This window comes from Anser brachyrhynchus (genome assembly GCF_964034855.1).
Source record: "Anser brachyrhynchus genome assembly, chromosome: 2".
Lineage (NCBI taxonomy): Eukaryota > Metazoa > Chordata > Aves > Anseriformes > Anatidae > Anser > Anser brachyrhynchus.
Genome location: NC_137695.1, coordinates 142,581,713 through 142,865,877, shown reverse-complemented (window position 1 = coordinate 142,865,877; position 284,165 = coordinate 142,581,713). Strand labels below are relative to the sequence as shown.

Genomic DNA, 284,165 nt, shown 5'->3' with positions numbered 1-284,165 from the left:
AATCTGTCTGTAGGGCAGCATGTTTTATTCATGGATACAATGGTTTCTGTTTCTACCCTTAAAAAAAAAAAAAAAGGTAAGCCAGAGTGGAAACAAGGGCTGATTATCATATCTGCCATGACAAAATGGTGGTGAGAGCCTGTCAGCAATAGCTAATCCATTCTCACTTCAGCAGAATCAGAAGTAAAATCCATGCCATGCCATGAGATAGGCATGTTCTCACTCTGAGAGAAATTATAATTTTCTGTCTGTTTCAGAACACACTGGAAAGGTGTCCTATGCTCAGATGAGAAAATCAAAATAGAGAAAGCTGGTATAACTTACTTAAACTCAAAAGTGGAATGAAGGACACATCTCTTATTCATGCACAAACTACCTAATTGTCCAATTTGAAGGTCCTTTTCCCTGTTTCTAACCGTATCACTGTAAAGGCTGTTCAGTATTGAGCCATGTTTGTCTTATGTGCTGCTCGATGCCAGGTCCTGCTGTGATTAGGGAAGGTTTGTGGGGTGTAAAATGTCAGTGTTAATTTTTCTAGATGTTTCAGCTCTTATCCTCCCTTGACTTCTTTGAAGCTTAGTGGCAACATACATCTTGTTATTCATCATTCAACGCCTTATTTTCCTAACAATGTGTACCAGGCTGTTTGGGCAACCTTTATGAGTTTCCATGCCACCGGTTAGCTGCTGCTTTACCAGTCCAACCAATCGCTGTCACACTTGAAGCTGGTGTTTAGAAAAGTACTGTCCATACCTGAAGGATGGGGAGTGCTGGAGGAGGTACAGTGACCACCACCATTGCAGTCAAAGCAGCTGTAACGCACAACAGTATTTGCAGCAGCCTCCTCAGCTGCGTGTTTATCCTACCAGGCTGCAGAGCCATGAACACACCAGCCATATGAAACAGCTCAATGGGAAATCATAGGAAATTCATTAGAGGGCCAGGAATGCCTTGACTACGTACTTCACTACAAAGAGCTGAGTTAGATACTTGCCAGTCCTCTGAGTGCTAATCTTCTGATTGCTTCGTCCAGTTCTTCAGCGTGGGGCTTCTTTTGGGGGACAGAAGCAAAGCGTTGAAGATCAATACTAGAACATGGGTACTGCAATGGCAGAGCTTTGGCACTTACACATGTGGATCTCCGAACCTGCCCAGTTAGGTGGTCTGGGCGGTTCTGTGCAAATCCTTTCAGCAGTGCAACTTCAGCTGCATCCCTAGCAGCCCTGCAGTCTCAGTTTCTGCCTTCTTTGATTTTGGTGAAAAAATGTTCGGAAATTTTCTCATGGACTGATAATGAAAACAAAGCTAAGGAGGATTCTGTCTTTCCTGGGGTGTCGCTAGCTTTGATTTGGGTTAGAAACGTTCATGGATGATTTGCACAACATTTTTCCCACTACCCTAACATCTCCCCTGCTTTGCCACATCCCTGGCAGTATGGCTGCCAAATGAGAGAAATAACAGTTTAAAAGCACAAGCCAGGCAGAAAATGCCTCATAATAATCTAAACTGTGATTCTAATTACCATGACATTGTTACACACTGGAGCTGTTACATAAGATTTAAAAAGGAATATACAATACATCATTACAATCTGCATGAGTGAGTGTTAATGGACTGCAGCTTCAGAAAAAAATATAATCAAAACAAGGCTGTGATTTTGCCTGCAAGTCATATGAGTCGTTTTATGGAAACTGTTCACATTAAAAGTCAGCAGTAGTAGTATTCATTTCACTTGACTTTATATACATACAGATGTCTATATACAAGCTATTTATCTCAGGGTCCATTTGTAGGTAGTAGAGCAAATTTTCGGGGTGCCTCTCAACCTAAAGTAGGTGTCCAAGGCCTAATCTAAATCACAGCCTAAAAGCAACCCTTTTTTTCCATTAAGTATAAGGGGAATCAAGAGGATTAGCTCAGATGCAAATGTCTTCACTCTGAATGCTTATGTTTAGTTACATGGATTCTCCCTAGAAGAATATTGAGATTCTTGGAATATTGGATCTGAGGAATATTGGATTCTCCCTAGAGGAATAACTGAGCCTTGCTACAGCCACTGAAAATGAGAAAGAGAAAACAATGCTTTTAGCATCTCTCTCACACAGGAGCAAGTCATTAAATTTCCCAAACAAAGTTCCTGCGAGTCATCTCCCTTCTCCCTCTCCCTTCCCCTTGGTGATGTTCAGGAAGTGCCAATGTTCTTTCACTGCAGTTAAGAGGTGACATTTGCAAGTTTTTGTACATCTACTAATTGGTTGGTAAAGGCAATAATCGTAGAGTCAGAGAATGGTTTGGGTTGGAAGGGACCTTAAAGACCACCCAGTTCCAACCCCCCTGCCATAGGCAGGGGCACCTCCCACCACATCAGGTTGCCCAAAGCCCCATCCAGCCTGGTCTTGAACACTTCCAGGGATGGGGCATCCACAGCTGCTCTGGGCAAAATAATATAATAAATTCCCTTTTTTCAAGTAGATATATTGCAGTCACCAGACTTGCAAAAGACTTTTTGAAGGAAGTTCTTCACGGGTGTAAAGTGCCACCATGTTCTGCCAGCCAGGAACCTGTGAAACATGTATGTTCCTAACTAGATGATCAGCTTGAAAGAGAGCAATGGAGTCCTGGCTAGACATAACAGATTTAAAACACAACCATGTTCCACATACTGGAAAATTGGTACCACTAAGACATATCACCAAGTTAAAATTGGTAAATATAATTAAGTGTGGTAAAAGACTGGGCAGACTGTAGAGTCTGTCACTGAAGGGCATTAAGAACAGACCATTAGGGGATGGATTTCATGTTTGTATGATTTCCTATATTTTTGGTATGAAAAGGAAAAAACTTACCATCTGATATGACTAGAGTTGCTTTGCCTTCCAATGTTCACCTCTTAATCACCTTTCATGGATATCTGTGAGCATGATAAAACCATAAAATGCAAACTATAGCTTTGTAATGTTGAAGATACTATATAAGAGGGAAGAAAGAGAAATATATGCACTTAATTAAAAGAAAAACAAAAAGCAAACACAGTTAATGGACTATTTTTAATTTGCACTGAAAGCACCCGGGGTTTTACGGGGTTAAGTTGCCTGCTGATCAACATGAATATGCCACTGCTGCTGCAGATGGACAGAGGGTGAGCACTGGTGGTCATTCCGTGGGAGCTGAACAATCTCAGCAACTGTGAGGCCAAGGCCGTCCTCTCTTCTTTCACTCAAGTTCACTGGAAAAAGGATGGGAAGGGAAAGAAAGCAAAGGGGAAAAACAGTACTTCCAGGGGGGACAAACTCATGCTATACTTAAGATTAGGCTACAAGGCTTACGGGAGATCACAGAATCACAGAATCACAGAATCGTCTAGGTTGGAAGAGACCTCCAAGATCACCCAGTCCAACCTCTGACCTAACACTAACAAGTCCTCCACTAAATCATATCACTAAGCTCAACATCTAAATGTCTCTTAAAGACCTCCAGGGATGGTGACTCAACCACTTCCCTGTGCAGCCATTTCAATGCCTAACAACCCTTTCAGTAAAGAAGTTCTTCCTAATATCCAACTGAAACATCCCCTGGCACAACTTGAGCCCATTCCCCCTCGTCCTGTCACCAGGCACGTGGGAGAATAGACCAACCCCTACCTCGCTACAGCCTCCTTTAAGGTACCTATAGAGTGCGATAACGTCGCCCCTGAGCCTCCCCTTCTCCAGGCTGAACAATCCCAGCTCCCTCAGCTGCTCCTCGTAAGACTTGTTCTCCAGACCCCTCACCAGCTTCATTGCCCTCCTCTGGACTCGCTCGACCACCTCGATGTCCTTCTCATAGCGAGGGGCCCAAAACACAGTACTTGAGGTGCGGACTCACCAGAGCTGAGTACAGGGGGACAATCACTTCCCTAGACCTGCTGGCCACACTGCTTCTTATACAAGCCAGGATGCTGTTGGCCTTCTTGGCCACCTGAGCACACTGCTGGCTCATATTCAGCCGGCTATCAACCAGTATTCCCAGGTCCTTCTCTGCCAGGCAGCTTTCCAACCACTCATGTCCCAGCCTGTAGCGCTGCTTGGGGTTGTTGCGCCCCAGGTACAGGACCCGGCACTTGGCCTTGTTGAACTTCATACAGTTGACCTCAGCCCATCGGTCCAGCCTATCCAGATCCTCCTGCAGAGCCTTCCTTCCCTCGAACAGATCGACACACGCACCTAACGTGGTGTCATCTGCAAACTTACTGAGGGTGCACTCAATCCCCTCATCCAGATCATCGATAAAGATATTAAAGAGGACTGGCCCCAGTACTGAGCCCTGGGGGACTCCACTAGTGACCGGCCTCCAACTGGATTTGACTCCATTCACCACAACTCTTTGGGCCCGGCCATCCAGCCAGTTTTTAACCCAACGAAGTGTATGCCGGTCCAAGCCACGAGCAGCCAGTTTCTTGAGGAGAATGTTCTGGGAAATGGTATCAAAAGCCTTACTGAAGTCAAGGTAGACCACGTCCACAGCCTTTCCCTCATCCACTAAGTGCGTCACTTTGTCATAGAAGGAGATCAGGTTCGTCAAGCAGGACCTGCCTTTCATAAACCCATGCTGACTGGGCCTGATCGCCTGCTTGCCCTGCAAGTGCCGCGTGATGACCCTCAAGATAATCTGCTCCATGAGCTTCCTTGGCACTGAGGTCAAACTAACAGGCCTATAGTTCCCCGGGTCTACCCTCCGGCCCTTCTTGTAGTTGGGAGTCACGTTTGCTAGCCGCCAGTTGACTTGGACCTCCCCTGATAGCCAGGACTGCCGATAAATAATGGAAAGTGGCTTGGCCAGCTCCTCCGCCAGTTCTCTCAGTACCCTCGGGTGGATCCCATCCGGCCCCATCGACTTGCGTACATCCAAGTGCTGTAGCAGGTCGCCAACCATTTCCTCGTGGATAGCGAGGGCCACATCCTGCTCCCCATCCCCTTCCACCAGCTCAGGGTACCGGGTATCCAGAGAACAACTGGTCTTGCTGCTAAAGACTGAGGCAAAGAAGGCATTAAGCACCTCAGCCTTTTCCTCATCTTTTGTAACTAAGTTTCCCCCTGCATCCAGTAAAGGATGGAGATTCTCCTTAGTCCTCCTTTTTGCGCTGATGTATTTGTAAAAACATTTTTTGTTATCTTTAACAGCAGTAGCCAGATTGAGCTCCAGATGAGCTTTGGCCTTTCTAATTTTGTCCCTGCACAGCCTCGCAACATCCTTATAGTCCTCCTGAGTGGCCCGCCCTCTTCTCCAAAGATTATAAACCCTCTTTTTTCTCCTAAGCTTGAGCCACAACTCTCTGTTCAGCCAGGCCGGTCTTCTTCTGCGCTGGCTCGTCTTTGGGCATGTGGGGACAGACCGCTCCTGAGCCATTAAGATTTCCTTCTTGAAGAGTGCCCAGCCTTCCTGGACTCCTCTGCCCTTCAGAACCTCCTCCCAAGGGACTCTGCCAACCAGTGTCCTGAACAGCTCAAAGTCAGCCCTCCGGAAGCCCAATACAGTGGTTTTACTGGTCCCCTTCCTGACTTCTCCAAGAATAGAGAACTGAACCATTTCGTGGTCACTCTGCCCAAGACAGCTCTCGACCACCACATCTCCCACCAGTCCGTCACTGTTTGTGAACAGAAGGTCTGGCGGGGCACCTCCCCTGGTAGGCTCTCTAACCAGCTGCATCAGGAAGCTATCTTCCACACTCTCCAGAAACCTCCTAGACTGCTTTTCTCTGGGCTGTGTTGTGCTTCCAGAATATGTCTGGGAAGTTGAAGTCCCCCACGAGAACAAGCGCTGATGATTTCTCAGCTTCTGCCAGCTGCCTGTAGAACTCCTCATCTGTCTCCTCATCCTGGTTCGGCGGTCTATAACAGACCCCCACCAGGATGCTTGCCTTGTTGGCCTTCCTGCTGATCCTAACCCATAGGGACTCAACCTTATCATTCCCAGCCTCAAGTTCCACAACATCAAAACACTCTCTAATATAGAGAGCCACACCACCACCCCTTCTGTGCTGCCTGTCCCTTCTGAAGAGCCTATAGCCAGACATTGCAGCACTCCAGTCATGAGAGTGGTCCCACCACGTTTCTGTGACGGCAATCAAGTCATAGCCTGCCTGCTGCACAATGGCTTCCAGCTCCTCTTGTTTGTTACCCATGCTGCGTGCATTAGTGTAGATGCACTTCAGTCGGGCCATTGCCTTCTCCCCCGGCCTTACCGTTGTTCCCCCTGGCACAGCTTCATCAAGCCTTATTTCAGCTCCGTTCCCCTTCTTACCTAGTTTAAAGCCCTCTCACTGAGCCCTGCCAGCTCCTGGGCTAGGATCCGTTTTCCCCTTAGAGATAGGGACCCATCTGCGGTCACCAGGCCGGGTGCCGAGTAAAGCACCCCATGGTCAAAAAAAACAAAATTTCTGTGTTGGCACCAGCCTCTGAGCCACGTGTTAATCAGGTGGGCTTTCCGTGTCCTCTCTGTACCCCTCCCTACTACTGTAGGGATAGATGAAAACACCACCTGTACTCCCGCTCCATCCACTAACCGTCCCAGTCCCCTGAAGTCCCGTTTGATAGCCTTCAGGCTTCTCTCTTCAATATCATCACTGCCAGCCTGGACTATCAAAAGAGGATAGTAGTCAGAGGGGCGAACCAGGTTGGGAAGCTTTCTGGCAACCTGGTTCGCCTGTCTGACTACTATCCTCTTTTGATAGGCCTGCCTACATCCAGTCCTGTTGTCTCATCTCTGAGAATGCAGCAGGCCTACAGCTGTGCTGGGGCAACTGTTTGCTGCTTCTCATCCAGTTACTATAGTCAGGTGAAAACTAACCTAACAAGAGCTTTAAAAAAGGAGCATCATTTGGTCCGGCTTGGGACCAGGGATCTGGTCTCTCTGTTATGTCAAACATATTGAAGAAGTAATGCACTGTGGACAAGGATAGGAAAAAATGGCTAAGGATTTCCTTAACTGTGGAATGATGAATCCCTTCTGTTGTGGAACTGCAGCCTGATGGTGTGACCATTCTTCTCTTGAACTTTAATTTTATACACACTTCAGTTTTGGAATTATTCTGTGTTTCAGTTGTGCTGAGTCTCATTTGCACATTATTTTAGCATTTAAAAGAAAACACTTGTTTGCTTTTGGCACAGCTGACTGTGGGCTTGTTTAACTTTCTTTATCACATGTATTTGCCAGTTTAATAAAATTCCGTGTTTGTTGAACTATTTATTGCTATAAATGCAATTGCAATGAAACAGAAAGCCTCAAGACATTACTGAAATATTACAAACCACCAAGCAATATGTAGAAGCCTCAGAAATCAAGTTTCATGATCTCAAAATTGCAGGCAGAAAACTCCAATTAAGTCAATACTTAATTCAGCAGCAAAATCAGTGTTTTATATACTTTGAGACTTAGAACTTACCAGGGATAACATCTGCCCTGTGGATCAACATCTTCTTCAGTGCAGTATTGCAATGGTAGGAGCACTTTCAGTCTGCAGAATAGCACTGAAGTTAGCAGGTGACTTCTTGAAAGGGTAACTATGTGTGGCATGAACGTGAACACATACATTGAATGCCATATGGGCTAGATTTATTTGGCATATAGATGCAGAGGAGAAAAAAGTGTGTGTGTTACATTTCACGTAATAAAACAGGTGTTGTTGCTTTTTGTAAAACACTTTTTGTCCTTCGTATGCATTTCTGTGAAGGCAGAAAAAGTAAGCAGAAAAAAAAAAAAAAAGTAAAGAATTTCAATAACAAAGGTGCTATAAAAATGCTATTGACCATAAAGTGATCCTGAAAAATTTGTAATCATTATACACTAAAGTTCCAGTGTGGCTTTCCTAATTTCCCTAGTCTATTGAAATAGGACCTGCATTGCTCTGGGGAGTCCTTTCCAGATTTTCAGATCAGCTAATGAGTTCATCAGTATCCAGGTATTATTCAAAAAAGAAAAAAAAAAAGCCTCCAGTTTCCCATATGTTGCCAAAGGTAACGCAGGTCATCATCATATGTATAGTGTTTGTAATATTGGCATCCAAATGACTCTGGAGACCATGCCTTCTTGCCTCCAGCCTTCTCAGTAAATAATCCACCACCATTCTGCAACCATTACTGGCTGTAATGCTGTGCAGTGGGTGGATGCACTTTGTGTGTATTTGGCTTCTTAAGTCCTGGCAGGAAAAAAACAGATGGAATGCCTCAAAATAACAGGAGGCACCTGCACACTAATGCAAATGTTGTTAGTGGGAGAGAATAAAGATCACAGCTTGTCCAAGGGTCTGTGTGTCTTATCTCCTCTAAATACACATGTTGTTTATCTTGCCAATGCCTTCCAGGCTGGTGCTCATAAGCTTGCTCTGTGGTCCTCAGGGCTCTTAAAGAAACTGTTATGTTCTCTTGTTCACTGGTTGCTTCAATGAAAGGTCAAGCATCAAGTATTGTGAAGACTGAGGGGAAATCTCATCAATGCATATAAATGTCTGAGGGGAGGGTGTCAAAAGAATGGAACCAAGCTATTTTCGTCTGTGCCCAGTGACAGGATAAGAGGCAATGGGCACAAACTGAAGCACAGGAGGTTCCAACTCAATATGAGGGGGCACTTCTTTACTGTGAGGGTCACAGAGCACTGGGACAGGTTTTCCAGAGAGGTTGTGGAGTCTCCTTCTCTGGAGATATTCAAATACCTGGATGCCATCCTGCACATCCTGCATGTGCTCTAGGTGATCCTGCTTGGCAGGGGGGTTGGACTAGATGATCTTCAGAGGTCCCTTCCAACCTCAGCCATTCTGTGATTCTGTGATTCTGTGATATATAACCACAGTGCAGACTCTAAGCCCCCTTCTCTGCAAGCCAGATCTCAGGATTTATTTCTCAAAGCTTAACAACTTCTAAAACAGCATCACAAACTCGTACTACTACGAACATTGTGAAAATGTTTTTTCCAAGAAGAGACACTAGTCGTGAGTGCCTTCGCGTCATTATCTTGTGCTGTCACAGGCCATGAGGTTCATGTGGTTTGATACTAGAGTAATGGGTAGACTTTGTATGTTGACTGTGGAATAGGAGATCGCCTGGGGCAACATATTTCCCAAATCTCTCACTTTTTCTCACTGTGCTCTAGATCTTTGGCCTTGAACATCTTAGAAAATTCCCCAGAGTTGTTCAGCTTCTCTCTGACCATCTGCCTGCCTCACAAACATTTGGTCCACATTCTGAGATTTTCTTCGGATGGATCTGTGGTTGTTTGCTTCATACCACATGACTAGTTTGTTTTTTTTCTTTGATTTACAGCACTTCTGTGAATATTTTCTTTAAGATGATACAGTCATTTTACATATATTTTAGCAGGAAATTCACTATGACATTTAACCCAAAGTGAAGAATGAATTGTAGACTTTTTCTGGTCCCATGAGGATCCTTTTGCCTGCTGACCTACTCTTCCCAGGCTTGAAACTGACACCATATTTACCTTTCTGGTCTACCCTTCTGTTCTCTACTGTTGCACATCTATTACTTTTTAACAAGGGCTCCCCTGTGAGGCAGACCTGCCTTTTCTTAGTATGTGTCTTAAGTGCTGGTTTTTTTTTTTTTTTAATATTCTCCCAGTTTTTGATTATCATCCTGTCTTTTGTTCTTTCTGATGTTCTCCTAAATATTGTCACCATTTCCTATCTCCACTGTATTTATTCTCTTTTTGTTGAGCCAGGATCTCCAGATCTCCTTTCTATTCTTTATTATTATTATTATTATTATTATTATTATTATTATTATTATTATTTTCCTCCTTTCCATTCTCCCATGAGGCAAATATATTAATAATTCTCTTTTTCTTCTGTGTTGTCCCTCTGGCTATACTGTTTTACTGTTCCCATCCAGGTATCAGTTTTTCCGGTCTTCTCATCAATATGTACCTAAGAGTCTTGTTTTTCCTCTCCTCTTTTCCACTACATCCCTCTCTATACTTCATGGTGGAGTCCAGACACATTTCTGGATATTCTCTTCCCTGAGGTCAATCAGATGGTCCAATATAGCACAGGGTCCTGTTGAATGCTCAAGGTTAACATTCAACTCACAACTGCTGTGTGCAAATATTTTCATTATCTCTGACATTTTTCAGATCTCCTTTACTTCTTTAGCAGCTGTTGTCTTTTCTTCCCTGTCTTACTTTTCCCAGGAAAACAACAATAACGCTACCAACAGCAGAATCCTTCAAACCTTTCCCTCTCTCCATCTCCCAAATCCTTTCCCCTCTCCATCCTGTTTATAAGCAAAAGGATGGAGAGCAACTTTTTGTCCAATCAGATAATGACAGAACAAGGAGGAATGGCTTTAAACTAAGAGAGGAGAGATTTAGATTAGAGGTTAGGAGGAAGTTCTTGACTCAGAGGGTGGTGAGGCACTGGCACAGGTTGCCCAGAGGAGCTGTGGATGCCCCATCCCTGGAGGTGCTCAAGGCCAGGTTGGATGGGCCCTGAGCAACCTGGCCTAGTGGGTGGCATCCCTGCCTATGGCAAGGGGGTTGAAACTAGATGATCTTTAAGGTCCCCTCCAACCTGAGCCATTCTATTATTCTATGAAAATCACTAACAGTGATAATCATACCATTGAGGATGGAAATGTACAACTGAGAATGTTCTGCCTCTTCCACAGTGAGGCCCTGTCATTACAACAAAAGGGACTTCTATCTATCAAGTGTCCAACAGAGAGTTTCTCTGCATTGATCCTGAGGGCAGCTGACGAGTTACCGATGGAGAAGATTGTATGTGCTTAGCCTCTGCACTGCTTACCTGGTGTGCACAGCCAGAAGCCAGGGGGTACCTGCCCTGTTTTATCCATCTCCCTAGGCTGTAAGTAGCCCTGACTTTATAACAGCCTGACTGCAAATAATAACAAATTGTTTGAGGTGCTGATATAATGCGCTGTAGTATATACTTCTTTGCAAGCTACTGTACTAATACTTTTTTCATTTTCCATTTAGGGACTGATAAGCATGAGGAAGTATTTCCTACATTCCCTAACAAGATGCTTCTTATTCTGAAATACATCTGCAAGTGCTTCTTGGGCCCTCTGTCACATCTTGCTAGCTTCCTGATAAAGGCCACTAGCACAAAATTCAAGTGAATATTGTGCCACTACAAAACCGTATAGACTTACAACCAATTTTCTTGGAAATTTAAGGGCATAATCTCTAACTAGGTATTTTCACACGCCTTCTATTTTTTTTTAGTGCCCTAACTGATAAACGACTTTGTTACATTAATACCATTGGGAAAAGATCAAGCAAATACACAATCAAAACAAAGTTCCCTGAGTTTTAATGAGATTGTGCTATAAATATAAAATTAAAAATTATTTTTTTCTTTAAGTCCAGTGATGAATTCTATTGTCTTTTTTTTTTTTTAATTAAATAGTTTCTCTTTTATTTTTATTACTCATTTGCTGTTCCATGGAACTGCAAGTTTTGCAAAAGGCAACAGTGAATATAAAAATGCATGATATGTCCTTGGAGGTGGATAAATAGAACTCTGCTGTAGGATCTGTAAAAATTAACATGTTTGAAGGACACAAATATGAATTGCATATGGTCATTTTTTAAATTTCTGCTTCACTCATCTCCAGGTCTTAAAATCTCCAGATGATTGTCAGTGGCTGTGCAACCAGACTTAGCAGGGAACCCAAACACTTCTATAACCACATAAAATAATCAACTGCCTTTTTTTCTAACTACGACTTTTCTCAAAGGACCAAAGTGTAAGGGAAGTTTTAATCTCAAGCTGCACACCAGACCTGCCTCAGACACAGCTTTGACGTCAACAGCCTTCCTTGCAACACAACTGCTTGTCTTCCAGCTCCTGAAAGTAAGCTGCAGATGGAAACTTTGACCAGAGAGGAACACAGCGTATTTGCTGAAATTGCTTATTGTGGAAACCCAAGGAAACTGTGCACATGTCTTTAGCCTAGTTCCACAGGCAAGAGGAAAAAAAATAAAAATTGAATATATATATTTTAACAGTCCCTCTCAACCATAAGAAGCTATACTCTCTTGCCATTTATACTCCTGACGTCTTCTGAAGAACTGGCATCATAAAGACAGAAATAAGAGCTAATGGCCATATCACCCCTAACTATAATAACAAACTTCAGGATGTCGTGAGAGAAAAATCTCTGAGATGCTTTCACAATGGAGTTGCCTCCAGTGAATGAATCATGGGGCCTGCACTCAAACCCAGATGCCAAGAGTGTGAGAGCTTTCTGGCTGAAGACCCTTTGTAGTGAGAATTAAGAGGGTTATTAAAACTTCATGTACTTCTGTGGTGGTACAAAAAAACCTCGTGCTTGTGGTCAGTGCTATTCAGACAGCCATATTCTGTACCCGGAAATTCTTGGAAGAAGAAGTGCATGTACGCTGCGTGAGATCTCAGGGGCTGTGCTCTGATGTGGAGCTCCCCAAATAAGCATATACAAGTACATTTGTGGGTGCAGGACCATCTTGGGTACTGAAAAAAACTGTCATTGAATGGTCTGCATCTCTACTGTTAAACTTTCTTATCCTCCAAAACATGATTGCCACATCTGAATTACCAAGGTCTCTGGCCTGTGCCTCTTCCTGAGTTGCACCCAGGAACTACTTGGAAGATTGCTAGCTGGCCTTGCACAAAGTCGTCCCAGGGATAAGTATGGCAATTTAAAAGTAGAGCCCATTGCCTTCCTGCTCTTGGGACCACTGTGTGCACTTACTGATTTGCTAACTCAGATGTAGCTATTGGATACTGCTTAGAAGCATGAATGGGGCCCCCAGCACAAGTAAATTGAGAGAAATCGCTGAGACCGCAGGAGCGGTGATCAGTTATATTGGTTATTGGTTTTTAGATGATAATATGGATCATCTCTGTATCATTTAAAATGTTTATTATTATTATTATTTTGGAGTTTTCATAAGTTTTAATAATTTTAGTGCCTGCACAAGCCCAGTATAAATATAAGGGAATTTTTTTCACTTTCAGTGAATAGAGTTTTGCTCTGTGACAATACTACATATTATTTCCAGAGTATGTTCATATTCAATGGGTAGAAAAGAAGAAAAACAAGGCCTTCAATGTATGGGGGAATTAATTGACTATGCTTGTACTCTCAGTTCTCCTAGAAGCATCAAGGAGAGCTTTGATTGCAAAAGACAAGCAGAATCTGGACCAGTACATGTGTAAAAAATTATTTAGTCATCAGCACTTTGCTTTGCAAATAGATGGCTGCTAAAAATAATAGTTGTTACTGTCTTCCCTCAATTGCACAGTAGTTCTACAATGAGTACCAGAGATACATTAGTACAGCAATCGAAAGTTTCAACCACAACATTCTTCTCAAAGGTATCACTGGTAAAAACCCCAGGGTCATTAAGTGAAAAAGAACAAGAACTTATTCCACTACATGAACCACAAAGTATTTCTGTAATAAAAATGTGCAAAAGTTGTCAAAAAAGTAGCTACTGTGAACCTCACCATACATAAAGTGTTGTAACTGGATCACTTCTCTGCTGAGTGGTTCAGGCTGTTGCTTTAAAGATATTTTACCTCTGAAAATCAGAATGAAAGAAAAAGTTTCTACTGATGAATGGAATTCATCGTTAGCTTCAGTATCATCTTTCATTTTACTCAGTGTAGTATTTATTTTGGTTTATATTTACTGACAGATTAGGTAAAATATTTTGCAACCTAATGACAAACAAGTAAGTTTGATCTCATGAAACAGTTGATATTCACTGGTGTACGAAGGAGATCCACAAATAATGTTTGGGATTTGTTTTGTCCAGAATTTACAATACTTGATCTACTCTTAACAAAGTGAATTTCTATTTCTATAAACTACAGGAATTTGTAATATACTGCAATATAATTTTTCCAGTAAATCAGAAGAAAGACAATATGTCTCTAATTAATACTGCCCTAAGTGTTAGGATTGTCATCTGGAGCTGTAGGGTGTGCTCTTTTTACCTCTCAGACATTTATATTCCACATTTTTTCTTACAAAAACATGGTATATAACAGCACAAACAGTTTCTTAAGTCATCCTATGGGACACGTTTTCTTCTGATGTGATCCTCACGCGTCAAAAACAGTTCACGCACTAAATAATACTGGAATGGTATATTTAGGCACTTGCAAAGAGCTTACATCAAGTGGACAACTTTTAGATAGAATGTGTTTTACCATATCACTATTTCCTGATAGTAAGCAAGAAAATTAATGTTTTTATAACTTTTTGACAAAGATGAAGGAATCCCTAAAGACCATAGCTTAGGCTGCTGGAGGTGGCGTAAGAACTGTTTGTAACTCTTGGTTTGTAATGTCTGTGGATTTACTGCTTTTATTTTTACATACAGTTCATGATATGAACTTCAAGCAAATGTAACTGAAACTTAACAGTTTGTAATAAACATTTAATAATCTAGGTCATAGAAGTATGCATTTATATTCCACTAATGTCTTTTTACTCTTCTCATTTTCCATCTTTATTCAATAACGTGAATGGCTTTTGTTTCTGTAGGAGAAGATCTGCCACAATCCTTTCTTGAACCAAAACACCAGTGATGTCTCATGGATGCCAAGAGAAGTTGTTTCTGTATTTCTGTAGTAATTCTAGACCTTAGGACTTGTGCTGTACTTAAATCTGAACGTTACTTTAATTTTACATTCTTCTCTTCAGACTATCAAAACTTCTTGGTCTTTTGCCTTCCTGTGCTGAGATATCACCTTTGAGTTTTCCGAAGGTATAAAAATTGTGCTGACGTAATTTTAAACAGAGAAAAAGAGCTCTTTTGTCCTTTTATGAAGTTCTAACTTAACATAACCATAGCTATGAGAAGACTTGGCTGAAGTTTGAAAACTGAGATGCCACTGCTAAATTGACTAGACAGCTGCAATGGCTTCATCTGACTGAAAAATCACTTCTGAAAATATTCACTGGACATCTGTCAAGAAGCACCTCCTCACTCATAATCTCACATAAGAAATAGGAAGGGCATATATTATTTATCTGCTGAGTTTGATAAAGCTGAAACTGAAAAAGCAATTGTATAAAGAAGACTGCAAATGCCCCATCGCAGTGCCCAAAACTGTTCCCTTATCCTAAGGGAGAGGGTGGAAAATCCTACAGGAGCTAAATGCAGTTAGTCTGACGCTGGAGCACACAGGGAGCATTTTGAGGGGTGGGTCCATGTAGGCAAGCCGCAGTGGGGTGACAACATCACCTTAGCCTCCTCCTCCTGCATGTGCATTCCAGGAGAACAATGTGCTCAGAACAAAGGCGAACCAAAACCTATGACAAAATCGACACTGCAGGGGGAGTGTGTGGCGACGGGGGTAATGCCTTTTTTTTTCAGTTTCAGTTGTTACACACACACAATGTACTTTTGCAATATTTAACTTTTAGGGAATAGGTTTACTCAATATTTTTCCATTTTGTGACACTTCTGTGTGATAGAAGTTTTGCTTTCTTTTTGCATTTATTCTACAGGCCACTAATTCACTACAGAAATTAAGTATTGCAAATACTCTGTGCATTTAGGAGTTCTCATTTCCAAAATTAACTACTCAGTGATGCAACCAGTAAGTCGCAGTCCCAGAAACCACTGCCACAGGTACAATCTAACCAGATGTCTTTGCCCTAAGCTTTAAATTCTTAGGCTTGAAAATCTTGACTAACTGTACCAATCTGTTGTATAATGATAGGGTTTGTAAAAACACATGGCCCATGAAAAGCTAAGGTTGCACTCACATTTTATTTTCACTGGGAATTGTTATGAATTTGTGACTGCACTATACGTGATGTGCGTGTGCTTGGCTGAACACCACAAGCTATTGAAGGAAAAGAGGCAAGCTGTAGCCAGTGACAGCTTTCACAATCTTCTAGCAGTAGGCAAAGCTCATTTGTGGGAAAACCTTGAAGGTTTTCCTCCATGCCTCCACAGCTGCTGTTCTGAAGGAAATGAGTGCATCTTGTGGGTACTATGAATTATAAAGATAAACTTGGACAACCACAAAAAAGCATTAAAAATTAAATGCAGCCTGACTCCTGTTCCATTTTCCCTTCAGAGGTGCACAGCTGACTGTCTGTGTTGGTGTTACCTAACCACAAGCAGCCTTCTCATCTTCTGCGAGCTGTGTTTCTGTCCAACGATAGTGACGACCCAACCACTCAGTCTAAAGATGTCAGGGGAGGAGAAAAACCAGACTGCTACAAGTGACACAGCGAATACTCCTTTCCTGTTACAAATTCCACATTAAACCTAAGTAATTACTTGGCTGCAGTGATACTTAGTCTACAGGACAATACGTTTACAGACATTTAGGAACAGCAGTTTACAATAATGCTTGCATATGGGTTTGATATCTCGTGTTGTTAAAACAAATCAGCAAGTCTAGACTGCAATTTGCTGAAGCAATTTATGGTTATTTCATGCCTTATTTTCTCTAAGCAGAGGTGAATACATTTGACTGTCCTAAGAGGAAGGATGGTAGTGCACATTCTTTTCATTTTAACTGGACGGCTGATCTGAAACAGAAGCATTAATGTGCTCATTTTCATATCACAGAAAAGCTGCCCTAGACTATTAGTGCTTTATTCCACTACGATGCTCGAATATTTTGCCAACTGCTGCTTAATCATGAAAGAAAGCAATGCAAGGTGGTCAAAGCAGCTGCAGCCATTTCTTTGCAAATGAATAAATTGGGAATGTCAATACAGTAAGTCAGTAGCAGAGCAGGGGGAAAGGACCCACCTGGGAACCCTCAGCTGCTGTACGATGTTACTGAAATCACTGGAGCTTAGTTAGCAGTTAGCAGGAGCTGAGGATTCTTCTTGGCTCTTCACTTGCAGGCTCCTGCTTAATAGCAAGGTAAAACAAATGCTTTAGTATTTAGGGGAATGTTGCTTTTCAACAGACTTGCCGTTGCTTTCCTTCTAGGTGAACATTGGCAGGTAATTGTGTCACCCTATTTTCCTATCAGTCCCGCACGGCAGCAAAACAGCAGAAGATACCGTGCTAAGTCTGCTTAGACATGATCGCATTTCTGAAGAATGTAACAAGATATACAGCTAAACAAAGTAAGAACGGACTCTACAAAGCTAAGAAATACTTTCCCAGTGAGAGTTTGGTTTCCTTGTGCTGTGCCGGGAAAATGCCCCCCAGGCCCCACGGCTGGTGCCCAGCATACCAGTGCTGAGCCCCTGCACGAGTGAAACCACTGCAGAGCACAGCCCCAGGGCAGTACACCTTCACAGAGACTTGTCCTGCTTTGAAGCTGCCTGTCCTCCGCAGAGCCGCTTTGAATATGGTGGGCTATAGCTTCAGGGTACTCTGCAGTGAAGGAGTACACTTGGCACTGTCAGAACAGAAACTGGATTTATACAAACTAGTCACTAGCAGTCTACTAATCAGAAGAAAGTTCAGGCTGTGTCATTTTAATAAAGTTAAAAAAACACAACACAGCAACTCGGCCAACAGAGACCTTTACGTTTGCATGGACAGCAGCGCTTTCCAAAGCTAATCAGTTATTATAATGAAGATCCTCATGGATTTCATGGAGCCCTGTATTCTTCCACTTTCCTTTTTTCTTTATTTTTTTATTTCTTATGGAGATATATATGAATTGCATCCTCAGTAACACCCTAGTGTCTAGATCAAGGTTTTTTTTTTTTTTTTTTTTTATGTACTTTGATTGTCATACTACTGACAGAAAGACTTTGGAAAACCAAATGCATTTGTTTTTCCTAGCAGTGGTCAGATTTTGAATTTACAAGGAAGTGCGTCGTTTTATTAAGAAGGTAAAAAGGACATCACCCTTTATTGGTACAAAGTAGTGTAACTCCACTAATTGTAATAGCGTGCTGCAATACTTTGTTTTCTTTGAAAGTTGAGATCTTTACGGAAGACACAACTATATATGCATTGCATATTGACCCTAATACCCAAGCTCATAGGTGTCCTTCTTACCTTTACCACTGGCCCTCATTTTTATACTTCAGACAAGCACCAATTTGTAACAAAACATGAAGAAGACGTTACAGAGCACTATGTGAGGATCTTACAGCACTGTGCAAGGTGTAACTAATTGAGCCTTTGAGCCTCCCAGGGCTGAGGAGAAAGGAGCTGGGCTGAACTTCAGCTCCAAATAGACTGCAGTTTGTAACAAGCCACCTCATTTCAAATTATTGCTCTTCTGATATTATTACACTTCTGGCTGTGTTTGGTTTTACTTACTTTGCACTGCACATATGGACTGCAGTTTTTTCTGTAACTTAATCCTAAAAACATCAGTTCTAAGAAGGGATCCTCCCTCGTGTAAAGAGAGATGTGTGTATTTATCAAGAATCAGACTTGAGCTTCTATAGACTGGAACTTGGAATTATCTAAACAGGTCAAAAAATCCTGTCTGATGATCTAAGAAGGCTGTAGAAAGACAGGCATGAAGCTGTGTGATTGTATTGGGGTGATCTATGAGCAATAGCTGAGTACCTGTCCCTAATTGCTCTGAGAGATGTGCCAGGTTATTAAACCAACAATCATAAGTGAAAAATGTCCTCAGGCTCACACTGGTGTTTGTAGAAAGCCTCTGTCCGTGTACGATGTTTCTGAAATTTCGACGCAACATTCCAGGATGTGTGTCACGGCCTCTTCTGAGAAGAGTGAAGTCACTTGGCCTTTGGCCTTGTGACTTCCAGCACACCCCAGGAAAGGCGTATCTCATCAGCAGCCACAGCCTGTGTAACTTCGTCGCCTGTAATTACCGCTCCGGCTGTGCCAGGCTGAATTAACCCTTATGTAGTGCACGTGCTGCTGTGCTCCCTGGGTTGCCTGTGCTTGGAAGATGTTTAAAAAGGCTGACTGCAATACCTTCATCTGTTACCATACATGATCCCAGCATGAGTGAATCGAGTCTGTCCACTTCCACAGAATATGATTTATTCTTTTACTTTTCAACATTCTTCATATAACACAAAGATTTTAAATGGAGTAGAAACCAACAAAAAATCCAGAAATATGAAGCCCCAGCAGTCAAATCAGGCACAATCCTCTCATGCTTCTTTTCTCCTGTGACTTCTGTGAACGGTTTGCTCCTGAGCGCTGGATGACACTGGAATGTGACCGTGACACCACAACCACTGATGGTGTCACGTTCCTCTCACAGACAGGGTCGCTCTGGGCTTAGCAGGGAGACGCATGTAACCCTTTTGTCCCTGTGCTAGGTGGGGAGGTAGAATGATTTGTTTGGTGCCATCAACCTAGTGTCCTCCATGCGAGCAGTCATGATTGCCTGTACACGACACTCACCGTATCTGGTAAGACGCATTGTATTAAAACAAATGCTTCTAACTAGACTCTTGCCTCCTAGCATTCTGTTAAAGTGTTAAGTGTTTTAAGATAAATAAATGAGATTTATTTATATGCTCAGGCAAATAATCTACTTGGTGTTTTTTCCAGACTTCTAAACAACATTTCTGACAGCATCTTTCATGATCTCGAGTACAAATGTTGTTCCACACCACCTACCAGCAAGACAAGGAGAAAAGATTCAGGTGTCATCCTTTGTCTTCTTCCCTGCCAGTTCACACAGATCAGACAGAATTTCTTTTCTAAGCGTTAGAGTAACTAGCTAGTGCAAAATCAGATCTACCGATTAATGAAATGTCCCCATGGAACACAGGGCTTCTCTTATTCCACTTTGGCTAATTAGTGTACAAAATTAATTTTCTCCTGATTATCATCAACATGAAAACATGATAGGCCTGTCCTTTTTATCAGAGTCCTTACCTTTCATCTGGAAATTCAGACACTGTTCCAGATGAAATTAAATTTCACTAATGACAGGTAATGAGTGTCAGAAAAACAGCATATAACGTACCACATACAATATATGCAGTAATCAATCAAGCCTAAGGCATTATGGCAACCGAACTATGTATCACTGTTTAAAGCATATGTAAAATTTTTCTCAGGGGGAAAAAAAAAAGAAAAATGAAAGAATTGCAAATTTTTCACAGTAGGCCTAGCTGAGAAAACAATTCATTACAGAAGGTGTTTTAAAACACTTTTCTCAGTGTATGCTCATTTCATCTGTTGCTATTGCTCATTCTTGTCCTGAATTTTTGGGAATTAAGGGGTTTTCTGGCCCATGGCTTGAAATGGTCCTCCTCCTGTTCTCAGAAACCCTCTCAGAAGTCTGTCAGCTGCAGCACAGCTATCTTAGGCATTTGTCTTCTTAAGATATTTTTTTCAAAGTAAATACAACCAACAATCATAAAATGACAGCCTCCGCTTGCAACTATAACAGAACAGAGTTATATATTGAATACTGGAACAAAACATTTGATGGGAAAGGACCACACCATCCAGGGCAATGTAGCTACACTGGTTTGTATTGGGCCATAAACTAGCTACCCAATCCAAAAATCATATTAAAGAATGTTGGAAACTATTCTGAATGTGTTACTGCTTCCTTCAGGAGAAACGAATATCTAGCAGAAAGCTGGAACTCAGCAGACAAGACATCTTGCATACTTCTTTATGAATATGCTTTTTTAGCTTCTTTTAGACTTGTCTTGAATTCCATGGTAAGGATGTGCTTGGTTCCTCTGTTGAGAATAGCATTGTCCTTGCTCCCAAGAGTTTCACTGGGAAACCATCACTCAAAACCTCTGCTCACCATGGCCACAGTGAACAGCTCAGAACCAGGAGCAGCTTTTGTACCTTTGGTTTGGGGCCTGGCTCTCCATACAGTGAAGAACTCACTTAGACAGCTTTGACAAATCTCAGTTCCTGGCCTCAATCTCTGCCTCCCAGAACACTTAGCCAAACAAAAGTACATTAAAAGTACTTTAAAATGGCATTGCATAGAATCACACAAAATTTACGTTGTGTAGTGTGCACATGGTGAGAGTCAACAGGGGTAAGTGAAGAGGTGTGACATAGGCTGTGCCATGTCTTACAGGCTTTGTAGATAAAAAAGTATAAGCTCTGGCATGTGAAGGGGAAGAGATTTTTGTCTATTGCTTTCTGTTGTGAAACAAGATGCTCCTTGAATTCACTGGCGGGACGTTTAAGCCTGACCGGACTAAGTGAGCCACTGGGCTTCTTGGAGGGAGCACCATTTTTCTAGTACTCCCCAAAGTAACTTTGATCTGAAGGAGCATGGACCAGTTGACTGGCTTCTGCTTGCCTCTGAAAGAACAATGATCAGGGGAAGGACAACAGACTGAGAGCACATTACCCACAGCATGTAAGAAACATGAAACAGGAGACTAATACCAAAGAGAGCCATACGAGAGGCTGCTCTTCAGAAGACAGCAGCACGATCACTATCAGACTTTTGGTTCACGTTTCCACAACCTGAGCCTACCAAACAATTTTCAATGTACATAATGCAGGATTTGCAGGACATTTGGCAAGACATCCCAGGTCCCATCTGTATAGATAGAACATAAGTGCAGTTCTTTAACATAAACTTTTGCTGCTAAGTAAGATTGGCTCATCAGCTCTGTTTTGGTCAAGGTAGTCCATACACAGATTGACTGAAGATATATTCTGCCCCTAAGGAGCTATGCTGAGGAATAACACTATAACATAGCAAACACACCTCAAAGGATCTCCTTAAGTCTTCTTCTGAACCTGACCTTCTACACCTGACTTGGTTTTTTGCTTCCACTTCTGCTGGGAGGCTGTTCTGGAACTCCACACCTTGGATGGTAAATGTCTTCCTCCAGATGTATAACAAACAAGCCAGGCTACCTCAATATGGCCATTTTGACAAATGTGGTAAGTTTCTGGGAAAGCAGAAAGAAGCTCATTTTAGTAGATGACTGAAGAAATAATTCTACCCTGGATGCAATTTCTGCAACGGGAATTGAAAGCATAAACATAATCTGATACTGGAACCGAGAGGAAAGGAATATATAACAAAGCCAAAATTATGAAGAAAGAAGAGAAAGACATTTGTGGGGGAGGATAGTACCAGAGCTAAGTACTTCAGCTGAGATGGTAAATGGAAAAGTGTCAATGAAGATGCCTGTGATCTGGTTTACTCTTCCACAAATCCATCAGATATTCCTGTAACATTGTGTGCCATTATCCCTTTAATTTGATGTTGCCACTTTTATGTCATGTGAAATATCTTTTGAATGCCAGGGCAACTGAGATTCTGGCACACACCACTGACAGCTGTTTTGAAACTAAGAATATGATGCATGCCACATCTGGTGGTGTTGGTGTACAGACGGTGGAAAAGTACAGCTTCTTGTTTGGGATGGCTGGGAAGGATTTTCAGTATCTAAGTCGCTGTAACAGACTTAGCCCCCCTCCTAAGACTATATAATGACCTACCCATAGAGATAGCCTTGGAAAATCAGAGCCAAAAATTGATATGAGTATCTCTGACAAGCTAGTTCACTGTTTGTAACCAGGAAAAATGACACAGCACATGAAAGAAGAGGGAAGTTTAAAATGTATAAATGAGTTAAATGAGTGAATCAATAAATGATCTAAAAATATTTTTCGTTAATTTTCATGACACAGATGTGACTGTGTCAAGCCAGGCATCATGTGTACTTAAGCCTAATAAAGTCTAATACCAATGACTCAATGGCAGAAATGGCAGCTGGTCCCCTGGAAGCTACAATGAGTAATCAAGGAATTGCTGGTTTGGGGCTGACACTGAAGAAAGTGTACAGTAATAGAGTGAAACCATAAATATTGTGCTTTAGAGAATTTGTAGTCTAACAGCCAGGTGAGCAGTGTTACCTCTCCTAGCTCCAGATGCGAGCATTTTTCACAACTGATTTTTGAGTGTGTATGTCCGTAAATGATCTGGGTGTCTGTACTGATTCACTATCCCCCTAGTCCTGTTTTTCCAAGAGAAAAGTTATCAGTAGGGAGAAAGAACTAGGAACAGGAGGGAGTCTGTGAAAGGATATATTTCTTTTTTTTTTTTTTTTTTAATAGAGACAGAGGTGTCAGACTGCGGTGTATGAGTGGTGGACATAGTAGAGGTAATCTTGGTTGCCGAACAGATTCAGGACAGTTATTCAAATCTGAGCACATCATTACAGGTGGGTGCTCAGCACTTGGAAGGTAGGGCCCTCAGTACATGAGTCTGAGTTGCTTGACAGATCATGAGGTCACCTATTTAACCAGACACAAATCTTCCTTTCAAATTAAGGTTAAATGGCAGATTTTTCTCAAGCTTTTTAATCAACTTGACTTAATTTTGATACTCACAGGACCATGACAGCAACAGAGAGAGGAGAATATACTTCAGATGAGAACTAAGGATCTCCACAGTTTCTCTGGGCAGCCTGTGCCAGTGCTCAATTACCTGCAGAACAAAGAAGAGCTTCCTGATGCTCAGAGAGAGTCTTCTGTGTTTCAGTTTGTGACCATTGCCTCTTGTCCTGGCACTAGGCACCATTGACAAGAGCCCAGCTCCATCTTCTAATTAAAACTAAACAGGACTGGAATGGTCATTCTCTGGCACTGTTGTTTGTATACAGGAAGATAAGTAACAGCAAGTAAAAATGAATAGTGTCACATACAAAGAAACCCTTAAATGTTTTTGAAAAATTTACTTTGAGTCTCTAAGACACTAAAGCCTCTGATGCAGATGGCTTCCACCAGTGGGGCCCTCAAGGACTCCTGGAAGTGCATACATGCAACCAAACATAACAGACAGCTTAGTTCAGGAAAAAAAAAAAAAAAAAAGGCTTTTTCTTTACAATCTTCCCTTCATCATTTAAATTTTCATATAATTTAGATAAATTTATGCAATGAACTGCTAAGATGTATGAAAAACATAGCTGTAAAGAAATTATTAAAAACAAACAAACAAAAAACATTGAAAGAGTCCATTGATGGTGAATACTTTAGGACAAAAGATTCACTTACTTTCCTTTGGAGATTCAGAAGGTTCATCTGTACATCCATGATGAATAAGCAATGGTTTTTAAAACTTATGATTGCCACAAATGAGTGTGTATATTTACGAGTGCATAATGTATAAACAATTAAAAATGTAAACAGTGACATTTTAAATGTCAAAGAGCTTATAATTCAGGCTTTCATTATATTATTATATCATGCTGAAGCTAACCGTTTTCAATTACTCCCTGAATAATATGAAATAATGATTTAGTGTTCAGAATAAAAAATTGAAATATCGAAATTCAACCACAGAGGTTCTGGAAACCATCTAACATCTGGGTGCTGAGTAAATTTCAGACCACCCAACCATCACTTGGTCATTGGTTCTTCAAGTAAAACCTCACTAGCTTCTAGACGTCTGAAGCACTACTTTGTCTTTGTATTCTGGATGGGAGAAAACAGAAAAATAATATTTCATAGAGGTAAAATTGTAATTTTGAACTTTCTGTGATATTTGTGATAAGATGCCATGAAAACACAGGGCTCTAATAATAAACCATATCTAAATTATGATAAACAAGGTTTCTCTACTTAAAACATGCAGTGAGTGAAGCTGACTAAGCAGCTTTGAAATTTTCTCAATTTTCTTTTCCTACCAGCAGCTTTCACTTAATGTAGAATCACTCTGTGGCTGATACTCAAATCCTTTAAATATGTAATTTTAAAATACATAAAACTAAACTCAAGTGCTTTAATATGGATTGATTAGACTCAGTGTCAAAATTCAATTAAAACCATCTGATGGTGGAGCTTGCCTGGGGAAAGTGACTACATTAACAGCAACACTAGTATTTTGTTTCAGATGGAGAAAGTCTTTCTGTTGAAGCTACACGTTTTTCTGTCCTGGAATGATTTGGATGGAATTTTAGCCAGAAAATATGAACACTTACATTTCATACTTCTGCATGTTTTAGGGCCTTCAACAAAGAGTTGTAGTGCTGTCAGGCTGTCTTAGGCTCCACTAAACTTTTTGAAACACAATGAGAGTGGAAGTTTATTTTGATGACTACCTTACTCTTAGTTGGCTGATTTTGGCAAAGATTCCTGAATTTCCATGAAACAATGCCAGTGGCATCAAATGAAAATAGAGCCTTGAAACTGGAAGTGGACAAGTATGATTCCATGCTTGAACTGGAATCTGATCAGGTGCAGCTACAGAATAAAGCACTCAGTAGTAATCAACATTTTGAGCACAAGGGTTAAGACAAGTCTGGATTTTCTGTACTAACCATTACTGCAGCATCTAAGTGCATCTCAAGTAGGTCCCCAGTTGGCTTTATCAAATCATAGAATTGTTTAGTTTGCAAAAGACCTTCAAGATCATCAAGTCCAATCATTGAGCACCAATGCTCTGATCTATATTCCAGAAGCCTCACTACTCCGGGCACCTACGCACGGGTGTTGGAGAGGAGCAGTGCTTCTCCATGCCTTGCCTGATCCTCTGCTGCAAAAGGGAGTTGTGGAACTGGGCAGAGGTTGGGAATGCTCTATCCAGCCCCAAACGATGCTTTTAAGTGAGGTCAAGCTGCTGTTAAGTGGCACAACACAGTCCTGAAGAGGGATTAGTGTGGACATGAGTGATCTTCAGCTCCCGCTGATCACACACTTGCTTCAGAGATGCATCCAAGATTAACAGCTGGCGTTCGGCTCACTGGAAGCACCATGTGTCATCTAGAAGGATGAAAACACATGTAGAGCCTTAGAAAGAAATAAAGAAAATGCCAATAACCAAACCAGTGACCTTCCCAGCCAGTTCTGTCACCTCCTTATGTATTTTAAAACACCCAGGATATATATTTTTTTTCAGGATGAACATTCTGGATTGATAGAAACCTGAAATATTTGGAAAGTACTACTCTCAGGAGTAAGTGTTGCAGGAGGAAGGTCTACAGTTCCAATATGCTTGAACACCACAGTATGTAGCAGAATATGACCAGCTTTATTTTTAAATATACAAGTGTATGAAGAGAATTTCTATTCTGCTCTTAAATAAAGCAAAATCAACTATATTTTTATATGGCACTTCTTTATAAAGAATTACTGAGTTCCTAAAAATTGAAAATTCTTGTAACTATAAGGATGTACTGGATGTGTGAATTAAGAGCTTTTGATGGGACAGGACACAAAATCATTAATAAGGGATCATCATTATCCCAGAAGAAATATCTCAATAGGTCGAGATTAAAAAAAAAATACTAGCCAACCCTCTTACCTTCCACTCCCCTTTTTTAATACACATTTCATCTTAATTAAGTAGGGCTGAATCTGAGATTGATATTATTACAATTTTAGCAATTCTCAAGTCATCCGTAAAGTCTGTTATGAATTTGAGATCCGACTTTACAATGACATACAGAAATTAAACAAAAACTTATCTTAAAAATCAGAAGAAAAAATCATTTGGGAAACATGTACCATTCAGCTCCCATTTCAGAACAGTATAAGCAATGTCCATGAGTCCTCTAACTGAATATTTAACTTGTTTTTACTTAACTTATTCTGTAGTATCACAAAATGTGCCATAGAATCTTTGGCTTTGATTTTGCAAAGGCATCTGCCTGAGTAGATCCTTATGGAGTCCCCTTCCTGAATGAGAGCTTAGTTATTGTAAATCTATCCCAGTCATCCCTAAAGAGAAATTGGACTTTTCCACTGTCTGCACTCAAACCTCAGCACCTCCATATGTAGCACGCATCGCAGTCTTCACTTTAAAACAGCTGTCAAGAATGTGTGCCAGACTTTCAACTGTCATGCCATACAGACAGGATCCCACACAACATACAAATGACAAAGTACAGTTAAATAATAGTACATGATATGAGAAGAAAAATGCAATAGATTTATAAAATGGTAGTGGTCATGCTCACTGACTTTACAAAATTCAGAATTTCTCTGTTGGAGTGAGTTTAATACCAGACAGATCTAAATATCATGATTCTAAGATGTAGAAACATTTGTTGAGAGAAGAATAACTCTACATGATGTACTTCAAGAAAGGTGTCCCAGAATTGCTCTGGACTGTTAAATTGTCTAAAATACCCATTCTATTTGATCTATTTACAGTGTGTAAAGCTCTTCTGTTCAGAAGCGATGAGGCACAGCATATAACTCGCAGCTTTCACATTGCGGTGTAAAAAAACACCTCTGAAACTGTCTCTCTATATAATTTGGAATGATTTCACCAATTACCAACACTCTTCCTAAATATAAGTAGAATTTTAGTTAGTAGCATATTTGATGAGGCAGATTAAGCTGACAACTTTCATTAATCAGACGTTGTAAAAATCTTCCAAACCAAAAGGTTTGTCTTAAGAAACTAGACACCGATGTTGGCAGGTTCCAAGATACTTTTTCAACTTTATACAACAGTACATCTGTGCCATTATAAATGACTCAGAAAGTAATATACTGAAATATATACTGATGGCCTGACACTGAAAAACGCCAAAAAATAAGGAAAATTTAGATGGTCCCAACCAAGTGGTTTTATTTGTATGTGTGCCAGATGCTGTAACACCAGAAGCAAACAGTTTGAAATGAAACTCAGATAAATACTAGGAATCACATTTTTCATTGGATTTTCAAATAAACATCATCAAAAAAGGCAATTCAAGAAATATATTGTGAAAATTATTTAATTAAAAATCTATATGACAAAGTGTTTCATTTTGTGTAATAGCATTGTATTTTATTAGTTATATAGTATCAAATAAATTGAGGAAGAGCCCTCTCAGAGGACTCTCTAGACATTGCTTTTATATAAGATCAAGTCAGGCCAGATGATCTAATAGTCCCTCGTGACAATAACATTTATAAATCTATGAAAAAGTTTAATAAAACCTAAGACCAAAGACGAGCTTGTATTGCTAAGTCCTTTGAGCTTTTGCTTTTTTATTTTTTTTCCTTTTGTGTTTATCTCAAAGCAATACAGCTTTTTATTTCAGATTTTTTAATATATTTAAGCACATTGGTTGTTCACTTTCCTGTAGTTATTCTTGAATTTGGTAACCCACTAGTCACAATTTCTATGTTTTTGTCTAAATATTTAAGCTTCTTATTCATTATTTGCAAATTTAAATAGAATGTTTAAAACAAAGTATTGGATCCCACAAATCCATCAAAATCAGTTTTTAAATTAATACTGTAAATTTTTTTTCCTACGTCCTCATTGGACAATTTGCAATTTATTTTAAAATCTTGTTCCTTGTTCTTATATGAGAATCCCAGTCAGACATAACTATTCATTGCTACAGTGCAGGTTACCTCTAAGGTTACCTACCAAGTCACTTCTAAGTAACGATGTAATTTGATTATTACAGCATTTTAGGTATGTCCTACTAACCAATAAGTGTAAATGTAGGGAAAACAGCTCATCTTTTCATTTGTTCCCTGTTCATATAGCCTGTCCTTTTATTCCTACCAAATGGCACTCATCTATAGTTGTTCAGGGTGAGAACTTCCCATGTGCTAAATAACTATTTTTTACTACTTTTTGCGAGTGTCACTCGAGAAATATTGCACCATGTCAATTTTTCTTCAACATCAATCATGCTGTTCAAAGAATTCTGAACTTGTTTTCCTATAGGAGAACTTTTTTATTGTAGGCCATCCAAAACTAACACTGAATTACACAGAATGGTTGAGATTTGTAGGGACCTCTGGAGGCCAGCTGGTCCAACCCCCGACTTAAGCAGGGCCACCCCATAAAGCAGAATGCAGGATGGGTTATGGGCTTTTTTCTGGTTTTGAAAAATTGTAATGATTATGCAAATCTATTTTTAAAATGATTTTTTTCATTTTTATAATTAATTCAGAAAATATGATAATAAAAAAACAGATAATACCAATGAATATTATTTTAAGAATGTACATAATGAGATAGACTGAACTAGTTCTCATCTGATTTGTATGCACGTAACAGCAACAGGAAGCACTCAAAAACCCCTGTACTTACTTGATATTTTGCATACCAGTTTCACAGACCCATGGAATTATGTCTGAGCTGCCAAACATAGGTTGCTCAGCCAGCCTGAGCGCTCTCAGTCTGTCACCAGCTTACCTGCTGCTGCTATTCTAATACCCACACCCTTGCTATACACTTGTACTTCGTGAAGAATCACAGTCGCTGCAGCATACCCCTTTTCAGGGTGCAAGCCACAGTTAAAATACACCTGGAAAAGACTGTAGCATACAATGCACCCTAATATTCACCTGAGTTTCCGCCTGTGCTGATGATTTCCATGAGGTATTGGAATCACTAACTTTTTATGGGTATCCGTATCTCAACTGACAGCATCCACTGTAGCCTGACACTATCCCAATTGGTTTCCAACAGAATTCATGCCAGTGGGCACAGTCTGGATCTGATTTGGAGGATGGAGATGGAAATAGGGATTGTTAAAAACACTCCATTATCATATGGTCTGGTAGTTGGCTACAGTGCTGTTCTACAAACATGATTTGGTACAGATGTTTCATTTAAACTCTAGGTTTATAAAGGTACACATTTTTTTGGTTTACTCTGATTATAACCACAGTCTACTCCTCCCCAGTAATCAACTGCTAGAATTTGTCAAATGTTGTCATTTAATATGTGGGTCACTTCCAGTGCCGTGTTTGTTGCATGGAACGCTCCACTTCCATAGAAACAGATGTTTTAACTTAGCAGCAAAAAGAGCTAAACAAGTGCATGTGAAGGCACAGTGCAAATAATGTGTTTCATTTCTGTTATTTATAGCTGTCCACAGCTATCATAATTTTTTTATTTGAAAATTATTAAATCAATTACAAGAAGTTTATTTGCAGACACTGCCAAGAATGATGCATGCTAGGCAACTGCTTCTGGGGAAAAGTGTCTTCTTCTTGGCCACTTGCACTGACTCTCAGAGTATATGCAGAAAAAATTACCCTTTTTAGATCTCCCAATCCTTCTTGCAGATATGCCAGGTGGCAAGGGCAGTGGAGCTAGTCCTTAATTCCCCAGCATATTTGAATAGGCGAAGGCCAGCTGAAATGATTAGAAAGAAGATGTTAGTGAGAGTGCTCTGGCTGGGAGAATGGTTTTGTTCTTTCTTTTAGTTTGGTTTGACTGACTAGTAATAGTCTTACTTACAATGCAAGCAGGAAATAGGATTTTTTTATTTTTATTTTTATTTTTTTTTGAACAGAGAACTATTTACATACACCACAATGAAGTGACAAATTAGCCATCTGTGAAATTCTTTGCTTGTTTAAATCCTACCTGGCAAAATTTTGGTTACTGAAGAAGCCACTGTCTTTTATAACAAAAGTGGTGTTTGAAAATGAGCCATACTACAGACTTATCAAAGCACACAGACAGAATCATTTTCAACAGTTCTGTAACGATGCACACACATGGGCTGACCACGGAAAGACCTTGTGGAACCAAGTTAAGGGCTGATAGCTGAAGCTGCCTAACATCTTTTTCCAAACAAATCTCAGAATTTCTACTCTTAACTGTGGGCAAGGCTGAAAGCACAGCCCAGGCTATTCCAAAAGTTCAGCGTGTTCCCCTTCACAGCCCACCCAAACACCCCGGACATGTACTCCACCCACCTACACTGGGCTTTCTGTGCAGAAGACAGAGCCAGGCCAGATGAGAGAAATATCTGTATTTGGAAAGCCTCTGCAAATGTGGGACACAAAAGCAGTAAACAAATCAAATGGGATGCCAGACCAAATGTGTTTCACATTTGTGAAAATAAAGTTCAGTCAGGAAGAAAGGTTTATGTGTCTTCTCCTCATATAATCCTTCCCAAGGTACTTTCCTTCAATCCCCCCAATATTAAACCCAGCACAGACAGCAGCAGTATCTGTGAAATGAGCATGAACACACAGCATCACCAAATTTGTTGCAAAGCCACCACCGACTCCATGCAGCTTGGCACCGAACGGAGCTGGGAAGGATGAGCAGGTGTTTCCTTCTCTGGTTTTCCTCCACGCCCTGCTCTGAGCAGCATCAGCAGACCCCGCCGGTCTGCCGTGAGGGCAACACATGTGTGAACATGGTGGGGACAAAGGTTCATGCCTCACCTGCCACTTGCAGTAGCCCCGAGCTCAGCAGCCAGGCTGGCAACTTCTTCCCACAGAGCTCTCGCATCTCTCCCCATGCCTATGAATTCCTGCATCGGAAAATCTCCTCGTCGTTCCCCTAGCTGTGACGAGGAGCTAGGGAAGCCTGCCTCTGTTTGTGTTAGTGCCTGAAAGCTTCTTCAAAGGTCTTTTTGAGGAACTTGTGGAGATATGGGAAACATCAGAGCTCTTCTGAACAGATCACACAGCATCAGAGAGCTCCATGGTTTGGCATCCTGCAGCTGCACTAAAACAATTCGAAGCAAGGTGCGACTGAAAGAGCATCCAGGCAGTATGGTGTAGAACTCCTGCAACATTAAATTCAGGTTAAAAATTAAATATAAAAAGCAGAAATTACTGAAAATTTTGTCCAAGTTTTCTACTAATTCATTTTTCTATGAAAATCTTGATGTAACAAAAAAACCACCTGGGGCTATCCATTAAAGATATACCATCACACATCTGTAATGAAAGATGAGAATTTTGAAAGCTGGGAAATCTGGAAAGCTCTTACAGCTCTCTCCAATGTGTTTAAATTGAATATTTAATGTCCCTACAGTGAGCACAGTCCCACTGAACTATGCAATAAATAAAATTAATTTTAGTTGATATTTTAAAAGCTTATTTATTACTCAAATATAAGTCAGGATCTATACAAAGATGCCTTGAACTAATGTATTGCATATTAAGGCATATGGGCATATTATTTATTCAATAAACTCAGTCCTTTCACTGACTGTGAGTTTTCTACAAAGTGCTATACATCTGTTTTGAACTCATTTTTGTCATAAGATTAAAAAGTCAATTTATGGTACAATTTATGTGAATGAGACTATTCATTTATTAATTTAAGTTTTGAATTTAATTGTTCACCTGAGTCAACTATCATTATTTTTAGTCTTTGCTGAATGGACTTAACCTCTATAGAGTGGGCAGAAGGGCCTTGTTAATTTACTGGGACTTTCATTCATTTAGAGAAGTGTGGGTAAAGAAGGTATGTGTATTATACTAGCACTGGATAACAAGATTAAAGGAATACTATTAGATTACATATTTTTCTTGCTTTCTTAACTAAAAAAATCATTATTTGCCTATATATATGGTCATATGTATATATATTTAATGTGCGCTCTCTTCCTGACCAAATGAACCAGAGAAACACATTGCAATAAAACCCAACTGATTTAGTAGAACTCAAAATCCCGAATCCTTTTTATGCATCAGATATGCACAGCTTTTCCTGTGCACTGTAGTCACATACATCTTTCTTCTCTCGATATGGTTACTTGCCTTAGAGCCAAAATATGGAACAGATATTTGAGGACCCAGCTATCAATGAGAAAAAAAAGTCTTACTCTGCAACATTAGGTGTGGCTTTTCCTTGTTTTTCCTTCTGTTATACCTATTTTCTATTACCTAGCTAACTAATCCTCAGAACAAACCTAAAAAGTAAGCAGAAAGTCATAACAAACTTCCACATTGCTTTCTGTACCTGTCAGAGCCATGGGTCTTCTACCAAGCATTTACACATTCTTCAACTCCTTTATTCTGACTTTGCAAAAGTAATGGGAGAAAGTTTTCTGCCTCAGAAATCCTGCCCTTTTTAGGGATTTGCGTGCTGAATATTCAGTCTGAGTTCAGTGGAGCCTCTTGCCATGTCTCCTTCTCCATGGGATCCCTTTCACACCTCAGAAGTCCCTGACCAGGCCTTCCAAGTGGAAGGCCCACAAGGCCCACAAGCCACCTTTGCTCACATTTTATCATTTTAACTACATTTATGTCTTTGTTCCTTGATGCGTACATATGCCTCTCTGTTCCCTCAGCACAACCCTCTTCACACACCTCCTCTCCTCCCACTTTCAGCATGCGCTTGCGCATAACATGTGGATGAGGAAACTCATCTCCTCTGGTGAGGACCAGAGTGGGTCCCTAGGACAGAAGGCAGCCAACCATGCACAGGAAGTGTCACCAGCAAGATGTCCCAGGCAAAAACCCAACTGCTGCAGTCTTTGACCCACGACTGACATTACTGTGCCTCTTACGCAGCACTGCGTCCAAAGCATCACGCTAGAAGTGCTGACAGAAATGTTCAGAACTGAAGTGCATGAATCAGATGGATTCCTTCCATTACTTTATTTAACATGTGTTCATTAAACTGCAGAATTCAACACTCCAGGCAACTCTATCGTTCCCTTCTAGTGCTCTTCACATAAAAATGTGTGTGTGGAGGAGATGGCCCTGGGCGCCATGCTCTGGGTGTCCCTGCTGGAGCAGGGCTTGGACCAGATGGCATCCAGGGTCCCTGCCAGGCTCAGCCATTCTGTGACACTGTGAAGTCACATATAGCCCTTGGAAACATTCATCTACATTTACTGGGAGAATGCTACAATCAGTGGATAGATATGTTTCTATACCACAAACTGAATTTTGTTAAAATCAATAGAAGATAAAAAAAAAAAAAAGCAACAACCAACCAACCAACCAACCAAAAAAGCCAAACTAACTAAAACAAACGAACAAACGCAACAACAAAAGCAACAAAAGAACACACAAAATGATGCAGGACAATGAAAAGTAAAGGCAGATGAAGTCCTGAATGAAAATTCTTCCAGAAATATGTTCTGGGAAAACACGTTCACTCTAGTGCTGTGTGCTGAATGCTGTAAGCCCAACATATGCCAGCCCCCAGGCACAATTCTAATAAAACCCAAACCCTCGTTGGATCTGCAGGACTGTCTAATTCAGTAGTATTGCAGTTGCTTTGATTGGAAGACCCATCAGTTATTTCACAAGAGGTAGAGATAAATTAACAATTTCTAAACTACATAAAAAGACTGAGGAAAAAGGGAATTTCAGAAATAAGTTCATCTATTAAAACTCTCATGGAACTAACTGTTGTGTTGTTGAAATGAGCATATCTGTAAAAAATTCAATTGGACAAAAAATCCACAAAAGCAGTATTGCAAACCCAATTGCTTTCATTCTAGAAAGCTGTCATCTAGAGGGTTCCAATGTAGTATTTTATGACGTTATATTTGGTATTTCATTTTACATTATTTTATTATGCCTTGTTAATAGTAAAAGAGTTCCTTTGCACCTTCAGAATCCTTTAAGATGTCATCATTAAGCCCATGTATAACTTTCATTGAAACATCTTTTCCTTCTTTCCTAAGCTAAAACTCCTTGTGTTTGTATGACAATGAAACAACTGGTCACTAGAAATTTGCATAATGTATATATACATATATATAAGTATACGTATTTGTATAATGTATAATGCACTAGTATGTGCATAATACAAACTACCATTACTATACAAAAAAAAAAGTAATATAATGAAAAAATATTTTAAAACTTTACAACTTTACATTAAATTTTAAAATTCTTTAAATAAACTTCTAATCAGAATAAAACTTAAAGGAAATAAAAAAAATAAATAAAATTGAAGAAAATATCTTTTTTTTTTTTTTTTTTTAATACTGCACACTCTTGTGTTTCTCTGTTTCCTGAAAGATAGAGAAACATGGATAATTTTTATTATATTTCTTCTGGGTAACCTGATACCTGTTTGGGGTACAATGAGAAACTCCAAATTCCACCAGGATGCCAAAATGCTGGTTTCCACTGTTGTAAAAATAAAGCTCTAACTTCTATTCTATGGATCTTTGGTTTTCACCCCCCTGAGGAACTGTGGCCTCAGTGCAGGATCACTCATCTCCATTTCTAATTTTACAGAGGTGCAATGAAACATTGATTTTTTTATTTTTTTTTTTCTTAAGCTAGCATTCAGGTTTTAATCTTCTTCTCATTTTCATTTCACTGGTAGCAGAGAAACATGTTATCCTTTTAAAGGAGTGCCTTAATGCTCCTCTCATCCTTCTTTTCTTATGTAGCCACTTCTGAATACATCTGTCATTTTTTAATCTCCTGCACAGTCTTTCCAGTACAGCATGACCCAAGAGATGTCATGTTCTCGTGGTTGGACCACACGGCTGTGGTCCACAAAGCACTTCCAAATGCTTTTGAACAAAAGCAAACTTGTAAGACATGAACTGCAATCGGTCTGAATTTATCTGGGGTTACGTGGGCAGTATTTTAGATGGCATTCTAAACTCCATTTTACAGACAACTCACACAATTGTAGTGAATATGTGCTTCTTGCAGGCACTGTTCAAGATTTCCCACTGTATTCAGCCATATTACCCATGCAAGGTGCATTGTCACAGTTTCCCAGCAACAAAACCAAAATATCAGTTCAGCTGCTGCTGTCTTTCTGATATCTACCACCTCCTCGATGATAAATCACATGTTGCTCCGGCTGCGGTCAGGAAGGGCTAGGTTGTCCAGCAGACATCCAGCATCTGTTCCGTGGTCAGTCCCAGACCGCAAAAATCAAGCAAAAAGCAAATCCTTCTCGTACTGGGAGGTAAAGCTGAAACAAAGCCACATCCGGGAATGCAAATGTCTTCCCACCTTGTTTCATTTCCAATGTGCTTGTATCAATGAACTTCGTTTTTCTTCTTTGAAATCAATTCCCTGAACACACAGCTCCTATCCCATGGATCTTCTCCTATATGCTGTACTTTCCCTCCTGAGAAAAGAATTTATCTCTATCAGATGCTTTCATATTCTCTGAGCCTCCTTTGCAACTGTTCTCATGTGGTCTCTGACATTACCCAGCAAGCATTTTCTTCACAAGAAGTATGCTATCTCCGGTGTGATACATCCAAATATTCTCTGGAATTAAATAACAGAAATGACTGACCTGTGAACTTGATAGCACTGAGTTTTGGAGACTGTATTTTCTGGCTGTCTGTTCATACCATGATTCAATTTTAATTAAAATATTGCACCGTTCTCAGACTCTTTTCTTCCCCTTGGGTAATAATTTACTTAGCAATAATGCCAGTTGAAAGTAAATTTCCAGAAATTTCCAACATTTGATATCAAAAAGAGTAATTTCAATGAAGATAAATGGTTTACTATTTTATCAACATATCATCCCATGTTGATAAATACAGGATTAAATAAAAATGGATGAAAACTGAAAAGATGTGAAGTGCTCAGGGATGCAATATGCTTCATGAATCATTGTACTGAAACAAAGCTAAAAGGAACCCAATAGGATTCTTCTAAGCTTAATAAGCTTTAGATTAGATCAAATTAGGTATGAGTCAGAAGTTCTTCATGCTCACTGAAAAGCTGAATTCTACTCTCCTTTTTCCCAGGATGAAAAACAATGGAATTGATTTATCTTTGCAGACTCATAGGATGTCTACTGGAATTGAGTCTTCTGAGTGTGAGGAGACAGTAGGTCTGCAAGACAACAGGACTGTAGCGCACCTTACAACAATGCAGGTAAAAGGGACTGCTAAAAAGCTTTTCTCCAGTGATGGAAACAGAAATACTTGCTACAAACTCATTTTGTTCATTATTGAAACAATGCCAGTCATCTTTTTTTATCTTTGAATAATTAAAAGATGAACCAAAATGTTACAGTTTGTTCCCACAGTTATAATGTTTTCTAAACCTGAAATTTGCCTGGACAGGCATACTGATTTCATGATTTTTCTTTATTCCTGTGCAACAATAAATTTTGCATGTTGGTTTGGAATAACTGGAATTATTTCACTGTGCAGCTGCAGAGAAAGGCAACTTTTCAAGAAGTTGGTTCAAACCTCTTGTTTTTATTTTTACCTGGCTTGGGGGAGGCAGTCTGTTGGCTGTTGGCCCCTGCTCCTATGCCTTGTTTGTGCTTGCGTTGGTATTTTGTGGCACACAGAGCCCTGTTACATTCCTTGGCAGCTTTGGACCTCCTTTTGAGAACTCAGCTGGGGAAAGTCATCTTTCCTGTCAGCAGGGCACTGCCTGCTGTGCGTTGCATTTAATGGCCCTTTATAAAATGCAGTAGCTGTCTCAAGAGTTTGGAAGAGAAATATGAGGATTTAGTTTAACAAAGTAATTTGATTACTTAGAAGTCAATCTCTTGCTAGCATTTTCTAACTGCAGCAAGATTTCCTAGCAAATTTTACAGAACCACTACTTAATCTTTAAGCTTGTGCTTAAGCACTTTGTTAAATTAAGACTTCAGCAGAGGAAGACTGTATCTGTGGGCTCTTCATTAGAACAATGGTATGAAATGTCTCAAACTGTGTTTGCAGCCCCTTCCATCTTTTATACTGCTCCCTAAATCAGAATGATCATCTGCAGAAAAACCATGGAAATTTCTCATGCTGGCAACTGCTTCCAAGCCATATTTTTCTTGAACAATACTCTAAAGTTGTATATTACGATTACAGTTAAGTTTATATGTTTCAGGCCATAAGGACTCTAAATGTTGCCATTGTGTTTAACATGCTAATTCTGGAATGCTTTTAATCTCTAGTTTGGTTATTGCAAGTGTGTTTCCTGGAGATTTTGATTTTGCTTCTTACATATTGTAATCTTGTAATCCGTGCTTTTTTTTTTTTTTTTTTTTTTTCTTAAATTCTTGTATGTTTATTAGCTCTATCTCTTCTGTAAGATATCATTATTTTGGTGGGGAAGAGGGCTATTTTAAGAATGAGAGAATGAAGATAATTTAAAAGCACAATTTCCTTTCATCAGACTCATCTCTCTTTTGCTTCTCGTTCTGAATCAAAATTAACTCTTTCCTTTCACATTTTGGAATAAATGTTTGCAAGAAAATGTTTGGATTTTCCTTATGGGCATGCAGAGCCAGCCCAAGACCTGGAATTTAATGTTGTGTGTAGATTTGATGCAGAGATGGATAGATTTCACAAGAAGTAAATGGGAAAAGCAAACCTGATTACCTCTGTATTCATATGTACACCACTGTCTTGTCTCAGTTAAGTAGATGGAAGAACACATATTTAGATTAAGACACACAGTTCTGCAGTGGATAAAAATTTTGTAAAATGTGCCCACTGTGTAACAATTGCTTTGTCCATTTTTTCATTCATGCTAAAAAAACCCACACTTTTATAACACACTGATGATGGAAAGGCTGTATTCTCAATGAGAAATTGCATTTCTCAGTGAGACCTTGCATGCCAACAACATTTTTTTGCAGTCTAAGCATTAAATTTTAATTTCTCCTGAGAGTCAAAGGTTATCACATTCAGGCCCAGGCTCACAAGGTGCAATTCAGCAGTGCTTTCCTTGGTCTTGCCATGAAGAACGAGCTTTGCATGCAAAGACCGAGACACCAGAACATGCTGAACTACCACAGGCTTGCCATCAATGGAGAGCTGCTTGTAATACTGCTGCTGGAGAACTGATCATGTTCTTTTAAGCATGGTGCATAATTATCTTGTTTTCCATAAAATTATGAACTATTAAATCTGCGTGACATGTAGACGAGAGAAGTAAAGTTCAAAATCCCACTGTAATTTATGAACATGTGGTGAACAGATGTTACGTGAGATTTTTCTTCCCTTTACATTTAAAAATTTGGATTACATTTTCTCTCCTTTTCTCTCATGTTCAAACTCTGTACTTGATGCTTTATTAGATGTCTCAGCAGGATAAATGGATGATTAATAATTGTTGATGACAGAAATTTGGTTTCTATAAGCTGTGGAGTGAAAGATAAATATGATGGGAACAGTCTTACCTATGTATATATGTTTATGACAACTAAGCCTCTTTAAGACTGTCTATGTTAGGGTTACCCATGATTTATGGAGATGTCACCACCAACCCTAGACCTGGAAAACCTCTTGCAATTTCTCTTATTGTAATCATCACTTTTTCTCCAGATACCTGGCGGGGGGGGAGAAGTGGGGGGGAATCCAAGAGAGAAAGAGAGAAAGAGAGAAGGAGAGGGGGAGAGAGAGAGAGAGAGAGAGAGAAAGAAAGAAAGGAAGGAAGGAAGGAAGGAAGGAAGGAAGGAAGGAAGGAAGGAAGGAAGGAAGGAAGGAAGGAAGGAAGGAAGGAAGGAAGGAAGGAAGGAAGGAAGGAAGGAAGGAAGGAAGGAAGGAAGGAAGAAAAAAGGAAGGAAGGAAGGAAGGAAGGAAGGAAGGAAGGAAGGAAGGAAGGAAGGAAGGAAGGAAGGAAGGAAGGAAGGAAGGAAGGAAGGAAGGAAGGAAGGAAGGAAGGAAGGAAGGAAGGAAGGAAGGAAGGAAGGAAGGAAGGAAGGAAGGAAGGAAGGAAGAAAAAAGGAAGGAAGGAAGGAAGGAAGGAAGGAAGGAAGGAAGGAAGGAAGGAAGGAAGGAAGGAAGGAAGGAAGGAAGGAAGGAAGGAAGGAAGGAAGGAAGGAAGGAAGGAAGGAAGGAAGGAAGGAAGGAAGGAAGGAAGAAAAAAGGAAGGAAGGAAGGAAGGAAGGAAGGAAGGAAGGAAGGAAGGAAGGAAGGAAGGAAGGAAGGAAGGAAGGAAGGAAGGAAGGAAGGAAGGAAGGAAGGAAGGAAGGAAGGAAGGAAGGAAGGAAGGAAGGAAGGAAGGAAGGAAGGAAGGAAGGAAGGAAGGAAGGAAGGAAGAAAAAGGAAGGAAGGAAGGAAGGAAGGAGTTATTTTGGAAAAAAAATAGCACTAATAGAAAAGAAGAAAGATAACTAATAACTAATAGAAAAAAAGAAAGAAAGAAATAGTTAGCTTTTTCAGGGTCAGGAAACATTATATAAGCTCCTCAGCTTTTGATACTATTACAGTACAAACTTTCTTCATACATACACACTGTGTGCTGCCATCTCTCAATTAACCTGTGACAACAAATAGTCGAAACAAGACCATTGTTCAAGAGTGCTAGGATCCTGGCCTGAACTACCAGGTCACGGCAGGCTCTAGTCCTGAGTTCACTGTTATATTGTGAGGAAAATCAAGAACATCCCGAATTCCTCCTGAACAGAGGTGATCTGGATGGTGGAACACTATATACCAAGATAAGGTTTTCGTTCAAGACCATTTCTTTTCGAATGAGTAGTGGCTGGCCATAGCAAATTAAATCTAATTTCCAGTCATTTAAATTAAAGGAAAATATTTTAGTGGACTAGACACATAGATCGACAGTAATAAGTCAAAGTAGTTGACAAGCTAATACCTTTCCCTCATTTGGAAGCCTATCATATTTGAAATTACGAAATTATAACTTGCAGAAATACATCATTTTTTGTTTCTTCAGACATTTGTTGGTTAAACAGCAAAAAGAACAGCAGTTTTCATGGTGGTTCTTTCTAATTTCTTTATGTTTATCCTTTAACAGTGTAGGTCTCCTGAAAAATTAGAAAGATGTTGCCATTGTGATATTGATTTGTTTTTAATACTACTGATATGTGCAGAACCCTGACAAGAAATGGAACTTCTATGTGCAAGAAATTGTATCAGCCAGGAACAGAGATGGAGGAGAAGAATGTCTGAAACATAACCAAGGGAAGTCAGCTATAACAGTTGGAAAAAAGAAATGCATCTTACAAATATATAACTTTTCGTAACTATATCAGTACATCTTGTGTGCTAAACAAAATTATAGGCCATTTGCTTCTCATTATTTCATAATATAAAACTCCTTTTTGATATATAAGCAACTAATGAAAACACTTTTCTCACTCAAAACTTTTGTTCTGCAGAAAAAGACATTTTCTAGAAACTTTCATTTCTCCTGAAGTTCAATAGTTTAAAAACGACTTCAATTAATCACACTCTTACCATTACAGTGACATCTCCCTTTATACCTATATGAGAACAGAAACCCTCTGCTTTTCTGCATTTTTCTTCTCTTATCTCCATGAAATTTTCACCAGGTAAATTTGCATGTAAAGAGAGAAATACCCTTTCTGACACCAGGTAATGAATCTGGGAAATATGTTATCTGTTTGGGGATAATACGTTATGCATGTATGTACTACAGACATAAACAAAGGGTCACCTGCTTAAGAACCATAGTTGAACTATATTTTATAAAATATTATTCCTAATTAGTAATTATGCATATTGATGGAAACATCATCTAATTTATGCCTCAAGAGAGTACACAGACTGGTGTAGGGTATTAAAATAAGATCCAAAGCCCACTCTGTTTTCAAGGGAAATATCTATCATGCTAAGGTTTGGCCTTTCTACCTTTGCTTTGAGTTCCAAACTCACTTATACCTAAAACCCTAAAGCAAGACTGACTGAAACCAAGTTAATTTGAAAAGACAGGAAGGGTCTGTATGCTGCAAGAAGTTCAAATATTCTGCAGAGGCCTCCTCCTTCTGCAAGACTCCTCAGAAAAAAAATAGCAAATTTATTTGCTCCTATCTGCTGCTTTGATCTGAGATGCTGCCAATGCACTCATCATCAATAAGAATTGCTAAAATCAATGGAAGATTCCCATTAATTTCAATTGGCTCTGGAACAGCTTGTTTTAAACATTACTAAATTAGCTTTGATTCTGATCACAATTTAACTGTGGACAGAAGAGGTAGAAAAGACAGGGAATCTGTGCCAAATGTTCCTATCAACCTTCAGAATTGGTTTCATTATGAAACTCCATTCTATAATGATGGTGAAACAAAATGATAGCTCTTAATTGCTTTAGGAGACAGACATGTCTAAAGTATAGCTCTAATCATGAAATGGCTCCATGGTTGGTTGACAGGTGACATTTCAGGGATATTGAAAACTGTAGGTTCTCAGTAGAAACTGAGAAAAACTAGTAAGAAAACAGGATAAAGCCTTATTAATGTGATCTCACTTATTTCTAAAGCTCCAAAAAAGCCTCAGTTCCCACAGCTGTCATACCCAAACAGTGTGCAGTCCTTGTACTGCTCACATTGCAGCAGAAGATCCTGTCTTGTCCCTCCCCACCATCTGTGGCAGCTCCTCAGCCTCTGCTAACAGCAAATTCCTTCTCAGGCAAGAATGCGTGATAGTCACTGTCTTGATCTCAAGGGTGAACTAGGGTCTCCAGAGCTAAAAACACCGTTTCAGCTATGCAGCCAATTTTCTTCACCTCTGCCTGCAACAGAACATCTTTTGTCTCTACCTTGCCCTTCACACAGAAGACGAAATAACAGAAGGATTACACAAAGGTTTTAAAGCCTCCATTAGGAAAAAAAGAAGAAAGGAAAGGAAAGGAAAGGAAAGGAAAGGAAAGGAAAGGAAAGGAAAGGAAAGGAAAGGAAAGGAAAGGAAAGGAAAGGAAAGGAAAGGAAAGGAAAGGAAAGGAAAGGAAAGGAAAGGAAAGGAAAGGAAAGGAAAGGAAAGGAAAGGAAAGGAAAGGAAAGGAAAGGAAAGGAAAGGAAAGGAAAGGAAAGGAAAGGAAAGGAAAGGAAAGGAAAGGAAAGGAAAGGAAAGGAAAGGAAAGGAAAGGAAAGGAAAGGAAAGGAAAGGAAAGGAAAGGAAAGGAAAGGAAAGGAAAGGAAAGGAAAGGAAAGGAAAGGAAAGGAAAGGAAAGGAAAGGAAAGGAAAGGAAAGGAAAGGAAAGGAAAGGAAAGGAAAGGAAAGGAAGGAAAAGGAAAGGAAAGGAAAGGAAAGGAAAGGAAAGGAAAGGAAAGGAAAGGAAAGAAAAGAAAAGAAAAGAAAAGAAAAGAAAAGAAAAGAAAAGAAAAGAAAAGAAAAGAAAAGAAAAGAAAAGAAAAGAAAAGAAAAGAAAAGAAAAGAAAAAAAGAAAAGAAAAGAAAAAAGAAAATTGTTTATTTACATATGCATTTATTTATTTATTTTTATAGGTGAGAACGAATATGTTTTAATTCAGAGAATTTTCCCTCCAGGGCAAAGCATTCAATTAACAGTATGAGGCAGAATGTTCCTCTACATGTTTCCATACTGAAGGACTGGAGCACCCAGGTGGTCCTCCACTGGTTTCAAGCAGTTTGCTAGAGCACTCGCTTCTTGAGTTGAAAAGTCAGGGTGGGGTTGCAAACCTTGTGAGTTTCTCCAGCTTTCAAAAAAATGCTCAAATTTGCCCATTTACAGACATACAGAAGAGCCACATCATACTGTCCCAGAGCACTGAATGGACCTTTAATTATGTATTTAGTTATTTTAGGATTATCAGCAGTTTTCAAGCCATTGAAAAAGAAGACAGACAGGTATCTCGGTTTTTCTGTAGTTCCTAAATTTTCATGCCGCCCACAAGTCTATGATGTTGGACAATGGACATTCACGTTAACTCTAAGTTAGGGGGGTTGATGGCAATGAGTAAGTAGATTGGATAAGTTTCGAGTCTTACCAACTATGGTGGTCCCTGTGATGTTCTTGAAATCACTTACCACCTCTAAATTGCATTTAGTCCAGTCTATATGCCATAGCATAAGAAACAGGACAAGGATAGTTGGAGAAACATTCTGGAAGGACATCCCACCATGGGTGTCCAAGTTAAGCATGTAATGGACATTATATATGTACATAGGAATACATTTCTGCTGTTGCATACCTTCCTGTTGTAATGGCCATCTCCAAGAGTTCAATGATGTCAGTGCACATTTAGAACATAAAGAAAAGATCACACGCCAGAATTACAAATGTTGATAACTCACATAAAATCAAAACTAGTTTTCTTTCCTGGTCCTCTCTCTTAGCCATATCTGAGACAGTATACTTCTCTCCCAGATGGACTGAGACTATGGATAATGTAGATTTTTCCAGAGAGGCTGAAAGATAGAGACAATGACGATTAGCATAATACTATAATAGACATGAGTTTTTCTCTTTCACCCATTTTTTGATATTTAATAATGATAAAGACTACTGATTTTTCCAGATATGTCTGATCATCTCACGGTTCCCACCATCAACATATGAAAAATCATAGGAAGAAAAAATGTAAGAAAAGAGATGTTAGCAGCACTGTGGTTGTTCATAGTCCTTTTGGAAACCATTCTGCAGCACTGCTGCAGACAGATCTGTCCAGGTGCAGCATAATCCATGTCCTTATGTTCTAAGTCCTGGACTGAGATGTTCAGAAAGATCTGAAGTATCAAATTTAGGTACAAATCCCAGTCACAGCTTCTGTTTTAGGTCACCTCCAGAATCCTCATGTTACTAGCTAACCACATGGTGTAAAAAAAGGAAAGCATGTGTTTTATAACTGTTAAGAATAAACTGAGGATTTATTTTTATCTATCTAAGGATTCGTGTATAAATCTCAAACATTCTTTCTTTGTCTGTTACATGTCAAACTTGCTATCTTGTGCTAATGAGAAGGAAAAAGAGGACAAGCTTCCTCTTTTCCCCACTCTCCAGTTGATCTGAGCTTGGTACAAAAATGACGCTTTGAAAAGTCTAACTGGTTCCAGCTGGATCCTAGAGAGCCTATAAGGGACCTAGTTCCTCTTAGGCAGATTAGAGAAATGTAAATTCTTATGTCATGACAGTTGACAAGCACTCAAAGCCCCTACCATTGGGAGAAGTTGTGCAGGGCAATACAAAAAACATTAGAGGTAGTAAAGGAATGCTCTTAAGCAAAAATAATAACAAAAAAAAAAAACAAAACAATTTAAAAACACACACACACAAGAGACTATAATACCTAGGTATATACAAGAGTGGACTTCATCAGGGAAGTATAGAGAATCATATCCCATGAGTTATTGAAAACTGGACTCGGTAAAGTAATGCAAAATATATTGTATTGAACAATCTTTCATTAGGAGCAGGAAAGACACAGGGAACTATCAAGTCATTTTTCTTATTATCCATATCTTCCATTTATGCGAAAATAACCTTGCTTGCCAGACAGATCCTTGCTGCGGGACAGAAGAGCCTCACATTTATAACAACAGTACACAAAGAATGAGTCAATGGGGAGCCCTTTGCAAAATGCATCTTTGATAACACTTTGTGGGTTGAAACATGTTGCTTTCTATGTTATCCTTCATAAGCAAGTACAAATCCAAACTGTAGCTTTTAGTGTCAGGCATGTTGTACATAACTGGAACAGTTCTCTTGTAAATTTGTCAACATATTTAAACAAATGATCTAAGGCAGACCTACCACAATGAAAGACGAAAATGAAAAAATCAATATAATTCTGAATAAAACTGGTGCTCTTGCAATATACACCTACTGGGACTTAGTTTAAAAGGGTTTTTTAATATTTCTCTAATATTTCTTTCTTTCCCCGCTGCTGATGGCAGATATCATATGCTTGTGTTGATGACAAAAATGGCAAATATTTGTTTCTGTGGAATGTCTCATTTTAGCTGTATGCAAAGAACCGCCATATTGCAAAGCTGAACTGGAAGCCTTTCCCTGACATGAAAATATGGAAGAAATTTAATCATTTCCATAATTCCTTATTTGAGTTAAATAAATCCACTCAGATATGTAACCCCTAAAAAAACCTCAAAAAGCTGCAGATGCTATGAAGTTAAAGTTTGTGGTTCTCTTTATAGCAAATCTTATTAAATGTGAACTGATATGGTTTAAGCAAACATACAAGATACAAAATAGTACACTCTTTTAATTTAACTCTGATAACAGCTTCCAAAATATCATCTGTAAATATTTAAGCAGGAAGAAAAGGTACTCCTTTTTACAGGTTTATATACAGCATTTCATTAAAAAACAAAAACAGTGATCTAGTACATTCAATTACAATGTCATGCTGGCAATTGCTGCTCCATCCAATATTTTCTCATAATGTCTGTTATTTTCTCCAATTTTGTTATTGCTCTCAGTTTCTACTTTTATCAAAAACAGGCCTGAATAAGTTCATTTAATTTCTTTCTTCAGACCAAGAAAGAAAAGGTAGTATAATTTCCACTAAATCTTGGAATACACTTTCCTTTGTACTAGCAAGTATTTTCTTTTTCTAAAAATACAACATTTATCCATCGTCAAAGCCTGTTATAAAATAGAAACTGAACTGGCAACACTGAGTAAAACCACATATGCAAACCAATTCTTTTACATCTGCTTTTATTTTTTGGACTTCTTTAACCTTGCTCATATTTCAGCTCCATGTACCAAGTAAGCAAGAACTTTGCAAGGGATAAAACTATCAACCTGCAGGAAAAGGCAGAACTCATAAGGAAGGTCCCAAAGGTCCTGAGGGGTCAACACGGATGCTATGAGACTCTACCTGAGCATGCTAGCATGCAAGGCACTACTAGTGGGCACATACATGAAGCCACTGTGTGAAGGCAATTACAGAAAAATAATTACAAACTGATTACTTTCACTGTTGTTATTTCACTAGAACTGCTAACCTAGTAGCTAGTGTATTACTAATAAGTCACAGTACCACAGGCTTTTGACACTGCCTCCCATGACATCCCAATAGACAAGTTCAGGAAGTGTGGGCCGGATGAGTGGATGGTGAGGTGTATTGAGAACTGGCTGAACGGCAGAGCTCAGAAGGTTGCCATCAGTGGCACAGTCTAGTTGGAAGCCTGTAGCTAGTGCTGTCCCACAGGGGTCAATACTCGGTCCAGTATTGTTTAACTTAATCATCCGTGACTTGGATGAAGGGATATTGTGCAACCTCAGCAAGTTTGCTGATGATACAAGACTGGGGGGAGTGGTTTATACAGCAGAGAGCTGAGCTGACATTCAGAAGGATCACAACAGGATGGAGAGTTGGGCAGAAAGGAACTTCATGAAGTTCAGCAAAGACAAGTGCAGGGCCCTGCACCTGGGGAGGAATAACCCCTAGCACCAGTACAGGCTTATCACTTGCTGAAGAGCATTTCTGTGGAGAAGGACTTGGAAGTCCTGGTGGACAGCAGGTTAACCATGAGACAGCAATGCGCCCCTGTGGCCAAGAAGGCCAATGGTATCCTGGGGTGCATTAGGAACTGCATTGCCAGCAAGCCAAGGGAGGTGATCCTGCCCCTTTACCCAGACCTGATGAGATCTCACCTGGAGTGCTGTGTCCAGTTCTGGGCTCCCCAGTGCAGCAGAGACCTGGAGTGAGTCCATCAACAAATACGCCACAAATACGATTAGGGGACTGGAGCACCTCACACATAAGGAAAAGCTGAGGGAGCTAGGCCTGTTCAGCCTGGAAAAGAGAAGGCTCAAAGTGGACGTGATCAATGTGTGAAAGTTTCTGAAAAGAGAGTGTCAAAAAGGTTGAGCCAGACCCAGACTCAGTGGTGCCCAGCAACAGGATGAGAGGCAAAAGGCACAAGCTGAAACACATGAAGTTCTGCCTGAACATGAGGGAAAACTTCATTAGTGTGTGGGTGACGGAGCACTGGTATAGGTTGTCCAGAGAGGTTGTGGACTCTCCTTTCCTGGAGATAATTCTAAAGCCACCTGGACACAGTCCTAGGTGCTGTGCTCTAGGGGACCCTGCCTGAGCAGGGAGGAGGGACTAGATGATCTCCAGAGGTCTCTTTCAACCTCAAGCATTCTGTGATTCTGTGATACCTGGGAGAAGGTGAATTGAACCTGAATAGGTCTGAGTTTGTCATAAGCACAGCAGACTCATTACACCAGAACTGTCATTCTGATGTAGAAGAACTAAGGAGAAAAAACTGAATAGTTGAAAGTGCTGTCATAATTTTACAACAGGCTGCTGGCATTTACAAAATTCCATGTATTCAGATTCATTATTTTCACTATGAAGATCATCACTTAATGTTAATACAGAAGCTCTGTGTAGGATAAGACCCCTCTTCCAATAAGTAATTTGCAGATACAAAGACAAGTACAATCCTTGCCCTGAGGTGCTTAGAAATAATATCCTGCCTGTATAACTTGAAATAGAAAGGTGTTTATTTTTACTGCAGTAAGTGCTTAACAAGCAATAACTAAACCAAAACTATTATTTCAAAAGGATTTAGAATAATATTTTAATTATCTCAGTGTTTATAGAATTGAAAAAGCAGGAACTTTTAGCTACTAATAATGACAGTCTCACATACTTTAATTTTTTTGAAAAATCCGGAGACTGGTATAATGACTTGCACTTGTATAAAAAGAAAACAGTTGGGCAGAGAAGCTCTTCCATTACAGAGTTTGGCCTGGAGGACTATAAGCAAACTAACATTCTCTTCAGGGCAATTTACACCTATCAGCCTTCAGAAATTTGTACTGTTAAGGAATTTTGGGGAGTTTTACTGTGCCAAGTCAGAAAACACTGGAAGTTATTTACAAGACCAGTAAAAAAAATGGTTACCATATAAAAGAGTATGTAGTACTTTATTCAGGTTATGTAGGAATACAGAATATCAAAAGTAGCAAGGAAAAAAAGGGTATGTGGACCCAGGAAGTAAAATTGTTGTGGGTACTCACATGCTCTCTTTGGATAATTCTTACCACCATGAGTGCTGGGAAGCATCCAGCCTTCATCATCAGTCAGCTTAGTCTACATCTGACTCTTGAGAAATGATATCTTATCATCTGCTCACCTCGTTCATAGAGGTATCTGTGATACTCACATATATTCTACCTGGCAATGAGGACCTACTGATCCTTTGAATATTGTGTATAGTTCCAGTCTCAACAACCTAAAAAGGATGTATGAAGGTACTTGAATGCATCCAGAGGATGGCAACAAAGCAGGTAAAAGGACTGGAAGGCATGTCCTATAAGAAGAGGTTGCTGTGTGTCCCAGGAGCTGTCCCCAAGCTCTCCTTTTTCCTTGCTATGGTCCTCTGCCATTGTGAGTGGTATGGGAGTCCCATGTGCATGGGAACTGTTCCCTTACGGTCTTGTCAGCCTGGGCACATACAGGATCACCAACCCCATGGAGCAGCTCCAGCACAGACAGTATGAAAGAGCTAAAAGAAAAAGAGGAAAAATACACAGGAGAGTACAGAAAGGAGAGGAAATCCCAGCTTTAATATGCACCACATGTAAACACGGCTGAGCTACAGCCCTAGGGAGTCATAATTCTGAATGTCCTGACTTTTGTGTGTTTAAAATCTCAACTGTAGCATTACATTTTTTTTTCATTTAATTTAATTTATTTCTTCAGGGAAAAAGAAAGTATGTTTTACCATACAAAGAGACCACATGATGGACACTGAAATAAATATCATCCACACATTTATTTGCATGATTAAGACATCAGACAGTCAAGTAAATAGAATGGAGTGCACTTATTTGAATTGCCTCCAAGGTATTTTGGGGTGCACAGAGAAAACAGGGACAGCAAGCCACTGGCCTTATCTTTCTCATTGTTTAAAATAGAGTAACTCTCAAGTAACTCCACTGAAACAAATACAAAGTCATTCTAAGAACAAGTGATAGACATCTGAAATGCTCTCTGCTTTCCTCATCCTCACACTACACAAAAAGCTACTGATTTTAATTCTTTGTGATGTCCAAGTATGAATCTTGACAAAGTTCAGTGCCTTAGTGGTTAGCTAGACATCTAACACAAGATGGCATGGTGCCCACACATCCTTTCTCTATAAGGAGATAATGAAGCTAAATCAATTTCCAATGAGATAAAGAAACAAAGACTAGTGGTTCTTCTGTTGCCATGTTATTCTTTTCCTCAAAAGCACTGAGTATTGTATTGTACACTGTGGCTTCTACATCAACAGAAGACCAAGAGGACAGAATTGGTAGAGCAAAATACAGTGTGCAAGACCTGACATTGACAGTACGCACACTAAGGGTCCTGGTGCGTTTTTTTTTTTTTTTTTTTTTTTTTTAAGCAAAGACTTCTGGATGGATGAGCTCTACACTGGCCCCATGTACTAAATGCCCTACTTATGGCTAGCATGCATTAAGTGTGTTCTGGGAGTGTATTCTCCCATTTAGTTTCACGCAAAGGAATCTACTCCATATGCTCCAAGACTACCCTACAATGAAAAGCAGAGCAAAGTCAGGAGGGACAATTGGAAGTTTTCTTTCAAAAGTGCACTCCTAATTTGCATTACAATGTTAACATACGCATATGCTGTGAAGGAGCAGAAAAATTACTTAAGCTGATGAACTATGCCTTCTAATTTTTTCTCAAGGAAAAAGAATAAAACTTAGAAAAAGCACCTAATTGTCACTTCTTCTATGTGTGGACAGTTTAATGAACCTACAATTGGGAAAACTTCACAAAATGACTGTGTAGATGCTTCCAGGGAAGCACGTATGAATTCAGACATTAGTATAGTCCTCTGTGACTCAGACCCCAGTATGATGCTTAGTCAATAGCCCAGTGCTTCGAGTGATGACAGAAAACATTTTAGTATCCAGAAGGATCCAAATACCCAATGGATCTTATTTTCCATGATCTGAAACAACAGTTTCATTCAACAATGGTGAAAGAACTGAACTGATGTTTTTGTTTTGTTTTAATATATATATCAATATTGCAGGCAATTCTGTACAATACTACAAAATCACAAAAGGGGATGAAGTGTGAAAATGACCTAAAATGATGATCATAAGCAAAGAGATGTTAAAAAAAAAGAAAAAAAAAAGTTGTATCAAGCTAAGGAAAATGTTCTCTAACTTTCTTGTGCTGCCTTAAGCCATGTAGTATTTTCCTTATGGTTAGGATCATGATCGAGGCTATGAAAATAGCAAAGGCTGCAAGTTCCAGACCTGTTGAAATTTGGTGATTTATAGTCGAAGCACTAGCCACTCCAGAAACTGCCCCAGGAGCTAGGTATTCTGCTTTGTATCATGCAATACCACAGTATGACATCATATCTTCCAGTAGACAAAATACATCACATGGGGACCTGTCTATGCTATGTTTAGCTCCTCGATAAACTCCGAGGTAGTGGTAAACTGACAACCCGCACTGAATAAATGATAACTTATTCTCTACCTTTCATTTGGAAAAGATCAGTTATCTCCCTTCAAATCAAAACACAAGAGCACCTGTGTGGATAGTTCACTAGGAACTGTCCCAGAGGACAGCACGGGCTAGCCAGCACTCCTTGGGTCCTGCTTCATGTAGTCCTCCACCCCTATTCCAAATAACCCCCACACTGCTCTATATCACACCCCAGAGCCTGCAACCCATACGTAATATTCCCATAATGAAACAATCACTCTGCGGGACTGCAGTTCAACCTACACATTACACCTGATCACAAAAACACACAAAAAATAGCAACTTGAAGGGCTACCAGAGCACCATATGAGGCTCAGAAGAATCAAACACTATGGACATGACCAGTCTGTTTCAGGGTGCAGTAGCCCTGAAAAACTTCTGTATCAGACAGTCTATGGACTAGGCATTACTGTGTACAGTAGATACATCTAACAGCATATATGTACTAAGTGTATCTTAGTTTCTTTATAGGAAACCCCTGGTATTTAAGAAGTTATCAAAGGAGAGATAGAAGGACTAAGCCCCTTCTTGGATCTGTAATTTCAATGGAGGAAAGTGAAAATAAATTGTATGACTGCGTCACCAGGCACACCACTTTAAAGGAGACACCTCTGAGCCAACTCTGGAAGAGTTAGCACAGCTTCTCAAAGGCGCAATATCCGAATGTCCAATGGACGGCGTATGTCAACCCTTGAATTTGAGCTACACATTCAGCACAAACTTGCAAACCTTAGAAGAGCACAGTGTCTCAAGACACAGATTGAACATCAGGAGGGGATAACAGAGTGCAAACAGCTACTCCTTCCACCACGCCACTGCCCCCATAACCCTTATTGCATGTTTACCTGCACTGCCCATGCCAGCCAACATGGATAGCTGCAGACTTCATGTAGAGGGGAGCATCAGCCACAGGGTGATGTGCCAAGTTCTAGGAAGCTAAGCTTCAAGGCAGGGCAGTGAGTCTGGTGCCAGGTAGCTATATATTGTTTTCTCTGGCAGCAGAGTACCAGCCTGAAAGCCTGTGAATACAGGATTATGAATACCAGTTTCCTTTTGCAAGTTGGAAGCGCACATCAGTCAGGTTCATTGGCACCATTTGGGTGACTGTCAGATGTTTCAACTCCAACAGAACAAATGGTTTAATAAAGAGATTTGTTCAAATATTTATCTCTGTATTCCCACTGAGGACTAACTGAGATTAAAACCCATTATTATTAACAAAAATAAAAGCTTAATCCTGAAAAGAATGGGACTTTTGCCTGAGAAAAGACGGACTCCAAGCTACACTACCATGCACTTTTACAGATAAAACCAGCAGCTGCTGTGAAAACAAGAGCGCTCTTTGGCAAGAAATGAAATTAAACCATGTTAAAAATATTTAAAGCAATATAAATTGCAATAGTAGAAAACCTTAATTATCCTATCACATTACCATGAGGGATTTCATTAACTCCCTCCAAAACAAATCATTTCAGTTATCCAATAAAAAAATTTATGAGAATCTAAAATGAAAGTGAAGCAAAGTATAACTTCTGCAGATTTCTCATAACTAGTCACAGAATATGATCTGTTAGTTATCTCTGAACTGCAAGCTTACCATATAGGTTACTACCTCAAAAATGTCTGAAACTCAGCAGACATCTATTCCAGCACAGTATTAAAAACCCCTTTCCAGCTTCTTGCTGAAAAATCAAGAAACTCCATTGCCATGATGAAAAGCCAAGGGAGGGTCAAAAGCAAAGAGAAAATTACAGAATCACAGAATAGTTTGGGTTGGAAGTGACCTTAAAGATCACCTTGTTCCAACCCCCCTGCCATGGGCAGGGACACCTCCAAATAGATCAAGTTGCTCAAAGCCCCATCTAACCTGGTCTTGAATCCCTGCAGAGATGGGGCATCCGCAGCTTCTCTGGGCAACCTGCTCCAGTGCCTCACAACTCTTTGAGTAAAGAATTTCTTTCTAATGTCTAAACTTCTTTCTAATGTCTAAATCTTTTCTGCAAAAATTAAAACAAAACAAACAAAAAGAACACCAACCACCATTGTTGTTCACTCACTACAAAATTAAGGTTTGAGCTAGCCTGTACTTAAGTTTGTTTAACTTTACATTTGTGAACTTGCAGTCAGTTAAGCAGATTCCCCGTGGCAAGCTGCAACTGAACTCAGCAGGGGCACTGATTTAAGTCTCTCTCCTTTAGTATCAATTTTCATGAAATATGCAAGACCTTAATAGTTCTGAGACCTCTAATCCTCAGTCAAATTTAGTTAAAATTGACTACCAGGTTCAGAAATTACTATTGGACTGTTAGACAAGTGGATGGATGGATGGAGGAACAGAAGAGCAGTAGAATCAAATAATTTGTCTTTCTTTATAAAAACAGTTTAAAAGAAAATGGGCAGATAGAAAGTAGGCCATGAATCAGTGAAAGATCTTTCTGTTGTTCCTATTTGATTATCAAGAGTCTTCTGAAGAAAGTGGTGTTATCCCTTGAAACGTTTCAACCTTCACATCTGTGAATATATTATAATAAATTACCCTGCAGTCAAAGTATTCTTGTACTGAATAATTAAGCACTTTCAGTAGAATCAGTCAACTTTGTACAGAGGCAGTTCCTTGCCATCTTTCTCACATGACAGAGTGTATATAAATGCATATATAAAAAAGTCTTTAAAGGCATGAAATAATTTCCAAATGGAAATCTTCTTCATTAAGTGTTTTTAGGAGATGAAAAGAATGTCACTATCAGAATGGTAACCTGTAAGGCTTAAAAAAGAAAACTATATGTGTTAGACCTAAAATTTGTCCATGTTGCATTGTATATTAAGCAAAAATTTCAAAAAGCACAATGCAAATAACTGGTTTTACTTACCATTTGTATCTGAATGACTCATCCTTAAAGTCAACCTGTCTGTTTATATATCCTTTGTCAGTAATCATTCTGAAGAAAACAAAACAAAACAAAACAAAACAAAACAAAACAAAACCTTAACTATCTCCTCAGAGCACATATATAAAACACCTACAAAGCTTTATTTAAAAGAATGAATCATATCAATTAATAAAAATCTCTGCTTGTACAGCTACTAGCTGCCAATGTTCACTGTGTGTACATTAAAAAAAAAAAAAGGAAATATCTTTTGCTCAGTCTTATAAAGCAAGCTAATTTCGAAGTTCATAATAGTTTCTCCTCAGTAACTGTATCCTTAAATATCATCTTTGCAGAAATTCCTTGTGTAACACTTGGAGTTGTATTTCATTTCATCTCGCACACCTAACTACAGCAGTCTTCACTGCTCTGAACCCCACAGCATACACAGACATACAGCGATGAGATTTGGTCATGTAAATGGAACATGCATTATGGGGTCACTGGCTAGGAGATGGTGTTAAGATTCTGGAATCACGAAAGCTAAACATATGATCCTCTAGTTCATTGCAAAAGGACTCAAAAACATTCACTGGTATGTACAGTCACAGAGCCAAAACAATATGGGTTACATCAAACAAGCATTGCCTTAAAACAAAGAAAAAAAACCTCCTGAATGCCACATTCATGCATGAATTCTGATTTTCACTAAGTTCTATTTTTGTATTCAGCTTTTTATAAACAGCGAGGGCAAAGAAAGCAAGCAGGGAATAATACGGCACACAAAAGAAAGTCCCAGCTGATTGCCCACTGGCACTGGTAAGCAACAGAAAACAAGCACTTCTAGGAGAGTTTTAGATGGCTATACAGTGTTGTTGGATTTCTACATAATCACCTAAAGAGTAGCTACATATTTCTAGGGTATGTTTCTCAAGCTTTCCTTACAATAATGAAGTAGCTGAAAGCTCAAATTTGAGAGTCAAAACTTGCTCTTAAATTCTCATCTAGGTTAGCAAATAAAAAAATTATCTTTTGAAATGTGAACATCCAATCCATGTCCTACAGAAGTCAACAGGCACAACAACTATGATTCAACAGGCACAACACATTTTCAGCATCTTTAAAGCAATTTGGAAATTTTTTATTATAAGCCAAGTCTAGGCCCACAAGACAAAACTAATCCCACTCAAGTCTCCGGTAACCTCCTGCCTTCAAACCTTCCCATTGATTGCGACATGGTCGAGATTTTACCAGGAGATTTTAACGGAGGTTGCACAAGTTACTGGAGCCATGCTGTTACAGGCTGAGTCAGCTCTTGAATTCAAGTGTCCCTTGAATTCCAAAGATTGATGGAAAGCTGTGTGAAAACACAGGACTGGGACCATCACTGCCATGCCCAAGCAGCCGCGCTCCCCTGCACAGGCACTCCTCTCCCACGTCTGCTCAGCGGGCCGGGCGCCAGGGCCAGTGTGCTTTTGTACCGACTGCAAGTAATTTCCTTCTCTCCTGGCAGCACCTTGTAAGAGCCAGCAACTGATGAGTGGACGACAGAAGGAATCCTGCTCGTGAACTGTGCCAGACTTCTGACAACAGTGTTTAACTACCCATGCAAAGGAAAGAAAGAGTTTAGAGGACACAGAGTTAGTTGCTGTATATTGCAATGTATCTTCCAGCCCATGATGACTACAGGACCATCAATTCTTTTTTTTCTTTTTTTTTTTTTTTTTTTCCTTTCAGTGCAGCTGATGGAAATTCACCAAAGTTTCCAGTTTTGCTGTGTATGTTTGGCAAGCTGCTTTATGGAATTTGCAGCCTGAACATCCAGAGACCTTCTGGACATCTCACAGCACCACCACAGTTTTTTTTCTTTCCAAACACAGTCCTGCACAGATGCACTGACACCAGGAGCTTTCCCAATAAATAATCACAAACTGTAACCCAGAGCCACAGGGGACATGGGGATGATAGCAGAATAACTGAAAAAATTAATGATGCCTCTTTGGAACATACAATGTAAAATGAAATGTAGTTTAAAACAAAGGGGAAAACTAGCTAATTTTACTAGCAAAGCAAACCAAGAGCTGCTACTTCAGCCAGCTATCCTGCACATCTGTCATTTGTCTTTAGTTACTGAGTAATGGTTAAAATAATTTTTACCTCCATTCTCTGCACCTCAGTGAATTTTCAGTGAATTAAATCATTCAAGCTGTTTTTTGCAGGAGTTTTATCATTCTCTGTGATGACCAATTCTCTCTAAGTGCAAGCTACCAAGAACTACCTCCTTCAGTTTAAAGGCAATTGTTGTTTAGATCCAGAAAGATCTACAGGACTGGGGAGCAAAGGCAGCTGACCAGAGTCACTTGATTTCTTGTTCTTCAAAACCAATTATCAATGCTACAGTTAAAGTTGTTTTACCACAAGTACTTCTGGAATTAAACTCTTCTCTTTCTGGCTCCACGGTAACACCAGATGAAGTATGCCTAAAAATCTGTCACCTAAACTTTAGGTGTCAAACTCATGACATGCAGTGGCATGTTAAACTGGGCTTCAGAGCTGGACATGACTACTTAGGTTCTTGTTGACAGGCCTTGTTGGAATTCAGAAATGTGCTGCCCTTTTACTGCTAAAAACCGATATTGTAAACAGCTAAGGTGATTAGAGCACTTAAAATCCAAAACCAATGGAGAAGATGAAACCTGATCCAGGATTGCTCCCCCATATTTCCAAGTGTAAGTTGCATCTACGTTGTACTTTAAGCACGCAAGAGCTATTTTGGAGCATGTCCAGAGTTCAAAATCACATTCCCACAGTCACTGAGGAGAGTGCAGGTATTAACACTGCTTTTAAAAAGGTTGGCCTATGCTGGGATACACACTGCCCTGTAGATAAGAATTAAGCCACCTCTAAATACATGTGGCAAGCACAGACAGAGCTTCCAGAACTAGAGAGAAGCAGGACCTGCAGGATGCTTCTTTCTACTATTCCACTTTGGGCAGATTGTATAGATGCCTTCCCTAATCCCTGTGCTAACAGGCTGGTACTCCCTCGGGGATGAGATGTTCATCACCATGATGCTCATAAAATGCAGTATTTTACAGAGTGTTAAATCTGCTACATTATTTCTTAGCTTTGAAGGACTGAGTGAAATACCAGCAAGTGCTTCACAGACAAATATTTCTGCTTTTCTACAAAGAGAACTTTGGATTTCTAAATCAAGATTGGATTGTTTAAATAAATCTGCATTTGTTAAATGTACTAAACAGAAATGTTGTATACTTTCACTGGGAAAATGATATATAAGGAACTTTAAAGCAAATGCTGAGCAAATATAAAATAAATTCTTAACATTTTGTCAGTTGTACTTCTGGCATGACTGGAGTTGCTTAAGCATATATGCAGTTGAGAGAAAAATATAAAGTAAGAGAGAGTTAAAAAGTATTTCTTAGAGGAAAAAATGGTTGTGCTCTCTTCTCAACCTATGAGAAAAATTCCTTTATATAATTTGAAATACATCTGGACTTTTATGATTTTTTTAAATCTTAAATTTATACCCTGAAGTTAGCTTGGTTTGGAAAGGACCTTAAGGACCATCCAGTTCCAACCTCCTGCCATGGGCAGGGACACCTCCCACCAGACCAGGGTGCCTAAAGCCCCATCCAGCCTGGCCTTGAACACCTCCAGGGATGGGGCATCCACAGCTTCTCTGGGCAACCTGTACCAGTGCCTCACCACCCTCTGAGAGAAGAATTTCCTCCTTATATCTAATCTAAATCTACTTTCTTTTAGTTTAAAACCATTACCCCTCATCCTATCACACACCCTGATTTCCCTGTTTGCAACACTGCTATAAAGATCTGCAGAAATATAATGATTTTCCTTCTGTCAATGAAAATTTTCACACTTAATAAGCTCATGGATTTCTTTTAAATTCACATTAACTAGTCTTGTTCACATTTACTAGTAGTTCAGGGAGTAGCTCCATTAAAATAAATGAAAAAAGATAACATTTCAGCTATGACGATCCAGAGCCTGCAACTGTATCTCTTTTAATCTCAGTATAACTATCATAAAAAGGAAAATATACTGTGCTCTGAGCAGTGAAATCTGAAATATACATAAATTGAACTGCATTCCAAATTAATTTGAACTGTATATGACTAAAAACTGGAAAAGTGAGCTGAAGTGGCATGTATGCTTGTAAGGCAGCATGTTGAATCATCCCTTACCACCAAGCCTTCAGTTTCAGGAGTGGCCCAAGCATGCTTTTAATTACAATTTCTGTTAATTCAATATATGCTAATTCAATGAAATAGCTAGTAATATGCATGCAAATATGAAAATACCCTGTAAGACAGACTATTGTTGCTTTGAAGTCTTTGCAAACTGAGTTGTACTGTGAACTCTGGAGAGCTAGCATCTGCAAGACGTTCTGCTTTGGGCTATTTCATATGAGCTTCTGGTATCAAGATAAGCAGTCAGCAGTCATATTATTGGCTTTTCTACGAAAAACAGATAGTGCCTTTATTTATGTCAACATTGTTTAAATTACCTTGAACATTTTCATTAAAGGATATCATTAAACCTTGTACTTACATATATGTTTGAATGTTTTTAAAATCTACATACAATTATCCTTAGGCAGGGCCAAGCAATACATAGATGAAAAGAAATTTTAAATTCTGTAATGATAGCTAAAGCCAGTCAGTTTTCATTTGAGCTCAGAGCATACAGCTACTGAAGACATTTTCAGGATTTGTAGTAACAGCTGTGATTCCTACACGTATTTTGCCAATGGGAGGACAAGCATTTTCCTCCAAGTAACTAATTGTACCCCCAAGGGACTACGTTAGCAAGACACGCATCCTTTTGAGGGGGGAGAGGATGTCATTTCTGCTGCGATCTCGACCTGAGCCCAGAAGGGCAAGGCCCTCAGGGTTGTGATTTCAGACAGCGCTGCACACACCTTTCCCTTCACTCACATCATTTAGTCAACATCATTTTTAAAGCATGAGTATTATATCTTTACTTCTCACTGTGGGAAAAGAAATATGAGCAAGTTCATTTCTGCTTTTGTGTTTCTCAGTATTTCAGCAGTTCTTCAAGTCTGATACATAGAAAGGCCTTGTTAGAGATTGCATGCAGGCTGGTTGCCAAAAAGATCAAATAAGATTTTAAGCTTCATCAACCATATGGATGGGCCTTTTCTTTTTTAGAGGATGTATTTTTCCCTGATGATTTCCAGCATTTTAAAGTTCTACTATATTAAGTAAAATTTAAAATAATTTCAGATAAAATAAGGATGACTGACTCAGCACAGAAGTCCACAAAACTCACAGCAACTACCCAGAAGTGCTTTGATGTTAACTTTCTTTAACTTGTGTGATTATATTTTCAACTGCAGATACACTAAGGAACAATTTATTAAAAGAGTTTAAGGTTTGTTGCACACACTGCAATCAAACATCTCTTGTTACAGCTGCGTTTCTTTGTCTTCAAGTCTCATTGCTGAACCATAACACCAACCTCCTGACCCTCAACACATACATTTTTTGCAGTTGCATCTTCAGGTTCTCCCTATTTGCTTGTATTTGTTTCCTCCTAAATACATACCTGTAAATGTTGATCTACTTGATTTTCAGCTTGCTTTCCTGGCAGCCAAGTCTCTAATAAATAGGTTCAGGAGCTGTATTTGGTCCCTGGAACTCCTGTGGAAGGTTTTGTCTTCTGAGCTCTCTACCCTACTTTTAAGCTTGACTGAACCATCCTGCAGGTTGAATTGTTGCAGAGGGACTAACAGAGGTACCTGCAGCAGGACTGCAGAGCCTCACTTCCTCAGTGAACTAGGCTGAAAAACAACTCACACCTGACCTATGGGATAACTACACGTGAAGCAGTGGCTGTTAAATGCAAGAATAACCAACTATTCCTGGGCGTAGTTAAACTAAAGTTTTGCAGGATCACGCTCATGGGCAAATTGTTAATACTCCCTTTTGCCTACTATCTCACTACCTCCCAATTTCCACTGTTTCGAATCCTCTAAAACCACCAGGACCTAATGCAAAGGGTTCCACAAACGTACGTCACTTCAAAAGTCTGAGAAAGAATAACCTTACACATTTGAAAGTCCTCCTACAAGTGCTCCCAGTCCATATCTGAAGGAAGAACAGGATGGATAGAACAGGAAGTTTATCCTTTATGTAGCATGATGGAAATTTGTAAGTTAGAAATTTCTCCTAAAATAGGAAATTGCGTACTATAAATGTTCTAAATTTTATGTAGAAAAGTGGCAAATTAAAAAAAAAACAACACGTAATAATGCATTCCAAACAATAAGCACCCTTTATAAGAAAGCCCCTAGAGATAAAGATATATTGCTTAAATGTATGATGATATTCACCAAAATTAATAATTAATTCTTCAAATTGTGTGGTTTTATGAATGTAAAAATATATATATATATATTAAAAAAAAAAGAAAGGAAAGAAAATAGAGGGTACCAGGATACCAGTGCAACAGAATCTAGAAAATAATCTCCCAAAACCATTTAATGGAAGCAGCAGTTTCTTGGGAAAGCAATATTTGCTTATGCACCATGTAAGGAAGGAATGCACATAGTACCCACAAGTGTCTTCAAATAAATGTCAGGGAAATTACAGACCTGCCGTTTCTATTGTTTCACAGCAATTTCAGTACCCCATCCTCAGTGCTCTCATTAATGGTATCTTCAAAGGAGATATCAACTTCATTTCACAGAATCACAGAATTGTAGGTGTTGGAAGGGACCTCAAGAGATCATTGGGTCCAACCCCTGCCAAAGCAGGTTCCCTGGAGCAGGCTGCCCAGGTAGGCATCCAGACGGGCCTTGAATATCTCCAGAGAAGGAGACTCCACAGCCTCCCTGGGCAGCCTGTGCCAGTGCTCCGTCACCCTCGCCGTGAAGAAGTTCTTTCGCATGTTGGTGCGGAACTTCCTGTGACCCATTTTGTGGCCATTGCCCCTTGTCTTGTCCCCACAAGCCACTCAAAAGAGGTTGGCCAAATCCCTCTGTCTCCCACACTTAAGATGTTTGTAAACATTGATAAAATCCCCTCTCAGTCTTCTCAAGGCCGAACAGACCCAGGTCTCTCAGCCTTTCTTCATAGGGAAGATGCTCCAGGCCCCATATCATCTTTGTGGCCCTCCACTGGACTCTTTCCAGGAGATCCCTGTCTTTTTTTGTATCAGGGAGCCCAGAACTGGACACAGTACTCCAGGTGAGGCCTGACCAGGGCAGAGTAGAGGGGGAGGATCACCTCCCTTGACCTGCTGGCCACGCTCCTTTTAATGCACGCCAGGATCCCATTGACCCTCATGGCCACCAGGGCACACTGCTGGCTCATGGTCAACCTGTCGTCCACCAGGACCCCCAGGTCCTTCTCCTCAGAGCTCCTCTCCAGCAGGTCATCCCCCAGCCTGTACTGTTACATGCGGTTGTTCCTTCCCAGGTGCAGGACTCTACACTTGCTTTTGTTAAACCTCATTTGGTTTCTTCCTGTCCATTTCAATTCCTGAAATGTCTCCTTATGACTTCCAAGAAAGCTGGACATAGTTTTATATGAATTATATTCCTCTTGCAGACTGACTTGCATATTGTGCCCAAGTTAAATACCAAAACCCCCTAACAGATACAAAACTTCCTAGAACCTACTTCTTGCTCTGAGTTTGTTCCTGAAAAGAAATCCTGAGTAGAGGCAAGCAAATCTAATGAACTATTTTTTGGCAAATTTTGCCCCTTAGTTAAACAGTTATTTATTTATTTATTGAAGATAATAAAAGTACAACAAGTATGCTCAATGAAAGCTGAATCTTGGAAAAAGAGCTTCGAAGGTAGCTACTAAAAAGTCTACTACCGAAACACCACAAAACAAAACAAACAAAAAAAAAAGGAATCAAGTAGGAAAGAGCAAATATCACATTAATATCCACAGTTAACATGGATAGGTCAAAACAGTTGCTATAGCATAAAACCAATATCTGTTGATTTATTGCAGACTGCAAACTTTTCTTGGAGGACCAGAGGACAAAATTTTCATGGTGGTTATGTTGTAAGAGCAGCGTCAGCACAACGTAGGGTCCAGGAGCGCAGCCTTTCCTGACCAGCACAACGTGATGCAGCACATGCACGTCAGGAGCGGCCGTACATTTGCACGGCCTCCCCCATTCCGCCTACTGCTGCGTTTGGCAGCAAGACAAAACAGAGGGTGTTGGCAGAAGCAGAAAAGTTCAAGAGGAAACCACAACCTCTCTCACGAGCACAGACAGCAGCCCCAAGAAACAAGTGCATAGGCACAGGGCAGGCAGAGCAGTAAATACACAGTATATAGCACACATGCATCCTGCAGATGCAAACCTCCTCCCACACATGAATGTGGCTTACAAAAATCTTCCTAATGCTTCCGCCACTTGTTCTGTTTTGTTCAGGGAGCTTGTCTTTCTCTTAGCAAATAAACTTCAACCCAAAGCTCTAATTTCATGTGATCAAAGAAGTTTACTGTTAAGCGTAATACTTGAATCTGAGAAAAAACAAACCCACAACTTAGATTAATCACAAGAAAACTGAGCACAATTTGCCCTCTTTTTGTGCTTATGCATAAAAAGGCCTTTAACCTACACACAGCTATGACAGTTACATTTTATTTGAATTGTATGCCATTGGTTTTCAATTTAGATGTGATCATAGTATTTGAAATATGATGTAAGTATTATTGCTGCAGTCATGCTTTGCTTGCTCACCAAATTTCCTTAAAATGTGATGCATACACTGAAAAGACTTCCCCTCACCAGCCCTGGGGATATATGAAGTATCTCGGGAAAACATTGCCCCAAGCAATGGTTCTTTTCAATATCCATAAGCAGGAACATGTTCCAGAGTTTCCACTATCCCCTGGATTTGTTCCCAGAATAATTTCAGGAAATTTCTAGGCCTTTCTGAATAATTATCATTTCTAAAATATCCTGTGGAAATAGACTCCAGAAGCAGATAGATCACAAACAGCAGACCCCAGCAGGAAACAAATTGTTAGCAAAGTCAGCAATTAAACACACACTTGTACTTCCTTAGGACTTTTCTTTTTGTTAGAAGGTAAAGAGTTATTGGTGAAAAACTAACATCACTGATTTCGGTCTTCTGAATAGTCTCAGTTAATTCTCTTGCATCTAACTATATTTGTCTGATATCTTCATCCCGCTTACATTCATGACGTTTCCCAAGTGTATGCAAGTGATTCAATGGTCTGCCTTACTTGATCAAATAATTAACTAGTTTTCCTAACATCTTCTTGTTGATGCACAAACAGCAATATACTTCTTTAAAAAGTCTCCTGACCTTTTTTAAAGGAACAGCCATTAGAGATGTGATGAGTGAGTGGGCTATTCCAGAAACTAAGGTGGCAAAAGATAGAAGCCTGTTGAATGTCAATGCCTATTAATTCCAGTTCCCTTAGGAACTGTACCAGTTGTGTTTTGTTTGGCATTATAATTCACACCTATTTGTCTTTTGTACTTGGTTGGAGCTGAATACGGGAATATATTAAAAGAACAGTACCACTGCAACCAGATTTCCCAGATCCTGCCCTTTTGATCAGCTTTTCTTCTATCCCACATACAATATTTATCAAAACTTTTCGACACTGAAAAGGATGAAATACATTCACTTGGAAAGAGACTAGGGAAACTGTTTGATTTTTAATATTTCTAAAAGGGTGTAACACAAAGTGATTTGTAAAAGAACTTTATGTAAAAAAGTACTTTATTTACTGCATGGGACTTCTTCTGTAAGTACAATAATTTTATATTTACATCCGATATAACTATGGATCAAAATTTAAATGGAAACATTCACTTGAATATAACTGCACTTGCACACATTCTCCCCCATTAACATTTAAACTTTTATCTCCAAGTATGCTGAGACAAACCACTGATGTATGGCTAAACAACCTGGCAGTCAGAAGAAGCGGTATTTCAACAATTCTTCAACTTATTGCCGTCTCAGCACAAAAAAAAGCCCATACTCACTTTATGAAAAACACTACCAAGTCTCTAGGGTGTGATAAATAAATTGCCTTTAATGCAGCAGTTTAGGCTCATATTAAAAGCATGTGGAGATTAATTTCTGGTTTTGAAGGTAAAAGGAGTTAACTCTGTTAACACTTCAAGATAAATTTCTGATCCTGTTAAGAACTCCATAAAAAATTATCTTTTAGTGAAAACGTATTTATTGTGTTGTATAGTATTGTATTATATTGTATTGTATTGTATTTAGTGAAAATGTATTTATGCAACATTTCAGGTGTAAACAAGAAATTTCATTCATTATTTTATTCTAAACAAGTCCTTTTAATAAACCAATGTTACTTGCAAGACACGATCATCCAGTTCGATCTGATATGAGAAGGAGAAGAAGCATCAATAAATACATGCATTTTTTACTGTTTTATAAATGAATATTGAATAGAATACTGCCACCTTTTGGCTATGATCTGGACTTAAAAATATGACTTCTTTGTAAAACTTAAAAACATTTGACATAACGATTATTCTAAAGCATTCAATATGTCAATAGGCTAATGCTATGCTCATCATTAGCATATTGTTGATGTAAGCATGAAAAGTTTTATTCTAACTGCACAGTATTATCCTATTATTTCTCGATAATGAGCAAGCACTTTCACAAGAGCTTTTGTCTTTAACAGAAAAGAAGCAGGCATAGTTTTGACATCAAACTAATGGAATTACTACTTTAGAGTCATGGCAGTTCCTCAACTGCTTTGAGTAATATAACAATACCTCTGTGTAGCTAAGAACTTCATAAACACTTATTCATTGATTGATTCTCAGGAAATTCTTACTGGAGAATTCTTGAGTATAATATTAACATATAAGCACTTTAAAACACAGGTGAAAGGCACATTAAGTCTTTCAGCAACCTCCAAAAGAAAGGCTCTAAGGTCTCCTACCATGAACAAATGATGCAACTAGAAAAAGCAGTGCAGAAGAATACAGGGCCTGGGATTTAGGGTTAATCCCTAGCAAGCGTTCCAAGTCATTGCAGGAAGATTCTCCCAACTGTGAGCTAATCAGTTTTCAATTTAATTCATTTATTCTGAACAAATTAAAAAAGAGAATTTGATCCATCTTTTGGGAAGAGTTTCCTGATTAAAAAGTTTAAGAAAACAAGCACTCTCCTTTTTGTTTCAGTATTTGTTTTACTAATTGGGGTAACTGACTATAAAGCTATGTGGAAGAGCTATTGCCTAACTAAAGGCTATTTTAATTAAATCAAGCTCTGTAAGCCTACAACAAGCTTACTGTGAACTCAGCTACCTAACTCTCTGTTTATGCATTGCCAGAAAATAATAAAAAGTAACTTGATGAAAAATACAAAGAAAACCCTAAATTCCCCTAACCTACAAGAAGAAAGGGTCTTACACAACTCCTTGCAGAGTGCCAATGCTGTAACTAAGTGGAATATGCTTTTCAATAATAAGCATTTTCATATAATTATGCTTTAAAATACATGTTAAAAAGCAATAACTACAAATCCTTTTGCCACTGAAAAGGCAAAGTTTATATATCAGCCTTTTATCCTAGTATTCCAAATAGGTTATATAACTACAATATGGTTTAATAAAGTCTTTAAGTAGGGAGAACTTGCTAGACTGGAAACTTAATTTGCATCTACAAGTATAACCGTTTGAATTGCATGCTGAGAAGGACATTTTGGAATTGCAAGTCATCATTTGCATTTAGAGAAGGACGAAATAGCAGGATACACAATTCATACAATTTAACCACCAATACATTAGGTTCCCCTCTTAAACCACTCCCACTCAAAATATCTGCATTGAGTACTGGCCATTGACATAGGGAGTTCTTACAGAGGGACCATCCTAATTTTCAAAAACAATGCAGCCTCACTGTGCTGATTGTTTTCTGTATTTACACAGAAAATGATTTCATAATTAGGCAAATGTATAAACAATTTCAGTTTAGAAACTTTTTTCCATCTGCCCTATCCAAAACCTTGCTTTTTAAACCAAAATAATCTGAAAACAACAACTAGTAGTATTTTCAAGCTACTAATTTTAGAAACAACATTTTAAGCAGCTGACTTAACTTTGACAAATAGCCTTCACTAACCTTTACAAATTTCCCTCTAGGGTTAAAATGACAAATGACTCTCACAGTGGGACTTATTAAACTCCTAGAATATTGCTCCAACATGGCCCTTCAGGAAATACTATTTCAGATTATATCAGCACTTCCATTTTTCAGGGGCTAACAACTCAGCTTAGAAAAAAAATAAAAATAAATAATAATAATAAAAAAAAACCTTCCCCGTGGGCTGAAACATAATGTGTAACATCATGAATAAAGGTTGTTTCCACAACGTAAAACAAGATTTTCACAGTTTCATAAACATCCTGTGCCTGTATGTATATTGTGCTGCCTGTATTTCTCAAATGCAATATTGTAAAAGATTAACATAAGCAACCGAAATGTTTAAAGTATTTTGGGAGGTAAAAGGAAAATTGGACCTCTTATACTTCCCTAAACATCTTAAGGTGATCTAGCACAGCATGGGAAATGCTGTGCTGCTGCAGACAATAATATTATCAGTTAGGCTAATGCTCTGGTCCAAATCACGTATCTGTTTCCAATCCTCTAAAATCCACTGAAATCAATAGATTCGTTCCACCACCTTCAACAGGCTTTGCATCAAATTCCCAAAGATTATATCGTGCCACAGGAGGCTTTTCTACATTTCCACAAATTTAGATATAGAAGCCTTATTAGGACAGTGTAGAACTATTGCAAAGACATCACCTACCACTGACTGACATGCTAATACAAGTTGTGCAGATCAGTACTGTACTATGCATACAACAGTGAGAAAGGCAAGGCAACTCTCCCTTCTCCATCCTTTCTGAGGCTGCATTTAGAGCAGGGAGTCTGAGCAAGTTCGTACCAGTGGAGGCAATCACAGCCTCTTAGTCAGCAACTATTTTCCCTTTATTGTCCAAGGGGAGAGAAACCCGCAACCATGGGGTGAAGGGGATTAACCTGACAGGACTGCCCATACTGTTCCTCCTTCCACTGCTTGCTCCTACCCCAAAGCAGCCAACTGGGTCTTCATTTCTTACAGCATCTGCTAAAAAGACAGAGTAAATTGGTGGACTTGGAAGACGGTTGTTAACAGCAAGTATCTTGACCTCATATTTCTGTTAATAATAACAACAATTTTTCCTCACTGCAGGTTGTATCTTCACTTTTCTATCCACTTCTCTAATTTGTTATAAAATCCTTCAAAACGTTCTTAAAGCTAAATTCACTGAGAGTTCAAACTGCCCAGAACAACAGCGCAACTGTTTAACAGTGAGAACAGAACAGTTGGGAAATGTGAGAATACCTGGCTCCCCAAACACCTCAGCACAGAGCTGTAACTAATTTACAAAGGCTTTAAAAAAAGAAGTCTTCTGCTTGCTACTGCCTGCATCCCACACCCTTCAGGAGTATGAATGACCTCCTACCTACCTGTGCTCTGCTTCAAATGCTCTGAGTCCATCTGACGTTTGGGAAGCCGGCAGTCTCTCCACCTTTGCATCTTGCTGCCTTTTCAGCTGCATGTAGGCTGCTCTGCAAGCCCTGCTGTGTGCCTTGTGGTGCCAGCCTCCCAGAGAGCCAGACCCTGCCCGCATGCCTGGATTCCCTACCAAAGGAAGACGGCGCACTCAGTCCTTGTTCTGATACGGAAAAAGAGGTGAGGTGCACAGGGAGTGCAGTAGCATTTCAGCCAAGACCATTTTCTGTCCGTGAGGTACTTACTGTATTTTTTCTTCCTTACCTGTCTGTAATACTTCAACTCGTGTCATATTACGTGATTAGTTACAGGGACTGTTGTGTTTTCTTTCTCTGACCCATTTTTAGCCCTGTTTGGATCTGCTGTAGCCTTTCCCTTATTGCACCCCACTAAAATTGTCCTTAGCATCTGAGCTGCCTTTGCATAATTTATTATCTCCATATGATTTTCTAGTAATAGTCTTACACAACTTTATCTCATGTATCAATCATCCATCCTACATATTGTCCCACAATTATCACAATGAATGTAGGCTACTGCAGCTGTGGAAGAACAATGCCTTCAAAGACAGCTCTTGAACAAAAGAAAAGGAATGAACATCTTCACCACAACCCCCCGCCCCGTGAGAAACTTTGCCTTTCCACTGTCTTAGGCTCATTACCGACTGGAGGCCCCTACAACAATTAAGTACTGCTAGAAGAGACCAAACTGGGGTCAGATCTTTCCCTCTTTCCTTGTTTCTGCCACCAATCTATTGTGTTAGCTCTGAGTAAGTATTTATCATCCCCCTGCTTCAAATTTTCCTCCTCATCAACTGTGCCTACAATGCTATCCCTCCTGGAGAAGCTGATTTGAGATGAGTATGGGGAGAACTTTAAGGCTCGGCTGTTTTTGTCACAGTCAGCACAGTGACTCAGCCTGCTTCTCAGGGACAAAGCCCGAGAGCAGCCAGTTTCACTTTGCATTTTCTGGCATCTTTGATGCATTACCATTGTATACCAAAAAAAAAAAAAAAAGAAAAAAAAAAGTTTAACTGCTAGCAGGCAGCTGATAATTGGGTCTACACCTGTGTGGGGGTGAATGTCCAGAACTGAACTTCTGAACTCTTAGAAGACTGTTCCTTCTGAGCTGCTACCACTATGTCCTGGCTGTTCATTTCCATAAAACTGGACCTGCAGAGTTGCACCTACCAAATCCTCCAATTAATAAAGATGCAGAATGCTCTCTATTCGGAGGCTGATCACTCATTGTGTTTCTGCACACTGACTGCTTAGGTTGGGAAAACGAGAGGTTAGGCACCTCACAGCAGGGTTCCCCAAAAAGAAGATGGTTTTGGAAAGAAGAAAGGGGCCTGGAAAGGCGGTGGTGAAAACCTCAGCTGGAATAAAGATCCTGGAAGTGGGAGAAGACCCCAGGGATCAGGGGGTGATGTGTGGAAACAGCTGCCAGGGCGCTCAGGGACCTTGCCCTGTAACACCTAAGGCTGGTTACTGCCAGCAGCAGCCCAGCATGACCCAGCACCACTTCGTCCCCAGCGCTTCCAGGCCAGCAGTGACCTCCCTGCTGGGAAGGGAAGCCCAGACCTACTGACCGTAGCGCTGGGGAGGAGCCAGCGAGCGTGGGAGATCATCAAGGAGGATGAAAGCTTGACTCTCAGTTCTTGAATATATCCAGAAACCAGACCCCCTATGGGCTGTCGGCTACTCTGCCTCACCCATGTAAGTTACATGCTCACATCCATTTGCCTTTCTGAGCAAACGCCGCCTGTTCGGCACCAATGCACAAGGCCACGGATGTACAGACCAACCCGAACACAGCTCTCTGGTAGGATCCGCCGTGGTGACTGCAATCATGGATCGCTCTGCAGCTGTATCTCTGCTACCCCCACGGGCAGGTATAATAAAGGCACCCAAAGCTGAAGCGTCCTGCCTGCATTTATACAGCATGCTCACAGCAGGTCCCCAGCCTGCTCCCACAGCAAAGGCACCTAGCACAACCTGCCACCCCCTCCCGCACTACTCGCTCCTGAGAACCTCCTGCAAGCAGGCAGGGCAAGGTTTGCCTAAGTCCTGTCTCATAAGAGCACAAGGAAGGAGCACAAGTGTGGGACTAGCATCTGAGACACCCCATCCTCTAACTTACTGGGGCCAGCCTAAGCCCCAAATAACAAGGCAAGTTGACAGAGGGGTGGTTAACGACCAATCCTGGGAAATGACAGATTATTTCTTTAGAAAAGAGCAGGTAAATATGCAGCTGCCAGAAAACTACCTCTTGAAGGAGTGCCCCTGTTTTTAATGCCCCAAAACTCTTCCTAAAATGCCCCAAACCAATGTCCAGACCATCTGCTTACTGTAACATTTATGGTTTGGATAGAGGAACTTTCTCACCTTATCCACCACACCTGCCTTCTCCATCTGCCCAGCAGGTGGACACCACCCCAAGTCCCTGTTCTCCTTGAATTTTTTCTTGCTGCAAGAGAATGCTACCCCATCCTTCCCAGAGGCAACAGAGCAGGTTTTTTATGAAAAAAAAAAAAAAAAAAAAGGATGTGTGGAAGTGAGAAGTGGAAGAGTCACAGCTCCCTTCCATCCAGTACTGACCCTGCACTGCTCTTCTGATGTTGTTCCAAGTTTCTGACTGGGCCTACCATCACTGATTACAAAGCTATGGATTTTAAACCTAAAAAAGATGGAATATGTATCAAGCATTATACATATTTCCCCCCAAGCTTTCCCCTTAAACTCACAGGGCAGATTACTTGACCATTAATGTATTGCGGGATTGATCTGTCTACTTGTGCGCCAGTTAGCAGGACTTTTAAGGAGGTAGTGCAGTGTTCACATGGAGCTTCAGACATCTGGATCAGAGCTTACTGGGTCCTAGTGAACCTAGAGAGCAAGCAGGGCAAGTACAGCATTTAGATCTCGGTACCACTTCTGTTCAGAGATTTAAAAATCTTATATTTAGAAGTCAAAGGTAGGGTTGTGAGTGTTACTCAATTGCAGCCCTTATTGGAGCAATATGGCATCCACAATGCGCCACAATTACTGAAAGAAAGATGACCAGTTTTGTGAAAAATTTATTTAAATAATGCAGTAACTAAAAAACTGACGCAGTACTAAATAAAGCAGCAACAAAGCATTTACCCTATACTAAGATAAGAAAACAAAAATGAATTAATCACAAACTGGTAAACTTCTTCAGGGCTGCAAAGAGGTTTATATCCAACTCAGATATTTTTCAAGTAAGGTTAAAAAGATCCATACAGATTTCCATGTACCGACATTCTACTTTTTTATGATTTTTTTTTAACTCAATCTAAAACTGAGACAAAAGACAAGGGCAGAAAGAAGGTAAAATAAGAGCTGTTTTCTGTCCATCAGCATGAAGAGTTAGGCCTTCTTCCCATATATAAACTTATAAAAGAGTATTTACTACAAGTTTTTGTACAAGCATTATATTAGAACTTTTCCCATAATAATCTGTTATGCTTTCCCAAATACTTCCAGAAGAAAAAACATGTCACAAATAATTCCTTACTGGGAATTTTTTTCTCCCTATCCTCCCCCCCCCCCCAAAAAAAAAAAAAATCCTAATAAATTTAAAGTTACTTACACAATAGTCATTTATAATTTATATTTAATTATAACCTTAACTTACAATCTTACAATGCTGTTTTGAAAAATAACTTTAGAATATGCAGATTCTGAAAAAGCTCATTTGCTCCACTGATCCTGAGTAGAAGTATTCTTGAACTCAGGTTTTTCTCCAGATCTCTTGCCTGCTAACAACTTGGCATTGGAAAGCAAAGCTGGTTTCTTTCATGCTCATCCGTCATCACCAATAATAAAGATTTGAGATTGAATTATGCCCTTCTGCACTGATTCCAATACTCTGGGATAAAAAGCTTTACTTACAATTTCCTTTGCCTTGTTTTGTATATTTAAAGTATACTATGTCATACTTACAGACCCAAATTCATTAATTCCTAAGCAATCCAACTAAGCTCACTCAAGTCTTCTGTAAATCCCAGTTCTAGTTCTGCCTTCTAACAGGCCTTCCAAATCTCTCTTGAAAGCAGAGGATTGGACAAACCAGAAACACTGAAGATGAATTTATTATTTTCTTGTTAGCTTCACAAGCAAAATCAGAATTGTGGCAAAAGGGTGGAAAAGATAGGGACACCTTCGTGCAAATGGTTCTTCCCACCCTGCCATTCCTGTGACTTATTACATTCCCTGAACAAAGCAAAGCAACAGACTATGAAGAGGCTCAACGCTACAAGTCATACAAGTTTCCTTGCAATTATAATTCATCTGCCAGTGTATTATGATACATGGTGTATCCTTTAACAGGATGTCAGTCACTAGAGACATCTACATATATTAGAGATTCAACCCATAAGCCTTTTTTCCTGACAGGCATCCTATATTTGCAAGCATAGGAGAAAAAGAACATTTTTCCCTGCAAGTGGAATGTACATATAAATGTCCTCCTGCTTCCTCTGTTCTTCATTACCTTTGTGGAAGAAGAAAACCCAACAGAATAAGCATTCCATCTGCCTGTTTCAGAAAAACTCAAGTCCAGCTGAAACCCAGAGAGAGAATGTCGCAGAACTGACTGGCTTCTATTCAAATATTCACTTGATTCACATTATTAGGTGAATTTTGCAGCACAACAGAGTTCCGTAATTTATTTACTTATTTTTTTTTAATAAGAGAAATACTTCAAAAATATAGAAAACATTACTTGAAAGTTGTGGACAGAACCTAGCACCGCCCATTGGTAAAGCCAAATTAGGTGAGCGTTGCTGCCCTCAGCTTTTTAAGGCGGCCTCCCTACAAAGAGAAAAAAACCCTGCAGTACCAGTTCCACCAGTATGAATGCAGAGTAACTCCACTGAGTTAGTTATCATTCCTGTCTTGGTCCTGCATCTTCAGTCAGCTTCCTTACTAACATTCTTGCACCAGCAAAAGTGTATTGAATAACTACAAATTTTTCACACAGTATTCTATTTTGGTCTCTTGTGTTCCCTTAGTTGTTTTATTTCCAAATACTTTCAATGGCAAGTCAACGTATTTGTCTTCTGTTTCATGATGACTCCACAGAATTATGATACAGCTGTTCAGAAATAGTTGACAATAGAGAATTCTTATGTCACATTCTTGACTTTAGAAATATTTTCATTTTAACAAACATAAAATAAATAGTTATGGAGAACAGTTCAATAAACAAGTTAAATAAGATTTGAATAATATGCTCTATCCCTGCTGTCAAAAGATGTGCAAGAAGTTAATAGGTTCAATATCCTCTTGATAATAAAAGAGGAAAAATATTTTGCTATGATTACTTAATTCTAGCAATTCAAAGAATGTTGGATTTCACTGTTGTAGTAACGATAAGTTAAATGAGAACCAATTACAAAATTGGAATCTTTTAGACAAAAATTGCTCACTAAGATTTAAGGAATCAAAATAGACAGCCTGAACAAGATACACCCTGGTTAATTTTCTTAAGATATTCTTCTAGGTAATTCTAGCCAAATGGCTTTTATTTCATCACGAAAAACAGAGATTTTAAGCACACTGGTACATTAAGTATCTTAAGTACATTGAGATGAATTTCCGGAAGAGAAATGGTCCACTAGGTCAAAGCACTCTGACTTCAAGTCCGGTCTATGCCAAATACGAAAGCCTGCCTAGCTGTTACCATGCCTCACACTGTTCCTCAGTCAGGTGTTTGTACGAGAATTCAAAACAAATCCAAATTTCCAGATCTACAGTTAAAATTAGCTAAAACTGCTTTGCCATGAAAGTGTATTTTAGAATAATTTTCACCAAGGGGGATTTAGCTATTTCACTAGGTGATATGTCTTAAGAACTCAGACTTTTCTTAGAGCAATAGTCCTCACCACAGCGTGTTCCACTTTGTGGTTTTACAACAAACAGTTGTCCTGACAGCTCCTCCTGCACAGCATTGTCCCGTCTGCTGAAAGGCCCTCCTCAGCCTAATCTTTCCACTGCTTCACTCATGACTGTACTTATTTCTGGCAGACAGTCATCGATAAACTAGGTGCCAGTGCTGCACAGCGCCTTGAATGCAGAGGCTTCTGCATGGCTACAGGCCTTCCATCCGTACCTCCAGGGCCAGTTTTCCACAGGCAGCTCTGCAGCCTTTTTCATCAGCTGCCGTGCCAGTATTTTCCCGTAATTGTTCTAATGCTGTTGTTCGCTGTTATTCTTGTTACTGCTGCTACTGCAATGGCCTTTCCCTGAAAACCCAGATTCTGCTAGCTGGGCAGGTCCTCACAGCAGGAGACCACCACCAGTGTCACGACCCTTCCTATTACCCATCGTCCTAACCCCTGGCTGCCCTTTTTGGTTTGCGTTAGAGCGTAGGCCCGAACATCACTTAGCAACCTACGAGCCCACAGCACCTGCCCCAAAGCATGCTCCAACCATCACTTATCAGTTGCATAAGCAGGAACAACCAGCAGAGAGTTTGATCAGGTCCTAATGATCACCACATGAAAAATACTACAGGGGGACAGCTTTCACCACTAGCATTGGTGCATGTCATCAGTGATATCATCTAGATATCATTTAAAGGAAATGGTGTCTACAATTACTATGAAAAATATAGGCTTGTATTGTAGATAAAAAGCCATTTCCACAGCTGATGTTCTCGGAAGAGTGTTACTGTATGCAAAACTACCTATACCATAGATTTATATAAAAGTGTCAAAACAGGATCCTGTAAAGAATTGACTTCATTCATCCTGCATAAACACTCTTATCTTACAGGACACCTTCTACTATTGTAATCTTTGAGCTGCTCCAAAGACCGACCTCTGAAAACCAGCCTGTCATAACCTTAAATTGTGCTGCCTTTACATCTCTCCACCAAGACAGGGAGTATGCCACTAACAGTCTGAAGAATGGCTTCCTAAGTGTACCACCTCCTTATTTCTTATTTCTCAGTGACTTTTAAAACAAAACAAGCTGTAAAACTAGCCTGTAATACAACTATATTAACTCTCTGTTCCAACATAAACAGCAACTGTAGCTGTCACAGACATAATCTGTAGTTATATGATTCACTAAGCAAATGATTTATGCCTCTTCCCATAGGAGGGAAAGGTCTTGTATCCTTTTGACAAACCGTGGAGTCATGCTTTACGTGAAGAGATGAGACTTGACTCGCTTGAATGAGCTCAGCTGTGTCCTGATAAAAATCAGTGGAGTGTTCTCATGCAGCAACTTCTCCCATTTATTATGCACAATTTAGAAAAGTTAATTCATGCAGCTTGTTCACAAGTTCAGAATGAGACTGAGCTTTAAAGACGAATCCTATTAACACATTCTTGTTCAATCTTAACAGTTAGATCTCCTTGTCTTTGTTCAACCTCCAGATAGCAACACACAGACTCTTCCTGACAATACATGGAAAACATGACTGATATTTTAAAGGAAAAACAAAAATCAACTCTACAAAAGGCAAAGCTGTAACGTTTTGCACAGCTGAAATTAAATGTATTATTAATCTACCATAACTAAGAAATTAGTGACACATTTCCAGCCTTCAAACAAAAATATACATCTTCAAGATGTCACATTTCAGTTTGAGAAAGTCCTATTAGACTACTGTTAGACTATTAGACTACTATTAGACTTTGTATGCCGCTTACTGGTGGGTGATTCTTCCACCCAACCCCTTTTAAAATAAGAAAACTAAAAAAATGTGGATTAATGTCAGTCACCAACCAAAAGTAAAAAAAATGAAAGATCTGAAAATCAGATGATCTTCTCAAGTTGTCCATCTTGTTTTTCAAAGCCATCTTCCCATCCCTAAAAGCTGAATTGGGTACAACTCAGTAAAGTACTTTCCAGCATTAAAAACAATCTAGGAAGTCTGTCTTGTGAATGCTAAGAATTCTTTTTGAGGTAGTTTGGCTAACAAAAAATCTGTTCCACTATATAGGAAAGGCACTAGTGACACACTGAATACCAACATCTGTTCCAACGATGCCAATGAACATCATGGATTTTGGATCCCAAACATGCACTGTCCACCCCAACTTCCTAGTGGACTCTAGGAGAAGTACTTATGAGATCCATCCAGCATGACAAGATAGTGTTAGATGGACAATATCTTTCTAGCATTATGCCAAAACCTGATTCAGAAAAAAAAAAAATAAGTTTTTCTTTTAAAACACAATGCATAGACCTTTATAAACAAATTCAACATACAGCCCCTGCTCTGAATAAGATCACATCAATTCACAAAATTGAATGTTGGGGAGAAAAAAAAATAAATAAAAAAGAAAACAAACCATCAGAACTTACAATCCCTGCTTCATATGACAGCCACAAAGATACAGTTATGTGCCATACTTCAGATACCCTCTCCCCAATTTATTGGGTAATTTGAGTGCAGAACTCCAACAACCTGAATCTCCGGCCACTGGGAAATATGACCATATTTTTTTTTTTCAGTGACATTCCCTACAGAGATGCTTTATTCACTACATTTATTTCCTTCCTTTAACTGCATTTCTTCATTTTATTACTGTAAAAAGGAGAATTCACTATCATTGTACCTGATACTTCGATAAAGCCTACATTGTGGAAAACAAAGAGGAGCAACAAAACATGGGCTCTCCAGCTACGACATTTTAACAAATATGTTACAAATCCGCATGGATTTTTCTCAACATAAAAAGTTATGACAAGAGGCATGTCACACAATGCTTTTAGAGTAAGAGACAGTTCACAAGAAACTACACTTCAGAAGAAAATTCTTAATTTTTAAGTCCTATGAGGAGTGGCTGAGGGAACTGGGAGTGTTCAGTCTGGAGAAGAGAAGGCTCAGGGCAGACCTTATTGCTCTCTACGACTACTTGAAAAGAAGCTGCGGGGAGCTGGGGGTCAGCCTCTTCTCGCAGGTAGCTAGTGATAGGACTAGAGGGCATGGCCTCAAGTCGCACCAGGGGAGGTTCAGGTTGGACATGAGGAGACATTTCTGCTCAGAAAGAGCAGTCAGGCACTGGGACGGGTTGCCCAGGGAGGTGGTGGAGTCACCATCCCTGGGGGTGTTCAAGGTAAGGCTGGATGTGGTGCTTAGGGACATGGTTTAGTGGGTGATGTTGGTGGTATGGGGATGGTTGGACCAGATGATCTTGGAGGTCTCCTCCAAGCCATTACCCTACGGACACCCCACACCCATGACCCAAGAACCAACCCCCTCCGCGCATGCGCCCCTGCCACACCGGTCGGGCAATGCCGCGCATGCGCCGGCCGCGCGCAGGCGCTCCGCACGGTAAAAGCCGCGGCCCTTCCTTTTCCCCGCCTCCCGCGCCAAGATGGCGGAGTACGACCTGGCCACCCGCATCGCGCACTTCTTGGACCGGCACCTCGTCTTCCCGCTGCTCGAGTTCCTCTCCGTCAAGGAGGTGCGTGCCCGGCGGGGTGTGGGGGGGGGCCGGGCCCGGCACCGGGGGGCTGTCGGCGCCTTGCTCGGGCACGGGGCCGGCTCCCTGCGAGGGGGGGGCGCGGCGCCATGTGGGGAGCGGCGGGCAGGGGCCGCCCCGGGGGGAGGCGGGTGGAAGGGGGCAGGGGGATGCTCGGAGCTGCTCGGGGCTTCCTTGGCTTCGCCGTTTTGGGGAGGAGAGGACCCTCGCTGCCGCGGCTTTTCCTGTCGGCCCGGGGCTGTCACCCTTCGGGGGGGCGGTGTAAGGACGCAGCTGGCCTTCCGAGCCGCCCTTCTCGCTGGTTTTTTTCTGGTGTGTAGGGCAGGGGCAGGTCCTGTGTGCCGCAAATCCCCGTTGGTTGGTTATATTTATGTCAAACTAGGTCACTGGGGGAATCCCGGTGAGGTCAGAAGTGTTCGAGGCTCAGCTCTTGCCAACGAAAATTACCTAAGGTACTCAGCTGGTCTGTTCTAAAATTTAAAAACATGCCACGTTTCATGAACTTTAAATTTTGAAGTTGAAATTTTGTGTCAGAAACAAACCAGTGAAGTGTGTGTAGGTTGCAACAGCTTGACATAACAAGCTTTCATATCTACTGTGTGGATTTTGTTTGACGTCACTCATCTTGAGTGCATTAGTTGTATTTTGGCATTTGTAAACCAGCTCAAGGTAATTAAACAGTTACTTTTTTGCAGTGTGTTATCTTGAATAACGTAGTGTTCAGAGCTGAATTAAGCTTCTGCAGGTTTTATATATGAGAGACCTGCATGTGATGTGGTGAACTGTAATGCACCCTTCGTGCAAATGTATTTTTGAGGTGTGTGCTAGTTTACACCCCCACCTGCATCTTGATGATCTAGCAGCAGTTTCCAACTGAAGGCTAAATTATTAGGACCTTTAAGAAATAATTAAACAAGCTTAAAGATAGTGAACTAATTACAGAAGCTCAACTAAATTTACTTATTATGCTATAGACTTAATAATGTCTTAGATTAAGATGTGTTATGGTTACATGCTAAGTTTGATCTTGAATGTCTCTTCTGAGATCCAATTTAAAGTATTTGATGAGTCTGCATGGTTCAGGATGCTATTTTGTGGAAACTATTCTCTGAACTTCCCCTCTGTGTTGCATCTCTAAGTTCTGGGTTCAAAACTTTTTAAATCTTAGTCAAATTTCCTGTTTTATACCCCACCCCCTTTCACCAAGTGAATTGTTACTTACTTTGGCCTACTAAGTAACTAATTTACCTTCATTAGAAATAATCGCCTAAAAATGTTACTTGTCTTGTGACTATTCTTAAGTTCAAGTGTTCATGGATAGTAGGGAACTGGCATTATCTTGCTTGGACTAGAAATAGGAAGCCTGTATGGTAATCACACCGAGTGACAGAGCTGTGTGATGCATTGTAGAGGTGGGAGATCTGATGTTTAAAGCAACTTAATGGATGAAATTCATAAAACAAACTTTACCATAAAGTTAACTGTGTAATATTAATTGGAAACTATTCAGTGGTATTCAGAGAAATCTGTTGATAATTCCTGTTTCAGATATACAATGAAAAAGAACTGCTTCAAGGAAAGCTGGATCTCCTTAGTGATACCAACATGGTGGATTTTGCTATGGATGTGTACAAAAACCTTTATTCCGATGAAATTCCACATGGTAAGCTGCTCAGTTAAAACAAAGTTTTGAAACAAATTTTATGTATTTGTTTTGCAACCTGTCTGAAATAATAAATAGCAGGTAGTAATTTGCATATTGCCCTCAGACTACAAAACTGTTTAGTTTTGGTCTTACGGACAGGATGTGTGACACTGAAATGAGTACCCTAATCCTGGGACATTGGGGTTTGTTGGTCAGTCAGGAACCTCATCTTTGAATGTGGCACATTTCGGTGCTAATTTGGTTATTCCAAGCACTTCAGTGGTATAGCCTGAAAGTGGCACCTATTTTTCATCTGTCAAATTACATATTATTGCAAAATGCTTCAGGGTTAGTATAACTTTTTCTTTAAAGCATCCAGTATATTAAGGCTAGATCTCCCTTATAAGTAATTCCATTGATAAGTAGTTGATTTTCAGAACTTGAGGCAATAGTCATTTTTGGAAATATATGTTTTGCCTGCTTGTGTGAATGGATAAATTTCTGCTTCTTTAGAAGAAGAAACTCCAAATGAAATAATTGCTGATATATGAAAATCAGCATTGATCAATATTATTGATGAATATTGAACTTAGTCTCTTATTGTCTCTGTGATTTTGGAAGCTTTCTTGAAACTTTTCAACTTTTACTTTCCTGCATAACACCTGGGGAGGGGAGAAAAATAGGATATCTTCCCTTATATAACTTTTATCCTTTGTGGCTTTTTTCCTTTTGTCACTTCTTTATTTTGTGTTTGTGTTTTTTTCCTTCCTGACCTTAGTCTCTGAATATTTGCTTTCTCCCCATTTCCACATCTTACTGAATTTTATGGAATTAATCACCTTTTCCTGAACTGTAGAGGGACTACCATTTGCCTTGCCTGTGCAGCTTAGGAGAAAGATTCAGTGCTCTTGCTTAGTCAGGTGCAAGATCCAGCTGTTCTTCTGCCTCTGGGTCTTGCTCTTTGAACTGTACAGTTGCATTTAGCCCTTTTTGAATGCATAGAGCTGAGTTGTAGGTGTTGGATTCAACTTTTTGGACAAACTCTTTATATGCCAGCATTAGATACTGTTTACAGGTGCATATGCAATGATGCATGGGACTGATAATACCATTCAGGAGAACTAGAAGCTTTCACCTCCTCAGCTAAAAAACAGTTGTGTTGATAGCTTTACCTTTAAGTTACTTTTGGTGCTGTTGGTTACAAAAGTTAGTCTCAGGGCTGTAAAAATCTTAAAGGTCCATGTTTTTCTTTTTCTTTTCTTGCTCCAGACTTTCTAAACTACGGAAGGATATTACAATATCAATAGTAAATGCATAGTAAAATGTTAGCACAAGAAGTAGCAATCCTTGTTACACCTTCACAAAATAACTAGTCCAATGTTTTTAATCTGATTACAGCCAGTTATTTAAGCAGATTGCCAAACTGCATAAATTTAAAAACTCTCACTTGTGTGTAAGTTGAATGAACTTGGCCACTGGGGAAGCTCTGCCTTCATACAGTCCAGCAGCTCCCACCCTTCTAATATTTTGCTTTGTGTACTTCATAAACTATTCTTTAATTTTTAAGTTGTTATTTTGGCAGTGTGAAACTTTTTTTTAATACAATGACTTCATACTGTTTGATCTTTGGCTTTCATTTAACAGTATAACATTAAATTAACAGAAGTAGTACTTTCACCTGAGAGTTGTTCAGATTTCTTTTATGTCTTAACTTACTGTGAGATTTTTCTGGTACGTCACCTTCGTGAAGCAATACTACCAAAATGTAGGAACAGACAGGGTCTTTTTGCTTGCAAAATTGCAGGTTTCATTAAATTTTATACTAACTTTTTGTTAAGGCCTTACTGGTTTAAGTTGTCAAAGCTAAGTTCACTTAAACTATTATACTTAGTAAACTATTATATTTAGAAATGTCTGTGCACTATTCGTAGTTCCTTTTGCCTTGTCTTCTGTGATCATCTCACAATTCCATAGCCAGAAGATGTCATAGAAAAAAAAAAAAATAAATCCTGTACTCCTAATAACTTACCAATAGTTTCTTACATCTGTTTCCCCTTCTGTTATAACTTCAAGATTCATCTGAAGTTGGAGATAGTTGCTCCTTATTGGAGTACTTCCTGTCAGGCAAGTCGTTTGTAGATCTAGGTTGGGTCACTATTATGGTGTTTTCCCCTTTGGACCTCCTCTACCAACGAAATCACAAAACCAAGTCTAATGGGCTCACTGTAGTGTTGAATGCCCTGGTGTGTGGCCCTCTGTCATGTCTTCCTGGGTTCTGTGCTCTCCTGGTATTTGTTCTTGGGTTCTCTGATCCCATATTTTTTTGTTCATATTGCTAGTCTCAAGCTGCTGTTTTTTCTGTATTCTTAAAGCACAAGGGCTGCAATTTAAGTATTGATTTTTGTTGCACATGGTAGCACTGGGTAGAAAAGCTTGTAAGTCTGTAAAACCATTATCCTGAAGCTGTTCTGTTTCTTACCAATTTTTCATAAAACAAACATAAAAGGGTTAATATTCTGAATAAACATGAATAACATTTCAGATCGTAGTCTCACAGATTGAACTGCTTTGAAGTCGTCTTTGTGAATTTTCAGCTAAATATTCTAAAAGTGTGCTTTTAGAACCTGGTCAGTTAGAGGAAGATTAATCTGATTGGTGTAATAGCACTGTTTGCTTTTTCCAAGTTTGTTTTGGAATATATGAAGTTACTTAAAATTTTTCTTCCACAGTGGAAGCCTGGAGATACCTTGCCTAATACAGCCTTGGCTTGAGCTAGCTGCTCTTTAGATGGCTTGATGAGACATTAACTTAATAAAAAGCCTCTATTATTTGGTTCCTTTCCTCTTGTGTGGAAGTAATGAGTTGTTAGATACCCCTGTTTTTGTGACTTGACTTGAGAGGACAAGCTAGGTAGGGATTAGAAGAACGTGTTTACATGTGCTGTCAGCACCATGTAATTACAGCTTGCTTTCTGCAAAAAATTAAAGCATTACATGGATTTGCTTGTGTTTAGCTCTGCGTGAGAAGAGAACAACTGTTGTTGCACAGCTGAAACAACTTCAAGCTGAAACTGAACCTATTGTCAAGATGTTTGAGGATCCAGAGACTACGAGGCAAATGCAGTCCACTAGGTAATTTTTAACATAACTTTCTCAGGAAGGCTTGTTGGTACCTCTTATTAAGTGTTGATAATAGGAATGCTGTCTGTAGCAACTGCAAGAAAGGCATTTTATATTTCTAACCAGTATTTAAGTTGTGTGGACAGTTGATTACAATTGCTATACCCAATTTACTCTTTTTGGTGATTTTTACCTGTTGTACACAAGTATTTCTGTTCTTAATGCTCAGCTAAATCAACTGCAGACAAGTGACTCCTGTTATTCAGTACATTGTTTTTTGGGGACGGGAAATTGAAATAACTTGGATTCCTCTTTTGTAGATGTCTACCTTCTCTCCCTGTATCTTTCACAGAGGATTATTGAATGTTGTCTGTCATATTCTGGGAAGCCTGGTGGATAAACATCCTTTCAGCCTCATAGCAATTATTTCTTTCAGGCATATAATGTCCTTCCACCATCTGCTTCCCACCATGGACTGACCATGTTGTTGATGTGAGATAGTGCTAGTAATCATCTTTTTGCAGACGTGTCCAATTTTCGCTTGAATTGAAGTAATTCAAGTAGAATGAGTCTGTCAGTTCTTAGATGCAGTGTTTAGACAGTTTTCTTATGATTAAGCCTGAGTTAAAAGGATTCAGCTGTAGTGGTTGAGGAAGTAAGTGTGACTTCAACAGAGGGGGGTGGGTGTAAGTTACTGCTTGATGTTTTTATGTTAGCAACATTGTTATTACTATTGTGAAAGTGTCTTTTGGTAAAAAACTAATTAGATCCCTTATTCAGCCTTACTTGCTTTAAGATTTCAAATAGTGTACCTCTATGTAAGGAATAGGAATATTGAAATTAGTTAGCTTTCCAGTGAATCAGAAAAAGGTTTTATTTTCTGTTCAGAAAGTACTTAAGCTTCCCCTGTAAAAAGCATTGTCAGGGTAAATAAAGTACCTTTATATCTGATTTCTGCATGGATATGCATATAAGTCCATTCTAATAAGAGAAGGAATTACGTTTGCCTATGGTTTGAGTGGTTATGGGAAGAAGGGAGCCATTCAAGAGCATTTGGAAATACAACTGAAAATAAAAAGTCCAGTTGCAATTAACTGTCTTGTAGTTGTTGATGGAGACTATATTAATCCTAAACAAGGTACTGGATGGTATCACAACTTTTCAAATCTGAAAGTGAACTTCTGATCTATATGTAGGGACTTCATTCAATCCTTGCTTTGCCTTTAGCCGGTTCTGTTAAGTCAATTTTTTTGACTAGAAACCTTGTTGCAATTCGAATACCTAGCATCCCATGGGAAATTTATTCTGTTACTTGATCCTTGGTCCGAGGGAGCTGGTTGATAGTACTGATTCCAAGTCGTAGACACTGTTTAGAAGCAAGAGTGTCAGAAAACCACACAAAATAATTTTCCTGATGCTAAGAAATGCTGTCCCTACTCCTCATGTGCAGCAAATTTTATTTCAGGACCGGTGCATTTTTTTTATTTTTGAAATTTCTGAAAACTTTGCCACTCAGAAATAGTGGTTTAGGTTATTGGCTCAATGGGAATCCTGATTAGGATTGTTGTTATCCTACAGTAACAGGGTGAATTGGGCTGAAAGGTATAAATCAGCCTAGAACGGAGTAGTGGTCTTTAGATAAGTAGATAGCAATCTTTGTTTCCTTGGCCTCTATGAATTTCTGCTGGTGACTTGTAACCTGTATCAAACTTAGAGCTATGTATCATTAGGGCTCTAGATCAGTTTTTGAACCATGACAGTGCTGTTTAGAACATCAAAGTCTGGGAAATGGTGGAAGATGTGTGAAAGACTTTGCAACTGGCAGCTCTTTCAAGAGTAAGCCAAAATATTTCTTTTTCCATGCAGCTGTTGGAGAAAGGCCATAAGGCTTTAAAAATTATAGAGAAATAGTCAGTATGCCTCCTCCTTGCAGTATCTTCCACTGGAAGAAACCCATGAGCCTTTCAGAACTTTGACAGGTATTACTGGGGTCTGTCATTGTTGGCTGCCTTGGCAGTGTGCCATTTCCCTGTATGATCTTGACTCAGATACTAAGCTGTAGTTACAGTCTTACAGCTTCGTGGTCAGTTGATTTCAGAATGACTGTGGAAGTCGCCTCCTGTGTGGTTTTCACTGTATCTTTGTCTGCAGAGTAATTTGTAGCTTGGTGCTTACATCTTGGGTATGTTAGAGTATGGGAATAGATTTACATATGGATTTACTTATGTAATATATGAAATTCAACTTGTTTGCCATCGTTCTCTTTGAATTACCGAATAGCAAAAAAGCAGTCAGTCTCATGAAGAACAGCTAACATGCAAGTTTCCTAAAATAGGATGCAGTTGAACAGAGTTCATTAAACACTAAGTTATTTTTCTGGAGAATTACATTTGAGTCCTTGTGTCTATCCCACATGATTGAATGAAATCTGAATTCTCAGAAGAAGTAGAGGGTAGTCAAGGGTATAGGAAGTGGGAGGCATTAGAATAGGAAGTAAGTAATGTTCTTTCAGTATTGTAGAAAGGTGGTTCCTGTAATCAAAGTGCCAAACTGATATTCTTTTCAGTAATGTTTTCCAATTCAGCTGTGTTTATGAATTCAGTGTTGGTGCTTGTTGCCAGATGGTGGTTGCATATGAGTTTGAATGGGACTCTTATCTCATTAAAAAGCCGGTATGGTAGAACTTCACTCCAAGAGCTGATCAGAAACTATTGCAAATCCTGGATAAAAAAAATCATTCACAAAATCAGCTATTGTTTAAAAATACATCAGGTGTATAAAATCCTGTGGTCAGTAGTGTGACACTGGTGGTAGGTCATCTTGTGTTTGCCTGCTGGAGGCTTGAACTTTTCTTTGATCACGATAATGGTGGTTGGTCTCTTACTATGTATATTGAATCCAAAAAGCTTCATAAGTGTGTTCATGTGTAAATTAAACATTTACAACCTACTAAGTATGATTATTTCTAGTTGTGTACTTTTCAGGTACTTCTGTCATAGGGGTATCCCTACTAACCACTGTGTCCCAGTGCTGAGTGTGATAAGTTTCCTTTCTAGTGGTTTGAGTCATTGCAATTTTTTTCTCATCTCCTATTAAATTCAAACTTCTTGGGTAGAGTAATTGCTGTGAATTAGAACATGAGTGAGAAGAGCTGTTAGAATTTAATTTTCATATTGAACACTGGGGATGCTGTCAAATCTAAAACAATTTCCCACCCTTTCTTGATTCTATCTGTTGTTGCAGGTGGCATTCATTATTTTAAATTATATTAATTTTACTTAGGGAATAATTGGCTTGCTATTTCTGCAGTTATTATTGCACAACAGCTGGAGAAGTATCATTCTAAATTCATGCACTATTTGGATACTTTACTTCTAACAGCTAAAGATTGTGTTTGTGTAGTGTTGCATGGTGACAATCAGTATGTTTTGTGAAAACAGCAGTTTTTATCTTTTCATTATAGGGATGGTCGAATGCTGTTTGACTACTTAGCTGAGAAGCATGGTGTAAGTGTTTTAATTGCTCTATCTGTTGGAACTCAGGTCTAAACATTTCCATCCCACCTCTTCCACAGCCAATAGCTCTGAACCATTACACTCGAACCAGGCGTTTTGGCCTGTCTCACTTGACTGTAGCTTATAGATGGAATTCCTAGTACTGAAGCATTTTATTGGAATGCTTTTGTGCTCATACAATAATACAAACAAAAACTAAAGCTGGAGCTTAATATTAGCTATGCCCTTGTAACTAAGTTGTGCTTTACTTTGCAATGCAGAACTTTTTTCCACAGTATTAATTTAATCACTGATTCAGTGATGTAAATTAAGAGTAGCTTCTGCATTGTCTATGGAGTCTACAATATCTTTCAAATAATTTTTGACGAGTTATTCAACTTTTCAAAAAGGGCTTTTAAGGGTTACTACTGAAATGGATTTCTAACAACATTTTGTTTTGCTAGTGAAGAAAACACTTTCTTTGTATTTCTTTTCAGTTTAGGCAGGAGTACCTAGATACGCTCTACAGGTATGCAAAATTCCAGTACGAATGTGGCAATTACTCTGGAGCTGCAGAATATCTATACTTCTTCAGGGTTCTGGTAAGTTTTAGATGTGTTTTTTAATGAAATATTTAGACCTTTATAGTCTGTGTTAATTGTGAAAATACAGTACTTGCGAGCTTTTTTGAGACAGTTACTGTGCACCAAGGAAAAATTGAAAAGACTTGTCAGACTCATAATAGTCTTAGTGACTGTTGTCCAGAAACTCTTTTCATGCTAAACTTCAGATTTGTGCTTTACATTTGTAGGTCTTGTGATAAGATTGAGTTTTGTGCTATTTCTTGTTCCATGTTTCTTGTTTCCCCTCTGTAAGTGTATCCTAGAGAAAAACTTAAACAGCAAAATGGATAGCTGTTTTTGTGCACAGGCACTAACAGTGGTAAAAAGCTAGCAGGTAGGTTGAAGATAATCACTGGAAATAGTGAACTGCCAACTTATCTGGACTCTTAAACTGTCTTTTTGTGATTTTTATGACAGATTTAAGAATAAGTCACGTACCTAGGAAGTGTAAGCAGTAAATGAGATTTGTAGAACCAGATCTATCGTCCCTTAAGCAACTCTTCTCATGTTATTGTAATTCATGTCATTTGTTAATTGTGGGAATGAATTTTGAGAGAGAGAAGTGTCTTGTGAGAATCTCGATACAGTCAATTTATTGTTGTACACTGAGTGTGCCATTTTATTAATAAATGGAATTTTAAAGTAACTATAGCTAGAGCAGTTGCAGTGTCTGAAGGCAGTTAATGTGAATAGCTAACTAATTACATGATTTGGAACCAGCACAGTACTTGTGGATACTTTTAGTCAAGGTGGTTAACTAAATTGTCACCTTGGTTTTCCGGAAGATAGACTTTAAACCATGCATCACTCAAGGATATGCGAAATGACTGCTGAAAACAGTATGTAGTGATTGACTTGACTGAAGTCAGTTGTCTTCAAGTTCAATTCTTGCTATCTACTTTCTAGTCCCATCTAAAAAGGCCCTAAACTTTCTGAAATGCTGCTAGGTTAGATAGCAACAATTTTTGTAGTTGACTGTAGTTCAAAAAGCAACTCTGTGAAATGGATCCTTAATGAAAATAGGGTTGAGAGTAAGAATGAGTTGAATTTGTAGTCAAATGTTGATAAGGTGGAATTCTTCTGTATTACTTTTCCGTACTGAGAGTTTAATGTTCTGAGAGAGGAAATACCTAACTTGTATAGGTTTGTGGGCAGCTGTCCTTAATTGCACTGTAACTCTGGGCTTAACATTATATTCCTAGGTCAGTGAATTTAAAAACATGAAATATTGTTTTGGTGCTGGTAATAGCTTGGTGTAGGACTTGCTACTAACTCTGGGACATTTTATTTTTTTGATGAACCATAACCTGTGAAAGAAATCTGGTAACTAATTTGAGAATAAGATTTAACACTGAATGATCTAGTGTAACTCATTCCTTTATCAAACTAACACAGCTTGACCTTAGAACTATTCTTGTAGGAAATGGACTCACTACTGCAAAGCTGTAGTTTTACTGAACACTTCTGTAAGAAGTATTTTTTCTCTACAGTGTTAGCAGAAAGAATTCTTCAGTCTTAGATTTGGTGATGTGGTTATCTGCTGTCCCAAGTTTTTGGGGAATCTGCTTTGAAAGAGGCATTTGTTCTAGTAGCTGAGAAGCATTCTTACATAGTATCATAGATTTGGAGCTAGTGTCATCTCCTGATCAGCCATATAATTTTTTTCTTTTGTGTAAGTTAAAACTGGAGCAGCAAGGAACTTTGTCTTACAGGATTTTCTAGTTTCTACTTTAGAAGTTTCACTGCTCTTTCACCTTCTGAACCTAAATTGCTTTAAAAACATAAGTATTTAAAGTGTGTGTATGTATGTACATATAATTCAGAAAGATAGGACTGAGTTTGACATCCTGTAAGTTAAAAATATAACCAGAAAATGTCTTCTCTCTTTAGAAGTTAAAATCTTTTTTTAAAAAAAGATGACTTTTATTGCTGTTGTTGAAATAGGTTCCAGCTACAGACAGAAATGCTCTGAGTTCTCTGTGGGGGAAACTTGCATCTGAAATTCTGATGCAGAATTGGGATGCAGCCATGGAAGATCTCACAAGACTGAAGGAGACAATAGATAATAATGTAAGTAAAATCTTGGTCATGTTAGTAAGGTGAGGAGTTGTTGTTCAAGTTTTGCTAATAATTACTTCATAGGTCATTAAGAGCAGTTTATCATGCTTTTGCTAGAGATGTGTATTTGTTAAATGTTGACAGGAGAGTAGAAAGGTGCTCAAGAAGAAAAGTTGAAGAGCTATCCAGGCTTTCTTTTTTCAAATGATTTGCTTTTGTTTTAGAAATGAAGCTGAGAACTTTTAAGGTATTTCCAAAACAAACAAAAAAAAATACCCACCTGGCTCAAAGATGAGTTTGAAAGCAAGGTAGCATTCTGAGAAACTGTTTGCTACTTAAATTTCAGATAGTTGTACTTTTCCTTTTCTGTGCAGAATTAAATGCGTGTATCTGAACTATATTCTTGTTGCATGAAAACACTTAACAGAAAATGCAAGAAAGTTTGTTAGTGGAAACAAGTTTCAGTCAATTCAGTTTCCTTACCAGCTATGTGTGAGTTCAGATGACTACCAGAAACATGAAGGGAAAGAATGGGGCTGCAGTACTTATTCAAAGCACCTCAAGTGATTAAGGATCACTGTCTTAGTCCTAACTACTTATTTGTAAAGCTTCAGGGTCTGTATCTGAAATACTTCCCTCCCCTCTACCCCCCATTGTTCTTTATCTTACATGGCAGATGATAAATGTTAATTTTTCTTGTCAAATTTTCTCATCTCTATCTAATCGCTATGAACCTATATGCTTATAATAGACTATTAAATTTGGTTTAGTCATGAGACTACATGTTTTTTGGGAGGGTAGAATCATAATAGTTGTCCTGATCCTGTGAGTGATTATTACTTGCTGTATACATTAGTTTTCAATATGTTGCTTTGCAACCTCTTTGAAGCGCTGTTAAATTTGGAGCGAATCCAGGTAAGCTTAGAACTGAAGCCCTATTTGTGCTGTATCAATTAGTTTAAATGAAGATAGTTAGGTTTGTATTTTTTCATTGGAAATGTTTGTGGCATTTCATCATTGTCTGAGAGCGTACAGCAAAAATATTCTTACGATGCTTAGAAGAGAAACTGAAAAGCTGGAGAAGCCAAGTAGTTCATCAGATCGTATGTGAAGACACAAGAACTGAAATTCAGGATTAAAAAGGGAAGTGATTACTGTGTTAGTATGGTGATCTTTTGAGAACTGAAGTCTATGCTCTTGTGGTAACAGAATATGAATTTTGGCAAACAATTCGGAATGTAATGCTGGAAAAAATGTTATCTTGGTCATAGCTTTCAGCACATCTGTATTTTCCAGATAAGTTAAAAAGCTGGAGGTTAAACTCTGCCTTAGAATGATAACTAAAAGGAGTCAGTGGAACATTAGTTACAGTTACACATTTCCATATATTTTCCGTGTATTGGTATTCATGTGAGCTCTGTATGTCTTGTTTTGGTACTTTGGTTTAACCTAGTGTTTTCTTTTAGTCAGTAAGCTCTCCACTGCAGTCCCTTCAGCAAAGAACATGGCTCATCCACTGGTCTCTGTTTGTGTTTTTTAATCATCCTAAAGGGAGGGACAATATCATCGATCTCTTTCTCTATCAACCACAGTAAGTTGCTTTGTGCTCTATTTTTTTCTTGGGTTAGTGAAGACAGAAGATAAATATGCAAGCTTGTTCAGTGTTTTTGGTCCACTGTTTCAGGAGTTCCAGTGATACTAGCACTTCATTTTCTGAATTTTTGTTTATACTTTGCTTTTCTTTATGGCTATACTTCCCCTTCAAGGAGGCAGATGGTAAAACAGGAAGAACTGGCCCTTTTTTCCCATGTTGAAGTGTATGGAATAACTGTTTATGTATTGACTCCTACAACATCTTTTAGGGTGGTGGGGAAGGTTCCTGGTTTGATCTTGTAAAATCTGGTTTGATTTTACAAGATCAATTTGAGAAGAATTTCTGAAGAAAACCTGAGAAGAATAAAAATGCGAATTGAGATGTAGAACTATGACATCTGGAACAGCTTAACACCAGAAATTAATTGAGTATTACACGGACTGTTCTTCTGCAGTGCAAACTCCCTTCTCTCCTAGTGCACTGCTGCCTTTTCTCCTTCCTCACCAGAGGTCATTATTAACAAATATAAATAATTGTTCTGTATTTGAATAAATGTACTATGGTATTGCATAAAAGATGAGCTATTATAACTATTGTTTTGATGCGAAAGTACATTTTCTGAGCTCTATCTGCACTTTTCAGGTATCTCAATGCAATTCAGACAATGTGCCCACATATCCTCCGATACCTCACTACTGCAGTCATAACAAATAAGGATGTTCGAAAACGTAGACAGGTGCTGAAAGATCTAGTCAAGGTTATTCAACAGGTAAGGACTGAAATCTGATGTTTCCTGTTTTTTTTTTACTGAGACTGTAGAACTTTAATCTAATGTGCCTGTTCTGGGACTTCTTATATATTTCATTCCTACCTCTCTCACTGAATTCATTATTCATTGTGAAGTAAATATATATTGTTTGCTGGAGGGACAGAACAATGAGTGAAGTACAATGTGCTGTTGATTTTGCTTTTTTTCCTGTATGATCAAGTGCAGAAAATTTCAGCAAGATCCTTGGAATTATTCTGGATCTGATTCTTTTTCAGCCATCCCTACAAGGAATTGTTATACAAGTAAAATCTTGCTTGCATTTCAGGACAACTGAGCAGTGTACCCTGTTTTATGTTCAAATTCATGTGCATTTCTTAAATGTTTTTCTCAGTTATGAGAGGATGTAGCCATTGATAGGAGTTATAAAAGAATCAAGGTGCTTGATAATAGCAGTTAAGCGCTTGATCACAAAGATTCTTAGCTGAAATTGGTATGCGACTTGTTATAAAAGCCATCAGCCTTTAAACATGGAATAATACCATACATAGTGAATAATAAACTATGGTATATATGTGATGGTGCATTTATTAAAGGTTAGCAATCTTGTCCACTTTAAGCAGCGATACAACTACCTGTGCTGAGTACAATCAATGCAAAATTCAAGTTTTAAGCATCTCAATCTTTCTAAGTATTAGTCTTCACAGCAGAAGTAGCATAAGCAACTGTAAAGAAGTTCAAGTGTCAAGACCTATCTTGAGGAAAAACCTTATTTTAGGATTGAATTGTAATACACATTTCTAGTATTTGAAAAAAAAACTAACATTTCTACAGCGTTTTTTGCTTTCATTTTATTTTACACATTCAATATAAAAAAGGATCAGTAGCATATTCCTTTTGAAACTAACAATTCTGGTGGTTTTGAAATGCCCATTAAAAGGTTTTTCTTAGTACTCTTCTCCTCTGTATGGTTCATTATATCATTGTTGCATGGTAGAGGCTTTATTTATATATATATATATATATTTGGAAGTGTTTCACACAGGATAAATAGCAATTGTGCAGTGTTGCATGGTAGACTAGTAATAAGAGGCAAGTTAGTCCATTCTCTAAACACTAACACACTAATGTTCTGCAAGTATTGAACTAATAGGTGAGCAGTTCTATGCTCATCTCTATTACACTGAAAATGTTATCCAGGGCTGTTTCACATGAGTGTTAATTTCTTGGTTAGTAAGTGCAATTTTGATGTGTAAAATGGCCCATAAAACTGAATGTTAAACATAAATAATGAGATTCCAAGGAAATGAGACTGAAAAATGATTTTGACAAAAAGAGCCTTCTTAGTAATTTTCCTTCATCTGCTCTTTGGATGCTGAAGCTGATAATGACAGCTATTGAATTAAACTATCCTAAAATATACATTAGGAACATACCAATTGTATTATGTATTAATTTACACAGATGTATATAAATCTGTTGTTGTTCTTGCCTTTTAATTAAATAGAGTATTTTCTGTAATGTCAAAGTTCAGTATTTTTGTATAAGGGAAGTAGCATTATTTGTCATGACTTGTTTGTGTATATTGAGTGCTGATTCAGTTGAAAGTATTGACTATTCCGTTTACAAAAACTAATCCAAATTGAGGAAGAATGTGTTCTAACATTTTAAGAAAATAGCACGTTTGACACACAATCAGTTCTATTCAGTAACACTTCTCTAATCTGAAGATTGCCATGCTGAAAGTGAACTGCACTCCTGATTATTTCATGAGACTATTAAAAATAGGTGTTTGTGGCTCTTATGATACTGTATAGACTTTTTTCAAGTATTAAATTTTGTGATCTTGTGGCCTTGGTTTCCAATATTATTGCCTGATTTTACTTATTTTTGACAGGAGTCCTACACGTACAGGGACCCCATCACAGAATTTGTGGAATGCCTGTATGTTAATTTTGATTTTGATGGTGCACAGAAGAAGCTGAGAGAGTGTGAAACAGTAAGCTTTAGAACACTTCTTTTTTTTCCTTTTAAGTACGGATCTCTAAAATCAGCAATGGTCAGCTAATTTGTTTGAAGTGGTATTTGATTTCATTGCAGATGTCTTCTGATAAGCATTAATTCATGTTTTTTGATCAACTCATTCTGTAACACTTAAACAAAACTTACTGTGAGTATAGCTTTAAAATTATATTTAATCAGATCCTAGAACAAAAAGGGAATGTGATCATTAATCTGTCTGAGCTTCAGCTTTTCCATTTGTTTGAGAAGTGTCTGAAGAAAAGCTTGTATTTACCTCTTGTTCTGAAAGATATTGCACCTTTGAATTGTGATGTTGAAAAACAATATGAAATAACAAGGATAGCCGAGTGCATATTCTTGGAATAAATAGACATAAGTTACCTAGCACTTGGGCTGACTAGTGTAAAGGTTAATACTACTTATAGCTAAAAGCTCGTGCCAGTTCTTACAGCTTCTGTTTTGGCTCTTTTCACTGGTATTGGTCACCTAATTGGGTAAATCTGGTTATTTATTCTGTTAGCTTCATAGGGCTGATGGCCCTGTAGTCTAAACTTACTCAGTAGTGCAAATGCATCTATTAAGCTGGTTTGTATGCTGAGGAGAATGCTGATAAGTGCCCAGTGAGAGAATGAGTGCAGTACTTTTTAGATGGACTGCTCCTTGATCATACTTACTGAAGGTATCTGCTCTTTCCAGGTTTGTTTTAAGTGCTGCCTTTCTCCTTACACTTGCAGGTGCTTGTGAATGATTTCTTCTTAGTGGCATGTCTTGAAGACTTCATTGAGAATGCCCGTCTCTTTATATTTGAGACTTTCTGTCGCATCCATCAATGTATCAGCATTGGGTAAGGTAACTTTTTAATACTGCAGTTCAGAAAAATCAGTTGCAGATGAGTTTGACAAACAGCATAAACTAAGTGATGTATTTCAGACAGCATAAACTAAGTGATGTATTTCAGTTATGCTATACTCCTGTTCCCCATAGATCCACATTACTTAAGTCTCTAGAGAACATTGCAGAGATCTGGGACTGCAGGTACTGAAGCTGGTAAATTGATCAAATTCAATGGAATCTTGTTAACAGCTTTGCATCCAGAGCAAATGTGAGTCTCTGGCCCTCTGAAGATGCTTTTTAATGCTATTTGATTTCAAAACAAAAAGATTTGACAGAAAATTGTTTTAAGAGTTTTGGAAGCTTATTGAAAGGATTACTTTTTTGCATGAATACTTATAATAGGAGAAAGGCGAAAGAAACTATTACTTCCTGTTCAGTGTGACAGTCATCTTCAAATGCATCTGCAAAATGATAGGGTTTTTATTTACATCAGCTGAAAATAGTCATTAACGAGTTCAATACTGAAGTTGGTAGAAGACAACGAATTTTGGAGGGAATTTTCATTAGCTGTGGTATGTTTTAAGCATACTCATTTGTAATCTGAACTAAATGTGATGAACAAAATTTTTCTATACTTTCACTTTTGTGAGTAGGCTAATATTTTTACCTAAAAATCACCTTAAGTAAAGTACTGCACATTTGGGGATAAAACGATTTTGGTTAAGTATTTAGAAAAAAAAATTAAGTGAAGTTCTCTTAAGGATGAGTTTTTAAGGAATATAAAGCTACATAGCATCTTGCTGTTTTGCTGTAAAAAAATCCTTTTATGTTTTGAAGGCACAAGTTTTTATAAAGATATTTAAGCTTTCTTTAACTGAAGACTAAATATCTTTGAGAAATTTGTTGGATTATAGAAGCTATGAGTAGAGAGCCTGGAAGATGCATTTTAAGTATGCTTGAAGTCTCTGGAAGATACTGATAGACTAGACAACAAATGATTCGTTAGGCAAAAGTAGCAAACTTTGTTTAACAAATCAAGGTCTATGGTAGGTGGTTGTCCCTTATTTCGTATTTGCTACTTGTTTTATGGTTCATACTGCTTTGTGCTGTATATGGTATTTTAGTTTCCAGTATGACTGAAAATATTGTGGCTTGCTGTACTTGTTCTGTGTGATTGTAAATGTATGTAGCAGTGTCTTTACAAGCATTATGGTGTGTTCTGAGGCAAGGGGTAAACTGAGTTGAGTTGGACGTGGATATTCCTAGCATATACTGCTTCAGGTAATTGCATGTGGAATCAATCATCAGTAATAAGATTTTTCACTAGGTCATAGTGTTTTAAATGATGGGCACACTTCTGCACAAGCTGTAACAATCATTAAATTTAGGTTTAAGTGTGGTGCATAAGTATTTCTTAGTGCATTCTGGACTTGTTTTGAAGGAATTGGCCAGTCAAAATGTTCTTAAGTTTAAGGCATAGTTCTTGTATTTCTCAGTCCACAAGTGACTTCCACTGCTATTCCTGGAGTTGATAACTAGTTGGCTGTACCACAGTGCTTGTTGATAAGTACTGTTTAAGCATTCAGAACAAATTTGAAAATGATTAGGAGAACTTCTATTCCTTATGTTAAATAGAAAATAGAGGGATAGTTTAATTTTTTAACTACTTACATCTGTTAGGCAGCTGATGTTTTTGTGAAGGACACAGTTCACTTATCAATTGTAATTTTAAATTTATATATGCTATATCATCCTACAATAGTTCACTATTTGTAATGTTTAATAGGGAATAATAGATTAAATGAGTTCAGAATATGATTTGGTTAGTGTGGTTAGATATGCCTATATTTAATTGAAGAGCTCTTCTCTTTTCCTTCTGTGCACAGTACACAATAGATTTCTTTATATATGAAGATGTGTGGAATTTGGTAAACTTTCCTTAGCAAACAGAGGGATGGAAATAATCAAGAGAACTATTTCTGAAACAAATTTTGAAACCACCTGTAACCTGAATTGGGAGATAGGAGTATTAGATACATATATCAACAGTGCAATAGGAGAATACTGTTGGAACATAATTATAATCAGGATGAGTATTCAGTGTAATCAGTTTGGAAAGATCAAATGCTTTTTGGCTGTGTTGCTTTACCAGGGAATTACTGTCTTAGTGTCTGCAAGGAGACTTTAAGGTGGAAGCCAATAACTGCAAATGCTGAAATTAGATCATCTTTTGCTTTAAAAGCTTGATAAAATCGTAGATATTTTCTTAATACTGGTGTGTATGTGTATATATTTCACTAAATGTTTTGTTACTTGGTAACTTCAGCTATTTTATATTAAAATTAAATCCATGTACATTTCAAAGTTAAACTGAGAATTGTTTTTATATCCCTCTTTGCCATCTGTCACTTTCATTCTGTAATATGGAAATTTTCTAAATGCGTAGGCAAGAAGAAAAAACCTGTCCAGAAGCTGTACAGGGGTGTGACTTCTGTCATGTGTGCCGTATAACTTTTTAGCTAACAGAGGAGCCTACCTCTGAAGAAGCTGAGCTACTAAATTATAGACATGAATAAAACAATTTATAGCGCTTATCCCCTGTTTGAGACGGATAGTATGTAGGTGTAGAGAATGTATTCCTTCTCAAAAGCTGTCGTCAGGGTTGGAAAACTTCCTAGGGGGTGTGAGAGGAGTGGATCTACAGAGAAAGTTGTTGCTGAGGATCCTGGCATCCACACTCCTCCATGTTCTGATTTGACTAAGTATAGATTTGACCCCCTGTTAGTAGTTAGAGCACTCTATACTTAAGTGTCTTCTAGTTTACTGTCTAATCATAAGAATCTAGTTTTCAGGCTGTTTTTGATCATAGTTTTCATTGCACTGGGACACAAGTTCAGTGTATGGTAAGTCAGCTTGATTGAGAGATTTGAATTTCTTGTCCAAACTTAAGTGCTAATGTAGATGCTTGTAGTTTATCCAGTTGATGAAGTGCATCTTCATTGGCTCTTGATAATAGGAAAAGGTACAATTATCTATTAAATGATGTAAGACACAATATTTTCTAGTTTGGAATAACTCTTCCCTCAAAGTCTGTGTGCTCCCCTCAGTTCCTGAAGTACAGCGGGACTGTAAGATAAGGAAAAACCAAAATCTAGGTGCTGAGGGTTGGGAAGAACTTCTGGAAGCCATCTGGTTCAATCCTGTGCACCCAATTACAACTCTGAGCAGGGGCTACCTCAGTGTCACATTGTGCTACTCAAAGCCTTACCTAGCTGATTGTTGATTGCCTCCAAGGGTAGAGAGTCAATATTTAAATCACAAGGTAGATAACTTAATCCACAAAGTAGTGGCAAAAGCCAACTTTGGGGTCATCTGGAGGAGTTGTTACTTTTTCAGAATCCAACTGATACCTCCAAAAGAGAAATACGAGAACTCCCCTCCTACCCCATGTTCTTTCAATTTGGAATTTTCATAGTGTTTAGCATCATCGATTCAGAGATGATAAAGCAATTTGTAGCTTCTTCCTATTTAAATATCTATTTCATACTGTCAAGATACTGATAATTCCATAATGTTTACATCTGATATTTTCTATTCTCTTGCTTTGTCTGTCTTAAGTCTCTACGACCTTAAAGTGAACTGCTGATTAAAGTTCTGATGGAATAGGAGCAACTGTGGTTGGGTCTTAACTTTCCCTTTCTTTGTCAAGCTCCATGTACCTTGTCTGTTTGTTGTCATTTCTCTGAAGTGAGTTCAGTATATAAATTACTGGATTTTTTTTTGTTTATTCCAGTTCACAGTCATCAGTGGTGGTGGTGGGGAGAATTGAGTTTATCTTTATAGCTGGAAGAAGGATGAGACATCAAGAGCGTGTAGGAGAGAAGATTGTATAAAGAAGACTCTGTACCTAGTCTAGCTAGGTAGACTAGTTAATAATTGATAGATTATCAAGTATTAACTTGTCAGTAATTAGTATCAAAATAAAAATGACTTTCAGGTACAGAAAAATATGTAAGCAAGATCCTGTGAACTGGTGAGAAATTGACCTCTTGTGCAACTCCAGCGTAGCCAGCTGGGTTTTTGGTGATGTCTGCAGCCCTTACCTCATGTTTGTCACGTCAGTCTGAAAGCTGATGGAAGAATGAGCATTACAAATAACCTGCAGGAGCCAAATGCCAGTAGGGAACTAGAGGAGTTGGCTGGAAAGCCACAGGAAACACCATCAGAGGGAATTATTCCTGGACAAGAGTGCCTGCTTCATAAAGCATTTTCCTTTCAGTTTTCCCCTCCTTCCTCATTCCTCTTTGAAACTGCGAGAAGTTTGAGTGTTGTGTATCATCTTTGGATGCATAATGTATTTGTCACATCTTCTATACCAAGCTGTGTAGTCTCATGGCACTTGTTCCTGGAACTTCGGAGGTGCTAATGGAGTTGTCAAACACTTTCCTGGAGTAATTGCTCTAAACTTTCTTGACTACTGTCTGTGTTTAAATAGGACTATAAGCAATTCATTTTTTTTTGCTTTATGGTGATGGTTGCTGTTTCATGTGTGCAAGGTTTAATAAGAACATATTATATAACACTATACAGGCCAAGATTTAAGTGCAAAATAACAGGTTCATAGCAAGTAGGTGTATACTTCAAAAAGTTAATTTCCTTATTTAGAATGTCCCAAGCAGTGATAGGAATTTTATAAATCTTTTTATGAAAGGGAAAAATAAAAGGGGAGGAAGGGGAAAATGTGAAAGGGTGTATGTATGTAAGCTTTAGGGTTATTTCAATCAAAGGAAAGTATGCTTCCCAAGTAGTGATATCTGCTGAAGACAAGCTTTGTGCTCTGCTAAATTTGGTGTTGCTTTAGTGCATATTCTGTAGGCCTGGAGTATATTTACCAATATGAGAGGGATTGTATTTCAGTTTCTGATAAGTCTGTTATCTCTTAGTATGTTGGCAGATAAACTAAACATGACTCCTGAGGAAGCAGAAAGATGGATTGTTAATCTAATCCGAAATGCAAGATTAGATGCCAAATTGGATTCAAAGCTGGTATGTGAGTCTGTTGAATTTTCATCAAATTTATTTCTCTTTATTTAGAAGCAACAAGTTCTTTTTTCTTTGTCCATAAAATGTAGTGGACTTCACTTACTGTGTTTTGATTTAGTGTGAGAGATGACTTGTGAAAGCTTTGAAAGCAGAGCATTAAATTAAAGGCTTGTGCATTCTGAGCGGCTGTTAAATTTCCTGTATCTTGTGTTCTAGGGCCATGTAGTTATGGGCAACAACGCAGTGTCACCTTATCAACAAGTGATTGAAAAAACCAAAAGCCTGTCTTTTCGTAGTCAAATGTTGGCTATGAACATTGAGAAGAAATTGAATCAGAGTGGTAGATCTGAGGTTGGTATAAGTTGTATTTTTCTGAATTCCTGCTATCTTTTTTGTGAGTAACATTAAAGTATAATTCTAAAATTTTCTTTAGTTCAAGTTCACCAGAAGTACCTAATTCTAGTTCTGGCTCCAGAAGCTAAATATGAAGATATGTATTTCTTATAGTGAGCATTAGATAGTGATTGTTGTTTTCTTCTTGCCTCTCTTCACATTACAAAACAAGAAGAAAAAAGGAATGCCAGATTAGTTGTTTGTCATCATTTGACTTTATACTTCCTTGCAATGGTCTCCTTCACTACCTTAAAAGGCTGTTACTGAAGGGGAACATGTATGAAAGTAGTTGCATTATTTTTCCAAGTGGATTGTACTTGAACCATTCTGAATGTTGAACACCAAGATAAATGGCCCTCTCCCTCACACTTCAGTGTTCTTTGACATTACTGGGTTTTGTGCAAGTATTCCTTCTGTGGTGTCATTTGTAATCAAAGTATTTTTAGGTAAGTACTACTGGGAGAAGAATTAACAATGCTTAAGACTGGGATGTGGAATTGTGCAAAACCCTGATGTTTTGACCTATATCATTGAGGGCTAGAGAATATGAGGTTGGCCACTAGTGAAAATAAAGTTGGCAAAATCATCTGGTTTTTTGCCTTTGTCCATCTTACAAAATGGGAAATTTTGCAAAGAAAAAGAGTAGTGTAGCATGGATGACTGAGGTCCACTAAGGATCTGGTGAGAAATTTTTCAAAAAAAAAACCACTAGTAACTTAAACTTTATTGGGGTTCCTTACTACTTGACGAATGTGTTAAGGTAAGTTGAACAAGCAATGGTATATCAGTCTATTAGAAGTTTTGTAAAATTTATGTGAATTTACTTTTTAGTGAATATAGCTACCAATTTTTTATATTTTTATTTTGGAATGCTCTAGAACTTCATTTTCTGAAGCTACTAGGTTGGGAGACTGGCTGTATGACTTAATTATGTTGCATACTTCTGCTATATCAACACTAGTTTGAAACTTGAGGAGTTCCTTTGCTAATTAATAATGTCCACTTCTGTCCTATATCAGTCCTAGAAGAATTTTAAATCGTTTCTCATAAATTTTAGTAACTTACTGATAGGGATAGTAAGTTCTCTCCTACTGATCCTTATTTTATTCTAGGCACCTAACTGGGCTACTCAAGACTCTGGCTTCTACTGAGATAATTCTGCGGAGGGGAAGAAATCAGTTTTCATTTGACTAAAAAGCATATGATAAATATGAAATATGTAACCTTTTTGAGAAAAGCTAATTGTGTATTCTCTTAAAAATTATTTGAATAAAATTGGCTGCTTTTAACAGTCTGTGTCATCTGTAATCTGATTAGTTTTGTACTTAATTATGTTGTAAAGGGGCTTTTTAGTATGATATTCTGGAGCATTTTGGATCACACTTAAGTGGATTTCCTTGGAACCTGTGTTCTGCAGAATACTGCATAGCACCTCCAAGCCAGAAAGTCCAGGTCCCTTTTTAGGGATTTGTGAACTGTAGCGACTGATCAGTGAAGTCAACACAAATATCAGAAAGGAAGAGATACTGGCTGCGCACACACTTCAGCTTTTAGGGTTGAAGGAAAAACTGACTCCCTTTCACCTTACCCCCAATCGTATACTTTCTTCGCTCTTTTCGTAAAGTTCTGGAACCTATTTACATGTAGCAAGTTATTCCAACTTCCCAACCTTCCTCCTATAATACTTTCCCGGCTAGAATATTTCTTATTTTTGGCTACATTAAGACTTACTGGACAGCTAGTATGATGCCAGAGCTGGCAAAAGCTGATTTTTAGAATTTTTCATGTAAAGAGAAGGAAGACCTTTCTACCTTTATGGCCTGATCAAAATTGTTAGAAGTTATTTGGTAGGAGTTCCAGCTTGAAGTGTTTCTACTCTTCCTGCTCGTCTATTGTAACATGCTCATCTTGCATATACCAGAATGTTGTGGCCACGCTGAAGTTCAGCAAGGCAAAGTGTGAAGTCCTGCATCTGGGATGGAATAACATCAAGGATCATGGACTGAAGGGAATGAAACTTTCCTGAGAAGGAAGGACCTGGGGGATGGTGTATAGCAAGGTGAACCCAAGTCAGCAGGTGCTTTGTGGTCCTGCCATAGGCATGTGTCTTTCTACAATGTCCTGTCTGAGCTTTATTAGCAAAGACTGGAACTTACAGGCTTACAGAAGTGATTATTCTCCTTCGGAGAACACAGCTGGAATATGGTGCCCAAGTTCAGCGCTCCCTAATACAAAGCAGAGACTGATCTTCTGGGGAGGGCCACTGAAATGGTAAGGAGGAAAGGAGGAAGAGCCCATGATATAAAACAATCATGCTAGCATGGTGGAGATAAGCAGTTAAAGGTGAATTGTTGCTGGACTGTATATAGCAGCACAGAAAGCTGCTCTGCTGCACAAGTAGTCACTTCACTGATGAATGTTTGGTTTCTAGGAAGGGGCTGAAGGATCAGAGCTGCAGTTAGCAAGGTGCATTTGGAGCATAGTTTCCTAGGACTGAGTGTGCTCTTTATGCTGGGTTTTCTTGCTGTTTCTCAAGTTTTTTCTTGAGAGAGTGACTGAATTGCAAACTGTAGGTTCATTCTCTATCGCTACAGCCCCGAACTACTAGCTTTAGAACAGTCCAGATTGTGTAACAGCCACGTTCCCTGTTTGATAACACAATCACAGAAGAACTGTTATGTAATAATTAAAGAATTTTAAAATGAGATAAAATTGGAATGTTTTTTGTAAACAGCAGGAAAATGGCCCACATGCAGCTTTCCTTTTGACGGGAAGAATTTATTTAAGAGTAGTTGCTGAGTTTTAAAATCATCTTGTCTTGTGGGCACAGAATTGTTAGTTTTCAGTTCTGTTATTTTCAACCGTTCAATTCTCAGGTGCACATGCATTAAAAAGGTGTGTGCAGATTGTAGCACTGCTAAATTCTTGAGTTTCCCTCAGCTATTAAGTGAAACACCACTTTTTATCAGCAATTTTGAGACTTGAGAGTAATTCTGAATATAAAACTTGAAGAAAACGTCAGTTCAAAATTATTACAGTAATTACAGTACCTTCTGTAAATGTTTTGTATACCTAAATGTTTTTTCATCATACACGTTAGATATGACAGACCTGGACCTATGTGTCTCAAAGGGTCCTCTATTAAAGGGTTCAGTCGAGCTCACAAAATGCATCACTGTTAGGACATTCATGCACAGTAAATGACCGTGATAGTTTTGGTCCATTCCAGGAAGCTGAAAGTGTCAAGTTTATCCAACTTGCTGGAGATGTAAAAATGGAGATGTAAAAATCACATAGCAGAATTTTAGTGTTGTTGTTTGGTTTTGAGGGTGTTAGGGGTGATATCTTGCTTTCACCCTAGCGTTTCAATACCAGTGCAGTGATCACTGAAGCCTTTGACTTCATTGTGCAGTCAGGTAGGTTTCAGTATAGGAATACAAAATAGTAATTTGTACCATTTTCCAAAAGAAACAAATCACTGGTCAGTTCACTAAAACAAATTACAAAAAAATATATATGTGAAATTTAGAGCAAGCTATGTTCACTGGTTATATCTTCATAGGTACCTGCAAGTATGCTGTAAGTAGTTCCTAATTTTCTAAAAAATTGACTTTGAAATGATGTTTTGTTTGTTTTTTATATAACTTCATATTACTTCTGTCAGCTACCTGATATCTCTGCTATGGGAAGCTGTGAAGGACTATTCATGTCCCTTTTAATAAATAAAACATGGAAGTGGCTATATCATTGATAAGGAGTGCATCTGTTCTGAAGCTGTGAGGGTACGTTATTAAAATCATTCTCTTAAATCACATAGGTTTTGCCAGTTTTGATTGGTGAACAGGAGGTGCCTCATTGAAGGTGTTGGTATCCTTCAGGCTATACAGGGCTGTAGTCCCAGGTGACTTCGGTGAAATAAATTTATGCTTTTACTGGCCCAAATGGCCCCCTCTTCATTTTCTATGTTCTGGCATGGCTATTTAGAGGGGAAGAATTCTGTTCAACCCAAATCTGAAAGTGTGAGCCTTCACAGGATTCAGTGGTCAGTGTTGTGGCAATGCTCAGCCCTGGATCTTGCTGCACAAATAAACGTGTGCTCAGTATAGCTTGTTGCAGTGGATATTGGTAATGCGTCTTAAGTTGTACACCTAGGAGGTCTTAACAAAATAACTGGGTTAAGATTGAAATATGTAGGGGAGAAAGAGCAAAAGAGGGAAAGCAAAACATGTTCTCAGCCAAAGGATGAAGCTGTCTGGGGCATGAGTGTTGTGAGAGGTTGGCAGTAGATGAAACTTCAAGTACGACAATTGCAGATTCCGTCACAACGTTCCATTGACTAAGCTTTAGAAATCTCTTTAGTAATGTTTTATAAACATCCAGGAATAGTTCCTCCCATCTTTAAATTACATGAGGATAAGATCAACTTTGTGCCTCTTGTTTTGGCTTTGTTTTTAGAAAAATATTTGTAGTAACTGCTCAAAGAAATCCTTGGAAAAGGAAGAGAGGAAGAACGTGTTAAGACTTCCCCGTCTTTATTTTTTTGGGAAGAAAGGAACAGAGGAAAGGTTCAAGATGGGGAAATCTTTTACTTCTCCTCCTGTAAGAGCTTTTTTTTTTTTTGAACAATTTTTTTTTTTCCACACAATAAATTTGTTGAGCATTTACAACATATTATTGTCAAGTTTTCCTTCTTTGGTAGGAAAGACTGTAGTTTTCCTTCTCTAAACCTTCTCTAAAAAGTAATGTGTAAAGCTCTGATTTTCTGGGTATTAAAATGTCTTTTTCATTTCTCTTTTATTTAAAATTTTTACTAGTTTCATGAAGTTTTCTATATTCTTACTGGAGAAATGCTACCAGAAATTACACCTGCAGAAGCCATTCAAAAAATTTTATTCAAGGGGAATCAAGTGGTACCTCTGATAACGAACTCCTTTTCATACCACGTGTAAGTGTGAAAAGAGTGTGAGGAACTTCAGCCTGCAAGTTACATTCCTTCTCTGTAATTAGCTGATACTTTATTTGTAGACTTCAATATCCAAGACGAAAGCAAACTCAAATCAGATGCCTGTGAGCTGTACATTAAAATGAAGGTTTCAACACACAAGTATCGGAAGGCAGACATGGTATTCTTTATTCCAAGTCATCGCTACATTTTAATGCCTAAGAATATTATGCCAGCATCTCATTAAAAAAAAAATTAAAAATACTGTTTTGTATCATATAACAAAAATAACAGATAAAGTTGTTAAGAAAATGTTTTGACGTAAGCGGTATGAATGCGTTTTAGGGAGTTGTATACCTTTCTATTTTAGTAGTTGTAATACATTGAGATTTTAAACATCAAAGCATTTGGGCACTGCATATATGGTAACAAGGGCCATATAAATGTGTTCTGAGGGTGGCTGGCTTTGCCAGCAAGAACTAAAGATTCAGAACCTCTGAAGGTTGCTGCTGTGGGTTGGTGTGTGCTGCTGGTTTGTATTCAGCACCATGTTCCACTGAGAATTGTTCAGCACTTCTCCTTGCATCTGAAGTGGCAGGGTGGCAAGTGGAGAGCCGGTTGTCGTTCATTTCCTTGTTGGAAATCCAGAAACTTGCACAGCCAAAAGGGTGCTGCAACACTGTTCAGTGAGGTCCTCAGATGAAGAAACAGCTTCAGGACTGTGGAGCCCACAGAAGAATGAACTGCTTTGCGTGTGAGATGCAGCTCAAGTGTTCTCTGCCCCTCATCTTATGTGTACCTTGTTCTATGTATCTCTTGGTAAGTGAAAGCAATGAGTCTTGCTTGTTTTTGATATAAAGTAAGAAAAGCCTTTCAAATATAATTTTTTGGTGCTTTCAAGCCATTACATCTTGTACTAATGCAGTATCAGCAACTCTAAACACAAGCTAGGTATAAATGTGGATGCAGACAAAAATACCCATATTGTAGAGCTTTACCCCCAAGGAGTTCACAGTCCTTGCCAGGTTCACACTCTAGTTGTTGAGCACCATTTGCTGCCAGCACATCAGGGAAGTTTCTCATGAACAGCTTTTATTGTAATATAAAAATAATGAAATCACTTCAAGAACTTTTCAAGGTGTTGAACTGTGTGGAACAAAAAATGCAAGAAAAGCAACATTTTGATATTTCTCAGCTATTTACCTATGACCCTGTCCATTCCTTTGTGTCATGTTGGTGGTGGTGGTTACATGACCACCATTTTGGGGGTATTGTTTTCTGGTTTGTTATATGACTTCACCATGACCTTGGATGAATGTGAGCTTGGGGGAAGCTACAGGGAGTGTGTAAGAATGGGAAAGGAAGGGCTGTTCCTTGCCAGTGCTGTCAGAAACAGCATCATGCTGTACCTTCGTGCTAACTGGCAATGTAAGGACTAAAGCAAGAACTGCTGGAATTGTTGGAATCAGAAGAAAGCAAATGGAGAAAGTCAATGAAAAGCACTTGTGGGCACTTCTTTGCTGGCAGGATTTGACTTTCCTTGTTCCTTCTGTATCTGCCTTTGTGTACTTTCTTGTCATCTTTTTTATTTACAAACACCTGCCCCCTCATAGCAGAATAATGTAGCAAAGACTTCCAAAGCTAATGGGTAACAGCAGGTTATACGTATAAAGTACAGAGAACAGATGACTGCTGGTAAACTATATAGCACATGAGCTCCCTGCAGACACATACAAGCCCAGTAGCCTAAGAAAGGATGACACCTGGCAGCAGGAGCTGAGTTATGAAATTAATTCTTTAGCATATCTTAGCAGCAAGTTAACAGGCTATAAAATAACTTCCTTGCTTGTATAATGCACTCCTGATTGGATAAACTATAATTTAAATAAATGAAAATGCATATCTGCAAGCCTCCTAATGAATGTTTTCATTTTGTATGAGAATGAGCAATGCTTTACAGAAAGTAAAATCATCACTGAATTATAGCTGTCCGAAGATGCCTTAAGTTGTTGAAGTAGAGGATGGTTATGGTACCTCAGCAGCCTGAGCTAGGCGATAAGCTGCGCCTCAGCACCTTCCTCGATCCCACTCCAAACACATCTTCACAAGGAGGATGTTTGTTTCTTGCTCAGTGTGTCCTTAAGTGATAACAGGGACATTTTAAATTGAGACTGTGTACGATTCCTTTTTCTCCTGTAAAAGAGTGATTCTGTGATTCTGTGAAGAGGAGGCTTTGTGGTGGCAGTACACTCTCCCATCCGCACTGTGCTAACAGTATGGGCTAAAGTTCTGTGTCCACTGTGTCCCCAAATGTCTCTTTTTGTAAGAGTTTGCATTCATATGTTATGGCCACTGGATAAATTTGAACCTGAGTACCAGGTAAAATCACGATGCAGTATAAACATATTCCATAGCTTAAGGAATTTAAAAATGTGTATGAATTTGGCTGTGGTGTTGGCGCTTGTCTTCCTGGGGATAACTAGTTACCAAACCTGGTTATACTAAGGTGGCTACGAAGAGAAATTTTAGTGCTAACAACACGAAAGATTAAGCTTCTTTCAGTACATTAACTTCTTGGTACAGTGAACACCCAGGGTATATGGAAGAATTTGGCATGGGATGCTTGTGAGAGCTCGTACTTGCATCTGTACAAGTGCGGAGAGGTGCTAGCCCTGCTGCTCTGCCCAGAGCAGGCTGGAAGCTGCACTGCGGCAGCTTATAAGAGATGGGGAAGTGCAGGTTATATTCCTCTAATCATGACCATAGGCAGCATACATGGAAGTTACTAGGACAACAATATTTTTATACCCATGTTGGGAACGCTTATTTGTTGTCCCTTGGTGAGCCGAGGTTACGGTATTTATGGAAAACTCATGCCACTTACTCAGTGTTTAGAGAAGTATCAACCTTGTGTTTAAGCTACAAGACTGGATGTGAGAGGATTAAGACTGTCTACATGGCTTTGACACAGATTTCTTGTTTAATCTCATAAAAAGGAAGCACGGAATCTTTGTGCCTGCACTTAAAATACCTCTTGAGTTTTGTGATGTTAATTAATTTAATTATTTCAGTATGTTTTCATTTCCTGGTACTCTGTAGGAACCACAGAAATGCTAGGTATTATTAGTTCAGAAGATATTTAATTTTTATTTATTTATTTATTTATGTGGGGTGAGAAGACTATTTTTACTGCTTTAAGGAGTGTTTTTCTTCCCGTGACACCAGATGGATATATTTTTTGAGTAAGAAAAAAGGTGATGATATTTACACACTAAGAGTTTATCCTACATAAAACTACAGTTCATTCTTCTATCTTACAAAAACCTTGTATAATTTCCTTGTTGTGAAAACCTTTCTTCTAATGATTTTCGGGAAAGAACAAAGAATCTTTGTTTTCAATGGAGGACGTTTTGGTTATTGAGAATATATACAACAGTGAGTAACCTGTTTATTTCTTTTCTGCAGGTTTACTTTTGACCTAACTAGGGACTATTTGTTTAGTGTTATGCTTTTCTTACCTTATATTTAGGAAAAGGCTTATTTCAAGTAATTTCCTCTCCATTCCTCGCTGCATACTGCCTGAAGGATTTGAAACTCGCTCAAGGCAGACAGCCTCCAAAGTTTTGAAAATATTTATTGGAAAGCATTAGTACCAAAAATATAGTTCAATATGTTGTATGATTTCAATATAAAGGGAGTGCTACAAGAATGAGAAATGTCAGACAATTTCCATGGGACTACAGAAGGTTCAAATCAAGTTAGGAAAAACAAGGACACTCATATATTTTGGCTTTCAACATGGTTAGGTATTAGTTTCTAGTACTAATTCGACCGGTGTTTTCAAAGAATATATAGTTTCAGTTCTGAGGACTATAATTACTCACACAGCTCAAAGGTAGTAATAATTTGCAGTGCCCCCACCCACCCACAAAGTAAACAGAATTCATGCGAGGTCAAGCACTTGTGATCGAGTTATTATTGGTATGTCCAACTATAGATTGAGGAACCTAATTCAGACAGACATGCCATTTCAAGTCATGTTTACATTGTGTAAAATGCCATAGGAGCATGTTGGATAAAGGTGCTTTATTTAATAGTAAGGTGAAGGAATACCCCTGGTGTGAAATGAGCTTTCTATTTTGACTTCATGCAATCCTCTCCTCCCTCCCTCCCCACCAATATCTGACTGCATCTTGTTATATAATTTGTGACAATTTTGTCAAAAAGGACAGCTTGTGTTACTTGGAGGGCCTTCATGCCAATTCCAAAATGAAAAGCAACGCACACTGCCAGTAGAGCAATTGCCTTTGGGCTTATTGAATTTCTTTTTTCACTCCCACTCACCACCACAACCAACTCAGGAAAAAAAATATATCCTCAAAAAAGCTTGTTAGAAGTCAGCAGAACTGAATGCTGATAAAATGTTAAAAACGGAATTTCCTAGGGAAAAATAAAATTGTATTAAACATTATTTATAGCCTGATCTACGTGTACTGATTTATAGAGCTAGACTCAATGGGACTGTTTGACATATAGGCAGAAGAAGCCACAAAGAGGTACACATTGTGTTTAAACACATGGATTTCAGCAGCCCACCGTGTTCTCTGCACCTTTGCTTTCTCTACCAGAATCTGAGTTTATCCTGTGGAGGGGGTCAGCACAGCCCTGTCTCTTTCACTCTGTCCATATGTTATCTCTATATGTGTCAGGAAAGTAAATAGGATATTAAAAAGATATCTATAAATTGGCAGTATCCATCTATTTAACTAATGGTATCCATCAATTCGTGTAGATTGCATCAAAATTGCCAACTATACCACAGTGGGGAATCTAAGATGCTTTACTTAACCCACACAATTTTTTTCAGCTCTGTGATATACCTGAATCGATGAAATTTTATGGACTTGTATGAGTGAGTCATGAGGAAGGATGCAAAGGGAAGCCATGGGGGAAAGCCTCTGTTCCAGAGAAGAGTTTGAAAGGCATGTCTAAAGAAACAGGACACAGCAAGTGATGGAGAATCCTGGGGAAAGTACAAAGACAGCATGAAACAGCAGGAGGTGTATTATGGAGGAGAGAGATAAAGAAAGAATCTGTTAGATAAGAAAAATCAAAAAGTACTAGGCAATGGTAGGAGGAAATCAGAGCAGAGATGCATACACAATAAAAAGTTGTTAAAAAACTTGTTAATGGCCATGAGTATGCAGGAGAAGTGTTAAATCTGCACCAATTAAAGGGGGTTGTTGGCTAGTGGCACTGCAACATTTTTTCTAAATTTCTGTCTGCTTTAGTTGCAGGAATGGGGCTGTAAGAGATGGGCAAAACAGGATGGGAAAAGAGAGGATAAAATAGGCTCTAGTGTTTGTCTCTTAATTTTATCCGTTTTCTGTGTGTTGGCTCATTAAGAATCCCACCCGTCTTCCAAGAGAGAAACCAGTTTGGTTTCTCCTTGAAAAACTTTGTTTTCTCTCTAATGTAAGATAAGATATTTTAGACACACCATGCTGTTTGCATGGAAATATTACAGTTGAGGAGTTAAATGGCAGAAACAGCAATGGAATAATAAGCTTGAGGAAAGTAGTCTCTGGCAGCTGGTTGGAGGTTTTGGTTAGTAGCTGTAACAATCCAAAGGCTTCTAGTACCACAAGCTTCTTTCTTTCCTTTTTGGTTTATTTGTGATGAGAGAAGAATGACAGAAAAGGTCCAATTTTAAATTTCCAACATACTTGTATTTTTTTCTCTCGTGTTGGAAGGCTGATTTATTAAGTGACACCGAAGCAGGCTCACCGCTGGGGGAATGGCACACGACAGATCTCGCTATCAATCTGACAAAAGCTCCAAGCTAGAATTTGCATAGGAGCTCCTGTACAAAATGCCACAAATAAATAATATCATGTGGGGATGTCTGAGAGCAAGGAGTCACCAGAGTCCAAACCTCCCAGAGCTAGAGGAGCAGTCTGGCTGGGAGATCGATGGTTTGAACAAGGGAGAGAATACTTCTCATACTGGGGCAGCCTGCCAGGAACCATAAGAATCAGTTTATTATTGCTAGATTGATCTGAAATGAGGATAAAAAATTACAGAGTGTGGTTGTTCCAAGCACTATAGGTGGCTTGTTGTCCTCATGCTGTCAAATGGCCTGGGATATCAAACTAGAGATATAGCCGTCATTTTGGTCAGGATCTGCCAGCCCCAGAGCTGCCTTTCAGGATCCTTTCACTAGTGCCCTCTCACATATATCTGTTGAAATGTACTGAATGGAAAAGGCACAAAGTTCACTGAAGAATTAGGGTCTAAGCCTATTCTTTAGATGCACCTGACCTGCCCATAAAAATGTTATGAGACAGCTGTGTGGTCACCCCTGCACACACACGAAATGGAGGTGTAACCGTACCAGGTGAGGGTGCACTCATACTAGCCTATATACACTTGATCTGGATACCAGTAGCAATGCAGATGCTACCTTTCAGGATTCAACAAAGATTAAGTATCTACATAAGGTCCCAGTGTCCTTGGCAGTTCGTACAGCCCACGGTGAAGCCCACACAGCTAGATCATACAATGTTTGGGTTGGAAGGGACCTTAAGGATCACCTAGTTCTAGCCCCCAAAGTTCTTCTCGGCCGTCTGCCTGCCAGGTGATGCTTGCAGTGCTGATTTAATCTCCGTGTTGAAAATACCTGCCATAACCCCCCAGACTATACCAGTGTAAGGATTGCCCAGTAAGTATCAAAAAGTTGGGTTATGCCAAGGCTGCTGCAGCAGTATTGTCCTAGCCACACTGTACATTCCTGAAATTTTCTGTCTGGCTTTGAAGTGAACAGTGTAGCTAACTATACTTTTACATCTGGTGTCAAGTATATGAGAGATTTACTGCACATTTTACTTGGATCCTCTAAGACTGAGAGTATGGCGTTTTCTTCATTTAAATTTTTTTTTTTAACCACAGCTCTGTTGATAAAGAAAGCAGAAGGGAGAAATGTGTTAGTATATTATGTTTTATGTGTTAGTTTAGCAGGCAGAAATGTGTAAGAACAGTCAGTGTTCAATCAGCTTTCTTCAGCCAGCCAGTGGGATTACACTGATTTGGGAATCTCGTTGATAACCATTACGCCATTTGTCACCAGCAGTGTCCCCATGTGATACCATAGGAAAAATTAGTGATCAAAACCCCTACTTTCACTTCCAGGTGCCTAAATCTAAAAATTAAATCTGTGAAACCTTTCACGGCTGCAATCTAACCTTTGAGACTCCTGAACTTCCCACGTGGCTGAATTCCCAACTTCATGCGTGCAGGCAAAGCTTTCCAAGAGCTCACAGCGTGACCTGCGTGCACGCAGCGTCCAGCCTGCACCGTGGGTACTCCAAGAGCATAGCCCTCAGATCTGGCCAAGCAGGAAAACAAAAACAGACGAAGAAAGGTATGTCTGCTGTATAGTCTGGGCAAATGCCTGAGACACTCAGCTGCAGGCAGAAGTCCACCTTTTGCTGATTTGGAACAAGGATTTGAACAGAAATATCTCGCCTCTCAGGAAAGCATCAAAGTGGCTTTTCCTTTTTCTGTTTTTAGGCCTCCTAAGTGACTTTTTTTTTTTTTAAGCAGTTCTGCTCCAGCATATTTTAGTCATTCCCTTACAATCAATGTTTAAGTGCTTTACTCAAAATGAAACAACTATCTCTAAGAAAAAGACAAACTATTAATCTACAAGCCAGTAACCCAAATACAAATACTTTTTTTATACCTTGAGTACAAAACAGTACAGTTCATGGAAATGTTCTGGTTTAGCCAAAACTCTCCACCAGGGTAAACACAATGACAAAGTGGATGTTTTTGATTGAGAAATATCAGTTAGTGATGTAGGACTAGGAGGTGTTTTGAGCAAATTTGCCAACGAGACCAAACTTGGAAGAGTTGTAGACTCGGCTGGGGGTGGAGAGGCCTTGCAGAGAGATCTGGACAGATTGGAGAGCTGGGCGATCATCAACCACATGAAGTTTAACAAAAGCAAGTGCCGGGTCCTGCACCTGGGACGGGGCAACCCTGGCTATACGTACAGACTGGGCGACGAGACGCTGGAGAGCAGCCCCGCAGAGAGGGTTGTGGGGGTTGTGGTTGACAGCAAGTTGAATATGAGCCAGCAGTGTGCCCTGGCAGCCAGGAGGGCCAACCGTATCCTGGGGTGCATCAAGCACGGCATTGCTAGTCGGTAGAGGGAAGTGACTGTCCTGCTCTACTCTGCGCTGGTATGGCCTCACCTCGAGTACTGTGCGCAGTTCTGGGCACCACAGTACAAAAAGGATGTAAAACTGTTGGAGAGTGTCCAGAGGAGGGTGACGAAGATGGTGAAGGGCCTAGAGGGAAAGACATATGAGGAGTTGCTGAGGTCATTTGGCCTGTTCAGCCTGGAGAAGAGGAGGCTGAGGGGGGACCTCATCACAGTCTACAACTTCCTTGCAAGGGGGAGTGGAGGGGCAGGCGCTGACCTATTGTCTGTAATCACCAGTGATAGGACCCGTGGGAATGGTGTTAAACTGAGGCAGGGGAGGTTTAGGCTGGACGTCAGGAAGAGGTTCTTCACCGAGAGGGTGGTCACACACTGGAACAGGCTCCCCAGTGAAGCGGTCACTGCACCAAGCCTATCTGAATTTAAGAAGCGATTGGACTGTGCACTTAGTCACGTGGTCTAAACTTTTGCATAGACCTGTGCGGTGCCAGGAGTTGGACTTGATGATCCTTATGGGTCCCTTCCATCTCAGGATATTCTATGATTCTATGATTCTATATTGGAGACTTCTGAGATATCCATGAAGAGATTCATTCTTAGTATGTATAGCTGTGCTAATGGAGGACTTCAGATAGTGAGTTGGCTGGAAGGGTAGCTTTGTTCTAGTGCTTGTTCAAATAATTTATGCAGTATTGCAGGATTTTGCTTATGTCCACAGTCTCAGCCTGGACATGTACAACATATATAGTTATATATTTTACTAAAATGATTAAGTTACTTTCATTAACTGCTATGGCATATTTTATCTGCTATGGTACTGCATGCTTTTATGAAAACTCTGCTTCCTGAGTATCTTGCTGGAAGACTGAAAAAGCAAATCATAAAAATGACTCAACTTCTCAGTCAATGTTACATTTGCATTACAGTATCAAATGCAAGAGCAAAAACAGTTGTAGACCATTTGGGATTTAATTAGACGTGCTGCAGCTACATCAGCCAGATTCCTGACTCGGTACAGGCAAACGCTACCAAGGTAGATGCTATGTTCATGATGACTTATCAGCCTGCCTGATGAGGTTGTCCATAACCAGGCTCAGATTTTTTGTCCTTGGGCTTCCTAATTGCCATCAGGCCTGTGCCAATCTCATTTGGCCTTTCTATGCCAGCTCAGAAGAACCACCATTCATTTCCCTAATTTGAGAGAGAGATGGGCTTACAGAAGTGAGCTGGGAAAAGGGCCACAAAGTTTATTGAGGACTGTCTTTCATATGAGGAGGGGCTGAGAGAAATGGGACCGTTTAGCCTGCAGAAAGGAGGTCTCAGAGGATTATTATCAAAGTGTATAAACAAATACCTGATGAGAAGGAGGTGGTCAAACACTAGCACAGCTTGCCCAGAGAGGTCTTGGAGTCTCCATCCATAGAACTATTCAAAACCTGACTACTCAGGGTCCTGGGCATCCCACTCTGGGTGTCCCTGCTTGAGCAAGGGGTTGGACTAGATGGCCCCCAGAAGTCCCTGCCAGCCTCAGCGATTCCATGATTCTGTGATAATCATATTTGTATTTGAGAAAGCTGAATGGAAATGTGCCAGTACCAAACAGCTCAATATACCCATTCTTAAAAAGCAGGACAGCTATGCCAGAGCTGAAGTCAGCCCCCAGCCCAGGGCCACAGAGCTTGCTATGAGTTCATTCTCCAAGGTTCCTATGGTATGCCCCCTCTTGTCTTGGAGGGAGGTCCGAGATGTCTACCAGCACAAGGGCAATAGCTGGGAAAGTCCAAAATAAGTTGGTCCCTACCCAACAACTTCAATATCAGTGTGGCTGGGATCTGACACGGGTCTGGCCAAGGCTGAGTTCTGATGGAAGAAAGTTTAAGGACCCTGATGGGTCCTCTGGAGACAGGAATGTCCTGCTCCTGTTCTGAACATCTGAGCCATATCCTGGGCATGAACAGGAGTAGAGGGTATTGCTAATATTGTCACTGGTGAGAAAGATGATTTGCTGCTCTCCCACCTGATAAGCTTAGGATTAGCTCTTCAGAAGTTTCTCTCTCTTTCTGCATCCCTTTTTAATTATGGCTGGTTTTACAGTTGTGAGTTGAGGGTTTGCTTTCTTTCGGTAGATGATGGGTACACTGCTGCTGGCTGGGCCCTAGCTCCTGCTTGTGTCCCCCCTGGAGACAGCACCATTTGCTTTTCTCTGTGACTCTTCCAAACAGTGAGTGAGCAGTTTGGGTAAAGCAGCACAAGCTTGCTTGACAAAACTATACATTGTGACTCAGTCAGCCTGGTCTTAGACCTCTTCCATGTCCATTGCTTTTGCTCCAGGTTGGTCACATCCCAGCAGCTGGTGGCAAACTTGAGAATTCAAATGCAGTCACAGACACAGCAAACATTGCTTATTGCAAAAGGAGAGCATGGAAAAACTTATCTAGCTAGACTGATTTGTGTGCTGTGCCCTGCCCTTCTATTCCATCCTTTCCCTGCAGATGATCATAATTTAATCATCAAGCATCTGACAAGACATCTGTGGTTATAAATGAGAATTTTAACCTGAGGTAGCAAGCCAGTGCTCACCTAACATTTCACGGAACAGCAGACTCCTTGGCTGACCCAGCAAGCAGTTGCCATATCAAATAAATGATACCAGATAAGCAGATACCAATACAAAACCTATTGGTCTGGTGTTTTTTAAAAGTCTTGAAACAGTAGGTAGCTGCAAGCCAGCATAGCAGAGATCTCCGCTCTCTTTATTGGAACCTAAAGGCCTTCCCTTATCTGTTGCATGGAGCGCTGCTCAGGAAACTGCTGAAGAAGTCTTGGTGGAGCTGTCTGAGTGACCTGGTGATTGAGGGTTCCGGGGAGGCAGCACAGGGTCCCTTCTGATCTCCAAAGAGCCACCGTAAGGGAGACACTGCCCCAGCCAGCCAAGACCTTTGGAAAGCACAGGCAACATGTGTCCTTACTGTCAGCCACACTGTCAAAGAACAGATCAAATCTGACAATTTTATTATAAAACAAGGCGGGGGAACTCATGTCTTTTTTCTGTGTGATAAATTACCCAGGGAGGGAGAGCAGGGTACTCAGACTTGTCCTTGTCCTTTGAGTCCACATCCACTTCTTCTGCCTCCTGGGGGCTGGTAGCCTGATGTTTTTTCCTCACTGAAGGCTAGCAATAGATGTGTTGCTTCTTTCAGTCACAGCAACTTCATCATTATTGACCACAGAGAGAGTATTTGTGGTCTGACTGCTCCAAAGCAGATGTAAAGGAGGCTCCAAGCAACCCCTTCTGAAATGGTTTTGCATGCTGCACTGAGGAAGGTAGAGTTTACATCCCCCCGCCTGCCTTCCCTACTGCTGTACATTCAGGCCTGGAGGTTTACATTTTCCTCAGATGCATTTTGCAAGTGGACCGTTCCAAGATATTTTCTCAGAATGTGTCCAAAAAAAGCACACTGAAAAGACTAGGGTGATAGAGTGAAAACAACAATACACATTTTGTGCTTGTTTTGCATTTGGGCTTTGAGAATGCTGCTGTGAGAGATCTCCGCCTTTCGCATTTGCTGGTTTGAGGCAGAGGCAAAACTCCAAAACTCTGCTACTAAAATATCCTTGAAATCAATCTAAAGGTTGCTTCTGAGGTCACAGCCTTCAGGGTGAGGATCAAGCTTAAAACAGTTTTAATTTTATTGTTGCTATTTCAGTTTTGGATTTAGGTGCATCAGTTCAGGTGAAATTTAGTTGTAGACATTCAGATATGTTCCTCTTGAACTAAGGTTCTTCAGGGGTTTAGCCCCTAGTTTCTATTTCACACGTATGCAAGATATAAGATATAAAGTGTTCCATATTTTCCTACTATTAAAAAAAGAAATCGTAATATTTCTGATATCTAAAAAAGATAGTGACAACGCTAAGTGGACAGCAATTGCTCAAGATGAATTCACTTTTAAAATCCATTGCCTGAAACTGTCCCAGCCACATCTCTCTGCATCTCCCATGCTGGGCAGATAAAATATGGATTTTGATACCGCAACGACTGCTTACTGTGCAAGATGCTGTTCCACAGAAGGGCTAAACAGTGGGGGGTGGACTTGGGCCCAGTGTTATTATTAGTTGTGTTCACCAAGCCAGCTATCAGTCAGAAAATATTCAGCTGCCAGCTGTGGGCCAAACCAGGGCTGGGGTGAAGGAAGGTTTGGGAGTGTCATGAGGGCATTGCAGATGATCAGTAGCTGTTTTTAGACTAAGCCATGTGATTTGTTATATTCCCTTTGTTAATTGTCATGCTGCCTGAAAACCCAAACCTTGTGCTTTATCCAGGGAAAGAAGCTGACATTAAACATGGAAATCAACACTGAGTTCCATCTGACCCAAAAAAATCCATTAAAGAGGTGATAAAACTTCAGTGTTGAGTTCAGAGAAAACAAAGTGAAATATCTCTGTTTGGCATGGCCTCACTTACTCTCCTGCATTAAAGGGCTCTGTGAAGGAAAAAAAGGACAATCCGAAGGAAAGTAGAAATTAATTGTGGACATCGTCTACTAGATTACCACATGTATTATTCTGCCAGTGCAGGACTGAGTCCTTTAATACTTCTTTAAGCTTTTCAGTCCCTAGGGAGCATGATCTCTGGGCTCTCTGCTGATCAGCAGAAGATAGTCACGGTTAAAGTCTAAAGCTACTTACGTACTGTGGTTCCTGCTTTTGGTTCCGGCAGTCCTCTTCTCAGCCCTTGGGGGACTGTAGAAATGGCAGACATCACAGTTCCTCCACCCCATCTTATAATATCATTTTACTCTGAAGAAAGATGACCTTAAAATTGCACCTTTTTCCTCTCATGGTTTAGCTTTGTCTAACTGTAAGGACAGAAATGGGTCAAATGGTTGTTCCAAAGGAAAGGTGTGATTTGCCTTTCCAAAACTTGTAATGGAGCAAAAGCTGGCACTCAGTTCCCGTAGTCATTAACAGAGTATAGAGTCTAAACAAAACAGGATTCCAGTGTGGTTTGTGCACTTTTTAAATTAAAAGTAGTATTTTGTGGCTCTCAAGTTCTGAAAATACTTCCTTGGGTACATCTGTGGAATTTCTCTGACAAAAATGAATGTAAGCTCTTTTCTTGCCTTTTCACTGGAAACCTTCATTTCTGTATGTAGATATTTGTCCCAACAGCGTGTCATGGGCTGGCATCCTGAGCGCAATAAGATCTTACATCTGTATCCCATTAATGTCACCACTGGTGTGACACATTGGCTCCTCTGCTGTAGGGTTGTCTACTGATCCAGGCTTTCTTTTCAGCTAGGCTAAAGAAGATGACAGTGTTTCAGAGAGGATGTTAATGAGTTCTCTTTTAATTTGTTTCCCTCAGCTTTGTTTGTTAAATAAATAAGACAAGGGGTAGTCAGTGAGGTGGCAGTGGAGAAGTATAATATTCTACAGATTATACAAATATCTTGAACATACGCTTTTATATTAATGTAGGCAACTTTACTTCTGAAACTCACTGCAGATAAACTACATAAATTGTTAGGATTTTATCTAGGGATTCTTAACTGTCCAAATTTCTTCTTAAACTCCCTTCTTTATTATCATTTGGCAGAAATGCATCTTCTATATTCCAACAAATATTGCAATCACTTTATTGCTAAACAGATATGCTGGAGAAAGCATGTGCTTAACATCACAATATTTAGCACTTAACATTTGTTAACATTAAATAGTAAAGGTCTCTAAGTTGTACTGGAAGACATCTCCAAAACCAGTTACTAAATTAGAAGGCTATTCAGATGAGCTGTTGAATACAAAATATGTCTATGCTGAACAACGCCTCTGTTACAAGAAAATAATCTGCAAAATGACATTTTCACAGCCATTTATTATCAGTGCTCATGATTCTAACAGTTCTGTTTCTATTGGTATTCAATCATCCTTGCTCCTTTTTTCTTCTCTTAACAAGAGAAACAGAAAACACAAGGTAGGTGTCTCATATATAGGGCTAGTCTTGAGGATGTCATTTAAAAATGACATAGAGGGAGACAAAGAAATGGAGGAAGTGAAAAGTAGAAATAAAACGAAAACATTTTAAAAAAATATCCCTGTGATATATAAATATAAATAAATATATAAATTAATACATAAACAATTATATAAATATACAGATGAAGATGGGGTGCACAGAGAAGGGCCAAGGGGCAGTGTTTACAGCTTGTGCTGGATACATGGAAATGGTTTTTCACCATGAGGGTGGACAAGTCCTGGAAGAGGTCACCCAGAAAAGCTGTGGAATCTTCATTCTTGAAAATCTTTAAAACTCAGCTGGACAAGGTCTTCAGCAACCTGACCTATCTCTGACGTCAGCTCTGCTTTGAGCAAGAGGTTAGACTTGATGGTCTTCCAAGATCCCTTCCAAATGGGGTTACTCGGTGATCCTGTGTGGGTGTGTTTGTATATGTACGAGACAGAAAACAGTGATCATGTGAAGCGTGGGGGCAGAAGATGTAACATCTACGTAAAAGTATGCAAAAGAATATGTAAAAAATAGTTCATTTTTCATCTTTTTATTCCACAGGTCTTTGTGAAACCATTTTTGAGGCCACATTAGAGCAAATTTAAACTCATATATGCATGTTGCAAACCTCAACTCTACAAGTTAGGGTTTGATGAATTGTATCCCAAAACAGAAAGTCTGACAGGCTTCGTATATACATTAATTTTTTAGTCAGTTTCTGATCTATATGCTGGCAAACTGAAAGCACCATTCTCCAAATGAAGTGGATTATCGGCAGCTGCAGAGCTGGAATTTGAACTCTCACCTTAAAAATGCGATATCCACACACGAGCAAATTGGAGCATGCACTCTCCAAGAGAAATATGGTGTCCACAGCTGGCAGACAGGAACTGGTTGTCTTGTGCCAGTCCAAATTGGGAGAGGAGGATACACATCATTTAGGGCATATTTTTCTTATTACTTTTTGTGTTTCTTTTTTATTTATTTTTATTTTATTTTATTTTTTAACAGATGTAACTTGAAATTAAACTCAAGAGAGCTATTAAAGTTATTTTAGAGATGTTACCTCTTCTTTCCATTTGCTTCACTGAACCCTTAATGAAAACATACAGCTTTAATGATTTTGTTCTTGCTCAGGCAAAGTGCTTATGGATACTGCTGGAAGTTTTGCATGAGGGAAGCCTGCACAATCAGGTCAAAAGCTGTGAAGTTTGGTGGTGGTTTAGAGGGGTTAGAGACTCAGCAGGGTGACAATCTTTGATCTCTTACTCAATATGGAAGAGAATTTAGGTAGATTTCCTTCTAGTAACAGTCTCTTAATATCTATGGTCTTCCTTCGTAAGGCATTGGGTATTTTTGCTGAGACCCAACATTTTTTAAAAATGAAAATAGTTTTCCACATAGTCTATTGTAATCTCCATGGCCTGACAGAAGAATTTGGGATGGTTTTGCTTCACTGGCTTTACACAAAATAAATAAATAAATAAAAGATCATTGCAGCTTAAAATTAAAAATAGATTGCTTGGAGTCCTTCCCCTTGCTTCAGACCCAAGAGACAGCTTTATGAGTGTTTGTTTCTTTGCGTACTGTGGATGTTGTAGAGAAAACAGGTGGCCAGATACAGCTTGAAGGGAAGCTTTGTGGGTGTCTGGAGGGTGCATGGGACAGAATTCTCACCCTATTTTTGGAACTCATGTTTTTTCTAACATTGGCAGGGACCTTGGGAGGTCCCTAGTGCAACCTCCTGCCAGGCTGGGTCAGCAGAGTTCAGAGCAGGTTGCTCAAAGCCTTGTCCAAAGAGAGTGATTCCACATCTTCTCTGGGCAAACCTCTTCCAGTGCTTATTTGTCCTCACAGGGAAATTTCTTTCCCGTCATGTTCCCAGTGCAAACCCCTCCTGTTTCATTGCATTACCACTGTCTCCCATTCTTCTGCCTGGCACCTCCATAAGGGGTTCATCTGCCCTGTAACCTCCTTGTAGGTATGGGAAGGAGCCACAAGGTCTCCCCAATCCTGTCTCTTCTCCAGTCCAAACAAGCCTGGCTCCCTCAGTGTTTCCTCACAGGGCAGTGCTCCAGCCCCAGACATGTTGGTGGTTCTCCCAGGGCTGTGCTCTGTTTTCAGGAGGCTTCAAACTGGTCACAATATTCTGGCATAATTATTTATTACTTCAGATCACATTTTGAAGAATTTGTGAATTAAGTGTATTTTAAGAATTTAAAGGAGGAAAAGATTGACTTGAAAATATAGAGTTGGAAGCTGGGTTGTATGTAATTATTTCGTTTTGAACTCTAGATATAAAGCTGTTCAGGATCACTCATTTCTTTCACTGAAAAAATACTTCTCTACTGCAGCATAAAGCTACATAGACATTCATATTACTGCGCATACTCTGGTCTTGGGACAGATTGTGACTTAACTGTGGAAGAGCTGAGTCTCCCAGGCATAGCAATATGGAGCAATATAGGAATATTTGTTAAATAAACTTTGGTATTGTTCATTTTAAGATCTCTCTCTGCTATGTGATTAAGTTAGGATACTTACAGATCACATCCTATGGAGCCCTGTAAAGAATGGATAGGTTCAATTACTCCGTATTGCAAAAGCAGCAACGCTTTGGCTTTAATACAGCCAAAATGTAGAAGGTAAAATCTTTTACAGTCAGTGAACTCCTGTGGAACACAACACATGAAACTGAATTTTCAGTGAAGAGGGCTCCAGTTCTATAAAATAATGAGTTCAGGACAGTGTATAATGAATCATCTCAGCACTGTTCAAGTGCATTAATCTGGTTGCTGAGACTTCTGAATAACCTATCTAAAATACACCCCTCTCTAGCTATCCACACAGCTGAAGCTGTTGCCCAGACTCTCATCTGGTATTTCAATTATCGCCACATCATCTTCTTGGGCCTTGAATAATGTATTCTTTCTATGATGATGTCCATCAAACACACTACTGCTCAGATCATTTTCCCAGTTCCTCACTTTGACAAAGACTCCCCCTAGAAGGCGGCATGCAGTACACATTAATAACCTAATGTTGTGAGATGACACACACAATTCCATGCCTATAGTGAGTTCTTCTCTGCTGATTTCAATGGGACTACAGACAGACACAAAGGTCCTACAGAATCCATCACAGTACCTTTCCTTCCCCTGCTCTTTAACCTCTCAAGTCACCTCTTTTCCCTCTTACAATCAACATACTCTAGGCTCTGCAGACTCTAATTTGACTTCTGAGCTACTGACATCATTATTTCCAAAACCTTTAATGACTTTTTTCTTATTCCAATCTATTACCATTATTCTTCCTGATTTATCGACCATCATAGCTAGCTAGCTATGTGTTTGAATTTTTGTCCTGCACTAGCTCTGTGGTTCCTCTTGTTCTTCTCAGCCTTGTTTTCATGTTATCATTCCTTCAGAACCTCACCCAAAGATGATCATCTGGTGATCCTCGTCCACCTTCCAGATGCCCAACAGGGTTGAATAGTCTCTTCAAGATATTTATTTTTTCCTCCTTCAACCCTCTATCTCTGGGTAGTCTTCTACTGAAAACAAAAATTCGGATATCACCTCCATAGTGGTGACTAACTGAGCTGTACTTTTTCTGTCTCTTCCTACTGAAGCCATTATTTAGGTCTGTCTCAAATGATCATGCAGATATCAAAAATAAAGCTCTAAGAGACTTTTCTGGTACCTTTAAACATGACATCTGTGAACAACATTGCTGTCTCATTTGAAAGGTGTGGAGTATTATGGTCATCATCTCAGACTTACCTGTAGTTTTGACAACTAAGCTATAGCCAGTCTATACCCAGAAAGAAGATTCTTTCTATGCAGCCTATTTTAAAACATGGATTTTCCATCCATCATTATGTCAAAATTATCACCAAAATATTTATTGTTAAATATTTTTTTTTTCAACATTGTATTCTGTGAATTTAAATCTAATTTTAGCCTGCTGTCTAGAATTTTTTCTTGGACATTAACTTTGATTGTAATGCTCTTTTCCTTGCATACTTCCACTGATTCTTCCTCGTAAGAGGAAGCATTAGCTGCTTGACTTCTCTTCAAAAGCACTTCCTGCCTATCATATCTTGAGCAACAGTGAGAGTTTACCATTTTATCTCCATCTCCATTTGATCCAGGATGCAGGCCTCCATCACCCAAATTCTGGATCTTTCGAACAAGTACTTTCATACAGTCTCCTTAACAGCCCATCAAGTTTGTACAGAGTTCTTGAGAAGTATTAAAATTATATATACATGATAATTATATACTTGTAAATTCATCATCGTTTTGATTCCTACTGAAGTCTCAAAAATGCCACTAGTGCTGAGCTGCCTGCCCATTACAGACCAACAGTGTCTCACTGTCTGCAGATGCTCCCCGTCAGCTGTCTTGCCATAAATCACAGAATCACAGAATCACAGAATCATCTAGGTTGGAAGAGACCTCCAAGATCACCCAGTCCAACCTCTGACCTAACACTAACAAGCCTTCCACTAAACCACATCACTGAGCTCTACAGCTAAACCCGTCAGGGGCTGCCGGGATGCATTTCCTGTGGGAAGGCTGCCAGTCACATGTGAAAGCTCTGGATGCAGGACACGGTGGCCCAGGAAATGGCCCAGAAAAATGACTGGGTGCATTTCGGGAGGGACAAATAGATGTAGGCTGGAAAAATCGTGTCCCAAAGGGTGGATCATGTTAAGAAGTCTCAAGGAAGGAGTCATGCCCTCTGTTTACATGGCATGATAGGACGCTAGCCCATGGCAAGTGCTGCCAGGTTTTACAAGGGTTTCTGGGGGTTCTCTAGCTTGCCTGGCTCAAGATGTTGGTGTTGAAAGCCCCACCAGCTCCTGAACCACTGATTTCAGGCTTCCTCCAGAGTTGGCTCCCACCTGGGCTACTGCATGCAGGAAAAACTGAGCGCTGAGGCACTCCTAGGCTTGAAGGTACTTCGGTACTTAACCTGAAGATACTTTGCTCAGAGGTATTTCTTCTCCAGGTCTGGGAGACCTCCAAAGGCCAGGCTAGAGAAGGGTGACAGGCTGTTCTACCTTAAGAACTGTGGAGATGGCTGAGACCTGCTTCCCCTGAAAGCCTGTACTACACTTGGAGAGATCTCAGTCTTCATTGTCAGCAGGGAACCTGTCTATATACTTTAATGTACTTCTGACATATCCAGGTGTGGAGCTGTTTGGAGATCAGTTCCTGGAGGTCTCTCTGAGGTGTAATTAGCACCTCTGTTTGATTTCCGCCTCCTCTTGCAGTCTGGCATACCTCTGCCTTGTGTTGCATCTCAGGAGGATCTGTGGGGTGGTGCTATGCGTTCTATTTCTGCATCACAAAATGCTAACAACGCGCCCTAAGGATACTGTTAGTGCAAAAAGTCTCAGTCTCAGCCTGTGGCATGAAGCACATCACATGAAGCTAGGCTGGGTATGTGGACTACACAACCTGGTTGCCAGTAAATATCCTCCTCTAAAATAAATTATGGCCTCTGTTGCAACAAGTTGTATATGTATATATGTGTGTGTATATATATATCTGTCAGAAAGTTTCACTGTGTAAGTAGGCTGGAGAAAACAAAGACCACAAACCACATGTATACAAGCTTTATTTTTTGCACTCTTTCCCTCAGCATCCACTCCAAGTCCACTTGGAGACCACTGCGACTGAGCCAGAATGTGACCTTGACTGACCCAGTTCTGAGGTTTGTGTTAATCAGCGGAAAGGTCCCGTCCCTGCTGTGCTTAGGTTGTAACAGCACTGATGGGCATGAGGTGCCCTGTGTGGGTGCAAAGTGGGACCTCGTACACTGAACCCCCCAGCGACTGTTATGATAAATACGGATTTATCATCAGAAGCTATTATTCTGCACTGTGATATGACTTTTAAAAGCCTTCACATTTCATGCTAGCAGTTGCACAAGTATAGCACTGCTCCTGTGCCACAGGTAGGTGTAAAGCAGGACAGCCCATGGCTTACAGCACTGCCCAAGAATGTGGGAAGCCCAGGATCACATTTTGACTCTGCCACACACCTGCCTTTGGGTTTCAGGCAAGTAATTCAGCCTCTTTGTAACTCACTCTTCTACTGCTGAGTACCAATGCTTCTCTGCATTAGAGGAATATTATGCTGCTAAATGCAGTCTCAGGACAGTATGGCAAACACCATACAGCCAAACGTCATCTCTCTGTGGTCAGGTTGTCCAGGCCACAGATGAAAAGCCAGCGTGGGTCTAACGGGATTTATTAGCTCAGGCACACTGCCACGTGAATGCAGTTGCGCTGCTGCTCTGGAAAGAGTACATCTGCTTTTGTGAGCCCCTGGCTGGCTGCGTCCTGAGGCAGCTCAGGGATTTCAGCACCACGTTCCCAGAACCAGAAGTGTCGGGTGGAGGGGAAAAGAGACCCCCAGCACAGAGCCAGCCCAGGGTGTGCAGGAGCTGGCTTGGTGCTGGCCGTGCCAGGGCCTCGCTGCCTCCCCACCTTGTGCACCTGCTCCCCGTCACCCCACGTCCCGTGGGGTTCGTGGGGCAACCCCAACAGGTCCAGCTCCACAGCTGAGGAGCCGCGGGCTGTCGGTACCCGTGGTGCTTTGGGGGAGCAGAGAAATCAACGTGTCCCAAATGTGGGGTCAGTTCAGCCGATGCTATGAGGAGTTAAGAGACCCTCGTGGATCGGAGCTAAACGCATCTGGAACCTCCTGGGTACTTCGCGCTTCATCCTCGCTTGTCTGTTGGGTTCCTGCTTACCAGGGAAACAGAGTGCTTTGCCAAGTAGAGATATGGCTAGAAACCGCTAGAAATCACTCACAAAACTTATACTTCAGGACTTTAAGGGTGATTTTCCCGGGATAATGAAAGTGGCGCTTCAAAGAAGAGGCTTGGGAGGTTGTGAGATTGTAGGATAGTTGTAGGAACCCGGCAGAAAAGAAAAAAAAAAAAAAAAAGAAGGGAAAATAAACGTCTCAAGATCTTAAAACCAGGGATGAAAGAAGGAAACAGATTTAATTACCACACACTGCGGGAAGGAAAAAAGGGGGAAAAAGGGGGAGAGAAGCGAGCGGGACGAGGTTTCCCAAAGCAGCTCAGGGGAAGGACAGGGCGGCGTTGCGGGGAGCGGGAGCGAGCGGCGGGGCCGGGAGCAGCCGGCGGGGGGGCTCGGGCAGGGCTGGGCGGGCGCTGGGGGCCCCCGGGGCTGCGGAGGGCGGGGGCGCGGCGCCGGGCGGCGCTAGGGCCGGGCGGCGGAGCGGCGGGGCGGCATGGCTGGGAGCACAGCACCACCTACGTCCCGCGCATCCCCGCCGAGCCCGCACGGCCCCGCTGCCCGCGTCGCCGCGGCCGCCCCCCGGCATAAAAGGGGCGGCCGGGGGGGGGACGCGCACCGGCGGCCCGGTTTGCCGCCGAGAGGAGAGGATAAAGAGAGGAAGGTGGGGTGTTTTGTGTTGTAGATTTTTAAATTTTTTTATTTTATTTTTATTTTATTTTTTCTTTATTTTTGGAGGGGGGACACAGCGCTTGCATGTGGTCCGGAGCTGTCGCCCCGTCGGGGCTCCTCCGGCCCGACGGGGCGAGCTGGCGGCGGGGCCGCCGGGGGAAGGTAGGGGTGCAGGGGAGGTAGGGGAGTAGGGGATAGGGGAGGCGGCTTCGCCCCGCCGTGCCCGAGACCTGGGCGAGTGTGGGCGGGGTGCGCCCCCGCGCCGGGATAAATAGCGCCTTGCCTCGCCTGACAGCCCGGCCCCGGGGCGCACCGGGGAGCCGGGAGGGAGCGAGGGGAAAAAAAAAAAAAAAAAAAAAAAAGGAAAAAAGTTGGGGGGCTCTCTGGGACTCCGCTCCCGCCCGGACCTGGCTTTTTATTTGCTATTTATTATTATTATTATTTTTATTTTTTCCCCCACGGGGAGAAACAGAGGAGGGGGAGGACGAGGGAAGCCCCGAGCCCAGCTTTTCCCCGCTCTCTCCCCGCAGCGCAGGGGCGATGCTGGAAGCCGCCGGGAGGTCGCAGCGTGTGGGAAGGGGGGCGAGAGGCGAGTGAGCCCCCGCCGGGCCCCGCGGCAGCCGCCGAGCTCCGGCGCCCCCTCCCCGGCCGCCCGCAGCCCCGCACCGGCCCCCGCCGCCCCTCGCCGCCGGAGGAAGGGAGGGAGGGAGGCTGCCCAGCCCAGCGGCCCAGGATGCAGTTTCGCCTCTTCTCCTTTGCCCTGCTCATCCTCAACTGCATGGATTACGGCCACTGCCAAGCCAGCCGCTGGAGACGCAGCAAGAGAGGTGAGCGGGGGCTCCCGCCGGAGGCACCCCGGGCAGGTGAGCCCGGCCCCCGGGGGGCGGTGAAACTGGGGGGGAGACACCGTGCTGGGGACCCAGAGCCCCGGCGGGGACCGCCGCTGCCAGCGCCGTCGGTCTAGGTGCCCTTCCCGGGGGGGCAGCGAGCCCTCACCCCGAGCAGCGCCCCCAAGAAGCCGTCGGGGGTCTCCCCGGGGGGCTGCAGTGTCCCCGGTGTGCTCCCGGACACCGCTCAGGACGCCCCCCCCGGTCCCTCCTCGCGCACCCTGAGGGAACCCCGGGGGGAGCAGGGCTTAAGGGGGGGGTCGTGGTCGCGCAGGGGGCTCGGGCTGAGGGGGAGCCCCGGGAGGGGTCCTGAGCCCCCGGGGTGCGGGTCCCGGCGGCTCGGGCGAGATGCTGGAGCCGGGCTTGCCGGAGTTGAGCGGGCGGAGCGGTGAGATGTGCCAGTACAGCACCCATGTGGACAAAAAGGTTACTGCAGCTCTGCCCCAGCTGTCAGGGCTATCGGGGGCTCCCGTTTGATTTTTTTTATTTTTTTTTTTTTTGGGGGGTAGTGGTGGTTGAATTTCAGTGTAAAATGTTTTTATCATCTGCATGTTCCGAATTATTTTGTTGCCCCTTTTCCTGTGCTTTTCTGGGCCGTGTCTCCCCCCCGTTTCTAAAGTTAACTGGAAATCAGGTGGCTCCACTGCCAAGAAACTGGGATTTCTCGTCAAATTGTGCTAAAGCCTTCCTTGGAAGGGGAGGGAGCTGACATCTTCAATGTTAAGCCGGTACAAAACTTGCAAAAGGAAAATAGTTTGCACTTTCATGCATGCGTAAGCTTCGGAGTGGGTACAAATGCAATTGCAAAGCAATTTGGTTTTGATGGGTTTTCAACAGATGGTTTCCAGAATTTAATTTTTGTGTGTGTGGCTAAAACGATAGCAGTCCTTTAAAGTGACCAGGCTATCTGTGCTAACAAAGGGGATACTGTGTCTTTAATTAAATGTGGAACTACTTAGAGTGCTGGCTAGACAGCGGAGGGTGATAGTGGTATTTCTGCTTTACAACAGAGCTTAAGGATTGCATTGTGGGAGTACTGAAATGAATAGACATCTAACTTGAGTTGTGTGAATTGTCCTCCTGCAAAAACTTAAGCTGGTTTTAATTGATCTCATGTTCACTGATTGATCTTAGACCAATTGTTGTGCTTGTTGAACAACTGGCTTTTCCAAAGGAGATTGATTAGGTTTTAGTTTAGTTATTGGATAAATAACATCGGTATTGACAGTTGACTTACTGGCACTGTTTTGTGCTGTCACCTTAGGGTTTTGCTTCGTGCTTTGAAGAATGCAGTCTTTTCCAGTTAATAAGCCTAAAGAAGTAAGCACAGCCAGTTTTAAGTACTGAAAGCAAAATCTAAGAATGTATTCAAAACTGTAATAGACATTTGCCATGACACATGCAGTCTGAAGTAATGCTTTCGTACAGGACTCAAAATTCCAATAATTTCACAATTTTTCCATATCCCATCTGCAAATAATCAGGCATTCACTGTGGGGTACTGGCAGTTAAAATTTCTCTGGCATTCTGTTTTGTCTGTTACATGATCTCAGATGCTCCATAATATCATTTTCTTAATGAAATAAAATTTTTGGCATAGATTGAGTCTCCTGTGCGGTAGAAATCGATTGCATTCAGTCTGGAATCATGGCAAATATCATGTGTAGCTGACTTTTTTTTTCTTTTTTGAAAAGTAGCTAAATTGCGTACCATAAACTTTAAGTATATATATGCCTGTGTTGGTGTGTCTGTGGAATACTCTAGTAAACAAGAATTTAGTAAATCTGAGTGGACGTTTCCAGACCTCTGTATACCCTTCTGCTTTCAACCCTTTCCCAAACCAAGGCATGCAACACTGCAGTAAAGGGGAACAAAAAAATCTGTGCTTAGAATGTGGATCCTACCTGGCATTGACTTTTGCTTTGTTAGTCAATGCCACGATCTTAAAAGTTACTCTTTAAATGCATCACGATCAACAGATTCTGCTAGCTCCACTGCTTGACTTAGTTACTTCTGCAGCTCATTTAAAATACTGCTTTGCCTCGTGCACTCAGACCAGAGCCCGTACTTCCCTCAAATCACTCTAGCAAGTTCTCCCTTTGGAAGTCTCCATCCTAAGAAGGTGATTACTGTCGCTTGCCTTTCTTTTAGAAGCTATTCTAAAATATACTTAAGGGTTTTACAGCATAAAGGTCAGTAGTCCAATTTCACAGCTAGCTTATTTAATATCAGAGCACCTCCTTTCCCTTTCTTGTTTAATTGTATAACTTGATTTCTCACTTCTTTTAGATACCTATTCACTTGCTCACTTCAATGAAAAATTTAATCTCTTCTTTGGATTTCTCCTTCTCTTTAGCAATCAGTATAAGATGAACAACTTCATATCTGAGCACTTCACTGAATATCATGTATGAGAGACCAAGCATGATTTTCCTCCTCTTTGAGAAGTGAGGAGAACGACTTTCCCAAACGTGAGATCCAAATGGTAGTATGTAGAAATGAAAACTATCAGCCTGGTTTACCAGGAGGAGCAATGGGTTTCTGCAAAAGCATCAGCTGAAAAGAATATAGATTTCATTGTAAACAACCACCAAAAATTAGTTGCTAAAAGAATTCTCTGACAAATAAACAAACAAAAAGTCAATGTAATAGCAGTGCCGGCATTGACACGAAGACTTTGTATTACAGAGAGACTTTCTGGAGTTGATGAGACCACTGCTGGAATAGCAAGGAGATATGAAGGGGACACATTCACATGGGGATATTGGAATTTTTTTGCAGATCTTGGATATAAGTAAAGCTGTGAGTGTAGGAATTTTGTCTCTCTATTTAGTTCATAAGAGTTCATATTCAAGGAGTGTGATAGAGGTTACCATAAATACTCATCCTCTGGATGCTCTCACACTGTGTTGGGTATACATGAAGAAAGGGAATACATCTGTGGCAATGTGTGAATGGTAAATAACAATTGTGATGGCAAAATATCTGCAGGCAGAAATAGGAAAGCCTGGGAAGGGAAGCTTCCTCAAGTGTCAGTGGCTCAATATAGCTCTTTCTAGGGTGCTCATAGGATTACATGCATATGTGGAGGAATATAGTTGCTGGAATCAAAATTATGCGGATTAAATCTGTATCACAACAATGTAAGATGGATATCTTGACCACACAGCAGTAATTAATCTGTTACATGGATTTTCAGCTAGAGGAAAGCTTATTTAGATATAGGGGATGTAGCTTTCCTAATAATATGCTTACCTGAGAAGCAGGTAATCTCGGAGCCCTTCTCAGCTATGTGGGAAAGATTGAGGATTTGATTATCAGGAAAAAAGAACCTGTGCTGGAAAAACTTGATTAAGGTAAATACTACATCTACTTTTACAAGAATTTTACTAACTCCAAAGAGCAATGTACTACCTTAAACAACAAAAAATCATACAATAAAGAACATCTTTTAATTGTCCAACAGTATCCAAACATCTTATCTGATCTAACCTCTTCCCTTTGAAGTTGAAACGTGCTACATTTGGAGGACATTGAATTTTTTGTCTGTAGGTCAAGGATTAAAATCCTACTATGAAGCTGTACTTTGAACTGTTTTCCTCAGGTTGTACATTAAATACTCGTAACAATTTGTAAAAGACATGTTAACACTTTCTGGAGAGATTCCCCAGGTACCTGTGAGCATTACTAAAGCTCTAGAGGGTAGTTTCTACCCCTTACTACTTAGGATATTTAGTTAAGAAACATTTATGTACACATCCTACTACTACGCCAGTAAGAATATGCTTACACCGAAACTGTTGAAAAGTCAAGCTGTAAAATTTTCGGCTGTGTATTCTCTCTTGTCTTGTAAGTCTGAGGAAGCTTCTTGAACTTCAGCAAAAGCGAGAACTTCTGTGTAAATGAAGGAATAATGAACTAGCTAACAATGCACCGTGCTGAAGTGGATTGTGCAGATTTGCAGAAGGGATGCTCAAAATGCCAAGAGTGGGATTCAGCTTGAAAGTGGACACCTAAGTTCAGGTGCTTGATCCAGTTGCCTGAAGTAGAATCCTAGTGCCGTCTGTGATATTTAAGATGCCCTTTTGGGCCTGGCAAGTTTGACAGATGATGTACGTGACCTTCTGGAGCAACAACTGGAGACCAGGCAGGATAGCTGTGGAGCAGGTCACATGCATCTAACACCCTGAGGTGTCTTGAGGATTTTTATGGTGGGTGCTGAAAATGGGGAGCACATAGCATAATACTGATTTATGTATAATTTTCCTTTTCTGTATGCATCCTTTTGGCTTCTATTACAGGTCACTTGGAGTGAGGATATTGGGCTAGATGGGTGTCTGGTCAGACATAATAAGTGTATGCTTTTATTCTTTTGTATTAAAACCTGTAGGAAGATTTTCAAAGTGCTCGTCAGTGTGATGAAGGACATATTTATCTGCTTGATAGACTTGGTTTGACTGCGTGGCTTCCAATTTTTGGGAGCATGTTTCCTATGGCTTAACTGAAACCTGTTGCTAGAGCAGGTCAAAATGCATGACAAATACCAAAAGTGAGGGTGTTTAATAATTAGGGAAACTAAGGTGATAAAAATAATAATACTGTTTCCCACTTAAATGTATCAGCTACAGTATACAGGGCTGTGTAATTAATATGATAAAGCATACTAGCATGGAGCTGTTTTATATAAGTTGCTTTCATTGAATGACATGATGTTATTTTAAAAACAGAATGTGGAAGAGGTGTTCAGTATCAAAACTGAAGGCATAAAGAAAGAGAATGGTCTTTAAACATTTTGTTTGTTTGTTTTGTTTCATTTTCTTTCTCTTCCTACTTCTGCCAAAAGTCTGAATATCCCATGGAGGTCTGCATTTCATTTCTGCTCATCTAGGTATTTTTCTTTTTTCAAAACCAAAAAAAAAAAACCACCCCCCCCCCCCCCCCCAAAAAAAAACCCCTTAGCTATGTAAGTTGATTTGTTTTCATAGATTAGAGGGCACTGTCTAGTCAAACCTGCAGATCATCACAGGTTGCGTATTTTTCCCAGTGGACTGTACATCAAAGTCAGAAACTTATAGGTGAGTCATAACATCCCTTTCCAAAAATGCATCCTTTATTATAAACTGTGGGGGTGGAATTCACATGACTACACATTATTATCTGCAACAGGAATGTCTACGTTTCCGTTTAGAACTGATGGAGTGTTAGTCAGTGGGGCCTATGGAGCTTTTAGTACAATTTAGTTCACCCTATGGTAGATGTCTGCCTTTGATCAGATAAAGCATACCTCAAACTCAATAAAATTTAAATAATATGACCATTTTCCCCTATCTGTAATTGAAGTGTAATTCAGATATGTATTATTGGCCTCTGAGGGAAGCTGAAATCAACACCGAATGAGAGGAGATGCACCACATCCAACCTTCTGACCTTTGTTATTAAAATTACATGTTGGTGCAGCTCTGTTAAAGTTAACAGATATAGTTCCTGAAGAATTTATTTTGTATTAGATATCTATTTGATTTTTAGATATATAATACTAAATTAAATCACTTTTTTCCTCACATATGCCCTCTCTTTTAACCTCAAAGATTTGTTCAAGCACAGTTGGAGAACCTTCTGGTATTTGTCTAGACTCCAAGTATTTGCTAATCCTTTTCTTAGTGAAAAGCATGACTTCATATATGTTGGCTATTGATAATGCACAAGTGTAACAGCTTGATCCTTTCATCACGGGCTGCTTTAGACACCAAAATTAGGTGCTGCCATGCTGTGTATACTCATTGTCTGTGTAGTGTTTGTTTAGCAGATGCAATACTTTGGAAAGCATTATTTGGGTACTGCAAAGTCACTTTATGCATGTGCAGTGAATCTATTGCTTTCTGGGCAGTGGTGTTGGTTTTAAAGCCTGTTAAATGTCCTCCCAAAGAATTGTAGGTGTAGTGTGTGGAAAAGGGGTTGTGAAGGGAATCCAACTATAATAAATTTGGATGCTGACCAATGCACCTTACTAAGTGATGTGTCAAGTGGATCCTGCTTCTGAGCACCATCGGACAGATGTGGAGTTTGGGTTGTACAGCTACTGCTCCTGTCTACACAATGGCTTTGTCCGGGCAGCTCCATGCATTAAGACCATTTTTTGACCAGGGTTTATTTTTTTTAACCTATTAAACTTCATATATCTGTGGGCAGTAAGATAACTTGTGGGCCTGAATTGAGAAAAGTGATGCAGCTATGTTTCTCTGATTCAGCTGTCGCATGGTTTAAAATGAGGTGAACAATCCTGTCCATTTTCACTAACACTTCTCCAAAACTCTGAGGAGAAGTGAAGTTGAAACAGATCAGGGTGGTGGCCTCTCCTGTGTGTGCTCCCCAAAAGGCAGATAACGGTGCAGCTGGGTGTCAAACACAAGAGAGGCAAGAGCGAGAGTCTGATAGACAGAGAATTTAATGCCACCTTTCCAATATAGTTTCTTCATGGAGATGGGGAAGGGGGAATTACAAGAAATTGATGTTTGTATATCTTGTATGTCAAAAGTACTTAGTTGAAATGAAGGTTGATATTCTGAGCAGGGGGTGGAGGCAACCACTGTAACTCATCATGTGAGGGAGTATCACAGTACTTCTTACTGTAGATTTTCTGACATCTTGTGCAACTAGAAGGATTTGGGAACTTAATTGTATGTCTTTAATTTTGGATTGCCCCATCTCAGCACCTTGATTTCAAAGACATGCACACCTCTGAGCTTCACCTATCAAACTGTGGTCCATGAAGCAGATGTTAGCATTTTATGTACATGTATACATCATCCTTATATTAGTACTTAAATACTCTTGAAGACAATGCTAGAATGAATCTATGTGGCTTTGTGCTACTTTATTTTGGTGGAATTCCTTGTTGTTTAAATGACAAGTTGTCACTTCACATTTCATTTTGTGCAGTAGCATGGGAAAGATATTGGTGATTAAATTTCCTGGCCTTTCCTCTTGAACTTGAGTGTACAAACTGTAAGGAGTGAAAGAATGTAAAGAAAGGAATAAAATAGTAGTATGGGCAAAAAAGTGATTTTTCTTAAGATATCTTAAGTACCCTGATTATGTAATCACAAAGAAAAGGGAGGTTTTTAAGATTCCATTTGTCAAGACGTGGTGAACAGTACAAAAATGTTCATGATTTCTACTTCACTATAACAGGAGAAGCTTGTGAAACATCTTTTGATAGCATGCAGCTTGGTATCCAGTAATTAAGCATGGCATCCATTAATTAATCAGTTACGTATTTCTTTTTGAAATACTGATTTCAGTAGAGCCAAGTACTTGATGTATCTGTGAAACTTTGTCCTTTTATAAGCAAATGGAATTTAAGCTATCCACTCCTGTTGTTGTTGTTGTTTTGTTTTTCTGGGATGGTGTTTGTCTGGTAAGGAAAGTGTGATTAATTACAGCCAATATTTAGAACAGGCATGCAATTACGTAATTACATTTAAGAATAAACGCTGTTAATAAAAACACTATTTGAAGAGGGCACCAGCAAATATCATGTATGGTTAATATAGATTCAAAGTGCTCTAAAAGTCTGTCTAGTAAAATTTTACTGTGTTTAAATAATATTTTTTGCTCTCTAGGGTTTTTAAAATGTAAACTTAAAAATAATCCAGAGTTTCACTGTTACTAGTCTCAAATTTACCTTGCAGAAACTTTTATTTTTTTGGCGAAACATCAAGATTTTCTTCACCTTGAGGAAAAACAGACACAAACATAGATGTAGTGAGACAGAGTAAGAGACCTAAAAGATAAATAGTTTGGGGAATGTAAGCTTCTAGGTGTCATCTAAAATGTATTTATTTTGTTTAAATCACTGAGAGGTTGCTACTAACTCCCAAGTAGGCTGCAGCAATGAATACCTATACCTGTGTGTATACTGGGAAAAACTTGTACAGATATACACTGCAGAGGGACAACAGCTTTTGTGATAGAGAATTGCAGTGGTGCAACAAAGTATAAACTTCCTGATCCAGATAATTTTATTTTTTTTTTCCTGAGTTGAAATGCTGGCTCAAATATGTTACAGACAAGTATATACTCTGCACTAATGCATGGTCTCTTCAGCCGTATGGTTGCCACCTTTGAAATACCAAAAAAAAAAAACAAACCCAAACCAGCCACATCAGACAAATGGCTGTTGTGCATGCACAGATTAATCTGCACATGTATAGCAGTGCTGACAACAGCCAGCGTGTCCGTTCTGAAATTTGCTGGGCAGGCTGGAAACCACTGAAACAGCAACTATGCTTAGCAAAGATAGGCATTACCGACCTGCTCATTTCTTTTTTCAATTGCTGCAAAATTTTTGATAGATATGTTTTTATTATAAACCCTCTGACTTTCCTGTTGAATCTATTGGCAGTCATGTAGCTAACACTCTTTTGAATGGGAATTAAAGTTTAATCATCTTTCACATTATCTATAATGAGATAGCATTTAAGGATCCCAGCTACGGTGGGGCTGTGTAGTGCTAGCATTACTTAGACAACAGCCAAGAAAGAAACCCTGAACTGAAGTCACCAGAGGAGAATCTGGGCTGGATTTTCCCCCACTAGCAGAAGTGTTCTTTGGCCTTTCATGACAGCTAGTTCAGATCTGGTCTATGTCTCATTTTACGCAGTGCATGCTAATAAATGATGGGCATGGACGCAGTTTTGACTCCGCAAAAGTAACTGTAACTCAGCAGGAGCACTATAATGCCTCCAAGATGCCTTAGGTTGTGCTTACAACATGAGACAGCAGCTTCTTGTTTCAGTTTGTTTAAAGTTATTGCCTGTTATTGCAAAATAATTAAAAATGGCCTCTGTGTTGGGATGCTTCACTCTTGCAAGAGATGTAAAAGCAAATAACGTTTCATGGGGTGTTGGATTATTTATCTAGCCTCATGGAATTACATGTTCTAATACCTTCATCAGGAGCATTCTTGGGAGGTGGTTTCACCTCTAAATTTGGCCTTCTGTCTTCTCCAAAACAGTCAGTCTTTTCTCCCCTACTTTGCTGAACTGCCACTTGTGAGGAAAGTTAACGTGAGGAGGGATGGCACCTTTTGTAGTAAGGTGATTGTGTGTCTGCGCTCTGGTCATCTGCTCCTGGGGCAACAGCTGATGGTGGGAGAGACCTTCATGTTAGATAGGCTCCTGGGCCATCCAAGTGTACATGGCCTAGATGCTTGTCTCTCGTGGTGGCTTTAAGATGTTCAGCAAGTACTGATTGCAAATGGACAGGTCATGTGGAGCATGCCTGGGTTGTATGCCTGGTGTGGTACAGCACGGGGAAGCCTGCCATGCTGGTACGTGGGTACATGTCGGATCCCAGAGGCATTGCTTTCATTGTCAGTCTGTCCACGTGAAAAAATTTTGGTTAACACATGTATGCATCAAAGACAGTGGCAACAAAATAAATTTCTGTTTTATGCAAATGCAAAGCAGTGTTTCGGTATGAAAAAATTAATGTTATGGCAGTATGGGAGTTAGTAATTTAAATGTACTTTTAATTTAAAGGTGCTTCTGAAGAGGTGTTTGGGTTCCAGCTGTATTTCTCACAGCAGCAGTGCTGTATGCAGGACTGCAGTAACTTCACTGATGCTGACGTGATGTGACAGTGGTCACGGTTTCTTTTTTAAGCTAATAAAACCACAGAATAACTGCTCATCGTAACTCTTATTCAGTCTCAGATATTGCTGGACTTCACTGTTGGCCTTCAAATTTTGTTTGAGGAATTACATTTTAGGAAATATTTGCAATTGGAAAGTTGCAAAGTAAAACGAGAAAAATTACAAACACTTTTGTAGTGTTGAAAGTAGCCATTTTTTTTCTAAATGGTTACCTATAGTGTTTTCTATACTTATTCAAGTTTACTGTGTTCATTTTGTGTTTTCTACAACAATTGTTATTCTAAAAAAAAAATAAAATATTAACTGCTTCAATGCAATTTTTGTGTTGTGAAACTGAGAAGAATCATGCAAAAGCTTTACATAAACATAACCTGTAGGCTACATAAAATCTTTACATAAACATAACCTAGTGTTACATGGTGTGCACGTCTACTGCTGTAAAGATTTGTAGTACTAAAATATATACAACTCCAAAGGGTCTCTCACTACAGGAGAGACATGGACATAGTGGAGAAAGTTCAACACAGAGCCACAAAGATGATCACATAACCACAGAATATCCTGAGTTGGAAGGGACCCACAAGGATCACCAAGTCCAACTCCTGGTTCCACACAGAAACACCCCAAAATCAGCCTATGTGTCCAAGAGCATTGTCCAAACACTTCTTGAACTTCAGCGGGCTCGCTGCTGTCACCACTGTGGGCTGTGGGGTCTTCTCCTTGGAGACCTTCAGAAGCTGCCTGGATGTGGTGCTGGGCACCCTGCTCTGGGTGTCCCTGCTTGGGCTCGGGTGGCACCAGGTGGCCTCCAGAGGGCCTGGCCAGCCTCAGCCTTCCTGGGATTCTGGGAAGGGTAGTTTGGTTTGGTAATGTCTTAGGTACCTAGCTTGTCCCTTTTCGGGGACAAGAAGGAGAGAAGAAACATGGAGAGCCTGTGCCCTTTAGGAATCCCTGAGATACATGCACTAAATCCTGTGCAGTAATAACCCTAAATGTGTTAAGAGTACCGAGCAACCTAGAGGAACTTCCTCATATTCAGTGGTGACACAGGAGTTCCTAGTTCTGTCATTTCTTCCCTCAGCAAGACTCCTCGGCCAGCAGAAGTCTTTAAATAGTACCTGTTCCATCTCTGACTTCCCTTCTCTTACCTATGTTAAAAGAAGAAAAACAAACAAACAAACAAAAAAAACCAAACTGCTATTGGTGCACAGGGGAAGTGAAATGTAGGAGGCAAAATAAAAAAGAAGATGAAAACCTTGCTTTACCTAGGTAATTTGGATCATTTAAAGCTACCAAGTAACATAAAAATCAGGTTTTCCATCACGTTAATTTTACATCATGGGAGTTCCTTGTTACCCATTTTTTTCTTTTCAGATGAATATTTTTCCAAATACCAGAGAGTGGCTTGCGAGTGAAATAATTAGGATACTAGAACTAACTCTGCTCTCACACATTTTCTTATAAGTCTGTGGATAATGCCAAACTGACTCTGGTGTAGTGAACACTACTGAAGTGGTGCTTGCTCTGGTGAATATTGCACTCCCGTACGATAGTACTGTCAGATCCTACAGAAAGACTGAAAGTCAGGCATTTCTCTTATTTTAGAGCTGTAGTTCACTTTTCTAATGCTCTATCTGAGAACTCAAACTCTTTTTCATTCCTTTTTGTTCTTTCCATCAGCCTCCTGGAAAAAGTCTTGCTGTTTCCAACTTTTAGTTTTTGTAACATTAGCAGTGGCATAAATACATGTAGAGTTTTTCAGCTTTTGGAAAAGGGTTGAAATGTGACTCTATTAAACCCGAATCTGAAGACAGACTTGGTTTCGTATTGTTTTCTCTTAATAGCTTTCCAAGCAGCCGCTAAGTGAAACTACTGCATATTGAGCCTGGTGTAATATGAGGCTCATTGGGTAAAATAACATTAGTCTGTGCTACTTAAACACACTCTGGAAGGCTTAAGGAGGAGAGGAAGGAAAATATTTGAAGAGATCAACTGGGATGTGGTCGAATACAAGTAATGTCACCTGAGAAGGATTAGAATTTGCCAAGGCTTGACCTGAACGAAGACCTCCATTTAGGGCTTGTGTTCCTACCAGATGAGCTGCAGTAGTTTTTCCATGCATGGCTTTCTACCAGCAATCATATAGTGAAAAAGCCCAGTGATTTACTTGGCTTCTGTGTCTTAGTGGCAGAAAACTTAAAAAAAAAAAAAAAAAAAAAAAAAAGAATCCCAGTTTAACATTCCTTCTCCTTATTAGTGGCAGCTGGCTTTTTCTAATTACTAAAGTCTTAACATTTTTTCATCTGCATTCTGTTGCTTTTATCCCCATTGGGAGCTCACTGTAAGCACTCTAGCTGATAAACAGCTACACATCATTCATATCCGTAGATGGAGAGAGCTGCAAAAAAAAAAAAAGTGTATCGCACCTCAAAATCCAACAGAAGACTCAGTGGAGTGGTTTGTCGCACAGGGGTATTTTTATCTATTATGATCTGTTTTTTTGGTAATGAGGGGTCAGCCAACTCAGTAGCCTCATACTCTTAATAACACGCCTGCTATGATGATCTCCTTAAAATCACTTTTTATTCTGTTTTGTGTTTTGGAGGTGCTTACAACACTTTCCCATGCACCTCTCTGAAGTGAGGAGTATCTCTTAGAGGTGTAATACCAAGTTCTGTGGTTATAAAGGCCTGAGTTCCTCTATAAGGTAAAAGACAGGTAAAAGGAGGACTGGAGATGCTTAGTGCCTCTGAAAAAGCAAATCACAATGAACAGGAAGAGGGCTAGAAGAAAACAAAATGGTAGCTCCCACATCATGTGACGAGATGGATGTTCACCACCACAGGCCATTATAGACATTCCTGCCAAGTCTTGGAGATCTGGCCATTGCAGGGTAACATGGGAAATCCTTTTATATGGAAATCAAAACAATTTACGCTTATAAAAATTATAGATCTTCACAGGAACTATTTTATCTTATGCTTTTAGGTTTAGAGTCGAGTATGACAGGTCAGGAGTAAGGATATGCATTTGCCTTTACCAACAAGAAGTTTCTTACACCTCTCTCTGAACCATTATTCACTGCTGCTGGAGCGAGTAGTGCTTTTGCTCAGTATATCAATTTCCATGTAAAATTTTAATTACAAAGTTCCTCTTTTCATAGAAAAGCAAGATACATCAAATGGTATTTGATTCTAGATTTTTGTGAGGTTCAGCATAATATGTGCCTTTCAGGACTTGATTTTTCTTAAAAAATACCTTAAGTCACAGTTAAGCCTAGCAGAAATGTAATGAGAAAAGGCACACGGTGAAATGCAGTGCTGTGGAGGAATAACATGTCTCTCAAGAGGCTTGTATTGGAATGATTTAATGTCAGAACCATTTAGTATTATCCTCCTTTCTCATTTATGTCTCTCACTGCTAACTTCTGAAACTTTGGCTAAGCATTACCCGTTTTGTTTAGCCACAAACATCGTTGACTTGTTTTTCATCATTGCTTATTACTGTGTTAATTAATTTCTTGATTTTTGTCATTCATGCTTAGTTTGTAACAGAAACAGTATCTGCTCTTTCCATGTAGTAACCGTGTAAAGATCTCCATGATATTCTACTTTATGGAATAATTTCACTGTTTTGTTTATGTATGTTTAGCCAAGGAGAAATCTGATTAGCTGAATGTTTGATAGTATTCAAATACATCCTTGAGCTTTGCATTTTGTGTTTGATGTTCCATTTTATAGCTTTACTTAAATGCTCTGCAGGGATTGTGGTTTAGTGGTGAGAGCATGAAATTCGAATCCAAGGTGCCTGGTTCTCTTACCAACAGAGCTGGTCAGTATGTCTTAAACGTCAGATTCTTCTATCCCACCACCCCCATAATGGAATTTTTTTCATGCATGTCTGCAAAGAGTTTTTTTTCTCCTCTCTCTTCCCTTTTTCCCCTATGTAAATAAATGTGGAGCATTCACAGCCTAAACAGGAACTGCAAGTCTTTGTTTTGTTTCTGTGCCTCAGTTGCTCTGTTGCATAGGGTAGTGTTTTATCACACCGCATTTTAAATTGTATCAGTGATTTGCATTACTAAGAGGTCCTAGAGTGTTAATCTCTAGGCATGTATACAGTTATTATGAAGGATAATAAGCACATAAATGAGTTTCCTGCCTCCTCAGGTTCACTGACTGAGCAAACATCTGCATGTAGAACATTGCATCCATGCCAATGATCTAAGAGATTTAGAAAGGGTTTGTTCTGGCTGATGTGAAGTCTTCTGCATTCTCATGAAAAGATGTGTCCAGAAGTGTTTAAATGTGTTTTTATCCTGACACATTTTACTAATTTTTCAGATGCAAAGGATGGAACTCTTCATATGCAAGTAGTTATTTGCAGTAGACTGACTTAATTGCAGTGTGAACAATTTATATATGCATAAAACTGGAATTACGTCTTATTTCATATCTAAATAAGATAATTATGTTATTAAGATTTTGAAATGACAAAAGACTTGAGACACCTCAGACTTCAGCCATGAAGATATTATCAAAGAGACCTGCATTTAGAGATACTTAGCTGAACACCTTACTGATTTTTACTGTAACTTATCTGAAAACGGAAACAGTTTTAAAAGCTTAAGGCATTCTCAAAATTAAGAAATGTGTATTTCTTACATTAAGAATAGAAAATGTATATAGTGTATTTGTCTTTACCTCCTCAGAGCTGCCAGTGTCTTTCCTTTAATTCTTGAGTCCCTTATTATTCACATTAGAAACTTCATCTATGTAATGTGAACCAAGTAGCTTTCAGCTTTTTATAAACATCTTACTTGCCTGTTTTTAAGACTGTATTTGCATTTCCACAGAATTACAAAAAAAAAAAAGAGTAGCCCCTTGCCAAACAGTAATTTCAGTTTCTGCTTTAAATGTCATGAATGCTAAGCATGCAGAGTACACAGGTAAACTTAATACATTTTTATTTTTTCTCTTTTTTAATGAGGAAATTCAGATTTGGATTAATTAAAAAAAAAAAAAAGCTTCTGTGCCCATAAAGTGACAATCTTCCTGGATGAGACCCATCTTGCTGTGATTTGAGTGGATATGAAATACAGAAGCTACTTTTTTTTTTTTTTTAATGCTACTTCTGCAAGATGAGGAGATAAAGCTATATATATCTAAACAGCAAATTAACTACATCTGTTCCAGTTCAAGATTTCAAAGTCTGGTCCATCATCTTTGTTTGATATCTCAAACTCTGATACCTTGGTTTGACAACAGGGAGAATGACAGAAGATTTGGAGGATGTTTTGAATGTGCTAAGTACAAGCAGGATGTAAAGCACAGTGCTGTTGGGATCAAATTAAAGTGAGATCCTGCAGTAAGCTGTGTATTTTTGTAGTGTGGGAATAGTGAGAGTTTGAGATGTCTTCTTCCATACATCTTTCTAAAACTTGGATACGTTCATATATGGTAATGTATATATATTTCCAGAGTTATAACTTTCAAATCTGGGGTTTCTCCACTGTGATTAATGACACCTATTCTGCTCTCTTACCTTCCTCCTTTTTAAATAGATGGCTTTTCTACTCCTCCTCTCAGCATCTTTGGCATAATTTTTATCATTTATTCTTCTTTCATGAACCATCACACAGTTGTTCATGGAGAAAGCTTCCAAAGAACATATTGTATAAAAAACACTAAAAGCAGAAAATAAATAAAAAGAATATAGAATACTAAGGATCAGACCTTCCAAGTTATAAACATCAGAACAAAATAGCAGAATATAGGTAGGAACAGAACTAGATAATATAGTTGAATTTACTTCTTTTAGGAGATGTGCAGAGTCTACATGATGGTTAAAACATGGCCCTTGGACTTTAAAGCAGGGTAGTTTCATTTGTTTAAACTGGTCAGTAGGTTCTTCAAGGCAAAGACATAGGAAGAATTCTGACCCTGCTAAAGCTGTGGCACATCCTCCATTGACCTTGGTGGAATGAGAATATCACCACTAGTTCACTTGTGATGTGACTGTTGGTTAAGATATGTCTGTGAACAAACTTTACTTAGGCAGTGATTTGCATGGTTTCTACTATGACTGTTCCTTTGCTTGTTTGCACAGTACTTTCCATATCTTGTGTAGATTATGATGAGTCTTTAGGTATCTCAGAAGTAGCTGAGGTGAACTAGAAGACAAGTTGTTTTCAGTACTGAGCCAAACTCGTTCCTAATGCTCAATGAAAATAAGAGAATAGGATTTCCTTCAGGTTTCTGAATTTTATTTACTCAGCATAGTTTTAGCATGTAAAATATTATGGGCATGAATGAGATTTAGTAAAACTCTCTTTTGTTAGCATTGTTTCAGATTTGACAATAAACAAGTTGTGCCCTGTCCAGCCTCTCAGGAGATAGCTGCTTCTTATTTTATTAGAACAATTTGGCTCCTGACGTGAACTGTAGGGCCATTAATCCTGTCATATAGTGAACAGGATTGGAAAAATACAGGATGTAAATATGTTCTTCATTATGCATTTTAATACCAACCAGATATATAGAGCGCATTCTAGAACATGGTAGTCAGAGTGTACTAAGCAACTAGCAAATTGTTGACAAGGCTCATCTGCTATTGGTTTATTTTGGGGTTAGGAGCAAAAAGTATTAAGAAATCTCAACCGTTTCACATTATGTCTTGATGCCTATCACATCTTGCTGGACATAGCTTAAATAGATAGGACCAGTGGCTTTATTGCCTTCAGCTAAATATTCATTGAATGCAGAATCGAGGCAACGTAAAGAATGTGAAGAGTTCTCCAGTAAGTCTTACAAAAGAAAAAGATTCCTCAGTAATGAGAATAGCTACGTTTGACAGAGGGAATAATTAATATACATATAAATTCCACTCAAAGAAACAGTAAATCCAAGCTCCTCTATTTTACTGTGATCTTCTAATATTGGACTAGTTATTCTTCCCAAGTTTAACATGAGAATTTCTCACTTCATTTAAGAAGTAGGAGAGAATAAATTCCTATTGATCCCATAGCATCCGATACATGAGTCTTAGAGTCATGATCGTAATGGTCTCAACAGCCTTACGTTAAGTCAATTAGTAAGTGTTATTCAGTTGGAAAATGGACTGCAGCAACCTCTACAATGAACTGGTTATAGAAATGTGCTACAAGAAATGTGGTCTTTAAAATATCACTTGGCTTTTTAATTTAGATTTGAAAAAAAAATGGGTTAACAACCTGAGATATTGGTACCTTACATATACTGTTTTAATTGTGTGTTTGAGATCAATTAATATCAATTGACATGAAGTCCCACGTAAAGTGTTTTCAGTTCATACTTCCTCCAAATATTGGTTGGGTTCCAAACTGGAAAGTATATGCTAGCTAATGGCCTGTATACTTTTAATCTGTAGCTCATCTGTGAGAAGCGTGCATGTGGAAAGGAAGCTTGAAGGCCTTTGAACACAGTTTTCATTTTTCCATACAATGTTTTCCTCTTGGATTGGCAGTAACACTGTCAAGGTGCTAGACTTCTGCTTTAAATTGGTGAAGGGCAAAATATTGATCAAGGGCCTTTATTATAGGTGACATTTCAAAAGTTGTACTGCAGAGTTTCATTTTGTTTATACTGAAAGCTCTCTTTTTTAATAAAGCTTCCCTTTCTGTCATATGGAGTTTGTCCTTAAGATCTTTCAGTATATTGGCTTCCAGGATAGAGATGGTATTTTGGGAAGATGACAAATGATCCAGTGGATTTGGTGGAGGAAAATAGGGATGTTTTCCAGCGTGTGTGTGGGGAGGCTAGGCAGAGAAATAGTGGTGCGGGGGGTAACGACACACTAAAACGAAACTTTTTCATAAGAAGCGATCAACTTTCATTGAAAGCAATATTAGGTGAAAGGAAAAATAATTGCCAAATGAGACATCAGTGTAGAAGCTTACAAGCAGTCACAAAAAAACAACATCTAATTAATTGATAAGCGATTTTGGGGTGCAGCTTTTATTAGTGTGTTATGATCTCTTTGGAATGAGACTCCATGGAAATACACTAACAGTCTGTGCACAGATTCAGAAAACATTCCTGTATTTGAAGTGGTTTAGCAAAATTCATTTATCCATTAAATCAAGAATTGTGTTTAGGCTGCAGGACCTGATGGCCTACATAATGTGCACCGGGCTCCTAGCAGTCATATGTAAACTGTCTAATCACTCTCAGCTGTGTTATAACAAATAATTGGAAACTTAATATCTACCAGCAGTGGTACCTGTATCTGTAACAGTAGTAGACATTCCTCTTACTGCTTCTTAAAAAAAACCAAACCAAAACAAAAAACAAAACAAAAAAAGAAAAATCCCTCAGAAAAAAATGTTTAGGTTTCTTTGCATTTCTTCTTGCTGCTACTGTTAAAAACTCCTTACAGCTAGGCTGCCTCTTATCCATGTTACATTGTTTTCTTTGAACAAAAGCCAGGCCTTTTTTGGCAAGTACTTTGCCATTCGAACAATTATCAGTAGAGAGAGATATGTGGAGACAAAGATGATTTTAACAGGTCACTAATGTAGCAAAGGATGCTCCAGCAGCACTCCTGGATATACAGTTGCAATGAACCTTTCATTTTGAATCTCAAGGTGTTGTACACTGGGCAACTCGATGTCTTGTCCACTGTGCTGTTTTTCATATGGGTTAAAAGACCAATAAATTCTTCTGCAATAACATTTGATATTACTCTGTGCTCACTACGAGTAGGTCTAAATGTGTGCGTGGGTTGCAAAAGCAATGAAAAAAATTGCATCCCATGTTCAGTAGAAAGATTGTTTCTGTTTTTGTAGTGTTATTTGATATACTGGAATTTTCCAGATATTGAATTGTGGAACCCAAGTCTGCTGAAATGTATTACAAGGCCTGGGAGAGTAGTTTGAAGGTAGTATTATGGTGGGCAGATAATATAGTTGTTCATTTCTTTTAAAAACGTAAAGGACGCATTTATGTGAAAAATTGTGAATAGTTGAAGCAAAGTTGTAATGAGATCTCTTGAAAACTATCACTGTATAAACTTTCATTCTAACTCTAATATGAAACTTGCATCTGTAATGAGAAATCCTTCTTTCTTTCCTCAACAGACGCGTCTGAGCAGATGTAACAATTTTGGTGTTCTATAGTTAGCCCAGTAATTAGCTGATGATTGCTCAGCAAAGAATCCAACAAATCAAGAATACAAAGAATACAGTGACTCATCTAAGAACATTTGCTGTGTGTTATAGTTCAATTGTTAATTCTTGGTTATATGATGACTGCATGACATATTCAAGGTTTTATAACTACAGAAAGGAGATAAAATGTAAGAGCTGGTTTTTAAAGGAAGGTCTTTTCTTGGTTACATGTCAAGATGATCGTCCTCTTTCCCATTCAGACTAAAGCCAGCAAGGCCAAAAACAGGAAAGGAAAAAGCTGCAGTAGTGCTGGTGATGGTATCTGATGGGTTAAACTGGGAACCTTACATTCACCTAAGTCTGGCTTCAGCTTTGTTTGCAATGTTTAACATGTGCTGATAAGTATTGACTGCCCACATCTTCCAGCGTATGGTCACCTGCTCTAGGTCTCCTCCTCAGCTGAGCCCAAGGCAGTGACGGGCTCAGTGAGACATGGGTCTGCTCAGATCGTTGTGTATTTGCATCTTCAGGGCCTTGTAACACTTCAAAGGCTGAAGGTGGGCATATGAGGAGAACTGTTTTAAATGTCCTCTCCTGTCTTCCCTCCCATTGTCAGTGTATCCATTTCTAGTGGCCAGCATATCTGTGAGATACCACATTTGCTAACTATCAGATTCCCATAGGACTCATGGCAAAACCTCATAGTTCTTAGTGCGTGATATTATTATGTTAAATGGAATGTGGTGGTCTAAAGGAACTGAAAATTTTCATTAAGACAAGGCAGCTAGTTCCTTTACTTCCATTTATGTCTTTGAAAATCTTTCTCCTTAGCTACTTGAGAAACTTACTAAACCCAATGGTTCTTTCATTTTAGCTGAATTTGCAAGCAATAGAGTTCTGAGTAAAAATAAACAAACCTTCCTGTCTTGCTTTCTTCTAGTTAGTTTCTGCTGTGAAGTTTTTGACTCAGAATCCATCCATGAATAAGTACATGTGCAGGTGCAATGCAGATATACTTTTTTGGATCACTCTTAAGCTTTACTTCCTTTCTGTTTGTTACTTGGATAGGATGCTTTGCAAGAAGATAGCCACTTGAACCTTGAGCACGCACCCTGGCCCTTGCCTCTTGGGTTCTTCTATCATAGCCCTGATCTTTAAGTAGGGCACCTGCAAAGAATTTTGTAGGTTCATACTGAATTCAGTAACCACATATAAGGCCAAGGCTAACTGCTTTAATCAGGAAGTCTAAAATAATATAGTAAAGAAAGGAATGTGGGAAAAGACGATGAGAGAATAAGTGTGCAAAACATGGCACTGAGAGGAAGTAGCAGCAAAAGCAGTTTTTACTATGGAAGAGGGATCAGTTGAGTTGATTAATTTCATATGTCACTAAGATTCTTTTTAAAAATATTTGTTTATAAAATTAAATTTAAATTCCTTACTTGGGAATACTGTGGTTGAGTATGGTTATGCATGTGTGACAGAAGATAGCAATGTATATTTAGAAAAAACAAAAAACAACAACAACAACAAAACAAAACAAAAAAAACAATGAAAGACTGTTCAAAATGTCAGAAGATTTATAGGAGAGGCACCTCTTCAATGACTTGTAACAGCAGCTAACTTGTGTGTCCCTGACTTAGTGTCAAAGTTATTTGGTCCTCATCATGTTAATCTTTTGTTTGTTACAGTTAGCTGAAATACAGTTCTTGACGTTGTTCAAGTGTTAGGTGCTGATGACAAAGTCTCTGCATCTTACAAATTGCATGCGATGTGTAGAACTCTTATTAATTGGTGGTGGAAGTTACGATCCATATTTTAAATAAGTAGCATAATACAGCCATTCAGAATTACACCACAAAAAAGAGAGGGTTTTAATGGACTCCATATGTCTGCTTTTAGAACTAGTTGAGTAAAACTTTGCTATACCACATAATGGTAAACCATCAGTGCTATAATGTCTTTGGGGTCTTTTAAGAACCTTCTTTATAGACACTCTTCTGACAAAGATTAATTCATTAATGGGTTCAAGCCAACAGTATTATACTGTTACATTAAGCAGGCATCAGTGTTGGTTGCATTGTCCCTTTAAATTCCTAAAAACTGAAATGTAATAACCCTGCTCCTAAGGAAAAACTCATTTTAAACAAGTAGTTTTTCAGTACATCACTTGCATTTTAAAACAATTGTTTCAATGCATATCTTAGTTTATCCTTTTCAGAATAAAGACTAGGAAGGCTCTTTAGGAAGAATATATAGGAAGCCATGGGTATTGGATGTAGTCTTCCTGCATCAGTGACTTATTCATTTATTTTATATGGAAAGGTTAAGAACTAGTTTTCTAGTTCTTAAAAGTTGCTTTGTGGCTGAGCATTTAAAAACACAGCAGCTCTATCAACCACTTTTAAGAAACTAATGCTTGGCTACTAATGGGCAGCTAACATAGGGTCACATTATGTAAGCGCCTGATTGCCTGCTCCCCAAATCCAAATAATGTTTACACCTGGGAGTATTTCAGAACCCACCGGACTTGGGCTACAAAGGCAGGGCCACACTTACATCGCTGCCCAGCCTAGCCACTTCTGTTGGGTGATACTTCATCTCACTGGCTTTTGTATCACTCTTCTTGTGGGGAGCACATTAAAAGACCTACAGCAACCCCTCCTTTGCTTCCACCTGTTAGGCATGGGCTGGTGAGGAACGTTGGTGCCCACACTGGGAAAGTTGTGCTTGGCTTCCCTTGGCAGAGCAAGCTGTGCCGGCAGTGTGGCCCTGCGGCACCTACGGCACCGGCTGCAGGAACCATCACCAGACCCTGAGCCTGGACTTCTGGGCCCTTGCATCAGTGTACTGCTAACAAGACAAGCATGTCTTGGTAGAAGAGAAGGGCCATGACTTTATTAAAAGTGTATAGACAGGAGTCTAATCTTTCAGCTTTTCGTTGTGTGTCTTAAAATGACTTTTACAAGCACTATTCTGAAACGAATGTGTGTGCATGTAAATGTGAGAACATACTGCTGAAGTTCTTGCTAAATTCCATCTATCTTGCTAAGTTAAGAAGTCCAAACTTTAGAAAAAAAGGATGTAGAAATGGACCTTTCCAAGACTTTTTAGTAAAACTAAGAAATTTAAATTTCATTTGGTATTTTTTTTTTTCATATTGAATTAACTCCATGAACTGCTTAGATTTGCTTAAAAAAGTAGACTGACTTTGAATGGAGCTGTTTTGCTACTCACAGGTCACCCTCTCCAGACTGTATCCAGAGCAGTTAGTCTTGTACAAAGGAACAGACCCATGTTCGGGTGCATCTCCCACTTTTGTAGTCCATGAGGATGTTCACACTTCATCTCGTGACTGTTGCCTGTGGTTAAGTGCGGTGGCTTGGCCTTGGCTGGCTGCCAGATGCCCACTCAGCCACTGCTTAATCAATTTATCCTTTTCAGAACTGTTCTGTTATTTTTTCATAAGAAATACAGAAAGAGCGACCATTGTTTGCTCTTTTATCGCAGGAATCCAGGGACTGGGTATTTAGAATCCCATTCTCCCACATCCAAAGCGTTGGCAGTGCTTGTTTTTGGGGTCTCTGCTCTTGGGCATTAGCACTTTTTTGAATGGCAACTGGAACTAATTAATCTACCAGGGCTAGTCCATCCACGCATTTCATCAGAAAAACAGTGCTGCTGGAAAGAAGAGAATGATATAGCTGTCAGTCAGAGAAGGGAGGGCTCTCATCTCATGGCAGTTTATTTTTTAAGTCCTCATTTCTGTTTTCTTAAAAGGCTGATAATTAATTAACTTAGTTGCTTGTCAGCTCACATTTGAAAAAGAGGTAGTTACTGTAGAAACAAACATCCGTTCGTTATTTCAGATGTTGGGATTTAATACATGCTCCCAGTTACCTTCTGCACATATGTAATACATTCTAGCTTTTTATAAGGCTGTTGGTTACAAATAGCTTTGAAATAACTACCATGCCTTCCAGCTATAAAATCCCATAATAATTATTCATTATATCACCATCATTTTTATTATACTAAAAGTGATTCCCCTACAACTCCTCCCACAGCAGAATGATATCGTAGAAGAGATTTCATTTGCCCTCATTAATTCAGGATTGTTCAACACTGCAGTACAGCTATATCATCTTTGTTTTAAGATAAACTGGATGGAGTGAGACAGCCACTCCATGAAACTTCAGTAATTGGATTCATGTTTAAGTAATGTGTGGGCAAAAAAAACCCTTCAGCTTCCTAGCTTAATTCTTTTTATTATCTGCATGTAATCTGAGTAGGTTCTAACTAGAAGTTCTCTAAGAATTAGACTAGCTGGCTTTATAGCTATAATTTAGGCATAGTTATACATACCTCTGACAATTCACCACTTCCTGTTACATATTCAGAACATAAAAGACAAGGATGTTGAGATGGTAATTTGTTTCTGAAAATGAATTCTGATTCTTTCTCTTTTAACCCTTCTTTCCCCATTTTTTTTTTTTTTTTAATTCTGGAGTTTAGGGCCATTTTATTTATTTATTTTCTTCCATTTTTTAAATACTACTAGAAAAAGGCTGTTTTTAACTTAATTTTAATGTGTAAGTTGTTCTAAAATCCCACTGCTTAAACATGTTTTAGGCTTTAAAATGCAGTCATTTAAGCTGCTTTAGTTCCAGAGTATCTGATTTAGACACTTGTGCATTTGCTTCTTAAATAAAGTGAAAGCATATTGTGTCATACAAGATACTTTTTTTTTTTCCCCCTCTTTTTCATTATCTGATCCTTATGCATTTGAACTTGGGCTTCTGTGACAAAGACACAGTTGTTTGTCTGCTGATTGAATTTAACAAGAAGCTGGTGTTCTCAGTGCCTCATTTCCTATAGCATAACCGTACAGTAATGCTAAATGCACATATGTACAAAAAAGCATTAAACCCCAGAAAATCCCCTTAAATCTCAAAGCTGGAAATTCAGCCACTGAAAGGTAATTGTATTGAAATTTAAGCCAAAAGTAATTTTCTTATGTGGTTAAGGAGTTTTAAATGTAATAAACTGTGATAAAAGGAATCTTTAGAGGCAACTTAAAAGTGATGGTAAGAATTCATATGCATTGAGTGATCACAGTTCGCAACTTGAATGTACCAAAAAAAAAATTTAAAAAGTTCAAACCTCTTGTAAATAATAGGCAAGATAGCCCTCATTTTTCTGCAGATTCTTAATTAATTCTCTTAGATATTTATGTGAATTATTTTTTTGGAGCTGCTGTCTACAAAACAAGTACTGCTTGAAAGCATCTGTCTGCCTACCCTACAAAGCATACCCCCCTTGCATCACGTAAGTTGTTACAGCAGCTAGAGTACAAAAATGTCATAGAGTAGAAGTTTAGAGTAGGACTCACCTTACGCAGTTCTAGCCATCTGAAGGTTAGATTCAGTCTGACCTAGCTATTAATCAGTGAAATGAAATGTGAATGTCAGTGAAATCTCAGCTGGGAAGTTCAGCCCACTTAGCTTCGGGCCCTTCTGCAGTCAGTGGAAAAAGATGAGCATCTTCAGAGGGGAATTTATCGTATCCTAAGGGGCTGACCTGAGTGAATCCTTAAGTTTTCTAGCTGACAAAGTTAAATGAGGTTAATTCCATCCCTAACTTGCTGGACATTGTAACTCATTACAGGTGTGTACTTGGTTCTAACTTAAAAAGAATCCAGGATATCTGCAGTAGAAATTAAAATTCATAACAAAGATAATTTAGTAAAACAGGGCATTTGTTTTACGTAGTTGATGAAAATATTTTAAGCTGAAAATTCATAAAATGAAATATCTTCATCAAGACTGAATCTCATCAGGTGGACTCACGTCTGCGAAGTTCAGGTAGAGGGTGGAGATCAAAGTTTAAGTGGATTTTTTTGAAATGGCATTCCATTATGGAATGATGACAGAAGGAGTTATGGTTGAAAAATGTTTTAAAGATGAAATTTAAAGGGCTTATGGGTATCTTACATTGTACAACCTGCATAGGTCCTTTCTCATTCTTTATTCCTATATTTTCAAAACCGATTTCACAAAAGTAGATTGGAGCCAATATATCATGCAAATCTTTGTGTGCATAAAGCTAACACAGTTCCTATTCCTGTTCTCACAATTGTAAATGAGTAGCACTTTTTTTGATCAAAATACTTGCAAATTAAGAAATCCTCTTATCTCCAGTTCTGTTAGTGCAGCTTAAAAGTTGAAGCCTTTTCAGCAACAGTGCTTGTGAAGACTTACTGAGGTAGGCTGAATTTCAAGATTGCCTTGAAAGCACGTTAGGATGTTCTGTGAAGCTCCTGAATCTTTGTATGTTCACTTGCACAGCAATATTAACTTATCCATAGTAACCTATATACTGAAATAACATTACTCTTTTCTCCTGTGTTTCCTCTTTGGTTCTGCGTAGTTACCATCCTGGGTTTTGGGGTGTGTATGTGTGTGGATTTTTGGCACTAGTGCATGACTGGTTTCTGGCTTCTGTTTAATTCCTAAATATTTTTTCTTTGCGTTGTAGTTACTGATTTCTATCTCTGACACTTATTTGTGGTGACGTGTTTGTTTTACAGTTTCCACACTGTGCTATAATTTGTTCTTTGTATTGTCATAAATGTTCATTTGCTGAGTTGGAGAGGAAAGAGGAAAAATACAAAAAAGGAAAAAGTGTGTACATGTTTTTTCCAACTTTAGTAGTCAACACAAAATACACTGTGGAAAACTCTTGTTTCAACAGACTCTCAAAGCTGAGACCTGGGTAAAGTTTATAGTTTCAATGGGACTCAAGGGACCATGCATTTTCTGCCAACACTAAAAGGACTTGAAAATGTGTTGAAATCTTATATGTATTGTATTTGTTTTGTCTGTGTAGGCAAATGCCTCTGTGTGGCCCCTGCTTTTCTTGATATTCTCTACAGCTGACCTTGTAGGTAGGTTTTATGTCTCTGGTGTCGATCAAGGGAGTTTGTAAAGTGCATTTTAAAAGTGCTGTAAGAGTTGGTCTGATTCGTGTTTCATATGTTGGAATGATTTATTGAAAATATGTTCAACAAATTCCTTTTTATTTTTTTTCTGTGAAGAATTATATTAGCGTCTTGAGTGTCCCCTCTTATTTTTTCCATAAATAAAATGTTACGGTATTTAAATCTTAATTGAATAGAAGACAGAGAATTCCCATTTTATGGTTTGATTTCTTTTACCTGAGTGTGTAAGTTTCTTATGGTAAAGTTACTGGCCACATACAGGTGTAAATACTTGACTTGAATACACCTGTGTGTTAAGATCAGATTTTTAGAGTGGAATGCATGGTCGTGGAACTACTTCTTCCTCTTTAGATTCATTATTACATCTGTGCTTGTCCTTTATTATCTATAAGTTTCAGTTCCACAAACACATGTTGTTAATGTTAGACCAGGCTCAGGATAGCTAGAAAAGGACTGGGGTATTCTGCTGTGCTGCTCGAGTTGGCAAGGAGACAACATGAACTTGCTATTTGATGTCAAGTGAAAGAACAGTACTTCATCTCTGGTACACAGCTTACTTGATTATCTCAAGCTTGCCTGTTTGGTTCCTTACATTGTGTGGACTCTGCTATCATTTTATTTCATATATTTAACTTGGAAATTTAGTTTACAGAGTCACTTTTCCAAGTGAATTCAGATTTGCACAGAAGTAACTCATTTTAAATATCTGATCAGGCAAGGGTGGTGTAAAGACCCTTGGAAGTAAGGAATACTGATCTGCTTTAACTGTTGACTCTGTAAGTGTTTTCCTGGAATTGCTGTGGGAGGTGAATTAAGCTGGTAGTTGATTCCTATAACTACACATGGAGATGAATAGTGTTCAGTTTCATCCCTCTGTTCTGGCTTGTTCTTTAGAAAGGTTCTGTTCTTAGTCTGTGAAAACACCATGAGCAGTAAGTATGTAAAGAGGGGAGATCTTTACTTGATCATACTTGAAGTTGCTCCACATTTGTACACAGATGTTCTTTTGTGGTTTATAAAGATTAACTTTTTTTTTTTTTTAACATATATATATATATATATTTAATTTTCCCAGCTGTATGCCAGAATTTTACATTTGTGTACTTTCTGGAATATGGTTTGAAGCTGATGGACCTGTTTAGTAAAAAACAGTCTGTTCTCTCATATAGAGGTGCCTAATGTTGCCAAAGAAACTTACATACATTTAATTGAGCTTCTGGATGCATTTTTATTTGTTTTGACATGTATTTGAGATCACATGTGTCTGTAAGAGCAGTAACCAGAAGGAAATGAGACGAAACCTTAGTGCGAACAGTTCAATGTCTAAAGTGATACAGAAATTTGTAGAATCTACAAACTACTTTGTTACTAAAATCATATATCTAACATTTTCCCTATTCCAACAAGTGCATTTTTATTTAACCATTATCTCTACTTGAGAGAGGGGAAACTAGAGAAAGAAGTTAAGTGATTTGGGGGATTATAGTAGGAGTTGATGTCAGTCTGAGCTGACCTCTACCTTTTTCTCTTTTCTGTAGTCTTACTGAGTCACACTCTTCTTGTTCTAGAATAGCACTTCTCCCAGCCCTACCTATGGCAGGGGAGTTGGAGTTAGATGATCTTTAAGGTTCCTTCCAACCCAAACCATTCTATGATAGCAAATGGTGGAATTATTCAGCTACAGAGTGCGCGTGTGTGTGTACATACAATGTTATTTGGAATTCTGCTTCTATTATAAAAGAAGATTGGGGCCCTAAGAGTGGGAGTGGGAGAGTCCTATCCTTATCCCAGAAAAGCTGACAAGCTTTCCTTTCATGTCTTGGCATTGTTTCTGATATTCATATTAATTTCTGTTTCTAAGAATAGGTACTTTCCCCAAACTCTCCTGTATTGCAGTGTTGAAACTTTCCTACAAGCGGGTGGAGAATGATTAAAAAAAAAAAAAAGGCAAATTGACTAGATAATTACTCCTGCTTCAAAGGCCACAGGAGCCTTTGAGGAAAAGCTGATGAATGGGCATGTATGTTCCCATTGCCCAGCAGGAATCCAGTAACACTTTCTGTCCCTGGAAGATCCCTGCCTTTCCAGCCAAGTGCAAGACCACAGGAATCTCATCCACAGGATGAAGAACCTCTAAGACTCCTCCAAACCCTGCTAAGAGTGACCTATTCTTTCAATATGCCAGCCTGACAATTTCTACTAAGTGGGAGGGAAAGTTTGGGATTAGCACATTTGTAATTTATAGTTTCAGCCTTTCTGGTATGGTTCCTCAAATATTTTTGTTTTGTCTTCTTTTTTTGTAGACTTCATGGGTAACAAACCACATGAGGTTTGGTGGTTAGGTTCTTATGTAGCCTAAGGTGCTCTGGTCTTAACCACTGTGTATGTGATCTTGATGTCAGTTTGGGGTTTCTTATTGAGAGACAGTAGCTGCAGAAGCTCAGGGCAACCTTGAGCTATGTTGGAGGCCAACTTTTTATGCTTCTTGTTAACTTCCAGTTGGATCTTACCAGCTAGTCTGTCCCAGCAGTGTGCAAAACAGGTACTTGTCATCTAAGAAGCGAGCATGGAACTGCAACTGTTAGAGAATAGGAGGAATTTGAAGCATCTCTTGAGGCATTGCCTGGAGTTTTGTAGTAAGTAGAATTTATCTGATAATCAGGTGTCAATTCTGCATCTGTAACTGAGATAGCTAGGACTTAAAATCAGCCAGCATTGTGAAATAGTATTAACAAGCTCCTTTGCTAGCTTTATCTTAGTGTTTATTTTCTCTTTCCTTTCCCATGAGAGCTTTGTTTTACATCTACTTCTCAGCACAGCACCTTCTCCAAGAACCTCTTCTTGAAGACTGAGGAAGTGGTTTAGCACTGTATACAGATATATGCACACAGGGACATGCAAGTGTAACATCTGATAGTTAGAAAAAGTGTGACTTTCTGTGCACAGTAGCATTGTTGGGAGTGGGAACGACACAGTTAAAATGCAAACAGCAAAAAGGCAATCCCCAAAGTATATGCTATTCCTGTAATTTAAATGACCTGCTTCTGTGCTGCTGAACACATTTAATTAGATACATGGTATGTACATATTTGACCATCTCAGTTCCTGACTGAGGTGCTCCTAACTCTTCTCTCTGCATCTTATTGGAGAATGTAGGCCCAGGCCCAGGCCATGCTAGGTTGTTTTACAGGGGCTGCAGGAGGACCCTGTAAGACAGTAGTCTGGCTGGAACTTTCACTTACAAGGGAAGGAAAAGGATAAGCTGATGGTGGTATGACAATGTTTTCTCATGGACTACTTTAGTGCCTTAGTGGTCTATGTCCCTGCAGCACTCTACTGGCACCTGTACCACCAGTAGGAACAAAGCCATGAGGAGGAGGATGTTCAAGCTTAAAGGGAAAGGGTGATACCAACCTGATCACAGTCAGAAATACACTACAACCTACCCATGAAGCAAGGCACTTCTTGCAGCCCAGCCAGCTAGTTATGGTGAAGAAATCCATTCTTGAAAAGAAGCAACATTGAAACTGACATCTATTTATGTGAGATCCCTTCTGAGCCTCCTGTTTTTGCAGACTTCTAAGAGAAACTAAGCAGAGCATAACTTGGACTGAAAACCATTCTTTCTCTCCTAATCACCACATGCTCCAGAATGACCACCCCCCCAATGAAGAAGTATTGTTCTCTATTCTTTGTCTCTTGTGTTTTTGAACATGATAAACTAAGTTTTACCCTTAGATAACCTTGTGTGCCTACAAAATTTTATTTAGATGTCTGCATTCCTAAAAATAGCAAATGAATGAAATATTCCAAACAGCTAACCGCAGCTTCCTGAGGTAGCGATGGCTGTAGCAGTTTCTAGCTCAAAGACTGTTTCGTAAGTGATATAATATTGCAGAATCTACATCCACTTTTACGGCATTGTTTTGCTGTGCTGTTTGTTCGTATTCCTTTAATGATAATTGGATGCAAAGTATGTGTCATTAGTTGACTAATAGAACATCTCTGCTTTATGTACTTTGTGGTATAGGTGCCCACTCCATTACTTAACAAGGCTTTTTATCCTATGTGTTCTTTACTAGCCTGTAATGCTCAAAATACTGCCCACACATTTTGGTCATATAATTTATTGCTTACTACTGAAAGTGCACTTTATTTTACTTTATTTTGCACAATATATTTAAGACTAAAAGAAAACTTGTGTTTCAGGTTTAGCACTGACTCTTTGTATAAGTACTGGTGTCTAAAGTCCTGCGTACTCAAACGCTGGTAAAAAGGGACCTGGCTGGGATTTGGTAGCCAAATGTGTTCAGAAAAGGCATCGTAAATGATAAATAATGATTTAAAGTCTGGGAGAAATCCAAGCACAATACATGTTATGTTCCAGAATTAATTCAGCAAAATGAGGTGGGGGAAGCAAAAAAAAAAGAAAGAAGTGGACATTTAGCAATATCAAAGTACTTTGCTTTCTTGACAAAGTTCTTAATATTTTAAAACATTTCCATCTTTTGGAAAGAAACCATACACTCTCTAATTACTGGCAATAAAACTAAGTAAAGGATTTAAGACCTACGAATGTTACAGTTGGAGGAAACTATAATTAAGGCTGGCAAGACTGTTTCCCTAAGGAAACGGAGAGTTCAGACAGCTTTTAAAATAAGATGCTAATTATTTTTCCCACTGAACTTCTACGTATTGATAAATATGTGCTCTCCAGACTTTAAGCAGTAAGTTAAGCACTAATTGTTTAAATAACTTCTTAATTTGTGTTTCCAAATGAGCTATTTTAGGTTCAGAGGATTTATCTAGAAATAATTATTGTGTTTTTTTTTCTGACTCTGAATCAGGAATTTTCTGTTTTATACCTTATGCTATTTGCTGGTGACCAAAGTGATCTAGATCAAAGTGAAGTTTAATGGCTATGGTTAAAGTGTAAACTAGCTCTAAAATACTGCACTATGTATGTATTGCTTAAAATTAATAATTATTTAAGTGTCAAGGTAGGGATTTGCATGCTCGCTCTTGCAGCCTGTCTGTTTCCAGTGAGTCAGGGGAGCTCTGCTACCACTGAATACAATCACAGGAAGACTGTCAGCTATGAAATAAATGTGGGTGCATATAAGTATTGGCAGTCAGAAGGTCATTACCTATATCCAAGTCTGGACCATCTCAGAACCACTGCAGAAATCAGTGGCATGTTTATAAATCCTTCTTAGTTTGGTGGCTTAGTACAGTATTTCTTAACGAGGAAAGATGCTGTGGATGCCGAACCCACTCTGGGGCTCCCACAGCGCTCCAGCTCTGGCAGGACTTTGGCTGCACAGGTAGCTTCTGAGGTGGCATGGTGCTGGTCATCAGGGGCTTCTCTTCTGCCCACTAAATGTCATGAAAGGGAGTGAGTACCTGGGAATTGCTAGGGATGCCAGGTTGTATTTCTGGGGCAATTAAATTCTCCTGACAGGTGGGCAGCTCCTAAACTTGTTTTATCTTTGAGGTATTTATTCCTACCTTATTCTGCACTGGGATGAGGACTGAATTTGGAAACAGCAAGGGCATCTGCAAAATGGGATTACAGTTTCCTGTACATTCCTGAAAATGATAGAGGCCATTTTGTACCATGGAGTTTTCAATTATTAGGTATATTTGGATAAGAGTTATACAGTTAGGGAACAGAATACTTAAAACAAACAAAAACTCATACATAGAAAGTCATCATACAACTAAGTGTAAAAGTATAACATTTATTCCTACTTTATAATTTTTAATCAATTCCTTTTTTTTTTTTCACAATTGTTATTGAATTGGCAGATTAGTTGTAGTTTGAAGAGTAAAGCTTTTGTGTTTATTTTCTTTTCTTTTTGATGAGCAGAGTTTGTGGATATGTCATATGACTAGTTGATTTTGTGAGTGAGCGATTTTGTGTAACCAGATCGTTTTGCATGTGAGTGAATTCATCTTTGAGTCAGCTTCATTGGAAAATGAGTGGCCCCCATTAGAACTGAGTGCAGATAAATTGGTTGCTATAATGCTGTGAAGAGGAAGTGTAATGTGTTCATGCATCATTCTATTTGTTTCTCCAGATATAGATTACATCGTTTTTAAAAGCTAAATTAAAATGGATATGTTTTATGGTGCTTGCAACAAAGCAGGGCTAAGCATTGCACAATGTTTTCCTGCAGGTCTATGGCACAATTCTGTTTTTCTTTCCATCTTTGGAAATGGAGGAGACAGCTGTTCAAAAAGGACCATAGTGGACAGTGTGGGAAATCTGTGAAGTTTTGGCACCTGGGATTCTTTTTCAGATTTTAATTTTCACATGTAATCAACCCTAAGAAGGCAAAAAAAAAAATTAAATCACAAAGTTTAAAAATGTCTTTCCAGGTCACAGGCTATGTTTTAAACCAGACTTCTTGTGTTACAGTTCCTGTTAATACTTCTAATGTTAGAAGCATGACAGTGCTTCCATTTGGAGTGAAGGAGCCATAACTGTCTATAAAAATATGTTCCCAGCCAAAGCATGCTATGTGAGATCGTTGCTGAAAAGCAATTAAAATCTAGCGGATATGAAATTAGAGGAACATCAACAAGATGGGGAAATCTGCTGCTTTCTCACTGTGCTGCACTCCCAGAAGTCAGGAAATGTACAGTGATAGGTGTATGGTGGCGGTTTGGGGTCTGTTTTTATAGGTCACTCTGTGCAGAACCAGGTCTGGGTGTATGATTTTGGTTTGGATAGATGTCTTTATTGTTAGATTTTGTTGTGCTCTGGATGTCATTCCATAAATTATGTTCTCGATGGATATTTTAACACCTTATATCCATTTCCTAAATCTTTTGTGCAATTGGTCCTTTTCCTCTGGTTCACCACAACTTTAAGTAGCTCCAGCACACTCTTCCAATTTACGATGTCTCCCTGACTCGCCAGCTGGACTCCACACATAGCCATGGTGCTCCAGGAAGGAAGACTTGGCATCAAGTGAGTCTGGGGTTAATGAAAGCCTGGAGTGGGAGGTTATAAAAATCAGATGGTTATAGTAATTGTAAGGAGCTATACACTGAGTTTAATAGCTCCATGGGGAATGGTGATATATGAGGAGTGTAGGAGGAGAGAATAGGCATAAGAAGGTGCCATTATATATATATATATATATATATATATATATACATCCCTCTTTCCCCTCTGCTTTCATTCCATCTTTGCAGAATATTTTATATCTTTTTACCAGAATCCTAGTCTGACCAGACTGCACTTCATCAAATGGGAAGCTGTTTCCAAGATCCAGTCTTCTCCTCTGGCTGCAATGAAATATGTAAGCCTGATAATCCTGTGTGATTATCTATCTTGCATTTTCCATGGTGGTTCTAAATCATCTACTTTATCTTTTACCTTGATCAGATACTCATCTGGATTTATTTATTTATTTATTTATGTTTGGGCAGCTGTATTACAAGTGTTTTAAAAGGAAAACAGCCACAAAATGAATGTTGCCTTGTGTGTCCCAAGTTCAGGGATGGTGTTCCTGATGTTCAAGTAACACAGGGGAGCAGCTGGAGGCAAATCTCCTATAAAGGGTTGATGGTAGTCATACACTTACAACAGATGGCTCCCTGTGATGACCAGTGTGGAGGAAGCAGCAGTAGCCAGGAGTTTACAGCTCTACATGGAGACACTGGCAATTGCTCTACATACAGTCCTTGGTGTTCCCATTCCTCTTCCTTCATGGAGGTGATGCCAGGTCCTTGATCTTAGTCAGCTGGACCACCACGTCTTGTCCCATGACCCCGACTGTAAACAGACCCTGATGTGACTTTATAATGAGCATCAAAACCTAGCCATAAGAGAACACTATACAGTACTACACTGAGATGTAGTTTTGTATTTTTGAATAAAAAGATGAAACAGTATCTTAAAAAATATCTTATATAAAATAAAGCCTTTACTGTGGGACTACCTTGCATGTATTCCCTATCCTTGCTTCATAGACTTAAAAGTTGCTTGCTTGTCTTGTTGGCCTTGTAAAGCCAGAATTTGAATTAAAAAATGCTTCAGATGCCTGCTTGTATGTTTAAAGAATAATTAAATATATTTGCATTGTTGATCTAAATTCTATCTTTACTTACATTTCTTTTTTTAACTAGCCATGTTTTTTAATTGCTTTAACAGAAGGCATAACTAGTACAAAATCTTTGAGGGAGATGCAAGAACCTTCCATGTCATGATTTAATTAGTTGTTTTGTAAGGCTGGTTTTGGCAGGGAGTATGTATGCGTGTGTATATGTGTGCATGTACACATTTACATGTGTGCAGCTCAGAACTTGAGCAAACTTTCTTGCCCTTGAGGCACAAGTGCGGAACACCACAATGTTGTTTTTGCAGTCATGTTTTGGAGAAGAGCTGTACTTTGAAGAATATTCTAATTGCATCATTTTTTTTTTTCAAAGCTTAGTACATCAGATTGGGATAGCCTGTTCTCTCTGTATTTGGCAATGTCAGAGAAAAAAAAAAAAAGAAAAAGAAATGCAACCCTCCCTCACACATCAAAAACCCCAAACAAAAAACAACCAAACCATAGAGACTGCTCAAGTAACTGAAGGTTTCAGCTTAAGTAAAGTATTTACATATCGATTTAAATACTAATGTGTTTTCTGTAAGCAGAAGTAACTGTCATCAACTTCCTAAAAATTGGCCTCTGTTGGTAGAGATGAAAATGTGCTTATGATTCTCAGCTTCAACTTTGTGTGAAAAAAAAATAATAAAATTCTTAACTAATTAAAAACTCAAGTACATCTGAGATAATGAGAGATGCATTTTAAAATTTTTATTTCTTCCTGTGAAATAACTGTTTGAAGAGAACAGATCACAGAGTGTATTTTGGGATCTTCTGAGGTCATTTTCACTTCTCATATTAAAGTCCAGTCCTGTCCACACCATTACTTCTTTCCTTTTACAGATAGTTAGGTGAATGTCTTGAAGCTAAGATTTAGTGGGTTTGGTTTTATTTTATTTTATTTTTTTGAGATTCTAGTAAGTGACCATGGATGTGCTAGACTTTGGACAAGTATATATGAGAGCATGTCTAACAGTTTAATACTGCTAATTTTTAGGATGTTCTAGTTAAATAATGGTATGGTTAGCATTGTCTTTACTCAAATGCTGCTTTTCTGGTTCTCTAGGGGCTTTCATAATAACCAAATTCTTAAAGAGCTTTTGCCTGTCTTTACAGAAAACTCATGTCATCTGTTTCCAGTGGGAAAATGTTCTCTTTCTTCCAGTTAATTACTTCAAGTCAAAAATGTAATAATGAGAGTTGTAATCATGATATGAATTAGCTGGCTGAATTAGAGACCATAGTTGTGCCAAAGCTGTACTACACAGTTTTCCTCACAATTAACAAATATTTATCATTTAGAAAGTGTACCAGGAGACTCAACTGGAGTGGTCCCGGCTCCTACTGACTTGTTTGACATGATTGGAGTCTGTTAAAGTACAGCAATGTCAAATAAAACTTGTTTGAATATTAAAGTATGGATTTAGCTGCCAGGTTTCAGGCACCTCATTTGAAAATACTGGTCTGCATTTTTCAGTGTGTTTTTTTTTTTGTTGTTGTTTTTGTTTTTGTTTTTGTTTTTTTTCAATGACTTATACAGTTTTTTACTGCTGGTCTCTCAGATAAAATGTTTTGAGAAATGAGTAAGGGGAGAACTATAAAGAAATAATTTCTTCTCTATGAAATATTCCAGATTTTTTTTTTTAAATTTTTAAATGGATTTTTTTAAAATTTAATTTATATATTTATTTTAGAAAAATAAAATCATGGAATTTCTTACTTTAAGTCTTTGAAACTCCTTTCACTCTGAGATAAGTAAATTGCTATTATCTCAATTTTAGCAATGAGGAATTCAGAGTTAAAAAAGCAAAATTACTTGCTGTCCTGGTCTCGCTTGGGATAGAGCCAAGCCATGAAAACAATTGTGGCTGAATTATGACTTGAACCTAGGTATGTTTTATCCTAAGCTGAGAGCTCCCTTGAGTAGTTCATTCCTCCCCTCAGACGTACAACCTTTATAATAAAAGTAAATTAAAAATTAAGACCAGGAAGACTGTTATAATATATTGCAGACCATACTTTTGATGCCGATCTGTGTGCAGTCTAAAGACTTGAGCTGGCAGAAAACACTTAAATTCTCTGGGGACCCAACTATGTGCCACAGACCACAGTAGCAACTGAGGAGCCACAGAGCGCTTAGCGTCCGTGCAAAGGTGTACTTTAACTAAATGAGAATTGCCCAGACAGTCCCAACAGGTAAACCATGCCACATGCAGCAAGCCTATGGTGATTTGATGGAAGAAAATCCCATTTTGAATGTAATCTGATAACTAGCTTGACTCTGAGTATATGGGGGACATACACAAACCAGACATGAGTGATCTAGCATGTTATTTGCCTCTAGTTATGGCCAGTCTGATAATTCAGAGAGAGAAAAATAATTTTCCCTTCTTCTTGGGAAACTACAGTTGCCAATTGTGTGTTAGTAAGTAATAATTTCAGTTTACTGGTTGAGTCCTGAAGCATGAGACTGTATGTGATTTATAACTACTGTCTTAACAGCTATAGAATCATAGAATGGTTTGGGTTGAAAGGGACCTTAAAGATTATCTAGTTCTGCCACCCCTGCCATGGGCAGGGACACCTCCCACCAGACCAGGTTGCTCAAAGCCCCATCCAGCCTGGTCTTCAACACCTTCAGGAATGGGGCATCCACAGCTTCTCTGGGCAGCCTGTGCCAGTGCCTCACCACCCTCTGAGTGAAGAACTTCTTCCTTATATCTAATCTAAACCTACCCTCTTTTAGTTTAGACCATTTCCCCATGTCCTATCACTACACTCCTTGACAAAGAGTCCTTCTCCAGCTTTCCCATAGCCCCCTTTAAGTTCTGGAAGGCTGCTATAAGGTCTCCTTGGAGCCTCCTCTTCTCCAGGCAGAACAGCCCCTATTCCCTCAGCCTTTGTAGGAGAGGTGCTCTAGCCCTCTGATCATCTTCGTGGCCCCCCTCTGGTCTTGTTCTAATACTTCCATGTCCTTCTTGTGCTGGGGGCCCCAGAGCTGAATGCAGGGCTCCAGGTGGGGTATCACAAGAGCAGAGCAGAGGGGGAGAATTGCCTCCCTCACCCTGCTTCTACTGATGCAGCCCAAGATACGGTTGGCTTTCTGGGCTGCAAGTGCACATTGCTGGCTCATGTTGAGCTTCTCATCAACCAATACCACCAGGTCCTTCTCATGGCTGCACTCCATCCATTCTCCACCCAGCCTGTAGTTGTGCCATGAGACTACCAAGCCATGAGACTACCAAGGGCAGTCCAGACATTTGTGTCCTGCCTGGGATGAGGGAGACAGGCTGGACATATCTACGATAGCAAGAAATGAGGCCCAGTGGGGTGCATTTATAAATCTGAACAAATAGTTCTGGGGACCTGGTGCCTACACTTTAAGCAGGGTTTAGGCATTTTAGGGTTTTACTTGGGGCTAGCTTTAATGTGGGCCTGTGAACTGAGTGTATGCTACTTGTTGAAGCATGTTAGATGCATACTTGGAACGTGTTTTTCAGTTCAGGTTAATTTGAAGAAAATACAGCTCCAAGACTGTTCCTTGTTGTCGAACAAAGCTCAGTTTATAGGGACTGATTAGTATTCCTGATTTATAAGCACACTGATGAGCCAAACTATGATAGACACTCACAATTCACATATTCTGAAGTGGTTGCTTGACATTTCTAGGGGCAAGAACCAAATACTTTATCACAGAAGTGGCATGTAAGCATATATCCTCTGAAGTGAGGGGAAGTCTCATAAAAAAGGGCTCCAAGCCAGTCCAAACCTCTTCCCACTCTCTTCTCCCCTTGATTCCATCTTACAGGCAACATATTCCAGTGTTTAATTGCAGGGTGGATGCATCCAGTTTTATTTCAAGACTTACTTCATCTTCCAGTTGTCATCATCAACAGAATGGACCGTCTCCATCCCTTCACCTGGATAGCTCACATTTACCTTTGTTCAACTGCATTTGTTGGATTTTGTTTAGTCTTGAGGTTACTCTGTACCAGGAATGGTTGCTTCTGATGACATGTTAACCCATCAATTTTTGTCACCTGAAGATGGTACTAGGAAAGATTTGTGTTTATTTATTGAGCCTCTTTTTGGTAAACACTGAGTAATTCCTAATATCAGTATATATTTAGAGATTTGTTGGTGAGCTAGATTTTAAAATCAAAATGCCATGTCATACTAAGTCAAATGACTTGAAGAAATGAAATTATAGCTTTGTCAACAGTTTTATTTCCTTCCATGTTCATAGGGAGTAACAGTTTACTTTGATTCCAAACCATGCTTCTTATATTTACATATACATTGCACACATATGTATGTATATTTAGTATCTCTTTCTTGATGATGCAACACTTTCTTAAAAAATCAAATTTTTCCCACCTGAAATTGATGGTCGGTGATTTGGTGACTTGGTCTGTAGTTCTGTGCTTGGTACATAAGTTGTCCACAAGCTGTCGGGCTTTCCTCTGTTTTCCAACACTTAAAAAAAAAAAAAAACTGTAAAGGGAAACAGGAAGTGCTTTTAGCAATTCAATGGCAGTGATAGTTTATTTATTTATCTTTCTCTTTGGCAAATGGTCTTGCATAGCTTTGCTTCATAGAGGTGGCAGCCTTTGGAATACAGCTATGTTACCACATTGGGTGGATACATCCTGCTTTATTCCAAACATGAGGTGTAACTGTTAGGGTCTTTTGCTTTCTCTGTGTTATTTTAAGTGTTAGAAATATGGTTTGTTGTTCTGGTCTCTATTCAGTACTGAGTTTGGGGATTTTGAGGATTTAGAGAGGTGGAGTTTGAGTTATTTTCATTATATTTGAACCCTTTGAGTTTTTTTTTTTTTGTCAGTTATCTCAATTTTTTAACTTACATTATTTGTTATTTGTCTTGTTTTTCCATCCTTTGAAGCTGTACTTTAATGCCATTTCCACATGTTTATTCTTTATTTTTTTAGTCAGAATGGTCTTTTGCCATACTTTGTTGTTGTTTTGTTTGTTTGGTTTGTTTTTTTTAGTACTTGTGGAACTATGGCTTGTTATTCATCCAGTAGAATTTCCTTTAAAAATTCCCTATTTTAACTCTTCCCAACATCTAATTTTTGTTTCCAGTCAATTATGCCAACAAGTAATTTAAGCTTGGCAAATCTGGCCCTTGCAAACTTTCCAATAGTCACATTTCTGGCTTATGCTATGTATTGCTTGGACAGTGGAAATGCAGCCAGACCAAAACTCATAGAGGCATTTTCAACTGCTAATTTGTGATCAACAGTTACCTGTTTCTTGTCTTAAAAGGTAATCTAATTTTGAATTACCCCATAGCAAGCACACTAAATTAGTGCTCTTTAAATCAACAAAATGAAACCAAACCAACCAACCAAAGAAACAAAAAAACAGCCCCAAATCGTATTAGAAGAAGAATTTAGAGCTTCTTTCATTATTACTGTTTTTAATGCTCAATCAGACATATTTCATATCAGATTTCTCCAATGCCAAAGTTTCCTGGGATGTCATTTTTCTTTTCTGATAGTTGATGACTAAGGAAAAAATTATCCTGGTCTCTTCAGAGGACTGGAAGTCCTCTGAACTCCACAAATCTCTAGTTTTGTGAGTGAGAGCTTTATATGTCTTGTAGTTGCTGTACTTCTGCCTGTGACATTAAAGGGTAACGATTTGCCTGATGCAGAACACTGTCCCCATCACTACTTATCACAGTCTCATCCTCTGGAACAATTGGGCGTGGGTGGAATTTTTAGCATTTGAACATAAAGCCCTTTCCACTGGTAGTGCAAAGTGAGTATCCATATCCACATTCTAATTTTAGGTGTGACTTTAATGAAACCTCTGTTCTGGTGAACAAGACAATACAGGGCAGGGTGGCTTTATCCTTGTGGAAAGTCCTCTGTTCAGTCCTCTGAGGCAGGAAGTTGCCACCTGTCATTCTGGAACATCCTCTCTGCTCTTTTCAAAATGAAGGTATCTGTAGGGGGAACTTTCAGGGTGTTTTGGACAATGGTAGATGTTGTCTTGTGTTTTTCTGAATTTCACATGGTTTGAGCTGAGCTGCATTGCTACCTGTAGACCTTTTTCCTTTGGTAAGCTTTTGCAAATTTTTCTCTTAAAATGGCTCATTTTGTATGGGGAGAGTTACTTCCAGCTGTGAAGATAGCTTTTAGGTTCCCTTATTTGTAGTTAAAGCACATTTCCAAACTGATTTGTTTCTATTTCATTCCTTGTGAGACTTTCTGCCTTCCTCTGTGGGATCTCCTGTGAAATGGGATACATCTGGACATAGAGAAAACCTCCCATATCCCCATGTGCTTTGTTACCCATCCCTCCGTCAGAGCCGTGTTGCACATCATGTAGTTCAGGCTGTCTCCTCCTTCAAGCAAGAAGTGAAATCTGAGACTTCAGGTGCAGGTCATAGCACCAAAGGATGAAAGAGACCTTGGGAGGGCTGAAAGAGACCCTGGGAGGTCCCCTGTCCAGCCTCCTGCTATGTGTGTGATTATACTTCATGTGGTCCTAGCTTCATTCTCAACCTAGTGCTTAACCTGAAACTCAGGCTGCCTCCATCAGGCTTGGACAGCCGGTAACATTGCTTGTACAAACTCTACAGAAGGTTTGCTAGGAGCTGTCTTGTGTTCAATATTAGGACCAGTACTGCATTTCTGTTGTAAAACTTAAGACACTGTGAATATAATCTCTCATGCGTTTTAAAGATTCCTACCCAGCTTTTTATGACTGATGCTGTTAAATCTTACAGACTACTCCTAGCTATCTAAACCTTAGATTTCTTCATTCTTAGATGGTATGATTTTCTGTACCTTTCAGTTTAATATTTTTTACCTTTTTTTAAAAGCTACATTTCCATCTTAACAGGAAGATGTTAAGGTTGCTTAACATTTCAGAAGTTTGGTATTTATGAAACACTAACCAGTGTGTTCACTGCTATATAAACTGAAGAAATAAAGCATGTTCTTCACTATTACAGATTTACAATCCACAGTCAAATATTTATTTGTTTGGCATTTCCTTTACATGCCAGTTCCTGTTGCACATAAAAATGTGATAGTAAACAATAGTTAAGCATGTGGTCATTAGTGGTGCCTAATCTAACAATGAAAAAAAAATACAATTTTTCCCTTTGCTTATTTCTGTTGAAATTGCTATATACATTGTCCAGCCTAAGAGTCTAGATTTCATATCTATCACATGTAAAAATATGTTAAATTTAATCTCCCAGGAAATGATGTTCCAGGCTTGAGCTTATTTATTTATTTATTTATTTATTTATTTATTTATTTATTTATTTATTTATTTTTGTGTCCCTCAATCTTTTCTACCTTTTTAAGAACTGGTCAGTAAAAGTATGATGTGGTAAAGTGAAATGTCATGCATCATACATAAAGTCTTATATGTCATTGTACTTAGTGTCTTAAGCAGAGTGTTCTGGATCTTCACCTTTTTAGCTTTAATGCTTCCAATAATGTTTTGTCTTCAGTGGTTTGGGTGGATCTTGGTTTGGAACTCTGTTTTTGTTGGAATGCCTCTATGTTGGATCTCTGAAGCTTTCAGTGCTTGGAAAAGTTATAACGTACAATAAAACACAAACACACCACCAAAGGGGAAAAACTTTAAATCTCTATTTATTCACCTGCATGGTAGAGATGAATCTTTTGCACAGCATCTAACTGAAATATTCTAGATATTAAAAGGTTTGACAAAATGAATTTGTTTAAATGTCTGGGACTATATTCCAATAGGATTTGTGTCCCAGATGTTGATCTGCAGCAGCAACATGCTGGATGAAGTTTGCTGATGAGTGTGCTGTCAGATAGTGGCACTCATATGTAGATGGGGAAAATGCATTCCTCTACAATTTTGTAATTAAGAAATAGGCTGTGACAGCCTGTACATTTTTAGATGACTATAGCATGGGAACTTGAAATGGAAAGGTCTGGAACTGGTGACCAAATGATTTTTAATCACCTGAGAGGTGGAAATACAGTGCTTTGTGGTCTCACTGCTGAGACCACCCTACCAGCGAGCGTGGTGTTATAAGGAAAGTAAAAGAGTGTTTATTTGTTTATCTTTGCAGTGTCTGCATTAACACAGTAAATAAAGAGTGTGTCCAAGGTATAGTAAGTCTCTGAAATCTGTTCACAGTTATACCATCAGTATAACTATGCATTAGAACTACCAGCATTTGAGCATCTGTTCATGCTTCCAAATGAGATTTCCAGTGGAAGGCAGGTAAACTTCCCACTCGAACTGGGGAACATGGGGGTTATCATGAGCAGTCATTCCCACCACCCTCTTCCTGCATACGAGTCCTAGAAGGAACTCCTGGGCCTCATCCATAGGTGAGACAGAACAGATATAAGTTAAAAAGATAAAGGTGAAAGTGGGTGCTTTAGCTGAGGAATGTGAATTTTATAAGTCTGTTCAGGAGGAGCAACTTTCAAGGGAGACCTGCTCTCAGGGGAGACTTTATTGCTCTCTACCACTACCTGAAAGGAAGCTGTGGGGAGCTGGCGGTCAGCCTCTTCTCACAGATAACTAGTGATAGGACTAGAGGGAATGGCCTCCAGTTGCACCAGGGGAGGTTTAGATAGGAAATGAGGAGACATTTCTTCTCAGAAAGAGCAGTCAGGCATTGGAACGGGTTGCCCAGGGAGGTGGTGGAGTTGCCGTCCCTGAGGGTGTTCAAGGAAAGGTTGGACGTGGTGCTTAGGGATATGGTTTAGTGGGTGACATTGGTGGTACGGTGATGGTTGGACCAGATGATCTTGGAGGTCTTTTCCAACCTTTATGATTCTATGATTCTAATTAATCTGTGCAGTCGTCTGCATGTCTGAATTGCTGAGGTTTGGGGAGCAACTGTGAACCTCAGATGTGATATTTTTCATCTTTTTAAGTACTGGCTTTGGAGGATTTCTGTGTTCTACTCTGTAGACCTGTAGAAAGCTAAAAGTGTAATTAATGCAAAATCTAAATAAGATAAATTGGAAGGCAAGTTATCCTCCAAAAATGCTGAGTGTTAAAAATCCTGTTGGGCTTTATGTTTAGGATTTCTGAGGCTAATATACATGAAGCTTCCAGCATTTAATCAAATTATCCGGGGTTTATAAAGTATCCCAAATCATAAAACTACTTGATGGAAGTTTATTTAAAGCTTATGTTATGGGTACTTTTACAGAGACTGAAGATGCCAGATAAGATAGGAAATTTTGAGATTGGAGTAAAGGAAAACTGCTCACAGCTGTGCAAACAGTACAGAGATGGGCATCTATTGGCCATATTTTGTTATTGCTGTTCAGGGTTCTGTTTAAAAAAAAAAAAAAAGAAAGAAGAAAGAAGAAAACCCAACATAATTCTAACAGCTCATAAGCAAATGAAACAGAAGTCATTTTAGAGGGGTTCTTATGTGATAGTAACTGAAGCAGCCACTCAGTGTGATAATACTGAAGCTGCCACTTTACAAATCAACAACTTGAATGAATTAAATTAAATGGCTGGTCTGTTAGTTGATATAATGCATCTTACTATAACTGAAGTGTACTGGCCTATAAATTAAAACTCAGAAATGGGATTGGCAACACATACATGAAAGTGAATCATGTATGACTTTTGAACACAAACACAGGTATTTTGGGTGGCAAGGCTTCAAGATAAATGACCTGTAAAAGTGGCATTTGTGGACTTGTGAACCAGTTGGTTGGTGAGGCTTTTTTTCCCCTCTCCTAGGCTGGCTGTGTCACTGCCCTTGTACATGAACATACAGGGAGGATTTTTTTGTTTGTTTTTCTTTTTAGTATATTTCATTTTATTTTACTTTGTTTTGTTTCTGTATGCACTCTGGCTGTGATGCTTGAGCCTTTTTTTGTCCCCAGTGTTTCAAGTATTAGTGTTGCATTACTCTGTCAGTGACAACAGGATGACCTAGGATAAAACTGGTGAACCTGTGAATAGCAAACAGCAATAAAAGCTAATGTTTCCAAGGGCGTTTGAACAGGGAATGGGAAACTTTCCTCTCTGTATCTATTTCGATACTAAATATTTAGGATGACAGGTGATAGTGACGTTTGTGACCTGCAACAGATGTTCCATAGTTCTGTGGGTTGTTTTTTTTATTTTATTTTTTCCGTCCTGTAGCCAGTAATGACTTCCTGTACATAAAATGTAAATTTTGACAGCTCTGGATTTCTAGACTGGAAGGACAAGTATAGTCACTGGGGAATGCTGGGGAGATGGAATAACTCTGAGCAACCAGGCTTAGGAAACAATGCTATTCCATTTTCAGGGAGAAAGGAATTGTCCCCCTAGGAACTAAACAGAAAGAAATTGTGGAGGAGGATTCATATCAGAAATAGAACCATGAAGCACCATTCAATAGAGTTGAAGGCACTACAGATGAAGGTGAGGATTGATAGGCCATAAATAGCAGAAGAGGAATAGGGGAGTTAAATGTTTCCAACATGATGGCAGATATCCAGAAAGTAAATTGTAAGAGATGTCTGTAAAAGATCTAGATGGTTGAATGACGTAAGATGGCTAACACATTTCTGTGATTGGTTAAGCTAAGAAAGAGCATCAGTAATGTTCTCAAACTATCTGAGCAACCAAGGCATCCTGAAACAATCATACATGTCGTCATTTTATTGTTAAGTAGGCTTCTGAATTTGGTAGCAAGTATCCGGTGTTGATAGTGTCTATGGTTTCTAAGTATTGCAGAATATCTAAATGTGTAGGTTATTTCTTAAGACCTGCCTGGGTGCTTGACAGGAATGGTATCTTATGGGTCTTTACAGTGATTATCCCTACCACAGTGGTGGGGAAAACAGTACAGAAATCTCTGGAAGTATTCGGCTGGATAGCCATGTAACAAAAGTGAAATATTTTGATCTGGAAGTGGAATAAAAATGCACTGTCTTTGAAATATAGGTAGTATAAAGACAGAGCTTCTGATGCAAGAATAATCAGAGAACATTGTATCACTAACAAAGGAATGAAAGATTACAAATGTTAGTGGCTTAAATGTAAAATTATGATATTGAAATATAATTAAAACCTCTAAAGGAAGTGAAGAAATGGTTTCATCATGCCATACAGATAAAATTGCCCACTTATGAGCAATTGCAATATGTGCTTGCAGCCCAGAAAGCCAACTGTATCCTGGGCCACATCAAAATAAGGATGGGCAACAGGTTGAGGGAAATGATTCCCCCCTTTTTTATTCCACCCTTGAGAGACCTCAGTTGGAGTGCTGCATTCAGCTCTGCAGCCCCAGCACCAGAGCAGGTCCAGAGGAGGGCCATGAAGACATATCAGAGGGCTGGAACACCTCTCCTGCTAAGACAGTCTGAGAAAATAGGGGTTGTTCAGCCTGGAGAAGAGAATGCTGCAAGGAGACCTTATAGGGGCCTGCCAGTATCCAAAGGGGACTGCAAGAAAGCTGGGGAGGGACTCTTTGTCAGGGGGTGTAGTGATAGAACATGGGGGAATGGTCTAAATTAAAGATTTAGATTAGATGTAAGGAAGAAATTCTTTACTATGAGGCACTGGCACAGGTTGCCCAGAGAAGCTGCGGATACTCCTTCCTTGGAAGAGTTTATGGGCAGGTTGGTTGGGGGATTGAGCAACCTGGTCTAGTGGGAGGTGTCCCTGCCCATGGTATCTTTAAGCTCTCTTCCAACCAAACCATTCCATGATACTGTGAGCATAAATTTAATGAGATTTGCACCATATTTATTGAAGTGAAATGCCACCCTACAGTTTGTCTTCAGAGGAAGAGTGGCATCCTGGGAAACACTCTGGGCTGTGGACAACTTGGAAGAGAGTGATTCCAGGGGTTTAAGGATCGGTGACCTGAAAATGATTAACACTGGGTGATCTGCTATGTAACTGCAAAATGCACTGGGGAACAAAATGGCTGCTTCCTATGCAGAGCAGTGTGGTACTTGGGAGGCAGTATTTTTGTGGTCAAAAGAAGTTACATAATACGTGAATGTTTCAAGCGAGTAATATCTAGGAACAGTAGAGAAGCTGTATCGCTTCTGTATTTGGCACTGGTACAATCACTTTTCCATTGCTGAGTTCTTTTTTGGTGTCCATAAGTCTGTTGATAAAATGGTAAGGGATTGATCAAAGAACTGGATACTTTGCCTTGCGGTGAGACATTCTGGAATCTTTCTCTGTTTATCTTACCCATGAGAAGGCTAAGAGTTGACCTGATCAGAGTGTCTGCATTGGGGAAAAAACATTGAAAAACTGTTAACAATCTGGCAGACAAAGATATAAAAAGGTCCAGTGGTTGCTATTTGAAGTTCAAAATTCCATTGCAGGTTTTCAACAGTGAGAGTGATTAGCCCCTATGATATCTTAACAAAGGTTGTGGTGGTTTCCTTGCCACTGAAAATTTAAAAATCAAGTCTGAGTGGTTTCTTAAATGATATATTTTAGTAAAGCACAAGTTCTGTGGCTTCTTTGTACAGGGCAGTGGACTAATTGATCACAAAAATTCCCTTTGACCTTGAATATCATAATTCTCTTAAATTAAGACAATGACTAGAGTCAGACTAGTCATTTTTTCTTTTCTTTTTTTTTGTTACTGAAGTTTTCTATCCAAAATTTACTTTTTTTTTTTTTTTTTTTGCACAGCTCTAATGAAAAATATGCAGTTTTCTTGGCCAGCCAAGAAAATTATTAAACAGTAAGTTAATAACCTATTAGATAGTTTTTAGCTACAATGACTTTGCAGTCTTATAGGGTCAGTATGTTCATATAGTATATAATATCGGTGCATCTATATGGCTGTAATCATTGTTCCATTCTGAAGTCATATGCCAAGCATGAGTGTATTCTAATTTATTCTCTTGCACTGGAGATATATGTATGTTATGATATATGCTATCTTTATAGCATTAATTGAATTCTGAATTCTGAAATCTACTCTTTCTGCTCTAAATGCAGCTTGTAATGGTGTTTTAGTTGCTTCACTCCTCCAAGTTCCATGTGCACAGCTCATGTTTGCAGTGATAAGTAAGTGTCTCAGAGGCATTTCTGCTAGATTTGAGCTAAACTCCAATTATCAATGTTCATGTAGCTGCAATCCCAGTCAGGGCGAGTGTCATTAATCTGGTTGTTGTACTAATAACCCCAGTTTCTGGCTTTAGAGAATTCAAAAGACCAAAACCAAACAGGTAAGTAGTGACACAATGAACAGGCAGTGAGTGATTTTAGGATCACAGTGAGCATGTTATTCTGACCCTTTAAAGAAATGATGTTAAGGTAATGGTGTTTTCTAGTGCTTGTTTACTCTGCCAGGTCCTCCTCTTTCTTTGATTGGTTTTGTATCCATTTGCCCATTTCAACTTGGTTTTTACAGGTGTGTGAAATACCATGTTCTTGGGGTGAAGTGGAACACTAGGTTTTGAAGTGATTTGTGACAACTAGCAAGTGGGTATACAAGAAAGGCACAAATTAGTAGCAGTTATTGTGGTGTGGGCTGCAAGACATTAAAATTCATAGGAAATCAAATGCTGTTAGTTCTCTTGCTCACAGAGCAACTTGCATTATTGTGGGGAACAGACTAGATTCATTTTGTACTGCTGGTTCTCTTGTGATTTCAAATAGTCATAACAATTCACTTTAAGCCATATTGCTGAAGTGGTTTTAATACATTTGATCCAGACAAGAGTTAAAGTAATTAGCTGACATTTGATTTTACTTGATATGGATCCAAACCATGAAACTTTGAACACCCTTAGAGTTCAGAAGTGTTTCATTCAGTGTTTGGGTATTAGTCTGTGTTCTCAAGTAACCTTTTCTAATGGCATATTTAATCCCAGATTTAAAATAAAAAGCAACACAGGGAATCAAGTCTGTAAATGCTTTTTGTTTAAATACAGAGATACCCTAGAATGTAGCTGTAGAAGCAGCAAGCAGAAGGAATAGAAAACACACTATCTATATAAAGGTGTGTGTTTGTGTTTATGTGCAGTGTTCACACCCAGATACATACCTGTGTGGCTGTACAAAACGTTGCTCCTGCTGCAAGGAGCTCACAAAGTTAACAGACAGCCAGAGCAATCATGTGCTTTGAGACCCAGAGGATGGTGCTAAGTTAGAGCATGTGTGCATTTTTGGTTTTATGATGTGACGACAGCAGCGTTCTGACACTGGTTAACATTTGTGGGCCTTGTGGAAGGAGTGAGTTTTCATGAGGGATTTGGATGGAGAAAATCTGCCTGCCTGGCACACAGAGTCAAAGAGGGTGTTCCAGGCAGAGTTGAAATCGAGATGTGAGAACTGAGAGAGTAGTATGATGTTTTACATTGCATATGATGCAACTGGTAACTTGGAATGTGATTGACCATGTTTTGTAAGCTTGTTATTTTTTTCTTGCAGTCTAATACAGAAGGGGAAAAAAAAGTTACGAAGAAATTCAAAAGGAAGTGTATAGATGTTCCTGCTGAACACAGAGGCATTCACTTCCTCATTCAAGGAGCAATTATATGAGAACTGAAAAAGCTATGTACAAGAAGAATATGTTGTATTTGTTGTGTTAAAGCAAGATGTAAAGGGAAAACTTTCTGAGGGGTTGAGGGGTTTGTAGAATTTCATTATAGCCTGTGAGTATAGTTAGGTTGATATCTTCAAGATGGCATGCTTATGTGATGCTGAAAACATTGCTGGAGCATTTGATTTGTTAAAGCATGTGTTCAGTATCCAAGTAATTTAGCAGTAGAGCATGTCATGATTTTTCCTGCTATGGGACAAGTTGAACTGACAAAAAGGTTGCAGAAGAAGTCAGTATGCTTGCCATGAAGCTCTGCAAGAATATAAGCAACAAGAAAGTGGAAGAAAGCTCTTTCTGTGACATACACTTTACAATAACTTACTGTATGCAAAATACTTTGAAATTGTTCAGTTTGTTGCCTAAACAGCACAGTCAGAAGTTTTCAGATTCTGTCATAAAGTCTACTCTCTTTATTATAGCATACAAATCATGTTCTCTCCCTATATTTTCTCCCCTTATCATTGTATAACTCTTCATTGATTTTTTTATTTTTATTTTTTTTGCCTAGTGTGGTAAAGAAAAGAGAAAATTATCTGATGCATTTTTAGGTTTTTTTTATTATAACTTGGAAACAAGGAGAGCAAGAGGAAAAGTCATCACTATGTGACCATCTTGATCTCCCTGTTATCCAAAATCAATGTGTCTAATAATCAGACATTTAAGTAGTAATACATGTGCCTCATCTATAACAACTCCCACATGAGGATTGCAGAGCAGTTTACAAGTTTTAATACTGAACCTCATAACATTTGTATCAGAAGAAAAAACTACAGGCAGAGAAATTACAAATTTGTTAAGGTAAAGGTCTAGATGTGACAGTTTGGGGAACTTACACGAGTTAAAATTTGGGGATAATTATACACAACTTACAAAATAACTGTTACTGAATCCTATCATATATCCTGTGTTGTTGACCTGAAGTTGTGAAAGATTTACCCTTCATCTCCTAAACAAATGGTAACACAAAGTAATGGAGGATCATTTTTATGCTATTAGCTCCATTTCATGTGAGAATATGCCTGAACAGAGCTACCTCTGAAGCCCAAGTAAGTCAGCATAATTAAATTTGTCTGCAGAACAAAGGGTGAACACCAAAAGCATCTTACCAGGAATAGCAAAAAAAAAAAAAAAAAAAAAAAAAAAAAAAAAAAGAATAACGTGGACAGTCATAGATACAGGAAGGGTGGACAGTAGAGTCAAATAGAGACACACATTTTGTAGCCAAGAAGTCTGAATTTTGTTGGGGTCAGTGAGGGAAGGGGATAAGACCAGCATGGACACTACAGATGTATCTGCTCCAGACTGTAATCCGTGCTCCCCAAGCCACACTCTTGAGAATAGTAGCCTTTAGCTATATCCATGCTGTTTAACACTTGGCCTTGTGTTTCTTCTTGGCCCTGGATGTTTGTGTTAAGTCATAGTCATATATATGCTTCTCTGTTCAGCATCTGAAATAATGCAAGGATTATACTTTGTGCTTGGATAGTTTTTGTTTGTTTGTTTGTTTGTTTGTTTCTGACATCTGTTACATATTGGGTGGAGTGAGTCTAAGCGGCATCCCTAATGACAATTGTACCCCTGGTGTATGGGGGAGACTCCTGCCCAAGACTGGTAGAAAAGGGTATGAGGACTGTGTGGCAGAGCTCTGCAGTCATCATGCTGCCTATTTGGTGGATTCCCTGAAGCAGACTCACCAGAGGTATGCATGGCTTATGTTGTGAAAGGAGTTAGCTTACTCCAAAAGAGAGCATAGGGCTGGAGTGACAGTTGCACAAGGCAGACGGGCAAGGCTGAAACCTGGAGTGAAGTGGGGGAGCTGGCTTATTTGATGACAATATTGTGCAGCTGCTCAAGAGGGACAGAGAGGAAAAACATATCCTTGACTTGCGGTAGAAACAACATGCTGGGTATGAGATCCTGACTTCTAGTGTTTCCAACTCCAAAAACTTCTCTGAGTGGTGAATAAATTGAAGCATCTTGCAGCTTTACTTTTACTTTGTTGTTTTCAATTCCTTTGTTAAAGTACAGGCTTCTGTGAGGAACCTTGAGCAAGTTGAGGTACAGTTTTGCTGAGAGTCAGATGCAAGGAGACTAAAAAGGGACCCAGAGGTCTACGGGATTGCCCACCACGTGTTAAGCAACAATTGCTTTGGAGTACATGGTCACATATTATTTGATGTGGTTACAGAAAGGCAATCCCTGCTGACAGTGAGATGAGGGATGCTTTCAGGCCTAGCTCATCTGTTTTTTTCCCTTCTTGTACGTCTTTGAAGAATGAGAGTATTTGCGAGATGAACCATAGGAAAAGTTAAATCAGAGGGCTTGTGGACAACAGGATGTGTGCAATGGTTCAGGGATTTAAGGCAGTTGGTCTTGTAGGATGTGTCATTGCAAAGGGCTTAAGATAGCTGAGGAGTAGCAAGCAGTATGTATACCATAGAGGATAAGGGTGCTATTCCCATCAGGAGAATCTTAGCACATGAACCTGGTGCCAGAGGACTCCAACACTCAGAAAGTGTCCCACTGGCTGAGACGTTTCGTGCCAGATTGCTTGGTTCCTTGTCCTGCCTGCCACCCACCAGGACTGTTTTGTACAAGATAGGAGCTGACTGCTGTCACACTGAACTTGGAGAGGCATGTGGGGGGCACAGAGCAGCGAGGGAGTGAGAATGTGGTGTGCAGATGTGCGAAGGTGAGAGTAAAGCTTATCAGCTACTGGTTCCAGAGGGTGGTGGGCTTTTTCTTTTCTTCTTTTCCAAGCTCTGCTGGTGAAGTCAGCCATTGAACAACAATTTTTATACATCTATATAAAATAAAATTACTGGAGTACTGTGTTAGGGTGTGGATACTTTTAAATACTTTAAAATATAGCAATTAAACATAGTCCTTCTGCTTTTGGCCAGCTGCTGTCAGAGTGGCCTCTATTAAAAAGATGTTGATGCGTCAAAGATGCTTTCCTTCTGTTGCGTAATCTCTCTCTCTCTCTCTCTTTCTCTCTCTCTCCTTTCACCATAAACTAGGTTCAAACTGGCGAATTTCTGTGAGGTCCTGTGGCCAATTTAATATTTAAAAAGTCCCATTAAGTTATTCTGGTTTCAGGAACATCTTGAGCCATCGTCCCTCTGCTAACCTGCTGTGCTGACTCAGCGCCTGAGAAGGAGTTGAGTGCACATGGGGGCAGGGGTGTGTTCTGTGACTCTGGAGAAAGGCAGTGTACTAAAGATGCTGCTAGGGTTTGTGTTGCAGTATCACTCAAGTCATAAAAACAAACAAGCAAACCATTTAGATGAAGAGATAGTAGCTGTTGACATAAAATGATAATTGTATCTAAATGCCTTTCCTCCATAATGTCTGTGCATTTTTTTTTTTGACCCATTTTGTCTAAAAACTTGTAGATAGCTGCACTAATACCCTCAAAAGATATGGGGTGTGCATTACTAGTGTTGTACCTATTCTGCAGAGGGTTTGCTGCTTAAGTTTGCAACTTAACGTTGCTCTCTGTTCAGGAGTAAGAAATTGCAATGGTGTAGGTGCTGTATTTCAATGGAAATATCATTCCAGGTGCATAGATCAGGGTGCTGATATTCTTATATTTTGCTGATAGATTGTGCTTATATGCTCAGCTTCAAACTAGAATTCAGCATATGGATTTTATTTATGTTGTAATTGTGAATTTTGTATAGCTGGGTCTCCACTTGCTTGTAGCTTTATTTAAAAAGTGTGTAAGTTCATTAAATTGCCCTGCATACTAGTGTAAAATACAGAGATTAGGTTTCTTTTTATTCACTTGCCAGTGCAGATGTGTGGCAATGAGTGTACTTCTAAAACCTTTCTTTTAAAACTACTTGTAATCATGCAGTAGATAACACTTTACAGGAAAGAGGAAATCCAGCCAAAATAATTTCCAGATGATCTTAAAGTGTAATTTATTTTCTTATTTTGCAGCTAGCTATGGACCAAATCCAATTTGCAAAGGCTGTTTATCTTGTTCAAAGGATAATGGGTGCATAAGATGCCAACATAAGTTATTCTTCTTCCTACGAAGAGAAGGAATGAGACAATACGGTGAATGCTTGCATTCCTGCCCATCGGGGTACTATGGGCTCCGAACGCCTGATATGAACAGATGTTCAAGTGAGTTGTTGTTGTTGTTGTCTGTTTGTTTTGAAAGTTTACATTCATTTTTTATAGGAAGGCCATAATTCACACTCGTTTTTAAAATTATATGTTGTGGAACGTAATGATGTTTTTACAGATGTCTCAAGATCATCATAAAACTTCTTTCTAAAGAATGTCCTGGCTCATGCCAAGATCTGTAACATTCAGTAAATTAAATTGTTTATGTATTAACCTAGTTTTTGTTGTGTTGTTTTTATTTAGTTAAAGAGAAATTTATGAAAGAATGATGATTTAAGCAGATATTCTTGGTTTTAACAAAAAATAATTCCTGTTATAGGAAAATAAAGAAGAGTAAGCATTAATTTAATAATGGCTCATGTAGGAACTAGCCTAGTTTATGCACCGAGATATGGGTGGGCTTCTCTTCATGCTATTTGTTCCCACACAAATTTCAGATGACCAGACACCTCACACCAGACATGTTTTAATATGTAAGTGTTGCTATTTTAATAAAACAGATGTACTATTAAAAACAAACAAACAACCTTTCACTTTTAGTACTGCATTTTATTTGGAAATTTACAACCTGCTAATGTGCAACAAGATTCCTTGTTTGCATGTTTGTGCCTAGCAGCACAACTGTTAAAACCAATGAGTGCTCTGGTATATCTACACATTATTTCACCACTATCTGGCAGTTGTGCCTATTCGTATCGATTTTTCCATATGCTCATATGTGGACAATTACCCATATGGATTATTAATCATTGCTACTACCTCTAATTCATTTTTTTTTCATGTGTAATAGTCAAACCAGAATTAGGTCACCAAACCTAAGAACCTGAAGTGAAAAACAGCTTTTCTCTGCTTCCTGAAATAATCAAATGTTCGTTAAATGTATGGCACTCTCCCCCTCAGTCCTGCGGCATGTCACTGGGATGCACTGTGTTGTGAGAAAGTGGGTGCTGTCTTTCAGATCACACATAATCTTGACAGCCATATGAGGTCATTCTGTGGCACTTTTGGCTAGAATAAGAGCATTAACTTCAGTGCTTTGGCCACGTTCCAGCCCACGTAATGACATCCCGGCTGTTTCTCCAAGTTCCCTGCGCGGGCTTGGTGGATATGGTATTCTTCGCTTTGTGTTAGGTAACATTGCTGAGTGCCGCCTAATCTGTACCAGGTGGCTAGTTTTTGATGAAAAATTAAATGAGACTAGTATATAGTTTATATATCCCTTCTGTAAAGCAATTTAGGATTTTGGCCTTCATTTTCATAACACAGTTGTGAATTCAGCAACTTGTCCACCTTCATCCTTTCAAAACAGGGCTGTAAAAACTTGCCTATGTAAAAATGTCTTTGAATATTTTACAGTTTTGGGAAATAGATTAATTTAGTTATGTTAGCTTATACTGTGTTTGTTAGATAGGAAAAATTACGGTCTTTACTGGTATTTGTTCCTTGCTTTCTTTAAAAAAAATATATATATATATTTGCAGAAGGTGGATTGTGAATTCAATACAACTTTTATACATTTTTACCACTTACAGAAAGTGGCCTTTTTTTCCCTGAATTACAGGATTGGTTTTGAAAACACAAATGTGAGGTTGTGTCCAATCCATACTAGCATGTGTTGAGTGCTGCATATTTAACTCACCCTCATGCCTTTGACAGTCTCCCCCTCTGAGAATGATTTTGCAGTTGCATTTACAGACCAGTTTTGGTTCTCCTCCAATGATTTTTGACCTGTATATTTTTGTTTTGGTGTAGTCGCCAGCTGGTGTATTTATAAATCATACCTACATTTTTGCTCTTGGTTTGGTGATCTCCCATGGTGCACACACTGCGTTGTGGCAACACAGACATTTTGTGGATTCAAACTGACTTAAAATAAAAATTCTTAAAAAGTAGAATGGGTTTCTTCCTACTCAATGCTAGATACTTTTAGGTACAGCTAGTTACAGACTATTGCTCAGATAGTATTATCTCAGCTAAAAATAATAAAAATTCTGGCAATGTTAAAATCCGTCTGGGAGTTACAGGGCTTGAATTACATAAGCTGAAATGATTTCTGCCCTATTAATGTCTTTACAGGCACAAAAGCTGTTTAACATTTTATTACTGGAACACTTGCCCATTTTTGTTAGAGAAGCTATAGAACATTTTTTATGGAAAATGTTGACATGATTTTAAAAGCCAAGCATAGTTAGTGCCAAATGTAACACAATAAATACTACAGCCAAGTGCAACAGCTCCAAAAATTACGGAAATTTTGAATTTCAAGGCTAATTTTCTTTTCTACATGTATGCAGTATGTCTCTTGAATTTGCTAAATGGTTCTAGACTGTTTTTCTAGTAACAGTGAATAATGTAATTTTTAAACTACTTGTCCCTAGAAATCGATGTAGTGTTTCCTGCTGGAGTTGATTTTCATCTTGAACACTGAAGTATAAGAATGCAGTATATTTGGACACCAAATTGGAAAGTGTTGCGTCTTTTCTGTAAAAGAATGCCTAAGAGAAGAGCTACAGTTTGTTAATTTTCCAAGAAATTTTAATAATTAATAACTTTGAATTATACTCTTCCAACAAGAATAAAAAATATTCCAAGGAAGAAGAAGAAAACACAAAGCTGAATTAAAGAATAGAATGAAATCTGTCACATCAGTGTTGGTTTAACGTTGGTCTGATTTAGGTATTGAGCCTATCTTGAACGTTTCAACCTAGTCAGTATCCATTGTAATCTTTTTTAGGGAAGACACACTTACAACTTAGAAATTATACCTCTCTTCAGATTTGTTTGGCTACTCCATTTGTTTATGTCCACCCTCTTTCTCATGGGAGGGTCAGACATTGCTAAATTTGTTATTACCTCTTCCATGTGCCTTAAGTGAAATAAAGAGAAGTTTTTAAACAAATCAGTTATTTATTAAACATATGAAATATAAAGAAAGATAATATTTTTTTTCAAACTTTGTTACAAAATTGTAAGACATCATTGACATATGATAGCTTAACTATTCCTTGTGTAGTACTGCAGAGTATATGAAGCTCTGAGATGATTGTAGTCAGTACAATTCATACCAGTCTGTCAAGGGTTCAAAACAAGGAGAGCACAATTTGCTTTAACTAAAATCATTTTATTCTGCGTTTTTAGTAACAATTTTCATGACTTTCTCTTACAAAGAAAAAACAGTATTTAAAATAATCTTCATTTGGGATTTTGAAAGTCAAATCGTATGGCCAGATATTAAGTTTTAACTATAATTATGTTATAGACATCTTATTTTTCCCTCTATTTCATCTCTTCTACTCTCTTTTCCTCCTTCTTGGTAATGCTTCTTGGTAAGGATTTGGTCATATTCTTAGTTTTTTGATTTTTGGCCAATTTTTATATTTTGACAGAAGACCTTCCTTCCATTCAGCTGCCGACAAAAAATCTTAATAGTGTTTTGAATTAAGTTTTCTTAAATCTGTAGTGAATAGACTTAATAAGGCAATTGTAAATTTGTAAAATACGAATAGAAAACACTATGGTTTGGCATTTGTTTAAAAGATTTCAACTAATAAAAAATCAATAATAGAACATAATAGAAATGTATTTTTAAGTGTGTATGAAGTGAATTAAAAAAAAAATCCTCATTATAGTATTTTATAAGTAACATCGATCTCATTGAAATCATGGACCTGTGGTAAACTTTAGGAACTGCTACTGTCAAGTGGCTGTGTAACATTCTCTAGAATTCATGTTCAGCCCTGGCCGAAATTGTAGCTTAAAAATCTTTAGTTGTATAATAATAAATAATAATAAAACAAAACAAAAATCCCTCCTGCAGCTACTAAAGCCACTTTTGTTTGGGAGTTTAAATAGCTTCCATGTAGTTTGAGGTTCTTTTTCTTATGACTTTCCCCCTCTCTTTACTGTCTCCTCAGTGACCTTCCTGAAAGCCAGTTGATGTTTTGGTCTCTTTTTTCCATTGGTCATTCAACTCCATCCCCCACAGGAGCTGCTCACAGCATAGCTTACTTCAGCTCTGACCATGTGTCTCCTCCTCTTAGTAGTACTACCAGTCTTCTTAGTAGTACTACCAGTCTTTGTCCCTCATGTGCCTTTATCTTCTCTCTTCCAGGTGAATTATGAAATGTCTGGGTTTTTGAAATGTTTCCTAGTTCAGGGAATTCTGCAGGTGATTAGTGTAAAAGTTGGTGCTGGTCAATGGATGAGGCACTGGCACAGGTTGCCCAGAGAAGCTGTGCCCAGGAAGCCCATCCCTGGAAGTGCTCCAAGGCCAGGTTGGATGGGGCTTTGGGCAACCTGGTCTGGTGGGAGGTGTCCCTGCCCATGGCAGGGGGTTGGAACTAGATGAGCTTTAATGTCCCTTCCAACCCAAACCATTGTATGCCTCTGTGATTCAATGTCAGGATGGCAGCATGAAGTTAAGACTTCAGCACCAATGCTGTTTACTGAGAAGCAGAAAAATGAGAGTGGGACTTGCAGCATTGTATTCTTCAGCTTGATCTCCAAAGGCATTATATTTTTCCTATGATTCAGCTTATTCTGCATCATCTTAAAGCAGGTGGTAGATTTACAAAGGAAGGATAGTACTTATTTTGGTAATGTTATGCTTTCTGTAACTACAGTATAAAATGAAGCTATTGACAGGAGCATGTACCATTTTTTAATTTAATTTATTATTATTATTATTATTATTATAAATCATAGCAAGCATATGTACCTAGGTCTAAATTTAATTCAGTATCTGAATTTATATTTTGAACTCCTGGGCTTTTGATTCCATCTCTAAAATATGAGTCTGTCAATTCTTTGTAAATTCTTATATGCTTATTTTAAAAGAAGAATTAATATAAGTGGCTTATCAGGACTGTCAGGAAGTCAAAAATGCTCAGGAAAATCTTTTAATATCACTGTGTTTCATCTGCTTAAAATGTATCTCTGATTTGGGCATGATGTGTAATCCAGGCTTTTTCCCTCCAGAGTTCTTTAATGTACCATTTTATGTAGTTTTCTATAAATATTGAAAGCTTCATCCACCTCAATTGCATTTGTTTTGTGTGATATTCAGGATGAATATTTGGATCAAAATAAATGAGGCTATAAAGTCTAAAACCAAATATTTTATTGCTGGCCAGCTAAATGCAATTCTTTTAGTCCTGATTGGTTGCCCTGATCTTGACTGAAACATGGTTCATAGCTATTACTTAAAAAATAGAAATAGTAATAATAAAAATCTGGTGTGTATGTAGAAACGGTTTAGGAGAAAATTGTTTCTGACGTGCCATGGGGTGCTAAAGCTCACTGAAAATTAAGTAAAAAGGGGCATTGGCTCCTAAGCTCATAACTAATTTTTTCCTACTCTGTTTCAGTAAGCAACATCTAAAATGTTTTAAATTTCTGTGTTTGGATTCTTTTTTGCCAATGGCTCTTTTGAGGGAGATGTGATCCTCTTTCTTTTTCTACTCTGGAGAACCAAAAAATTTGGTCCTTCAGTTCTGCAGGTTTCCTGGTCATTGAGGTCCTGGTCAGCTGTAGCTCATGGAATTATATTTCTTTTCTGAGCATATTCTGTAGCTGTTCTAAAGCATGGAGGCACTTTAACATACTGTGATATGCCTTTGTGCTGCACTGAAATGTCACTCACTCAAGTCCTTACTCTTCTCTCTGGTTAAATTAAGAGATTGCACAGTATCAATAGACTTTCTATTGGAGAAGGTATGTATCTTGTATGAAAAAAAAAAAAAAAACACAAAATTTCAGAGCTCTATTGAAGGGATACATTTTTGTCTAATTTTGTTTTGCCAAAACGCTGAAGATACTTCAGCAGAGCACTCCAGTCTAATTTCAGCCCAGTGTAGCTTCACCAAACAAAGCAGTGACTTCTTTTCCACCCTTTCCCCTGAGGGGTGAAGTCATGGTGCTGTGATTTTATAACCACTCCTGTGACAGTTTGTGACTGAACATAGACTTTGTAGAAAGTTAGCATTTCTGACTGTTGGAGTACTGCTCTTCTTTAGTTCTCATTTTTTACTTTATAAATACATATTTATCATGAAATATTGTCTCTCTTCAGGGGGTTTAATATTGTTTTTGCCCATTAAGGTAGTTATAGTGGGCTGCGATCTATCCGTTGGTGTAAGAAGGTTATTAGTTGAAAACTGCCCTTGCTGAAGCAATTAGGACCTTTGCCATGGATTTCAGTAAGGTCAGAATGTTGAGCTTTTAACTTTTACATACAGCTCTGGTGGGAAGCATGGTGTAACATTTTTAAAAATGGCCTCTGTTTAGAAATCGGCTGTGCTAATCAGACATACCACCAGATTTCTCTGGGGGTCCCTGAGTGGTTTTTGAATTCTAGATAGGTAAGGATGGTACCAGAGGAAGATATCTCACTTCCACATGGGGATGACTTTCATAGTTTTATGTCCACTCCTGTGACTAGGATTGAAAACAGACTCATAGGAAGTTAGCATTTCTAAATTTTGGAATGCCACTTTTCTTTATCTCTTTAGTTTAGTTTATTGAAACTGTACCAAATAAATAAATAAATAAATAGTGTTTTATACATGTCAAGTGAAAGAATGGAAGCAAGAATCATATAATTGTTAAGATTGGAAAAGACCTCCAAGATCATCTGGCCCAACCATCACCCTACCACCAATGTCACCCACTAAACCATGTCCCTAAGCACCACATCCAACCTTTCCTTGAATACCCCCAGGGACAGTGACTCCACCACCTCCCTGGGCAACCCGTTCCAATGCCTGACTGCTCTTTCTGAGAAGAAATGTCTCCTAATTTCTAACCTAAACCTCCCCTGAGTGCCAAGATAGAAACACTAGAAAGAAAATAGGTTGTGCTAGAAGAGATGCAGCAAGAGTGCTATGAGTCTGAGAGGTGCTGGCAATATAGTAGTAGTGGGTAGTAGGTCCAGTGGGATATAAGGAGGCACAATGCCAAGCAGGAATAAAAGGGACTTGAGGTCTGGTAGGAAGCAGACCCACTGCAAATTGAGTACAATGGAAGGAAGTGGTAGGGACTATAACATATAGGTCTCTTGCTGCTAGGTGAATGGGAACAGCAGCACCAAAGCACCTCTTACTACTTCACTCTCAGGTTCTGAACATTAGGTGTCCTAGCTTCTTGTTGCCCTGCAAGTATGGTTGGCCTGACAGAGGTGTGTAATTGCTCTTAAGGTTTCTTCTGCAAGCCGGAATTCATCAGCTCATTCTCTCCTCAACGCTAGCCTTATCTTTCCTCCAAAGCCTCTAAAACTTCCACTTCTAGGCTTCTCCTTGCAACTTCTCTGTTTCTTTCTTTTACAGAACCACTGGTGTCTAAAATCTTAATAATGCTCAATGTTTGTTTTTTTTTTTAAAGTTTGTACCTTTATTTCCTTTTTTTTTTTTTTTGAGGTGTTGTAAACATCTAGATAGTATTTTAAGTGAAATGAAAATAATACAATAGCAACATCGTTTAGCTACTGGAACAGTACAGAAAATGAAATCACTAAACGGGTGAAAAAGGTAATTAGATTTACAGCTAGCAAGGTGAATTCATAAAAATGCTTTTGATGTCTTCTCCAAATGAAAAAAAGAATTTCTCTTTTGTTCCAGTTTATTATAATTGTCAGTAAACTGACTAGTTAATTTAAAGTGATTTAGAAAAATAGTAAAGATTTTGCTTCCCTTTTCCAGAGTTAGATATAAGATGCTAAGATCAAAAAATTAGAACAGTTGACAGCTATGGCAATCAGAAGAAAGCAATTCAGTTTAACCATAAAAAAATATTTCCTTGTTTTCTTATTATGTTATTTTGTTTAAAGGATAAAGCCATTTTGTAAAATGTTATTTTTTTTAACTATTGTATATGATGTCAAACAGCTCTTTAGGTTTCATACCAGATTACACATTTATTATTATCCAACTTATTATTTAAATGATAGAATACAAAAAAAAAAAGAAATTTGGAATAGAGTTCTGTTAAGACTTACATTTAATAACATATATGTAGATAATACTAGTAAACAAAAATGAATACTAAGTTTAATACAGTTGTATTTAGTTGCATACCAATGTATCTTAATATTGATAATGAAGAATCAGTATTCTTTAAATGTTCAACTAAAAATAAGTATGCTTTCTTTCTCTGTCCATGTTGATATATTCAGCTTTAAAAACAAAAGAATTTTAAGAATTAACTTATTTTGATTTACTTGGCTCAGACACAGTTAAAATTATTTATCAACATCACATTGATTTAAAAAATAAGTAAAGTAAATTTGCCCCCAAAGCATTTAAACAATGTAATAAGATTAAGCTAGGCACCAAAAATAACCAACTTAAAAAAACATTCTTAGTTTTATAACCACTCCTGTGACTGTGATTAAAAATAGACTCATAGAAAGTTAACGTTTCTAACTTTTGGAATACCACTTTTCTTTATCTCTTTAGTTTAGTTTATTGAATCTGTACCAAAAAAACTCCTTCAAGGCTTAGAGCTACACGAGCATCCTTCATGATTTGAAACATTACAAGTAGTACCCAGTAACCCCAAGCACCATGCTGGATCACTCTGGTGAATTAAAGTTTTAGTGTCAGAAATCTTAAAGTATTTCTAATATATTTTTTAGTATATTTTCCCTAAACTGCATCTGATACAGATTAAATAATAGGCATTTGATATTTGAAGTAATTTATCTTTATAGGAAAAAAATAAATTTGCTTAGCTGGAAATCTCAGCCTACCCTTAACCCAGGAGCCCCTGTTAATGTGTCCAAAATATAATTGTCATGGTATGGGCTCTACTGCAATACAAAATAAAATTGACATAGAAGGCAAAGCAAAGGATATAAATAGGATGGGAGTTTGAGGTACAACCAAAGAACTAATAGAAGACTGATCCGTTAGTTTAATGCTTGAATATAGGGTATTCATGTATGTGCTGTTAAATAGCAGTTGTTTTATGGAGGGTACCCCCAGTGGAAGGTGAGACAGGATTTCACCTGATTAGCATGTTTATATATTATCAACAGGCAATGTTTTCCATTTAATCTCTCTTCGACTCAAGAGAATTCAAACGGAGTAGACTTTATACATACTACTCCTCAACATGATTTGAAAGCACTAGTTAAAACACTATTCCAAAAAAAAACCTACTTGCGTCATTTAGATATGAGGGAGGGTCACATGATGCTAATTTATCTTTTAATGTTCTGTTCTTCACCTCATCATTGGACTAAATGGTTTGGAAAAACCTTGATGTCTTTTCAAGCTGCCTTGTGTGTGTGGGCAAAAGGCTTTTTTTTTTTTTTTTTCTGAATATTTAAACACACAGGATGTTTGATTCAAGCATTGCAATTGATAAAATATTTGCAGTACATGTTGAATTTAATAAACCAGATTTGCAATTAACTATTGCAGTACACCCAGTATACCAGAGCAGCTCACCATATTTTACCTTGCAGATACATTAATCTAGGGAAGTGATTTTGCAGAATTATTGTATGGGCATTGATCTCCTATTCTTTAGTGCAAACCTCATGAAAAGGAAATGGTAAATCTTGGGAATTTCCTATAAAAAAGACCGTGGGTAAGAAACCAAACTTTTGCTGTTGATATGCTGGTAGGAGGCCCTTTGAGAAATGCTGGACACTGGATTTCCTTGCAAACATGTTGTCTGATTGTGTCTACATACAGCCTGAAATGCTTACCTTTCGCAGTGGAAAACTTCAAACTGATTTTTGAGTTCTTTCTAACCAAGGGTATACCAGCACTTGAAATATTTTTTTTTCCTCTTTTCCATGCACTTTGCCTAATTTCTTGTCCAATGGCATAAGAAATCTGATCTGAAAAGTGTCATGTTTTCCTAATTGCTACAATGAATAATTTCCCACAATCACTCAGATTAAGTGTATTGGTATGCCCTTTTTTTGGCCTATTTTTTTAGTGAAATTCAATGTTTGAAAAGGCAGTAGTTATTTTTTTTTATTGTGTATTATAGCTGTGTATCTTTTAGTCATTTAATACATTTAATATGTATATATATTTATGGATTGACTTCATTAATGATAGAGAGCAATTGTATCCAGAAAACTTGACTTTTTTCTTTTTTTTTTTTTTTTTTTTTTTTGCATGGTGGCACATCCATATGTGCAGATATGGAAATCAGACATAACACATGAAAACATTCAACTATTTATTGGGTCAAGTCATGTAAAAAATGTGGATCCTGCTTGCAGGAATAAATAATACAACAAACATAATACGTGGAGTATTTGCATACTTCCCAAAATAACCTGTCTTACTTTCCTCAATATCACTTAAACAGAAGATTAGTTTATATTTGATATTTTTCCTCCAGAAAGATTAAATCAACTCAAAAATCACTTTTCAAAAAAAAATCACTTTTCAAAAAAAATCACTTTTCTAAAAAATCACAGTCAATTGGAAGTTTTATCTACAGTTTTGATTAGAAAATAGGATCAAAAGGATGTAGAGGAAAATGTGGTACATACAGTTAACTGATTTCTCTTATGTAGTGGGTAGATTTCAGGATAACTGTTCCTCATTATAGTACTTGTGGTTTTGCTATTCTATTGCTTTATAAATCCTTTCATTTTGAGTCTTACCCTAACTTAGCAGTGTTGTTGTTCCTTATGATCCTTTTGATTCAGGATGCAGAATAGAAAACTGCGACTCCTGCTTTAGCAGAGACTTTTGCACCAAATGCAAAACTGGCTTCTACTCACACAGAGGCCGCTGCTTCAGAGGATGCCCCCCTGGATTTGCTGCCTTGGAAGAGCTTATGGAATGTGTGGGTGAGTCTTCTAGCACAGCAGTGCTGCTGAAGCTACTCTTTTACCAGGTGGCCAGGTTCAAATGCTGATGACAAAGTTTTTAGGCTGATGCTTAGCAGTTCCCATTAAGAAATATTCACTAATGGGTTGTGTCTGGATCTCTTTCTCCATAACAATAATAATAATAATAATAATTTTTCCACATTTTGAAATAATGCATTACTGGGAATGCATCTCTTTTCTGCATCAGAAAGTTATGTCCCGTGAATCACCGTGTATGTAGATCTGTAACTCAGAATTTCCAAGATTTCAGGAAGGCCAGTATTTGCACTAGCATTTGAAGTCAATAACTTACTCACTGAATTCTTGCCCTCATAAAATTACCTGCTCCTCTTGCCTTTCACAAAGTCCAGAACCCAGCGGCAGGGCAGATTGAATTGCTGTAGCACCTGGGCTGCAAAGTCATTTTTAATTCCTCTGTAGCTCTCCACAATTCCATTTAGCAAATAAAGGGAAGCATAGAAGGAGTTTGATATACCAGCTCATTTAAGTTGCTGTATGGCATCATCTATACACACTGGGCATTCTACAACAAACACTATCTGCTGTTGGAGGGGGAAATAAAAAATGAAGTGTACAAGTCCTGTAAGCAGGAAGATGTGTAGGTAGTCACATCCATGTGCAGGACTAATTGGAAAGATGAGAAGAACTAGAAGAGAGAGTAATAGAAGCTGAAGTTGGTCTTCTGCATTTTCACTGTCTCTTGTTGCAAAACCGTGGCGAATATTCCTTTGCAGGCTCTGTAAAATATGTAGCACTGAGATCCTGTCACCAACTTAGACCGTTTTTTTTCTCCCTACTTTTTTTTTTTTTCAAATGTAAACTAGCAAATTAGTGTTTTTAGTAGAAATTTGGTTTATAACTTTGAGGCAACATTGGCAACTGCTTGAGCCTCAGAGCTTGGTGTTTTACCTTGAAGCCTGGCAACTGTCAATACAGACTCCTTTCAAGAATGGTCCTTGTATTTTGTGGTGGGGAGGACCTAGAAATGTGAACTCCTGAGCTTTGGAAATCTAGTTGACAACTGAACAGGATTTATTAAATAAAAAGAGAAAAATGTAAATCAATCTCATGATTTTAGGAGTGTTTCTGAGTATTTGGGACTGACATGCTGTTTGTACAAGCAAATTGATAGTCTGACTGTTTTATGCCTGAAATGATGTAGACTGAAATGATTCAGATTCTGTAAAATATTTTGTATCCAAGTTTTTGCTGGTTAGCAGAAAAGCTTTTAAGTGGTCCATTCTAGTGGTGCTTGCTGATTGCAAAATTTTAAGCAAGACAAAGAAAGAACCAGAAGAATTGATAATGTGTTTTCTTTTTTGCTTTGTCAGAAGGCTGTGAAGTGGGTCAGTGGAGTGAGTGGGGAACTTGCAGCAGAAACAATAAAACATGTGGATTTAAGTGGGGCCTGGAAACGAGAACAAGACAAATTGTGAAGAAGCCAGCAAAAGACACAATACCATGCCCAACCATTGCAGAATCCAGACGGTGTAAAATGGCTATGAGGCATTGTCCAGGAGGTAAGCTTAGACCACACCACAAAAATCTTTGAGTTTTCCTTAACTGAAATTCTATTTCTAACTTGAAAAAAGAGCTGTTTCATTCCAGCTGAAGCAGAAACCCTGTCTGCTCTGCCAGATGAGGCTGAATGGCAGCAGTACTACTGCAGACCTAATTTGTGCAGCAAGACATGAGGGAAAGGCTTGGAATGGGAATGATCAGTCTCTCAATGGACTGTGAAACTGTGTTCTTCCTGGTCTGTTCTTTCAAAGAGGTGGCTCATCAAAGAACTGGAACAGGTTGTAGTTTGAGCTGCAGCGTAAAAACTATAGTGATTGTGAAATAACTAATTGCTCTGCACATTGTGAAAAAAGATCATGATTCTAAATCTCTCTGCAGGTGACACACAGTGCTGGTGTTACGGGTATTTAAACTAAACGAAGAAAATTACACATGGCATTGTTAGCTGGAACTATTAGCTGAAATGTTACCTGTTCTGAATATCTTGTTCTGATCAGGGCCAAACTATGCTATATTTGAAACAAACAGAATAATGATAGAAATTATGCTTTATGGCAATTACCATGAGCAGATAAAAGAAAGAATCATATTCCTTTATTATAGTGTTCTAAGACTTAAATAGCGAAGCAATTTTGAAAAGGGAAATTAAGTTTCAAATTTTTCCGTTTTGTAGATCCCAGCTTGGAGACATGTCACTGGTGAGAGGTGTTTTTGTTATCTTTTTAGTTAAAATGCTTAATCTTTCACTTGTGAAGACTGAACATTTACAGTTTCCAGAATTTGGAGGAGAGGCGAGTGATCAGCAGGTGATAGAGATGCCATTTCTTTTGGAATTGTAGGATTAAAGGAAGATTCAGGCTCAAAGGGACTCCAAGAGATCTCTAGTCCAACTTGCTGCTGCAAGCATGGTGAACTGTGAAATCAGACAAAACAAAGGGAATAAAGGGTGGTGGAGTCCTGAGATTAAGCCATAACCCGAAGAATAAGCTAAAATTGAACTAAATTTAGAGTAGGTACATAAATAACTATGATTTATATTCTGGTAGTTTTGTCTCTAGGACCCTGGTATCACTCTGGAAAAGAATATAAAGTTGATTCTCTGTTGTCCAGGTTAACTGAATCTAAGTTATACACTCTTTCTCCCTGTCCCACTCTCTATATTCACAGACGTGTGCATGCATGCATATGCACTTACACATAGAGTCAAAGTAGTACAGCACAGTTAATCTGCAATCTAAGTATCTCCCAAAGTCAGTCTCACTGAAGAGTTGACTATAATGATGTCAAGTTGATTTTTTGTTTTTTTGGGGGGGGGTATTTTAATTGTGGAAATGAAATGCAAATACAATACTAATAGTCAATTGCAAGCCAACGAGGGGAAAAAAAACAAACACATAACACTGGTGAACAAAAGGCAACTGAGATGACAAGTAAGCATCATTGTCACACTATACACTTTGAGTCTGATTCATGTTGCATGCAGACCGACCTCCATGAGTAGCAGCAAAAGTCCATGGGAATATTCTGAGCTTCTTGTCAGCAAGTTAAATATAGCCCAAACAAGAGATTCTATGGACTTCTTATGCTGCACCAAAATGATCTGTTTTATATGTGATATACAGCCTATATCATCTTGTTTTACATTATTTATATTTTCTAACACTTTGTTCTTACATTTTAAGTTTAATGGTTAATTTTCTAATATATGTAATATACAATAGTTTATGTATTAAAAAAGGAGAAAACTTTGGTTATCCAACAGAAAGACTGGGTTTGGTATCAATTCTATTAGGATAAAAGAGAAGTGATGAGTTTAGAAGTGAGGTGTTAAAAAATAAAATAAAAAATGAACTTCTTTGGAGGAGGGAAGAAAAAAGGTAAAAATCGGGGCTGCCATAGTATTCTCTTAGGCTGTTTCAGATTTTCTTTTCCGGAAATTCAGGTTACAGATTAAAGATTTACCTTCCAAATTTTAAGTTTTTGAAGGTACAGAGGAAGGCCTTCCTTAGAGTTAGGAAATTTATTCTGTAGTCTACACGAAGATCTTTGATCAAATCTGTGTTTTGTTCAGCATGTTTCAGAAAAGTTGTTGCTGCAAATACAATTTCAGTGTGAAAGACTTGTCGTATTCTTTCATGACTATTATTTCTAATACATCCTGAGGTTTATAGTTTTCTCTTGTCCTCCCATGGTGTGGAACTCCCTGCCTATATTCTCAGAGATAAAATATAAATATGTACAAAACTGCAGGTTTGAACTCACCACACTGAATCCTGATGATTAATACTGATTCTGTACAATCATATAAATCACTGATCAGAGTATAAGCTCCTTTCTCTCTACTAAGAAACTCCTGGGGGGAGATATGTTAGTAGTATTTTAAGTGCCTGGGGTAGGTTTTCCCCTGACCTGGCTACCTCTGCAGGTGAGAGACACTGAATTTGTCTTAGAATCTCTGGCTTTATTATATGTTTTAATTACAATTTTACACATAGTTGTTCTAAGATCCGATTTCTTTATCATATTTCATTTAGTTAGCAGGTTGCCCCTTTAGTCACTCACAATGCTTCAATGCTTTCCTAATGATGGTGAAGTACCAGGAGGCAGACCTGTTTGCTACAGGGAAGCTCAAATCAAGCAGATTCTGGCTGCTAAAGATGAGATTCTGTCTTTAAAAATGCAGCATTTTCCTGATGTTAGAAATTTTGTAATTGAACTTTTAAACTGAAGAAGTAAGAGAAAAAAATGCAAGGTCGGCAATATTTGATGACTGAAGAACAGTTATCCCTTTAAATAGCTGTTGAAAGGCTATACTAATGAATCCTTTTGTCCTAAATTTCTCAGTATGTAAACACACAAACATGTAGGCTGAGTATTGGATTATACAGCTAAGATGGTTATAGATTGTGATGGATTAAACTGAGCACAGGAAGTAAGGATATTTTTGGTAGAACAGGGTCAAATAAAGTGCTTGTAACATATGTTTTCTACTTCTGTACATTTTTACAGTTACTATTTATGGTCTGTATTACAGAAAAACGTCCGAAACAGATTTTATGCTTGCAAAAGAAGTGGAGTTAAATTCAGTTTTCCTACTAAGTACTTCAGTTTCATATTTATCAGGGATTAAGATGTTACCCATCTGACCATGTGGCTGTAATACAAATCTTGTTGATGAAGAAGAATTCTTTATCACTTTCCTGGTATATGCAGAGTTGTAGAGATAGAAGCTGGAATGCAAGTGAAAGATGATATCACTTCTTTCCTACTGAAGCCAGCAACATGTAAGAGGATACTCTACTTGATTTCAAAGTAGATGTTACTTAGTAATATTTTCTTATTGTCAGTACTAATTGATTTAGCTGTTATTACCAGATGGGAATGTCACATTTGTATATCTGTTCATGTTATGTATGTTACCCTGTGGCTTGGGTGTAACGTGACTCATACTACAAGAAGTTAGACTTAGAAAAAGATGACTTGGATCATTCAGGCCACCTCCTACCCATGCTGGTCTCTTCCTGACCAGGAATCTTCTAGTTCATAGCTCAAAAAAAAAAAAAATAAAAAAAAATTAAACAACAATTCAGATACAAGGAATGGGAAAATTAGCAGCCAGAATTGTTCTATGGGTTGATACATTTTGTTGTCTTGAAGTTTTCCTGTATATTTATTATAGCTATTCTTTTTTTTTTTCCTCATATGTTTGCATGTTCCCTATGTTCTACACAGTAAATTACTTCTCTCTTGTTTGTACCCTCCAGGTACTCACAGATTGTTTTCATGTTTCATATTAAGTATTACAAGGTCAAGTGAAACAGCTCTACTTTAAATATTCCACAAATATTATTTTACACAAAACTATTATTTCTAGTAAAAAACACTATTCCATTCAAGAATGCTTATTTGGACATCTTTCTCTCTTCATGTATGTCTGCATTAATTTCCTAATGTTGAAAGGGGGAAAGTCACGAGGTTACAGTGGGAGGGAGTTCTTTCCTCAACACAGACATGTAATTGGATGTACTTTGTGCTATTTGATTTCCTTTTGAATGCTTTTTATGCAGTAATCTTGTGTTTTCCTAGTGCCGCAATAGAATATAAGACTTCTAGAGGAGCAACAGTGAAAATACTCAGTCAGGCTTTCTATCCTTACACTGTAGTTACATTTTATTATTAATATGCAGAAGTTATGATTGAAAATATTAAAAGATAAAAATATGTACTTAAATACAGAGAACAAATAAATACACAGAGCTACAAGATGAATGTTAAAATGTTAAATAAGTAGTGAAAGGACTTTTAGTCAGGTAAGTTACTAGTGATGTGGCAAACAGGGAGTCAGTGATCCTGGTTTGCAAATATATATAAGATAGAACAAAAAATATTTAGGTTAAAACTGTCCATACATTTTGCTGAAGACATGAGGTATACACTTAAGCTATATTAAACTGGCATAATTTCTAATAGTAACCATGTTACAGGTGTAGTTTCCTTTGTTAGATAAGGAAAACAACTTGTCTTTAAAACAACACATTTCATCTGAGAGTGACTTTTAAAATTGCTGGCTTTAAGTGATAAGCTGCAGTAAAAAGGATCTAAAATGTCCTTGTCATTCTGCCTGCCCACCCCCCGGCTTGGTCCTAGCTATATATATATATATATGTATATATATATATATATATATATATATATCTGGTTTAGAAGAGGCTAACTGAAGAATTTTTTAGTTGTACACCCAGAAAATCATTGGGTGAATCACTGGATAATACATGTTGGAAGAGACATAGAGGTCATATATTCCAACCTCCTGCTCAGAGTAGGGTCAGACAGTGTGGTCCAGTGCTACATACAGTCTGGTTTTGAAAATATCTAAGTGGGCAGTCTGCACAACCTTTCTAGCCAAGCTGGCTGCAATGCTTCACTAACCTTACATTGAAAAACTTTATATTCAGACTGAACTTCTGTTTCAGTTTGTCTGGTCTCTCTCATCCTTCCACCATGCACCATCATGCAGAGCCTGAATCTGTGTTAATAGAATCAAGTACTGATGTTTGGGATTGCACCGATCCAGGTGCAGGACCTTGCATTTGGCCTTGTTGAGGTTTGCATAGGCCTACCTCTCAAGTCTGTCAAGGTGCCTCCGGATGGCACCCCTTCACTCTAGGGTATCTACTATGCCACTCAGCTTGATGCCATCCACAAACTTGCTGAGGGTGCACTCAATCCCACTGTTCATGTTACCCATGAAAATATTAAACAGTACCAGACCTAGTATGGACCCCTGAGGGACGCTAGGCATCACCAGTCTTCATTAGGACATTGAGCTGTTGAGTACGACGGTTTGGATATGTCTGTCCAGCCAGTTCCTTATCCACTGAACAGTCCATCTATCAAATCCATGTCTCTCTAATTTAGAGACAAAGATGGTGTATGGGATCGTATCAAAGGCTTTGCACAAGTCAAGGTAGATGACATCTGTTGCTCTTCCCTTGTCCACCAATGCTGTTATTCTGTTGTAGAAATCCACCAACTTAGTGTCAGACATGATTTGCCCTTCGTGAAACCGTCTTGGCTGTCTCTAATCACCTCTCTGTCTTCCACATGCCTCAAGATGGTTTCCAGGAGGATCAGGCCCATGATCTTACCAGGCACAGTTCTGGAGAGCTCATCAAAGCTGTTTTATTCTCTAGGTTCAACAGACTCAGTTCCTTCAGTCTACCCTTAAAGGACAAGTGCACCAGCCCCTATCCATGTTGGTGGCTCTGTGTTAAACTCTTTCATCTATCAATATCTTTCTTGAACTGAGGGACACAAAGCTGCATCTGGTCTCCCAGATGTGGTCTGATGAATGTCAAATAAAGGGATCACTTCCCTCAGCCTGCTGTCCTATTAATACAGTCAGTATGCTGTTTGCCATCTTTGTTGCAAGGGTGAACAGCTGGCTCACATTTAGCTCAATTTCAGCAGGACACCTCCGGCCCTTCCCAGCAGAGTTCCTCCACAGCCAGTCAATGCCCAGTATGTATTTTTTCAAGGTCTACTTCCTTTCCACATGCAGAACTCTGCACTTGTCTCTGAATTTCATGAGGTTTCTTTCAGCTACAATTACTCTCTTTTTCAGAAGTGAGATTTACAAAGAAGAGTTCAAACTAAATGGAGCACAAGAACATTCAGTTCAGAGTGACCTCTGTGATCAGACAGACTATGTTTATTTGAGCTTTTTGACTACATTTACAGTAAGTGGCAGTCTTGAAAATTTTGCTTTCAAGACCTTTCTGCATTGCACCTGTACTGAGTTCACAACACCTGCAAACACCATCTGCCCTTTAAGAGTCAATACTAGTGCTCTCTCTGGGTAGGACTCAGTAAAGATCATTACCACATTTTATGTCTCCTCTTGGTCATGTTACATTGCCACAAGACCAAATAGCCTAAGTGGCAAAGGCAGTTATTGCTGTTCCTGGACTAGTCAACTTCTTCATGAGGACAGTTAAGCGCCAGGCTGGATTTGTCCAGTGGACTGTACCCTCACCATTCTTGGAAGTTTCTGAAACCTGACCTGGCCTGAATGGTCTTGACCCTACTGAGAGTAGGAGGTTGAACTGGGGACAGAATCACAGAATGGGTGGATGGAATTGGAAGGGACCTCTGAAGATCATCTGGTCCAACCCCCCTGCTGAGCAGGATCACCTAGAGCACGTTGCACAGGATGGCATCCAGGCGGGTTTGAATATCTCCAGAGGAGACTCCACAATCTCTCTGGGCAACCTGTTCCAGTGCTCTGTCACCTCACAGTAAAGAAGTGCCCCCTCATATTGAGCTGGAACTTCCTGTGCTTCAGTTCGTGCCCGTTGCCTCTCGTCCCCTTGCTGGGCACAACTGAAAAGACACTGGCTCTGTCCTCTTGACACCCTCCCTGCAGATGTTTATACACATTGAAAAGATCCTCTCTCAGTCTTCTCCACGTTAAACAAGCCCAGCTTCCTCAGCCTTTACTTGTATGACAGATGCTCCAGTCCCCTGATCATCTTCCCCTGATTTTCTTCAGAGTCCACTGCTAGACTCATTCCAGTAGCTCCATGTCCCTCGTGTACTGGGGAGTCTGGAGGTGGACACAATGCTCCAGGTGTGGCCTCATCAGGGCTGAGTAGAGGGGGAGGATCACCTCCCTTGGCCTGCTGGCAACACTCCCTAATGCACCCCAGGATCCCATTGGCCTTGGCCACAAGGGCACGTTTCTGGCTCATGGTCAGCCTGCTGTTCACCAGCTCCCTCTCTGCAGAGCTGTTTTCCAGCAGCTCACCCCCCAGCCTGTACTGGTGCTTACGGTTATTCCTCCCTAGGTGCAGGACCCTGCACTTTCCTGTGCTGAACTTCATGAGGCCCCTCTGCATGGCAGCACAGCCCTCTGGGGTATCAGGCACTCCTCAGAGCTTTATGTCGTCAGCTTTGTGTCATCAGCCGCTCCTCCATTTATTTTAAATTAATACACCATGTTAGTCTAAGAAAACACTGTAAGATCAGAAGAGATGTTATAAGGATACTAATATAGAAATTTTTCTATACAATTTCTTTCTATAAAAATCCTTTTTTTTTTGCTTTTGAAGGCCATATCAATTTTCAAGAAACTTGTCAACATTTTTTAGTAACTTGAGGACTTCATTCCAGAGTTAAATCAGGACATAAATGTGTGTGGCATGTTACAGACAAAAGAAAATGGTCCTACTTTAAAAAGATTATCTTGTTTATTGAGGCATGATCTGAAGAGGAATGGCAGCAAACATAAAGACCTGTGGTTTTGGGAAAGTTGAAATGATTTGCAAACAGTAAGATCTTATTGCTTTGTTTACTATTGCATGAATCTTGAAGAAATTGGAATATTATTTATCACTAATACTAAAAAATAGTGTTTACAAGTCTTATCAGCATTTAAAATGAGATTATAGTATATAGCACATATATTTGCAATGAGATACTGCCTACTGCAACTCTGTTAACTTTACAGTAGCATTGTGCCATTTATTATTACTATTATTGTTACTATTATTATTATTTTCTTTTGACATGAGCAGAAAGGTAGAAACTGCATTAAGTGTAGCTCTGCTGAACACTGGTTCTGCTAGAATATTGGTATCAACAAGCAGGCTTGCCTCCTTGATGCATTTTGTGAGCACCAATTACACTTTGACCAAGAAGGCTTGGCCTTAGCTTGTCTGAAAACATAACCCATAATTTGCAGTTACAAAGCATGACTCAAAGGTTCTGCAGGAAAAAAAGGAAAAATCCTTTCAGCATCAGCAGAGATGTTACAAGAAGTAAATTCCTCCAAAGACAATTATTTGCACAGTGCAGACTGGGAAAGTAATAATAATGGGCAAATATTTACATAAATATTTAAGTTGGTGACCATTCTGCACATTTTGTGAAGGAGCTAGCAAGTGGGAGCAAGAAGGGACATGATGAGCATAGTTTGGAGACTTTCCAGAAAACAAGAACTGTTTTATAGTGTGGCTTAACCCTTGGAGCCTGGCATGCTTGTTAGTGCATTTGTTCAGGAAACAAGCTTTTGTCAGCTGCAGAATCTGCTCGTCTGGGTTGTCAACATCTGCTTCATACACAGAATGTTAGGCTGAAGGCATTCAAATGCTTTTTTCTACCATTTTGCTGATCACATTCTGAAGGGGCTGCTGGAGATGAAAGCCAATAACAAAGGAAATCTAGACCATAAAGAAAGTGAAATCTGTAATATTGCTCATTTCAGTAAGAGTGCCTGCAACTAGACTTTTAAATACTAGTCAAGTACTTTAAATTAAGATACATTGGAAAGAGATATGGCTATATTACCAATAGATAGAAACTTCTTGACAACTTCTAAAAAGAACACAAAGTTTCTCATCTCCATTTGATAATAATAAAAACTGAAAATTGAATCATAAATAGTTCAGGGTAGAAAGGACCCCAGAAGGTCATCTATTTCAGCTTCCTGCTCAAACAAGGTAAACTGTGAGAAAACCAGAATGATCTATTGCTCTGAAAATACACAGAGATATTAGTATTTTACCTTTTTTTTTTTTTTTGGTCATAGCTCTTCTCCTATTCATATCTTCTTTTGTGAGATGATGATTGATAAATTATCAGAAAAGTGGTGTTATTTTTCTTTGCTTCTAAGTGAAAGATATAGATAAGTACAGTAAATTTTAAATCACATATTCATGATATTTGCATTCATTGGCATTTAGATGTGAAAGCTATATAATGCATGGAAATATCTGTATCAGAGTGCTTTTGTATCTGATGCCACATACATTTGCATATAAAAGGTGTACCTCTCAACCATTAAGTTACTCAGTATAAAGTAACTGAAAAATAGGAGGAAACCCTCATCTTTTTCTTTTCTACATTAATCCATTCCACTTATTTTGTATTGTCATTTCTTATAAACAAAAAATACCTGTACTGATAATTCTTATGTGTTTTTCTTATTCCCTCCTGCAGCTGAGGCAGGAAAATCAGTAGTATATAGTTGGAAGAGTGTTCTCCTCCATACTTTCATATCAAAGCAGTAAAGAAACTAATACATAAAGGTAGGCAGATATTTTCTTATTGCTGAAGAATAACAAATCCATTAACAACGTAGTATGATGTGTTGCTGTCTTAGCTCTAGGACAGAGATACAGAAAGGTTAACATAAATATTACTTTTCATACAGTGTAATATATATTATTTAGTCATATGAATTTGGAAATATGATTTAATGAATCGATGAAATCTTGTTTTAAAACTTCACTTGCACAAAAAATGTTTCAGCTGAATTTGTGTAACAACACTTAAAAAAACACACAACAACAATAAAATACAAGAAAAGCTGACAACACCAAAAAACCACCCCTCCATCCAGACACAAAAATCCCAGAATGTATGCAGAAAAGAAAGTGCATATGCATTTGTGAGCTAAGAGTTAAAATAACTGTATTAGGTATGCATTGGATTTGTATTCATTAAAATGAGCTGAAGTATGAACTTAGCGTGACTTTCTAAAAACTGCTGTTATTTTTCCATTATGATGTTGGAAACAATCCATTCTTTAGTTATTTTCTAATAAAATTTTCTAATAAAATGCCATCTGATTAGAATCATTTCTGAAAAGTAGTTAAAAATTATTCTTACAAGCTATATAATATCAGCTGAAGTAGTAGTTATGTTTAATTCCAAAATCAAGTACTACCCAGCAAGGACCAGCATCCAGGTTTTCTTTGCAGATTTTAGAGGAATGACTTCTCTTTGCTGTGATTAAATTACATCACATTGCTCTTAAAACTTTGGGAACATGATACGGCTGTTGATTCATCCTCCTCCATTTTCTATGTGTTTGAAATATGGTCAATTAAATTAAGTGGCTAAGCAATTAAGTGCCCTGAAAGGCCTTCTGATGAGTTATGAAGGTTTTTTGACAAAAAGCTGGGGTGTATGTTGTCTGTATCATCATTTGAATCAGTTGAATTCCTAAGAAAAAGGGCATGCAAATTCATGTGTCTAGGAAATCACTGAAATATTTTACTTTAAAGCCATTGTTTTAGCCCCTGTGCTCATATTGGTTGGTTAAGCATTTCTTCACCAAGAAGAGTGATAAGAAGCATAAAATGGGATTATAGTCATCATACGGAAGTTCTCCTCTTCTGTTGTAACATGCACAGTAGGCAGGTGATGGGCTAGCTAGAAGGGAGGGCCCACAAGATCTTCCTCTGAATTTGCCCACATTCTTAATGTACCTCCCTGCTAGGCACTTAAGGAATCTTCACATGACTTGTATGAGGAGCTGGCTGGCTTGCAGGATTCGTTCCTGAGCATCCTTAAGTGCTCATTCTCCTTTATGTTTAGAACAAAACAAACCGATCAACCAAACAGAAGTTCTCCTAAAACCGATTGAAGTGGTTACAACAGAGTTTAATTGACTTAAAACACCATGTGTCTATTTTCATTGAGGTTGGTCCATTAAATGTATTAAAAATATATGTAAAATAATATACAGCTGTCTTCTCATCTATCACTTTTTAAAAAGTTATTTAGTGAAGTAGTCTTCACTCAAAATTAACATGTAAGTGCAAAGAGCTTTGTGTCAAGTCTAAAAGTAACTATCATAAGTAGTAATGTGGGCTACCTGTCCATAATATCACAGAAAGCTCTCTGGACAGATTACATATGCACTTGACAAAAATGACATGCTTTGTGCTTTGGTCAGGCCTAGTGAGTTCCTGTGTCAAGACCATTGGTGACAGTTTCACTTTCCACATCTGTATTGCTTGTCTTAGAAAACCAGGAGGTAATGCAGGGTGGCAAAGAAGAACAGAGATCAATTGACATGTTTGATGTATGTGCTTTCCTTAGAAATATACATACAGAAACCACTGATAATACGGTATCAAAATACAAAAAACAAACAAAAAAAACAGCATGAATTTACTAAGGGGTTTGAACCTGATGGACCTCTTGAGATGAAAAAAATGCCTCTGTGGATATGGGTAGAATAACGCCAAGTTTTCTAGTAGACTCCTGTAGTATCCTTGTTGTCAAATTGGAGGGATTTATTTTTATCACAACTTGGCCAACAAATGATCTATGAAGCTCCAAGTTTTGGGAGCTGGTTCATAGTAGTAGAGGCTGGCATCACAGAATGGCCTGAGTTGGAAGGGACCCATGAGGATCATTGAGTCCAGCTCCTGACTCCATACAACCTGAAAATTAAATCACGTATGATTTAAGTGTGTTGTCAAAACACTTCTTAAGCACTGCCAGGCATGGGGCTATGACCAATTCACTGGGGAGCTTGTTCCAGTGCTTGACCACCCTCTCACTGAAGAACGTTTTCCTAATATCTAATCTGAACTGGGATAAATGGATTTGTTTAATTTGGAAGAGAAATAGCTAGTTGGGCATCTAATAGTCTTCCGCTATCCAACAGGCGGTTTTAAAAAGACAGAAAAAAACTGATCTCAGAGGTGCATAGCAAAAGCACAAGAAGTAATAAGCACATGTTGTAACAAGGCAATTTACAATTGGGCAGACGGAAAATTCACAGTGGGTGTGTTTGAGCACTCAAACAGGTTATCCATGGAAGTCCTGGGAATTCCATTCTTGCAAGCTGTCAAAACTTGAGAAGGCCCTTAGGAGCCTGGTGTAACTTTGAAGTTAACTCTGTTTGGAGCAGGAAGTTGGGCTAAATGGTCTCCCTAGGTTCCTTCCAACCTAAATTGTTCTACAATTATATTTATATTGCCTATCATACTTTTAATAAAAGCATGTGATCATGGGATCTTGCTAGAGATGCTCTGCAGCTTATGAGAAAGCTATGAGAAAAGACAGCCATATAAACCTTATGATATGGGTGGATGGAAAAAGAGCATAAGATGAAGGAGAAACTGAGGCATGAAAAGATTTGACAATCATACCAGTTGAAGAAAAGGGTTAAATAGAGAAATCAGTTGAGACAAAAAAAAAAAAAAGAAGAAGGCAAGAACTGGGGGGTAATTAATCATTGGGAGTCCAAGTAACAATAAGAGTGAAAAAGAGACTGAGATCAGTGAGAAAGGTTGCATGATTGTCAGTTGTAAAATTGAAAAAGCTTAGAAAAATATCTATGCTGGCTGTAAATAACTCTTCCAAGTATAAGGTAATCAGTATTCTCTGTCTTTGCTTGTACCCATTCAAGGTTCATAGAATTTCTCAATTTTATCCTTTTTTTTTTTTTTTAATACATGATTAGTATTTATGTTGGTATTTTCCTTGAAAGTGGAATGGCAGATCTTGTGTGGCAGTTGAGCAGTTTGATATCAAGTCACACGGCAGCTACAAACCATTTTTTGCTGTCTTAGTCCAGGTAAGTATTAAAAAGGCTTTTGGTTCAGTGTGAATATGGTGAAATAACTGTTACGTATACGTACAAGTTACGTATTGAAACCTGTAACTTGTTTAGATACAAATAAGTAGTCTAAATTTCCTTGGAGTCTTGTCGTGGAACCTGGTTTAGATTTGTTTTTTATTTAACTGTGGGGTCATTTTTTTAAAAGGTTTTAAGAGGCTTGGTTCTCTTTGACTTGAGCAGAACTTGTAAATGCATGGACAAAACACTTGTGGAAAAAGATCATTGTCATCTGATTTCTGTTTTAATTTTCCTTCTTAGGACCACTGCCCAACACATATCTTATGATGGACTACATACACTTGAGTGCAAGGTTTTAGCTTTATTTACCTTATCAGGACATTTCAGCCTGTGGAATTTATGCATTGTTTTATCATATTGCAGCATGATAAATTTTCAAGTTATTTTCAAAGGATTGTCAGTGAATTACTGGCAGTACAGAAGTGCCAACTCAAGCACATTTTCCCCTTCCCTTTCTCTATAAATTATCTTCCAATCTTCCTTTTTAGTTGAAGTAAAGCAATAGGAAACATTTTCCTGGGAAGGCTTTCGTATGGCTTTTCCAATCACTAAAAAGTTGTACATGCAATTTATCAATTGTCATTATTATATCTTAGACCAGATAAATACTTTTGACACGTGTGTTTCCTGAAGTATATTGTATTTCAGAAGTAGCATGAGTATCATATGATGCAGTATCTCCTATGGGAGTTTCCTGTTTTTAATGAATAACCAAATAAGTACCAGTGCAAATCCCCATAAATGACCAGACTATGAGTTAGAGTATGAGTTAGAACCATCCCATGGCAATTACACAGTTCAGGATTGTTTAAAAATGTGGAAAGAGAGCCAGATGCTAATCCACATGGAAATACAAATACTGAAAACAGTTGTAGCTGATCCAAGTGCATAAATTGCATTTGTCCATAAAAGGTGCCTGACAAATTTTATTGTCCATGCCCTTATGAAGTAACTCATGTTGGTTTTGTCTTTTGCTCATTCTGAAACTACAATTCACGTGTACATGGAAAAAACATATACTTACTCATTTCTCATTTCTCAGCCAGACAGCCTTTTTTATACAGTATAATTAGCTGTTTCAGCCACAGCGGAGAAACCAGCAAACCCTCACCTACCTGAGATTATTTTTTCCCTCCCTAAGGATCAATCAGTGAGGCACAGTTCTATGCATATTCTCTTCCAAGCCGCAGGCCTGGGTATGACAGGTCTGGAGATCCATCTGCTTCAGGTGTGGTATGTCTATAAAGCAGTTGGCCTAGCTCATTTTAAAGGATTCGTAGGTTTCACTAAGGCTTTCTTCTCACAGAAGTCTCTTCTAAAGTAATACATTTATTAGGCTATACAGATATTATTCATTTTCACAGCATTGATACAGCACCATATCCTGACATGCTCCAGACAGAATCTTTGGTTGGGTGATTCCAGTACTCATCTTCTGTACTGTTCATCTTCCCAGCAGAACATGTGCTAACAATGGCAGTGTTCAGATATATGAAATATTATTCTGTAAACAACAGCAACTGTGATTGAAGTAGAAAGATTTCACTGCAGCATAATATTAAAGAAAATATGATTTATTTGTATATGCAATATTTAGATACTGTCTGGCTTAAGAATGCTATAAGAAAATGTGTATAACTCTGCGTGTCGGGCCTACCCTGCAGGCCTGGATTGGTGATCTCTAACTAGTTGTGACAGAAATAGGATTTTTTGGATGTGCATCTGATTGCCAACAGTTAAATTATTAGTTGAAGTAGTTAAAGCTCTTCAGCTGAGCCATAGCTAACTGCGTGCATACTACTCCTACTACTCCTTGCACAGTACCAATGGAAAGTAAATTATCTAAGCATACATCACCCTCTGACTGGCTAGCAGTGTACATGCAGCTAATTACAGCTGCTTGGCTGTTAAGTTAGGAACTCATTACACTCTGTAACATGATTGATTGTGATGGCCTGTCTGGATGCTTTACAATAGCTTTCTTCTTTTGGAGGATCGTTTTGAATGCTCTGTAGCCTGCTTGCTTGATAGCTAGAGGCAACCTAAGACAGGAGCCTCATGTATTCAGTTGAATTCAGCAAAAATGTTTTTTTCATGTCTCACAAACAAAGAGCCTGAATCTGGAGAGTAAAGAATCCAGCTAAAAGGACGAGAGAGGAAAGAGTATGAGAAATTGGCAGTTTGGCCTTCTTCATGTTTTTTGCTCTTTAGACAGAAAAAGTTCATGCAGGCACATTTGAATCCTTATTAATGGCTTTGTTAGCTGACTACAAAAGGTAAAGCCTATCCATACATGCTACTTCACTGACTGGATTCCATTGACTTCTAAAATCTGACACACATCGAGCACATACACGATGATGTGCAGTTCAGAGGCTCCCAAGCTGGTGTGTTGAATAAGCTAGCTCTGGAGACAAAAACATTTGAAAAGTGTCAGTATAACACTGTGCAAGAGTTGATTACCTCTACTGAAAGACAGGATTTATTAGGTTTTGCACAGTGCTAGGCAGATATAATCTTGCAGGACATGAGGTTGTGCTTGTGATAAAGAACTGTGATTTGCTGTATGGATGCATAGCTCATCAGTGCTAACTTGGGGGTTTCATTCTCATTCCTCTCAAATAGTTATCACAGAGGGCCTCACAAAATTCTGGAAGGGGATGCTGCTCAATTCATAAATGCAACAGCTTCCAGTACTCTGCTGTAGGCCAGATTTAATTAAATCAGCTTGCACCAGCTGGCTACAGGAGTCAAAGGGGAATGCCAACAGGGAATAGGTGGAGGAGCAATCTCTCCAGCTGCTTTCACGTGATTAAGTTACCATCAGTGTTAGAACTAGGCTGGAGTCAGCATCACTGATTCTTAAAGATATACTGTGGAAATCCTTTATTGATTGCTTCTAGATATGTTTACATTCTTTACCTCTGGTAAGCTTCAAGAAGGAGTGGAACAGAGGAAATGATCTACTGTGATTTTATTTTTTTTAATTATTTTTTTTAGAGCTTTCTGGGGTAATTTTTACCTCAAATTGGAAAACTTCACCACCACCACAGATTCCTGTAATACTTTTTGCTTAACATGTCATAGGTGAATGAAAAGAACCTCCTCTTAAAGGATTTGAATTCCAGTTTTGTTCTGAAGCACTATGAATGTGACTGCAGATAATGTTTGGAAAAGGAACAGCAACAACTAGCAGTGAAGAAAAGCAATAGGAAGCAATCAGTACTAATGATGAACAGGGCTTTGCTGTTCTGCATTGATATTACATGGTATTATACTCTGTAATTCATAATGGGTATATTTAAATAATCTGGGCACAGTCTTAAAAATGCATGAGCCTTAAATGAGTAGTAACATGTAAAATATCAATGCAATACGACAGAGGGAGCTCGGTACTGTATCTGGGTCAGTATAGCATTGTGCTTCAAATGATCTAGCACAGAAGTGGTATTAATTATGATGGAGGCAATACTGGACTCAGTATACTTGGTTCCCAACAGTGCTCCTTTATGCCTTGGCAGTCAGTCTTCTCTCTTAAACATATTTATTTGCGGTGTCTAAACTGGCATATCTTGGATTCTGAAGGGGCTGCAAAAGACTAATATAAAATATCCTCCACTCTATTAAAATCTTACATATTCTATGCCATTTAATACGAAAGTATGTTGGTTGGTATTACTTTGTAGAGAGTTAATCAAGTATAAGGAAATTTAAGTTCAAATTAACACTAAGTTTATACTGCCTTACATATAACCTCCAAGTTTAGCACTTCAGTCTTAGGTTGTACATGTCTATTGTCTGCAATATATGTCTGCAGTAAGAGTAGCCAACTGCTAGTACATCTATTAAGACTGTTCATGTGTGGTCTTTTTCCTTGTAGAACCTGGTTAGCTTGGCTGTTCACATTTGTCCATTTCAAGCCTTTTTACTCAAATTATAATTTATTGGTTTCCTGTGAGCATTCCTTGGCAGTTAGCTCTTCAGAACTGCAACTCTGATGACTTCTGAGAACCTGGTAAAAAGTCTGACTCTGCTGGAGAGCAGAGAAGCATGCAGGTATCTAGCTGTAAAGAGTAGTAGCAGTAGGATACCAGTAAGAACAGTTGCTTTGTGTCATGCCAGATTTATTGAGAACTTTTTAAAAGAAGTTCAAACAAGGGACATGACTTTCAGGAACTTATGTTTGAGTTGCACTATCATGTAGCATAAAGATCACAAGTATTTCCAATGACATTAATATCCCATGATAATACTGTGGCATGTATTATAATGAATTCCTGATGCAAATGACAGGTAGCTCTTAAATTATTTTGCTTATCTGTCGGATACAAATGTGAACATCTTGAATGGGCTGCCAATTGTACTTACACAAGCATTTCAGGATGGTAGAAGTTGGACTGTAAAAACTGTACTTTTTTTTTTTGCTTATTTCATTGTTTTTAAAGTTGCATTATACCTTAGCTGTTGACTAGATGCAAGTGCCAGGCAGCTTTGATCAGTTCTAGCAGAATTGTATTGAATGTAGATTTTATTTAGCTTTAATACTACAGTATCTCAAATACGGAGAAAACTTCTACATTTATCTGCTACTTAAGATGACAAATGCCCAAAGGGTTTCTAAAACACAGCTAGTTAAACTACCACAAAGATGTTTAAATTCCAGCTTTGTATTTTTCCTCTGAATTTGTGGACTAGATTATTTTGTTACCTCCTGATTTACCATCTGTTCCTTATAACAGCTAAACTAGAAGAAACAACTTTTATGAGGCCCAGCAAAGAAAACCCACAATTTGGCAAAATACAGAGAATAAATTTTAAGTATTGCAAAAGATTGTGCAGGAGAGACACACTAAAAGTCAGTTCACAGCTCTACTGTGTAGCACTAAGGGTGATATATAAGAACTCTTCTGAGTGTATTTACAACAGAAGAAAAGAGATTGTGTTTGATAATGGATTGCTGAAGAAATTTATGGGCCATAAAAACTCCACAGTTAAAAAAGATCTTCAGAGCAAGTCCTGTGTCAGGCTTCAAACTATTGCTCTTGTTAAACAGCTAGAACAGATGATGGAAGGTTTCTGGCTAAAAGAAAGCACCATGGCAGAATACAAGTCTAGAATCAAAAGGAAGTTGGTTTCAAAATCATTACAGATGGTGTCATTTTTATAATACAAAATACTCAGCACTCAGTACGTGATTTTTTTGCCACCAGGCTTTCCTAATCGGCTCTGCAATCCGATGCCAGCTTGAGAGTAGGCTGTAGTAATACCTCTTGAGAGCAGGGAAAACCAGTGGATCATGAGTCCTAGACATATAAATGGAAAATTCCTGTGAAATAAGGTTCATTTTTCTTGCAGCTAAGGCAATGAAAAGGAGAACAGGGATTTATATTTTCTACAGATCACAGTAATAGAGATGACCCAAAGAAGGTCAGTGTGTTTCATAAGGAGTTTTATAACATGCTAAATATTTCTTTCAACTGGATGTTTTTATTAAGTAAGGAATTGTTAAAATTTCAAACTCTAAAAAATGTTGATTAATGCATCTTTTCTAGATTTTTTTTTATGTGTGTGTGGAGTATGTTGTGAAAGAGTAGTATATTAATTTTCCCTTTTCTTCCAATCATCTGAATTATTATTATTATTATTATTATTATTATTATTATTATTATTATTATTATTATTTTCAGAGAGAGAAAAGAAACTCCATTTCTTTGGAGGGAAAACAAACAAATAAACCAAAAAATCTACCTAACTATCTTAGGCTTACTGTATCTCAAACTGTGGTTTGAGTTTGTAAAGCAGTCACAGCTTAGATCTTTGGATGAGATATTCATCTAGAATAAGTCAGTATTGTTCTACAGATGAGCACCTATTGATCTCTAACAGTACTGATGAGCGTGAGCTTCTTCATTCTTATAGACAGAAGTCAAGAAAAGCTCCATGAAAACCAGCAAAAAATCATTGTTGTAAGATTGCTTAAAATGGAAAGGAAATCTGGCTGCATTATAATCATTAGTTATTCCACAAAGTAATAGGATCTCAGAACTTAATAGTGAAATTCAAATAGGAGCCAGAAAATAACTTCAGTCCTTCTCACTTAATTGAGAAAGTCTGGATCCTCTATGTAAGACCGGGATGGTTGTCCTAGAAAAACAATGATTAAAAAGAAAAAAAAAATACACCTGCCTCAACTGGATGAGTATAGAATATAAGAATTTAAATAGAGTGGCTGGAGTCAGAGTTGTAGCAGAGTTGTATCACTGTGTGCACTTCAAAGCTGGGAACAATATGTTGCAAAGGAACCACTTAAAATATTTTACACAGTCGTCCAAGTCAGCATCTCTGTATCATCTTTCAGGGCTATTAAAACAGGGTGTGGATCTATTGATAGGGGTGTGTTTTATTTATTTTCATGTGAACCAAAATTTAATCTAATTATACAATTAACTATGGGAGCTGGAGGACTGTTCAGTATGTGGTAAAGGCATCATGTCAGTTCACTGGCAATTCAACTATTCTGAATACTTTTTATACCACTTAAACAAATTTTTCCAATGTTTTTGTTCTATGACGATATTTAGGCACTAGGGAAAGCTTACTTGCTGTAAACAGTGCTATATGGACAGTTTGGCCTTCTTCCTCTTCAGAAAATATCTGATTTAGGAAAGATGCTTTTTCTGGTAACAACTCTGGTACTGTCAGTGTTGCAATGCTTTAGCTGCCAATGAGAAAGAACATTGTCTCAGCAGTGGATCCGTTGTAATCTATAGGGTATTCAGTCACAGAATCACAAAATGGCCAAGACTGGAAGGGCCCTCTGAAGACGATCTAGTTCAACCCCCATACTGAGCAGGATCACCTAGAGCTCATTGCACAGGATAGCATCCAGGTGGGTTTTGTATATCTCCAGAGAAGGAGACTCCACAGCTTCTCTGGGCAGCCTGTCTCAGTGCTCTGTCACCCTCACAGTAAAGAAGATTTTCCTCATACGCAGCTGGATCCTCCTGTGCTTCAGTTTGTACCAGTTGCCTCATGTCCTACTGGTGGGCACAAATGAAAAGAATCTGGTCCCATGCTCTTGACACTCTCCCTTCAGATGTTTATACACACTGAAAAGATCCTCTCAGTCTTCTCCACGTTAAACAGGCCCAGCTCTCTCAGCCTGTACTTGTATGACAGATGCTCCAGTCCCCTGATCATCTTCAGAGCCCTCCGTTAGACTCATTCCAGTAGCTCCATGTCCCTCGTGTACTGGGGAGTCCGGAGGTGGACACAATGCTCCAGGTGTGGCCTCATCAGGGCTGAGTAGAGGGGGAGGATCACCTCCTTCGGCCTGCTGGCAACACTCCCTAATGCACCCCAGGATCCCATTGGCCTTCCTGGCCACAAGGGCATATTGCTGGCTCATGGTTAACTTGTTGTCCACCAGGACTCCCAGGTCCTTCTCCACAGAGCTGTTTTCCCGCAGGTCAGCCCCCAGCTTCTCCTGGTGCTTATGGTTATTCCTCCCTAGGTGCAGGACCCTGCATTTGCCTTTACTGAACTTTATGAGGTTCCTCACTGACCAACTCTCCAGCCTGTCTAGGTCCCTCTGAATGGTAGTACAGCTTTCTGGTGGATCAGCCACTCCTCCCAGTTTTGTGACATCGGCAAACTTGCTGAGGGTGCACTCTATTCCATAATCTAGGTCATTGATGAATTAATTTGACAAGACTGGACCCAGTACTGACCCCTGGGGAACACCTCTAGCTACAGGTCTCCATCTAGACTGTACCACTGATGACAACCCTCTGAGCTCTTCCATCCATCCAGTTCCCAATCCTCCTCACTGTCTACTCATCTATCCCACGCTTCCTGAGCTTGCCTATGGGTCCCCCATGAACACTTGCAGAAAGTGCAGCTTCTTGCTTGGACAGAATTCTTGGAACCATGGAAGATGCCATGCATCACTTTTGCAGTAATTGTTATAAAGAGGTGATTACTTACTTACTACTTTTTAAGATGATTCAGTGAAGAGAATGAGACAGTGATGAGTACACTAATGGGAGTTCCCTTTATGGCTTTCTTGCATGAGTTTTGTCACCAGTTTCCTGATTTCTTAAAAGTGAGCGGATGAAACCAATACATAATAACAGTTTTCATATTTTAGTTAGTTTTCCAGTGTTTGTAGCTGCAGGGGAAAGTCTGGAAACACAGACACACCAGTATTTCAACACCAAAAAATAAGAAAAAAAAAAAAAAAAACCAACACTGGAACTTAATTATTTAAAATCTAGTGGTTTTAAATCTTACTCATGATATTGAGGCTGACTCATGATTTTTGACTCAGTGGGGTTGTCAAGCTTGTACCTGACATCCAACCTAAAAAGGTGCCGGTTAAGAGTTTTCAATGTTTGCCAAAATGCTGTTTCTCATTTATATATTCATATGAAAACTCTGATGTATTTCTGTATGAAATCACTTGTCATATATTTTGTGAAGAAGATAATGTTGCTGTGTAGGACTGTAGACTTGGCATATTTTCAAAGAGCTTGCTTTCATTGTATGCAAGTAAAACCTAGTCAGCAACGACAACAACAACAAAAAAATCGAGTGTTATTGCTGAACGAAAATTTCAATGCAATAATCTAGCATGCTAATTTGAGAAGATTAGAAATTCATATTCTAGTTTAGGCTCTTAAAATAAGATAACACAATGCATTGTGTCTGAGCTAAATAGCTGGTAATTTACTTCCTTGCTTCCTGTCAGTAGTTTCATTTGTGTTGAATAGGTATAATTGTGTGTCCTCAAAGAGATTGCACTAAAACTGGTTATGAAATAGTCAGGTTTTCCAAATGCTTTTATTAAGCACAGCAATTTCCTGCTACACATAAAAATACTCCAGTCTTTAGTTATATTTACATTCTGCTAGTACAAAGTAGCTATTTTTAAAATGTTTTATCTCTTGTCTTCAAGTTTAAGTTATCCTATCACATTAGTGTACATATGAACATGGCGTTTAACTGAGAAATTTAAAATAAAAAATGCAAATTTTAAAAGGCCAATGAACAGTAATGATGTTACCATACTACCAAGCATATTAGATGTTGAAAGCAAGTGCCTTCCAATCCTTTAATAGTCTGGAGTAGTCACGAGGAGAAAACATGGGCGGTTTCAAGCCTAAAAAGTTTTACAGAAAATGAAGTGATAATAGTTACTGCTGTTCTCTGTATGATCCAATAGTGACTTGCAGAAAAATGGTTTACATTTGGCAGAAGTTAATACTAAACAAGCTCCATAATATCTCATTTTTGCTAGCAAACATGTTCTCTTTAAAAAAGGAGCTAAAACATAGTGATCTTACACTTCTGAAGATAAGTGCAAGAGGTACTTTGGCTAGGATGGAATTTTCTGCCAAATTTTAAAATAATAGTAATCAGATCTGGATCTCCCTTGTTTGAAGCTCATACCATGCTTATTAAAGTCTAGCTTTATTTTGAAGGAAAAATAGCAGGAAATTGAGTATTTAATCATGTATGTAACATTAAGATTTGGAAACATTTTTGTTTGAGTTATTGTAGCTTAAGGGCCAACATTTATTATTCTGCTTTGATTTTTATAACTCAACACATTTGGCTAAGATATGGATACTTAGATTTTGTGTGTGCTTAATTTTTTTCTAAATAGGTTTGACATCTCTCATATTTTTCATTTATACCTAAAACTTATTTTGTCCCCCCCAAAATAACCCTCCACTTTAGAGAGATTGGGGGAATAAGTATTTACTTTTTATAATACTAATATTAGTGTGTGTGTGTGTTGGCTGGTATTTCTTAAATGGGAGATGCTTGTAGCTAGAATAACTTAAAAAAAGGATAACTTAAGCTATCGTGTTTCCTTTAATATACAGTTGCTGTTCAGGCCTTTGAAAGTTCACCAAATATATTTGTTCAATAATAATTTTGTTATTAACAGGCCCTACTGGGTGCTGAGCACTTTTGAACACTTGCTACTAAAAAGTATCTTTTCAGAGGAATGTGTTTTAGCATATTCTTTGGCTTCTTTCAAAATGCTCTTCTGAATTCTAGTTGGACTTGCTATTCTGAATCCCTCAGGTGTGTGTGAAAATGTACATCTTAAAGTTAGCCTTTTTCTATCTAAAGTAATGATATAACAGTTGCTATGGGATTTTTGCAGTCTTACATTTCTCCACACAAATATTCAGAATTGCAAACTGCTAGATTACAAGTAGTATTGTAGATGATGTTCTAATTTTTTTTTTTTCCAAAACGGTGAGGTAATTTATGAAATATTTCTGAATATGTTGCAGTTGTACTTAGTCCAAATAGGACAAAATAATCTGGTTGTCACATGTGCTGAACACTCTTCAAGGAGCCCTCCATGACTTTGTCTTAAGAATTGGATTCAAATCTGGCAAGAAAACTTTCTTTACACTATTCTTGGAATTGATTGACATCAGTGAAAATTTCCTCAATTTGTTTTCAAGTATTTTAAAACATATTTTTACAAGGCTAAATCAAGCAGTGGAATAATGAAATGGATAGTGAGGGACAGATTTCTTTATTGTAGATAGTAGTGAACTGTGTATTAGTTTGGAATAATGATAGCACACTATATCTTTAAATAGAGTCCTGATATTAACCCACATCCCTTGAATCCTAACCTACCATTTTGACCTCAAGAATACTTACCTTTCTGTATTATTACAAAAAGGCTTCAACATGAGTTAATTTATCTTACCCTTAAAAAGAAAGGATAAACATTTCACTAGGTGAAAAACATGTAAAATCTTTCCTTGAAGTCATACCATAAAAACAGTCATTCTTTCAGTTTTTTTGAGCTTCCAGTACTGGCTAAAAGTAGGAATTGCTGAAGCATATGAAAATATTCAGATGGTGGTTAAAGGATTGTGTTTTGTTTTGTATGATTATATTGTTATTGTACTGTGTATAATTGTGTTACTTGATATACAGATATTTTTCTAAATGTCAAGATGTGGCTAGTAAATAACATTAAAACTCTATCTCATGGTAAGAACAATAAATGAGTTTCAATGGAATAACAAAGTTTTGGAGAGGAGACAGAGCTGTTGTGCACATTGTGCATTTTTCTTGGGAAATTTCTACTCTGCCCCCCCATCCCTTTTTCTTAGTTCTCTAAACATAGCCACAACAAAATTCAATATATATATATATTTATAAAGTCACTTTGGGAAAAAATGTCTGGTAATACTTCATAATGGCTCCATGTAAATCTTCTGCATAATTAGTCAGTTCTCTATTGAGACAAGCCTTGGTATTCTTGTCTGATGTAGCTACACTGCACTCAGGATGCTCATACAAAGACAGATTAGCTGGCAAGTGCTTGTAGAGGTTCTGTGCATGGTGCATGCTGCAAATGACAGCTCCAGGTATATGTATCAAAGTGTAGGAGCTGCAACAAAAGCTACATTTTTGAAGTTGCTGAGCTTAGTAGATGAACGTAATGATATCAGATTACTGCCCTCCTATGAAATAATTACAATTGTTTTCTAAAAAGAAAATAATATATTAAATAAGTAATTAGTTCATCAGAGGGTGATTAAAAAACAACACTTAACATAAATTCACCCTAATTCCTCCATGCCATTCCCTCTGCCTTTAGTTGGGCCTAATGACTATCAGGCTTTTAGCACATTTCAGAATTATTTTGTGAGATCTTCAGTTCCTCTGCATGCATTCTTCTTCCTTCTGTCTTTGACATGGTTCTATCTGTTTAATGACATCCCTCCTGCCTTTCCCAGTTTCCTTCTGCTCCTTTTTTTTTTTTAAATTTATTTATTTATTTTAAATAACCAGTGTTATCCACTCTGTATGCCTCATTTATTTACGCATGCTAAAAAGCACTCCTACATTTTTGTGAGCTATCATTCATTTTGCATGAAATAAATTCATTTATGTAACTTGTCTAGGCAGTTTTTTTTTTCTACCTACAAGACAATTTTGATGTTTTGTGGTGATACTGTTCTGTATTTAATAGATACTCTGAGTAATGTGGGGATATTTGTACAGCCTTTAAGTAAGAAATCCTGATCAGTGTGTATGTAGGAGTTGTTTGAATTCAAAATACTATTTGAAGAAGACAGTAAGTAACAATTGTATCGTTTTCTGTCTTGAAAGTAAGAACATTGTCAGAAAGTTTGTGGCTTTATTATTAATTATGTAGTTCTCTATTAATACAAGAAAAACAAGTGATGCAACAAGTGTGCCTTAAAGATATATCGTTTAGAGCACATGATATTTTAGTTCAGCTGTAGATGTTGCCCTTATAGAAGACTTAGGTCTCACTGGAAAACTGCAGGCAATCATGGGCAATTTTTAAACATGTAGAGAGCTGTCTAAAAAAAATACAATAAAAAAATGTAATTAGAGCTTATCTAACATACAGTAATTCAAGCAAAATATCCGCAGCTCATTTGGTTTATCTGAAGGTCATTTTTTGTTACATCTGTGGATGCTATGTCCTTACAACTGAGGTACTAAAACCATTTTTGTCTCTTTTCTATGATCGTAAATCACCTGCTCTGTTGTACAATGACTCTGTCAATCTCCGACTCTCTACTACCGTAATAATAAGAAATATCATTAGTGACTGTAGAACCTGAAAAGATTCTGTCTTGAAATGTCAACATTAAAGTCTGAAATCTATTAGCAACTTGTATCTTGGTTTCTAAGACAGTCTATATTTTAATCTTCTCAAAATAACATTTACAACTGAAAGTTTGCAGTTTTGGTGGTTGTGGCAGGGTTGGCAGGAAGGTGCTGTGCTTAAGATTCTATTTTAATATATTCATTAAACCCACTGTCATCTTATTGGTGAAGATTCTCAACGCAAAAAGACCAGATGATTTGGCTGAATTATATATAGCTGCACATCTGCAACAAACTCTTATGATTTGCATTAGTACAATAGCTGGATGAATAAGTGAGCATCAGCACAGAATATTAACAGAATATATATAACATAATTCTTTTCTGACCCCATTTAAGCATCAGGAAAATCATTTTCTCTTTCCTTTCCCAATAATGATAAAGATCTTATTTCAGAATGTTGTCTGATATCAATTTATAAAAGAGGTAATCTTAAAAGTAGAGGTCTGCAAGAGAGAATAAAGTTTTGCCAACTATTCAGTCATTTTATCTGAAATTTGTGTCTCCACATGCTTTCATCTTTTGTAACCAACATTCAGGATAAGTTTTCAAAACTGTAAGTAATTGGAAGTCATAAGCAAAAGTATGCAATACTTTCTATGGCTGTAAACCTAGGATAATTGAAATACAGATCACAGAATCACAGAATGGTTGAGGTTGGGAGGGACCTCTGGAGGCCACCTGGTGCCACACCTGCCCAAGCTGGGACACCCAGAGCAGGGTGCCCAGGACTGTGTCCAGGAGGTGTCTGGAGGTCTCCAAGGAGGAGAACCCACAACCTCTGGGCAGCCTGTGCCAGGGCTCTGTCACACCTACAGTAAAGAAATGCTTCCTGATGTTCAGATGGAGCCTCTTGTGTTCCAGTTAGTGCACAGTGCCTTTTGTCCTGGCACTGGGCACCACTGACAAGAGTCTGTTTCCGTCCTCTGTGCACCTTCCTTTCAGGTATTTATAGAAATTGATGAGTTCCCCCTGAGCCTCCTCTTCTCCAGGCTGAGCAGTCCCAGCTCTCTGAGCCTTTCCTCCAGATGTTGTAAGCCTGATTCATAAAGCATTTAAATTAGAGTTGCAGTGATTCACATGATATGAAGGTATGAGTTTTTCATTGACAGCCTCCGTACAGATGAGTGATACTGTAGGTTGGCATTGGTAAAGAAGTTGGTTCATGTCCCTGTAATGTTTAGAACGGACCTGATGCGAATCATGGGGCCATGAAATAAGGTGTCCTGATTTTAACCTGAGAACAACACTGTTAGGGTTAGCTTAACTCCATTCTTTATCCCTCTATCTTCTAGTCTTATTGGATACAGTGGTTCAGATGTTCCCTTATCATTTCTGATCTCTCATGTCACATGCAGTACTTGTGAGACTTGCAGGTTCAATACATGTCCTATGCTTTTCCCTTGATAAAACTAGGTTTCGTGCATTTTCAGTGTCATGCAAATTCTACTGACCCTTCTGTGCAAAGGAAGTTTGGCATGATCTGTAATCAGCTGAAAAATTAGGAGCCAAAATGTCACAGATACATGATCTTAACCAGCTTTGCAATGTGACAATCATGAAGTGGCAAAGAAGATACCGAGCATCAGAAGGGCAGATATTTCGGCATTCACTTCCAAGTATTCTACCAGAAAATGCATTCCCCAGCAAAAAACTGTTTACAAGCCCTCCTGCAGAAAGTGGCTCAGCGTGGCCACTTACACACCAGGCCTCATGCATGATGGTGAAGTTTCTTGTGAAAGGGAGCACTTATTTTCGTCCGCTTATACAGATACTGACATATTAGTTTGGGGCCACTGCTCCAATAGTAGTTTTGGTGGATCTTTGGTTTACCCAGAGCAGCCACTTCCATGTTCTTGTGTTCTGATGCTACCAGCTGTTTGTCTCAGCCTGTAACATTATCAACCTATGTTTTTGAGGATTTATGAAATTCAAGGGTCAGTGCATTGCTCAAGATTTCTGGCCAGCATGGAGTGAACAAACTTCTTATATCTGATCTGTTGTTTGAAAACTCAGTTGTGTTCCCAAGCAGAAATTCTTGCACGTAAGAAGAGAATAAGTCAGCTCTTCAAAAATGACTATATTTTCATTGCCAAACAATTGAAATGAAAATTCAGAATGGAATCACTTATCAAAACAATATTTGATGAAATCAGACCAGTTAAGTTCTTCACTATGTAAATTATGGATCAAAATCAATCCCATCTATTACCATCTAGAAAAAAAAAAAAAAGAAAAAAAAAAAAGCTGTTTTCCCACTTTGTAACATATTGCATTGTTCATTGTTAGTTTTAGCTTCTGTTCTTGGCCTGTTCATAGATCTGAAGTCCATTGCAGTGGCGCCTGTTAGAGCAGATACTGTGAAAGTTTGGTCAGTTTTTTCTCTGATAAATGGTGTTTTCCAGGAATTCATACTAAATCATAAAAAATTCCCCATATTTGATGCTTGGCATGGAAAGCCTTGTTTCACAAGTATTTCACTTGTATATTTATACAGATTTAAAAAAAATCATCTCATTTATTAATTCAAAATATTTTTAAATAGCATATTGTCTAAAGAGCATTGAATTGTATTTCTTGGAAAAGAACAATGTAATGATCATTTAATCTAAATAAACACATTTCCTGACAATGAATAATTGCTTTGTTGCTCTTATATCACAGATGACTCTTAAACGTTTCTGTGTGGTTCTTCTCTTGGATAGACCCATGCAGAAACTGATCAGTATTTTAAAATGGTTGAATTATTTTTCGGTATTACAAAATATTCAAATGACTGAGGTATTTTCCTTTAAAAGTCAAGTATGTATGAATGAAACTTTGACTTTGGAAATAACTAATATACTCAAAGAACTTGTGGTGTTGGTGCTAAATCTTAATGTTCATTTTAAAACTTAATTTTCTGTGTGGCATGCTTATTGTATAGGTGGCAGGATTGCTGTGTTTAGTTAACTACATATATATAACTACTAAGTGCATTCTGAAGGTTCATCATAGAGATATGAGAGTTAATCTGTTTTGTGATTCTTAACTTTCTAATACACCAAAAACTTTTTTGAAGAGAAAATTTACACATCATAGGAACTAAGTTACTACTAATCATCCACTAACAAACAAAAATGTGTACATATGAGAAATAAAATTAACAGAGAGTATTATTCTACCTAGGATGTTTCTATAGTTCTGTTAGAGGAAAACTACAATACTGACAATTTCTAACTAATATTTCATATAATTGTGGAAAATTTAATTCTCTGTGTAGACAGGCAAATGCATACTTCTGTTACAAACATTTCTTTTTGACTGGATATTAGTACTTTATCTTTACCATTCAATTCTGGTCCAGGGATATTGCTATTATCTAAAGTTTATTTACACACAAAAAAAAATAACAACAGCAGAAATCACATCAAAGCCAAATGTGTGTACAGCACTTTAAGGAGAATAAAGGATAGTGTTAAGGAGTCAGTTATCACTTGGCTACACAGAAGGAAACTGGCAAGATGTTAAGCACAATTAGAAGGAGAATAAATTCCAACAGAATTTTGAAAAGAATTTCCTGAAGTCAGCAAAGGAGAATTTTAAAATGTTGTCTCCAGTCTTATTTAAAGAGAAGGAAAGTGGCATAAATGGTGGATTAATTGTCTCAGTAAATAAAATAAACAGTTGAGTGGATGTTTGTAACTAATTTAATAAGTATGTCACACCCTAAAATGATCCAGTTGTCACCCATTATTAATCTTATAGGACAGTTTACATCAACACATGGAACAAATTGTGATGAAGACACTGGCCAAGAAATGAGTATTTGCTAACATGATGAAATAATTAACATTCAGTAGAGCTCAACTATACTTCAATGTGCGAAGCTGATAATCACTTAACTGAGCTTGATTCAAATAAATACTTCCTTCCAGCATTTGAAACAGTGTCAGCCCAGGCTGAGTATGCAGTCAAAGTATGCACTCAGATGTCTGCTTTTAGATCCATACATTGCAGTCTGGGGGCTTATCACAACTGTGTCCCAAGTCAGAAATGTAAAAGTTGTTGCCTGAAAAACAGCTACTAATTTGAAGTTAGTCAAGAGTTTTAAAGAGTTAAGGTTTCTTTCATCATCTCTTGATATTCTGCAAAAAATGTACAGAAAGGAATGTACCATTCCTGGGAGAATTACTATTTGGCACGAATCAGAAATGTGCCAGGGAAGCTGCTGGTATTTCAGGACAACGTTCAAACCTGTACTACTTGTGTCTGGCCACCAGTTTAGCAAGGACTGTGGTTTGTCCTGCTGTACCAGCTGTAGTGTTCAGGATGGGCTCTCTATTACTGGTGGAAATACCTCTGGCCCACAAAGAACTGTTAGCATCAGGGATTTGTTTTCTAAGCTTAAAATGAATTGATCTCAAACAATTTCAGTTATGCAATATTTTTAACCTAACACTGTCACACAATAACGAAGCCAATGAAGCATCTGTCAGAAGCGCACCCAAAGTATCCATGAGAGAGTGATGACGTGGAACAGGAATAGCATATACATTGATATTTTCATATGGTTAATTAAACCCATAGACTCATTCTGTACATACTAAGGTTTTATTGGTATTAGAATAAAGAATTTCTTTTTGGAAGAAAAATAACTGATAATTACTTCTCTCTGTGCTTCTAATCAACAGCCTTTGATGTACATCTGTTTTTTAAGTACATCTGTAACTTCCAGTCAGGAAAAGCCTTTTATGGCAAGTGGCCCTTAAGCTACATGCTGTGTTTATTTCATATATTCGTTTTCCGTTTTGTCTTAACAAAGCATCCACACTTTTTTTTTTTTTTTTTCAGCTTTATCAGTGAATATATATTTTAAATATTTTATGCAGGAAAAAAAACCTTCAGTATTCATTTTAGTTTAGAATGACTTTAAACTTATGGTGGAAATATAGTTCTGTCTTTCTTGCAGATGTAAATCAGAATATGAAGATAACCTAATTTGTCCACTCCATATGTATTATTAGACACCACGTTATACTGCTTCTTATCATCTGATGCCAAGGCTGAATCCAGCTGCTGTGTATATGAGGAGGGAAGACAGCCCCCTGTGGTGCTGAGAGCATCTGCAGCAACAGGCTGTCAACAGAGGTGCTGCAGACCATTCATTCCCCTAACAAATCCATGTCTGTAACTTCTGGGTAGGAAAATAAGGTATTTCAGTGTTTTTCTTAAAATCAGTACTATATATATAAATATATACACACTATATATATATATACACTATATATATATAGTACTGATATATATATATAAATGTTTTAAATACAACATGTTTAAATAGTGATGCACTTAGGGTTGAAATTCATGCTCGTTATTCAGTCTAAGTATGTGAAACAGCTTTTGTGGATAAGTTTGTTGTCGAGGTGTAACTTCAGTTTAGGAAAGTCTTTTTCAATGTAAACTTCATTCAGATTTGCATGTTTGCTATGTATCTGAAGGCAGTGCTGCCCTGCTCCGGGTGTTCACAGCTACACAGCTGTGCCGGGGAAGGAACAGGATCACTCCCATTCAGTCCTGCACGGGGTCATCCGGGTGGCCTTAAGGACCCAGGTAGATAGCTTGAGTGGTCCTGCAGGCCCTGTTTTCTGCTTATGTGGATTAGCAGTTGATAATACAGTCTCTTCTGCACACAAAGCTGTGAGAGCAGTGATTGCCAGGTGCTGGGCACTGAGGCATTGCTGGGGCAAATGTCCTCAGCTGCTCCAGTTGTATCCAGAAAGGGGCATTCCTCCTAACCTCAGCAATACTCATTTCATTCTGGAAATGCAATCTGTTCAGGTTTCATGGCTCTTTCTAGACATAGGTTTTTATGGTGAAGGTGCATAGCAATTCTAGGTTCTATGGCACTTCCCTGTCAAATCACATTTTATTGTCTATTTTTTGCAGCTTCTGGTGTAAAAGTTGGTAGAGGCTCTAAGAGGCTTACAGTCAAGTCCAGCCCAATGTGGTTTGTTTTCTTTTTATTGTACAACTGGCAGATAAGTTTATCCATGCAGAATTCATTTCAAGATAAAGTTTCTTCATGTGACGAATGATACTGTACATTCATATGTGGAAAGGTTCTGCAAAATCAGTTGATCTCCTTTTAGATTAATATTTGCATCTGTAGAAATGAAGCAAACAAAAGCATCACAGAAGTCACAGGCAGGAATAGCTACTGTACTTGAAATGGATATGTTTAAACTTGGGACTTTTATAGATCTATAAAGTTTTCTTATCTTTACCACAGTAAAATTAAACCACATGCTGGCTGGATGTCAAGGAGAAAGTTATGATGGCCTTAATATGGTACTATACAGCATTGCTGTTTGTTTCAGTCAATCCTATTTAAAAATTAAAATAAAAATTCTGTTTATAATAGTAAACAATACTCTAGCATAATAATTTCTTTGCTTTGTAAAGTGGTCCCATTCAAATACAATTAATTTTCATGTAGTTAAATGTAATGTTATACCGGAAGATCAAAGAAGTATTGACCTATGAATGCATACCTGCAGGATGAGGAATTGCATATATATTAAAAAAAAAAATGTTTCTTAGAAGAAATATTGAGTCTACTACAATGTTGTGAGAAAACAAACAAAAAAGGAACAAGCATGCATTTCTTGGCTCTGTAATGATGTAATATGAAAAAGCACAGTAAAAGTGATTAGTTTTAGCCTATATATGAGCAGAACTGAAACATCTGATCAGAGAAACATTATTTATAAAAGTTACTGAAAAACTGAACCAGAGATGAGTCACAAACTTTTTTTTTTTTTTTTTGAGGGCTACAAAATAACCTTAATGTTATAAACACAAAAACACACGTGTTTAACTTCTCAAAAAAGATGATGATCTACAGCGCATAAAGAGAAAAAGTCTGATCTTGAAAGGTATAATGAGAAGTAATAGCTGGATATTAAAATTTAAGTTAGGAATTGGGTGCATATTTCTAACAGTGGAATGATTAACTGCTGGAAAAATTACCAGAGGAAGTGGTGGATCCTTTGTTTCCTTCAGATCTATACCGGATGCCTTTCTCCAACAAGTTATTAACGTCAACAGGATAAGAGAGCAATATATGATAGCTCATGTTTATGTAAGAAATCTCACTAGACTTTCTCTTGAACCCGCTTCTCACCTGCAATCAGCGCATCTTCTTTATTTTTAAGGAATAAACCATGTTTTTAATTTTAATTTAGGAATGAGCATTCTTAAAGAGAGATGCAATGTCTAATTTTCTTATCTAGGTATTTATTATTTCCTCTACAGACTTTGTAAAGATATACAGGTTTGAGACAGTCTTGATGTAGTGAACTTCAGGTAAGAACTGCTTCTGTTAACCTCAAGGCAAACAAGATACTCGAAGTTGCTAAATCTAGTAATAAGCCTAGAGTAATTTGGTTATTGGCTTGTGGTTTGTTTCTAAGATTGTGACAATGGCTTGATGTACTTGTGCACAAACAAAAGTTTTAGCAAGATACAGTGCCATATTGGATACTATACCTATTTATTTTCTGTCAATGGCTGTGCAGTATTAATTTTAACATCTGTGAAAAAGTGATGTGTGACTATTGGGAAATAAATAGGATTTAGGCAGAAAAGTGCCCTTTTACAAGCTTCAGATAGTGAATAACCCTTCTGTAGCTATATGATGTAGAAGTAACTGGTTGCAACATGAATACACCTAGCATGCTTACGAGTGTTAGCAGGCTCCATGTGTGCAGTAAGTCCAAGAGCCCTCATAGGCTGTCATGGAAAAGTGCTAATGTTCAAGCAGGAGGCTCCATGCCCATGGAATTAGGTCTTTAAGCTCCCTTCCAACCCAAACCATTCTGTGATTCTAAGCTGGCAAGAGAGCTACTGAAGTACATTTAGGGATAAAGCCATATACATCAGAACATCTCTTAAATCCAGATTGCCCATGGCTCAAAGATAGTGACTATGTCAATAGCAGTTAATTAAATGTGCTGGGGGCTGCTTTGTCACCAGCATCAACAGAAAAGGATCCACATCTGCATTGCTCTGCTTAGAGCTCCCCAGCCAGGGACATGCCTACAGGAGCATGGCCTTGGCCTGTGCTGTTTCCTGAGACATCTCCTGAAGGGGCAGGGGAGGATGCTGGCTGCCCAGCCAAAACACAGCAGACAGTTGAGGTACAGCGTTTGGGGATATTCTCTGATACTGTTTGATGATGACCTGGCCCCTACACGTGGGAAGGATGGGGAACAAGCTGCTGTGAGGGAGGTGAAAGCAGGAAGAAGGGTAACTCCCCCTTTTCAGTGGCTGCCTGAATTTATGGTAGATTAAATGATTACAGAGTTACAGCTTCAGAAGAATTATCTGTGTCTGCCTTGATAAATAGCTGCAGAGAAGTCTTTCCCCTATTGCTTCTGGGGGGGTTTGAATCCTTGAAAGGTCAGTAACTGGATATGCAATAACCTTGGGAAACTTTCAGCAACTTACTCTCCCAGGTGGAAAGGCAGTAAATCCCACGGGACCCCTTGACAGACTTACAGTGAATGCTGTGGAGAAGTCTGTGGCCACAGTGTGCAGGTAAAGGGAGGTCCTGAAAGCTAAATTTAGATCATTGGGTACAGAGAGTGTGTTACACTGCACCAGCACAGGGGGAGTACTGGAAAAGATAAGCTCATACAGAAGTCTTCTGCAACTAGAAAACTGAGACAGTGACCCCATCATGACCATAGTACCGATAGTGAAAACTATAAAGGATAGAGTGAAGTTCTGGTTGCAGATTTAGTGAAGAAAACAGGTGAAAGTATTTCCTCTTCCTGCACCAGAAAAATGTCTGAGGAGAAGGGGAAAGTGTACACATTGCACACTGGTATAGCTAAGGATAAACAGAGACCAACCTGACCAAAGTCAGGAAAGCAGCATTAATATCTTCTGTTTCAGCCCCTTCTCAAGTATAAACCAAATGAGCATATGTGAGCAACTCAGGTTTAGCAGCTGATCTAGTACACCGCTCTTTGATGAGCAGACCTAGGTAATGATTTTACATCATAGGATTAGGAATAATATATTAAAAATCAATAGGTTTTCAGTTGCTATTCATCAGGGTCGTCCTGTTTGACAGTAGTTTATTCAGTAGTCAGGTGTGCAGTGTAGCCTCTCTTCTTACTGAGTCTTGGAAAGATTGTCTGTGCATTACTTAAAGAGAAGCAGAATAGACAGTTGAAACTATTATCTGAGCTGTAGTTGTGAAACAAAATTGTTTTTTGTATTCGGTTCTAGGTCAGAATCCTTAACGGGAAATAAAAAGATAAACCCTTCAGAACTAAATAGTATTTTATAGAACAAAAATCTCTAGATAAATAACTAAATAATAAAATCAGCTTTCCAGTGTAGTCTCTCTCTGTAAGAGACCTTTGATGGAACTTTTAGTACAATGGATGGAACATTCCTTGATGCAATTTCTAATATGAAATTAAACCTTGCAGGTGCCACAAATAAATGTTATATCAAGAAAAAATATTTTATATTCACTATAAAAAGAGATTAAAAAAAATGAATTGAAGTGGGCAGAAAAGGGGGGGAAAAATAAGAATATTTTGAAATACCAACGAAAGAGTTTTAAGTCAGATCAGAGTTCAATCAAACATATAGAAGTTCAAAGCCAGTTAGAGTTTTCAGTTCTAACTGTTGCCTATATATATAAAGCATATTTACATATGTATGCAAATTATTGACTGGGCATAATTTTTTTTATATTATTTTGAAATTTACTTTATATTGAATTGTGAAAGGAAGAAATAAAAAAACTAACCAGCCTTCCATTGGAAGTATTTTGCTTGGCTGTGCTTGCAAAGCATCTGATCTGACATGGTGCTGACTGAGATAAGGATGGTGAGTAACCTCTTTGCCACCAATGTCCAGAACTTTCGAATTCTGAGCTAAATCCACTTTAGATTAGCATTTTGGCTGCATTGGAGACTGACATATTTTCACATAACTGTGGCTAAAAGGAGTACGATACCCAATGTCTGAACATCTATAGTACTCAGTTAAGCTTAGGTCTTCTATCAGAGTTTTCTGTGAGTTTCCATGTAACCTAGAGTTTGCTAGTTTTCCTCTTCCCACAATGTGCTTCTTTTTGCTTTATTTTCTGAGTGTGTATGTGTGAAGTCCTATTTTTTATGTTCTATCAGTTTTATTTTTCTAGGCAGAGTAAATGGGTATAATTCTGCAAAGAAAAATGAATATTCTTTGATGGAAGTGGAAACCATTTTTCATTTAATATCTCACTGCCATCTACTGTGCATGTTGTAAAACTGCACTGTGGAGAAAGCTGTGTTTCAGCAATGTAAGACTACTCAGTCAATTTGCTCTGAAGTTGAGGAAAACTCCTCTGAACTCTTAGTAGACTGTGACATATAAATTCCATTCTTTGTGTAGGAATTTCTCAATTAGATGACAATGTCTGGTGATACTCAATATTGTCTAGAAGAAAAGAACATCAGATTTTAGTTTTGCTTAAGTAGTTTTCATTCAGGCCAGATGAAAAGTAGATACGTACTTTTCGGAGGAAAAGAGTACCTCATTTTGCTTATTCTTGCCCTAAATAATAAAAGCTTTCGCTTCTTAGTGGATATGTTGAAATAAAAAGAGCTAGTGAGATTGAGATACAGAAATTTGGGATACAGATTTTTAATTAATTAATTAATTTATTTATTTATTTTTTAAATCAAGAAATTATGTGCTTCTTTTAAATTATCCTTCATCTCTGTCTGGCAACGTACAAACACCAGTTATATGCAGTGTTGTGTGTAGGATGGGATATAATCATTTACCCTAAATTGTGAAATGATTAAGTTGAAAATAAGATGTCAGAATTCTGACTGCCAGGAACTGAATAAGATATCACACAAGTTAGCTCTGCATTACCAATGTTTTCTTACTAATTTATGTAGAAATTACAAAGTCTATTCAAGGCAGAAATTTCCCTGGTTTTCACCAGGAAAGCTCAGGTTGAACAGAGAAGAATGTGCAAAAATCATCTAACTGTGCTTTTTACATAAGGGAACTCGTTTTCATAGTCTATTATTGTAATAGCTTTATTAATGTCAATAGACTACAAATATGTATAATTTATATAATTATTAGTATTGTATGAAAAAGTAAAAAATAAGACCATTAAGTTTGCAAAATCAAGCACTTCAAAGCTGAAGAAATGCCTTCATTTCCTCCTTCTTCATATCAGTTATGTTACAGTATAATTAGATTTTTTTTTCTTCTATTTTTACTCAGTAATTGTTCTGAGGCCTAATTTGCTCAACATTATTCAACCATTAGAACATTAAATAATTCATGACTTTTCTAAGGTGTTCATTGTTCTCATATTTCAGTGCTTTGCAAATATTAACCCATGTTTATAAAATCTGATATTTTGGGATTAGAAATGGTGGCATGGGCTGATTATGTACTTTATATGATCATAACGTCCTTTCTGTTGTCTTCTGAGGCAAATGTGTTTATGTAAGACTTCAAACAACAACAGAAATTCAACCAGGAGAATGAGGCACTGGTTTCTGACACTTGTCCGCTTCTGTCCCATCTCCTCAACCAATTTGGCTTTTTTTTTTTTCCAGTGCCACCATCCAAGTCCCAATCTCTTTCATTCCCTGCACAAAATGGCTATTTTGGCTGACCTCCCCCTAGTCATATTCTTTCCGTAGAACACACTGAGCATAGACAATTTAAGCCTAAATTTGATAATGTTAAAAAATAACTGCAGAATAAATTCTTATTACGAAAGCTGTCATTAACTCCGTAACAGGTGATAAGGGTAGTGATGCCCATGATGTAAGGTTTGCTATGCTACTAAAGTTCATTGTGTTGTCTTCCTGTGGACCACTTGTCAGAGTAGGTTTGTAAATCATGCTTTAGCCACACTTTAAGCTTGAGTTAGTAGCAGTGGGGATTTTCTTTTCTCTTTTACTGAATGTATAAGATTTCTTAACAATTTGTGTATTTCTCTGGCACTTTCAGTATCAGATATTTTTCATCCAACTGAAAGTACCAGGGAATGATTTTCTATTGGAGAATAATTTCTGGACTGAATCCTTTGTTTGCTTGTTTGTTTTGTTTGTTTGTATGTTTGTTGTTTGTTTGTTGACTCGAGTGCTATAACGTTTCTAGCTCACCCTGCAGAGGGGATGCTGCCACACTCAGGATCTTAATTGGAACTACATCTGTAAGAGAATGTTTTACAAGTATGCAACATTTGGCTCCTAAAAGGCCAAACAAAATGTAAGAAAAGATCAAAATGTGCATTTAATGAGGTATGCTATTATCCCAGGACACCACTGTGCCTTTACAGTGCAGTGCAAATTCTGCATATGAAAATACTAGAAGGGACATTTTCAAGTCCCATCATTCTGTAGTCATCAATGGAAAAGGAAAATGTTTTAAACAAAGAAGGGAGTATTAGGCATTTTTATCTCTCCGAAATAAAATAATTTTTATGTGTGAACACTGAAAATTTGTGAGGGAATTACACTGTGAAGTAAAGATGCAGATTTTTTTTTCTTTTCTTTTGTTAAATGTTTTAGATTGAAATCCTTACTGCCCTCATGTGGATGAAAACACATTTCATTTTCTCTGTCTGCTGAAGCTAGAAGTGGACATGTTTCATTAGAAGAGCTGTACGTACAACAGTAACACCGCAAATGAAGGACAATTTGGCCACAGAACTGATGCTGATGTCTGAGCCAAGGGCCTCAAGCAGTATGGCTGGGAGTCTGTAAATATATCTGCTTCATTTTAATTCTGGAGAGTCAGGTGGGCCCTGAGTGTTAAGAATCTGCCCCCCAAATTCTGCCTGGAGAAAGCCACTTTTGCAGCTGACAGAAGTTAATGAAGCTCCTTCTGAACCAACTAATGTGTATCCTGAATTGACCAGGAGGGTCAATCCAGAAGGAACATGCAGTATTTCCAAATCCCTTTGAGCTCAGGGTAGGAGACAAGCCAGGGAACTGAGCACGAATCTCTAATTAGCAACATGCATCTGCTTTAGGAGCAATGATAATAAAGTGGTACAATAGCAACAACATAAAAAGAAAAAATGTCCTTCACATATTGACAAAGTTACTCACAGCTATTACTCTATGCTGTATAGACAATTGCTGTGTATATTAGCATAAATACTTTTTTTTTCTTTTTTTTTTCTTCCCCCCAGGAATTGATGTTGGAATTACAATATTACCTAGATGTTGTTATACCTTTGCCTGTATATTATTATACCATTAGAAACCGTGTTACATTATTATCTAACAATAATGTTTCATTGCACAGCATATTAGTTGACCATACACCAACCATAAACAAGTAGTCCAAAAAAAAGTTTAATGAATAACACTGTAAAAATACAGATGATTGTGATAATATACTTTGTAGAAAAAAAAAAATAAAAATTATCCCTTAGTCATTTACAAAGCAAACAACAAAGCCAAATTGTATAACATTGAAATAAAGGATTTTATTGACTATCTTTGCCAGTCTTGCTTCTGTGCAGAACTGTGAGATACAGAGTGATAGATAAGCTTTTTAAGGATTTTATTTGCTAAATAACTGAACATCAAATCTAACTATATTTCTGCTCTTTCTTAGGCCATACACATCTTTCAGTGTCTACACATGACTATACAAAGTATTAAACATATTTCTCTAAATTATGTTCTGAGCTGACGCAGATAATAAAAATCAAGGCACTCTTTTTTTTTTTTTAGGGAGTTTGAGATAAAAAATGCTTTTCAAGGAAAAGTTGGTTAGCTTGTTAGCGTGCAAGGGAAAAGCCAGTTGAAATAGAAACAGGAATACAGTAAGCTGAACAGCCCGTGTTCAGATATCCTGCTCTTTGACTGAATTATTTGTATTTGCTCCCACTGCTGTTCACACCAAGGTCTTTCAAGGATATGTTGTCTGCAGCAATAAAATAAAGATTGAAAATCAGATCTGATGTGGAGGCCTATAACTTGGAAAGGGGAAACAAAGCCTGTGGCTATCTGCCAGCTGACAGGCGGGCGAGTTATCACTGGAGACGATGCGATGTCGCTTAAAGAGCATTGCTGGCTGCAGATGCCAGGTGCTGCACTCAACGATCTGCTCCCTGGGGCTCTGTTTCTGATAAGAAGGGTTTTATAGGCTATGTGGACCGGGATTATTATCTCAGATATTGTCACTCTGTGTCCTGTACAGTAATGCTGTAACCTGCTATTGATGGGAGAGAGCTGGAGCCAGGCTGGAAGGAAACGCTGAGCTGAGTAACAGGCTGTGGCAGAGCCTGATGTGAGGCCCCAGTGCCTCCCAGGACCTGTGGAGGGGGACTGTGGGGTTTTTCCCTTTCTAGCAACCCTATTTTTACACAATCTGGGCTGTATAGGTTTCAGCAGTTATTACAAATAGCTTCGTCACTCTTACTCAAAGGGGTGGCTTGCTTTTCTGGCCCATAGTGGAGGCTTTTGCAGAGCAAGGCTAGTCTGGCTTTCTTATCCACCCTGCTCCCTCTGAGGGCTGGCAATCCGCACAGTGGAGGTAAAACCTGTCCTTACGTTCCCCCCCCTCTTTATCTTCAGACAACTTGCCCCAAGCCAGGATTTTACTTGTGTGTGCAGTGGTAAATTCTGGAATAAAATAAACCACTGCTAATATCCACTCCTTTTCAACATTGAATGGGCTGCCCAGGGAAGTGGTGGTCTCCATCCCTGGAGAAAATGTGTGGATGTGACACTAAGGGGCATGGATTAGTGATGGGACTTGCTACGTAATGCTGGACTAGATGATCTTGGAGGTCTTTTCCAACCTAGATGATTCTGTGTTTCTATGATAACAGCCTAAGCAAACCTAAGAACAGCAGAGCCCCAACGGAGAGAGGGCCTTGGAAGCAGGGCTTTTGCTCTCAGGATCAGGGAGCATGGCCAGACATGGAGGAGGCCACCCAAGTATCACTGTAGACAAGGTCCACCACCCTGAAACGTCTCCTGGAGTGGAGGGAGCTGCTGCCATGCTTGCTGCTGGTACCCAGGGAAGGTCTCCTCTGATGGCCATCCTCACCCTGTGGTCCTGCTGTTGGGGAACCTGGAGAGTCTGGTTCTCAGATCTTCTCTGGGGATCTGCTTTCTGTATTGTGTTCTTCAAAAGAAGCCTGTAGCAAGACATTCAGAAGTTACTTCTGTTGACTGTGCTTTTGCTGACAGAATCAGGACTGTAATTGAAGTCTGAATTTAATAAAAGTTCTCATGCACTGGGACCTCAGCAACATACATTGAACTCTCTAGTCTTTATAGTCACTGCTTTTCTGCTAATCTCTAATCTCCGTTGTATCCTGTTAGCAATACGGGAGCTGATGTTTAGCCAAGGAAAACTGTTCATATTCAGTTTTCTGGTTAAAGTGACAGTTGCCATTTGGGACTGTGTTAGCATTGCCAGTCATCTGGATATTGCTTGTGTAGTTTAGCATTGTCCTGAAAATAATAAAACTTATTATGTGCAACACAGCACTTGAAATTTAATGAGCAAACAAAGGTCTCAATAACATGAGAGCAAGTTATGAGGCATGTGGGGCTCCGTGGTACTGCCTTTCCACAGGTTTCTACTGCAAGACATGTAAAAGAAGATGTGTTGCCTTCTCCATGCAGGCAGCCAGATGGCTGCCGCAGAGCATCAGCTAGCAATATGATTTGACACTTACAAGAGCTATTTTGTAAGGCTTAAACATACACACCAAGCAGGCCGTGTGTCATTTTACCTGTGCATGTCAGACTTTTCAGAGGAAAAATAATAGAACCTGTTACTACCTGAAACTTGCAGTAAGCTCTTACTTTAGTTTTCAGGAGGACATTGTAGAGAAAATTAGATGTGGCACTGACTGGAAATTATATTTCTTTTTACTGAGTGTTCTGTATAGTGCAAAACTTCACAATGTGAGATCACTGTGCAAACTGTGCAGCAAAACTGTTCTGGTGGTCTTCTGACTAACAGAATTGTCACTTGTTTCAGTTTGGTTTTTCCCTCATCTGCTACTTCCTTAATAATATTTAAAAGACTCAGGTGAAAAAAAAAAAAAAGTATATTTAAAATGCAATACAGAATGCAATGTTCAACTATATATTCAACCCAGTCCTGATGCCTTGCAATATACCGACTAATAGAATGACAAAATTGTGATATGGAAATTTGTGTAATCAAAACCATCTTGTTGTAATGCCCCTTTGTGTCTTTTACTTCTCTCTGACCTCATTAGGTGTGCCTAGTCATTAGATACAGTGTTACTAAAGAGTTTTAACTTAAAAGCGGCTTTGATTAATGATTGGTTGGACTGAAGTTTTACTTTGTAGGATTAACTAGATTTAAAAATGGCAAAATGCCATAGTAGTATTAATGCCAGACTTTAACGAGAAGCAGAAGTAAACTCCAAGGACCCTTGCGATTTTAATATGGGCTAAACTCATGTTCTCATTACCTTAATGTCCTGTCCTGTTTTAAAAGCCAGTATTGTAATAATTCTTAAAGAATAGTAGCATAGGCAGCAGATTAGCAGATTACAAATATGTAATCTTAAATATATATACCTATGTGTTTAATGAATCATAATTTTTTATGATTTTAGAATCAGATTCATTCAGCCTTGTTATCAAATAGAGAAAGAATGTTTCATACTGGTTTGGGCCTTTATTCTTTTAGTTAAAAAACAATGTGGAAGTAAGTCAAAGTCATACTAGCAAACATTTCTCCCAGTTAATACTGTGCTGTCATTGTAGTTAAAAAGAAAGAAATCTTCACATTTTTGTGTTATCAGCTATTTGAAATTTCTGTTTTCTTACATTAATTTACTTTTCTTGAAAGTTTAGGGTTGACACCTCTAGAGATTAATGTCATTTTTTCTCCATTGATCACATATTTCAGTCTATCATACTGCCAAGAAAACACAGATCACTCTCACTCAAGACAAAATTCAGTCATCTCCTTAAATCCTACTAAAGTTTATAGAATTTAAACATACATACAAAAGTTAACACAATGCTGAATTAAGATTTTTCTGTCTAAATTTTTTTTTTCAGTCCATGGGATCTTTGCTAAATTAGTCAAAGGGCATTGATTTATTATTAGAGGTGAACAGCAAAAAAATCTTTCTCATTTCAGGAACTCTGAGAATCCCTGAGAATCTCTGAGAATTCTTCCTGTATTGATCCCGATTTCATGATTTTGGTTATTTTTCAGTGAACTTCCAGTAACAGAAAGTGCGTAACGAATTTTGTGTTTCAGTGCAATAATGTGCTGTGAGAATTAGGCAGTGTGTGCTAATCACCAATAATAGCAGTTCTTTACAGAGGCGGCATTCTTTCTGCCAAAGCATGTAGGGCTACATCGAGCCAAATAGTTGGGCTGCAATGCCTAATTTCTCATGTAAATCAGGGATATATTGGACTTGACTTAAATAGGATTACTCACTCAAGCAAATTTACGCAAGGGTCTAAGGCACGTATCCAGCTTTTAGTGAGTTAGAGTCTATGTACTTGTTTGGCTCTGGGCCCGAGGCACTTGCATAATATTGCTTGCATGAATTATCCCATTAAACCGAGACCCACATAAACATTATTACTCATACCAGCAAAACTGTGCATGTGGACAAGTGCTGACAGTTGGGGATCCTGCTTCCTCTTGTACTGTATTGAAAAGTTCTGTTTTCACTGATGATCAAAGCTTATTAACCGAGCATTACATCTGCAGTCTCCATCAGTAATTTCTGTGCCACTGAGTTCTTTGACTACATTCTAATATTGCCTTGTATTCTTTACTTAATTGACTCATAGATATTTTATTTATTTATTTATTTATTTATTTATTTATTTATATTTTTTAGGAAGAAGGGCAACAAAAACAAAGGAGAAAAAAAAGAAGAAAAAGAATTTGATGGAGAGGGCTCAGAAGCAGCACAGCATCTTTTTAGCTACAGATAAAACAAGCCAGTAAAGACTTGATTTTTTTTTTTAATATATTTTTGCGAAGTGCAGAAAAGCTGCTATATGCTCCTGCCCATGGATGCACTACGATTCAGCTGCTTTAACAGTATTGGTGGCAAATAACTTGTGAAAAGAAGCCCACAAGCTTGTTTGTTTTATTTATATATTTTTTTATTTTATTTTTTCGTCTTATTTTTGACCTGAAGACTTCAAGGTCAGGAACGCACTGAGTTGAATCAGTGGAAGTGGTGCTGAAGTGTGTCAAAGATTTTGTACTGAGTGCTTGGTCAACATGTTGACACTGAATGGAAGCAGGAAAGAGACCTATGTATCACCATTAGGCGGACTTGTGCATATTTAAATAAAAAAAGGAAGTCTTGGAGGTGTAGGTACTATTGCATTTATGGCCTTTTTTCCCTATATTTGTACATTTCAAGATTAAATGGGTATGACTTACCTACTTAGTGTTAATGTGCATTGTTCTCAGCACCTGCTACATTGAAACAGTTGTATAATAAAACCGCTTTAAAACAATATACCACAGGAATTATTGCTTAGAGTTATGGATACGCAACAGACCCTACGTGTACATATTATGCTGTCTACATATAAATGAACATATTTACTGTACATCTATGCATTTTTATGTATAACACTTTATACAGGTTTAAAGTTATGTCCTGTTGGTTCTAGTAATATACTTTAAAATAACCCAGTAAATGTTTACTTTTTACTATGTTTAAGTATCTTTTCGTATTTCTCAATAGTTCCAAAGTGGATTTTTTTTCTCATTTGTAAAGCACATTCATATGGCTAAACTACCTTGTACTGACCCTCACAGTGGATGGTGGAGTGTCAGCTCTGAAGTATATTTATCAGACTAGTAAAACAAAAATCTTTTCTGCTATTCTGTACTCCTATCTCATCCCCAGTGTGTTTTGTCTAAGAAAAATAAGGGTAACTTTTTAAAGATGAGGCATAATGATGATAGATGTTTTGAGTATCAGGAAAGAAATTTTTTCAGAAGTTCTTGGTATCTAAGATTGTACGTGTAGTTTTTCAAATATGATGCACAATGATTTATTTCTGTTAGTCCTGATCCAGTCAGATACAGCAATTGAACACCTGAGTACAGAGAATCAAAAGAAAAACACTGTAAGATCAGTCATTCAAAAGTATATCAAGCACCAGTCAATATCCCAGAATTGCCAGTTACTTGTAGGTTTAGCAAATTTAATCTGCATCTGGGTTGGGGATGGGGGGGCAGGGGGATGTCTTTGTTAAAATGGCTCAGGATGTCTAATTTGGTAATCCTGCATTATTAGCTTGTATTTGAGGAGATCTTTGAATATCTGCTTGGAAAAGCCCACACTAAAGTTGCTGTCACTTATGCTGTCAGTTAGAGAATTTATTCTACTTCTAGGACTAAACCTTGCACCGCTACCTACACAAACCAAGGTGTGGTGTTAAAATTATTTATATTTAAGTTGTGACGGGTCTGTCTAACATGTTTATCCTAACAAAAAGATCATTCCTTTCAACTAAAATATAGGAATCTGTTGTTTCCATCCCCCACTCCTGTACTCACTTCTGAGCTAGGATAATACTGAATGTACTGGATGCGCTGCTCGTATTGGCTCCACCAAGAGCCATTGCTCCATAGTGTCAGCTGTGGCAGTTAGCAAGCTACTGAGGGAGTCCATCTCTCCCAGGCATGGGTATTTGGCCTTATTAACATAAAAAGAAATGATTGTCTGGAGCCCATCCCTCCCAAGGACTGACATCTGGCTCAGTTAATGTTAGAATAATTCTCCTCACATCTTTTGTTGGTTTGAAACAGTAAGTAAGTGGGTCCTCTGCAACTGCTTGCCAGAAAAGGGGGAGCAGAGGGGAAGGTGCTATCTGAATGCTCTCTCACTGTGATCAAGTCCATAAAGCTTCTGTCTGACCTGGCTTAAATTGTACTTGCGTTACTGCACACATGGAGTCCCAGTGTTCTCCAACAAAGAAAAAGGTGAAAGAGACCACAGAGCCCTACAAATCTTTCTTTGAGATATACTTTAGAAAAATCCCACAAATCTTATTTTTAGTTTTATGGGTTGTATGTTTATTAATAAATAAAGGAAATAAAGCACCTATAAGCACAAATATATTCATACTTAGCTAGGACACATATTGCTAAAAATGTGCAGAATTTAGACACATACAAACATTCCATTAAACTGCTCGTGGACTTCCACTTAACCATGAGGTTTTCACCTTTCATTTAGAATATGCTCATATTTACCTAGAACATAATAATGTTAAGGACAGTAAGATTGTTCTGATCCTGGGCTGCTATTTTGGACTTTAAATGCTCACTTTAAAATAAAAAAGATAATAATAACAATAATAGAAAAGGACAATAAGAATTTTAGCTGCTTTTTTGCTTACTGGTTATCAAATTTGGCTGTAAGTGCAGAGAATACCTTCGTACCATCCTTCTAATAGTGGTTACAAATACTGTATTAGGCATGTCATGGAAAGAATGCTACAAAATACAATAAAATGTTGTCACAAGCTTCTGACTAAAATAGTTCTGGTCCTTTTTAATTCAAGGAGTGTATTCCTTCGGAATAGCATGCAAACAGAAGAATTGGAGAAGGTGTGTGGATGCAGATTTTCTCACACTGGAGTGGAAAATATTGAGATTTTCCAAACAGATATGGTTTTGTTGATATTTACAACATGTTTGAAAAGGATACGGGCACTATACATTAGAAACACATTGGTTTCTTTTTTCCTAGTCATCTTCATATTTGTTTTTTCCTTGAGAGTATAGGCACAGGAAACTCATCTCTAAGTAGCAAGTGCCCTCATGTGTAGTTTCTTCTTTGACCTAGACATCTATTTTTATCTTGCTTTTGCAGAGTAGATTCTATAAAAGCACTCGTAGTATTTGGGATGTCATAAAATCATACTTCTCTTGAAATTGGCAAGGACCTAGATAGACCATCTGGTCCCAGGCCCCAGTTGAAAGAGGGCTAACCTCAAAGTTAAATCAGATATGTCTGAGGTGGAGGATTTCACAACATTTTAGTCCCTGTTGCAGTGTTTGACCACCTTCACTGGGAAGTTTTCTCCTTTTGTCCAATAAGAATTTTGTCATTGTGATTTCTGTCTGTTATTATTCATCCTGAACTCAGTCTCCTCTCTAAACCCTTCAGGCAGCTGAAGACTGCAGCTAGATTTCCCTCTAGCATGTTCTTCAGGCTAAATAACCACATATTACATTTTTTCCTTTTCAGAACTGTCACTACCTTTTGAATCCAGTTGTTTCTTTAAATACCGGAAGGATTTGGAGCCATGGAGCTTCTGTCTTCACATTGTTTGTATGCCTCTACTTTAAACATTAACTATTGGAAATTTGTTTAAAACTAGGAAAGATTCAAATTAGCAGGATAAAGAACTTCCCATGCTATATTCATTTGTTAACAAAAAAATGTTTCATTGAGATGATGTCCAAAGAATTCCTTTTCCAAAACGTACATTCTTTTATTCAGTTTTCTCAGAAGAGAGAATTAATAGCCTCACGCTCCTTTTAGGACTTCTGTATCCTCAGTATGCCCTGCATTCTCCTAACCTTCTAGTAAAAACACAGGTGAACATTTAAAGCAATTATTTTGTGGCTGGCTGGTCTTTAATGCATCTCAGCTGTTCTTGCTAGTGATAAATTATTACTACATTTTTCTTTCCTTATTGCTGGGTAAAAAAAGAAAAAAATAAAAAACAAAAAAATTTGTGCTCCACATTATGGCAATGCAAACCTTCCATATTACAAATGTCAGTATTAGGAAATTGTTCTCTGACACTATATACTATATATACTATACTATATATATATGTACTATATATATATAAAGATGCCCACGAAAGAAAATTGAGTATCTATAGAACATATGAGATATGTCTTCCCTTAGCAATATGAGTTTATAGTGCAGAACAAAAATAAATGTTAGATTTTCATTTGAGTCAGCTAAAAACAAAACAAAAATACATGAAACATCATGTTAACTTTGTTTCTTTTTTTGATTAAAATAAAAAAAATATATTAAATCTTAATTGACAGGTTCTAAATTGAGAAGACTTTTGCAAGCAGACTAAGACCAAAATTAATGTTTCAACTTTCTTATGTTTGTGAAATAGCATATAGAATAAAAATAACTGGATACTACCTGCAAAAGTGCCATGATTTTTTAAAAACGTGGGTGATGCTACTGGTTACTGATGCTACCACTCAGCAGATGGTAAGAGCCTTTTGAATTCAAAATGCACATCTCTTTCCCTTCACCAACAAAATGTACTTGTCTCTTGACACTACTAGTTCACTTCCACTTCTGATGGTGTAAGCCAGCATGAATTCCAGTAAAGTTTAGACTGATGTTATTTTGGACTGACACCAACAAGAACAAAACGTACCCTTCTCACAATGTAACCCACAAACCACTATAAGCTTTCTGTTTAGTTCTTCACTGAAAGCTCTACACCGAGCCTGGCATTGTTTCTTTCAAGAGAAGCCTCTGTCCAGGAGTGAAGAAACAATATTAAATTTAGGAAGTATTAGGGCAACCTGACCTACAGGATACCTTTAGTCCATTGTGTAACTTTTCAAGGCTTCAACAGATTTTATTATTATTATTATTATTATTTTATTTTTAGGCAAGCTAGCACTGTTTATGTCTAATAAAGTCCAGCGAATTTCTGAACTCCAGGGAAGTTGGAACCTTACCTAAACTGGCTGGTAATATCTCTGTGGTTATGCCTCTGGAGAAATTGCTGCCCAGACTCCTTGTTTTAAAGTTATGTCTTCAGTGACACACATGCAATCTTGTTGATCTAATTGAAAAATACCAATGAAACTAACTAAAAGTTTATAAACCACAAATGAATAAACACTGAAAATGAGGCTGATTTGTTTCTCCCCAGTCACTTCTCAAAACGGAAATTCAGTTCAAGAGAAAAAAGTGATTGCCCAGACAGTGTCAGTTGGAGAATATGTCTTGGCTTGCAAATATGTCTTAGCTCTTTCCTATCAGACTTTGGGGGTGGGGGGTGGGGGGTGGGGAGGTTGGGAAAGATAAGATTTTTTGTTTTTCCTCTGAAGTCCTCTTTTTATCAGAAATTTTGGTGACAGGCCATGTGTTCTTTCTCTTTCTGAGCAGACTTGGAGGTATTGGTTGTCATTTACAGAAGCTAAGTTCCGTAACTGCAGGGGGGGCTTCTGATCTTTGCTCCAGAATCATTTCAGTCTTTTATTGAACTTCTGTATATACACAAAAAATCTCAGGGACATGGAGTACAGCCACAGGATTTCTGTCTTCCAGTTTGGTGCTCTCCTTTTAGCCTTGTATTCTTTGTTACCCTCTGGCCTGTCTTTAGAAGGAGGAATGAACTGTGTTTCTACCAGAAATGCTTTATAGCTTGCTTATTCTGTCAGGTAGGGCATGAGGATTCAAACTGTGAGGCTGATCCTAATAATTTTATTAGGATATTTTATAATCAGATGTTTTCTTTCTAGAGAGTTAGAGAAATTCATGGACTACAGGTCCTTAAACAGATGAGAGGACAAGGTAAGTATGTATTCTCTAACATCCTTTATCTAAAACAGGAATAGGTGAGTATATACACCCCCCAATCTAATGAACATCCTTCAACTAATGATTGCAGATGCTGAGGGAGTTCAAGAGGAGTGGACTGCAGATAATGGCAAAGGCTCATGTGCTCTCATTACACAGTATCTACCAGTTCTCCTACTGGAGACAGAATATTGAACTATTCTTTTGACCCATTAGAGTCTGTTTTTATTTTTATTTTATTATTATTTTTTAATTTTTACGTATATGTAGAAATATATAGTGTTTGTTGCTCTACTAAGTTTAGATAAGATTTTTTTTTCCCATTATCATGCATGCATTGTGAATTCATAAATTCAAATCAGTTCAATCCCAGTTCAATGGGATTGTCCAAAATCAATGTATTTTTTTCTATTATTTTGGAACAGTTGATAAAGATGGTGACTTTGCTAGAAAATGGTACAAGGTTCTACCACTTAAAGGTACATTTGACTTTGGACTAAGATCTTGAAGATTTTTCCAGCTTATGACAAAGTGCTAATTCACAGAACCCTAGGCAACAGTAAGAATGAATGTGAAAGAAAAATTTTTCATCCGAATTTTTATGCAGTTATGATGATGATGATGCATGAATGCCAAATGATAGCATCTAGAAAGTCTTTACTGGGGTGACCAAAATTTTATTTTCTCTGATCATAAATGAGCTGCATTTCTGCAATACTGACCAGTTGAATGGGGCAATCATTCTTCATTCTTATTCTCATTTTGTTATTGCTTTTCATCTCTGCAAACAGTACAGTACGAGAATTTTTATTTTTATTGTTATTTTTGCCTACTCTTTCTTCCCCTTCTCTCCTGTCCCCAGTGCTCCCTTTACTCTGCTTCAAGGAAATCCCATGAGCTCTAACCTGCAGATGCTTTGTAACATGTGGCAGACTTGCAGATGTTTTGGAGCATATTTCCTAGTTACACAGCCAGCCACTATGAAGAAAATCCAGAAGTTATTTCAGAGAGAGAAATTAGGTAGTGCATGTATTTTGAAGAAATATATTAATTCTTATAATTTATCTGGTAAGCTTCAATTTTGAAGTGTGATATAAAAAGAAAGGGCAGACGTGTGATCTGAGAAGCCTCTAAATTTTTTTCTTAGAAAAGTGAGATCTTTAACCATAGTGACTGTCAAGAATATCAGTGTGTTTTTAAACAGAACCCTAACATTATTGTCCTGAATATACAGAGGAGCTGGAGAACTCAGCTGTACAACCGAGCATTCTGTCACAAATAACCTTGTCACAAAACCAAATTACTATTTCCCTATTAAAATGTCAAATTAACAGGTATAAGTATAGATTCAGACTGAGGATTCTTGGCAAATACAGTGAAGACGTATGATGTATTTCAGCCTGGGCTATAGCATCACCAAGGCTTTGTTCAAGATCAGTTTTAAAACTCAACATATATTTCTTAAAATTTAGAGTAGGACTTGAAACTAAGACTGATTTTGATTGCTAAGCAGATTTTTTTTTTCCCCTGTGGAATATAGCAGGATATACAACGCAATTCCTGATGTGTGTTTTCCTCCATCTGACTTTGTCTCAAAAACAGCAAGCTATTCTTCCTTTCCACATCAAGTGGGAGTGTCTTTCTTCAACCTGCTTTCACCTTCCTAACTTTTCCAGCAGGAAAACTGTGCATAGGCTGTAGCCCATTTTGAATGCTACATTTGTCAAACGGAAGTCGCTTTCCTTTTCTGTAGAAACTTTTGTACCTCCCCAGCCCTCCAGAAATAGTTTAAAGGTTTTGAGAGCAGATCATGCTCCACAATACTGCAGCAGTTTTGACATTGATTGACAGCAACAAGGTCTGTATACACTGTATTGTGTGTATTTTCTGCCTTCCTGGGAACTGGGCAAGGGTGGGTTGGTTAGGTACGCTGAAATGAGCGAGATTCAGAATTTGACTGTAGTGGTGTTAATTGTAATGAATTTCTTTGTCACTGATGAGTTATGCATAACACTAAGCACACATATCCTCTGCTTTGTTAGTTACATGCTATTCTAGTTCTCTCACTGTAATACAGAAGTCCTTTTATGCTAATTCTTGCGATCCATTGTTTGTAAAATTTGGTTCCACAGAGCATTCAGAGAGGAAAAGAGTTGCACAGAAAGTTTTTTTTGATGAAAGATCTCACACAGGACCTGCTTCAAACACGACACACACACGTTTTCCACATGGCATCAACTATGCAAAGTGCACCTGGGTCAGTGAATCACAATTTAAAAACTCTCAGAAGTATACAATTGTTTTTGTAGGAAATGAAAAATACATGTCCACGTGAGACTTAATAGCAAATCTACCTAAATATATATAAAATCACATTAACATTTTATATATAAAATTTTAGAGCTTTGCTTAGCCTGGCCTAGCCTTTTAACAATTCTTTTGTCGTCCATTGTACTGAAAATAGTATGAAATGGAAACCCATCTAAGTGTGATCTAAGCAATTTGCAAGGGAGATTAGTTGCCTATATGGAATATGAGAGCTCTGCATGTAATATTCTGAAGGACTAGATGTGCATATGGCCAGAGAGAAGGCCAATGCACAGCCAGAATCTAGCTTTTAATTCTTGTATAACTGTGTCTGTACAGTTGTGGTTGTACTGCTGAGGACTGACTCACCAGCTTTCTTTAAGTTGCCTGTGGCAGCCAGATACTTTGGAGTTCACAGCTGTCTGCTCCACAGACTGCCAGAGATCATAGTCTCTAGCCTTGCTAGGGTTGATGAGAGACATATATTAATCTAAATTGAAATAGATGGAGATAAATCTGAGTATAGCAGTCTGTAAATCACAGCATCCCAGAAACAATGGGATGTTACATAGTATGTAACATACTGCTATATTGCATTAATCTGAGACACATGAAGGTGCAGGAGTCTCATCAAATATTGCAGCTGAATCTGTAGATCTTTCAGAGGTGAAGCTATCAGATGCCACTGTATTCATCTGATTCGTGAGCTCCCATAAGGCGCATTGAAACTTCAGGGAATCAACATTGAATATGAGAAGGCAGAAATCTGTAAAAATACAGACTTGGCTGGTGTCTAAAATGTCATTCCCTACCCCCACTCCCACCCGCTTTTTTTTTTTTTTTTTTTTTTTTTTAAGAAAATTCACATTGGCACTCATTCAGATGCAGATAAAGACAAAAACAAACACATTCCAAAAATGTTCTGCCTAGATTGAAGAACAGTGTAATCTTAAACTGGCAAGTGTCCTACCCTTAAACATTTTGGAAGTTAACATCAGATGTAATCAGAAGTGCAGTCTCACAAATGTTGTTTGCTAGTGAAGTCTCTCCATGGTTAGATTCCATGCAGATTCAGCCCTTCAAAGCAAAGCACTTCTAAAATGCATGTTATATTTGCATGTTTAATAATTGTTTCATAGTAACAGTAATAAAGAAACACATGATATTGTGTATATATGGAACTAAAAAAAAATGCTATTTGCACAGGACACTGAGATCTTAAAAGAAAAGGAGGCCATCCATTATCTCACAGACTATAACCAGCTGTATCTGACTATGACCAGTTGTATGTATGACCAGTGACTATGTGCCATATGGAATAACATGTGGCACAATCAGGCAAGCAGCTGAAGTTCTGATACAAAGATGAATCTAGTCACCATTTTCTTTGTAAATGGGAACACAAAAATTTATTTCATTTTTAAAAACTGAAGTTATAGATGAGATCTTCTTTGCTGCTCCCCATTCAGTCTATGTATGTAAACTTGTTGACTTCTGAAGAAATAAATTCTTAATGAAGACAAAAGATCTTCATGAAAAAGTAGAATTACTGATGCAGTTTTTCATCAGTGGGGGACAGCATAAACTGAAAAACTCATATAAGCTTAGTAAGTCCTCAAAATATCCTCATTTTTTCCAATGGTATTGTTTTAGGCAGTCCTGGTATCTCTGGATCATAAGAGAGATAGAAAGCATGTGTGCAAATAGGAACTTCTCAACAGAACAGGAAGCCACTGGCTTGGACCCAATGCTTTGCATATTCAGCACCAATTCAATGCCAGTTATGCAAATTGCTACCTAGAAGACTGTGAGCTTCATAATCGTTATTTAGCTTCTTAGATAAAGCTCCAAGCCTTTAGTTTTTAGTCTTTGTTTGGAGGGAGAGAGAGAGAGACGATTAGTTCTTTCATGAGTTGTGTATTTCAGTAAATGATATAAAGAGAGAAGAATTGGGGTACAATTGGTACCTGTCAATTTGCAAAACTACTTTTTGGAGTAAAAACCCACCCTAAATAACCACTTTATATACCATTTACAAGTTCAAAGGATTCTTTTGATGGGAAACCTTTGGAGTGTGAAGAATTGGAGTATGACATAAATATTTGAGGTCTTAGAAAGCCAGCGCTATCTTCACAGTAGCTTGTCCTACATGATCATTTTAGTTTTCAGCACACCTTATTTTCTTTTCCAATTTTATATTGGGCATATAAGCACAAGTGGGCATAAGTTGCAAGGTTTAAGCCACAAGGGTAAGCAGTGGTGATCTGTGCAGGGTGGCCATGAACAGTGCTGTGATGGTCACTGCTGCTTCCAGCTGGCTCTGCAACTGGAGTCACCAACTGTGGGAAAACCCATCACTGACCAAAACTTTAGCCAAACATAGAAGCCCCCAGTACTGTTACTCAGAAATATTTTAGAAAGACACTGGTGGCTGCAGGAGTCTGGAGAGGTACTTTTATAGCAAGAGATGCTCCATGCTGAAGGAGGATATGGTTGCCCTGAGGGGCCTGTGAGCACACTGCACCAGGGAAGATACAACCCCTAAGGGACTGCAGCCCTTACCAGGGTAGGGACACCCCTGAGGGACTGCAGCTATGGATGTCTGGTGCCACCCCTGAGGGTCTCAGCTCACTACCACACTGGAGAAGTTTTGACAGACCAAGTGTAACCCACAGCAGAAAGAAGGAAAATAGAGACTGAAGACTGAGGAGGAGGTTTTGTAAATTTTTGTGCATGTGTGTGCATATTCTTTTTCTCAGTACCAAACTCAATAAGTGGAGGTTGTATTTGTTGGCACTCCAGCAAAATTCCCATTTTGCCCACAACAGCACAGGATAAAGAAGGATGGTAACACTGATTGTGCTGATGTCCCAGTTCCTTATGCAAACTTCTTTATTCATTTAATTATTTTACAATTTTCCTGAAAACTATTTTTCAAATTCTTTGAATCCTTGTTGGAAATAATGAAGGTAGTCAAAAAAAAAAAAATTAGCACCCTCCCCATGAAAAGTGGTTCATAATACCCTGGCTTGTGTTGATATGCCAGGCTGGGAAAACTTTCAGTATTCATTCTGTGGTGCATGGTCTCTTGCTTAGGATCCCAGAAACAGGCTGCAGCAGGAGAAAAAAAGGTACGTTGAGCTAATACTGTGATGCTATAGAGAGAAGCATGACAAAATGTGTTAGCCAGTCATATTTCAGATGAGCTGAGCTTCAGTTTTAATCTGAAAATTCTCCACACACTGAGATGTGTAGCGTGCCAGGCAGTGCCAAGCTGAGGGAACTGCTAACAACATTTGGGTTACAGAGGTAATTACAAGGTCCTGAGAAGATTAAAACATCAGACAGGGCAACAGCTTTTTCAGTCTGAAAACCCCTAGGAGTTTATGGGGAGGCAGTAAAAGAAATGAACTGGGCTGGTTTTGTTGACAGCTTAACATTTATTTGGTGTTTCTTTTTGCTTCCTTGAAATTGTATCAGAAGTTGTGTGTGAATATTTCCAGGTAATTTGCTGTCTGAAATGATGTGTTTGGCAAGAGTTCTGCAGAAACAGATGAGTTTCATTCCCTGATTGAATATGATTTCTGATTCTGATTGGAAATGTAGCAGCAGCACTTAAAAAAAAAAAAAAAAAAAAAAAGAGAGAATTAAATATGGACCTTATTTAGTAGCTCCATTTCATTGTCTTATACTCTGTGTCAAGTAGCTAGTCATATTTTTTTGCTGACAGTAATGGAGACCTGGAATAGAAACAGATGCTTAACTTCACAAAAATTGGTGTTCTCAAATGCCCCTATGTTACAGTATATCTGATGTTACTGTTCAGGCTCCTAGGTAAGAGTCAATTCAAAACCATTTAATGTATAAGCCTGGGTTTTAAGGGGACCTTGGCTGAACATGCTGTACTTGAGGCACATGCCACAGCAGAGCAAATCCAGATCAGTATTTCTGCAGTCAGCAAACATCCACTTGAACAGATGAGCTGATATTGCAGGTTTTCCTGGCTGAACAAGTAGGAATTAAGGTAACTTGTCACAGCTGTGGGGTATTGTAGTATTAATCATTTTCCCAAGAATAAGTCACTTGGGTAAGCACCAAGGCCACAATGTTCTGCAAGGAAACCATTTTGCACAAAGCTGGCATTTTATTTAATGGTCTGCAGTAGAAAGCAGTTGGAGAGAAGTATGATGTTAAAGAGAAACAATTAAGGGAAAAAGGTTTTCCCGTCACAAAATCTCTCCCATTGGTGAGATTTTGCAAAAGTCAGGGCCTAAAAATTCAAGTGGCTGTATCTCAAGCCTCATTTCTCTAGTACTCTCCCAAATGTTACGCTGATATGTTCTGAGGATCACTTTGACTAGATGTCACTGTTTTGATTTAAAAAATAGCTGAAAGACTGGAGTTTCTCTTTTTGATATTTAGAAATATTAACATCTGAAGTAGTACAGTCATTCTCTTGTCTCCTGATAATTCTTTTGAGAGCCCTTCAGAGATCTTGAGCCTTGTGCCTTCGAGGGAGACATACATGTTCAACCCTATCCAGAGACCTGTCAGAGAATGTCCATATCTACCTGATGCTTTCTTTTGCTCTTGAAAAGAGAAATGGCAGATGCAAAACTGGCCTCAGTGCTGAAACAAATGAAAGGATCAGTGACAGAAATACCTTCAGCAGGAAGAGCCAAAACTCTACTGTTGTCATGCAACCGAACAAACTGGAGTGCATTTTTACATATCTGTGAAGAAGTGGATGGTCATAAAAATGTCCCCAAAAGTATTTTTCGTAAAGGAATCTCCACATTTCTCCTCCATTCTGGAGATCTGATGAGGATGAGATTTATCAAAGGTATGTTTGAGCAGACTGCCACCCAGGCACACTGCAAAGGTGGAGATCAGCCACCCTGGAAATGAGGCAGAGGGCATCCTGTTCTGCTCAGTTCTGTCTGACAACACTTCTGTGCAGAAAACACCAAAATTACCCTGCTGTGGATACCTGCTGTCTGCTGCCACGCTGAGATGCTTCCTTAGGATCAATGCCACATATTCAAACAGCTGCCAAGTCTGAAGAAGTTAAAAATTTCAAAATCTTCCGTTTCTGCATGAACTCCCTAATCACTGATCGTGTTTGCTGCCTTCATACATTTTCCCTGACTTGCTGCCTATTCATAAAATCCCCAGACCCCATGTTGTTCTTTAATTCAAGCTGTCTGCACAAAACAAGTGGAAATATTCAGGCATTGCACAACAAAAATGTTTATAATAGTGGAAGATAGCAAGAATGTAACTAAAACAATAGAAAAGATGTATTAGTTCAAAGATCTATTAATAAATTTAGTATTAAATAAAGCTGAGCTTTCAAGAAGTAAATATTTAAATCAAGCCATGGAAATGACTAGAAATATATGAAGCTTTTAGGAAGTATGGTGTATTTTGTTGAACTGAGTTCTGCAAAGAGGATGCTAAAATTTGCATTAAACTTTATGTGTATTTCTGTGTGTCATAAAGCTGAATAGAAGCCAAAGAGGATGTTTTGCATTATTGTGTAAATTGGAAGCCAAAGCAGCACTCACAGGACCGAGATGACTGTTGTTTGCCCTCCATGCCTAAAATAAATGCTGCCAAGAGAATAGCAGCACTTCATTTCTGTCTAGTTTGTCCAGGCCTTTCTGGACAAGACCTTTGAAAGGAAAGACACCATGGAGGAGAAGGAGGGCAACTACATTCCAAAGCTCTGAGCAGAAACATTTTTATCCTTGTTAGCATGAAAACTAAGACTGTCACAACACGTTCTTGTACATTCCATCATTTCCCTTAGCAACTGCAGAACTATAGCCCAAATGAAAAAGGGAACTGTCACTCTGAGAGGGGCTGACAAGTCTTCAAAAAAGCTGAAAAAGGAACAGAGGCTCCTGCTCCATCCCTGCAGAAGCTCACAGATGGTCCAGAAACTTCAAGGGAGTGTATGAGTCTAGAGAGAGACACAATGTGCTGCTGTGCAGCAGCAAGCAATTGTATTTTGAGCTCCTTCTGTAACACGTCAAGTATTGCCACCAAGAAACATGGAAAAGAAGTAATTTTTAATAACAGCTCTTGCCACAACAGTCTTCTCTATTGCCTTCAGAGAGATGGAAAAGGAGACTGCTTTGAGCACATTACCTCTTGGGATTTTATTCACATCCCTTCATCTGATTGTACCTTATTTCCTCTAATCTTTTTTTTTTTTTTTTACCATAATTGACTCTCTTATTTTTCAAGAGTAATATGCCAGCTGTTTGCTTTGTATTAACAAAAGAGTATTCCAGTGCTGAAAGAGGTTTTTGAAAAGTTTTATATTTTACTTTTACATTCCAGCTTGAGCAAGCAGATTTCATACCAGTTCCTTACCTATAGCCATCTTTGCTTAAAATGGAGCAAAAGGTTTTTTTGGTTGCCTGGGACATCTTCCTTAGCCTCAAGCCCTGTGAAAAAGACTGCTGTATCCATCTGTTCTACAAATTTTATAATTAGAGACATATTATCTTTTTTGAAGATATTATCATCTGTCCATCAATTGTTCCATTATTTTTCTGGCCATTGCAGCAAAGGAGAAAGTTCCACTGTCTTGCCTAAATTTCCAGTGGAAAGCTCCATGAAACCCAGAACAGGAACTGTGCTGTGCTAATCGTTAAGGTAATCAGAACAGTAAAATTAGACTTTGCCAACATTGCACATTGGGCAACAGAGCAAAATAATGCCAGGCCCGATTTCTGGCCCATGCCTAACCAACATCATCATGTTGTAGGACATCATGTATGTTAGCATATATGACATTGGCTTGGTTACCTTTATACCCCAGTGAGACACCTTTTCAACAAAACCCCTCCCCTTATCTACCTGCTATGTGATTTTATTTAAGGAGAGATGGAAGATACAGTGATAAACTCTCTCCACGCTGTGATTCACCCACTCATGGGTTTATGCAGAGGGAGAAAGCTTACCAAGCTCTCTTTTCCTGGAATATTATCAAGGTTGCCTAAAGTTTCCAGTCTGTGGCTTGTCTCCGCACCATGTAGACTTTGGACTTCAATGCCAGTTCTGAACTGCTCTCAAAATACCATGTTACTAGATTTATCCCTGTCCTGTTCACTTCCAGTTAACTGCCCTGCTTTTCTAAATATCCTTTCACCATATACTTTTCTGGCTCAACTGCCCTTCAGTCCCACTGTGTTGATGTTGCTCTTATTTTCCACAAGAATAAGCCAGGACTAGCAGCACCGTGGAGAAAGGGTGCTACTAGTCTTTTGGGTTTAGCAAAGAGGAGTCAATTACTTTATCATCTTCATCCCATCTGTAACCCCTAAACACTTTGTCACTGTGCAGCAGTGTATAATAGAACATTATTACTTAACAGCTATTATGTTCATGTATGACTTCTTGTTAACGGCTTAACAGTTTTGCATCAGAAGAAGATAAACAGATTAGATTTCACAGAGAAACCACATCACACAAATCTTCAACAGATTTTCTCAAAGGACAAGAACCAAAATAAACGCTGTTTGAAAATAAGGGAGTTCAACAAAATTGACCACTGCTTCCTTTGAAAGTAATCAAATGAAGATTCACAGGTAATAAGCATCCTCTGGAGGCAGAAAGATTTTTTGATTTTTAATGGAAATCTATCTGTTAATAAAGATTTTGGTAAATCCATCAATCTGCATAGATCCCAGACTCAGATCAGAAAAGATTCTTCATATGTCTCCCTCCCTCCCTCCCTCCCTCCCTCCCTCCCTCCCTTCCTTCCTTCCTTCCTTCCTTCCTTCCTCCCTCCCTCCCTCCCTCCCTCCCTCCCTCCCTCCCCCCTCCCCTCCCCTCCCCCTCCCCCACCCCCCTTCCCCTTCCCCTTCCCCTTCCCCTTCCCCTTCCCCTTCCCCTTCCCCTTCCCCTTCCCCTTCCCCTTCCCCTTCCCCTTCCCCTTCCCCTTCCCCTTCCCCTTCCCCTTCCCCTTCCCCTTCCCCTTCCCCTTCCCCTTCCCCTTCCCCTTCCCCTTCCCCTTCCTTTTCTTTCTTTTTTCCCCCAGTGTTATAAAAAGAAACAGTAAAGCCAATATTTACACAGGCCAAGGGTGTTTTAAACTTCAAGTATTTTTGCTAATTCAGATTCATTTTTTTGCACAAAATAAAGAGCAGTTTCTACTTTCCTCAGGTTAAGCAAAGCATTTAAGTTCAACAAGGCCAAGTGCCGGGTCCTGCACCTGGGGCGCAACAACCCCAAGCAGAGCTACAGGCTGGGAGATGAGTGGCTGGAAAGCTGCCTGGCAGAGAAGGACCTGGGAGTACTGGTTGATAGTCGGCTGAATATGAGCTAGCAGTGTGCTCAGGTGGCCAAGAAGGCCAACGGCATCCTGGCTTGTATAAGAAGCAGTGTGGCCAGCAGGTCGAGGGAAGTGATTGTGCCCCTGTACTCGGCTCTGGTGAGGCCGCACCTCGAGTACTGTGTTCAGTTTTGGGCCCCTCGCTACAGGAAGGACATGGACGTGCTCGAGCGAGTCCAGAGAAGGGCGACCAAGCTGGTGAGGGGTCTGGAGAACAAGTCTTACGAGGAGCGGCTGAGGGAGCTGGGCTTGTTCAGCCTGGAGAAGAGGAGGCTCAGGGGCGACCTTATCGCTCTCTACAGTTACCTTAAAGGAGGCTGTAGAGAGGTGGGGGTTGGTCTGTTCTCCTACGTGCCTAGTGACAGGACGAGGGGGAATGGGCTAAAGTTGCGACAGGGGAGTTTTAGGTTGGATGTTAGGAAGTACTTCTTTACCGAAAGGGTTATTAAGCATTGGAACGGGCTGCCCAGGGAGGTGGTGGAGTCACCATCCCTGGAGGTCTTTAAAAGACGTTTAGATGTAGAGCTTAGGGATATGGTTTAGTGGAGTACTTAGTGTTAGGTCGGAGGTTGGACTCGATGATCTTGAGGTCTCTTCCAACCTAGAAATCTGTGATACTGTGATACTGTGTGATTACCTGGTTAATCAGGATCTATCTGACTGAAGAAAAACAGTATGCAGCTTGCACAGAGATGAGAGATTTTACTATGGTAGCTTTTAGTAACAAAATAGTGCCTCATTCCAAAACAACTCTGATGCCCATCTGTGAAATATCAGATACACTAAACCTAGAACAGTTCCAAAAGAAGTTCTAATAGATTTTGTTTTATTGCCTGAATAGCATTTTTATCAAGGAAAAACAAACAAACAAACAAACAAACAAATAAACGACAAAAATATTAAATACAGTTCAGATAAGGAATTTTATCTCAGAAACCGTCCAAGAAACCAACACACATATTCGTGTTATAATTCCCCCTCCTCCCCGTGAATGACAGTAAGAACATTTTTAATAAAAAGGAGCTTGACCGTTTAGGTTTATCTCAGAACAAAAGCCGAACAGTGGCGTGCGTGTAGGTTTATTTTAATATCCTCCCGCAGCATCACCAGTACAGAACAGCTACGGGAAGCGCATGGTGCTCTCTGGCACTTGCAGCCTGCCTCCAGCCAAGGCTAAGAACTGCACGTAGATACCGCACAGCTCCTTTGTTTCGCCGCAGGATTTTTCTTTCCCAGGGAGAGCTCCGGGAGGAAGCTGGACGGTTTTTGGAGGGACCGGAGCCTGCTCCGGAGCCACAGCACCGCCCCGCGGCCACCGGGCAGCACGGGGCCGCCGCAGAGGCGGTGCGGCGCTTCAAGCATCAATGAAAGTGAAATATTCTCTCTCGTGAAATGTGGCTTCCTGATTTTTAACCTTCCGAGCTTCACAGCACAGAAGAAAGATCAAGCTAACAAACAAGACATCCACTGCATTTTCCTTGCAGTCCAAGTTTACAGGGATAGCTCTGCAGAGTCACCTAAATTAGCCAAGACTGAATGTGTTGGCTCTCAAGCCTTGTTTCTCAGTGATATTTCCTTTGAACAAGCTGAACGTGCATGCAAATACTTCTACAAAGCAATGGCTATAAATAGCTGACAATACACAGCTTTAAGAAATCATAAAGAATGAATGCAGACCTGAAAGGAGTCAATAGTTCACATGAGGATATTTTTTGTCATTATGTATTTCTTTTTCTTTTTTTCTTTTTCTTTCTTTTTCTTTTTTTTCTTTTTCTTTTTCTTTTTCTTTTTCTTTCTCTTTTTCTTTTTCTTTTTCTTTTTCTTTTTCTTTTTCTTTTTCTTTTTCTTTTTCTTTTTCTTTTTCTTTTTCTTTTTCTTTTTCTTTTTCTTTTTCTTTTTCTTTTTCTTTTTCTTTTTCTTTTTCTTTTTCTTTTTCTTTTTCTTTTTCTTTTTCTTTTTCTTTTTCTTTTTCTTTTTCTTTCTTTTTCTTTTCTTTTTATGTTTCTTTTTTCTTTTTTTTTCTCCTTTTCCTTTTCCTTTTCCTTTTCCTTTTCCTTTTCCTTTTCCTTTTCCTTTTCCTTTTCCTCTTTTCCTCTTTTCCTCTTTTCCTCTTTTCCTCTTTTCCTCTTTTCCTCTTTTTCCCTTTCCCTTTCCCTTTCCCTTTCCCTTTCCCCTGCAGAAATCACTAGGAAATTTTCAATGGGCAATATTACAAAGTTGAAATATTTCAACTTTGTATTCTCTGCCGGATGGGATTTTTTTTTCCCTTTCTGCTATGTATGCTGGCAATGCCTTTTTAGTAGAGACTGCTACATGAGTTTTTCCTGATGTCCTTTTAGTTGGAAAAAAAATAATAATCAGAACAGCACATAAATTTGACTGTGTTTAGGAAAAGCAAAAGAAAACCTGACTGAAAGGCTGATGTGAACTGAAAGTTGTATGGAAGGCAAGCTCTTTTTGTTAAGGAAATACAACATTTAATGTATTTAATATTTAAACTACAATATTTAATGTATTATATATATATTTAATGTAGTATATATATTTAATGTACTATATTTAATGTATATATGTGTGTATATATATGTATATATATATATGTATATAGGTTCAGCTTAGATTAAAGGAGAAATTTAATTCTTAGTTCTAACTTAGCCTTTTCTTCAACTTACTGTTCTAACCAGAAGAGAGCTGACACGGCAAGATTTACCTTATATATTATGCTTGCTTCTTTTCTGGATGTACTAGTACAGCTTTGTCCTATACGCTCAAAGCCTAATAAAAACCAAACTCTTTTTCTACCCTTCTGTTGTTGCCTGTGATCTTTACATCCACTGATGTTGTGGCTGCTGTAGTTAAAAGAAATGAGAGTACCGAGTTTGGAAGGTAAGATAATTTTTTTTGTAGACCAACTTTATCTAATGGAAACTATAATACTTCTATCCATATCTTGCTTATCATTTAACCCATAATTACATGTGGATCCATGGCAAGATATTTTTTTTACCAGAAGACAAAGGAAAGTGTTTTTATCATGTTTTTTTTTTTTTTTGTTATTGTTTTTGGGTTTTTTTGCCTGCTCTACACTGTGGGAAGAAAACCCACAGCTAAAGCCAGCGTGTTTGTGAAAAATCAGACATAAATTAAGTATAGTGTAGGTTGCTTTCTTTAATTGCTTTCATTCAATTGTGTGGCTTTACCACAAGCTATCATCATGTGTTCCTGAAGATGTTGCTTATACAGTTTCCAGTGTCCAGGACTAGTCATTTGCAAGACACACATGTGTATACACATATTTTTGAAAAAGAATAATACCCTAGTTAGAAGTGATGTCTAGAGCTTTTCCTTTGTAGTTCTACCTTGTTTATTACTTGTTACTTTCAGCTGGCTATGCGTTTTTGGTATTATGTGAGTACTAAGACTCTCTTCAGTTTTGAGTTTTCATTTTCATCCCATGGAATTTTCAATTTTCTACCCATGGAAATTTAACTTTCATCCTAAAATGAAAATTGAATGAATTTGAATTTAATTTCATTTATGAAACAAGGGAGGTAGATTTGGAAGCAGAATCACAGAATACTTGAAGTTGGAAGGAACATCTGGAGATCATCTGGTGTGGCCCACTGCTCAAAGCTGGGTCAGCTGGACCAGAGTGCTCAGACTGTCTCTGTTAAGGTTTTGAGTATCTCCAAGCATCAAGAATCCACAAACTTCTCCATGTTGTTAAAGGTTTTCAACCACCTTTATAGTAAAAAGAAAAAATATATTTTTATTAAGTTTAAATGGATTTTCCTTTATTTCAGCTTGTTTCTATTACCTCTTACTAATTCTTGCCTTTCCACTGCAGACCACTCAAGAATCTCTCTTCATTCCCTCTCATCAAGTATTTATTTATAATATATAAAGAGATCTTTAGTTCATCTACCATCCAGCTACCTTAATTTTAGTTAATGAGACTATTACACTTTTATTTATTTATTTATTTGTTTATTTTTAAAGGATAGATTATATCTGTGGCACTTGATGGATGAAGGAAAACACCTTTTATGTAATTTTACATCCTCATTTGCTTAAATCTAAATCCCATTTCACAAGTCAAAACTCCAGCACAGAGGTCAAAGGAAAAGATTGCCTTTCTCTTTAAAGTGCTAGGTTTGTTCTTGGCAGCCTGACACTGTCTACAGAGAGCTGAAGTTGATGCTTTTTCCTCACTTTCTGCCCTCTTGACTTTTGTCAAAACCTGCAGTTTGTTCTTATTAGTACCTCAGGGTCAGTCCAGAGGGGACTCATATTATACTGGATAAACTTGCCCTCTCAACTTAGGCTAGAGCATGGGGATTTGGCTTCTCTAAGTAGCTGACAGTAACCAAGATATGCAATGATGCACCAGTAGATAACAGGAAAGGTGAAGTTTTCTTTCACACTGATAAGGTTCACTTCCCTCTTGTTTGAACAGGCATGTATATATGTACTTAAGAAAACAGAAAAGAGACAGAGCAAAGTTAAAAATTTCTTTCTTTCCTGTCTCCTTTTTAATGTTAAACACATATGAAAGTCAACAGGAAAAAATAAAACATCTGACTTCAGACTGTGAAAAAATCTTTGGTTAAAATGTTTCTTTAATATTTTCCCTTTAAAAATCTTATATAAAGCTGGGGAGAGAATGTCATTCCTCCCATTTCATGCTAGAGCCAGAAATAATCAAAAGCCAGAGCCCAGGGAGAGCTGAGTCTCAGAGCAGCTGGGCAAGGCGATTGTTAACAAAGTCACAGAAAAATAAGAGGTTTTCCAGAATATGGAAATTGGCTACCATGATGTGGTGAGCAAAAGAGATGGGAGCAGGAGGGCAGTCTATGAGAGAAGAGGCACATAACCTGGTGCTAAGCGAGTGAAAGGCTCTTGTAGCCATTGATAGGAGGGCATACTGAGATGTTAAGATTCAGGATCAAAATCGTGATTTCTTAGAGGTCAGGATAAAACCAATGTTCCACATGCTCTGTCTACTTCAGACAAAATCTCAGATATGATTTGGGTGAGAGGATACTAGTCAAATTTAGAAATCCTTATAGCCATGCAGTTCACAAAATATGACTTCTCTAGGAAAAAACAACTGCCTGATGAATAGCACTAAGAAGTGAAATCAAAGGACATTGCCTATCACTATTTTCAGCACAGGAGGAAATATTCTGAAAAGGGGAAGATATATTTCCACACATTTGTGTTCATATTTCATGCCAACCAAATAGAATATCTGTAGATATTCTGGCTAGCTTAGCCATCTCAAGATGCTGGACTAAGCCACAACAGAACCTTTAACCCATCTCCCCATTAGAAAGCACAGCCCATTTCTTTCCCCTTTTTAATGTTATTTTAAATTGACAAAGGAAAAGCCAGTTCTGCTAGAAAGGTGGCTCATATAAATGACCTCTGGGTTTCCATGAGGTGTGGGCATGTGAGGGTCTCAGAGCACTGGCCTGGGGGAAGATGCACATGAGGACAGTCACTACTCAGAGAGCAGTGCAGACTGGTGGCTCAGGAACATCCCACCGGTGTCACAGAGTCACAACATGGTTGAGATTGTCAGGGACCTCTGGAAGCCATCTGGTCCAACCCCTTGCTCAGGCAGGGCCACCTACAGTCAGTTGCCAAGACTATGTCCATTTGGCTTTTGAAGAAATCTAAGGAGAGAAACTTCCTCCTCCATGGTGGGGGACTGGTGCCACAGGGCAAGGGGGTCTCTGTTACTGAGGCAGGCAGCAGATCCACTGCCTTACTTTGCCAGAGCTCTTCAATGCTATCTGCGTGCTGTCCTACCGAAACTTAGAGAAATGGGACCTGCAAAGTACAAAATAATATGCTGCTAGATGTTACTTGAGAAAGACAAGTTATATACAGTGAGAGTATGATTACATGAGGTCACTGCAGTTGATACGTGTGAAAACTCTGGAGCCTAGCAGGCTAGAGAGCCTTTACAATGCCAAGTAAGGAAGACACTCCTGCAGGCATGGGCCTCATTGAGAGCTTGAGGATAACAGTTTTGAGGAGATTACCTCATAACTAGTACACAGCTAGGACTGGTGAGTACTCTGCTATTATTACCAGATTTTGCTTGCACGTGTTTTCTCAATGATGCATCTACATGCAGAGGAGGTAGCTCTCTAGCCAAAGGCAGTTGAAACAAACTGCATTTGTTTTGTCTAACTTTGTTTTCATTGACTCCAATGATCTTTGCTTTCTACTGTGTTTTCATTTTAAAAGTCTATGTGTTGTCACAAAACATTATTAAGCTAAGGTTTTCTTTGAGGGAAAATTCAAGACAAGCAAGAAAATATCAGAATAATTGGTAAGAATAGTAGAACTAATTTTAAACACAAAATGAAGAAAAATGTCTAGCTCCAATAATAGTGGATTGTATTTAAATTGTTTTAGATTGTGTTATATTACTGGCATTTATATCAGCTTTAGAGACAAAGTGATAATTAAATACATGTGCTTCTCTGGGGTGGGATGATTAGTATCTGCCAGAATTAGCTGTATGAAAAATAAAACAATATATATTGCATATTACCAGTGGTTGCATTAAATGATTTTGGTTTGTACATTTGCAATAAATCTTCTACAAACTCTTCAAGGCACAACTTGCTGCTTCTTTCTTTAAAAAATAATCTGCATTCAATTGTAACATTAAAGTGATATTCATCCTTTTAATTTCAACTAAACTGACAGCTGATTCCAATTTTTGTGTTTATAGGAGCAAAATAAAAGAACACAAAGCGTGCTTTTCAATATCCCTTCATGGTACAAACTGCTACTCTACTCAAATCAGAACAGTTGCTAGAAGAATTAATTCTTACGCAAACAGTAATGTACTTTTAATTGGGAGATTAGTGATGTGAGCATGGGGACTAAGTGAAAAAAGGAATACAGTGACATTTCCAATGTTCCAGCCCCAGTGAAAACTCTACTGACTTAATATGGCTCTCACACAACTGATGCAAGCCCCATTTCCAATGGTGCACTGACTGCTCCACATGAGAGTTTTCATGAGGCTTTGCTGATGTGTTGACTTTCTGAGTTCAAATCTCTTACAGGTCTGCTGGGGTCTGGCTTTTCTGGCTTGGAATTTTGTTCAGCTCTGGTAATTTGCTTACTCTTTTTTCTTTCTTTCTTTTTTCCCCATTTATTAAAGTCAGCAGAACTTCTTGAAGACATCTCACTTTACTGAGATGTTACTCATAGGAAATCTTTTTTTCTTAGGTAATTTGTTTAACAGTGGAAAAAAACAGAAAATGTCACATGCTAAATGAAAAGCATTTGACATTTTTGCTCAGTGGTTAAAGAAACAGTTGTTTATTTTTTCCTCCTGTTTCTTCCTGTTAGTTTTAGGAGAAAATATAAAAATATGTAATTACTTTGTTACTTTTTTTTTTTTTTAATTCTCCTTCTTCTCCTCCTCCTTTTAATTCTTCTTTTTTTTTTTCTTTTTTTCTTTCCTGAGTTCTGTGAATGAATTACTACTCAAATGTAAAAAGTCATGTTTTTTAGGCTTTCTGTACTCTGCAAACATTGGCATATAGAGATTTCAAAGCATAAATTGGATGTAAAACGTGCAATGATCTTTCCCATCACATCCATTATATATATATATTAAAGAAAAAAAACACCTTTTTTCTGGAATATAAGATAGGACAGTGGAAATAATTATATTGTGCCAAAACGTATGTTATCCTACAATTCAAACTCATTGTCAGAATTTCAGATCAGACAACAGAGTAAGTTAAATCGAGATGTTGTCACTTCTCATTTTGTCTTAGTACAGAGTTAGAGCTTAACTGGGTTTTTGATATTTCTATTATAGCATTCTGTTAAAATATCCATCCATTCCAGGGAGATGTCTCACAACCTGAAGGGTGAAGGCTGCTGGTACAGGTTGGCTGATATTGCTATTGTTTCCCTTTTGTCTTTAAATGGATATTCTGAGAAACAATGAGAAAAAATACTGAAGTCTCTGTTCTGCCCAAGTCTTATCTTCACATACAGGTCCCACCATCTTTCCTTTTCCCCACTGGGTCTTTAGAATTGGACTGGTAGCATATCATGCTGATGTTCAGGGGTTGAGGTAGGAAATAGCAAAAATTCTTCTAGTCATGGAATACCAGAGTGGCTGAGGCTGGCAGGGATCATGGAAGCCACCTGGTCCCACCCTTGCCCAAGCAGAGACACCCAGAGCAGGGTGCCCAGCACCACGTCCAGGTGGCTTCTGATGGTCTCCAAGGAGGAGACCCCACAGCCTCTGGGCAGCCTGCGCCAGGGCTCTGTCACCCACGCAGCACAGAAGTGTTCCTGGTGTTCAGGGGAGCCTCCCGTGTCCCAGTTTGTGCCCAGTGCCTCTTGTCTTGGCACTGGCCACCACTGAAAAATACCCTTGTTCTATGTTCTTTGCACCTTCCTTTCAGGTATTTATAGTCAGTGATGAGATCTCTTTTGAACCTTCTCTTTTCTAGGTTAAACTGTCTGAGCTCTCAGCCTCTCCTCATAGGAGAAATGCCCCAGTCCCTTCATAATCTTTGTGGCCTTGCATTGGACTCTTATCAGCACATCCAAGACTCTCTTATATAGGGGAGCCCAAAACTGAACACAGTACTCAAGGTGTGGGCTCACAACGGTAGAGGGAAAAGATCACCTCCCTCGAGCTGTCTAAACCATACTTTGAAGCAGCAGTTTTTTGAGTTTGGGCAGTTTCTTCAATCATTCTTCAACAGCTAATGCCCAGACAATTCCAGGCTCAGATTTACTATTAAAGTGAATGGAAACTTTTAATGAGGAAACGAAACTCATATTTTCTGGTAGTGCAGTATTAAATTTCCTAGGGAAAATAGGAAGATAAATTGTTATGCAAATGAAGAATTAGAGGGATTAGGACACCCAGCACATTTTAAAACTGCTTTAATTGTAGATTGTTGATTAGCAGCTGCATGCCTTATGTAATTTTTCGAGCAGTATTAATTTTACAGAGAGTACAAATAGTTGGGAGACAATGGGGAATATACCACTTACATGCAACATTGACAGCCATGACCAGCAGGAATTGTTAAACCTCAAGTAAACAGCCCTTGCAGTTAATTCCAACATCCCTAGACTCTCTTTGTTCCATGCATGAATCAAACATATGCATTACTTCTAATGTAAAGTTGTATGAACAAGACTATCATTTTGCCACATGGTCTAATTAAAAAAAGACTGATTAAAAGAGATCCCAGATGTACAGATCAAACTGGAACATGCAAATATACATGACTTTTTTTGAAACATGGAACTGCCAGAAAAGTGCATTTATTTGTGGTACTAGCCCCTCAAAGGAAAATAAAATGATGAATACATTCTAGACTGACACTGGGGAAGATCTCTATTAGTGGTGTCTTCCGTCCATATTTATTCTTTAAACATCCATTAAAAATGTAGAATTAAAGGAGCAAAACACACTGACAGTTTTATGACTCATAACATTACCCAAACCATTTCAATGTAGAAACTTCAGTTTCCATGGTTAAAATTTTCAGCAGTCATCTTGGGATCCCCTGGTGTACGAGTTCTGTCCAACATGCTTTGCAGGTCTTGAAAGAGTTAAGTTAATCCCTTTTAAGCCTGTATTTGTACACCCTTAAAACTTACACTAGACACTGAACAATATTGCATTCTAGGCACATTCTGTTCTTCTTATATATCTCCATAATATCAGTGAACTTTCACAGACAGACAGACAGAAACAGATGAATGTAGCCAGCCATTGAGGTTTTTAAACATTTTTTCCAGATTAGTGTATTGCGAATTCAGAACAGCGCATGGGGATGAAGTGAATTTAGAGACTTTTTCCTTCTCACGAACTCTCAACTTGTATAAATAGCTGGTTTAGTAGGTGCCTACTTAAATAAGATTAGATTTGCAGAGCTATATGATCCTTCCTGCAAATCCAAATATTTGGGCTTTTCTTGTATTCTTATTCATTTAACTATCTGCTCTCAGGTGTTAATCTTGTGATCTCAACTGACTTAGCAATAAGTCAATAAATATTTGGTGCTCTTCCCTGGTTTTACAGCTCAGCAGACCGAAGTTTTGATTTATCATTTCTTTTCAGGCCCCAGGTTTTCTGCTTGACAAAAAGTCTATAAATGCAAAATACTCTGGTAATTTTGCAGTGCAAAATGCTGTTTCATATTATCAGGATCAGTATGGGGACCTGTTCAAAGCAATAAATAGTATAATCTTTAATAATTAAGTATAATCTTAAGTATAATAGTAATAATTAAGTATAATCTTTAAATATATTAGGAAAAATACTGCAAACAGTGCTCTTGAAAAGGATAAGAAAACACTGAGGTAATTCTGTAAAGATATAGCTAAGATGTTTTCTGTTACTGATGAAGATTTTTTTTTTTGCTTTCTCATCTGTATTTTTCTCTTTTACAAATTAAGAGAACTAGCAATGGAAAAGCCATTAGATTTACCACAGATTTTACTAATTCCTGTAAATGGCTTATTTATAATATAATCCACTGCATCTGTTCAACTCAGATCTTGTTAACTCATTTAGTTGTAGTGCTAACTGCTAATGCATGTAAGGGTTCACAAGCAGAGAAAATACTCAAGAACGCATTTGTTTCAAGACCTGTATCCTTGTCTGGAGTGGATGATACAGTTTATTACAGCAGTACTCAGATTAGTTTCAGAACTTTTATCCTCCTAGTTTTGTATTCAGAGGTGCTAGAATGACTGGGTCCCTGCACTTGTTAATGTACTGAAAATGTTAGTTAATTGTCTAGGAAATATGCCTGACTAATGCAGGATCAAGCTGAAGATTTTTAGATCAACTCTTTGTGTAATGTAGAAGTAACAGATTGTTCATTTAGAGATATCTAGAATAATCACATTGCCTTGTTTAGTGTAAGCTTAGTGTAAGTGAATTTAAATGAAGCCATAAAACTCTAGTCAACAGGCTTTACAGGAGAAGACAAGTGTGAAATTGCCTATATATGTGTGTATATATATATATGTAACTTATTATTTTTTTTTCCTGATACGTATCGTGCCAACATGTGCTCTGTGAATTACGAGTCCTAAGAGAGTTCCCTTTGTTTATGGAGTTTTTCAGTTTGTTCTGACATAAGAGAGGAGTTAAGCAGTCACATCACTAGAGCAGAAAAAGAAAACGTGATTTATAAAAAAATCCAAATAAAAAAGTATGACTATGAATTACAGCTCTAAAAAAATATTATTCTGTACTTCAAACATTATTGAAACACCAAAGGATCACTACAAAATGCTTTTAAGTTTTTTGTTTTTCTCACTAATTCTCGGGGGACATCTATAGTAATGTTTTCTAACAACAATACTTTGAATTTCTCTAGTAGTTCCTCCAAAGATTTAAACATGCTTTACAAATATAAATGTACTAAGAAATTAATCCAGTGAATATTGTGCACTCAGTGCATATTGCTGCTGTTTCTATCGCTGCCCTTAAGTTATTTATTCATGTTATTTTATTATCTATTATTTAGACACAACATTTTCAAGTGTGAAGTGTATATGGCTCCATAATTGGAATATTGATGAGAATTCAATTAAAGAAACATAAAGCATACCAAAAATCTCAGGAAGTATTTTACTATATTAGCAACTGTCACTGTAATATCTGAGGATAATCATAAAATCAACATTATCTTTTTTTTTTTTCTTTGATAGATCAGCTCTGTATTGTACTTTTTTTTTTTTTGTCACTGATATAAAAGTATGGAAGAGGGATGAGATTATGGATAAGTCTGAATAAAGAAATGAGCAGTGAATTTAGCAGCACTGCTGGAAGTAATTTGCTTATCAGACATTTTTCTTTGGGAGAATTTTTCATAGCTTTATCTGATTCTTCAAAAGATTCATTGTCCTAGTTACTGGTTCTCTGTTTTTCATTGCTCCAAGTGATGTGTGCATAAAGTGGTTTGATAAGAGATGGGCCATACGATGTCTACTGTGAACTTGAAAAGTGCAGAAGAACCCAATTTTATAAGCCTTGGGCAGTGGTACAGAGCTGGGTACTGAATTTTGCTATCTGTAGTTGCCATTTGTTTCTGATTCCATTACATGTGAGCAAATAATGTTTGAAAACCTTGTTTCACAGCATATTATAGAAGCTTTTAAGCAAATCATGTGTGCATTTTTTCAAACTGTCTCATTCCACTAAATGTTTGCTCATTCCATCAAAAACATTAATGTTGTATTTTATTGGTATATTCCTGAGAATGTGTAAAGAACGCATATTTATATCTGCTATGATTTCTTTAAATTCCTATATTTTGTTTCTCTCCCTGTAATTTTTCAAAAATTCTGTGCTTTTTTTTTTTTTCCCTTAATATTCAGCTTCTGTTTGCTCAGACTGTATGGTTTAAGAGCTCTACATTTCATCTGTGTAAAATAAATATATATATTAAACATCCATTTTTAAGATATATGAGATTTCAGGTTATCATTGTTACCAATTTAATTATTGTTTGTGTTTCAACAATTGTTCACTTATTATGTAATTGTTCACCTGTTACGTAATTGAATACTTTTGAGCTGCTGTTTTTCTAGGTCAATGTAACGTGTACATTTTTTAATGTGTTAGTTTAATGTCAATTCAATGTATTATGTTGTCTTTGTGGAAGAAGACCAGCCCAGCTGAACAGACAACTTCTGGAACTAGGGCAGAAAAAGAGAATTTATGACCTCTGGCACAGGGAGAGAACAGAATTGCAGTTCGCTGTTATAGGGAGAAAACAAGAAAAGCCAAAGCTCAACTGCAGGTGACATTGGCCAGTGTGGTGTCAAAAAATGAAAAAGTTTTTTTCAAGTATGTTAACAGCAAGAGGTCAAAGGAAAGCATTGAACTGATACTTGAAGCAGATGGTCTCCTAACAAGTAAGGATGAGTAAAATGCGGAGGCATTTAATACCATTTCTTTGCCTCAGTATTCAGGATCTTGTGCTGCCTGGATCTCACCATTGGAGGACCATAACGGGGGGAGCAGTAACTGAAATTGTAAGGGAATAGTTGTATCATCTCAATGTTCATAAGTCCATGGAGCCAGATGAGATTCATCCCAGAATGCTGAAGGAGTTAACGGATGTTATAGCTAAACCCCTCTCAATAATTTACCTAAGATTTTGGGATTCTGGAGAGGTTCGTGCTGACTGGAAGCTAATCAGTATTATACTTGCCTTCAAAAAAGTCATGAGAGAAGACCCAGGAAACTACACAACTGTTAGTCTATCTCAGTCCCTGGAAAAGTTACAGAGAAGATTATCCTGGTGGTTACTGAAAGTCAGCTAAAGAGCAAAGCTCTTATTGGGCATAGTTAACAGGGTTTCATCCAAGGGAAAGTCCTGCCTTAGTGATTTGATCTCCTTTTAGGATAAGGTCATCCACTAGGTGGATGAAGGGAAGGCAGTGGACATAATCTTTCTGTATTTTAGTAAAGCCTTTGATACTGTCCCTTATGGCAACCTTCTGGACAAACAGTCCAACTGGGAGATAAACAAGTTCATGCTATCCTGGGTGATGAACTGGCTCAAGAATAGAGCTCAAAGTGTTGTAGTGAATGGGGCTACATCTGGCTGGAGGCTGGTCACTAGTGATGTTCCCCAGGGCTCAATTCTAGGGCCAGTTCTGTTCAACATTCTGATGCCCTGCTTCACATTAAAAAAAAAAAAAAAAGTCTGCAAACATGTGGTGCAAGTTCTTACTTCAAACTCTTTAGTGTATGTCTGTAAATGGACCTCACTGGGGGACAGAGTCGAGTGGAAATGGCAAGAGAAGTCATGTTCTACAGAAGTCTTATATAAAAACAAAGTTATAGCAATCTGGAAGATACTTTTTTTTTTTTTTTTTTTCCTCCCCTCATGGTAAATTTGGAAATATCCTAGGAGTTTGTAACCTGCTTCCACTGGAAATCAAATTGATTTAGGGTTAAGAGTTACCTGAAGTGAAAGAAACTTCTCTTAAAACAGAAACCATAGTGCTCAAGTTGCCTTTTAAGACCCTATTTTGTTAATGCAGTGTAATTTGTCTGTAAGATCTAGGTCTTCATAAAGTCAGTTTATTCCCTACTAAGTTTGGTTTATAGAGTTCCATAAAAATTATAATTCCTTATTGCTACTTAAGTACATTTAGATCTTAAAAACATTTCCAGATATACTACATTTTCATCTGCAAAATGAAAATCAAAGCTCTTTCTGACAAGTATAACTCTTTCCTACTTCCTTCATAATATTCATTTTTCACGTCTCTATGTCCAACCATCCTGTAGCAGGCCCTGGTTTGGAGGGCCAGATAGAACACTGAGGCCATCCAGCAGATTATAAATAGATATTTAGTGCATACTAGTGTTTACTTTTATCATGAATTTGTGGAATTTCCTATGCTTCCAACTGGAAACACTTCAGTCCCCTAGTGAACTTAACTAAGACAATTTTTAAAACAGAAAGATGATCACCGCATATATACAGCCAGGGAGATGTTGCTGAGTGTTAAATCACATTGAAAATAAAGAGAACTTCTTCCACAGTGAAGGAATTGATAAATTCCATAGTAACACTGTGTTTGGGGGTTCTCAGCTGTTTCATTATATAGACAATTTTATTATCAGCTCTGAAAAAGAAAAAAAGCCTTTAAGTATCCCCCTGAAAGAAACAGCTTTTGTATGCTTCTGACCTGCTGCGCATCGTTTCATTACAGCAGTCATTGTTCTGTCTGTAATAACTTTGTGTTCTGAATGATTCTATCCTCCTGTAAGAACAGTATCTGCACTCCTCAGATGAAGTGCATAGCCTGTGTCAGTTCATCTTTCAGCAGTCATCTTATTTTTGTGTAGATACCTTGAACCTGTCACCATAAGTGAAATAAATCCACATTCTTTGGCTCTCGGCTGAAGTTTTATTGAAGAATTTCTACCCCTGTGCCTTTGACAAGCTTCCATGTCAGTTGCATGCTTTTAGTATCATCATTGTTTTCTTTTTCCCTAAATTGTATTCCTTTACTTCCATGTATATATGTACTTATTTTTTCTCTTTCCATTTTTCCTTGACTTAATCCAATGTCTGGCAATACCAGTAGGAGTCTTTTGGTTGTTTGCAGTGGTCACTGCACAGGGATCTTTCTATTGTTTTTATGGTTTAGCTAATCTATGTTAGTATTTTTGCTTTGGCATAGAATTCTCAGAGTATAGCTAGTTCCTGCTTTCCAAAATTAAGAGATGGATGGATTATCCCACAGGTAGCGTTCAAAAGTTATTCAATCATGATTTACTCATTTTTGCATTCATAAGTAATTTGGATGATTACGTGCTATATCCAGGAAAAGAATTAAGAGCCTGAGGGTTAGAATCCTAGTTTGCGTCTGTGCGTGTAATTAAAATGGGCCATTAGGGGATGTGTAATGGTGCAACTTATGTCTATATGGCTAAATTTTCTTTCTCCTGTACCCTGCGCTGTCCCCAAACTGTTCTCAGATGTCTGAGAGTGCTATTTTTTTCATGAAAAAGAAATGCACCACGAGACTTGCTAGTAATTAAAAAAGTGTGAACAGTCATATGTTATGTCCATAATATCAACTCTTAGGCAAAATTGGTAAATAATGGTAAATGAAATCCAGACCAACAGTTTAGAGTCCAAACTCCTAATGCAAGCCACTGGAGTGATTAGAACTTCTAAAGTATGATCAAGAAATCTTGAGTTTTGAGGAACCATAGATTTATGGAACTTGCATACACTTTTATAACGACTACAGACAGGCATCGTTGTCTATTCAGGAGACAGCATGTGAAGTTTTTTCTGAGTATACGTATCTGTTCTTTAATAGACCAGGGTAGTACTTTTTATTATATTTTTATTAGTTTATTTTATTATAGAGCAGACAGTAGAGATTGCATTTCCTGACTTCTATGTAATAATACAGTAGTTGGAACTCCCATTTTTTTTCATGAGTCTTGCAATCAATGCCCTTTTCTGGCTTGTTAGGATTCAAATCCACAGGAATATGCCCAGGTTCTCAGACAATGACAACTTGGGTGGGTGAATAACATCACCCACTGAATAGGAGTTGCACATCAATTGGTGTAGGAAGGGACCTCCGAAAATCATCCAGCATGGCTCAAAGCAGATCTAGTTAGATCAGGTTCTCATGGATGTGTCTAATCAAGTCTGGAACATCTCCAAGGATGTAGATTCCACATTATTTCTGGGTGACCTGTTCCAGTATTAATGGAAAAACAAGTTTTCTAATATCTAACTAGGATATACTAAGTTCCTAACATGTCTGTTGCCTCTCTTCTATCACTCACAAGAAGAATCTGGATCCGTCTTCACTGTATCTATCTTCTGATCAGGTAGCTGTAGACAGCAGCTGTGTCTCCCCTTAACCCCTTCCTCTTAAGGCCAAATAGGCCCAGATGTCTCATCCTCTCCTTGTACATCATGTTCTTCAGCCTTTTGGCTATATTAGTGCCTCTTCCTGGACCTGCTCCAGTATGTCAATATCCTCCTTGTACTGACAAGCCCCATAAAAGGGCAAAATACTCCAGATGTGGTCTCATAAGCCTTGGACAGAGGGGAAGGACAGCACTGCAGTCCTTATTTAGGTAAATGTCTCATTTCAGAAGTTCCAATATTTGGAAACTTCACAGATCAGTGGGATTTCTCTCCCATGAAGCCTGAACTTCTACAAATGTATCTCTGAGAATTGGCATTGCCATGGTGTTTGTTTTATTTACTGAGAATCAGAAGCATAATACGGTTAGATGGCTATAAGCTGTTTAATAACATTTTCTGCTACTTCTCAGACTGAATATTGATAGATGAGAAAGCAAACTGTGCCACATGGTTTAGCAACAGATAGTCACTAAATACCATAAAAGGCAGTCTTACTGGGCATTCTCTGAAACATTTTTGGAATTAGTCTCTGGGACTGGTCTAAGCCAAAGGTATATATTCCAGTAATAACAGTTTTTGTCATGAAAGCATGGTAGCAAAACTGAAGTGGGGAATAAAAAAAAACAGCAAGAAAATAAAAGCAGAATACACAATTTTTACAGGAATAATAATAGCAATAAATGTCACCTTGCTTGAAATAAACCTATCTGTGTTACCATGACACCAAGTAACAAGACTGACCTGATTTAAAGGTGGTTAAGGAATCACAAACTAGAAATGCATGTCCTAAATAGAAAGGTCTTCTGACTATATTGGAGGTAAAACTAGAGGACCAAGATTAGAACAGAACTTTAGGGCTCTAACAAGCAAATACTCTTTGGCAGCCTCTGCTTCCAGGTTTTTCAAGAAATGTGAAGTTGCTGGTGGTCCTCCTAAACCTATCTTCAGAAATGCTGCCACTTTGAGGCACATTTAGCAGCTGGTTTCCCATGTGCTTTTGGAAGATAGAGAAGTGCCTGGTTTCCCATTTGTAAAATGAGTGAAAGTACAGATTATCAGTTGCAATGAATCAAACATTTTGAAGAATTCTAGTGTGGCAAAAATAGAAGCACTTTTAAGTGTTCCTGAAATCTTTCCTGAACAGTTCTGCTCTATATAAAAAAAATAAAAATAAATTAAAAAAAAAATCCACATCCACTTTGAACTCTTATAAAGAAGTACACAGAGCGGTTGCGAGGGTCCAGGCTCTTCATTATACTTTATTCTTGTTACCAATTTCTTCTCTGTCAGTTTTGGGGAAATTACATTTACAATGTGGTTTGAGAATTCTGAATCAGTCAGTCTATAATACTAAAAAAGTTAGCTATTTATGCCTCTTCCTTTAGATTTTGCCAAAAGTTAGAATAAAGATCAGAGACATTGTCACTTCCAACAGAGAAGAGCTTCTCTGTATTGCAAGATCACTCTGTATTTCATCTTCCTCTAACTGAAAGGGACAATTAAAACAGTACTTAACCATGTTGGAATTCTCTTAGACTAGTGTGTAAACGGGAAAAAAAAAGAGTCACTTAGAATTGTGAGTCACTAAAACAATTGTTGTATATGACTGTAGCTATTTACTCTTCTGAGTTAGCCATGATACAGAATTGAGCTATGTGGTGAGGAGTCCTGGATCCCAATGTCACGTGTCAGACCTTTTACATTTGCCTTTTAAATAAATCAAACTAAGAAAAGCTTCCACATGCCTTTCCTGTTCAGTCTGTCAGCAAATAAAGATGGGTGACCTTCTTTTTTCATGGAGGCAACCCTTTGAAGATGTTTAGAAAAGAAAGGGGAGGCTAGGATCAAAGGACTTCAGAACCTGTTCTGTGTAGTCAGTGGGTATTGTTCTTGCACATCTGTGTCAGTTCAGTGTGTGTTTTTAGAGGCAGAAAATCTTCTCCCTTAAGGCAATGAGAGATCACTACATGCTACATTCTCTAGAATTTATTATGTGAATTCAATTTTTAAATTAGGTTTATTGGTAGTGACCCTAAATGTACACAATCCTAAACAAAAACTATGTTAAGCTCAAGTTAAGGTCACAGGATGTAGCTATAATTTGAAACAATAAAAATATCCAAAGGGAATGTGGAAGAAATACAAGAAACATGAAAATGTATAAGCAACCTAAATGGGTCTGATGAAAATGCACAAGAAACATTCAAGAGTCCCTCCCCCTTCCCCCCCCCCCCCCCATACTCCATAGGGAAGTCATGTGGCAATAATTTTATTTTTTTTCATAGCAGCCCAAATATGATTAAAGTCTTTTAAAGAAACCTGTTTCTCTTAGTGGCTTCAACCAGCAGGTCTGTGCTCCTAAAATCACTCCAAAGACAAGCTTTTACCTATTAGTCCTTCATTGCCAATGATCACTAGATCTTCTCTTGCTACCTTCTCAAAAATAAATAAATAAATAAATAAAATCTTTGACAGTTTTATATTGTCTTTAAAGAGGCAAACAATATAACTAGCAGACCAGCATGCCCCTATAAAGCACTCCAAGCAAATAATACTGCATTTTTCCATGAGCTCAACTGAATGATGAACTCCTTTATCTGGGATCTGCTTCACCTGCCCAGAAGGAAGACACTGTAACACATTCTGAAAGTCCATGGCCACTATACTGGGCCAAAAGTTGGGCCTCCCCCATGTCTGACAGCTGCTGCCAACCAACGAACCCACCTATCTGTCTGCTCCAGTTAAATCAAGCACATCCAGTCTCTCTCCTTGATTCTGGTCCAAATAAATTTAATTCTCCTTGTTTGCAAAGTTAAGAATCAGCTTATTGGCAGCACAGGCAGAAAATCACTGTGAAACTATTTTGAGCTGTTTTTACCCACCTGCTTTCTCAAAGCCATACTGGGGACTGGATATTTATTTAATGTAATGCTGCAGCTAGCTTTTGTACTTTTTTGAGATAGGCTGTTGAATAAAACCCTATGTAAGGGATAAATATGATCATTCTCATAAGAAAGTGATTTGATTTGTTGAGAATGGAGACTCTCTTTCCAGACCTGCAAATCTTTCCCTTGACTTCTGGAAGTGCTTGGCTTTCCAGGGGCACTCTTCAAGATCTTTTGTATTTTGCACTTTGTTGAGGATCAAAAGGCACCTGGATTCAGTTTAGTTTAATTATTTGGGTAGCACAACCCCTAGATTTTCTAGATTTATATATACAATACCAAAAAATAATACCTGTATAAAATACAAGTAAAAGAAGAAAATACACTGTTTCTTGCCACATTCCTAGGCTAAATTCTCCAAGTCAAGAATTTAAGCTGAGTGGTCAGGCTTCTAAGAATTAGATTTGTACCATTGACTTGAAAGGGAAATTGTGTTACAGCTGCAGGATTTGTTCCTATAGCTGATTACTCACAGGACAAATAAGAGGTTTGTAATCTACTAGAAATCTGGTCACATTTCAGAACTAGTACATTTTCTACATCATGAACTCCTCTTTAGAAAGTTTTCGCTTCTCTGATGTCACCTTTTAAAATTAACGAATTTTTATGAAGATATGAATTCTCTGTGTGAGCCTTTATTTTCCTGTTCTAGCTAGTCTCTGAGCCGTCCCCCAAACCCTACTTTTTATAGCCCTGTAAAACATGCCCTGTATTTCTTAGCTTAAACAGTAGAGGGCAACCGAGGAATGAATAAGGGGATCCTAATAGTTCATTCCAACAATTCTTGAGATGCTGTAAATTTTGTGCTTTAAAAGTTATTACCAGTTATTGGTATATTAAATACACGTTAAGTAATCTCAGTATTCAATATTGACTGTAGATGTGATATTTCCCAGTACAATCTGAGCTTTTCATTCTATGTCAATTGACTGTCTGACCTCAACGAAAGGGTCACACCATGTTGCATTTCATTCTCATATTCAGCATACTCTGTCATTCACAAAATACATTTTGTAAATAGGTGGAAGTAATGTGTAAATGTGGATGGGGAAATGACACTGAGGAAAAAAAAATAAGCTTTTTTATGGAATTATCCTAGAAAAAAAAACATGGATAAAACTGATATAATTTATAGAACACATATAGTTTTCTATAGACACTTCTTGATCTTGGCATATCATTCTCTGCTTAATTCTACAGGCTTAAGTACAAATTATATATATATATATGTATATTTTTCCCCCTCAGTTCTCAAATCAACATAAAGAATTTAAGAGCGTTCTATAGTCTTTGTCTAAAGTTAGCTTTAAGTGCTATTATGCTATATTAGATTTAGTGGAAGAAGTAAGAACCTGCTTAAGAGACAGCGAGACACCAAAAGATGTGAAATGAGAGCCCAAGAGAAACAATCTTTTATAACATTAAATCTCATGAGTGCCTGACAGCAGCAATTGCCTTGTTGCTCATAGCTTGACGCAAATACTGCTACGAACTTATTTGTTAAGAGCCATCCTTTAGATCTCAGAAATTATCTTCCAGCTACTACATAATAGGGCTTATTTATATTGAGCTGTGTTTCATTGTGTTTCTTTAAACAAAAGTTTGGATTTTCAAACAAAGGTTACAACAGTATGTTCAAAGAATATTTGCTGCTACTGTTTCTCTGGGGAGCCTGCACGCCTTCCTTCCAAATTTCTCTGAGGTTTCACCAGACTTATCCCTTAATCCTACTTCTTTTTTCCCTTCCTGTGGATCTTCTTTGCAAACAACACTCCAGCTATCATCTTTATTACAATGACTCAACTCAGTGGAGTTCAGTCCTCCACTCCAGTTTAAATTCTTGGCCAGTTTTCTCAGAGCTCTTCAATATCAGGGTAAACTCAGAATGTCTGAGACACAATACTTAATCATTCCTTTTCTCTTTGCTTTGCTATCTTTGTATGATATCACCTCTGTCCTTCCTGGCCCTTATGCCTGTAAACTGGGGTTTGTGCTAAACTCATCTTCCTTTCCAGAGCTGCAGGTCCAAAGATGTAGCTATAACCCTCCATCTCTGGGAAGAACCTTTTGTTTTCATCCATATGGAAACAAATCTTAAGTTTTAGCTCTCACAGCTTTTAAACATTCAACTTACAAAAAAACAAAAACAAAAACAAAACAAAACAACAACAAAAAATCAATTTAATTTGGTGCTGGTATGCAGACCTTGTTCCCTAATAAGTTTTACACCCTCATATTGCAGAGATTCCCCTTCCCCTTGTAACAAAACACAAATCATCTGTCTTCTATTGAAAGGTTCTTTCTTGCAGCCTTTACTGTCTCTTCTGTGATTCTGAGTTGTTAAACGTGTCTTTTCTAGCACTGTCTTTACCCTTCTACTTGTTCAGTCAAGTATTTCTGTGCCATTTGCTATGAATATCAGAAGAAAACTACCAATTTAGGATCTTTTGTTGAGGTTAATGCTAATGGAAATTTGGGAGGAAGTATTAAACCTTAAACTTCATATTTTAATCTTGTCCCACTGTTTTTAAAGACTGAAAATATGACAAAAATAGTTCTGATCAGATTATTATTATTATTATTATTATTATTATTATTATTATTATCATCATCATCAAGGCATTAAACCTAGGCAGTGTGTTCTGAGTGAGGTGTTGGTAAAATATAGGCAAAAGTCAGATGAAGCCCCTCCAGAATCACAGAATGGCCAAGGTTGGAAGGGACCTCTGAAGATAATCTAGTCCAACCCCCCTGCTGAGCAGGATCACCTAGAGCACATTACGCAGGATGGCATCCAGGTGAGTTTAGAATATCTCCAGAAAAGGAGACTCCACAACTTCTCTGGGCAACCTTTTCCAGTGCTCTGTCACTCTCACAGTAAAGAAACGCCCTCTCATATTTAAGTCCCCTGCCTTGCATTATAGAGGGCTGCAGAGGCTGAGCCTTTAGGCTTTCAATAGATCTGTATCTTCCAGGCATCTCCATCCAACTTGCCTTCCAACCCAAGCACCATTTTTTTTTCATGGGATTTGCTCTGCATCAATTAAGCCACATTTTGTTTCTATGCTGACTTGTATTGTCTCTTGCTATGTATTTCTGAGAACATTAAAATAGTTTAAATGCAACTCTTTGTCCCCGGAAAATCAGTTGAGTTTTAACTTTCAACAAATTCCAGATCAATACACAGTTATGCAGCCTACAAGACACGAAAGGGAAGGAAAAAAGCAATGAAGTAGCTGGATATGTTTACTGACCTGGCTAGACTCATGACCACAGTATCATCACCCATTGTTTTCCTCCTTTACTTATTTTCTGTATGTTCATGTATCTTTGTCCTTGTCTTGTAGGATCTAGACTGTTAGCTCTTCGTTATAAGGTCGGTGGAAGATTATGTGACTGTATTTGGGTGACTGCAAACAAATAATGATAATATATATACATTATTTCTCAGGACAAAGAGTGAGTATCCTTGTCAAATGAAATATGAGTGTACTCCAGAGGTCTAGTTCTTAGTTTGTTTTCTTTTTTTTATCCAGTGGTATGAGATACTGGACGGACATCACTTTTCATAAAAATCTACTAAGTGTTTGCATTTCTTAGATGTCCTTCTTAATATAATATTGGCAAAGACTATGAACATTTTTTTTTTTTAAATATTGGCTAGGCAACCATTGGCACAAGCATTAAAACAATATTACTTAGACAGAAAGCAAAACTGAGTGAAGAATTAACATGAGAGATTAAAATAACTTTTGGTTTTCATTTGGTGAAGGTGCAGTAATTATGACCACCAAGAATTTTTCCATCCACTTTATAATTGTGCTAAGAATGAGCTATTTCAGGGCTTTTGGGCATAAAGCTATGAACCAACATGGACTTTCAGTTGCTATAAACCTGCAAAGCTAGTCTGACTACAGCTAATCTGTTGCTGTGCCAGTGTGTTCACTCTGCCTGATGTCCTGGCACTCTTGTCTATATTGTGTATTACCGCAACCAAATAATTTTCTGATGGGAAATTAGAAGCTGGTATGTTCAGCTGATTTGCCTAACTTCATTCTGCCTTACCTGCCATCAGTAGAAGGCTTAGTTTTACACATGTAAACTTCTTTGTGCTCTGTTTCTGAGCCATATGTCTTGGTGGTGACTAATTTGAACTGCTTTCCACTGTAGTGGGAAGCATTGCCCTATTCAATTACTGCTTGCAGGGTCAACTTCTATGCCTTAATGCTATCAGTGTCAACAAGGATCTGACAGCTGCCCCTTCCCCCAGGAAGCACAGTCACTCTTTCATGCCATGACTATCTAGGATGGGCTATGCTAACTGTAGTCCTGGGAGCCATGGCGCAAGGTGGTAGTGCTGCTAGTATGTGACCCAGCCTGTAGCCTAGGGGTGCTTAGCTCAAACTGCATGCTATGTTTTCTTTTTCTTTTTCTTTTTTTTTCTTTTTCTTTTTCTTTTTCTTTTTCTTTTTCTTTTTCTTTTTCTTTTTCTTTTTCTTTTTCTTTTTCTTTTTCTTTTTCTTTTTCTTTTTCTTTTTCTTTTTCTTTTTCTTTTTCTTTTTCTTTTTCTTTTTCTTTTTCTTTTTCTTTTTCTTTTTCTTTTTCTTTTTCTTTTTCTTTTTCTTGATATTTTTAATCTGATGGTTATTAAACAGCTATTTTTTTAAGTTAAGTCTCATTATTGTTTAAGATTCGCTCTGGAAGAAAAAGTCAAAGTGTTTTCAGTATATGCTTTTAGTTTTACAGGCATTTGAGAGTGGAAATTTTCAAAACACAGTGAAGGTAGCTTTATTCCAGAGAGACAAAGGGTATTGTTAAATAGCAATGTTTGGGCCACTTGAAGAAATGGTTATTTATTTTCATAGGACAGGAAAATAACACAAAGATTTTTAATGAAATTCTGTGTGGAGTCTTAATTTACTGGCACCTTCTTATAAATATTAAGTTTTGTAGGAATATTACAATATAAAAATTGAATAAAATACAGTAATAGGAACAGACTTATGCCAAAAATGAAGTTGCATAATTTCTTTCTGAAATTCTAGTAGTTCATATATATATTCAAAGATACTGTTTCCTTCTGTATTTATAAATACATACAGTGAATTGCTCAAATACATATATATTTTCTTAATATCTAAATATGGTCAGAGCTCACATACAATGTGTGTGGGCATAATGTGCTGACTGACATTGCTTTCTGCTTGTAAACGGGCCTTACAGCCTGGGAGGCAAGCCTTCTATGGGCTCAAAGGGCAATTCAGTTTTTATGTTTATTTAGTCCTCCAGCTTTTATTAGCTACAACTGTTTATCACAGTGTATCGTGAATCCACTTGTTCAACAGAGATGAGCAAACAGCATTGAATTTATGATCCTTGTTTGATCCCAGCTGCAGAGAGAGGTATGAGTGCTTAGTGCTTGGCCAATACCAAGCAGCCAGTTGAACACAGTCAAAAAGAGTGAAAGTAACCCCTTGTAATCAGCCTACAATGTCAGAAAAGATGTTGTCATGTTGCAGCACAGAGATTCACGGTGATTGAAAGGAAGATTATAAACATACTCATTTGTGCTCACTGTGTTTCCCCTTGTATAGCTTTTCCAGAATTAAAAAAATTCAGTTTGCGCGTGGGATCTGGACTATGGGTTGCCGAAGTTCTATGGATAGACTAGGTTTACTTCAGTCTGATGTTTCAGAAGAAAATTATTTTACAGTTAGCAAGTGAAAATCCCTTGCAGATGGGAAGGACAATCTTGTGTCACTAGATCTAAGCCTCAGAGCCTTGGAGCACTTCCACACACCCCACTGTTGTCAGACCCTGGTGTGTACTGTACATGTTATCTTCCCCATATACTTTTGCTTCCACAGTGGGAAGCTCAGTTTGTTCATTGGAAAGAAGGTACAGTTTGTTCTGATTGGGTCCTTGGTATGGATGTTTAAGGGTACACAACACCTGTGTACCTGGCGCCTAGACTAGACATAACTTTCATAACTAGACTTAGTCCACATGTAGATAACAGCCTACCTTTGCTAATTACTGGAGGATCAGTAGTGAGGTGGGTTATGGTATTCACAAAGTTTCAGGCAGTCCTTCAGTCCTTTACCAAGAGCTCATAGTCATGGTACAGTGGTACATTAACAGAAAATATTTTAGTGTGGCATACCGATCCTGCCTGCATGATTTATGACATCCACTGTTCCCTCCAGGTGTCTTTGGTTATTTTTCATGATATATTTTGGGAACTGAAAAATTGATTACATCAATGCATTGATTAATTTTTCAGTTTCCGGTCCTCATGTTTTTACAGGATTCATTACCTCTGTGGAGTCTGCTATGGAGGACTAAGAAGAACTATTCTATCACCAGTAGGGTGATTCTCTAGTTAACTGTCTATACCTCTTCTGAAAATTTTTCATTTGGTGTCCCAAATAAAATAATAATAAAAAAGTTCAAATGCCATTAGACTAGCTATAAGTGTATGCTCCGAACTTGTTCCTCTTACTGTCACATGACAATGTGGCATCAGCAATTTGCTGTTTATTGTCAAGTTCATGCGCAAAGTTGGGCTAACTCCTGATTTATGCTTGTACATTATCTGCTTCCATGTATGGTTTAGCCATTCTCCCAGCTTAAAAAAAAACAGCTGCCTTTTCATTTCTGGAAATCCAAACATTGTGTATCTAGCACTGCTCTGGTGGCACTAGTGAGGTCTTCACTCTTTTTTTGTTTCAGTGTACTTGTTTTCAAGAAAACTTGAATGATGAACAAAAGCATATACCAGCCACATCTGTGGAACCATCTTCTGCTTCCACCCTTGTTTGGGGCAATGGGTGGCCTTTCTGATGGTTTCAATGGGCATTGAAATAAGACTACAATTATTCATAATCTTAGGTTTAGTGAGGTAGGTTTAACTAGAAGCCAGCTCTGAGGTCTCTGTATATAAAACAGTAAGGCCATGGGAAGTTTAAGTCAGTTAGTGTCACCAAATTCTATTAAAAAGAAAATTATACTGACTTCATTGTCTGCCAGTAAGGTCTTTTGACTCAATCATTTTCATAGTCTACTTAAAGTGAAATCTTGGCAGAGTGGAAACAATACTTTTTAATTAGCAGCATTCTTACTGATCAAGTCCAGATGATGATTATTGTTGTTCTCATTACATTATTTACATTGATTTGATACTTTTAGCTAATGGATTTTTTTACACCGAATTTGGAGATAAAAGCTGTACACTTCCCACTGTACATAATAAGGACAAAATTTCAGGTCGAGGTGGCACAGTGGGCTTGTGTGCTGGTCTTTGATGTCTGGAGACTTGAACTCACATTCTGTCTTTGATCTCAAGTGAAAATAAGCTTGGTGGGTCTTGTTTTAGCCTCCGTTCCCCACAGTATAAGTGCTCCCACAGTTCAGCACAATTGGCATTCTCTGTGTAAGAGAGGCCCTAGGCACTGGGTGTTATGGGGGTCACAGCTGACGTTTGCTGGCTATGCTGAATGGGGATGCTTGAAAAACAGCTTGCACGGTGCCTGGTTTATATTTAGCACTACAGTGCAAAATACATTATTAATATAAAAGTGTATAGTTCCATAGCAGTTGACAGACATGTCTCAGTTCATCCATACAGAATATTGTACAATATTATATAATTTTCTTTTTTTTTTTTTTTTTTTTTTAATTCACTTGACATACAGTATACCGTATTTTTTAGATTCTCTCTATCGCTCTGTCGTATACTCCATCTTAGAGTAACCCTCTGGTAAACCCTCCAAAGATTGCTAGGACCACACACACTGCATATTTCTTCCTAAAGATGAATGCAGTGAATCTTGGATTCTGAATGCTCAGTCGCTTTTTAGATTTGCATCTACCTCATTTTTTCACTTAATTCTTCTCAAGTACTGCTCTGTCAAAGCCCAGTTTTGGATACCAATTACTCTTCAGCTGGTCACTGAAGATGTGGTGTATGGCCAGGCATCAACTCCTTGGTTTTAGGTGCAAAGACTCTTGTTTTATTGTGCATTTGTATGACAGTATCTAGCATAATTTGACCCTCTTGTTGCAATAGATAATATAAAAAAAAATGACAAGTGAAATACATAACTGCAATTCACTACAATTAAAACCTAAAAACACTTTTAAACTCTTATTGTGCGGTTTACTCTCCTCAAAGCAGTGTTAAAAATAGGGAGGAGATTTGTTTGTGTGTGTTTCATAGGTTTTTTTTTTATATATATATATATTTGCTGCATTTCAAAGGAATTTAACTAAATGAAAGCTAAGAAGCAGAAACAAAGACCCATATCACCTTATTTATTGTTCAATAGGCCAAAACTGATCTTGGCTCCAAACTGTGGTTAATCTGTATGACTTTTCTCGCACAAGAGAAAGCCTAAATGTCAGTGTTACCCTTGCAATCATTTTTATGGTTTAAAAATGTGGAATACTTCACCATGTGATATAATATTAAAACATTAACCCTCTCTCCAAACTGTGCCTCTTCCAATGTACTGGAGAGATTCTTGTGATTTATTTCCTATTTTAAACACTGAATAACTATATAAAACTGAGGAACTTCCAGAAGAAATTCCTTAAAAATATAAAGCAAGAGCCGTTGTACTTGACTGAATCTAGAGTCCATGTTTGACTGCCTCCTACTTTTGATAGTTACCTAGTAGTGGATGCTTAAAAAGGATTAAAAAATATATATAGAGAGAGAGGTTATGGTTTAGGGCAAATAAGTTCAGGCCCTCAGCTTCTGGAGACTCTTGGAGCTAGAGGTTGCATAGGGATGGCCATGTTAATGGATGCTTAAAGTGCTATCTTGAGTTTTGCCTCAAGTCATACCCCACAGCATTATAATGCATTATTATAATGCATTATTATAATGCATTATAATGCATTATTATATATAATATATAATATATAATGCATTATTATAAATATATCATAAAATAGATTATAATTATATAATAAAATATTATAATGCATTATTATAATTTATAATGCACAGCATTATAAAGCCATTTTGGAGGAGAAAATACAGAGAGATTTTGGTAACTTTGATATTGTTGTCTTTTTAGACACAGCAGGTTCTGAATAACCAGGAGCTTTTTTCTTTTTTGGCTGTGGGAGTGGGTGGGGGTGGGGCTTACCTCATGAAGTCAGGAAGCAGTCCCAAAAGCACTCCTGCCTACTATTTCTCAAGACCGTGACACCACTGTCCCAGTGACTGATACTTCCCACCTACCCCACCTATGTCCCCCCCCCCCCCCCCCCAGCCCCGAGACTACTTGCCTTACATCAGTAGACAGACAATTCACAAAAAAAAACATTGGATGATACTTCTAAACTCACTTATCCGTCACATGCTTTGGGATATAAATTTTATTTTGCTGAAGAGTTACCTATTTTTTCAGTTTTCTAGTTCCATGTGGCACCACTGCTTCTTCTCCCATGGACAGATGAAATGTGAATGAAAAACAGTTATTTATTTTTTTTTCACAATATTAAACGACTTTAAGCCCCAAACCTGTAATGGTGTGAACAGTCTGCTTGTCACTTGTTGTGATTAGCAAGTTATTTGCTTACATGTGGTAAAGCACTGAGCTGTAAGAAAGAAGGAAAATAAACATCAGTGCTTCATCCTTTCATCTTTAACATACAAGCAGCAAGTTAAAGAAGATAGAAAGCTGAGGGATTAACTCTTAGTAACAGATTTTGCAAAACTTGTTTTAATGTAGGAATTTTTCCATCCGTTGTAAACATCTGCTGAGAAAACCATTATCACTTGCTAAGGAATAAGACATTCAAGTTTTTATCTTTTACACTTACTAATGAATACAAAGGTTTCAGCCATTAAAAAGTTTCTTTAAAAGTTTTTAAAAAATAATTATAAAAGTAAGCATTGTGTTCTTTTGTTAACACTTGATTAGAGCAATGTAAATGTTTAAGTAGTTGAATCAAGGTATTAAACCTTTTCATATCATGTATCCACCTATTAACAGTTAATTATAAAACACTGTGTGCTTTTATAATGTCATTATAACTAATTTCAAAGAGGTATTCTTGTAGAACAGGAAAAGCTTCCACAGCTTCCACCAGCTTTTATAGGGTAATCAGCTGTTAGGCATATTTTGTGATGAAATAGATAATCCTTTTAGGAAAAACAAAACAAAACAAAACAAAAAAACACAAAAAAACTAGTGTCTTTCTCTGAATATCTGGAATTGAGTCTAGTATCACAAAACAGCCATGAAACCAACACTGTGGATGTAAATAAATGTTTAAGCTTTAAAATGTTCAAAGGTTTCTCATCTTTGCTGTGTAGACATGCCTGAAGTTTTTGTACACATTATTGTCCTTTGTCTCTTGCTTGGGCTACTGGCTTCATAAATCACAGTGTGAGCAGCAAGAAGCATGGCTGAACCCTCTCTCCCCTTAGTTTTTGGGAAGTGCAACAAGTGTGCTGTACCTGAACCCTCACCTTGCCATTCTGCAGGACACCAGCCAGTTGGACTGGCGCAAAGACATGACCACAAGGACACGTGTTTACTGGTGGGTGTGGGCAAACACAGGAAAGTTTTGCCCATGCTCTAAGACAGTGAGACACAAGCCAGCCATTTCATGTGCTGCACATTATGTGGTGCACATAATGTGCTAGCATTACACTACATTTTGGAACTAACAAGCTCCAATCAGAAGATGGGTATGTTTGTTCATCGCACTATTGCAGCTATGCAGCTTCTAAACAGAACTATCTCATATCTGATGAACAATTTGTATCAATCCTGGAACAAGGTGAGAGCTGAGGGTTACAATTTGTGTTAGTCCCAAATTCACTGTTCTTTCCTCCAAATGGGTAACGGGCTGATAATGATATGAGTGTGAGTTTTGGGAACAGCCCCTTTATTTACCAATAGCATGTCTTTTAAAACTGTACAAGCACATCTGTCTGTCTTTCTGTCTGTCTGTCTGAAACTTTCTGAGTTTGTCCCACTTCAAAATATAGTTGAATGCCTCCTCTCTCAGTGTTTTCAGCCAGGGTGCTGACATCCCACCATGTTGATGAGTACTGATACTTCAAAAGTACCTGAATTTAGCAGAGAGGTTTATGGTGCCAGGGAAGAAAAGACGTGGAAACAAAGGAAAACCTGTCAGCCTGCTGGAAGGAGGCTGTGCTAATCCTCTTTGTGGATATCTATACCACTTTTCAAAAAATTTGTTTGCAATAGGAACGATTTCGTTAAGGGATAATGTATAAGAGTTTCTCGTAAGCAGGGACTACAGTGACACAGAGGAACTAGCCAAATAAACATTAAGGAACGAACACCAGCTAGACCAAACTGAGAGATAATATAGAGGATGGATGACCTGGTAGTTTTAGTACCAGTCTAAACCTGAAAAATTCATGCCACTTCCCGCTCTGCCAAAAATTTTGTGTATGACCACAGGCCAAAGGCAGATAGTACAAGAAGATTTCGATTCACAGCTTAACCTTAGGCAAACATAATCTCTCTAGCTACCTAATTTCTCCAGAATTTGGTAATTAGGAGCATTTGTCTAAATGCCTTTGTTAAAATTGCCTCCAGCACCTCCGTGCCCTACAACTGAACACACACTTCTATATCTCTCTATTGAAGGAATAAAGGCTGTAAGAAGCTTAAATAATGGACAAATATATTTTGGGTATGCCTATATCAAGATGAAATGATTTGCCAGAAGTGCTTATTTTTCTCCATGAACTATAATGGGAGACTGTAGACACCACACATTAATGTCTTAACTGCACTTGCTCAAGTTCTGGCAGGCAAATCCTGTCTTATGTGGTTATTCCTAGAAGTTAGTATGAGGTCTCTGTGATGTTACTGTTGGAAAATGAGTAGTGAATAAAACATAGAGTTGTATGTACCCACTGAAATGATCTCTGTAGGGATCATTGCATGCAGCTTACAGAAGTCACACAGAAGCCTGTAGGATATCCATATTTTAATGGGATTTCATCGCCCTTTTTGTCATTTGGGCATTAACCCTGAGCAAAGGATATTTCAGCAGAATCACACCTTTATCATATCATTCATGTTATCATAAATTAGGTACTTTTTACTGCCTGTCCTTGAAGTCTCAGTCCAAGTAATGATGTGATTGAGCTGTGGCTTTATCCCACCATTTTGTTACTTTCTCACATGGAATTGGTCTTATTTTCTGTATGATATACAGAAAATTAAAATAAAATGTAACACGGTTCACTTTATGATGAGCCTGACAAGTTAAATTAGGATGGGAGTGTATGGCTGTGCCAAAGCTGTTATTAGAACATTTACAATACTGTGTAGCCAGAATATAATCACGTTCAAACTTAATGCCCAGCAGACCTGTCTCTGACAGACCCAATTTCACTGGTGTTTTAGGTTCGTTTCTACAGTTGTCCTTCTCATCACTCCTGGTCATAGGTCATTGAGACAAATGTACACAAAGTTTTTAGAAAAAATTTGTTCTGTGATGTGAAGAGCCAGAACAATGAAAATAACAAAATAAAACAAAACCACAAAACCACACTATTTAAAATACAATGATATTTCTAAATATTTGTTGTGGACTTAGATGTTATTAACTTAACCTAGTGAATATGCAGTTGTCCTGGCAGGCTTGTGTGCAGGGTGGATGTGTGTGAATAAAAAATGGCACTTTAAAGTTCCATATTTAGTGTTTCCTACTAAGTTAGATGACTGCCAGGCTTGCAAATTGAGCCCAGGCTTTGACAACTGAATTGAGCTCTGCCTAGCCCACGTTAATAGGTTCTACAGTTCAAATTGCCAATACTTTCTTGAAGATGCATCAAATCCATAAGATCTGCTCAGGGATCTGGTGCTGTAGTTACCTGCACCTCGAGGGTTGATAGGTCAGTTAAAAATAATCAGATGGAAAGGCCTTATTCGGAAAGCGAAGTGTTTTAATAAACAAGTAGATATTGTTTCACCATGAAATCCAAACCTCAATGCCACTTCTAAATTAAGAGTTTATTCTGAAATTGGGACTTAAACTCTTAAGGTGTTATGACTATCTTAAGAAAGATTTATCTTTTTATATTCTGTTCTACATACTATAGGATATCACTTGGATTTTGATAACAAAGTCAACACAGAGATGTTTGTAGTAATGGTGGAAGTGTATCAGATTTTTCTCCTTCAAGTAATTAAAAATGGAATTTGGGACAGGCATTTGACCATCGTCTGTGTAAGAATCTTTCGCAGTCAGCAGCTACTGTAACAGTTGGTACTTTTTTGCATTCTCACATGTAAAACTGAATGTAGAGTAATTTACACGCTAAAAGTTTTGGAAAGTGGTAAAACTGAAGAAACAAAAGTATAGAAATGCAAGGATACAGGGCAACATTGCTTAGGTAAAAGGTACAAAGAAATTTACATTCAGAAAAGCAATATCTCTGCTCTAATATCTCCTAAGGATGCAAAATGCAAAAATTTCACCCAGTTTTCAATAATTTTCTAAATTCAGATCAGCATAAACATCCGATAAACACATTAACATTCAGATATTCTGAATGAACGAGGATGCTTTTTCTGGATGAAAAATAGAATGTCCGAGTCCTAACTTTTCCTACTTATTTTTAGGCAAAATTGTGTTATATTTTTCAAGAAATGAATCCTTCTGCTGCCAGACAAAGAAAGAAAGAAAGAAACAAACAAAAAAAAACAAAAAATAAGCATAATTTATACTAAGAATCAGGACATATTTGTGAAAATGTTTAGCTCTGTGAGACAGGAGCAGCTGTAAGAGAATTTTTTATTTATTTATTTTTTTTTTTTTTTGCGTGTAAACCTTTGTGGTCAGAGAAGGATCTATGTAGGAACAAGAGGAATTTTACAAAAAACAGACACTTCTATTTCCCTGATGTCCCATTCTTCATCATGCCAAGAGGTTTTAAAAATACGTATATGCTCTTTGCTTAAAATAACATTCTGTTTATTTCACCCTGACAAAAATGTGCCAACTGTTTTTGCCTCTACAAAAGATTAGTGAAATCTGCAAGTTGGAATCAGTAGAAAGATCTGAAGCAATTTGCT

General features: G+C 38.4%; 2 protein-coding genes and 2 long non-coding RNA genes across 9 annotated transcripts; 3 read left to right on the top strand and 1 right to left on the bottom strand.

Annotated features, from left to right (window-relative positions):
• Positions 1 to 16,385: 16,385 nt before the first annotated feature.
• On the top strand, positions 16,386 to 19,665 carry LOC308191061. Its single transcript, XR_013947685.1, has 2 exons — positions 16,386 to 16,893; positions 16,963 to 19,665. It is a non-coding gene; the product is annotated as an uncharacterized lncRNA (long non-coding RNA).
• A 56,833-nt stretch (positions 19,666 to 76,498) lies between these two features.
• On the top strand, positions 76,499 to 99,555 carry EIF3E (eukaryotic translation initiation factor 3 subunit E). Of its 2 annotated transcripts, XM_080578063.1 has the most exons (14): positions 76,499 to 76,657; positions 78,224 to 78,338; positions 80,394 to 80,444; positions 81,334 to 81,451; positions 84,903 to 84,945; positions 85,431 to 85,535; positions 87,501 to 87,626; positions 89,081 to 89,205; positions 89,851 to 89,977; positions 91,872 to 91,973; positions 92,731 to 92,840; positions 97,774 to 97,876; positions 98,090 to 98,224; positions 99,379 to 99,555. In XM_080578063.1, exons 1-14 carry the CDS (start codon positions 76,568 to 76,570, stop codon positions 99,415 to 99,417), a joined length of 1,389 nt encoding a protein of 462 aa, XP_080434189.1. In that variant the 5' UTR covers positions 76,499 to 76,567; the 3' UTR covers positions 99,418 to 99,555. The 2 variants fall into 2 exon arrangements, with proteins under 2 accessions (XP_080434189.1, XP_080434190.1); XM_080578064.1 differs by lacking the exon at positions 80,394 to 80,444.
• A 25,155-nt stretch (positions 99,556 to 124,710) lies between these two features.
• Positions 124,711 to 236,972, top strand: RSPO2 (R-spondin 2). Of its 5 annotated transcripts, none has more exons than XM_080579027.1 (7): positions 124,711 to 124,884; positions 125,365 to 125,755; positions 178,208 to 178,396; positions 189,072 to 189,215; positions 190,589 to 190,777; positions 223,705 to 223,755; positions 234,314 to 234,406. In XM_080579027.1, the coding sequence occupies exons 1-6, from the start codon at positions 124,717 to 124,719 to the stop codon at positions 223,743 to 223,745; spliced, it is 1,122 nt and encodes a 373-aa protein (XP_080435153.1). In that variant the 5' UTR covers positions 124,711 to 124,716; the 3' UTR covers positions 223,746 to 223,755; positions 234,314 to 234,406. The 5 variants fall into 5 exon arrangements, with proteins under 5 accessions (XP_080435153.1, XP_080435152.1, XP_080435151.1 ...); XM_080579026.1 differs by lacking the exons at positions 223,705 to 223,755; positions 234,314 to 234,406 and adding exons at positions 191,452 to 191,476; positions 191,618 to 192,208; XM_080579025.1 differs by lacking the exon at positions 223,705 to 223,755 and having other exon boundaries at positions 125,365 to 125,719; positions 234,314 to 236,972.
• LOC308189231 lies at positions 133,799 to 178,197 on the bottom strand. The gene is made up of 2 exons (XR_013946169.1): positions 149,972 to 178,197; positions 133,799 to 148,260 (listed from the first exon to the last, which is right to left on the bottom strand). It is a non-coding gene; the product is annotated as an uncharacterized lncRNA (long non-coding RNA).
• Positions 236,973 to 284,165: the final 47,193 nt, after the last annotated feature.

Excerpts from the sequence above, each read along its gene's own strand:
- EIF3E (XM_080578063.1), top strand. The coding sequence starts at position 76,568 with ATGGCGGAGTACGACCTGGCCACCCGCATCGCGCACTTCTTGGACCGG. Across the intron at positions 92,841-97,773 it reads CATCAATGTATCAGCATTGG|TATGTTGGCAGATAAACTAA; the intron begins GTAAGGTAACTT and ends GTTATCTCTTAG. Across the intron at positions 97,877-98,089 it reads CCAAATTGGATTCAAAGCTG|GGCCATGTAGTTATGGGCAA; the intron begins GTATGTGAGTCT and ends CTTGTGTTCTAG.
- RSPO2 (XM_080579023.1), top strand. The coding sequence starts at position 124,717 with ATGGCTGGGAGCACAGCACCACCTACGTCCCGCGCATCCCCGCCGAGC. Across the intron at positions 125,756-178,207 it reads GCCGGAGGCACCCCGGGCAG|CTAGCTATGGACCAAATCCA; the intron begins GTGAGCCCGGCC and ends CTTATTTTGCAG. Across the intron at positions 189,216-190,588 it reads AGAGCTTATGGAATGTGTGG|AAGGCTGTGAAGTGGGTCAG; the intron begins GTGAGTCTTCTA and ends TTGCTTTGTCAG.